This window comes from Gasterosteus aculeatus, chromosome 11, assembly GCF_964276395.1.
Source record: "Gasterosteus aculeatus chromosome 11, fGasAcu3.hap1.1, whole genome shotgun sequence".
In the NCBI taxonomy this organism is placed as follows: domain Eukaryota; kingdom Metazoa; phylum Chordata; class Actinopteri; order Perciformes; family Gasterosteidae; genus Gasterosteus; species Gasterosteus aculeatus.
The window spans coordinates 13,937,441-14,216,993 of record NC_135699.1 but is presented as its reverse complement, the minus strand read 5'-3'; the positions used below and the strand labels follow the sequence as shown (position 1 = coordinate 14,216,993).

General features: G+C 41.0%; 25 protein-coding genes, 3 long non-coding RNA genes, 1 pseudogene and 6 gene segments (V, D, J or C); 18 read left to right on the top strand and 17 right to left on the bottom strand.

Annotated features, from left to right (window-relative positions):
- Window positions 1-3,576, top strand: part of kcnj12b (potassium inwardly rectifying channel subfamily J member 12b) — a 4,958-nt gene extending 1,382 nt beyond the window's left edge. Inside the window, exon 2 of the mRNA XM_040191410.2 lies at window positions 1,360-3,576. Coding sequence (XP_040047344.1) covers window positions 1,504-2,763 — 1,260 coding nt within the window. The 5' untranslated portion in view covers window positions 1,360-1,503 and the 3' untranslated portion in view covers window positions 2,764-3,576. The remainder of the gene's footprint in view (window positions 1-1,359) is intronic.
- Window positions 3,577-6,659: 3,083 nt separating this feature from the next.
- tufm (Tu translation elongation factor, mitochondrial) lies at window positions 6,660-10,152 on the bottom strand. Its single transcript, XM_040191409.2, has 10 exons — window positions 10,023-10,152; window positions 9,275-9,321; window positions 9,053-9,191; window positions 8,751-8,917; window positions 8,379-8,648; window positions 8,115-8,247; window positions 7,842-7,946; window positions 7,540-7,691; window positions 7,275-7,394; window positions 6,660-7,097 (listed from the first exon to the last, which is right to left on the bottom strand). The coding sequence occupies exons 1-10, from the start codon at window positions 10,057-10,059 to the stop codon at window positions 6,930-6,932; spliced, it is 1,338 nt and encodes a 445-aa protein (XP_040047343.2). The 5' UTR covers window positions 10,060-10,152; the 3' UTR covers window positions 6,660-6,929.
- A 316-nt stretch (window positions 10,153-10,468) lies between these two features.
- Window positions 10,469-14,462, top strand: hspbp1 (HSPA (heat shock 70kDa) binding protein, cytoplasmic cochaperone 1). The gene is made up of 8 exons (XM_040189967.2): window positions 10,469-11,016; window positions 11,155-11,285; window positions 11,688-11,895; window positions 12,045-12,269; window positions 12,493-12,648; window positions 13,300-13,396; window positions 13,502-13,613; window positions 13,823-14,462. The coding sequence occupies exons 2-8, from the start codon at window positions 11,166-11,168 to the stop codon at window positions 13,901-13,903; spliced, it is 999 nt and encodes a 332-aa protein (XP_040045901.1). The 5' UTR covers window positions 10,469-11,016; window positions 11,155-11,165; the 3' UTR covers window positions 13,904-14,462.
- tmem86b (transmembrane protein 86B) lies at window positions 14,312-16,460 on the bottom strand. Its single transcript, XM_040189969.2, has 3 exons — window positions 16,326-16,460; window positions 15,930-16,173; window positions 14,312-15,089 (listed from the first exon to the last, which is right to left on the bottom strand). The coding sequence occupies exons 1-3, from the start codon at window positions 16,374-16,376 to the stop codon at window positions 14,626-14,628; spliced, it is 759 nt and encodes a 252-aa protein (XP_040045903.1). The 5' UTR covers window positions 16,377-16,460; the 3' UTR covers window positions 14,312-14,625.
- A 165-nt stretch (window positions 16,461-16,625) lies between these two features.
- On the top strand, window positions 16,626-19,294 carry aspdh (aspartate dehydrogenase domain containing). The gene is made up of 8 exons (XM_040189968.2): window positions 16,626-17,209; window positions 17,354-17,433; window positions 17,538-17,682; window positions 17,806-17,890; window positions 18,225-18,374; window positions 18,511-18,734; window positions 18,813-18,952; window positions 19,113-19,294. Exons 2-8 carry the CDS (start codon window positions 17,379-17,381, stop codon window positions 19,148-19,150), a joined length of 837 nt encoding a protein of 278 aa, XP_040045902.2. The 5' UTR covers window positions 16,626-17,209; window positions 17,354-17,378; the 3' UTR covers window positions 19,151-19,294.
- Window positions 19,295-19,327: 33 nt separating this feature from the next.
- gys1 (glycogen synthase 1 (muscle)) lies at window positions 19,328-27,006 on the bottom strand. Its single transcript, XM_040189965.2, has 16 exons — window positions 26,514-27,006; window positions 24,622-24,740; window positions 24,129-24,310; window positions 23,386-23,577; window positions 23,061-23,246; window positions 22,768-22,912; window positions 22,496-22,613; window positions 22,280-22,400; window positions 22,082-22,188; window positions 21,904-21,963; window positions 21,629-21,821; window positions 21,301-21,427; window positions 21,133-21,228; window positions 20,876-21,039; window positions 20,695-20,775; window positions 19,328-20,610 (listed from the first exon to the last, which is right to left on the bottom strand). The coding sequence occupies exons 2-16, from the start codon at window positions 24,737-24,739 to the stop codon at window positions 20,383-20,385; spliced, it is 2,118 nt and encodes a 705-aa protein (XP_040045899.1). The 5' UTR covers window position 24,740; window positions 26,514-27,006; the 3' UTR covers window positions 19,328-20,382.
- Window positions 27,007-29,460: 2,454 nt separating this feature from the next.
- On the top strand, window positions 29,461-37,573 carry pold1 (polymerase (DNA directed), delta 1, catalytic subunit). Its single transcript, XM_040189963.2, has 27 exons — window positions 29,461-29,604; window positions 29,864-30,066; window positions 30,336-30,449; window positions 30,751-30,891; window positions 31,121-31,246; window positions 31,419-31,587; window positions 32,124-32,238; window positions 32,330-32,459; window positions 32,580-32,746; window positions 32,830-32,934; window positions 33,077-33,217; window positions 33,338-33,448; window positions 33,630-33,821; window positions 33,906-33,994; window positions 34,083-34,199; window positions 34,432-34,545; window positions 34,789-34,936; window positions 35,153-35,248; window positions 35,426-35,563; window positions 35,649-35,824; window positions 35,951-36,103; window positions 36,188-36,290; window positions 36,403-36,535; window positions 36,763-36,876; window positions 36,992-37,044; window positions 37,149-37,246; window positions 37,332-37,573. Exons 2-27 carry the CDS (start codon window positions 29,880-29,882, stop codon window positions 37,417-37,419), a joined length of 3,318 nt encoding a protein of 1,105 aa, XP_040045897.1. The 5' UTR covers window positions 29,461-29,604; window positions 29,864-29,879; the 3' UTR covers window positions 37,420-37,573.
- Window positions 37,574-37,788: 215 nt separating this feature from the next.
- LOC120827241 (GTPase KRas) lies at window positions 37,789-41,099 on the bottom strand. 4 transcript variants are annotated; one of them, XM_078083960.1, is made up of 5 exons: window positions 40,634-41,099; window positions 40,311-40,423; window positions 39,400-39,578; window positions 38,933-39,092; window positions 37,789-38,791 (listed from the first exon to the last, which is right to left on the bottom strand). In XM_078083960.1, the coding sequence occupies exons 2-5, from the start codon at window positions 40,419-40,421 to the stop codon at window positions 38,741-38,743; spliced, it is 501 nt and encodes a 166-aa protein (XP_077940086.1). In that variant the 5' UTR covers window positions 40,422-40,423; window positions 40,634-41,099; the 3' UTR covers window positions 37,789-38,740. The 4 variants fall into 4 exon arrangements, with proteins under 4 accessions (XP_077940086.1, XP_040045905.2, XP_077940087.1 ...); XM_040189971.2 differs by having other exon boundaries at window positions 37,789-38,775; XM_078083961.1 differs by having other exon boundaries at window positions 40,583-40,966.
- A 1,239-nt stretch (window positions 41,100-42,338) lies between these two features.
- On the bottom strand, window positions 42,339-56,324 carry slc17a7a (solute carrier family 17 member 7a). The gene is made up of 13 exons (XM_040189966.2): window positions 56,178-56,324; window positions 48,864-49,116; window positions 48,467-48,585; window positions 48,036-48,150; window positions 47,861-47,948; window positions 47,138-47,224; window positions 46,718-46,860; window positions 46,401-46,550; window positions 45,922-46,054; window positions 45,554-45,664; window positions 45,323-45,450; window positions 45,168-45,237; window positions 42,339-45,088 (listed from the first exon to the last, which is right to left on the bottom strand). The coding sequence occupies exons 1-13, from the start codon at window positions 56,237-56,239 to the stop codon at window positions 44,781-44,783; spliced, it is 1,767 nt and encodes a 588-aa protein (XP_040045900.2). The 5' UTR covers window positions 56,240-56,324; the 3' UTR covers window positions 42,339-44,780.
- A 153-nt stretch (window positions 56,325-56,477) lies between these two features.
- slc6a16a (solute carrier family 6 member 16a) lies at window positions 56,478-66,255 on the bottom strand. Its single transcript, XM_078083958.1, has 12 exons — window positions 65,876-66,255; window positions 62,211-62,436; window positions 61,914-62,071; window positions 61,177-61,303; window positions 60,912-61,087; window positions 60,537-60,647; window positions 60,180-60,421; window positions 59,779-59,971; window positions 58,740-58,941; window positions 58,358-58,517; window positions 58,094-58,256; window positions 56,478-57,751 (listed from the first exon to the last, which is right to left on the bottom strand). The coding sequence occupies exons 1-12, from the start codon at window positions 65,876-65,878 to the stop codon at window positions 57,404-57,406; spliced, it is 2,109 nt and encodes a 702-aa protein (XP_077940084.1). The 5' UTR covers window positions 65,879-66,255; the 3' UTR covers window positions 56,478-57,403.
- eps8l1a (EPS8 signaling adaptor L1a) lies at window positions 64,860-73,282 on the top strand. Of its 3 annotated transcripts, XM_040190456.2 has the most exons (15): window positions 64,860-65,053; window positions 67,029-67,121; window positions 67,920-68,031; window positions 68,194-68,252; window positions 68,660-68,792; window positions 69,608-69,696; window positions 69,808-69,882; window positions 69,959-70,107; window positions 70,198-70,407; window positions 70,632-70,740; window positions 70,827-70,967; window positions 71,085-71,223; window positions 71,498-71,648; window positions 71,917-72,049; window positions 72,365-73,282. In XM_040190456.2, exons 3-15 carry the CDS (start codon window positions 67,920-67,922, stop codon window positions 72,437-72,439), a joined length of 1,575 nt encoding a protein of 524 aa, XP_040046390.2. In that variant the 5' UTR covers window positions 64,860-65,053; window positions 67,029-67,121; the 3' UTR covers window positions 72,440-73,282. The 3 variants fall into 3 exon arrangements, with proteins under 3 accessions (XP_040046390.2, XP_040046391.2, XP_077940085.1); XM_040190457.2 differs by lacking the exon at window positions 64,860-65,053 and having other exon boundaries at window positions 66,801-67,121; window positions 71,088-71,223; window positions 72,365-72,760; XM_078083959.1 differs by lacking the exon at window positions 64,860-65,053 and having other exon boundaries at window positions 66,801-67,121; window positions 71,088-71,256; window positions 72,365-72,760.
- nme4 (NME/NM23 nucleoside diphosphate kinase 4) lies at window positions 73,279-75,728 on the bottom strand. Of its 2 annotated transcripts, none has more exons than XM_040190459.2 (5): window positions 75,405-75,728; window positions 74,310-74,440; window positions 74,138-74,239; window positions 73,865-73,977; window positions 73,279-73,725 (listed from the first exon to the last, which is right to left on the bottom strand). In XM_040190459.2, exons 1-5 carry the CDS (start codon window positions 75,538-75,540, stop codon window positions 73,596-73,598), a joined length of 612 nt encoding a protein of 203 aa, XP_040046393.2. In that variant the 5' UTR covers window positions 75,541-75,728; the 3' UTR covers window positions 73,279-73,595. The 2 variants fall into 2 exon arrangements, with proteins under 2 accessions (XP_040046393.2, XP_040046392.2); XM_040190458.2 differs by having other exon boundaries at window positions 74,310-74,443; window positions 75,405-75,669.
- Window positions 75,729-76,885: 1,157 nt separating this feature from the next.
- xpo6 (exportin 6) lies at window positions 76,886-89,514 on the bottom strand. The gene is made up of 24 exons (XM_040190453.2): window positions 88,657-89,514; window positions 87,769-87,859; window positions 87,373-87,485; window positions 86,795-86,992; window positions 86,211-86,370; window positions 85,871-85,948; window positions 85,173-85,701; window positions 84,508-84,634; window positions 84,304-84,413; window positions 84,091-84,199; window positions 83,829-83,921; window positions 83,175-83,247; window positions 82,910-83,069; window positions 82,334-82,426; window positions 81,750-81,894; window positions 81,186-81,335; window positions 80,833-81,022; window positions 80,567-80,722; window positions 79,634-79,748; window positions 79,361-79,532; window positions 79,020-79,181; window positions 78,832-78,930; window positions 78,358-78,588; window positions 76,886-77,516 (listed from the first exon to the last, which is right to left on the bottom strand). Exons 1-24 carry the CDS (start codon window positions 88,657-88,659, stop codon window positions 77,415-77,417), a joined length of 3,459 nt encoding a protein of 1,152 aa, XP_040046387.1. The 5' UTR covers window positions 88,660-89,514; the 3' UTR covers window positions 76,886-77,414.
- Window positions 89,515-90,127: 613 nt separating this feature from the next.
- Window positions 90,128-92,893, bottom strand: antkmt (adenine nucleotide translocase lysine methyltransferase). Of its 2 annotated transcripts, XM_040191715.2 has the most exons (6): window positions 92,778-92,893; window positions 91,940-92,106; window positions 91,751-91,855; window positions 91,525-91,665; window positions 91,140-91,190; window positions 90,128-90,992 (listed from the first exon to the last, which is right to left on the bottom strand). In XM_040191715.2, the coding sequence occupies exons 2-6, from the start codon at window positions 92,102-92,104 to the stop codon at window positions 90,762-90,764; spliced, it is 693 nt and encodes a 230-aa protein (XP_040047649.1). In that variant the 5' UTR covers window positions 92,105-92,106; window positions 92,778-92,893; the 3' UTR covers window positions 90,128-90,761. The 2 variants fall into 2 exon arrangements, with proteins under 2 accessions (XP_040047649.1, XP_040047650.1); XM_040191716.2 differs by lacking the exon at window positions 92,778-92,893 and having other exon boundaries at window positions 91,940-92,250.
- A 201-nt stretch (window positions 92,894-93,094) lies between these two features.
- On the bottom strand, window positions 93,095-97,001 carry hirip3 (HIRA interacting protein 3). Its single transcript, XM_040191714.2, has 8 exons — window positions 96,837-97,001; window positions 95,977-96,097; window positions 95,717-95,870; window positions 94,964-95,359; window positions 94,704-94,876; window positions 94,355-94,502; window positions 93,798-93,896; window positions 93,095-93,434 (listed from the first exon to the last, which is right to left on the bottom strand). Exons 1-8 carry the CDS (start codon window positions 96,977-96,979, stop codon window positions 93,247-93,249), a joined length of 1,422 nt encoding a protein of 473 aa, XP_040047648.2. The 5' UTR covers window positions 96,980-97,001; the 3' UTR covers window positions 93,095-93,246.
- A 595-nt stretch (window positions 97,002-97,596) lies between these two features.
- On the bottom strand, window positions 97,597-102,506 carry kctd13 (potassium channel tetramerization domain containing 13). 2 transcript variants are annotated; one of them, XM_040190237.2, is made up of 7 exons: window positions 101,660-102,506; window positions 100,690-100,950; window positions 99,971-100,140; window positions 99,770-99,859; window positions 99,575-99,627; window positions 99,216-99,411; window positions 97,597-98,991 (listed from the first exon to the last, which is right to left on the bottom strand). In XM_040190237.2, exons 2-7 carry the CDS (start codon window positions 100,925-100,927, stop codon window positions 98,752-98,754), a joined length of 987 nt encoding a protein of 328 aa, XP_040046171.1. In that variant the 5' UTR covers window positions 100,928-100,950; window positions 101,660-102,506; the 3' UTR covers window positions 97,597-98,751. The 2 variants fall into 2 exon arrangements, with proteins under 2 accessions (XP_040046171.1, XP_040046172.1); XM_040190238.2 differs by lacking the exon at window positions 101,660-102,506 and adding an exon at window positions 101,368-101,502.
- Window positions 102,507-102,620: 114 nt separating this feature from the next.
- sez6l2 (seizure related 6 homolog (mouse)-like 2) lies at window positions 102,621-114,264 on the bottom strand. Of its 2 annotated transcripts, none has more exons than XM_040190231.2 (19): window positions 114,068-114,264; window positions 113,287-113,346; window positions 112,964-113,092; window positions 112,638-112,853; window positions 110,270-110,406; window positions 109,677-109,869; window positions 109,068-109,253; window positions 108,792-108,975; window positions 108,342-108,505; window positions 107,718-107,912; window positions 107,124-107,262; window positions 106,432-106,628; window positions 106,061-106,255; window positions 105,751-105,945; window positions 105,458-105,649; window positions 105,109-105,147; window positions 104,782-104,899; window positions 104,556-104,667; window positions 102,621-104,430 (listed from the first exon to the last, which is right to left on the bottom strand). In XM_040190231.2, the coding sequence occupies exons 2-19, from the start codon at window positions 113,342-113,344 to the stop codon at window positions 104,398-104,400; spliced, it is 2,682 nt and encodes an 893-aa protein (XP_040046165.2). In that variant the 5' UTR covers window positions 113,345-113,346; window positions 114,068-114,264; the 3' UTR covers window positions 102,621-104,397. The 2 variants fall into 2 exon arrangements, with proteins under 2 accessions (XP_040046165.2, XP_040046166.2); XM_040190232.2 differs by having other exon boundaries at window positions 102,621-104,427; window positions 114,068-114,244.
- Window positions 114,254-119,284, top strand: asphd1 (aspartate beta-hydroxylase domain containing 1). Of its 2 annotated transcripts, none has more exons than XM_040190235.2 (6): window positions 114,254-114,380; window positions 116,306-116,785; window positions 117,012-117,218; window positions 117,525-117,732; window positions 118,151-118,264; window positions 118,471-119,284. In XM_040190235.2, the coding sequence occupies exons 2-6, from the start codon at window positions 116,333-116,335 to the stop codon at window positions 118,578-118,580; spliced, it is 1,092 nt and encodes a 363-aa protein (XP_040046169.1). In that variant the 5' UTR covers window positions 114,254-114,380; window positions 116,306-116,332; the 3' UTR covers window positions 118,581-119,284. The 2 variants fall into 2 exon arrangements, with proteins under 2 accessions (XP_040046169.1, XP_040046168.1); XM_040190234.2 differs by having other exon boundaries at window positions 114,312-114,420.
- Window positions 118,305-123,455, bottom strand: cabp5b (calcium binding protein 5b). Of its 2 annotated transcripts, XM_040190239.2 has the most exons (6): window positions 123,219-123,455; window positions 122,278-122,308; window positions 122,006-122,149; window positions 121,279-121,388; window positions 120,955-121,102; window positions 118,305-120,507 (listed from the first exon to the last, which is right to left on the bottom strand). In XM_040190239.2, the coding sequence occupies exons 1-6, from the start codon at window positions 123,267-123,269 to the stop codon at window positions 120,479-120,481; spliced, it is 513 nt and encodes a 170-aa protein (XP_040046173.1). In that variant the 5' UTR covers window positions 123,270-123,455; the 3' UTR covers window positions 118,305-120,478. The 2 variants fall into 2 exon arrangements, with proteins under 2 accessions (XP_040046173.1, XP_077940083.1); XM_078083957.1 differs by lacking the exon at window positions 118,305-120,507 and having other exon boundaries at window positions 120,801-121,102; window positions 123,219-123,451.
- Window positions 123,456-144,419: 20,964 nt separating this feature from the next.
- LOC120827800 (immunoglobulin heavy variable 3-21-like) lies at window positions 144,420-144,868 on the top strand. The segment is given in 2 exon segments: window positions 144,420-144,468; window positions 144,555-144,868. Coding segments are annotated over 2 exon segments (363 nt in total).
- Window positions 144,869-149,613: 4,745 nt separating this feature from the next.
- On the top strand, window positions 149,614-202,121 carry LOC120827323 (immunoglobulin gamma-1 heavy chain-like). The gene is given in 8 exon segments (XM_078083955.1): window positions 149,614-149,753; window positions 149,840-150,046; window positions 150,049-150,149; window positions 160,192-160,252; window positions 161,240-161,530; window positions 161,743-162,063; window positions 162,199-162,525; window positions 201,864-202,121. Coding segments are annotated over 8 exon segments (1,539 nt in total). The 5' UTR covers window positions 149,614-149,704; the 3' UTR covers window positions 202,046-202,121.
- Window positions 170,342-179,991, top strand: LOC120827315 (uncharacterized). The gene is made up of 11 exons (XM_078083947.1): window positions 170,342-170,450; window positions 171,593-171,895; window positions 176,302-176,619; window positions 176,710-177,006; window positions 177,101-177,412; window positions 177,530-177,814; window positions 177,939-178,265; window positions 178,480-178,797; window positions 178,969-179,256; window positions 179,423-179,571; window positions 179,790-179,991. The coding sequence occupies exons 1-11, from the start codon at window positions 170,432-170,434 to the stop codon at window positions 179,796-179,798; spliced, it is 2,625 nt and encodes an 874-aa protein (XP_077940073.1). The 5' UTR covers window positions 170,342-170,431; the 3' UTR covers window positions 179,799-179,991.
- Window positions 191,052-191,979, bottom strand: LOC144384546 (uncharacterized). The gene is made up of 2 exons (XM_078083953.1): window positions 191,888-191,979; window positions 191,052-191,671 (listed from the first exon to the last, which is right to left on the bottom strand). The coding sequence occupies exons 1-2, from the start codon at window positions 191,933-191,935 to the stop codon at window positions 191,135-191,137; spliced, it is 585 nt and encodes a 194-aa protein (XP_077940079.1). The 5' UTR covers window positions 191,936-191,979; the 3' UTR covers window positions 191,052-191,134.
- Window positions 198,756-201,606, top strand: LOC144384545 (immunoglobulin gamma-1 heavy chain-like). The segment is given in 6 exon segments: window positions 198,756-198,808; window positions 198,919-198,968; window positions 199,043-199,128; window positions 200,101-200,388; window positions 200,601-200,921; window positions 201,054-201,606. Coding segments are annotated over 4 exon segments (1,008 nt in total).
- Window positions 202,122-204,175: 2,054 nt separating the features above from the next.
- LOC144384551 (uncharacterized) lies at window positions 204,176-205,892 on the bottom strand. The gene is made up of 2 exons (XR_013451340.1): window positions 205,611-205,892; window positions 204,176-204,595 (listed from the first exon to the last, which is right to left on the bottom strand). It is a non-coding gene; the product is annotated as an uncharacterized LOC144384551 (long non-coding RNA).
- Window positions 205,893-207,995: 2,103 nt separating this feature from the next.
- Window positions 207,996-218,649, top strand: LOC120827317 (uncharacterized). 4 transcript variants are annotated; one of them, XM_078083950.1, is made up of 11 exons: window positions 207,996-208,202; window positions 210,179-210,481; window positions 214,992-215,309; window positions 215,400-215,696; window positions 215,791-216,102; window positions 216,220-216,504; window positions 216,626-216,952; window positions 217,167-217,484; window positions 217,656-217,943; window positions 218,110-218,258; window positions 218,437-218,649. In XM_078083950.1, the coding sequence occupies exons 2-11, from the start codon at window positions 210,211-210,213 to the stop codon at window positions 218,443-218,445; spliced, it is 2,574 nt and encodes an 857-aa protein (XP_077940076.1). In that variant the 5' UTR covers window positions 207,996-208,202; window positions 210,179-210,210; the 3' UTR covers window positions 218,446-218,649. The 4 variants fall into 4 exon arrangements, with proteins under 4 accessions (XP_077940076.1, XP_077940075.1, XP_077940074.1 ...); XM_078083949.1 differs by lacking the exon at window positions 207,996-208,202 and adding an exon at window positions 208,523-208,663; XM_078083948.1 differs by lacking the exon at window positions 207,996-208,202 and adding an exon at window positions 208,877-209,026.
- A 2,208-nt stretch (window positions 218,650-220,857) lies between these two features.
- On the top strand, window positions 220,858-221,470 carry LOC144384547 (immunoglobulin heavy variable 4-38-2-like). The segment is given in 2 exon segments: window positions 220,858-220,981; window positions 221,075-221,470. Coding segments are annotated over 2 exon segments (345 nt in total).
- Window positions 221,471-222,249: 779 nt separating this feature from the next.
- Window positions 222,250-222,692, top strand: LOC120827332 (immunoglobulin heavy variable 3-48 pseudogene; annotated as a pseudogene).
- A 4,250-nt stretch (window positions 222,693-226,942) lies between these two features.
- LOC120827316 (uncharacterized) lies at window positions 226,943-249,941 on the top strand. 7 transcript variants are annotated; one of them, XM_078083942.1, is made up of 12 exons: window positions 226,943-227,030; window positions 227,125-227,430; window positions 240,313-240,378; window positions 241,531-241,833; window positions 246,338-246,655; window positions 246,747-247,043; window positions 247,138-247,449; window positions 247,567-247,851; window positions 247,976-248,302; window positions 248,493-248,810; window positions 248,951-249,238; window positions 249,405-249,631. In XM_078083942.1, the coding sequence occupies exons 1-12, from the start codon at window positions 226,982-226,984 to the stop codon at window positions 249,584-249,586; spliced, it is 3,051 nt and encodes a 1,016-aa protein (XP_077940068.1). In that variant the 5' UTR covers window positions 226,943-226,981; the 3' UTR covers window positions 249,587-249,631. The 7 variants fall into 7 exon arrangements, with proteins under 7 accessions (XP_077940068.1, XP_077940067.1, XP_077940065.1 ...); XM_078083941.1 differs by lacking the exons at window positions 226,943-227,030; window positions 227,125-227,430; window positions 240,313-240,378 and adding exons at window positions 239,349-239,554; window positions 249,737-249,941 and having other exon boundaries at window positions 249,405-249,553; XM_078083938.1 differs by lacking the exons at window positions 226,943-227,030; window positions 227,125-227,430; window positions 240,313-240,378 and adding exons at window positions 239,857-240,015; window positions 249,737-249,941 and having other exon boundaries at window positions 249,405-249,553.
- Window positions 230,399-235,376, top strand: LOC120827320 (immunoglobulin heavy constant gamma 2-like). The segment is given in 7 exon segments: window positions 230,399-230,541; window positions 230,776-230,861; window positions 231,839-232,126; window positions 232,339-232,659; window positions 232,792-233,115; window positions 233,597-233,739; window positions 234,428-235,376. Coding segments are annotated over 6 exon segments (1,152 nt in total).
- Window positions 235,361-237,606, bottom strand: LOC144384550 (uncharacterized). Its single transcript, XR_013451339.1, has 2 exons — window positions 237,329-237,606; window positions 235,361-236,310 (listed from the first exon to the last, which is right to left on the bottom strand). It is a non-coding gene; the product is annotated as an uncharacterized LOC144384550 (long non-coding RNA).
- LOC144384549 (uncharacterized) lies at window positions 249,402-252,315 on the bottom strand. The gene is made up of 2 exons (XR_013451338.1): window positions 250,308-252,315; window positions 249,402-249,930 (listed from the first exon to the last, which is right to left on the bottom strand). It is a non-coding gene; the product is annotated as an uncharacterized LOC144384549 (long non-coding RNA).
- A 1,110-nt stretch (window positions 252,316-253,425) lies between these two features.
- Window positions 253,426-254,155, top strand: LOC120827345 (immunoglobulin heavy variable 4-38-2-like). The segment is given in 2 exon segments: window positions 253,426-253,566; window positions 253,660-254,155. Coding segments are annotated over 2 exon segments (348 nt in total).
- A 1,605-nt stretch (window positions 254,156-255,760) lies between these two features.
- LOC120827327 (uncharacterized) lies at window positions 255,761-278,956 on the top strand. Of its 4 annotated transcripts, XM_078083946.1 has the most exons (13): window positions 255,761-255,846; window positions 255,941-256,244; window positions 268,442-268,518; window positions 270,495-270,797; window positions 275,304-275,621; window positions 275,712-276,008; window positions 276,103-276,414; window positions 276,532-276,816; window positions 276,941-277,267; window positions 277,482-277,799; window positions 277,971-278,258; window positions 278,425-278,573; window positions 278,750-278,956. In XM_078083946.1, the coding sequence occupies exons 1-13, from the start codon at window positions 255,798-255,800 to the stop codon at window positions 278,756-278,758; spliced, it is 3,036 nt and encodes a 1,011-aa protein (XP_077940072.1). In that variant the 5' UTR covers window positions 255,761-255,797; the 3' UTR covers window positions 278,759-278,956. The 4 variants fall into 4 exon arrangements, with proteins under 4 accessions (XP_077940072.1, XP_077940070.1, XP_077940069.1 ...); XM_078083944.1 differs by lacking the exons at window positions 255,761-255,846; window positions 255,941-256,244; window positions 268,442-268,518 and adding an exon at window positions 268,846-268,979; XM_078083943.1 differs by lacking the exons at window positions 255,761-255,846; window positions 255,941-256,244; window positions 268,442-268,518 and adding an exon at window positions 269,211-269,342.
- LOC120827321 (immunoglobulin heavy constant gamma 4-like) lies at window positions 258,983-263,960 on the top strand. The segment is given in 7 exon segments: window positions 258,983-259,097; window positions 259,333-259,418; window positions 260,406-260,696; window positions 260,909-261,229; window positions 261,372-261,695; window positions 262,178-262,320; window positions 263,024-263,960. Coding segments are annotated over 6 exon segments (1,155 nt in total).
- Window positions 278,957-279,553: the final 597 nt, after the last annotated feature.

The following is a 279,553-nucleotide window of genomic DNA, read 5'->3' as shown; positions in this document are numbered from 1 at the left end:
AAACAGAGTACCTGCTGAACATTGCAAGCATTTTAATAGGTAAATGTTTAGTGTTACAGCCTCACAGAGCCACTGCTACGGACTCTGTTGTTCATAAAGGTTACTTATCTGGACTGAAACAGTCAAATATATTTAGAACATAAAATAAATAACAATATATTACAGAAAAGAGCCTGTTAAACTTTTGCTTGGTGTAATGTTTATGTCTTAAACAGGGTGAATCAGAATGAATTTGATCAAATGTATTGTATAATACTGGTTCCTGTACAATAAATACAGGTTTAAAAAAATTAATGGCACACAATTTTCTGGAAATCATATGTTACAAATTTGATTTGTTAGGACTGATCAGGATGACGCTTCCCTTTTTAAAAATATTTTTCCATTTATCTAAAGCGTTTTCATATGAATTCCCAGCATCAAACAATTTGTATGTGAGATACAAATACAAATATCCTCTTTTAGGATATTTAATTTTCTGCCACGTCTTTTTCAGTCCATATTATTTTCCGGTTCAGCGTCACAGGGGAATGGCTGAGCCTCACCACAGCGCTCCAGTGCCTCTAATAGTTGTGCCAGCTGGAGGAAAGAGAATATACGTCAGATAAAATGGCAGGGCATTGGATTAGCCGGCTATTTCTGTACCTTGTTGATCAGAAAAACATGTATTGTATACACCAGGGTATTTCTAATGTAGCGGGGGGGCAAAGAGAGGACGGAAAAACCAAAGGTCTGGAAGGAAACATTACAAATAAAATGTGACCGTATTTGAAAATCTATGTTTGACTGTATCATTTCCATGTTTGGCAAAAACGTCTTTAAAACAGAGAAAATTGATTCATCATCAATGACATTTATCATTAATCTATTAATCTAAATGGTGGTTACCAGATCAACAGTGAAAACAATTAGTAAGACTGAAACAAGCTCTGGCTAGCAGCAGCTATTATTAGAAGCCTGAAACAGTTTGATTTGACAGTGAGGTACCACTCAGAGGAGCCTGGTTCTGTTTAAAGCAATCAGTGATCATACGTAGTCATAAAGATCTGTAACAAAGAAATAGAAAATGTGTAATATTACGTAAGTTTTATTTCACATTGGAGCTGATTACTGGGAAATTGAGTGGCCATGTTCATCGTGTCTGCTGGCTTCGTCCAGCGTATTCAACGAGTGATGTGAGCAACACATTGCTAATGCACTACTGCAAACGTTACTTTATGATTAAGTACATTTACTGCTCAAACGGAGGAAAATGCTTTCGTTTTCCACTTTTTCAGGTGATATCCAAACACTGGCCACAGTCACATTGTGGGCAGATAAAAGATGATGACTAACATGTCACCTGTTCCCCCTTTACAGGGAACTACTTGTCCGTGTCTCACGTCTCATTTCCAGTTGGCACCGACCATCGTTTTGGCCGGGAATTGTCCCCTTCCTCCCGGTGCGCCTGTGTCCGAGCCGCGCTGACAGTGTGAAGCCCCTCTGGCCGTGCCCCACTGAGGCATGAGTGTGGGAAGGGCCCACCACAAAAGCTTTGTGTCCTGTGAAGAAGAAGGCCTAAGGCCGAGTACCATGCCTGCCGTGGGCAGCTTTGGCAATGGAAAGATTAACACCAGACGCAAGTACCACAGCCGGTTCGTCAGCAAGGGCGGCCAATGCAACATCCACTTCTCAAACATGGATGAGAAGTCACAGCGGTACATATCGGACATTTTCACAACGTGCGTGGACGTCCGCTGGCGGTACATGTTCCTGCTGTTTAGCCTGGTGTTTGTGGTCTCCTGGCTGACGTTCGGCCTGGCGTTCTGGGTCATCGGCCTCCTGCACGGCGACATGGAAAAACGCGAAGAGGGGGACAGTTTCGTTCCTTGCGTCACGCAGGTCAACACCTTCGTGGCAGCGTTCCTGTTCTCCGTTGAGACCCAGACCACCATCGGGTACGGGGCCCGTTGCGTGACAGAGGAATGCCCGTCCGCCGTCTTCATGGTCGTCTTCCAGTCCATCATGGGCTGCATCATTGACGCCTTCATGATTGGTGCCATCATGGCCAAGATGGCCAGGCCCAAAAAGCGCGCAGAGACTCTCCTGTTCAGCCACAACGCGGTCATCGCCCTGCGTGATGGGAAGCTGTGCCTCATGTTCAGGGTTGCTAACCTGAGGAAGAGCCACATCGTGGAAGCTCACGTGCGAGCCCAGCTGGTCAAGCCCCGATACACGGAGGAGGGCGAATACATCCCCTTGGATCAGCTCGACATGAACGTAGGTTATGACAAAGGCACGGATCGCCTGTTTCTGGTGGCGCCCCTCACTGTCATACACGAGATTGATGAAGAAAGCCCGCTGTTTGGCATCAGTAAACAGGATCTGACGACATCGGACTTCGAGATAGTCATCATACTCGAAGGTTTGGTGGAGGCCACGGCCATGACCACGCAGGCGCGCAGCTCTTACCTGCCCTCAGAGATCCTTTGGGGTCACCGCTTTGAGCCCGTCATCTTTGAGGAGAAGAGCCAGTACCGGATAGACTACGCCTACTTTCACAAAACATTTGAAGTGCCGTCCACCCCCAGATGTAGTGCTAAAGACATGGAGGAGAGAAAATTCCCGACACCTAGCGCCAACTCTTTCTGCTACGAGAACGAGCTGGCCTTCACCAGCAGGGATGAGGAGGAGGAGGGAGTCGTGCCGAAGGAGGAGAACAGGAAGTACTCATCAGAGCTAGTGAATGAACTGAAGTCCTCTCGTAGAGAATCAAAGATTTGACTCGCTGGTTTTTGTTCGCTTTTAGATGAAAAGCAATGGAGGCGGGTAAAAAGAGCCCTATGACGGTCACGCTGCTGACATGAGGATACCCGTGAAGGTGGAGACACAGTAGTACTGATCTCCAACAGGCAATCAGGGAGGGAACTCATAACATTTCCCATTGGATTACCACTTGCTTCCCTGGGATGATTATTGACGGTTGTCAGATGCAAAACCGTTTCAAGGTGCAGACGATCCTGGTCGTAAAGGGCATGATAATAGCATAGTTCTGTAAGGACATGTTGGGAAATCTTCCGGTGAGACTATCTGCAGGTGCGGTTCGAGGTCCTTAAATGTACCATTTCCAACTAAGTGTAGGCTGACATTGACACTATGCAGATTTGGCTTTTTAGGGTTTTCCTCTGAATGATGTAACTTATATGAACAGTAACAACCTTCCACCTACAGCCTATTGCCTATGTGATATACTCTGTAAAAACGTACAACGTCCAGTTGTGCTCTTTCCGCCAGAAGTAAGTAAGTAAGTCTCTTTCGTTCCTGACTTGTCCTAAATAAGCTTGTTCCAGAAAACAGATTTGACTTCTACTGCCACTTTAACCAGGTGACAGTTTAGTCAGACAGAATAACATTTGTGAGTGCTACTGTTAATAAATTATGATTATTTTAGGTTTTATAATGCTTGTGCCTGTACAGACAATTGGTAATGATAGATACATTTTTTAAACAGTGTTAATCATACATTTTTTGATCAAAGCAAGAAACTGGAACTATTCTCTTTGCTTGATGGACTGAAAATTAAACTACTGAATCAAACCTCTTCTTCTTGTCTTCTACTCAATGCATACAGAGCAATCTTATCACTCTGAATTGCACTTTGTTTTCTCCTCAAAGGGTTTGAAACCAATATCGACGGACAAAAAAACCCTCTTGATTACCACAATAACAAATATTGTCAGTTTTCTGTTTATTTAATGGCAGGAGGACACAAAGGGCGAGGATTGTTTTACCACACGCATCTGCTGAAAGCACTTGTTGTCGTGTCAGAACGAATAAGTGCAACAGGGAGTGAAGCAGGGAGCTATTTTATAAACCCACAGAGAGGAATGGATTGTAATTTATGCCTGTGATTTGGTGGCACAGTATCAGGTGTGGGTCAGAGGTTTTTTATTTCCCTCTTATGCAACCAATCAGGCATGTCTTTGCATACAGACAAAACTTGGCTGCTTGATTGCCTCCCTGTGTAACCTTGAATATTGGAAAAGAGCAAACAAGCCCGCCGAAACAAACAAACAAACACACACACACACACACACACACACACACACACTAACTAAAGCTAAATTGTCCAAAATCAGTGTGGGTTTGTGTAGCAGAATATAAAAATCAGTTGTTGATTTAAAAAAACCTAATCACTAACTGAAATGCCGAATGAAGGTTGTATCCTTTGAGATGCGCTGCGTTGAGGTAGGAGCACTGAGAACCGCCTGGGACGCTTCCCACCCACTCGGCAGTGTTGCAGGATGAAGAAGGAGTGGAGGGGTCAGTCTTGCAACGTGCAGAGTGGGTTGTTGAAAGGCAAATTTGGCCGTAATTGCATCACTTCTATTCTTTGCCGGTTTCCCTCAGCTGTCAGAGGTGGAGGGTGGAAAAAGTAACATGATGCAACAGCTGCGTGTCCTCTCCTTAACTACAGACGTTATAGACCGGAATGATATTGTTCCTTTATTTTTTGTAACCCCACCCAAAAAAAAGAAAGAAAAGTACCCAAAGTAAGTTGAAATACACCATGGCTATTCTTCCAATACAGTCATACTCTATTGTAGTTATTATTGTCACGATCAGCTGAAAAATGTCAATTGGATGTTTTGGGTGCTATTTGCCTTATTCATTATTTTCTTTCAGGAAGATTTCCGCTCCTACACACAGAAATGTAAAGACTTTTTAGTCAGTCTTTGAGTTGGGAAATTGAAACCCGTCCGAGCACCTCTGCAATATTATATCACAGTTTCCCCTTCCATTCACAGCCAAATCAGATAGCTATGACAGCGTTGTGTTAGTCTTCTGAGGGCTGTGGGCAGCTCAAATGTTATAGAAGTGAACTTGTGAACGGAAGATTGATGGAAACAGATGTAACTGTCCCATGCGAAGCTGCACAAAGGAGGCCGTGGGAAAATGCTTGGAAAAATAGGAGACGTATTAATGCACAAAAACCTGCAGAGAAGGTTTTCTCAATGTACAATGTTTGTACACAAAATAATATATGAAACATACATTAATGTGTGTAAACACAGTATCTAGTCTGACTCTGACTAAGGGAGATTTTATGAGTAATAAGTATGAAATCATTACACAGATTAAAATGTATGTTGTAGTGGTGAAAATACTATTGAATATTCTCAAGTATTGCGTGTACTTATGTTCAATAATGAGGTTTTTTGTACTTGAGTACTTTCATTTCTTCAACATACTTCTATAACCACCGATATATAGTCCTTGTCCCTAATTGCGACATAAAAATAGTTTTAACTTAATCCGCTACAACAGCAGAGCGATGATTATATTTATTAGTAATCTAATTTGACATTCATAATAACATCGCTCGGAAGGGCTCTATTATTCTGCAGTACAACTAATGATGTTGCTGACGTTTCTAATGGCCTTTGGTGCGTCTGTGTTGTGAGGTTGTTATGACCAACACAAAGAGCATGCAAACAACATGTGAACAGCATGTAAAACACATGTGAACAGCATGCAAACAACACGTGAACAGCATGTGAACAACACGTGAACAGCATGCAAACAACACGTGAGCAGCATGCAAACAACATGTGCTTCACTGACCGCTGGCTTTAATCACATTTAGTGAATCAAAGGTATTTTAGAGAAACAGTTAAAACAAGAATATCACAGAGCATCAGGTTTACTAGAGTTCGCTGTCTGTTCGTGGAACATATTTAGCGTGAGGAGAAATTCATCGTCCAGCTGAGGACATCACTCAGTGCTACTAACAGCTCCAACCTGCACTGCTGCAGGCAGACAGTATTTGATTACAGCAACAGGCTGATTGGATTACAGGAGGTACCGACTCAAATAGCAGACACAGAACCAGCCAGCAGAGGACACCGAATGTTTAGCGCATACAAACAACATCGTTCGAATGCATTATCACACTAAAATGATGCGCTGAAGGACCCAAAACCTTCCAAAAGTATTGAGACTTATTAAGATGTCAGCCATGCTCGTCTCCATCTAACAAAGATATGTGCTAGTTCTCATTTAGCTTTGGTGAACATAGTAGATTTTATTGTTTAACCGTATTTAGTACTTATAGTACTTATTTCTTAATTGTATCATTGAATTTCATTGCTTGTTATAGTAGATAAATTATAATATAAAAATATGATTGGATATTTCATCATTTGTAGAATGCATAGTACACTCTTTGAGTAAATCCTAAACATTCTTGTAAATTAATTCTCAATCTTCCATTATGTATCAAAGGAGAGCAAGACTGTCAAACCACCTCAAAGGACGCCGTGCTGAGGAAACAAGGACAACAATTTGGCAAATATTTGGGCAAATTTGCTGCCCTCATGTGGCATATTAATCTTGTAACAGGCAGTAATGTGCACATCCTTCAATACTTTAACACGCACATTTGGATTTGCCAGAGTAGGAAAATAATGTAAATAATCAAATTAGTAGTGACTTAATTAAATTTGCCTGCCTTGATCCAGGTTGTGCTGGCTAAATGTCACATTTGACTATAACTGAGCCATTGCCTTATTCAAAAATACCTGTGCGTTTCCCGACTGAAAAAAAGAAATGTTTTTTTCATTTTATCTAAAAATTGATATTGCTAGCAAAAGTTTATCACAAGAATAAAAGAGCCATTATCTTATTAAATACATTTTATTACATAAATGGACAGTCTGGCATTTTAACATAAAGACAGAGCTAAACATGTATTTTGGTTGGGTGAACCTGCACAACAGAGCCACAAATTCCTTTCAGTCCTTCCCTGTTTGAGGTTTGTGCAAGGGTTTATGTTCTTGATTTGAATATTTCAATAATTATTTGACCAGACACAGACAACCACACACCCTTCCTCCCTAACCCCCCCTCTCCCTCTCCCCCCCTCCCCAGTTTTCTAACAGAGTTTCTCTTCAGCCCCAGTTGAACTGGTCATCGGTATTCGCCAGGAGTTCTGTGACCAGGCCGGTGCCGATGGTCTTGTTTCCGTCTCTCAGGGTGAACCTCTGGCCTTTCTCCACCACCATCGGCTGGCGAAGCGTGAGCATCAAGGCCGTGTCCTCGCCAGGCATCACCATTTCCTGCACAGAGAAGAGAGCAACAATTTAGGTTTCTGTTCTTCATTGTTCGAGTGACTCAACGCGACACATCAAGACCACAAGGTTCTGAACAAGCACGACCTCGGTGACCTGCTGTGTGTTGGATCAAATCTTGGGAACTACAGCATCTATTTTATTGACAGGTTGAAACACACAGACCTTGTCCTTGGGCAGAGTGACTCCACAGGCCATGTCCCAGGTTAGAGAGAACATGACGGGCATGAAGTTGGTGACAAAAGGTTTGTGTCTACCGCCCTCCTCCTTACTCAGAACATACACCTGTAATAAAGGAAGCACAAGCACGTCCACACCATCACAGTTTAGTTTACTGGATAACTATATAGGTATGCATAATTTTTTTTTTTTAAACACAGCTGATACTTTAAAACTAGCCAATAACAGCTGCAACGTTGAGCTCCCAGACCTGTGCCTTGATGTTCTGGTGTGGCTTGATGGATCCGGGTTTGCACAACACCATCCCTCTCCTTAAGTCCTCTCTCTTCAGCCCTCGGACCAGAGCACCCAGGTTGTCTCCAGCTTCAGCCCGGTCCAGAGACTTGTGGAACATCTCAATACCTGAGCAAAGGAGGACCAACAGCAAAGTATAATTTTTGTAAATATACACAAACACAATTTTTTTTAAAAAGACCCTCATCGTCTTTTTTTCTTTATCGATGTACAACGTGCCGTGCAGGCAGACAAGTGTTGCTTTTTCTTTTCACTCACCTGTAACCACTGACTTGAAGCTGCGATTGTGGCCCACAAACTCACACTCGTCTCCTTTCTTGATGATTCCCCTCTCCATGGTGCCGGTCACCACAGTACCTCTGCCTGAAGGACACAAATGATAACATCCCAATTAAAAGCATTTCCACCATCTGACTCCTTTTGAGAGGCTTTAATTTACATACCAACAATAATCACCCTGAATTGTTGCCCTAAAAGTTCAGTGTATACATTAAAAATGTGCAGGCTGCATTCCTCGTCGTCTCTTCATACCTGGGATTGAATACACCCCTTCAATGGGCAGAAGAAACGGTTTTTCGAGCTCTCGTTTGGGGAGAGGAATGTAAGAATCCACAACCTCCAGCAGATTCATCACTGCATTTACGCCTAGTTCAGGTTCTCTGTTCTGAGAAGAAGCAAAAGAAAAATGGAATCGGTTTGCACACTGATTGCATCGAAGATTCAGAATTTACCGACAGGCCGTAAACTAAAAGTTCATTCAACCCTAGTTGAGATCAACGCAGCGTTCCCCTTTACCTCCAGGGCACAGAGGGCTGAGCCCACCACAACAGGCGTGTTCTCGCCATCGTAGCCAAACTCTGTAAGCAGCTCGCGGATCTCGATCTCCACCAGCTCCACCATCTCCTTATCCTCAACGGCGTCGGCCTTGTTGATGAAAACCACGACGTGCTCGATGCCAATCTGCCTCGCCAACAGGAGATGCTCTCGCGTCTGAGGCATCTGGCCGTCGGTGGCCGCCACCACAAGGATGCAGCCGTCCATCTGGGCTGTGCCTGTTATCATGTTCTAAGAGAAGGAAATATGCAATTCAGAACAGAAATAAGGATTTTTAATAAAGTTGGATCCTTAGGTTGGATGCAGGTGCTTGGTGGAGGTGAAGCAGATTACCTTGACGTAGTCAGCATGACCTGGACAGTCCGTGTGAGCATAATGTCTGTTGGCTGTGGTGTATTCTACATGAGAGGCGTTGATGGTGATCCCTCTAGCCTTCTCCTCGGGGGCATTGTCAATGTCTTCATACTTTTTAAAGTTGGCACCACCAGCCTCAGCCAGCACTGAAGGACCCAAAAAAAAACCTCAAGGTCACAATTCTGACACCGGAGAAATGCAGCCTGGACTTTTTACCGCAGATCAAACTGGGGCCATTAAGGTCTCCAGATCAAATGAAGCTGGTACGTCGGCGTTGTCACCTTTTGTGATGGCCGCAGTCAGGGTCGTCTTGCCGTGATCGACGTGACCAATTGTTCCGATGTTGACGTGGGGTTTTTCCCTGCTGTACGTCTTCTTGGCCTCTGCAGCAAAGGTCCGCCGACTCAGGGGCAAGGCGCACTACACGGAACAGACAGGCAACGATGCAGCAGCGAAATCTGATGGTCAGCAGTCAGTTCATTGACGTTTGTGGGAACACTCACCAATTTGAAGGAGCTGTGCAGGAGGCTCGGCGAAGACAGCTGAAGGGCTGAGAGGAGGGAATCAAAAAAGTGAGAATAGTGAAAATTAAGTGATTAATTGAGTGTTAGACAGGATCATCCAGCAGTATCTTATAATATCCTTTAATTCCCCCACTGAATGACAGGCATTTCAGTATTATTTTCCATTTCAGTTTCACTGCAACAATGTCCCACTGCCACTCAAATAGACCGACGGTTTTTAACTATTTGTCGTTGCCAATTCAAAGTAACGTTAAGTGTAAATAAGAGTTTCCATTATGTTTGCAAACAAATATTCACATACTATTAAGTTGCATATGCTTAATAAGAAGACCTTCAATGGGCTAAACGAAGCACTGCAGCACTTGCCGTTAAGCTAGCAGACCCTTAATACCAGGAAACTCAACAGGAGCCATTCTCCTCCAAATAAACATCTACTAGTTATTTAAACAGTCAGCTTCTGTACTTAATCACACTATAGAAAGCGAATTAAGTTTTAATCATAATTGGACACTCCTCTTCCTAGACTAGCTTTGAGGTTTGCTAAAACTCATTGGTAACGTGACCTTGCAGTGCGCAAGGAAGAAACAGTTCCAGGTAATTTTTCAAGATTGATAATGTTTACACAAAGGTAAACCGCAGTTTGTATTGTGGGAAGAACGACTCGGGTGTTATGAACACACAAATATGCATTTGGAGTTGGTGACTAAGAGATATTAAAGCATTTTACCGGAGAAACATGCGCGCAGTCCCAGAAGCGCCGCCATCTTGGATGGTTAGGCAAACCAAAGACAAGTGGAACTTCAAGAGAGTACCGGTACAGCTACGAGGCGGTCGTACCACGTTCCTGCACGCGACAGACCAAAAACGCACTTTTTTTATTTCAATAGAGGGAAATGTTATGTAGATAGGATGACCACCACTACTAATGATAACAATACACGCAGCGTAAAAATGTTACAGTTAAACTTAAATAATAGTAAAAAAAATACCAAATTGTTAATTTTAGGATACTTTAAATGAATCAGACCGGAGTAGTTCATGTTAAGTTGTTACGTTCTCCAAACCGCCAACTCGCTTAATGTGTATGTTTTATGCATATTTTTCTTATTTATCACATATTAACATATTTTAGTATTGCCCTATGATAGACTGGTACCCAGTCCAGGGTGGGTACTACTGGGAAGCTGGGATCCGCTTCAGCCCCCCGTGACCTTGAACTGCGTTCAATTGATTAAAGATAGCGGTGAGGCGGATTTTAAAAACGGCTATTTTGTAATTGACTGTCCGTTCGAGGAAGGTAGTTCTCTCTCTTTCACTGAAACTCTCTGAACTCACTTGCGCGTGTGTATGTCAGGGATTTACCGTAAACACGATAGTATGAGGGAAATGCTGTTGTGCCTTTTGAGTGCCTTGATTGTAATACTGTACATTCTTTTCTATATTGTATTTTGTGTCGACTTAAATCAGCATAGAACATCTAAGACTGAAACTACTTACCAGTAAGGAAAGAGTATGGTAAAAACATTTTGCTTGCGAGTTTAGCTCAATGTTTACGGTACATCATGGCGGCCTCCTTACCACTCGTGAGTTCTACTGGATCAACGCTAGCTTGAATGTTCTAGCACATTCGCGTACTTTGTCTAAAGGGGAGTTCACATACTTTTAAAAGACACAGCGAGCTTGCCCATCGATTCCACACCAATTATAGGACTCGTGTTAAGGTAAGTGGTGTTAAGACCCACGTTTTGTGATGAGACACCGTTGTTTTTGTGTGTTCGCTAACGTTAGTTATTAACATTTTAAATAACGCATTTCCCGCTGATTATCATTATTATTATTATGCCTCGTTTTCATCTCAGCGGTGCCCATCATGGCAGAAGACAAACAGACAAGGAGATATCCGCCGAACCTCCAGGGCGTCCTGCGGCTGGCGGTGGATGCTGGATCCGCCGCAGAGGGACATGAGCCCGTCGAGCCGATGTCAGAGGAGGTGAGGGGTGTGCTGGATGTTGGGAGGGATCCGGGGGCTTCAGGGCGCCTTGCTCACCTGAGCTAACGTAAACCACTGGGGACCGTAGGAAGCGTGTATTTAGTAAACAAATACTAGAAACATGTTTGTGATACAAGCACAGCTGAAAAGTATTAGATCCATGAGTCAGTCCGTGGACATCTTTTAGTTTATTGATTGTGATCACTCATTTTTACATTAAACGGCATAAATTCACTGTTTTCCCCTTCCTAGCATTTTAAGATTTTTATATTTTTCAAATCTCCAATGTTGAGAAGAACAACTTTGACTTTTGGACCAATTTTTTGTTGTATGAACGAAGACAACCTTCCATTAACCGTAATCAATGAACATTACTTGACTTGCACACTTTCTTTGTTGCAGAGGAAATTGTGGCTGAAAAACGCTCTAGCAGAAGTCTCCAAAGGGCAGATGGATGAAGTGGAGAAGATAAAGCAGTGCTTGGCCGTCTTAAGCCAGGTGGGGACGAGTGAAACGGCGGGAGAAGGAGAGGATGAGAAGGATGGAGATGATCGAGAAACAGCCTTTGAGATTCTGTCTGAGTTGTGTGAGAACCTGGACAATGCGAGAGGTTTGTAATAATTAGTATTATATATTTTTTCTTCCTAGCACTTGGAGGTTAGAATGGACCTAGAGCCAATAGCTACATGGAGGTGATGAACGTCAATTATATTTGTTGGCTCCATCCTAAGTGTGTACCCATGTTCCTCTACCTCACAGATCTAATGACTCTTGGTGGACTGCAACTGTGTACCTCCCAGTATCTGTGTCACGCTCAAAGCGGCCTGAGGTGGCGTGCTGCCCAGCTCATCGCTTCCTCTGCTCAGAACATGCCGGAGGTGCAGGTCCACCTGTTTACCATCGGGGCGCTGCCAAAGCTACTGCAGCTGACGGACTCAGACCCAGACCCCACCGTCCGAGTAAAAGCCCTCTATGCTGTGTCGTGTGAGTATCTTAAGACAGAGCTGCAAAAGTTAACTACAGCACACATTGCTTAATAGTGTTTACTTGCATTTTTATCAAAAGTGCTAATGGATTTTCTGACGGCACGGAGAGAGCGTTGAGCATTTGGCCTGGATCGTAATGCTTCCTGCATTCGTGTTGCTTTGTGTTCAGAATACTGTTCACCTCAGAACAGAGACGTGACCGTATCTGGTTGTGACTCTAGGTCTGATTCGGGAGCAGGAGGCAGTACTCCAGGCGTTCTTGTCCCACGATGGAGTCTCTGTGCTGATGCGAGCCATGCAATCTGACATCGAGAAGCTCAGGACCAAGTCGGCGTTCCTTCTGGTCAACCTGTTGACGTCACATCCAGAACAGAAAGGTACAAATGAGAGATGCATAAAAACTGGACAGTCCTCTTACATAAAACTCTGGATCTTTTTTTGTTTTGTTGTAAAAACCTTTTATTCACACATCTTGTAATATCACAGTACTTTAATTTCAGTCTGAGATTAATTACTATAAAAAGGTAAATATAAGAAAATAACTTTATATTGAACTTTAGTAAGGAGGGGACCTCTAGCCTTTCATTGTTAACCACTTTATAGGAGATTTTTTAAAACGACAAGGCATTCTTGGTTAAATAAAGGTTTAATAAAAATAACCAAAATCTAAATAGTTAATATAATATACTCCATTATGTTGAGTCACAACACATCTGTTTCTAGTTAGTTAATATTATTTGGCTGTTAAATTAGGGCATTGTGGAACTCTCCTTCACCAATACCAGTTTTCAATTAGCTGTGACTCACTGTGTGGAAATGACCAGAATCATTCTTTCATGTTTAAGCCATCAGGCTCTACTTAAACATTGCTTTCCTTATGTTTTTGCATTTCTTAAATTGTGTTAAGGGGCATCTTTAAAAGCTCAATCATCATTGAGTGAGTGATGTTCTTCTTCTCTTTGCTCTATGTAGCCTGTATAGTTTCACTTTGTGTCTTTAATGTTTTATCTGTTTGCTCGGCCCTGCAGACCCAGCTGTCTCCATGGGTATGGTACAGCAGCTGGTATCTATTTTGCGCACACCACACTCGCCTCTCCATGAACATGTGCTCGGCGCCCTCTGCTGGTAAGAAACACTGTCGACCCTTTTTTATTTCTCAAACAAGTGACATCAATTCATGGTTCACATTGATAATTGCACTCTTTTTCTTTCTTTCTGATATCTGGCTAGTCTGGTGGAGGACTGTCCACAGGGTCTCAAGGACTGCAGGAATCCTGCTCTGGGTCTGAAGGAGTTACTCAGACAGCGGTCAGGAGAGCTACAAGGAAAAGAAGAGAGTCAGGTATGTCCCGTCCTTGAATCTGATGCAGAAACCCGGTTCAAGTATTTTTGGAATTAAAAACTCAAATTTGGTTTTCTTATGTTAAAAAAAAAATGCTATTGCATGATGTCACACTTTTAATTCTAGTTTTTAAATGTTCAATAGTCTAGGTTTACGTTTAGGCCTTCTCCAGAAAACTTCATTTAAAGCCACACTTTTGTTTCCAACAGGAAGAACTGGACTTCTGTGAGCGAATGAGGCTTCTCTGTTTCCACGGGCAACAGTTGGACGACAATGGGATGGATCGCTGACGTCTTATTAACCTCACCTGTGTTGTTTCAGCGTGCAAACATGTAATGGAACATTCGTGATCTGGTCATGGATGTTTTGACTGTTAAGAACGATGCTGTCCATATTCTGCATGCAGGAACTGGATTTCGCTGTGTAGACCTGTAGAGTCTAGAATACCTTTCAAGCCAGATGTCATTTTAGTCCAGTTTTGTTCTTCACAATATCAGACCAAATACTCTCCCAAAATAATCTCCATCATTGGTATGTAATGTTTCCTAATTGAACTATTAATAGCTCCAGTCCAATGTTACATGTGAAAATTATCTTTAATTGTTGTAAATCAGGTTTTTCTGAAGGCTTGAGGTCAAATATTGTGATTTAATTTTTGTTGACTTGTATCTTATATCAGGAAAGAATGATGTTCATCCTTTATTTTACACCATATTTATTATAAACACAACAAATAGGTATATTTGTATACATATTATAGCCAGCCCACATGTTGAATACATTACCACCACATGCACAACCAACCCATAAACATTGATGTCATGCAAAATTGAAATATTTTGGCACAAATCACAGACTATTTGGTTTAATTTAGTTTTGTTTGTAGACTGTTGATTTTCAAAATGTGAGTATTTGTAATATTATTTTGGAAACACCAAGACGCAACCGATTTATAGGATCTATCACTTTTATCGGGTTGATCAAAAAACGTAATATTCTAAAAGAGGCTAGTTTAGGACCGCTTCCATTTTGCAATGTCGTCATTGCTGTTGGCTGCATTAACATCGCCCACGGCGATCAGCAGCTGTGCCAAATAATATGTTACCATGACAACGACGTGACCATGCTCCATCGGTGCGACCACTTTGAAAACTTGCAGAGCCAGTGACAGGTCAGACACCATGAAGACCAGACTTCCTAACAGCGTTGCCATGTTGCGGGTTCTGATGGCTAATGACCCCATCAGAACAATCAAGGCAATGTACACCCCGACAGCTGGAAGCAGTACACCCGAGTCTGGCGCCTTCTGCAGAAACGGATACATGTAGATGTAGAAACCACCTCCAATCATGAACAGGATCAGATACAGAGAACGAATCCAGATGGAAGAGGAGGAGGAGGAGGAATATGCCGAATAGCGACTGGAGAGGAAGGTGAATGAGTACAGCAGGTGAGCCACGCCGAATGCAGCCATTCCTGAAACGCATGGGTGAGATGTTAAGGACAAACATAGCAGGTAGGTCAAGTATTTGCAATATGCAAATCTTTGCTGGCTATTACCCTAAAAAGGCCATGCAAATCTGGTCTCTAATTATAAAGAAACCCCGCAAGATAAATTTAAAATGCCTCAATTTGTGCCTCTCATCTCTAATCTTCATAATAACAATCTGTATTCACATTTGAAATCTGCTGGAAACTGGACAAAAGCAGCATCCCAAATTGCATACGTTTTGTTTTTAGTACATTTACAAAGTACATACTGCTGCATGAGGCGTGCATTCAATTGGCACATACTACTTCGTCATAGCAACGCACCTTGAACGTTGACCCTCTTGCTCATATGTCTGCTGCGCTGAGGATTGTGGGTCAAACGCTATCTGGCATACATACTGCAAAATGTCCCAGGATGTAGTAGCCATCAGGGTATTGTCTATATACTGCATTTAACACACAAAATATTTTCTGGTATATGTATAGTAGTATGGTAACACTTTGCACGCATTGTTTCAAGTGTTCTAGACACTTTGGTTTTTCTGCAGACTCATGATGATCTATCAAGCTTTAGCGGGCTTTGGTTGAATCTAAGTAATCACTCAGTGGAGAGCAGAAGACGCGGAAAGCATTGGCTCAAACGCCATCACCTGATTTAGCTTCATATTGATTTTGTACATTTACTTCTTGTTATGCAATCCAGTCGATCGTGTTGTTTCTCAACTGAAACTCTGGACCCCGGAATTATTGCCCCATGCACCGAGAGGCGTTTCCACTGTCGGTCTGATAGCCAGAGATGAGACAAACTCTTGTGCAAACTCTTACCAGGCAGAAAAAGATCAGGCCACACTAAGCAGCAGTCACCAACAGCAGAGAATATCAATCCTCCCACCACACCGAGGACACTCTGACCGCCATTCCAGCTCAGCACTGCTGCAGCCAATAGGAGGACCGGTGCTGATTTGACACCTGCAGACATGATGGATGCAGATGAGTCAGGTGTCCACAGGTAGAAGAACAGAGCTGCGGACAAAAAGAAGGGCAAGAGAGAAAGGAGGAGAGCACAGGACTGATAGAGGGGAGGTGGGGGGGCAGATAGAAACGGGGAAACCAGTAACAACTTGAATTAGACTTATTATGAATTTCATCTTTTCCACATGGAGAAAGTGTTTGTATGTTAAACAACTGTTGGCCACTTATAAGTAAATTATTTTCACATACCATGTTTCTCCTCTGCCGCCTGTCGAAGGCATCTGTCTCAAGGATGTCCATCTTCTCAGAGTCAGCACTGTCGAGGTGTGAACTTGTCTTGTCTTCTCGACACCTTCTACTTTCGTCGGCCTTTGCAATCCCGTCGCCACATATAATCCTCAGAAGTTCTCGTCTTGTTCCCTTCCGTCTGGAATCTCTGCCACGTCTCTCAGTCTGTTGTCATTTCATGGCAGTGAACTGTGGACTGATCTTTGCTGTCTAATTGCTCTCTGATAATCAATGTTCTCCCCGCTTGGAGTTCTACTGGACAAATGTCTGACCTTTCACCTTTTCAGCTGGAATTTATTGCTGTCATTAACTCACGAGGACCAAAGTTGAACTTGTGGAAAACTCACGATAGAGGTTGATTTCTAACTGGTGAACGGGTTGATCGTTGGTAAAGACAAATCAATAGTGAGGAAATGGCCAGAAAGCGACTTCCTTTGGGAAAATTGTGCTTATCTCTAAACTTTGGGTGATGCAAAATCAAAGATAAAAGGTTCACTGATGTGTGTCAAGGTGAGCAACTTAAACTCCAACACCACTCAATTTTATTTAAATTAAAAAATATTTCAACAAATGTGCTATATGAAAGGTTTTAGGTGGGAAATCTTAAGCAAACAATTGCAAGAGTATAAGAAATTCTGAATGCATCTGGATTTGAAGTTTAAAGATGATGATGAAGTTGATAAAGGAGGAGCTCAGCATTTGACACATTTCACGGCTTGATGAAATAGCAATGATTAACTCTGGCCTCTCTGAGTCAGACTTTGCACTGTGCTTTCCCTCGAGTCCTGAAGTCACGGTCCAGCTCTCGGGAGAAACAAAGCTCTGCTCGGGTTTGGGATTATCAGGTGAGGAGAGCAGGTGTTGTACTGGTAACAATAGGGCATAGAAGCAATGCTTTTGACCGTATCTGCTGTAGATACCACATGTATATATATGTGTGTGTGTTGGTTTACGTTCAAGTCTTTATAAGTTTTATGTTCTTTTCCCAGGACATCTCCTCGGTCAGTAAATCACATGGATACCAGCTCGTTCTCTCAAAGGATTGGAGTTGTAGGCTACGGGCATTTAGGTCTGAACCCTCCCGTACTTCAAACACACTGTCTGACATACCAAGGTCTTTTGTTTAAGTATGTTCATAACGTGTGTGTGTGTGTGTGTGTGTGTTTGCTTCAGGGCAATACCTGGTCGAGAGGATCCTTAAAGATGGAGATGCTCTCGGTCTTACGTTGGCTTTTGTTTGGAACAGAAATCCTGACAAGCTGAAAGGTTTTGTTCCCGATGAACTCATACTTTTGGACCTATCATCGTTTGCAGACAGGTACAAAAAAAAAATCACATGATATAAATATACATTAGTGTTGTATATGATCTCTGTGCTGCCATAGAAAACATGCATGAAGAAGTTTTATAAAACCTTTATGCAAAACTATGTTTTTCACAGGCGATGTGATGTGATTGTAGAGGTGTGCCATCCTCACATAGTGAAGGAATTTGGCCTTCACTTCCTGTCTCGGTCTCATTTCCTGGTAAGCTTCTCCTCTGTTGGTGCAGGAAATATTTAATGTTAGTATTATTATTATTTAATGTTATATAGAGAGATTGTCGATTGTGTGGGATGGGTAAAATGCAGAGAACAATTTCCTGTATGTGTAAAATAATACCTGGCAATAAAAATGGCTTCTTCTTCTTTGCATCCCGTGTTTCGGTTCTTTAAGTTATTGCAATCTTTTGGGTACTTTGTATTTTAGGGATTGCATGTTCATGTAACTAACTATGTAATTACATAAAAGGAGAACACATGAGCGGACACAAAGTTTCAGCAGTTTTTAACGTTAATCACAGAATTATCACATCCCTCAGGTGGGCTCTCCTTCTGCCCTTTCTGATCCTGATCTGAACCAGAAGCTGCATCGGGCGGCTCGGCAGCACAGCAGGACACTCTACGTCCCCAGTGGCGCATTGTGGGGAGGCCAGGACATCCAGAGGCTGAATGACAGTGGAGCCTTGAAGGTACAATAACACCAGGGAGGTGCAGGTGTGAAAAGGCACGCGGTGGCCCATCTTCACGCGGTTTAAGAATGAAAGAATGAGAATGAATGAAAGTGTTAATGTTGGTGTTAAACTGTTTTTCTTGACTTGTTTTCAGGCTCTGTTCATAAGAATGTCCAAGCATCCTTCCTGCTTCCGGCTGACTGGAGACGTCCTCTCTGATTGGACGGAGCAAGAGGGCCGGCGTGTTTTATTCAGAGGCTCGGTGGCGGAGTTGTGCCCGCTCGCTCCGAACAACGTCAACACCATGGCAGCGGCGGCGGTTGCAGCAGGAACACTCGGCTTTGCTGGTGTTCAGGGAGAGATCGTGTCCGACACAGCGTGAGTCCTACTAAGAAGCAGGTCGAGTGCATGCAGCCTTTTCGTTTCTGTTTAAATCACATCCTCTCCACGCCACAGGTTAAGGGACTATCACGTGGTGGAGGTGGAGGTGACTGGGCCAAATGGCTTTTCAGTACACACAGTGAGGAGGAATCCAGCCAAACTCGGAGCTGTAACCGGCAGTGCAACATACAACTCCTTCTGGAATAGTTTACTAGGTGAGTCCTTTACGAGAGTGGAAGGACCCAATCGAAAAATACCCAGTCATGAGGGCAATGATTTAGTGTGTCATACAATGTTCAATTATGAGTATGAAATGCAAATAAGTCAAATGCTAGTAATTCTGCTGTGACCCTTTGTAATTTTTCTTTTTTTTAGTTTGCAAAGGTCACGGGGGCCGAGTTTACTTGTGCTGAAACAGATGAGAACTCTGCAGGATTCACTACTACCACGAATCAATAAGATCCAGTTCAATCAGTGCGGATGGTGTCACTGGATCATTACGTTACTTGAAAACCTTGAATATGTTTGTTACAATAAACTGCATGCAAAGAACAAAAGAGAAAGTGATCATTTGTAAAAACACCAATAGCTATACACATACATTTTATCTTTATTAGTTATTCTGATTGTAACAGATAAAACTCTCACAGAGGGGGCGTATGCGCATGGTCACATCATTTTCCTCTTCTATTGCAACAAGCCTATGATGGAGTCTTGACAAATTCCGACATCTCTTACGTCTTTTCTCCAAAAACATTGTTAGCACCTCATTCCCCTGCACACCTCTATTATAATACTTTTTGAAACAGGCAACCAAGGAAGCAGACGGATAAAGAGGGTGAGGTTTGTGAATTGGTGATTTTGCCACTGAATGGCTGCAATACAATAATGTACAGAACAAAGATGAAATAACACAAACTATTCTCAGAATGAGAAAACAAAAATGTTTTACGGGGTTTCTGATGCCATTTGTTTTACATTTCCATTCTGAGAAGATGTGTAGTGATCAAGGCATTTGAAAGAAAGAAGAGAAAAGATGCTACAAGGTGGACAGTTCTTTTCAAAGCTCTGCATTGTCGCCATCACAGTTTTAGGCCAAACGCAAGTAAAGAACTGGTACTCAGCGCAAAGGACAGTCGTCACATGAGTCTTAAACAGGGAAATTAGCTTTGAATTAGTCCAGATTAACCTCTGACATAAAGGAGGGTTGTAATCCATCCCTGCTCTGACCCACGTCAAGTATTAGAAAAACAACTCCCAGCTACTCTAAATAATCCTCCATTATTGTTTTAAACCTACAGTGTGTTGTCAGGTGTTAACACTACAAAAGTCAGCCATTGATGAATGTCGAGCTGTCATTTAGCCCTTTCTAGCTGCTGCATTTACTCCTCAAAGTAAATCACATCACTGGCTGCACTGCTGGTGGAACTGAAACAATACCAGAAAAATAGCAAACGAACAGCTATTTTCATAAAACTCTGAGGTACAAACAGGTTTGGAAGACACTGACAGTGAGGCAAATTTCACAACGGGCAGATATTAAATGTGACGCATTCACACAGCTATATAGTACAAAGATGACTTAAAACGATTGCGACAGTTTCACTAGTGAGGTTCAGCATGTATATATAAATCTATTCAGCTCTCAGTTTTTCGCAAAACCACCGTTTCCATTGGCCCCCAGAACAACCGAAGACTTATTTTTGAATGGCAGAGCGGTGGGCTGGCGGATGTTTAGCCGGTCCTTTTCTGCCTCCAGGTCCTCGTCGTAGCGCTCTTCGTCCTCACCCTCGCTGTGATGGGGGGAAGAATGGCGGGACAGCGCTGGAGAGGGAGGCACGGAGGCTGGTCGAGGGTAACGGAAACCCGAGGTCTGAGGGCGAGAAACAAAAGACTAGTACAACAAATAGTAGGAAGATGTTGCGTTTCTCTCATCCAAACACACATGTTAACTTACTGAGGTGGGCTCATGAAGTTCATACATGTAATCGTCAGGGAAGGCCTTGGCCAGAGCCATGTGACGGGCAGCTATGTAATACTGGTTCAGAAAACAAAGGGGGATAAAAAACAGCATTAAATCAACCTTGAATTTGAGCAATGAACAAAAGAAAATATGACAGCGAGATTTTGAATCTGACCCTGCCGAGATATCTCCAGTCCAAAAGATCGCTCAGACGCTCAGTCCGGTTCCTCTGGATGATCCGCTGACGGCGGCTCTGCTTGCAAAACTGAAACAGGAAGGACGTGAGCTGGTTACACGACTCGTCGACCCCCCGAAACCGACGGTCAAGGATGTAGATACCTGCAAAAAAGAAACAGCGGTTATCACCTTGCATCTTTAAAAAAAAAAAAAAAGAAGAAACTTTGAGTCAAACAGAAAGTAGGAGAAACCCACCATATGCGGAGGGGTCGGCTATGTGCTCTTCCATGAAACAGCCAAAGCCTGACAGGTTAGTTGAGATCGAGGGAATCCCCATAACTGTGCACTCCGCTGAGGGTCAGATTAATAGTTAATACTCCACAATAAACCCAAACACATAAATACCCCTCGTCAGAGTCCTACCAGGTGTGTAGCCCCACGGCTCGTAGTAAGAGGGGAAGACGCCCAGGTGGCAGCCTCTTACAAACTCCTCGTAATCCATTGGAAGGAGAGGAGAGGTAGACGAAAGGAACTCAGGATGGAAGATAATCTAAAAAAGGAGGAAGAAGCCATTTGGTGTCCGGAGTAACAGCAAACAGAAGCAACAAACGGTGATTCTCGGCCACAACACGAGAAAACAAAACCCCCACGGATTAAAACCAAGTTTACCGTATGAACGCAAACTCATCTGTTCGCTGGCATCACGTACATTTTTTGCGGCCGTTTACGGACTGCAGACAGCCGCCCTCACCTTGACGCGGTCGGCGGAGCTGTTGAAGAGGCCGATGCGGCGGACGCAGTTCAGGATGGGGTCGCCGCTGTCCTCCAGCATGTTGTGGGTGCAGATCGGAGGCTGGCACTGCCTCTGAGTCGCGAAGATGGCGCGTTTCATTATGGTCAAATCGTCCTTGTCCAGAATCTTGGACACGTCTGGCAGCTGCCCACTGATGAAGACAACATGTTTTAGGGATTGTAAAAAGATAATTTATGAGCATTAATAAACCTTTTTAACGTTTATTATCTTACACTAGAAGTGATTCATATAGTTTCTTTCCGAAACGTTCCTTCACAGTCTGAGCAGTGTCCCTGTCGGGGAAAACAAACACCAAAAAGACAACGCACGGGTTATTAGATCATCTCTAAATACTTTTCCATGTGGGTGAGTGGAGCATTTTTGCTGCTTCAACAAGAAAAGAATCTTCACCAGAGTTGTTTCCTGACTGCTTGGCCCTTCAAGGTCTCCACATTGAAGTTGTTTGTCCGAGCTGGCATGATGAAGAACGCAATCACGGTCACGTCACTGTGATTGACCTGAAACAGTCGGACCGTACAGGAATGTGGGTTTGCGTCTTTCGCCAGCCAAGACGCACCATTGTCCTCGTCCGCACAACCGCACGCTTACCCTCAGAAGATAGTTGAGTCTGGCTAAAGCTTCCAAGAAGATGTCGGCTCCTTTGTTGGAGAACTCATACCTTCCGGCAATGAAGAGGAACAAGCACTTGTCCAGGTTGAAGTCGAGGTGCCTGGTGGTCGAACAAAAAAAAAACAACTAAATGTAACAGTGGCTGAATGAGAGAAGCGCTTACAATGAAATGCAATTCAGCGATGCGTGTCGGACCCGTAGAAGTGTCCCCTGACGAACTCCTGAATCCGATTCTTGCTCTGAGCGTGGAGGTTTTGGAACTCGTGCACAGCGGAGAACTTCTTCACGTTGAGCCCGTTAGGAGTGACGATGTCTGTTTGCAATGAGAGCGGTGAAGGGCATTAAATGGTGAATGACAAGCTCAATGCATTGAAACATTCAGTAAGAAATACATAGACATCCTTGCACAGCCAAGGCCTGCAGTGTCTGGCCAGTGACAGATGACCATTAAAATCACCTCCACACACCTGGTGCCCTCTTGAGCAGGTGCTCCGCCTCAATGGCTGTGATCTGTGACACTGTGGTGAAGACATGAGCACAGTGAGCAGCCGCCCGCTCCAGACAGTAGCGGTGGTAAATCTGTCTGTCGCCTGCTTCCTTATCCAGGTTGAACTGAAGGGACACAAACGGGAGAGAAACGTTGGGTTTGACGAAGTGTACATTTCTTTTTGATCAGTCTGGTCTGTTAAATCTCCACCGTCTATCGTTTCGTTTTTGCGTCATCACAATGCTGCGTGATGCACACAGTAGGGACACGCACCTCTGAAAGTTTGTTATAGAAGTCCACACTTCCGGCACACAGGTATCGCCCCAGCAGCGTGGCATGGGTGGTGAAGATGGTTGCGACGGGCAGCTGTCTGTGTCTACACAACACTAAGCCCAGGCCGGCCAACCACTCGTGGAAATGGGCCACGATGTGCGGGGGCTCCTCACTCTGGGCTGCGTACTGACATATGGGAGAAAACAGAGGTGATATGGATTACACTGATACACAGAGAGATCAACGGCTCTATCCGTCTCCTTTCTGCACGCTCTTCAAATTCTCCTTTTGTGCTTTATTGAAGTTCTTCTGCCTTGTTGCTGACCTCTCCCAGGAGCCAGGCAGTGAGGAAGCCAAACAGCACGGCGTCGTTGGCCTCGCGGTCAAACCACGGCACGCCGATGTCACAGAGGTCCCACAGTTCCCTCTTCCAGCTGTCAAGAGACCAGGCGGTAAAGGCAACGTCGATCAGAACAACGTAGGGACTTCCCTCGATGAGCCAGCGTCCAAAGTAGACCTGCAGGGAAGAAAAAAAAAAAGGAGAAAAGTGAGAGTTGTCAAATAAACTTGACTTCTTTATGCCACGCATTACCCCAAAATCACTTTTTTTTTTGCATTAATCTGTAACGTGCATTTGCGCTTCCCGACTAAAGGTTGTGTGGTTCAATGCAAACCAGATAAAGTTCACTGAAAAGGCTGCGCTTTAAAAAGTGGCCCCTCCGTTAGCCTTGACCCAGAACTCCACTGTACTCAGAGTGACACAGCACAAAGCTTCAAAACGGCCGCGCACACACTGACCATCTATTTCTGGAGTGTGTGGGTTTTTTTGAGACAGAGAGACACTTGTACAACCTCTAACCTTTGAGAGGAAATGTCACTGGGTTTAGAGACGCGGCCTATATGCATGAAAGAGGGGCCGAGCTTTAAACCGGGTCTGTAAGAGTAATTCACATTTACCACAAATTGCAGAATCTCAGCCTATAAACCCTCCCGACTATTCCTCGGGGTGAAATGTGCGAATTTAACTCCCGAGGCGTCTACGTATTGACCGCGTGCATGTGGCAGTACCTTACACCCACTGGAGTTCATCTTGTCAATGGTTCTCTTCAGCACGGGGTTGGTGGGCTCGATCAGCTCCACCTGAGTGCGCACGTTGCTCTCCACGTAAGGGCCCACCAGGAAATAGTTCTCCCCCCATTCCTCCGCGGTCAGACGGGCTTTGGTCTGGATGACGGTGTAGATGCCTCCAACTTCACACACGCAAGCACACAAAGTAGAGACGAAGATATACAATTTAAAAAAATGAATAAATGTGATTCATTATGGGGACAACAAGAATTTACCTGAAGGTGATACATCGAAACTACAAATTTTGTTTTCATAACATTACATTTATTAAGTTGAGGCTTTTTATTGAAGCGACTTGAAAAGCGCAACATGTGTTTCAACATTTACCTACAGAAATAGTTTCTTTTCAAAAACTAAAAATAATGCAGACAAATGTACTCAAGTCAGGACCGAATTCCTGCACACACACACACGCACACACGCACACACTTGCCTTTGTTAGCGACCTCCCACGCAATTTCAAAAAGAACTGCGTCCTCCAACTCAAACTCCTCGTCCCAATCCTCCATCCCCGAGAGGGACGTGACGGAGAGGCTGCGAGCCAGCGGCATGCTGGGTAAACATAGAACACACTCCGCTGAGAGAGGGTCACCTTTCCACTGTGTGTACACCGTGCATGACACTCGTGACTTATATAGTACTACTTGTTTACCACAGGGTATTGTGACTTGTGAGCAATTGACAAATGGAACCAGGCTTTTTACATCAAAACCCATTTTAGATTATTTTTTTTACGTTGACTTTGTGATACAAAAACATAAATTGCGTCTGCCAGATTCTCTGAGAACAGTATCAGGAAAACCGTAAATGGCACATTGTCCAACAGTGTGACCGTTTGAAAGTCTGTCATCAACCAACCGTACATCCTATTTCGCAAAACTATTACAAGACGTGGTGTGAACACAGCCTCCCTCGATTATATTACCATGATAAAAATCCTCTCTGTAAACCGGTTTGAATTTGTCGTCAATTATTTTTTAAAGGTTTGATTACTAAAGTTCTCCCTTTGCAATATACTGGGTTTCAAACATTTAAAATGTTCTGGTGACTTTAGAAATCCAACCTTTGGCTGTTATTATGGGAAAGTCAGTACAAACAAACACCTCTTAAGAGGTACATTGATTGCTAGATAAGCGATTGGTCAAAGCGATTGGTCAAACTGTCTGACACACACAGACACGTTAAAAGTTTGCTCTGTGAAACTGAATTAATGCACCAGATATGAGTTACAGTGACCATTACGGCTGTCAATGCATTCGACTTGCAGCCTAAACTGCAGAAAAGATTCACACGCCTTTAATTATCCAGCTTCCCATTCGTCCTGGCATGAGGAGTGCATTCCTGCTGACTGAAAGTGTAAGATCCACTGGAAATACAACTCTGCATTAGGTTTCTGCTCGCAAAAATGTTGCAACGTCCTGAACAACTGCGGGAGTGTCATGGGAGAGGAGGCAACAAGGCACATAACGTGGGCACGAATCAGGTAGAAACTTGATCCAGCCGATATGCTGCTGTGAAATGTTGAAATTGTGTCAGACGTGTGTAAAAACCACGGAAACCAACCAGTGCAAGAACACTGTATTAAAACACAGACCGCCTTCACCTGCACGACAATCCATTCCACAACCGATGAGCCTCGGTAGTGGGGTTCTTGCTTAGATTGGATTTCTGGATTTCAACTTCTGAAGGATTCAGAGTGGTGAAAACATCTCAAATAAACTTCTAGACATGGCCAAGAAAAGTAAAAAATACTTTTTTCAGAGGAGAGAAAGTTTTTTTCTGCAAAGACATTTAAGGAAAGGATCACGTTGGGGGTCCAAACCATCCTTCGGATGGGGGGGGGGGGGGGGGGGGGCGGCGCTCCCCTCACCTGTTGGACATCAATTTACGGATGCGATATAATAAACTTCTGACGCACGCGCGGACAGTCAGCAACAACCATCACACCGATAGAAATGTCATACACTTCCACTTGAACGGCTCACTAGGGCCTCGGGTCTGCGGGGAAGACAAGACCCAAATGAGGCAACGGGACACGCGCTGCACGTCGGCTTCGGGCAGCGGCTGCAGGCGACAACGGGACAACAGGACACCCCCACCCAAAAAACAACACAACAACAGCTCGCAGACCTCCCGGCACGTACGCACGCTGTCGTCACGTTTCCCGGTGAGCGGAGCAGCGAACGTGACATCGAGCACCTACAGCAGCTGCGCTCGCGCACAGAGGACAGCGCGTCCCGGTGCGCGCGCCCGTCCGTCGAGGAAGTATTTTAAAATAGCGCCATTTTGGGAGAAAAAAAGCAAAAGACAAAGATTTCTACTCACCTTTCGGTTATGTCTCTACTTCACGAAGATGGGCAACGCATTGGCGGCTGCCTCGGTCAATCCGGCGAGATGTACGCAGCCGGGAGGGAGGAGAAGGAGGCGGATTTAAGGCTGACAGCCTTCACATTGGTCCGGTGCCTCGGCTGTCAGATCGCGGGGACGGAGACGCCCACGGCCGGGCCTCGCATGCAGGAAGGAGATGGGATTGGTGAGGTGTCCACTGCATTATTGATGAGCTTCGTTGCTACTGGCCCCGGCCTCCGCTTGGTGACGGGGAATTGGGCGTTTCAGCCCGGCCGAAGGACGCAATAGGCTGCGCGGAGGTTGTATGGCAGTTGGTTAAATATTATTTCATCCATACAAAAGAGGGGAGTCGAGGGAAACCAGGCATGCGTTTTCTCCAAAGAGGAGGTTGGGGGGGGGGGAGTTATTTATAATGTCTTCGTGACCAGTGACATTAAGACACCCAACCCTCTGCATATCTCTGTGTTCTGTCATGCATTGACCCTTTCCACCGGGTGCCATTTGTTAACCCCCCCCCCCACAACCTTCCATCCCCAAATAGCCTTAACACATGGTATATATTGGTAAGTCTGTGGTTAAGATAAGATAAAACAAGTCCCACAGCAGGGGAATTTGCACAATGACAGCAGCGTGGTGGATAGTGCAAACAGTCATTGGTAGAAACATGAAAACATTAATAAATCCTTAAAAAACAGCAAAAACAAACTGGTTGTTAATATTGCACAATGGATTGAACCGAATATTCACATCGCACAGTAGGCTGCATTGGATTTATATTGCATGTGAATGAATAAATGAATGAGGAATTGTCCCTTTTTGTGTGGTCTTTTGGGAGCAGTGTTGGTCTAACAGTGGCAGGAAGGAAGGACCTGCGCTATCTCTCCTTCAAACTGCTTAGCAATCGAGATGCTTGTCTAGAGTGTGACGAGGAAAAGGAGCAAGAAAGGTTTGTTGGGGGCCCCGTGCTGCAGGACACAAAGTCCGCACGTACTGTGGACGGCTGGTCAGGTCATAATTGTCCCTCGGTGTTGAAGACACTGGAAATAGAGAAAAAAAAACATGATTCCCGAAGTGCTTCCAGCTTTAGCAACTGAGAGAGGCATATATGTAGAAGGTAGATGACGGAGTCATCCACCCCGATGCCATGTTAGTAATCAAACTGAAGTTGGTCCATTGATGGGCTCTCCAGGGGTCGGAGATTGACATGAACTTTTCCAAGGTCTTCATCAGGTTTAACGTCGGTTCCACTGGCCTTCGTTTGGTTAGGGCCATGGGGTGCGCTGTCTTTGGCACCGGCACCAAACAGGACATTTTCACACAGCTGTGGTTTGAAGATGTTCTTCAATATTCCACGAAGCTGGAGAGGCACTGAGCAGATACCATCTGGCCCTGCAGCCTTTCTCGCCTTGATATTCTCCAGTTCTTTCTTTGCCTTGGTTATTGTGAAAGGACAAAACGGGGGTAGAGGTTGTGTGTTTAAGGTTGGTGTTGGGGGCTGTGCTTTGAACAAGAGCAGTGTTTGTTGAGGGTGGAAGGGTGCTGAATGTTGTGGAAAGGGGGATGGGGGTTGGGGGTTGGGCAATACACAGTTGCCGGCAATAAGGGTTGCAGAAGCAGGGAGGACTGGATAGGGGGAAGGGAGGATGACCGATCCTCAAATCTGTTGAAGAATGTGTTCAGAACATTCATCCACGTATTGTGTCCAACAGGTTGGGAATTGGGTTTCTTGTGGCTAGGCATGGTTTTGAGGCCCCTCCAGACCTCACTGATGTTATTCTGCTTCAACTGATCCTCCATTTTCATCCTATCTGTTTTTCCCTTCCCTGATCCGTTTCCTCAGTTCACTCTGCACAGTCGTTAGCTTCTTCACATTACTTGTTGGAAGGAGAAGTGATGAGGTGCTTCCTTGGTGTTGCCGTTGAGAAGGATCAGGCATGATTAAAATCACAGGAGAGGAGGAGGAGAGCATTTAGATGTTGTATCTACAGCCTGCATGTTGCTGAGTGGCTACGGCCGCCTCAGTGTTAGCAGAGGGGAGAATATACGCATTTGTGAACTGTGACCTTTGACTGTGTGTGCTTATCTGTGTACAGAGGCCCTGAAAGAAAACCCTGGGACAATCTTTTATTGAAATACACTGACACACATGGATCCAGTGTATTTGTTTTTGACTATCAATTTATTTGTGGGATTTAACATTTTTAATTGAGTTTCAAGTGAATGATCATAACCCAGAATTATAGAATATGGGCTATATTAATGTGATAAGTGTGTCAGTGACTGAAGTGTTGTGTTTTTAAACCCCTGCATGCACCTAATTAGCTCTGAAACCTCTCCTGCAAAGGATATTTGGTCTCAATTGAATGTCTTAAATAAATAAAACAACACTATGGTTAACTTTGTCCCGTGTATTTAATGGTACCCATTTGTTTTTTTTGTTTAGCTTTATTAGTTCATTGCAAAACTGAGGTCATTGTTTGCTGAATGCGTATACATAGAACTATATAATAAAGATGATTACTTCCAAAATCTATATAGAGGGCAAAAGAAACAAGCACATTAGTAGTACATGGGATAGTAATTATCACATTATCAACAGTAAACATCTTATTGGCAACAATAAAACAACTTAAAATAATCATAAGGAAGTAATGCAGGCAGTCCTAAAACATAATTTGCTTGTTAAGAAAGTGAATATATATTTCCAAGCTGCAAATTCAACAAAAAAAAGGAATGTTTTGGTTGTGAAATTGTTATGAGGGGATCTAGTTAATAAAAAAAATGAAATCACATTCTCTGATTTCCTCTCTGCTGCGTACGCTGTGACGTCATTTCCGGGTTTTCCCTCTCATTCGCTGGGGTAAAGATTGGCCGCGCGCCACTTCCGTGTTATTATCGCCGAGTCTCCGCCCTGTTCGTGTCGTCACTATCCGTTCCTTTGCCGCGGGACCTATCAACAAAGCGGAAGCTCTTCCGCGCTTTTCCCGGGTGAAGACTCACACATTGAAGCAGATTGGCGCGCTCCGTTGTCAAACGGGGGTCTTTTGTCAAGAAGTTACTTCCACAGGTATTTACAGCTTCGTAAGAAAAATGTCACTGAAAGACGCAGCGTAACGTTAACTGGCAGCGCTCAAGTTGTGTGCAGTTAGGAAACAAACGCTTAACGGCTAATGGGCTAACTTTAGATATGGAGGGCAGTCTCGTATTTGTTGGTGCTCGTTACTAACCGCGTGGCATCCCGCTTGTTATGCAGCGTTTGCTCAACTGAGATGAGAATGGTTTCTCCTTCTCTGTGGTGATATTCCCCAACATGTTTCTGCCCCCAGATTGTTTCTTCAAGGCATGGAGTTTAAGCGACGCAATGGTGGCCCGCTTAAGGTTGGTGCCACCCAGGCCAAACGGGGTAAAACGAATGACGACTGGGAAGACAGTCCATCGCGTTTTGAAGAGGAATTGTCCATGTTTGATGAAGCAGAAATGGAGACCGAGGAGATTGAGGGGCAAGCAGGCCATGACGTTATTCCCGTAGGTCAGTATTGCACACAAAAATTAAAATTATTAAGCTATGTTTGTGAACCTTTTTATCAAAAATGTTGACTGGTGTCATTTATATTCGTCACATACGGATGCATGTGCTTTTATTAAACATGCACAGCGTATTTATCATCGTATTTTTATGCAGAACCTAGCTACCGGTAGAATAATAATCTGTTATTTTACTGTGTTATTTCCTCGGTAATTTATGCTATAAAATAATGCACATTGTCTTATGACCGTCTTAATACCTTTCTTCCTCAGGTGACCTCTTCTCAGCTGACCTTAACCCCCGTTGGAGGCGGCCTCCCGCCCCTCCACTGAACCCATCATCGGATAAATTGGTGTTTCAGCAGATTGATCTTGACTATTATTTAGGTAATTATTAATGATCGCTTAGAATGATCTTTGTTATTTTCATACAGACGATTGTGTATTTTATATATATATATATGCACTTTATTTTTAACTTTTTATTTTTAATTTAAATTCCTCTTGCCCCATTTTGTTCTCTCACCATGTTGTCTTATCTGTCTTGATGTCCATTGTCTTACTGTCTGATGTTATGCATCAACCACCAAGTCAAATTCCTTGTATGTCTGATATATTTTGGTAATAAATGTTCCTGATTCCTGAGAAGAAACCGTATGCAAGTTGTTTCCACTTCTGTGTTATGCAGGTGCCACGGTGGCTGGCATGCCTGGCCAGGTACAGGGAAATGTTCCAATCATTCGCATGTTTGGGGTGACGGACAGCGGCAACAGTGTGTGTTGCCACGTTCACGGCTTTGCCCCTTATTTCTATGTCCAGGCACCAAGTGGTGAGTACTCTCATTACTCATATTATCATATTATGTTAATACATGATGTGAAGACATGAACACATTTCATGACAAAGTTCATCACAACAATAGATGTCTGTCAGTTGCTGTTAAAAAATGTAGAACACATTCCTGTCATTTGGGCATGTTGACTTTCCGAGTGATTTTCAGCTGTTTGTGATTAAATGATTAATGTTGAATCATCCCTCTCTTCTTTCTTTTGCAAAAGGTTTCACATCTGATTCCCTGGGTGACTTTAAAAGAGAGTTGAACTCTGTTGTCTTAAAGGACATGCGATCCAATAAGGACAACATCTCGGTCACAGTGTTGGCTGTGGACATCACCCGCAAAGAGAGTGAGTACAAGTGCTATTCTTATTCTAATGTGTCAATTAATTTTCTCCTGGATGTTCTTTGTTCAAAGGATTATGAACAAACCTCTGATTCTTTTTTCAAAAACATTTATTAATACTTACAATGTGATTTCCAATACTTGAAATCTAAGTTGTTATTTTCTTTATTCTGAAGACATGTACGGTTACCATGGGAAACGCATGCTGGACTTTTTACGGATAACAATGGCGATGCCTCGTCTCATCGCTCCAGCAAAAAGATTACTGGAGCAGGGCTTTAAATTTGGAGCATTCCCAATGCAGGGATACCAATCGTATGAGGCCAACATCGATTTTGAGATAAGGTGTGTGTGTGTGTGTGTGTGTGTGTGTGTGTGTGTGTGTGTGTGTGTGTGTGTGTGTGTGTGTGTGTGTGTGTGTGTGTGTGTGTGTGTGTGTGTGTGTGTGTGTGTGTGTGTGTGTGTGTGTGTGTGTGTGTGTGTGTGTGTGTGTGTGTGTGTGTCCTCCCTGTGCAGAATGCTGTTTTTTATCAAACCTGTGGTACATGTAAAACAACCCGAGAAAACATGTAAATATATATGTCAATTTAGGGATAAGCTTCATTACCTTTTGTCGAAAAAAATTACATTAAGATTTAATTTATATATTCTAAAGTTGAAAGATGTCTGCACTGGCTGATGTTTTTGCCCTTGTTCTGATAAAGCAGTATAAAGCATATTAGCATACCCAGTGGCTTATAATATTTACATTTCACATGTTGAATAAAAGCATTCCATTTAAATTCAACACATTATAGACCTACGTTCTACATATTGGGAATGTTTTGCACTAAACAGTAAAGCAGTATTCTTCAGCTGAATGAGCCTCTCTGTGTTGTCAGGTTCATGGTGGACAGTGATGTGGTGGGATGCTGCTGGATTGAACTTCCCAAAAGCAAGTACAGAGTGCGTGAAGAGAAGAGCATGGGGGCCACAGATTCGTTGTACCCAGGCAAGGTAGGTCTGGTTCACTACCCCTCTGTGAGGGTTCCAAATAAAAAATAGGTAGGCTTGTGCTCATGAACCGTCTCCCACTATTTCCTTTTAGGTGTCCTTGTGTCAGTATGAGGTGGATGTGGGATGGACAGATTTGATAAGTCATCCTGCAGAGGATGAGTGGCAGAGGATTGCCCCACTCAGGGTGCTCAGCTTTGACATCGAGTGTGCAGGAAGAAAAGGTGGGTTTCCTTCTTTCTCTTTGCCATCCTCATTAAACACCACACGTTGTACCTTTTTGTGTACGAGGTCGATCATACTGGATGAACAGCGAATGCAGAATTGAACTCTTTTCTTTCCAGGAATCTTCCCAGAAGCTGACAAAGACCCTGTGATTCAGATCGCGTCGATGGTGCAGCGGCAGGGTGAAAAGGAGCCCTTCATTCGCACCGTGTTCACGCTCCAGTCCTGTGCCAGCATCGTGGGCTCCCAGATCCTGTGCTTCACGCAGGAGACGCAGCTCCTGCAGGTACACTGGCTTCAATTAGGCACGGAAAAGTGTTCCCACACGTTTTCCCCCCGTTTTTGATAAGTTTTTGTTTCTGTGAGCAGAGCTGGGCGGAGTTTTTGAGGACTGTCGACCCAGACATCATCACTGGATACAACATCCAAAACTTTGACTTTCCCTACTTGCTCAACAGGGCAGCTGCCTTAAAGGTTAGTTGGAGCGCTACTTCTCTGACCCTTTCCATTCAATGTCAAGTTCTGCAACAACAGATTGAGAGTAATCAACATACACACAGCCTCCAGAAGAGTATATTTGTAGTTGCAATACTAATTATTGTTTTTTTGTGTCCAGGTGAAACTCTTTCCCTACCTCGGCCGCGTGCGAGTCATGAAGTCAGTCATGCGGGACCTAAACTTCCAGAGCAAGCAGATGGGCCGCAGAGAGAACAAGATCATTAATATGGAGGGCCGGGTTCAGTTTGATCTACTGCAGGTCAGCTTCATTTGCAGCAGCAGCATTCATAACTTTACTAACGTATACATTTACTACACCGTATGTGCTGCGTTGCTTGGGTAAGAACTTGCATGATGTTCTTATTGGTTTGTTTCTCAGATTCTTCTCAGGGACTATAAACTGCGCTCATACACACTGAACGCCGTGAGTTTCCACTTCCTGCAAGAACAGAAAGAAGATGTGCAGCACTCGATCATCACCGATCTGCAGGTAAAGCATAAACTAGTGGCCTTGTTGTAGCCGAATGAGAGCTGAAACAAATTGCATCATTACTAAATATTTAAGTGTATGGCTGATATTTCTCTAAAATAAAATTGAACACGTGAGCTTAAAAAAACAACTAATCTCCAGTTGTTGCTGCTCTTCCTCCCGTTTGCTTCCTCCACCACAGAATGGAAACGAACAGACTCGTCGACGGTTGGCCGTCTACTGCCTCAAAGACGCCTACCTGCCGCTGCGCCTGCTGCAGAAGCTGATGTGTGTGATTAACTACATGGAGATGGCCAGAGTGACCGGCGTGCCTCTCACCTACCTGCTGTCGAGAGGACAGCAGATCAAAGTTGTCTCTCAGCTTTTACGACAGGTAACAAAGGCAAACCCATGGGACGGATACATAAATACAGATTTAAGAATGTTGACTGTGAGTATCTGTCTGTACGTGTTAAAGGCCATGAAACAAGACCTGGTCATGCCTGTTGTGAGGCCAGAAGGAGGGGAAGACTACACTGGGGCAACTGTCATTGAGCCAGAGAAAGGGTAAGTGCATCTGTTTAAGTGTATGACTCTTCCGTGTTGATGCAATATTATTTTATACCTTTCCATCACCATCTTCTACTCTGTTTAGTTATTACAGCGTACCTATTGCCACCCTGGATTTCTCCTCCTTGTATCCTTCCATCATGATGGCTCACAATCTGTGCTACACCACCCTGCTGCAGAAAGGCTCACCAGAGAGACAGAAGTGAGCAGACTTTTTATGAATTAGTTTTTTTCTTTTCAAATATAAGGGTTTTTATGCCACTTTATTTCAAACCAGCTCTATTTTTCATTCTTACCTAAACGTAGTAAACACAATTTTGTGACTTAGTTTATTAATTTGATAATGACGTGTCCTTTCTCGATGATCTATTAAACATGCAAAACACTTGTTTTGCATGCAATGAGCCACATCTAAAGCAGTTGTTTGTATTCAGCCTCTCACCAGAGGACTTCATCAAGACTCCAACTGGCGATATGTTTGTGAAGAGCTCTGTAAGAAAAGGACTTCTACCGGAGATCCTGGAGAACCTGCTGTCTGCCAGGAAGAGGTTGGAATTATTCAAACGCATAACACAATCGGGCTGACCTGAACAAGAGGGAAACTGTTCCAACTAGTTGCTAGATAAAATAAACGAATCTCCTCTCAGGAATGCATATTTATTTTAACTAACTTTTATCCCCTTATTCCTGGTGTTTAATGTTTTTTCTCTTGCTGTGATAATGTTCAGGGAAAAATACAGTGCCAGTCAGAAGTGGCTTCCTTCTTAGCTGATCCCAATGTCGGTCCGCAGGGCCAAAACGGAGCTGAAGAAGGAGACGGACCCTTTCAAGAGGCAGGTGCTGGACGGCCGACAGCTGGCCCTCAAAATCAGCGCCAACTCTGTGTACGGCTTCACAGGCGCTCAGGTTGGCAAGCTGCCCTGCTTAGAGATCTCTCAGGTGAGCACTTGAATCACGGTCTTGTACTAATGTGAAGTCCAACTATTTTATGCTGGACTTATAGGTTTAGTTAAGTGGGCACCATATTGCCATGCAGCCACCGAACATCGGTTATCTATTGTAGGCAAAGCAGACAAAGGAGGAAGGAACAAAGAACTTTTTTAATGTCAATGGTCTTTTAAAACTCGTTTTTAAGTTGTCTTTTTACTTTTCTAGAGCGTCACCGGTTTTGGAAGACAGATGATTGAGCAAACCAAACAACTGGTAGAGTCCAAGTACACTATTTCCAATGGTTACCAAGGCGATGCCAAGGTGAGAAATACTTTTAGCTGTGCCCGTTCTGACCCAAATGCTTTTGAGTTATCAGCTTTTTTTATATCAGGAAATGCTCTTAATAATACGCTGTAGTTTTGAGCAGACTTGCAGGTATGGGATCTACTACAGACCTGATTAGTGTGCTTGTTTAAATTGTATTTATATGTTTTAAAGGTCATTTATGGGGACACAGATTCCGTCATGGTTAAGCTTGGAGTTGCCACCGTGAGGGAGGCAATGGATGTGGGCAAGGAGGCAGCAGAGTGGATATCGTCCCATTTCACGCCGCCCATCAAACTGGAGTTTGAGAAGGTGCCGTTTCTGTTGACATGATCCATCAAAGCGCATAATTTAAGCCCGTCAGAAGTTGTTGTGAATACATATGTCCCTTCCACAGGTGTATTACCCTTACCTGCTGATCAACAAGAAGCGGTACGCAGGCCTCTATTTCTCTGGCAGTGCCGACACTCATGAGAAGATGGACTGTAAAGGCATCGAGACTGTCCGCAGAGACAATTGCCCTCTGGTGGCAAACCTCATCAACACCTGTCTGCAGAGAATCCTCATAGACAGGTACATATGCATACGCATGTGCATGTCTCTTGGAGCTATTGCTACAAGTCTTGTGTGAGAACAGCCTGCCCGATGAGCAGTTTATCTGGTCTGAAGATAATCCGAGCTGGTGGTGTGTTTTGTCAGGGATCCCCAGGGCGCTGTGGCTCACGCCAAAGAAGTGATCTCTGACCTGCTGTGCAACCGCATTGACATCAGTCAGCTTGTCATCACCAAGGAGCTCACGCGCACTGCGCAGGAGTACGCTGGCAAACAGGCGCACGTGGAGCTGGCTGAGAGGTCCGTTCATTGCAAACAACACTCCGCGGGGTAAACGTTGCGCGGTGTGGGTGAACCGACTCACCAATATGGATGTTTTTACAGGATGAAGAAAAGAGATGCTGGCAGCGCCCCAAACCTGGGAGACAGAGTTCCTTACGTCATCATCAAGGCTGCAAAGGGAGTGGCGGCGTACATGAAGTCAGAGGTCTGAAGTAGCCTCTTTTATTGTCCAAATAACTAGATTTAATTTGTGCAGCTCCTTTTCGCCTAATGTTTGGCCCGCACGCTAATCGGGTTTGTTCTGCGTGTCATTTAAGGACCCAATCTTTGTGCTGGAGAACACAATTCCCATCGACACACAATACTACCTGGAGCAGCAGCTGTCCAAGCCTCTGCTGAGAATATTTGAGCCCATCCTGGGAGAGACCAAGGCAGAAAACGTCCTCCTCAGTAAGTATCAACATGCATGTTATAGTCTTCTTAAAAAGCAGTCAGTTTTCCAATTTTATGGGATTAGCTGTGGATTAATCATGTGCAGAAATCTAAAAGATGGTTTATAACCATGCCAGCATTATAACAACCCAAGCAGCAGTTTCTCATGAAGAAACTCTTGTAAAAAATAAATAAATAAAATGAAATCACAAATGTTAACATGTGATGTCGCTGGCAATCCTCAGAGGGCGACCACACACGCTGCAAGACCGTGTTGACCTCGAAGGTTGGGGGCCTGATGGCATTTGCTCAAAAGAGGAGCACCTGTATCGGCTGCAAAGCTGTACTCAAGACGGAAGGTGTGTGAGATCAGAATTAAAAAATATCCTAACTACATTATCTCTCAGATCCCTTTGAGGCTTTGAGTCTGCGCGCTGATGCTTTGTGTGACATCTGACGTGTGTGTTATTGCAGCGGCGGTGTGCGATTTCTGTAAGAGGAAGGAGTCTGAACTGTATCAAAAAGAGGTATGCAGGAATAATGAATCTTTTACTATTATTTTTATTCACTAAAATGCCTGGTTATTTATGAATATCACGTGAAGGATTTTTTAACAAGTTTCTAATTGCAGATCTTTCACCTGAACACACTGGAGGAGCGTTTCTCTCGCTTGTGGACTCAGTGTCAGCGCTGTCAGGGTTCCTTGCACGAGGACGTGCTCTGCACCAGGTACGAATATCTATTGAAGCGCAGTGTTGACTTGAGAATTATGCCTGAATACACGGTAACACCGTCCCTCCTGACTCCTCTACAGTCGGGATTGTCCCATCTTTTACATGAGGAAGAAGGTTCAGAAAGATCTGGATGACCAGAGCACCCTGGTGAATCGTTTTGGATGGTGAGCGACAGACGCGTCAGCTCAGATGAGCCAGCTCAGATGAGCCTTTGTCCCGCTGTATTTTCTTTCTCTCGCGGATTGTAAAAAATGCATATATTTTTGTTTTCTAATATGAATGGTATGTCACTTTTGTAAAATAAAAATCCAAAAGCAATCTATCCCTCATGTGTGATGGTTTCTATTATCGCAGTAACACCAGATGCTAAATATATACACATTTAACTTGTATTGAAACTCTTCATTCCATAATCTTAATTTGACATGAAGGTGTTGCATTGGTTTGGTTGTTGGTGTTTTATATTAAGTCTGATGTCCTGCATCTTTCTAAAAATACACTTTGTGAAGATTCCCCCTCCTGAATAAAACAAACTCATACAAGCTGAAGACCTTTATTTGTTCATTACAGCCGAGTGCATTGAAGATTTTACATAGCTGTCAGTGAGAGACTAAACGTTTAATAATGAAAGGGGCTTCGGGACGCTATTTGTTTAACACCATTGAAAAGCAGGAACCTTTCATGGTTCTACTACAAAAATATAAATGTCATCCACAACATGGAAGGTAATTAATTATGAAAGAGGACAAACACTGCTATAAAAAACTGGTTCCTTATCAAGTATCTCAAGATGATCAGATAACGAGTCAAAGTCGGAGATTTTGTGAGGAGTTTCCGCATCAGTGGAGTTTAAATGTACCACATAGGAAGACTTCCAGCTTCCACGATGCATCACAGCTCTCAGGATGAGTAAACTGTTTAAAAAAAGAAAAAAAAGAAAAAAGGGTACCAATCTAATATCACCTCTTTAAATAGTCACAGACTTTAGACTGAAAGTGTCACCTGACATGACGGTGCAAAGTGCAGTGACGCACCACCACGGTGGACCCCGGACCTACGAAGAGTCAACAGCAATAGTTTGTGACACCAACTTGACGTGATACCAATTAGTAAGAGTACGATCATTACAGGAAAATGAAATCTTTCTACCACTGACTCCAATTAAGTTTGCACAAACGCGAACCGTAGCAACAACAAAAAAACTCATGTAAAAACTTCATTTTGCAGCCGTTTGGTCAACAAAAAGAAGCCGATAATTCACAGCGTTGAATAGACATTGCGTATCCTGTGACGTACTGCATGTGGGAACCAGCAGCCACCTCCGCTGCCGTGATGGCCATCGGAGCGGGTGCAGCGTGAGCGCGAGCGCGAGACAAGTGCTTTTAGGGATGAGCTGGTCTGCGTGTTGGGCTATAGTATTATGCAGCGCCTCTGAGTGTTCTTCTTGCTCTTCTTGTTGCTGCGGTTGGTCTCCTTATATCGTCTAATCTCACGTACTAGCGAATAGAAAGCTTCCTCTACGCCCTGCAAGAGAAAACCACTGTCACACAACAGGAAATTAGATTTGATGTCTATGACGTGATTAAAAGTTCTATTCCAGACATCGACTTTGAGTTATTTACTCCAACAAGACTCACGAATTTATCTTTGCAAAGGGAGTACAAGAGTCTTTCCCATGTACCTGTCTGGTTTTGGCAGAGGTCTCGACAAACGGCACTCCGTAGCTTCTAGCGAGCTCCTGCGCCTGCCGCGACTCCACCGTGCGAGTGCTCAGGTCGCTCTTATTCCCCACCAGCACCATGGGAACACTGTCACTGTCCTTCACCCGGTTGATCTGCTCTCTGAGCAGGGGACAACGTGCAGGAGGCAAAAAAGGTTGTAGTATAGTATTGGCATTAATATGTCAAAGGAGGAGTCATAGTACAGTACCTGAATAACGTCACAAAAACTCAGCGTAGTGTTAACAGGTATTGACAGAATGTAAAGTGTGTGAAAGTGTCCTAAAATAAACGATCACAAAAAGCTGGTGTTTAGAATGTCAAACTAAATTTCACAAAAACACAACGGACTGACAGACTGATCCAGGGTAAAAGTATCTGTCCTTTTACAACGGTTTGAACTTTCTAAATAACTCGAGGTGTCTTGTACCTGTAGAGGTGGACGTCCTCGAAGGACTTGGTGTTGTTGATGGCGAACACACAGAGGAAGCCCTCCCCTGTTCTCATGTACTGGTCCCTCATGGCGCTGTACTCCTCCTGACCGGCAGTGTCCAGGATGTCCAACAGACATGTCTCCCCGTCAATCACCACCTGCTTTCTGTACGAGTCCTGGAACACAAACGATGACTCGGTCACACAGGCGCAACAAAACGAGTCTGACGCGAAAATCGGACAATGGATTGCGTCAGGATGATTGCAAAGTCGTTGTTTTTTTTGGGGAGTTGCACATGCAGCAACAGGTTGTGTGTGAACATTGAGGAATGCAGAAGCAACTTGTGGGTATTGTTTAGATTACTCAGCAAAGTTGCAGGAAAGCTTTTGCTTTAAAAGGGCGTTACCATATTAAATTCAACTTAATATGATAAAGTCCTTTATCCAAAATCCTTTATTAGTGCCGCAGCAGGGGGAAAATTACAGCAGCTGAAGGGTAAAAGTGCAAACAGAGACATAGTAAAAAAAACAACTAAACAAGATATAAAAAATATATATAAACAGTAATAAGATAAAAGATCTATAATTACTGAAATATACAAGCTAAATATTGATTCATCTTGAAGTAAATTATATATGTACCCTCGTTAGGTTTTCACACAGGACCTTCACTTAAATAAAGTAGATTATTGATACACATATTTATTAATTGTGTAGTGCAAATGCTCAGCACTCGTTGACACCAGAGAAAGTGGCACTGATGAAACATCTGTCACAGAAGACCACGATGATTATCAATAGAAATATTTTTTTAAAAGGGTTTAAGGAAGGATCTGAGAATTGTGTTTGTAAAACCCTAAAAGCTCGACGCGTTTTCGCTGGATTTGTCTGCCGGCTCGTCCCTCTTACCTCGATGGTTGGATCATATTCGTCCACGAAGTGGTTCTGGATGAGCTGGATGGTGAGAGCGCTCTTCCCTACACCTCCAGCCCCGACCACCACGAGTTTGTACTCGGTCATGCCTTTAAAAAAAAGAAAAAAAGAGAATTAAACAAATGAGGATCAAAACTCCACCCGGGAGAGAAGGGCGAGGTGAACAAATCACACCGGCGGACGTCTCCCTCTTTCCTCCCCAGGCGGACGCGCCGGAGAGACGGACCCGGGTTTTGAGGAGAACTGACCCGTCTCTCTGCGGTGTCCTCCTCGTTGTCGTGTCGAGTCAACGTGCTTACCTCGGTGTGTGGGTGTTGTGGCTGTTTGTGAAAGGATAGCCGGGTTTACGGAGGATAACTGAGATTAGCTTGCTACATAGCGTTAGCCTGGAGACGATTTCCTTATTCAAAAAAAAACCCAAACCCACTTGTCGACAAGCTTCAGGGTGTGTCCGCAACTTGTTTTCCTGATTTGTATAACGTGTCGAAAACGAGTAACCGCAGATTTTTTTAAGTTATTAGTACAAATCTTACTTCATGAAATAAATAAATTAAAAGCCTGAAACCGAGCGAGTTCCTATTTAGTCTCCATTGTGGCTCAATGAAGGCAGCGTTTTCAGGTTAATCCCCGTCGTCAAACAACCAATGAAGCGACGATATGCTGACCGACGTCGTAACAACCCAATCACAGGGGAGTTGTAGCGTTTGACCCCGCCTATACCAAGCAAATCTGTCCAATAGTAAAGAGACGTAGCCATAGTTGGGCGTGTCCTGTCAGGAAAACTTTTTTTTCCCACACAGAAGACGTTCCTCTTAATCCTGCAGATATCTAAACTAATACATTCGGTGTATTTTATTGCTACGTTGCAATGTGACATTGCTCCGCTAACATAGTTCAGTGTACTAGTAGATATTTATATATTATAAGTGCATTTTTGTTCTGTATTGCAAATGCTTCTATTATTGTGAGTGTTTTATCCACCGTAATTTACCACCGGGTTTTAAGAAAAGGTTGCAGGAAGTAATAGTGCAAGATTCTGTCTAACTTGATACCTGCGTGTCACTTGGAGTTTCCTGAGTTGTAGTTAGACTGAATCTTCACTTCCCTCCAGTGGTCACAGAGTGCACTACAAAACAGTACGGTCAACTAACTTTTACATTTAACCCATGCAATACAACATATAAACATACAATTAGTGGTAAATATATATATTTTTGTTGCTAATTTACCAACAGTTTTTTTTGGCAACATTTATTTTGGCTGCCATCTAGTGGTTAAAATTAGGAAATGTACAACTAAAATTCAATTCGTGGCTACTGCACAGCCTTAATGTAACAAGAGTACGGTCAGTATTCATATTTTACTCTTGGGAAACCAGTTTAAAATCTGCATGTGTACGTCCAGAATCATGAAGATGCGTGTGTGTTTACCGCCGTCTAGTGGTTACGGTGGTGAACTGCAGCACTGTATTTAATTCGTCAATACCAGTTTAATACGTTTAATACCAGTTAAAGTGCGTCAATACTTCCGGTAAAGCTTTTCAAAATAAAGATCTATTGACACGCATAGAAATGAAATCAGTAGTATTCATTATATGTATATTTATTCTAAAACTATAAAGACGAGATGATTATTGAAGTCACCAAGCTCTTCACTACCTGGGAAACTATTTAAATGCTCAGTTTAACGAGGGAGAGAGAGAGAGAGAGGGTGGAGGGGGAGGTGTTCATGCCCCACCCTCTGGTCCCTGATCCTTCCACTTCCGTTGTCACTGACGTCCGTGTTTCTCCCTCACTCTCCCACTGAGTGCATCTGCTCTCCTATCTAATCTTTGCCGAAAATCACAGAGATAATCCTGCATCCATCTGCCCTGGGAGAGATCCGAGAACTGACACTGCGCTGGTGAAGTAACAAAAATAATCTAAAGAACGACACTAATTTAGTGCGTCATTGTACTGTAAAGGGAATAAATCATGTTGATTGGGTTGACATAGTGACCTCCTCTCAAATTGCTTACATTTTATTATACACAAGGATATCTCACATATACATCTTTTATACATAGAATTTTTTCCCAATTTTTGTATGTTTAAATATGATTTTGTCCTTTGTTATTTTTACAGCATACTCACCACACATTTCATCAAAGAAGGACAAAATTGGAACAGCCATGAACTTAGACTAAGAGAAACGTGATTAAAAATACACAGATACAACACTTAAAAATGAAATTGTTCAAAGAAATAATCATTTATGAATTTTAGATATTTCCCTCAAAACAAAATTAGCTTTAATCCCTTTTTTAAATTTAAATCTTGATTTGAATCTATTACTTTAACATTCCAACATTCCAGTTTATCACAAGTGAGCCCATACCACCACCTCTATATAAGTTGAATGGAATTAGATCCTCGATCTGAAAAGAGAGTTGTATGTTTGCATGATCAGAGTACACGCATGGGGCAGAGGTTGTGTTTGTGCGTGCATAGGTATGTGCATGCACATGTAGTTTCTTGTATGCTGCCTCTATGTGCGGATGCAAAGAGTTGTACTGTGCAGCTTGTTTGTACAACAAGACTGTTCCTTTTTTTCTATGAGCATGTTAGTGTCCTCTCAGGAGAATCCCCTCTGGACCGTCCACTACATTACCCGGCTGTCAGTGCGTAAAGATGGAGAGGGTGCTGCTTTCAAAGGGCACGAGAGGAGCGTATTTGACTTGCCATGATTGGTACCCAACTTAAACACACACATTGTTAATGTGTGATAACACTTTCTAATCTTACTCGGTTTCCGTGGGTGCTTCACAGCTGTGTAAATACCAAATAGTGTTCCACCACTCTCGTGCACACCGAGCACGGTGCACTTGACTGCATGAAATGCACGTCGTTGGTTTACTGAGTGTGTGCTTTTGTGTGAAAGGAGGGGAGGGATGGCAGGGCAGCTACTGCACTGCTGTGCTCATTAAAACACGCTCGCCGCACAATGTTTCAGCACCTGCACCCAACGCAACAACACACTCTCACCGTCACACACACACACACACACACACATACACACACACAGACCAACAGAAAAGCGCTGTCCTACTCAAACATGACTGAAACGTAGGTACTAAAGACATGGAAGGAGCACCGACAAAGAGGAGAAGACAGGAAGCGTCCCGATGAATAGGAGGAGGAAGATGGAGGGAGAGGCAGCCAAGGAGACGCAGAAAAAGATAGAACTCGGGCCGTGATGCCTGGGAATGTTTTAACTGTTGTTCCTCGCTGGTTCAGTAACCATCACACTCAACTTGTCAATCCGGGCCACCTCTCTTAATGGGAGCGTACTCACCAAATGGAAAGTCACCAATATATCCGATGATTACTCACGGGACCCTTAAGCCTGGCTTCAAGTGACCTAGTTCGGTCAGACCCAGGTGAGATTCAGCAAGACACCACATGCAAGCTCAAACACACACACACACACACACACACACACACACACACACACACACACACACACACACACACACACACACCTCTGTATGTTCAAATGCACATACTGTTGGAACAAGGTTTTACAACTCCACCAATACAAACACGGGATCATACAACACCTAAGCACCATTTTCTTCTTTGATAAAAGTTTTAAAGTAGTTAAAGTAGTTGCCACATGAATGCATACTTGAATTGTGCATTGCTTTGGAAACGTAGTGTTGCTGAGGCAAAGGGAATTCACTATATGCATCACCAGCATCCGGACAACATTGTTCACATTAACCTTTCGTGGATGTGTGTTGATTTTAGTTTTTTAGTACACACTCAATGTGATTTATCGTAAAGCTGAGAGCCTCGAGAGTAATATAAACCAAAAAGTGTAATAAGTGGAATCACATTTTGTATTTAACTAAACTGAGGCCCGAAAGGTGCTTTCCCAGCAAAAAAAGAAAATGTGTGAGTTACACATACAACTGTTAATATAACACAATGCCAGCGGCTTGAGACAGTTGTTGTACAAGCCGCATCCAACCAACCACACACACACACACACACACACACACACACACACACACACACACACACACACACATTGAATCTCCTCTGTAATGTTGTGGAAACTTCTGAACAATCAGAAAACGAGTTCAGTAGCAGGAAGGATCATCTGGGACCTTTGAGTTCTCTTTTTTGTTAATTAATACTGTATATGTTTGTGCACGTTAACCACTTTAACCCCTGCATGCACGTGCCTACACACACACAGACACACACACACACACACACACACACGTACACACAAACATAAGAATGAATCAGATGTAGACTTTCCTTATGATATGTGCAATTGTAAATATTGTACAAAAGCACACCGCAGGTCCATTCAGAATTGCAGTGCCTCTCTTCCAAACAATCTTCCTCTTTTTCTCCATCTTGCTTTTTTTCTTTTATCTTGTTTCACGTCAAACTTCTATGTCAGCTCCCTCTCCTCTTCTCCTCCGTACATGTAAGAGTTGTATCCAGGTGGCTGCACATACTCCTCTGACTTATCCCAGTCCGACACCCATCCCGGCCCGCCTCCGCCTCCTCCGCCTCCTCCTCCGGTCCCTCCTCCGTTGGAACCAACGACCGGTTTGCTCATGGCACCGTACTGCCCGCCTCCGCGATACATTTCCTCTGTTTCATTTGCCAGTTCATCTTCATCGATGATACCGCACTTCTCCTCACTGGTGTCTTCTATGTCCGCCCATGGCTGCTTCTCCCCTGACGCAAAGATTCCTATCGAGAAATAAATGTGATCAGCATTTCGACGGAGATCTTCTGCAGACAAAACACTGTAGTCAAAGTCAAGTCCTACCATAGAAAATCACTCCTCCATAATGTACGAGAGACGCTATGAGGAAGACGTACTTCCACTCATCACGCGTCTGAAAGGATGTAAAAAGGATCGGGGCATGTGAGCTGGTCATCTTCACATCACGTTGTGAAGTGGACGTTGTGAAGGGTTGTTACCTTGTGTTTGGTCATGGCTCCCACGATGAGAGGACACACCATTCCAGACAACGTTCCCACCCCGTTTGAGATGCCCATCAGTATGCTGGCGTACCGAGGGGCGATATCCAAGTGGTTGACGTTAAACCCTGAGTGGAAGATGAAAAGCAGGCCACAAGATGATTCCCCCCAACTGTTTGTTATAATGTTTGTGGAGCAGAGTCGGGACGTTTCTTCTACAGAGTCTCTTACCTGAGATAGCAAATCCACTGAAGCCCACAGCGAGGACCAAAAAGGAGATGGCAACGCCTTTTGAGTGAGAGAATCCCACCACCAGCAGGAAGGTAGCCTCCATCCCAAAGCCTGAGACACGTAAGCGCATCAACATCTATGCACCCGTTACATAGTAGTGTATTGTATGTCAGCGATAGTACACGTGTTTATGCACACAAGAAAACGCTTTAGAAGTCTGAAAATGTTATGGGGCTTTTGCAGGCACGTTTCTGGAAAAGTATTACTGCCCAAGCACCAAAGTAAAAAAAAAAAGTACACAATCATATATGTTGTTTCAGTACAACAAAGTTCGACCTTGAGTCTCTCACTTTGTGTCGAGCACTCACCTCCACAGTTCATGAGCTTCCTGACGTTGGTGGTGGACATCAGGTTGTGGGTTCTCAGGTAGTCGGCCAACTGGCCTCCAATCGGCACGATGATTGTCATCACCAGATGGGGGAGAGCTGACACCATTCCCACCTGAAAGAGGACAAGGGGGCGAGAAGAGAGTGTGTATTTGTGTTATGACGCTGAGCAGATCCAATCTGACAGCCTCTCTTGTCTCTGCCACTATTTCCTATTACCTCCAGAGCCTTGTTATGTCTTGCTTTTGAATTAAACATGAGAATATCAATATATAAATACGATTACACAAGCTCACATGACCTGTGATAGACGCTTTGCATCTGGGACTCTGCCGATAATTCCAAGACACCTCTCATCAAATAAAACCCACCCATAAGAAGAACGATTGTCTTTTTTTCATTTGATCAATTTGAATCCCACTGGAGCTTCTGTAATGTTTTTATAGATCATGTGGTGTCACCTTGCTGATCTCAAAGCCAAAGACTTCTTCAAAGTAGGCCGGCTGGCTGATGAGCAGCAGGTAGAAGGTCCAGCTCCTGCAGAAGTTGGCCACAATGATGGCGTAGACTGGCATGGAGGTGAAGAAGTGTTTCCATGGGGTTTTAAATTTCTGCCATCCAAAGGAAGAAGATATTATTGGGATCCACTGAATTCACCGTGATGGATCAAGAACTGGAGTCGGCTGCGTGTGTACATATGAATGTCCAGCGTGTTTGTAGGTGTGGGTTTGTATGCGGGTCCAAAGGTTTCTCAGTGTTACATCATATGGAGACGTACGTGCAGAGGATTAAGAAACGAAGCAGACTCTCCGATTGCATCTTCAATGTACTTCCTCTCCTCCGGTGTGATGGTGGGATGAGCGGCGGGACTCTCATACGACACCAGAATCCAGAACATATACCAGAATATCCCAACAACGCCTGAACGAGGAAGGCAGAGGAAGCAGAAGACACAGACGTGGGTGCAGTGAGAATTAAAGAAAAAATGAGAAGCATTGCTGCTCAGACTTCCTTCTAAGTTAAAGCTAATGCTGTAAAGAGACATTTGTAGTTTTTAACACCTAATGCAGGCACATATGAACCGTTGCAAACCGAAACACAGACATTAATAAATTGCGTATCAAATGAAAAATGCTGGTGTGTTCATTAATGATGCTTGGCTGTCAGTACGGACGTAAAACAACACAGGGATACTAACCGTAGACGTAGAATACTGAAGGCCACCCAGTGTATTGCACCAGTATCCCAGCCAAAGGCATGGCCACCACCGCCCCTGCATAGGATCCTAAGAAGGCATGCAATATAAAAAAGCAACAAATTATTACTTTTCCTCTCAAACATGTACTAATTTTAGTACTTAAAATTAATACTATACATTGTTATTCAGTGGTTGTAAAATTCACATGTCCAATACTTTTAAAGGTCACTTGTCATACTATCTTACATGTAAAATACTAATTTTCCAGGTTCATACTTTTATGTCGGATTTCTACTAAAACATTTCTGCACGCTTCAATGTTCCAAAAAATCTGAATAAAGCAGCATTCAACAAGCTTCGTTTGAGCGTGTTTCACAGGAATTGTGTTGCTCGGCTTGGGTCTGTGTTTACTTCCTGTCAGCAGAAATAAACTGAGACATGTTTAGAACTTTAAATCTGTTAAATGTGTGTAAATAATAATCTATATTTTGTATAGTTGTGACATCGCCACCGTGAGAAAATACTATTCAGTTGTTGAAATGCAAAGTTTCTGTACACGTGTATTTCTTCATGGACGGAACTTTGTGATTACTCTCATGAAAGTATTCATACGTATTTACGATACGGACACTTTAACATTTTAACTTTGACCTCTGGACTTCACAAGCTCATGTGAAAAACATTAGATTTGGAGAAATGTGTCAGCAAGGCGAGAAACTTTACCACAAAAGGCCGTTGTGGCTAATCGACTTCTCTCGAGCGGAGGAGCCCACTTGGCCCAGATCCCGTGGCAGGCTGGGTATGATACACCCTGAAGGACATAATACAGTTAGGGAGACCCTCAATACAACCAGGAAGACTCGTACCGAGCACAAGCACACGCAGGCCCACACGGTACCTCAACAAGGCCCTGGCATATCCGAACCAGTATGACGCAGCTGTAATGGCAGCGAGCAGCAGATGGAATCAGCATGTTGAGGGTGGATGTGGCCACTATGGCAAAGCCAAACACTCTTAAACACACAGGAGAACAAAGAAGCTGCTTCAGGTCTGAGATTAAACAGCAACAGATGAAAACAAATGCTCCACTAGAAGGTTGTGATCCTACATGATGCACGTTATTTTATTTATGCAACTACACCTTCTTTTAATTTGCTTATAAAGACTACGTTCAAAATGTTACATTTATTTATTTTCAGATTTCTGTGTGTTTTTTTTAATTACTGCTCAATAGTGATTCATTTTGTTTTTTAATGCACAAAAGTCAACCTATTTACTGTAAACAAGGGCACTACATGCCAGATGATGTTGTAATGTGAAGACAATAACCTGTTGGCGGCAAATTTTTGACATATAAAGCCACCCGGGATCTGTGTGACGATGTAGCCCCAGAAAAAGGAGCCGTGGATCATTCCCACTGTCTCGGGGTCCCAGGTGAACTGTGCAGCCTGCAGAGAAAGAAATATGCCACTTACACACAAATATGCCAAACACATGAGTACATCTGTTGTTAATTAATTAATAATAATTAATTAAAAAGGAGGAAGACTGTATTGATGACGATAAGGAATACATGCACTGTATATTGTTGCTCTCATGTTCACTAGATGCATTTAGCGTGAGAGTGAAGTGTTTTCTGTATCATTCATCTCTTTCTTTCATCAAAAAGAAATTGTGGCATCAATCCAAAATCGAGCACCATATCCAAATCCGTTTTGCAGCTCACCACGAGGACTTCCTTGTTGCCTTTGTAGACCGTTTGGTCATTCACCATGCTGACAATGGCCACACCCAGGTTGCACCGAATGCCAAAAGAGATGCAAAATCCCAGGCCGGACAGGATTGCGATGATGTAGCGCCTCGGCAGGCCAAAGCAGGTGCAGTCCACCACTGGAAGCTCCTTCTCCTCCACCAGCTCGGGACGGCCCTCGGCTGATAGTTCAATGGTTTCTCCATTTTGTTGTCGCTTCTCAATTAGCCTGAGTGGAGACAAAGACAGAGCGTGCCGGAAGAAGAATTACAAACAAACCTTTGCACTTTGGAAAATGATCAGGATTCAAGGGCTTCAATGGATATCTTTGGCTTGGGGGAATCGTTTATAAAATCATTGGGCAAGATATTTCCATTAGATGCAGCATTGCTGCCATGAAAAAAACATTTATTTTTCATGGACGCACTCGAGAATCACATCTCCTCACAGTATAAAAACCTTCCTGACAAGAAAAAAATAGGATCAAAAGAAGAGTAAAGGGATTTGTGTATGCAAAAGTTTGAAATGCATGCGTCAGATTATCGAGGAAGCTTGTTTTTTATCTTTCATGTTAATTTTCCAGAAACCATATGACTATATTTCTCAAAATGAGTTATTTGTTATATATTCTCAAATTTACTGAAGATGCTATCTTTCTGTTATTTTGAGGGTGAGTTTTTCTACACCATATTTTGCAGAATTGGCCTATTTTTCACACACACACCTCGACGCAGACATCACGCACCACACAGCGGCCACGTCTGACTCAGCTCGTCTCCACGTGTGGAAGCAGCTGCCGCCGGCCGAGGAGCGGAGCACAAACCCCCAGCGTCCGCTCCTTCAGGGCCACTGGGACCGGCTGCCATACTGGTGCTGATCAAGATGCCTCAACAAGGAGCTCTCTGGAGGGCTTATGCTATATAGGGTTGTTCAGGAGGTGAACAAAGGTAATAAAAAGGCCTGAAAGACGTCTTTCTAGGTTGCTAATCAGAGTGATCAATATCTGCTATTTATAGAAAGACATCTGAAATTATTTCGTTTTTTTTGTCTCAAAGGAACTTCTACATTTACCATGAAATTGTTTTCGTCAACCATCAGTTTGCATCAGAATAAACTAATATTTGTTGTTTTTTTTAGACTGACCATCTTTGTCAAATGGTGTGTGACACGTTTTCCTCAGGAGTCAAACAGAGAAGACAGGGGAGCGGCCATCTGTGTGTGACAACCTGCATGCTCTCAACCCTCCCTTTTAAACACACACACACACACACACACACACACCTTGTTTTCTCATTACCTTTAGGGACATTACATTGACTTACATACATTTTCTTGACTTATAAACATTACCACTTCCAGCGTAATCCAAAATACTACACTCACCTTGGACAGTTTTCAGCCGGTAATGTAATGATTTATGTTTGTGCACAATGTCCCCAAAAGACAAAAGCAAATCCCCTCAATGTGACTTTGAAATGTGATTGATGTCCTCAAAAGAGAGGTAACACACACAGACCATCTCACACTCACACACACACACACACACACACACACACACACACACACACACACACACACACACACACACACACACACACACACACACACACACGCACACACACATGTGACCTCAAGTAAATGCAGTAGTCTATCTTAAATTAAAACAGACCCATTGCCACACTTTCACAAGTATTTGTTGTGTTTGAACAAGCGTGTGTCTCTGTGTGTGCGTGTGTGTTTTGGAATTTATGTGATGTCACAGCACAACGTATTCTTCTGTCAACCTTTCCCTTTCCGATGGGCTGAACCAGATAATCAGTGAGCTGGAGAAATTTGCACGGAAACGGGCGTTATAACTACGAGGATTTGCTCCATGTGACAAGGACGCTTCGTTGAAAACCTTCCAATTGATCTTAAATGAATTCCCCAAACAAGCGTTTACTGAAGGAGGTTCTGGGTTTCAAGCAAAATTGTCTCTCAGCCTCTCAGCACAACGAAACGCGCCAATAACTTATTCACACACACCAGCTCAAGACTAGTCAGACTCTGGCACTACAGCTAAATTATTGATGTGTTTTTGGGTGGGATAAATAATTCACCCTATAGCTTTTACACCATGATCTGTCACTATCTATCTATCTATCTGTTGGCCTCTCTGCACATACGCCACTGCACATATTTCTCAGTTATGCTTGTGGATTTCTCTCCCTCCCCCTCTGCATAATCTCTTTAAACAACGATGCAATCCGCCAATAAAAAGAGGGAAAAATACAAGATTTGGCAGTATAATGATGTATTAATTAATACTGAATGTTGAGATATGTGGGTTGTAAAGTAAAACACAAAAGAAAACGAAAAAAGTAAAGTTTGGAATTTGTAAGAGATTAGAGAGAGAAAAGCATCCCCTCTCTCTCTCTCTCTCTCTCTCTCTCTCTCTCTCTCTCTCTCTCTCTCTCTCTCTCTCTCTCTCTCTCTCTCTCTCTCTCTTAATCCGTCACTACATTCAGATTAGGATTACGAAAATGATTTACTTCCGGAAATGAATATGGAAGGACAGAATATCGCCAGCCGTAGATCGGCGTGCTTCTCCGGGAATTTTAAACACACGGCAGAGTTCATTTTGTAAATTGGATTTTTTTCCCTTACACGTCGTTGGTTTATTTATATTTTCAAATGTCCATTGTTTTTGTTGCATCTCTTTTTTGGTAAAAACGCAGACCTAAGTAAAATTTTATATATATATATATATATATATATATATATAGCTCCAGAATGACCAGGAATGTGAACAATGTATCATTGTTTTAGCTAAAGTATATGGAGACACATTTTATTTATTTACCGGAAGGTGCACATCCCTCCACAGTGTTCTAAACACCAGAAACAGAGAGACAATCTACTTACAAATTATATAAATCTAAGCAAAAAACGTGATCAAAAAGATAATGGGACAAAAATGAAGATGTTTTGTGCACTTGTATTGCTGCACACAATGCTGTCCTCTCATTACTAAACAAATGTGCCGACTCGCCCTCTAAATGGAGCTGCGTGTCCCGCTGTGGAGCAAGTGAAGGCTGCAGGAGGATCCTCATTAGACCTCACGACAGATTGCGGCCTGACACCTACACATACGCTACCAGCTAACGAGGCTAGCCCGCAGCAAAAGCGCCCGCCGATTACAGATGCTTCCCACTGAAGGGCAATCTCGCTCTAGTGTGTGTGTGTGTGTGTGCAAAGGCCTCAAAATAGCTGTCTGTATGTTGCAGTATGTTTATTGGTGCTTTACAGAAAAATCTTGTAATTTTAAAACATGTCAGCGTTTGCCATGTCTGTGAGCAAGTACCGGTATGAAACACAGCGAGCAGGGACCTTTGCCTTGGCGTGAGGCAGCGTGAGGCAGCGTGAGGCATTCTGAGCTATTCTGCATGCTGGCACTCAGCTGATGAAGCGCTTCTTGTTAGCACGACCTGATTGGTCTCAGCTGGAAACAATTAACGAGCGAGAGAGCATGAACGTGAGTGGGACCGCAGGCCCTCTGAAATATCATAATTACAAAAGTAACAGGCTCAGTGGAGACGGAGTCACACCTCAAACTGTGTGTTCTTTTCCCCTGAGCACAAGATGCACATTTTGACACACCACGTAGAAAAAAATTAAATAAATTCTGACACAAAATTTACAAATTCCACCGGAATGAGTCAACTAGTTTACTATTTGAAATTTTTTATTTTTTTTTATTTAAAAAAATGTAATCGTGGATTTCATTTTGTCCCTATTCCTATTATCGTTTTAGCAATTTGTCTGCTGGTTACTTCCATAAAATGGATCCTTTTGTATTTGCTGTTAAATTGTGAGAAAATTACTTTAATTTAGCATAATTTGTAATAATGTCTCAGCTTCGACTAAATAACACTGTGAGTCTCACATGCTGGTTGGTGACCTGGGACTTTTGTTTCCCTCTATATTAAATTCACCAATTCACAGAGCGTTCTGCGTAATCCTCCGATAAGAGGATGATAGAAAGGGAGAGAGAGAGAGAGACAGCGGGAGCTTGACATGCAGAAAAATATTATATAACGCCCGGTCATTCTTTTTCCCAACCATGTGCTGAATTGATCCTCCATCACGCTGCACGTAAATCATGCTTTTCTTTCCCGATGTCAGCGCCCCAAACCCAAGTGCTCTTGTCTAAAAAAGGAGCAATTTTGTTATTTCTAAAGTGGTGTCCCCCCCTTCCCCTTCCCCTTCTTCACTTCCTGCACGAGCCTCTCCTCCTCCCTGAAGTGAACAGATTGGGTCTCGGTGGGACTGTGTCACCCAGGGAGACCCCCTCCTCCCCATCCTGCCACACTACTGTGTTTTCACACACACTCCCTCCAACGCACACACCCACACCATTATAGAAACACAGGTACACACACGCGTGTGACCTTCATAGACGTATTATCTAATTTGTCACATAGTGTAACTCAATCCCTGTGCGAGTGCGTCTGGACACACACACACACAGCTTCTCACCACCTTTACGTAGCGATGATCTGAGCGACGTCAAATGACTAATAAAAACATCTACTCTCATACGGGTCCTTTGGCTGCCAGCAGAGTAAATTCAATGAAGCATTAATGGCGTTGTGGACAGTAACCGGAGTCCGGCAGGCAGAGAAAGTCAAAAGATGAAGAAAGAGAACACAAGCAGAAGGATTTAAAACTTTAACTTTGGTGTCCCCAAAAGAGATTTCTTTCTGCCTCAACCACGATGACGACCGGTTCAATGGCTTTACCACTGACTGCCATCGTCATAATCACAATCACTAAACTGATAATTCAAAATCTGATGAAGAGTTGTCAAATTGTATGTATGTAATGTACTTTACATCTTGACTTTTCCTTCATATTGGATTGGAGTGGATTGTGCAAAAGTGACGAATTAAATGCAATATTACATTTAACAAATCTAGAACTATAATGGAAACCATTATTTTATTATGTAACAATTACTTTTCTTGAGTTGTTAAATGAATGAAAATGGTGCCCAAACTTTTGCAGTTTTTGCAGTTTCCAAAACCTGAATGGTTACAGATGTAGTATCATGACATCATTATTTTAATATCTAATTTATTCCACTTTTTACACCACAGTGTAAGAAACTGAAAATGTAGCTCCAGAGCCATCATAAACCTGTATATGTCATTCCAATCAAATGGAAAAGGAATATTATTAGAAATCTGAGAAGACAGTTGTAGTGAGATTATATTTGACATAATGCTGTGGAATCTAGCTTCTTGGTACAAAAAGTACATAACATTACAACAACAATACATGACATTTAAGGCCCGACTTTAATTGGTTGTTTAAAGGGGAAACAGCAGAAGTGTAAGTGTAGCGTGTAGCGTGCACTTGACCTTACAGTGATGAAGTTTGTGCCTAGTGGAGTTTAATATAGAAACACGAGATGCATTCTGATGGAGAAAATGTTTAAATAATAGATGAACTCCTGGCTGCTTTCATCAGGAGGGATTTTGTCTGTGTGGTGGTGAGATTGCACGCACACACACACACACACACACACATACACAGTTATTCACACAGTGCAGAGATCTCCTGTGATCAGGATGCAATGTATTCACACATGCAGTGATTTATAAACCGGGCATCTTGCACATGAATTTGAACAACGTATTCACTTTTTTTGGACACATGAGCATTAACTGGCTAATCCGAGGCTACGCCCACTAAAACCAATCTGGATCCAATCTTATGCATCGCATCTCAGCTGTGTCTGTGCGAACACACAACCGGTCAATCAGAAGAAGCGTGAGATTTGCATGTCCGTTAATCTGGGAGACCCCAGTAGGCTGAAAGTTATCCGTGCGGTGTCTCAATGGCTCAATGGCTCAATGGCTCAATGGCTCGATGGATGGATGGATGGGTGGATGGAGGAGGGAGCGGCGGGAGGAAGTGACATAGGCTTGGATGGAGTGGGTGGGAGGGGAGAGTTTAGGGATTTGCGTGGCTCGACAGCTGGACTGAAAAACAGGCTATTTCAGGACGGGATTTATACGTTTGGTTGCTACCTCAAATCCGAACAGAGTGAAAGCTTAAGCAATGGTTTTTGCATGAGGATCCATCAGTGGCTTTAATCTCTTTGATTTTTACTAAAATATTGTCAGAACTCTTTTTCCAAAGCTCTGTGTTGCTGCTTTTTGAATAATATTCAATTTATATGAAAATTTGTCATAGCACATTTCTAAACAAAAGTTTGTTCTTTGAAAAATACTCATAAATTATAGTCAAGGTCAGTTTCTTCATTAACCATCTCGAAGACATACTGTGTGAAGGCCACGAGATACCAAAGCTGAACAGATTTAATTTACTTTGGTTACTTTAGTCCTTAAATAAAAGTGGAAGTGAGACGTTAAAAAGAGGTTTAGCAAATAAATACTAAAAACCGATTTTAAAAAGTTGCCAATCAAGTTCCTTGATTAATCAATTAACTATAATGTTTCAGCTTTGCATTACAGTAATATTCTGTAATACAATAATATTGTATGTTGGTATGTTGCTTTATCAGTCAACTTTACACAGCATTGACTGTGATACAAAAACATTTTTGAGTTTCATAAAATGTGTTTTATGGATAGAAGAATGGATACATGGATAGATGGATATTAAATATGTTATAATCATTTTCTTATAACCACCTCATTCGGAGACATTATGTAACCACACTCACACACTCGTCTCATACATAATGGAGTTTGGCTAAATTTGACTATAGCAAACAGAAACAAACCATCGAACACGAGAAAAGAAAGACTTCCAGACACAACAGCAACATTCACGATTTCAGAGGAAACGTGCGGATCGAATCGTGCGGACACGAGAAAGCACCTTGTCCGGAGCGCAGAAACACGTCCACTGCACACCTTCACCCTGAGGACTGCACACACATGACTCCTCTCCGCTCCACAGAAAAATGAACCAGACAATTTATTTCTCCCACTCACAGCATATTTCACCCACTTGTGTCAATGAAAGCACCGTGCTCTTTTTTTTTTTTTTTACAGCTGGGCTGCACCGACGTGATGGAACCAATCACTCGCCTTTGTTTCCATTGGAATCAATGTCTAAAAAACTAACTTTTTTCTCCACTACATGTATACTGTTTGGAGGAGATCGGGTGGGAATTAGCAGGGCGAACTGTCCTGCTGAGTCCTGCAGAAACAAAATCACCAAACTGGTGACAAAGTCCTTTTGGAGTGAGGAGGAATATTTGAGATTTCTTTGTACCTGTTAATTCTCCCCAGAGTTTTTCCCGCGGCCGCCTTAAACCTGTCTGGTCGGATCTCCATCCCTGCAGATTCTTCTTGACCCGGCTGGTTTGCTGATGTCCCGCGCTTCCTCCTGTCCTGCCCGACCGTGCAAATTCCTCCCTCTTCTCGGTCCCTCCCTCCCCCCTCTCACCCCCCCCTCCTCCTACACGCACAAGCCTCCAATTGACTTCCAGACGGGCCGCAGAAAGGTGCACTGAGATTTGATGATTACAAATGAAAGCCCATACAATACAAGTGGCAACGGATCACACCTAGATTATAATTAAGCTCATTTTTAATGCACAATTTTCTGAAGAGTCGAACACACGTTGATTTGATGCATTTGATGTGAGCTTTGTGTGTGTGGCAAAATTAAATGTATGACACCTGCATAACAACGTGGTGTACTGTATTTGCAGCCAAAATGTTCATTTATGATAGTTAACCCAACGTATTCTGCAAAAGGGCCTTCAGGTTCATGACAAATTAGCACAACAAAAAAACACAAAATGTTTTCTTAGACTTTCTTAACCTAAATAAACATAAACAATACTATATTCGACTTGGTCGAGGTTGAAATAATTTTAGGATTCAACGGTGAAGTATAAATCATTAAAAAAAGGAGAAATCACTATTTAGTCAGGTTGCTGCCATCTAGAGGTTTACTGAGTCCTCATCTAGTACAGTACAATCATGCTACGCTGAACACATTGTGCCATTTAGAAACATTTCTGTGGTCTCGTGAGGTAAAATTATACAAATATAATGTAAAATAAAGTTGTTTTACTGACATATTAACATCTGTAATTTCAAATCCACACTATGTTACAACAAAAATGAACGCACATTTTCACACACAAACACACGCGCACACATTCACATTATACAATGCATACTTAGCACAACTAGAAATAGTTATAAAGCCTATTTTTGTCCATCGCTGTGTTCCTCAAAGAGCCGGTCAACGTGGGCAACCAGGCCGGCAGAAACTAAAGACAATGGAGTCACTTTCCTACTCTAAAACCTTCCATGAATCCTTTGCTTCATCAAATATAGCAGCATGTTAGTTTCTGATGTATCTGCAACGCAAAAATGATTACGCTTATGACCAAGCTCCCTTCACTTTGCAATCTCTGTCACGGGGTCTTACCCAGCATGCACTCTGTTCAACGTATAAAACATCTCATCCTCGCTAAGCAATGTTCAAACTTCTGTATCTTGTTCATCATCATCATCATCCTCCACCTCCAGCTGGGGCAAGAGTCTGTAATTTTCGTTGCCCGTCGCCAGGAAGGCTGTCCTGGGAAGAGCCTCGTCTTCCTCAGCGGGGACCCGGCGAGGCGACTCCAGCTGCTCGGTGGAGCTGCACTTGGTGTAAAACTCTCGGTGCATCTCGTGGCCACCTCCGTCCGCGGAGCGAGTGTTACCGGCTTTGGGGTTTTTCAACGTGAAATAGATGTAGCCGATGGGAACGGGCAGGCTGGCACAGACGATCAGCGTGATGATCATGCCAAGAGCCCAGCCTGGGTACTCCAGAGTGGCCTCAGAGGCCTAAAGACAAGAGGAGGAACCGCATGTCAGAGGGACCAAATGAGGGCAGGCGCGACACTTGCACAGAATTATTCAATTATTCCTTCAGATAAAAGTGTCTTTTAGCAGTTATAAGAGTATCTATATATGAATGTGAAAAAGTTCATGCATAGAAGTAAATCAAATTAATCACAACATTAAAAACATTGTAAAAATAATACATATTAAGTTGCTTCAATATTTATTTTTGAGTGCAGTTGGGGGGAGAAATATACAAATCTAGTACGTCATGTATGTTGTAAACCATAACAAAGGCTTTTGTACGTCACATTGTTTTGCACAGGACAAAAAGCTGTATCTTACTGTGGTTTGGTTCCAGGCGGTGTACGTGGGCCTTTTAAAGAACATACGCAACAAACTTGCAGTAAGAAGACCAACCATCGACAGCAGACAAACATATTTCCAGAGATATTTGTACACCACTGGAGGGCGCCAATTGAGCATGACTTCAATGTCATCCAGGAAGCTGCAGTGACAGAAAACATCTACAGGAGATAAGGAATAAAACGCAAAGAAACTGCACAGAAACAATTGAACGGCTAATGTTCGCGATTCTGGGTTTCTTACCGATCAGTTCCATAAACCCACGCCACACTAAAGGTTTCAAAGATTACAACGATGACCAGCGGTAGAGTTGCAGAGTAGTCGTCGAACATAGTCACAAAATAGTTGCCCGAGCGCTGAGTGAACAGCAGTCCGATCAAGAAGCCCAACGCACAGCTGGACACTAGGAAGCAAAAGAGAAGGCAAACAGTGTCATCTGAGCCGTGTGACGAGACAACTGTACACAGACACCAAAATATCCGAACATAGGCCGAATATTTATATTTGAAACGTCAAAATATATCATTTAAAAAAGTACACCTGGACAAAGGTCCTTTGAAACAACAATGATAGGTGCCTATAGTACAGAGCGCTGTGAGAAGTCGTGTCGATCCGTTTGCATCACCAGTGAGAAGAGTCCGGTGACGGCCCAGAAGGCTGAAATTGTCCATGAGAGGTGTGAGGATTCCCTGCATGGTCCCAAACATGGTGCTGAGGCCCAGGTTCAGCAGCATTAGGAAAAACAGCGTGGACCAGAAGGGGCTGGCAGGGAACAGGGCCATCACCTCTGTGAATGCAATGAACGCCAGCCCCGTCCCCTCTACGCCCTGCACGCATAGAAAGGGAAAAGATGGAAAAGGCAGTGCAGAAGAGTCTGAACGAGAATTTTAGAAATTATGATCGAAGAGTTCCATGCACGTCCAAAAGAAAACCAGACAAGCGTGTTGATTTCAAATCAGTCTCACTTAGCGAGAACATTGCCCCATCGTAAGCATCATTATTTGGAGCCCTATTTGAAGATAAACTCTGACAGCACCCCACCAGAAGCACTCCTATGGCAGTCTGCAGTAAGAAGTGAGTATTCTTTAAGATAAGATACATGTTAATACCTCAACAGCTGTTTATTTAGTTTCTTCTTTTCACTCTTCTATCACAGCTTGCTCCCATTTCACCGCGAGACCAACTAGATACGGTTTCCCACGTGTTTTCTTCCACGTAGCAGCTGGATATTCTGCACAACCTCACATATTTCTCAGCGGTCATGGGAACGATTATTGTTTTAATATATGAATCCCGGATTGTTTTTTGAGTGAAGAAACCTTTGGAAATATTCTCTCTCTCTCTTGTGTTCTGTAAAAGGGAGTCGTATTAAAATGTTTCATGGTGCTTTATGGATAAACAGCTGCTCTAAACTCAGATTTTCACTGTGCACCATGTGTGTAAAAGGGTCAAGAAGCTTTAATTAGTACTGGTACGAGTAAAAAGTCCTTCAGTTTATTTTAAAATAGATTTTACTAACCCTACAATTGTTGTCTTTGCTAATTTTAACTTTATGGTTTTCTGAGATATTTTTCATCCCTCTTAGAACAGATTTTGTGAAGCCCGGCACATGTTGATAGCCCACTTAAAAAGAAGGATGATTTAAAATGATATCTCCGGTGTACCTTGTTCATCTCCTCTTCCAGGCTGCAGTCCGTGATGTTAGGAGCCAGAGCTGAGCCGTGGTGACTGTACCACTCTCTGTATTCAGCTAAAGACACGGCGCTCGGATCGCTCGCGTTGATCCCGGGCCGACCGAGGCCGGCCAAGAGCGGAGACGATTCAAAGGAGGACATCAGGCTTAGAAGACCAAGATTTCTGGAGGACGTTAGAGTAGAAGGATAACATAGAAGTAAGGCACCACTTGGGCAAAACAAGTTACTTTAGACACTGTGTAAACTAAACATTTGGGCTTGACTGTTAAAAATATTGCGGTAAATGGTAATGATTGCAAACTGAGGGAAGTAAATATTCGTGGACACACGCACACACACACACACACACACACAGACAGAGGCAGCCGTACTTTGTCACGCAGCGCAATGCAATGTTCTTGGCGCGGAAACCCAGCACGACAAAAACAACCAGCGAGGCCAGAACGGACGTTGCGAAGTTGATGCCTGAGACCATCAGCGCGTCCCTGTGGCAGTTGTTGTGGACGGGATTGTAGGAGGAATAAGCTATAACGGAGCCGTAGCCGAGTCCCAGGGCAAAAAACACTTGTGTAGCAGCCTGGCGCCACACCTGCATACTACCCCAGATTTCCAACTGAAAATGATCACGAAACAAAACCCTTTTTAGGTATAAATTAGCCCAAACTCAAAATATTAGAGACAAATCAACACGTGATTATGAATAAACACATGGTGAAGTTTGCGCTTACCTTAGGATAAAACATGAAGGTGATTCCTTCAATCGCACCGTCCAACATCAACCCTCTGATGAGGAAAATAAAGAGAACCACGTAGGGGAAGACCGAGGAAAAGTACATCACCTAAGATTGGGACGAAGAAAGGGGGGAGGGTTTCAGTGCTGGAGCATTTAAAATGGAATGGTTTGACCATTAGATGAAAAGACTAATCCCATTAGTTAGCATAGCGTAGCATTTAGGCTGGAAACGGGTGGCTTCGTCTGGAGAAAACTAAATCTGCCTCCCAGCAATAAAGGTTATTAATTATGTTTTAGAAATGTAGTTTTTCTAACGATGACGTTGATATCCCTCCATGCTCGCTGACAAAGAGAAGAAAGGTTATCTCACCTTAGCAGAAGACTTGATGCCCTTGATCATAGCCAGAGACACGATCGCCCAGGCCGCCAACAAACACCCCGTCATGATTGGGTTCAACTCTCCCGATTCGTCGATGGAGTTTGTGATGTTAAGAGCTTTCCGAAACCAGAAATATGACGTTGGGGAAGAACCTGCGCACTCCTTCACTGTTGATTGAGAACAGACATCCTAGACCTCACTGGCAACTACAGTACATGACACCTTATTTTGACCAATGCCTCAAATATGTCAGTACCTGTGTCATTGGTGGTCACATCAGTTGGGCAGTGCTCCCACGGCAGAGGATACTGAAAGGAATTGCCCATGTAGAACAGGCTCCATGCGATAATAACATTGTAGTAAAGAGCCACGTAAAAACAGACCTAGAGGAGAACAAAGCATTCATGAATTATTTACTTACTAAATTTTCAATATTTACACACAGTTATTTATGATTTTAAGAGAAAAAATGGGGGAAAAAACAACATAGCATACAAGTATGCTTGTGTGTTGTTGTGTGTGCACAGACAGTTCCTGAGGACTCTGTGTTTGCCTTGTTTCGTCTGAAGGGAATAGTGTTATGCAAACAAACATCCAGCGATTCAGCTCACTGCTTCTCTCAAATCATCAGCGTCCTTTTCTTAAGTACACATACACAGTGCTAATAATAAAAAGAAAGTTGTTTTTTCATGAGACCAGTGGACGAAGACGTTCGTGCTTATAAATCTTTTAAATGTGGGGCTCAGATCTAAAATACTTTAAAACCCGAAAGTCAGCCAGCTATTGAACCATGGCAGCTTCGCCAGGGTTCGATAAGTTATAAGTAATCATCGTCCATCACGTAATCATGATGGATGATGGATGTTATTGGCTCTCCATTCTGCCTTTAATTCGCCACCACTAATAAATAAACCAAACTTTTCATTCGTCCATTTAAATTACAAACCCAAAACCAGAACAAAATCATGTAGAGTAAAGAAAGCCGAGCCTCACGATGCAGCTGGAGTAACCGATCCCGGCCAGCTTTGGGGAGATGTGCTTCCACACACCGATGCTCCCTTGGCGAATGCTTTGGCCAGCCGCCAACTCCATGAAAAACAGTGGAACTCCCACAATTGTTAAAAGAAAAACATACAGCAGCATGAAGGCCCCTGGAAGGAAGCAAGGGACATTTTAAAACATGAAGGTGATGTCGTGTTTGTCTAATGCATCAAAAACACCCATGTGAGCATCCTGAAGAGAGCTGCGGTCAAAAGTACACAGCGGAAAAGTCCAGAAAAAGACACTCACCACCTCCATTTTGGTGGCAAAGGTACGGGAACCTCCACACGTTCCCGAGGCCCACGCTGAACCCCACCTGTGCCAACACGTACTGGATCTTAGAGTCCCATGCAGGTCGGTCGGCATCGCATGTCTCAACTGCGTCTGGATCTTGGCCCGCTGTAAGCTGCGTTTCAGACCGACCCGCACCCAACCAGGCTGGAGTCTCGTTGCTGTCCAGTGGAGGTTTCTCCGTCTGGCGTAAACAAAGGAGAAGAACAATGAACTTCACTGAGAATTTATTGATGTAAAAGTGATTCGCGTATCGACAGAGACAGTCAAAATAAAGGCCTCAAGAAAAGTATGTGTCCACAAAATTACATTTAGCAACACCTTTACTCTATTTTTCATGAGTCATATATAGAAATAATATAAGGATATGAAAGGTGTACAGTGTTTGTTAAAACTAAAGACCATTGAGAGCCCACAGAAACTACACCGGGCTTTTCAACCTCGACCGTCCATATGGAAACCCGATTGTAACATGTAGCTGCTGCAAGAACTGTTCTAAACAAACAAGGATGATATGTTCCATGTGGGAAATATACTGAGACACTACGCGCTCGGTCTGTATGGTCTGCATTTTATAAAACAAAACCCACGTCTCAACATTGTCAAGAAAACTCTTGAGTCATTACACACAGTGTGGTCTGTGTCCTAAAAACTGGTGAATGAGCCCGTTGGCTCAAATGTAATCAGATCATCAGGCTGCACTTGAACTACACACACACACACACACACACACACCAACTGACTTTGCTCACGTGGGTGAGCCGGACCCCAAACGGCCAAACGTGTGCCCAGCTGGCTTTAGAACACAGCGTTGCTGCTACAATCAGCTGGTGAGAATGGAAAATTACAGGTGGCGTTTGACCTAGTAGAGCACTTGACCGGTCAGGACACACGCACGGGCAGATACGTCAGGTGATTTACGAAATACGTGCACACACACACACACACACACACACGCGCGCGCACACACACATAGAAAAGTGTGGGAGAGTGACACAAATATATGTGCGCACACATAAATAGATGGGAAGGGAAGAGCAGCAGCCACGAGGCATGTCTGTGGGTGAAGGAGGGTCTCCGGTGTTGTGGAGTTGGGATTGGGTGGGTACAATGAGGGGGAGGTGTTGGGCTCACATTGGCTCACACTGTGGGTGGTGCTGAAGTGCACGGGTGCACCATGTGGTGTGTGTAGGGTTGGTAACAAGAGAAGCTCATGAGGAATTTTTCGTCAACCTTTTGAGGACAAAATTTATCAAAGACACAAGCGTGCGTTTTGTGGTGGTAGTGGTGACGAGTCCGTCAAACATCCTCCAACGGTACTTCTCAGGCGTGAACAATCAGTCAATTGATACGTGGGGGAAGTGGAAAAAGGATCTGCCACGATTATGATGATGAAGTAACCGAGTACAAATCAACGTTGAGCACATAAACCATTTGTGCTCAACCAGTTGAAGCCCCCAAGATTAAGCTAACCTTGAATAGGTATTGACCAAGGTTACCTGAATCACAATCTGTGTCACACTGTGAACTGATATGTGTGAATAACCGTAGTGGTGTACCTTCTTTTCACACACACACACACACACACACACACACACACACACACACACACACACACACACACACACACACACACACACACACACACACACACACACACACACACACACACACACACACACACAGAGAGAGTGGTTGTTCATTCTTTCCCATTGGTCAGCCAGGGTCTATCTCTGGTACAAGATGGAAACCACACATCTGTCCTCACTGAACTGCAATAGAAAATACACAAAGACCCGCCTAGCTTATTCCTAAAACACCGCTGTGTCTAAAAAAAAACCCCAAAACATACTCAAAGAAAGTTATTTAAGACTGTTAGACTGGATAAACTCCAAAAGTGGGGTATTTTGTTATTGATTGCTGTGATCTTGTCATTTTACACACATGTTACACCATATGTATGTGTGTGTGTATTATTCAAACAAAGAAAATTACTATATTATATTTATTAAATCATTATAACTAAAAATAATTTTAACTGTTTTCGGTAAGGGTTAGTTAGAAAAACACTTTCAGTACATGTTCCCTTCCTCCAGAAAAAAACTTTATTGCCAGAATAGTGCCTCCCCCCAACCCCCCCAATCCCTGTATTTACACAGTAAATACTAAATGAAAGTGGTATGCGGCTGCGGTTGTGTACAAATTCATTAAATAAACTCTAAATAAATATTGTCAGTCAAGTTAAGATTTTTCTAAAAACACTATACATAGGTTAGGTAGACATAATGCGTTATAAAAGCCTTAATGTTATCTAAATTCCATAAGAGTCATACTGAACTTGTCTCATGATACAGAAATGATGGTTCTACATGTAGAAAAAAGCATAAAGTTGCAATATGTCAGTCACTTGTATTTGAAACACTTTGTTTTTATGTGTTCACACATAATGTGGCTGGATGCTTTAAACAGCATGTGTGCAGACACCCTGCCTTGTGCAAACAGACAGAATAAAGACCCTTTCACACTTGTGATTTTACATGTCAGCATCATGTTTGAGGACGCAGAGTCTTTTTTTCTGTAAAAGAATCTTTGGTAACACTTACGCAAGGCCTTTGAGGGAGACAACTCAGGAACTAGCAAATGAAACCATCACACTCATCGCGCCATCTGGTTTTTAGTGATAAATAGTTGTGATAAATCGACATTTACAATGTAGCATACTATGAAATGAATCACAGCGGTCGTAGAAATGCACCAAGGAGCTGCAGAATGGGAGCTTTATCGTCCGCCAAAATCCACAGGTATGTTTGTTTAACTTTCTCTACCGACCCCAACATGGTTTAGGTCTTGAATCTACCCTAGTTTGCATTGTTCTAAAGGAAACCAACACCCTGCACAGGTAAACAATAGCAATTACACATACAATAGGCTTTTCTTAACACACACACACCCTGGGATTACTTTACTGGTATAGCATTGTGGCTGTCAATCATAGAACCACTCACCAATTTCCCTCTCATTAGTGTCTCATTGCCAAAGGATACCATAATAAAACGAATATACAAGTCATTAAATACAATTCTGGGTTACATACTGGCTTCGGTGAGGTTTGTCAGTTCGTGGATGGTTGCACTTCTGTCACACTTAAGTCAAAATGGAACCATGATCATGAATTTAAAATGCTAATGTGAAGCGGTTTGCATCCACATAAGACCTTTAAGAGAGATTGTTACCAATGTTGTAGTCAGAGCCAAGAGTGAAGGGACACATCAACATGGACATGTGGTTGAAATAATAATAATAATAATAGGAATGTGTAGCTATGACAGTATTTCGAAACATAACATAGCACCACTGGTATGTTTTTGAACAAATGTAGAGAAGTTCAGCAGCGCAGCAGAGATTATTTAAGCCGCAGCCATAAAGCCGATTCATGACGCGCGTAAGCAACAAAGGAGTCTATACATCACACAACATGTGAGAGCAAGAATTTGGGGGAAAAAGGGGGAAACCAGTCAAGCAAAAGACAGAAGCAAACAATGAAAGCACCGGGATGTTTAAATATTAGAGGCCCTTCGGTCCCGTTGGTTAGGCGCAAAGGCGTCGGTGTGTTGTGGACGTACCATGCTGACCGCGCGCTCCAAGAGAGAAGCCACGAGTTTCTGAAGTCCTGGAGTTGGTTTCTCTGCTCGTCACTTTATCTCCCCCACACCCCCCTCCTCCTTTTATTTACACCGCCGGTACTATGTTTGATTTTGCAAATAATCGGGCTGACAAATAGTTTGCTGGGGAAGGAACGTCGCGCGCAGACGGGTTGCTTCGCGGACACGTTTCTTGCGCTGGAGCAAACTTTCTCGCCGGCAACCCGAGGAGACGTGAAGGAGAAGTTAGCGCAGAAGAAGCCAGTGGGAGGGACGAGGGGGCCGAACGGCCCTTCCCCAAAACGTTGCGTGGGTGGGGGGGGGGGGGGGAACAACACGCTCTGCTCGACGTTCCTTTGTGTGGCCAGTAGGTGTGACAAAAACACCGCTGACAGTTTGGCGCAATTACACGTGGTCACTGTCGTTGCACTGCTTTGGAGTGTATTTAAATCTGGACATGCGGATTATAACTGTATAACTTTGCCTGCATCTGTGCCAAAAGTAAAGTCATGGCTGCGCAAGAGAACGTAGAATAAAAATGCATACAAATAATGCGCGCCAAATTCATTCCCAATTAAGTCCCAAATAATTTAGATCATGGCACAGACAGGTGTACAGAATGAGCCAATATCACTTCACGCGTCTTGTTCGCACAAATGGAAAACAAGTGGCATTTAACTTCAAGTTCATAGAGCCTGTGATTTGGGTAGGAGATTTTTCTGAGGAATTTTAGGGTTAACACTAATCATTTTCATAAAGTTATAGGCGCATTGTTGGAGGGACAAAACGATAATGTCGATGTCCTCTAACCAACAGTGGAGGTCACTGTTCACCAACTAGTTTCCACAAAGCCACGATCCTACTTCCTTTTCTTGTAACCAGGGGTACCTGGTATTGCATTATTGTGGTGAGGGTTATTTTTAGACATGTTTCGACCTGACATATTTGGACCGTTTCAAAAATAAATTCCATGACAAAGATTTAAAAAGGAAACTTTAGGTCAAGCTCACAAAGATGCAGAAAGAAGGATGGGAAGCGTGTGTGTGTTTTTTATGTTAGAGAACTAGAGGAGGGTGAAAACAACGTAGAAAGGAAAGCTGAACTCGTTTTTCCCGTTTCTGCATATCTCGACGAGGTGGGACCTCAATGTGTATCTTCACCCAGTACTGATACAACTCAGCGTGAGGATTGGTCTCTGTGCCATGATTGAAACAAACAACTCTAAAAGGTACAGTAATGTATCTAAATTATAAATGTGGATTCTATGTGTTATGTGAGTGTTGGTTTGTGTTTGTGTCTATCTGTGTGTTAGTGAGACCAGTTCACTTAGTTTGTGTCAGTATTATAGTGCTCAGAGGAGACTTTTCAAGCAGCTTCACTTCATCTTGACCCATTAGAACATTTCATAATTTGTCTTTAATCATTTGTGTGAGAGGCCTTTTCTGTGTTATGTCCATTTTATGTAAAAATGTTAATGATTGAAATATTCTATGTCATATTAACTGGTTAAATAGTAGTAGTAGTAAATAGTGTTGGAAGACAATGGACGACAAAGGAAATGCAAGGAGACGAGCACAAGACGTGTCAAAGATACAATGTGTTTCCAAAGCAAACACTTTTATATTCAACAGCCCCGTTTATTTAGCAACATTGTGTCGTTGCGTTGTCTGCATACCACGTCAATGATGTCAGTGGTTTTTCCTGTCAGGTATATGTGTCACTCACATGCACGTCGCAGAACGGGTGTAAATACTTTCTGCATTCTTACAATCAGCCTGAGGAATGCGGCAATAATCTACACTCATTCATCCTTTTTGAATATATTCAAATTAGTTCAGTTAGAAAAATATAAACATTTAACAACCGAGGTACGAGTCACAAGAAGTAACGCCAATAATGTATAGTGGGATAATAATAAAAGAGGTGTTAAAACATCACTCAAAAGGTAGAATACCAGTAAAAATTTAGATAAAGGAGCATTATTCCTATTGTATGTGCATGATTTTACTCTGCATTCACACAACAGATGTCTGCATCGCCGCCTCCGGTGGCCCCTAGAAAGCATTTCCGAGTCGGGTTAATTCCAGGGGAGCAGCTTTCTCCTGGTGGCCCGAAAAGCAACACAAACATCTACAAAGGTACAGTAAATTCATCTGCTTAGTGTGTGTATATATATGTGTGTGTGTGTGCCACAAAGATGCATTATAGTACAGTATCCTACTTCATATTGACAAAAAATAGCAAACCTTTGTTTGATTTTGTACAAATTTTGTCAATGGTTTTGTTCTTCCTCTGCTCAGAGAAATGTGCCACTGGGGATTCCAACTATACGTCCCTACTGAATGCAGAGAGTGAATTGGTACGTACGCGTGTAGATCATTTTTCTTGCATGTATGCTGACTAAAGGGTTTAAGCTTCCAAATAATCAATAATAGTTTAAATCCAAATGGGAGCAGGAGGCAATCTGTGCAATAAATCTTAGACAGAATGAGGTCCCTTATCATTACAAACCACATACTGTATTTATTCAAAAGGATATATTTTAGTATTCATTCTTCAGCAGTATCTTTAGCACACTGGTAACAAAGTTTTGACGTTGGGTGAAGCAAAAAAAGACGACTTTAAAACGAGACATCAGGAAATATTACAGCTTACTGCTTCCTTGTTTGTTGCTTTATCCACTAATAAAATACCAGTAATATGAACTCTTGACTTTCCAAATAATTTGTGGAGCTCGGTCTTGTAAGACATGCTGTGTCTTTCTAGGAGTCTATGAACCACTGCTTTGACGATGTGGAGCGCTTCATGGCTCGCCTGCAGCAGGCCGCTGAGGCCCAGAGTGTTCTCAACCAAAGGAGCAAAAAGAGAGGCAAGAAGAGCAAGAAGAAGGACCAAGACGGTGAGAGTTTCACTGAAATATCACGGTAGTCATAATATAACATGGGTGGTCTAAATTAAATGAATACTTTCACTTACCTTCGACGTTGAATGTTATATTTAGGTTTAAAGTTTGAAGATGTGTAGATGAGTTGGTGGCAGAGACGGGCAGTTAAATAGTTGGTGGCGCTTGGCAACAGATCTTTGGCTTCTGGTGGAGGAAGGAAACTTGAGACAAAGGACAAATATTAGCACACTACTTCACGCTCTGGAAGATGATCAACTGGCAAGGGGCCAAAAGATTCTTGGGAGTATTGTGAAATTACCGCCTGCAGGCCGGCACGTACAAGGAAGATGACAAAGAAATGATTGGAGCTGAGGCCAAGTCAATCCGGAAAGAGACTATATATGTGTAATAAATTGACAACGTGTGTGTTGGTTCGTTGCAACATGATCAGGTAAAGCTGGGATTTGTATGACCCCAGTTAAGGCTAAAGCCAATGGTTGTATAAATGTATTAATAATAAAATAGAAGATTGTTATTAGTCACCACCAGAGTACTTTCTGGAACATGCTAGAACTGCACTCAACAACCTATTCTATACTTTTGTCTGTTTTTGTTATTCTTTCTGGATTATTCATTCATCTCGCTCAAGGTGTTGACAAACTCTTTCAATTTGCAGTTTGTAAAATGTTCAAGATAATTGAATAACTCAATAAATATATTAATGACGCCTCCTAATATTAAGTTTGAATTTACGTACAGCCACAAAATGCTTGTGGTGGAGTTATGAGTTTCCTGTTAAGATGTAGTTGTGATTCTGCTCCTCTGTGCAGAAGGTTTGTTGGCCCTGAAAGCTTCCCCTCCGTCAGAGAATGACTTTGTGGACCTCTTTCAGAAAATCAAGTATTCCCTCAGCCTGCTGGTGAGTTAAAAGCGGTCTTAATAGAGCGCTGATTAACTCTGGAAATGCACAATTTAGATAAAACCGGTGACAATGAAAAGGTAAAATAAGCCAATTTGCTGGTTTATTCAGGACCGTCTCAAGTCAGCCATCGCAGAGCCTGATGCACCAGAGCTGCTTCATCACATCTTTGTGCCTCTCGGACTGGTGAGTCCTTCCATCCTGTAGTAGATTCTCTCTCTCTCTCTCTGTGATACTGAGTGTAGAAACGTCTCCTTCACAGATGGTAAAAACGACGGGGGGGCCGGCGCTAGCGGCGTCAGTGGCCAGTCCTGCTATGACCATCGGCGCTGTGTCACTGCTCCAAAATCATCTGATCGAAGAGGAAAAGGAGCTGTGGACGTCATTGGGGCCCTACTGGACTTCATCTGGGTGCGTGTTTGTGTGTACGCGTGTTTGTGTGCGTGGATCTTGGTTTCAGAGTGTTGCTCCAACAAAATTCTCTCTCCCCCCCCTTTTCAGTTTACACCTCAAGGTGTCCGTGCCTCCATACTCACCTGTCTTCATGGACGGGTGGAAGCCTCAGGCCTGTGACCCGACTGGCCAGCCTTTCGAAGACCCCGTCGAGTCACAGCACAAACAAGATGCTTTCGAGGAAAGCAGGGAGGCCAGACTGAAACAGGATCAAGTTCGACAGACAGCGCAGCCTCCTGGTGAAGAAAGGGGGGAAGTGTAAGTCTGTAGGCCTCGTGAATTCATTACAGAGAGAGATATAATTATGTGTTAAAGTGACAATGACGACAGAATCAAATCACAAATGTCTGCAATTAACTATTTACTGCGCCATAAAATTGTCTGGAGGTGATAATGAGGACTATTACCGAGACCTGACTCCCTTTTGTTAATTGCTTCTTGGTTTTTTTTCACATTACTTTTGACCAACGCTTCTATTTCAGAGGAGAAAGGGAGCTCCCCCCAGAGGGGGACAGACTTTACTGCTGCACTTACGACTTTGTGGCTAGAAACAGCAGTGAACTATCTGTGCTACAAGGAGAAACCCTAGAGGTACGCATCCACAACTACAATTTGGGGCCTTAAAAGCAGATGTATTCCTCCAAGTTATAACCTCACTCGACCGATTCTCCCTTCAGCTCATTAGTTCGTCAAAGAAATGGTGGAAGTGTCGAAATCGCTTTGACCAGATAGGATTTGTCCCCTCGAACATCCTGGAGCCTCAGTCCGCTCCGAATGGCCGGGGGAGAACCAGCCCAGTGGTGCGCAGGGAGTCAAAGGTACGACAACGTACACAACACACACACACACAGTGATTTTGCACACACTGCAGCTTCTCGCCTCATGCAATCCCAACCGTTTTTGTTGTTTTTTTCATTCCCGCTGTTGCTCAACAGAAGATGCCCATTTCCCCTCCGACAAAGTACTTGTCATATGCTGGATCGAGCCCAGTTAGGACCAGTCCTGAAGCCACGCGCCCACTGCGGCCACAGAGCATGGTTTCACCATCAACGCGGGAAGAAGACAACGGTCGAGGTAACACGTACACGCATGTTGAAGTCAGCAACGGTGAATCATACAATCATAGCATGGACTTGTTGCAACATTGAACTCACAAACGTATTGAATCCCTGCAGCGTTTTAAGTTGTTTTATCGTGTAACAGTCTCTCATCCGTCACTTAAGCGATGTAAAGTCTTGATAATTGGCCAGAAACGGACCACTTTTAATATGATGTGCTTCAGAATCCTTAAAAACATTAAGCGCTGATCTTGAATTGGAGAAATGTTTGATATTTGCCGCCCTGGTAGTGAATGACGAGCTTCTTCGGCGGATAGTTGTGAGAAGAGACTCCTTACGTCCGCCGGTGCTCCCCACCTCAGCCGACATCACCCCCCTGAACTACCACTCGCCCTCCGCCGATGTGGAGGCCTGGCTGCGCACCAAGGGCTTCACTCAACAGTGAGTTATACCTGTCAGAGGAAACTCCAGCTCGGACATAAACCTGAATTCAGGACAAGGCCAGTTGGTAGAACGTCTTAGTTATGCCACATCTTATTCTGAAAATCCGCCAGGAATATCAAGAGATTATCAAAGGGCCAAAGAACCAAAGGACCAGGACTGGACAGGGCAGCCTGCCAGAGCCTGACGCAGTGTAATGAGCTCAATGTGAACGTTGGACATAAGTATGGCTCTTATATTTACATGTTTCTTCTTCCTGCTCTTGCAGGACGGTCCAGAGACTGTCCGTCCTAAATGGAGCACAGCTCTTCGCCCTGCAAAAGGAGGAGCTCCGCGCGGTGGCTCCAGAGGAAGGAGCAAGAGTCTACAGCCAGATTATGGTGCAGAAGGCGCTTCTCGAGGTTTGTCCTGTTTTTTGTGTGTGTGTGTGTTTGTGGGGTCATTCGTCGGTTGTTTGTTCAGCCTTGACTTATGCACAGACTTGGGTCGTTTTAATACCCTGTTACCTACATTGACTAAAGAGTATTCACTTTTCAACTTACAAAACTAAAACATACAATTTAGTTGCTAAAGAGCTCATAGCCAGTTCCAGAGGAGAGATTTTAAAATGATTAATCACTAGATAGCCTTATTGTTGTTGGTCTGGTACTGCAGGAATCTCTTAAAATATCAATACTGCTTTGTTAAAACATATTTTTCTATTGCATTCTACTCAGGACGTGCACAAAGCTACTGAACTGAAGACGGCGATGGAGAAGCAAAAACTGAAGATTGGCCTGATATCAGAATAAAAAAGTGTGAAGTAATACAGATCAATGGAGAGAACAGTCGCGTAGCATGTAGAGCTGTTCGCTCACTGATGTTCCAGATTGATTTTAATATTTGATCCTACGTGCAGTTATACGTAGGTGCTCCTTTTTCTTATTCTTACCATTTGGTAAGATCCTTTTCCTTATAACATCTAACATTTTGTTCACAATTTAGGCACAATTCAATACAGCGTTTTACTAAGCTAAACCTAATACAGTGACACCAATGAGTCCATTCCTACGTTTACATTTGACTGAAACTGCTTTTTGAGCTACAACAAAAATACATTTGGTCAAGAAAGATGCTTAAATGTCTTTAATTGCCCGCAAATCTCAGTTAAGACAATATTCCTTGTTGCACACGGATGCTGTTGTGGGCCAGAAACACATTGAACTGATACAAATTCAGTTCCCCTCTTTGTGTGATGCTTCTGATTCTTTGTGACTGAAGCTGATGAGTTATGACAAAATGTACACCGCTGTCATTTTATTGGCTTGAATTCTTTTTTTTTCCATCAATAGCAGGCGGACGCAAATCACCATGTTTTTTTTAGTACATTTATTAACCGACAGCAACATTTTCAAAGCAACATTGACCAGAAGTTGAATGTTCTAGTGCCAACATTGATTATTTGAATCATTAACAATTTCCAGTTTAGAGCTTCTCACTCATGTTATTGGACTTATTTCTTTTAGACAGGAGGTAGAACTATTACTTAACAATATTGTGTGTGTATAATTTATTTATATATATATATATATATATATATATAATCAGCTGTAAATTGTAAAACTGTATGACAAAACTGTAAAACAATTCATCCATCCGGCATTCATATTTATTTAAGTTCATCCACTGTAGCTCCACACAACACCTCGATGTTTTGCACGTAGTGATAAAATACATCTCATCCTGACACCAAAGGACAAACGTTGCAGGTCCCCATTTGCATGCAGCTATTAATATATTTTGATTTATAAAACAACAAAAAAAACGTGTCACATTTGTTCCAATATAATATAATCTTTGTGACTTTAAGTGCACTTACTGAGGTAAATTATTTGATAGGCAGACCCCTGAGCAGCAGGAGCAGAGGTACCGTTACGGATTCTCATTGTCGTGTCTGAGCCATAGACTTCAGGCCTTAGCATCTTCACAGGTGATGGTCTGGTCACAGCACTCCCACTTCAGGAGTTCTTTACTCTGGAACCACAGCTGGATCTCCCTCTGAGCCCCTTCAGGTGAATCGCTGGCATGAACCACATTCCTTTAAATGACCAACACAAATCCTTATTTTACTTCCGACGTGGAAAAGTCACGTGCAAAATCTAGAAAGTGGTGGTGTCATGCGATTGTTGCTTAACCCTGAAATTGACACAAAATGAGGTCAAATGGCAACACGTTACCTGCTGACATGAAAGCTGAAATCTCCTCTGACGGTGCCTGCCTGGGCCTCCGCTGGGTTGGTGTGTCCCACCATTGTACGAGACGTCTGGACCACCTTGTGACCTTCCCACACCTACATATAAATAGAAGAACTCTCACAAAATCAGCATATTCAGGACTTGCAGATATTAGCGGGTTCACGCCTGAAATACAATGTATTTTTAAATCTATGATAGCATTCATTTTCGAAAAAACAACTTATTCCGGAATTGTAGAGATAAGAGCAACCTCACCATGACAACAACGGGCCCTGAGCTCATGTAATCCAGCAGACTGGGGTAGAAGGGCTTAGTCCTCAGTTCACAGTAGTGCTGAGACAGAAGATCCTCAGACACCTTCCATGCAGAGACAGAAATTAAGCTAAGAACACACAACAACCTAAACCAAACACGTTCACGCGTTTACCTGCAACATTTTCAGGCCGACCAGCTTGAAGCCCCGCTGTTCAAAGCGCTGCATTATCTGTCCCACAAGGCGACGTTGGACTCCATCCGGCTTTATAGCAATGAGAGTCCGCTCCCTCTCGTCTGGGAAAGCTGCTGGGACAGAAACCGTGGAAGACAAAGTAGTAAAACCTTCATGTAAAGCAACTACATGCGAAAATCAACATGTAGTAGTAAAAGCACTCATGCAAAACAAACAAACAAACAAAACAAATGCATAACAAATATATAGACGTTGATACTATGGAAAAGCACTTATCTTTTTAGCTAATTGAATTAAATGTAATATTTATACATCCGCTGTTGAGTTTATAGTACGAAAATCTGCAAAGCAACTAAGCAAAGCAGTCAAACAAACACAGTGGACTAAAGGGGACAAATGTTTACTCAAACGGCTTGCAGGGGGACATCCAAAACACACACAAACATATCGGAACGCATGCACATCGGTTTACAAACACAGATGAACTGCGCACACCGGATATTGTTTGGATAAATTGTTGCGCACCGCACAGCGGCTAATGAATGACAGCACGCAATCAATACGCACGTGACCCGCCACGGGACCCACTTGAAATCCGCCTGTTACGAGTAAAGTAGGAAGAGTCTTTGAGTAGCTGCATGGACGTTTTCACCCCCCACGAGAAAAGGGGTTCTGGTGACGTATCTGGTGTGCATCCAAAACCCCGCAGAACACGCGCCACGCAGACCCCCGTTTAACAGCCTTCGAGGCGGTTCACGACCCCTCGAGTTGGGCATTTGTTTGCAAACGTTTGGCCCCGTTCGACGCAGATAGAACCCGAGGAAGCCTGCAGCCTTTTTGAACGTAAACTATTTAAAACGGCGAAGAAAAGGCGCAAGTGTGTCATTGCACGTGTTAAACTGACTGAGTTCATAGGTTAACCGGGTCGGAGTTACCTAGTGAGTAAAACGGGATCCGATCCTGAGGAAAAGAAACAATGTTGCACAATGTGGCGTTTTCACATAACTAGCAGAAATGCACATACAAGTCAAATTCGACGTTCTCGCGGAGCAGTTGAGCAAACATCCACCTTACCCGATTTGTTCCGGTGTCCTGATCCTGCAGCTCCGCCGGGCAGCGCAGCTGACAGCAAACCTTTGGCGTTTCCTCGATTTGCTGGATAAAAGTGTCGCAGGAGACTCTTGGAGACGGACCGCTGCAGGAGGAGCATGTTGCGACGCGTCCAGCGAGCCTCTCGAGACAGAAGTCAGACCGCGTCAATCAGAACTCACGAGTCACCCCACCGCCTGCCAGCCGCCCCGGTGGTCGATCAAGCATGTTTGCGATGACAGATGTTTGCCTGCGGGTTTTTTTATGTTTAATTTGGCAAAAACAAATACACTTATTGATCAAATATTCTAGCACTGAATTGAGCTTTTGTGTAGAACTGAATTTATCATTTAAGAAATGTACAGTGATGACTCACGTTTTTTCAACTACAGCTTTGAGAACATCATTCAAGTTCTTTGGTTCATATCCAAACTATTAAGACCATTGTCATTTAGAGAAATTGCAAGAAACAAAAGGTATTAAAAAATTAAAGTAAAACTAATGGCTCCCACATTTTCCCAAATGTAAATAAAATGTGTATTCGTTCAAACACTTTAACCTCCACACACTGTTTGCAGTGCAGGGTTACAGGCTCAGACTTGTCAGCTACCGAAGACAAGTCGATGGGACAGCACAACATTGGAAGTTCATTTCTGATACATTCAAGCGGCAAAAATTGAACATCTTCGTGATCACTGAAGATACATTTGGATGACGTCTAGTCTGTCACAGGAACAAAGTACCCAGTGCTAGCGTTCTATCGACACACTAATGACCAATCGGTGTATCTGCATGCGATCACCTGCTCATCAGCCACCTGGAGCAACTGGGGGTTCAGGTCGAACCACTGATCTTCGGTTTAACAAACGATTTGTCTCATTTACCAATGACAACATACTTTATCTGCATGGGAGATCGAACTGTAATTCGAATCAACTAGATGTTGAGATTTTGTTCTTTTCATCAAAAGGTTTTGCAGTGACATAAACCTTCAAGTTTCTTGAATATTATAGCTTATTTAAATGTTTAGTTGACATCATACCGGAACCAGTATTTGCATTCAGCATCGAGAGAGAAGACAAAAACAGATGACGATCTAAATCGGTGGCTAGACTTCAAAATGAATACAGTCCCAATCCTCAAAGATGAACATACAGACAAAAATTAAGACTTTGAATGTCGAGTTTGTTGAGGTGTTTCACCTACTGTGAAGACTTAATCGTTCTTCCTCTGTTGATGCGTCCCGTCTTTTAATCACGTGATGAGCATTTCTCAAAATGAATCTGATTTGTATTACCCTTTAGTCCCTTAGGGACTGGAATCTATTTGATTATGGGTGCATGCGGTACAGCGTAAACATACAGTTAAGTCTCAAATCTCTTCATACAACCATTATTCTGTCAAGCAATACGGTCACAACACTGCAAAGGTCGGGCACATGGATTCAATTAATCAATACCTGAATCTTTTACTAAAAAAGCACTTTATTAATCAAGCAAGTTTCTCTTTATCAGAATGGAATGATATGAAAGATCTTAAGTTGAGAATCCGTCTCCTTTGGAGATGAAAAGGCAAAATGAATAAAAGCAGACATTTTAAAAAAACTCAAAATGAGTTGAAAGTGCTCAGTCCCAGCCCAGCTTTGCTGCCGACGCGTGGGAAAGAAGGCCTGGCTCAGATTGCTCCAGGTCTGGGCGAAAGCCAACTGCAGACCGGGTTTCATTTCTTGCCAAAATATCATTGGCAACACATTAGGGGGACGCTGCTAAAAATTTTTTTTTTAAAAATGATGCGCCGACCTACTACAGTAGACATCAAAGAAATACATCAGCAGCATCCTCAACCTCCAAATTCTCAACGATACAATGCGTGTGGTTCCTTCCGATCACTTCGAACAGGTGGTGGATTGGAGGAGGAGCGTACGGCAAAGTGGTCAGCACAGGCAGTCCTTGAAGATCATAGTTGATGTATGGAGTGGTTCAAGCACTCGTTGTGCTATAGCTTGATGGTGCCAGTCGGCAGGCTACTATTACACAGTCTGTAGTAGCGGAGGTCATTCACCAGTCTGTGCACACTTTGAGTGAACGAAGGCAGGTCCTTGAGAAAGAAGAGAAAAGTTGAACAGCGACGTCAATTTACAGAAGTTGCAAAGAAGAAATCAAAATTCAACACAAAAATTGAATGGAAATGTACAGGTGCTCGCGGTGAATTGTCACCCAATTGGTCCTCTTGTTTTTTTTTTTTTATACCCAAAGTGACATGACAGAGTGATAATACATTTTTAGGTGACCAAAAGTTTTTATGAACAGAAAACACACCGTGAAAGGGTTAAAGTTAAGAAGAGAACGTGGCAAAACTCCCTGACCGCCAATCACTGCAGTAGCGACCTGACAAGTAACTGTGCTCTAAATGTCACCATCATTTACTAAAATCATATCCGGTTGGACTGCCGGACTTGAAACTAGTGATCAAAACTATGAACTCATGTCTATAGTGTTCAATGAGGTAATAAATCAAATAGAGTAGCAGTTTCTCCCTCTGCTGGATACTAAATAGAATGCAGGTTTCATGCATTCACAATACAATTGAATTAACACCTGCTTAGATTAGAAATGTAGTTTATATTAAATATTCAATGCTATTGAGCCCCATTAACTAAAATTCCAGCACGAATAGCATATAAGTAAGTTGGGCTGCCTTGTTGTGCTCAGGGAGCAACTTTGGGTTTATCGGCTCAAGGAGACTTTGACATGTGACAGGCAGAAGGAGCCGGGGCCTCAAACTGCCATCCTTATGGTGGAGAGGGACCAAAAATAAATTAGGATGGTATCCTTTAAGGTAAATAATAACAAGACCCACAGGTCACTGCATACATAAGCATTGAAGGTGAGATTTCTCAATAATTCAGTGAAGTGGGAAAAAGAAAAATAATTATTACCCGTTCAAGCTTGAAATTGCGCGCTAGAACAGCTCGTTGGCCGGAGTCCACACCCTGACAGCCGTTGAGGAACTCTGGCATGAAGGCCGAGTAGAAGGCATCAAAGTCGACTGAGGCCATGTTGTAAATAGCGAGGGTGATTTCCTCCTGAAGAAGATCGTGACTTTTGTGAAGAAGGACCTGCAGCAGCACGTTGATGAAGTGGAAGAGCATCGAGGTCCGGAAAAGCTTCTAAAGTAAAATAAAGTAAAATAAACACAATGAAGTCTATACCTACTAAATTAACACGATGTTGCTCTCAAAACAGTTGAATCCTTTCATCGAGGACATGTTCAGCAAGTAGGGGGGAAGTATGAAGGTGATCGGATAGTGATTGAAATGTAACCCTTTGTATCCGATGCAAATTTGGATTTTGAAAGAGTGAAACTCCGCTGCATGATGTTATTTACCTCTGAAAACAATGACTCAACTTACTCTGTGATACAACTTGTGCTTGCTGTTGAGTGATTCCAAATAACAGAGATTCTGCTTGAAGATGTGGATGTCCGGTTGCAGAAAAGACTGTCCAAAAGCCTGTCAAAGACATTTCAGCAGTGATTACAGCTTCGATTGTTTTTGTTCTATTAACTGGCTAGAATTAGCACACACACGCATTCACACACCTGCATGGCGGCTGTGAACTGCGCCTCATTTTCCATGGTGTCCTCAGCAGCTCCTCTTTGGACACTTGTTAAGACTGACGTTTTAAAGAAGTACCTCCAGTTTTGGTGAAGTATTTGGTATAGCAGCTCAAACAACTCTGCCTTGACGTCTGGGGAAGACCGCTACCAACGACAAAAGAAAAAATGTTATCAAGGATATTTGGTAAATGCTGAAAAACAAATACATCAACAAATACATATAGTGTGTTTTGACCAGTTAAGAATTACTACTATTTTCAGGGGCTGGCAGGCTAATCAAGCCAACAAAATCAAACTGCAGTATGAATATTTATGAAACTGACCTCTGCCACAACTGGGTAAACCTGCTCCATGCACAGGGACAGGATGTTGGGTAGGAAGGGCTTGAAAGCTTGACCGGGCTCTTGCACCACCACCTGTAGGATCTTCAGGAACTTCTGTACCACTCTACACCCCGCACTGCCTTCTTGCAAAATACTGGCGGTCAGCTGTTCCCTGGAGGTTAGAGGAATATTAGTTAATAGTGATACCAGTGTTTTCAGTGTTCGCCCCATGCCATTTAAACCTGAACTCGTCTACACAGCGGGAAATACTACCTGGTGAACATGCTGAGGAAAGTGTGGATGATCTGTCCTGTGAAGGCAACACCCATCTGGACTCGCAAAGCTTGAAATAGCGTCAAGAAGAAGGCCAACATCTCATCCGTCACATCTGGGAAAAAGAAGTCACAATTAAAAAGCAGCAAGTTTGTTGAGGTTTTCAGTATTTAAAAAAAAAAGAAAGTATTCATACACAGACGGAGCATGACTCGATGTACTGAACAAGGGAAAGCCTCAGGGAAAATAAAATATTTTTTCACTAACCAACATAATATCCTTTTTAAAGTAGACTTTGACATTCATGTGCATTGCTTCTGGCTCTGCTGTTTAGTAAGGAAGTACAATTACAAACATTAAGAGAATCAAGCCAATATTTGACCATCACCCTTTCATTATGATTAGACTCCTATAGTCCTAAGCTACAAGTGGTAACGTTATTACAAATATCATTGTAGTATAATACCCTTAATATGACATAAAACATAATCTGACACTTTTTAGTGCTCTAACCTTTTAAAAGTGTCTGAAGAAAAAAAAAAAAAAGAAAGAAAAGAAAAAAGGCTGAGGAGTGTAAATCACTGCTCATTAAGCTCACAAACCTTCAAACTGGGCATGGGTTATGCTATTTGGCAAATAAGCTGCATTAAAAAATACACGTTGCTACAGTAGTCACTCAAATGATGTTGACATATTTGGAACCTAAATATGGTGTGCATCTGTTCTATTTTTACATGTTTCCACAAAGTATGTACAACCAGGGGACGGAGTGATATCTTTCCCAGGCAGAAAGCACCCAGGGACAGTCCTAAGTCCCCTGTGGCCGAACAAGTAGCAACAGAAAAGTGAGCAATGGTGTTTGATCATCTTCATAATGCAATCAAATATTTAGCACAAACATAGATAGCCACACTGGGGATGAGAGGTACCGACCTGGCTGCTGAATAAACACCGGGAAAAGGCTGAGGGACACTTGCACAGACTCCTGAAGACTCTGGTAACAGATCTGACGCGATTTGGTGGATTCCCCAGAGATGCTGTCCACAATATCTCGGAGGACAGGCAGGGCCTGATGTATCACTGCTTTCACTGGAGTAGAAAAAACACTTTTTAGAGCAGTTTGAAAGAATTATGGCAAGTAAAATCATTTTTTTTTAAATCCAGCAAGAATGGGGGAAAAAAGCAAGAGGAATACTGACTGTTATCCAGATCGGGTTGTTGTGGAGTAATGTTCACCGTCCCTCTTATTCCCATATATTCTCGAGTGAGCGCCGCCAACAGGCTGGCGTGGTTGTTAGAACGCGTTTGCCACTGCTGCTCGTTCTCTGGTAAATTCGGCCACGGGAGCAGCAACATGTTGGACAAAGCCCTGCAGACTAACATGTGAGCCTGCGTACACAAAAACACACAAAGGAGTTATTACTTCAATCCTGAATATATTCAGGACATTTTAAGAATTTCTCAAATTGGAGGAAATAAAAGTCAAAAAGGTCCAAAACTGAATAAATCAATGAAATGATCGCAACATTTCATATGCATAACAAAAGCTTACCTCTTGGGGAAGTCTGCGCGTCTGAGTTTCTGCAGTAATGAGGTTGAAGATGTTCTGAACAGCTGGCAAAGTGACCAAAAACACAGGCCGCACTGTGGAGGTTATGGAAACCATCAGATGGCACGCTGACAGCAGCAACTTTTCAGGTACCTGGAAATAAAAGCAAACCATTTGGTTTCCACATGTTGTTCAGCTTTTCACCGTCTCAGCCAAATGCTCAACATCTTCCTCCTACGGTTTTCAAAAACATTCGCTTGCATTATTAAACATCAGACTGTAGGTGGAAATGAGCACTAAAGATATTCCAATTGTTTAACAAATAAATATTCAGCAAGATGAACGAGATGTGAATGAATAAAATCGTAAAGTGAATATTATGCAAACAACACGGTTTTAAGAGTTAATATTTCACATATCATACTTCCTCATTGATGAGAAACAACACATTTTTGACATACATGAACAGCACTTTTTATTTAACTAATAATCTATTTAAATGTTTTTAATCGGTCCAAATACGATTCCGCATTAATGATATTGAAGCATAAGTATGAGGCAAGATACCTTTGCTGTGATGAGTGGGCTACTGGCATCTACTGCAGATGTGATGAGGTTCATGAACTGGCTCTGGTTTTGGGTGTGAACCTCGCTGTAGAACTGTGCAAGCCAATGGGAGTAGGCTTGCAAAGCAGCGAGAGCTTGTGCATGTCTGCAATAAATAAACACACACTTAGAGTATGGTGACACAATTACCACAATAAAACATACCTCTACTTTATTAAGCTTAACCTAATTACTTGTTATGATTTCAGTATTTGTTTTATAGATATATAAAGACCGCCCAAAAAAAAAGATTTGTATTCTGTAGCTTAATTTTGTAATTTTTTGTAAAATGCTCTGGAACTTGTGCTGCTGTTCAGTGGCTTTTGTGCAATTTTCTGCATTTGTGCAATGCAGGAAAAAAAGGCTGTTAAGTGTCAACATTTATGCAAACACTCCCTTCACTCATTATTTCGTCAGTTACAGTGCAAAGAGCACTAGATAATAGCTGAGCGTTATTTTTTTGTTTCTAATTGAAACTTAAAACATCTGATCTAATATAGAAATAGTGTTGGGCATGCATTTTGCTGTGAACATGCAATACTCACACGTCCATGAGGTCTGGTTTGAGCACAGAAGGCACAGCGGTCTCCATGTCATAAAGGCTGGTCTGAGAGCCATAACAAGTCACTTCGACCAACCTTGAAAAGGAAACACAAGGTGTTAAATTCCTCTTTGGTTGAGCAACAGTCAACAGAAAATCAACCACCACCACTAACGTGTACATGAACAGCATTTCTAAAAACAGTGAATATATTTTGAACAAACGTTGAACACCACGCCAAACCAGAAACCACGCAACCATACAATAAGTAGAGATGTATTAATATTGAATGATTAACAGAGATTTAGTTAACTGTTGACTATTTTGATGACTGATTAATTTGTTGTAGTCATAAAAAGTCTTTGACTAAAGGTTGACATTGGATGTTATCTTGTGCTATGGGATACATTTACTTTTCTTACGTTATGTGAGCCAAAACATCAATAAATGAATTGAGAAAATAATGAACAGATTTTGTGAGAATAAAAAAAAAATCGTAGAATGTGTTTTATATATTGAAATATGGACATATTCAAAAGATGAACTTATTAATAATTTAGTAGCGTATTAGAGCACAGACCTCTCCACCACTGCCAGGGCATCATTAAAACGTGCAGCAAAAACCTCCCCGATGAAATGCTCAGCCAAGCGGCCCACAGCTTGAAGGACAGAGCTGAGGTCCCTGAGAGAACAGTGGAGTCGACGGCAATCATTCTCTGCCGAGATGTTGAGCCTCCGACCTGAAAGAAGGACAAAGCGATAGATCATCAAACATTTGACTATATTTAATTAGTGTCGCCCACTGTGAATGCTTAAGAAAAAATGTCTTAAAAACAGACACTTACTTGTGCTGGTGGTGGTGACGATAAACTGCCGCAAACCCAAGTATACGTCCAGATTGTCTTGGAGGACTGGAAACTTGGGAGAGAAGAGAGAAAAAAAGGATGAGACCGCTACTGATGAATCTACATGAATACATTTCCTGACATGTAACAATCAAATCAGCAGCTATGGGAAAAGATTTGGTTTCTTTTGCATCTTCTTTGTTGTTGTTGTGTATCCTATCTTGTACAATTTGAAAGATTTTTCAAAATGATTACAACCATCTTTTTTCACTACATTTTTTTACAGTTTTTTTAACTAAAGGGTGAAACGGTGCCACACACAGCAACGTTGGAAGGGTAGAATGTATTAACGGATTATAACTAATACACAGAAGCAGTTTATAGATTATTCCATCCTAATGGCCAAAAGACAAACGATGAATGCAGACACGACAATGACAGGGCCGCTCACCTACTAACATGCAGAGAGCAGATGTATATTCTTCTATTATATTAAGAACCCAGCAAATCATTTTCCACATCAGAGGTAAATCCACTGACGCAGCTTATGTGTACAACCTAGAATTCTAAAATGATAATGCTGGAATGAAGTCTACTCTAAAATGCCTTTATACTTAACCGAATGTCAAGGTGAAACCCAAACTGAATTCTTACCAAAGTAGAGAATGCATGGGAAGGGAGCAGCTCCATCACCTTGGAAACCACCTCCAGACTCTGACGCAGGTACCTCTGCCACTCGGTCTGTTGCTATAGTAACCAATCGAAAAGAACGCACAGACTTTGAAGCGTCCGTCTTAAAGATGTAAACATGCTAATACAATATTTTTGTAATAGACTTCTTGTCAAAATTGACAAGACATAAATAAACAGTAAAAATGTGCAACTGAAAAGTCAAATATATGTAGATTAATCTTACGTCATCATCCAGAGTCTCATCATCCAGCTCTTCTAACTGGGCCTGATTGTATCGGAACTGAATGCGATTCAGAACTTCCCTTAACAGAAGGACTAAGGCATCTTTGTACCTGTCCAACCACACACAAAATATGATAAACAAGCACTTTGAACAACAAAAGAAAAAACAAATGAATAACATGCAGCATTTTATACACTTGATTGAGCGCCTTACCGATTTAGAACACTTTCTCTGTCAGCGAGTCTGCTTTTGATTTTTGTTGTTAGAAAATCCAAAAAGATACTCCATATATCCAAACAGGCAAAGTAGCCGTCACGGGTAGGCTGTTCAAACAATGACAGGTAGGGATTTTCATCTGTCAAGTCCTTTTCAAATTGCTGTACTGCATTAGCAACTGCTCGAGACGAGTATCGTTACCTGGTTGAAGGTGTACTTGAAAAGCAGGCCAAGAAACTCTACCACCGGAAACTGAGGATTGGACTCAATTCGCCTCAAGTGAACACTGACAAACAGGCGCAGAAAATCTGTGAACTTCTCCAAGTAACTGCAAGATGAAAAGAGAAAACGTTAACCAAACAAACAAAACATTCAAATAAAAAAAACATACATTAGTAAATGCGGATTCATGATAATATATTTCATGTTTCCACCTTGACAACAAAGATCAATCTTGTTTGATAATGATTGAGATGTCACTGCTGAAGTGAGCTTACGAAGTTAAGCCTGTCTAGGATTGCCTGTGTACATATGTACGTGCACGAGACATCCGTACATCCATACACAGTTTCTATACTGTATGAATAACATCAAAGAGGACTGTGGCGGCATGTGATCATTCTCTCTATCTAGTTCTCACAAGTTAAACAGAACTAAATTGCTAGAGCAACTGAAAGTGAAAACAAAAGGCATTGTTTAGAGATGGACAGAAAAGACTAAGACATACCACAGTGCAACTTATTATTGCAAATACTCAAGAGTACATCAAAGGTTAATATCACCAATTGCAGACCTTGTGGTGTCACTGTTGATGGAATACACTCTAGTCTGCAAACATTTCAGTTTATGCCAAAGGCTTCCCATACCTCTCATCGAGTTCTTGCAGGCGGCTCTTGACTGTATGAGCATTATTCTCTCTCGTCAGCCTCTGCAGGAGGAAGAAGGTCTGCTGGAACATGCGCAGCAGGTACTCTTCAAAATCCACTGGAACACAGTTCTTTGACACGAGCTCATTGACACACGTCATGGCGTATACACCGAGCCGGGCGCGATCCACCTTGTTTCCCTCACTCTGCTGTCCGTTTCGCCCTCCTCCATTCGATGCTGGTGGCATTGTCCCCGGATTAAGCTGACCATTAGAGCAGGAGTTTGAGGAGATGAAGGATCCCGGCTTGGCCTTTGTCCGAAGATCACAACCAAAGCGTGCAAAATGAAAAATGGATGCCAGTAGGGTGGGTGTGATGCTTGTGGACAAAGGGATCCAGCTGAACAGGTGAGCCAAACACTCCAAAACAAGACAACAGAGCTGCTGACTCTCATTGTCCAGTGCTGCCATGGGCTGGCAGAGCAGCTTTGAGTACTGACTGCCCTGAAACAAACTGCCCAGCAATTCCACTGATGGGATTGAAGAGAAAAAAAGGCCTGGTTAAGATTTAACAAACCGCTCGTAAAATGTTTGCAGTAGTTAATAAAACAAATATACAAACCAGCACAAACAATTCAATCATTGTTGCCACATTACAAGCAAGTGCAGTTCTATCTTACAAAGGAATAATTCACTCACCACTTTCCCCTGAGGTGGGCGAGGGAGGAGGGGTGGAGGCGATGACACTGTGCTTGTCCCAATAGGTCTCCAGAATACCTAAAAAACAAGACGTGACACGAACCCAATTACCAACACACACTGAAGGTTTTCAACCAAAACTATTTGTTTGGACTGGCAGTCCAGTTTGATAATTGTATTCAGCTTATCCTCAACAAGCACTGTTAACTCACTCAGAACTTCAGTTACATACACCCATGTGCATGTGTTATTATTATATTATTAACCGACCAGAAATAAAAAAAGAACAAAATGCACATGGGGAAATCCCTTTTGAATAAAGTTTTAAAGTTGTTCTCACCCGTCAAGAGTCCAAGCACGGTCGGTACCTGCTCCAACAGAAGTTTCCGCAACTCATCTTTCCTGGCGACACTAAGGTCTTCTCGAGGACATGCAAGTTCCTCTGAAGTGGTTTTCAACATAACCAAGCCCAGCGAAGCCAGAGATGGAGACTGGATCAACTGTGGTGGCAAGAGATTAACAGACATTAGCTCTATCAATAACGATTATAGAATCGGGGTAGAACATTCACAAAACATTACGAACATATTTACACTACACAGGACCAGTCAGCTGGGATTTTACTCTCAGGCCAACCCATTCCTCCAAAAAGGAAGAGGAACTTCTAATGTGGACGGTTATCTTTTTTGATTTTCTAACGTGTTCACTTCCATCCAGTTTAAATACATTTCAAAGACGTGCAGACAGATAAAGGAACACTTGTTCTCAAAGAACAACTGTTTAGTCCTACAGAAGCTATGATTCAGTGGCCTTGTTGTTTTAATGTAACTCTTTTTAAAAGTATTTAAGAACCAATCCAAAGGCTTCTACTTGTAAATGTACACTGAACATTTCAAAAGATGGAGCTTCTTTGGTCGGGCTTACCTGGAGAGTGTTTGTAAAGAAATCGTGGTAAAACATTGGCCAATCTTGGCGACCAATGTCCACAATTACTTTGCAGAGTTTGTTCCGGATGAAAAACGGCACCAATTTGTGCTGAGCGAGTAGGAGTTTGGGCAGACAGCTGCGAATCTCCATCTTGTCTTGTGAAGCAACCCCGATCCACATCTTGTTCACCAGGTTCTGAAAGTAAAACATCAGCAGTCAAAGCAGTCTCTGAAAGAGACAGTCTATACAGACAGTATTTTGTTACAGTTGTCGATAATCCGTTGAATGATGAATCATTTAATAAAAAAAGAATAGTAGCCACTGATTTATTTTTATTTATTAATCACTTTGCACTACAAAACTAATGCTTCAAATGAAACATATTCATTTGTGCATTACAGAAGTTGGAAATGTATCACTAGGGGCCATAGAATGTCACAGGATGAAATGAGGAAACAAGTGCCTGTGAAACAATAACCATCTTTGTATACTTTCTTATTTTCAAAGTATAAAAACCGCTCGGGGGCTCCAGGCAACACAACCGAAAATACGTATCTTCAACCACAAGGACTTACTTCAAACACTGTGAGGCTGTACATCATCACATACTCATTCCGAGTATTGGAGAGAAAGAACAAGCAGTGGCGCCATGCTCCGGTCTGCTGTGCAAAGTTATTGAGCAGCTCTTCTGCAGAAAAAAAAGGAAGTAGGTATGAGAGACGAACATGAAGTAGTTCACTTACAGACCGTCTAAACGGAATGCGCCACAACACAGGAAGTGCAAAAAAAGCACCGCAAAAATAACTTGCATAGTGTATAAAAAGCACATAACTTCGGGTCACAACACTGTACGCTACGCCTTTGTTACAGTTTACTGCAGTATACCGAACACAGTATATGCGTCAATTCCAAATATAATTTGGGGGGAAAAAACGTAACCATTTGACGAGGTTTTACAAAGCCACACTCACCAATTTCTCTCTTTCGTTCATTGGTTGTGCAGCTATGAAAGAACTCCGTCATAAGGCTCTCCAGTGCGCGCAGTGAGGACTCCTCTGAAGCCTGTTGGATGACAAAAAAAGGTTGCGCATAAAAGACACATTTAGACCAACGTGCAAGATCCAAACCACTAAATGCTAATATTCAGTCACAGTCGTATGGTGTCCGTACCTACACACAGCTATGGCTGGTCAATAAAGACTTATTGTTGCTTATGCACGGTCATTGTCTCAGGAATACATAATTCATGCAGCGTGACAATTTTACAGTCCACCACTGCAATCTGATTATTCTCAAATAGACAAGTTCAGCATTAAGGATTAAATGTGAATTCCAGCCTTGGTCAAGACAGGTCAAATCTACTTGTAATTTAAACAGTTGCATGATACCAATAGCAGGCTTTGTTAGGTGGGAGAGGCAGGGCCCTGCCTAGCACAAACAAGATAGCAAATTGAGATTTGAAGGAGCAGCTCCTGTGGCAGGCAGGTCCGAATTCCTCATATAAGCTACAACTTGCAAAGGCTCAACACTACTCGCAGTAAATGTTCTGTTTTGCAAGATGGGCGTCTGGTGGCGTGAAATGGCTTAAACGAGCTGTCACATCCCGTGAAACAACGTTGGCCGGCCTCTCATAAACCGTTACACGACACGGAGGACAGTAATAACTACAATCATGCACTATTAACTACGCCGTAAACAATTAAGAGCACTATAAACACAACGTCGGATATTGCTTTTTTCAAATATATGAATCAAAAATCGCGTGCACCCACGTTAGCTACTAGCGAGCAAGGTAGGAAGACAAAGTGAACAACTAGCACAGGTAAACGTTAAATAATAATCTTAAATTGTATACTCACCATGTTTGGCTGGCTCAGATGCTTTCTTCAGTCTACTTGTTCTCGGATTGATTACAGTAATAGGAAAACATGAGCCCTGCGGCTCGTCAGTTCTGTAGCTAACGTTAGCTAAGGTGTTGCTGGCTAACGTAACCGCAGATGGTGCTCATGATGGTATGTTCTCTTTGCGAAGGTCGATCCTCAACACACGACTAGACTGTAACGGTTCTTGTTGACTTAATTTACGACGACATCGGGTCGATATTACCGTGCAAAAATAAAACGTGTTTTCACCAAAGTTACCAAGTTGACGTTAGGCTTAAGACTGAAACATCCAACGTTCACGTTATCTAATGTTACTGTTGGGTCAGTTATCTGCGTTGTCGTTTGACTCCATTTCCCGTTCAGTTAAATGTGAAATCTGTTTTTTTTGTGGAACCATCTAACGCCAGTTAAACCTGGAGAAACGTGCAACGTTAATTAGCTTTCTGTGTCAAGCGGTTCGAGCTAAGTTATCCAGCTGCTAACGTTGCAGCGGATGGCTAACTCGCTAGCGTCCCTGGAAGGATGAAGACATACTTTTGGTGTTAGCTAGCTGTCAAACGGACGTTCTCCTGTGGCGGTTGGTCACGACAACTTGCGTTTACCGGTTGTAATTTCAAAGCGAGTGGCAATGCACACTTGGGTCATATATATGACGAATAATAAAACATATGCAACGTTAAGCGCGCTTGTTCCTGTTATTTCCTTTCTCAATGCTTGGGGCGGAGTACAGCTAGCTCGCTGGTTACAGGGTTGGCTTCGCAACTTCCTCTTTTGCTGTCAGAGTAAAACAAACCAATCAGCTCGTGTGAAATCAGTCACAAGAATAAAAGCACGATATCCGTTGTACATTTTTTGAAATTGCCGCATTTTTGGGAGAAATACTGAAAGTTTTTAACGGAAATCGTGAATCTAAATTCAAAATATAAGCGGCAACACAAAAAACACTTTGTTTTAACTGAAACAGTTGCTTAGTTAAAAACAAATGTACTTTGTATATTTAGGTTTATAAATTATTATCCATAAAAATGTAAAATGCTCATATATTATTGTTTTTTTGTGGAAAACGGTCCGTCAAAACATATTCATTACGGGACCCTCTAAGCATTATTACACAATTTGATGAACTCTGCACCTCCAGGAACATTTCGATTTGTCTCCCCTTTTGGCCATTTCATATTCACAACATAGAGTAATTATTACTATTTATTAAAGACAATATATTAAAAACACAATTTATGAAATCAATGAAACGTTTAGTCACTTCAGCCAATATCGAATTTAAGCCAAAATGAACCAATGCTACATTACCTAAATTAAAGTGACAAATTAAGAGTACAGGACATGATGCATGAGTAGGGCAATGTATAATACATCATTGTTTTTTATTGTTGATTAAACCTTGACAACAAGGGAAAAACAAAAAAAATCAAGAAAAAGGGAAACGGTTATGGTTATTGTATGTACTCTTTATTCACAATTTCACTTAATCTGTTTGTGAGATTGATGAAAACAATAGTCACCGTTCACATCCGGAGCCTCGAGAGATACAGTCCAGACTTGTTGAGATGAAAACATCTCCACAGCACTAAGTCCCTTTGACCATCACACAAGAGAATTAAAATTTTGTCTTCACCTTACCTGTAGAAAATTAGCTGCATCATAGAATCCAAAATTTCCACATTAGTTGTTTAACTATATATAGACATGTATAAGAAATATTAAAGTGATAATAATAATATAATAATTATGACTCAAATCAATAAACACTTAAAATAATAATTTAAAATAATGTTCAGTTTTGTGACATAAACTGAACAAAGTATACAATATCATAGATGATAGGATATATTTAAATTCTCTCCACCAGGCAGGTAATACCTAACAGATTTACAGTGCTCTCAAGGAAAACATTTGTTCAAACGTGGTTCAAACTTTGATAAAATTAAAAATTCCAACTGACAAGTTGAGTTAGGTTAAATATTCTTAGTTTTTAAGAAAATAGTATTTACATCCCCTTAGCAGGATTGATGATTAAATGTTGCCATAATAAAGTGCAAAAGACTGAAAACATCCATGGTTCTTCAAGTGGATCCTTTCTCCTTGGTAAGTTCATTGTTGAGGTTGCTATCCGTGAGCGTGTCATTTTTCTTTAAGGTGTGCTGCCTTTGTGCCTGCATGCTATACGCCCAGGCTCTGTTCACACCATGCCCCTCAATCCTGCAGGGTGTCCAGTCAGGGAAGGGAAAACGACCAGCTACCACTAAAGCATCATCAGAAAGCTCATTCTGCAACTTCTTCTGCAGCAAGGAAAGCTAGGAACACACAGGAACAATACAAAAATCATCTCATTTAACTTTTTATAGGCTTAATTTAGTAAATATTCCTGCATTTTTGCTGAGCTGTGTGCTAAATTGAGATGGTCTTTATATTAGTTTATATCGATTGATCATATTACTCACCACACTAGGAGCCAAAAATACTGTGATATTCTTGCATTCCGTCAAGTCGACCTGTTATGAGATAGAAGGTAAGTTTCTGGAAAGTCACTCCATTTACAATTCATCTTCATCAAACATAACTACAACTATCACACATTTTTTTTCTGGTACTATTCTAATGGAAGAATAAAGTCAACCTAAGTAACTAAGGTATATAGTAATCTAACGGAGGTAACCATGCGTGTTAGGCCGATCCCCATACATATTTGCTAATTTGCTAATGTTATTGCGAAGACAAATTACAGCACTGTAATACAACCTTGACATTTAATGGTGGTGTAGCAACTGTTTGCACATTCGAACAGGAGTGTCACTTATGCCATGCTACAAGTGATGAATGTCAAACCTTCCAGAGATCTTCCCGTCGGTACGACACTGCATCGTGATGGCCTGCTCTCCAGGCATGGAAGTTGGCCAAGCGAACCAGCCAAGGGTTGAGCTCATAGCCAACAGCAGGAGTGAAACCCTGGCGATGTGCTTCCAGAACCTTGGGAGTTGAAAATGACCACGGTGAAAAAGAAATGCCAACCGCCACAAGAAAAGGGAGCCAAAAATAACTTTCATATACTTACAATGCGGCCATCACCAGATCCCAAATCCACAAGGCCTCCCTTTCGACCTTTGAACAATGACATTACATGATCTACTTGTGCTTTGCTGGCAGGAATGTACGGGACCTGGAAGGATTAAAAAGATCGTAATATATAAAAAACAACCGAGCTACACAGTTATTCAAAGTGTAATGGGAATGAAGATCATACCTGTAGCCTCAAAGGGACTTTTCGGAAGCCCGGCTGGAGGATTCCCACCCATACGGCATACACGGTGAGCCCAGTGCCGACAGCTATCTGAGCAACACCCCATCCTCCAAGGGGCTTTGTCTTGAACTCAGCTAAGGCCTCATTGGGCGCATCATCATCATCCATTCCTGCATGACATTTGTAGTTTGGGGTTCAAGTTAATCTAACTCTAGACAGGGTAATATGTCTTATCTTTTTTGTTGTATGACATTGTATATTCTATGGCAGAGGGGCGTGGCCTTGAAAAAATAAATATATAATCTCATTAGATGCATAGTACTACCGTGTCAGGCTCAGTGATTGCAGGCTATACCTTCAATTATAAAACAATTACCTCCAATTATTACAAAGCAATGCCACTTGTTGCGTTTTGCCCTCTACCCCCAGTTTGCCTTGTTGGGTGATCACATTTCGCCCCATACCGGTGTAGTGACATTTGATAAAAAACAATGTCTAATCTAGGAGATAAACCAAAACAATGAACTGATGAAATCATTTAAAAAGCTGTATTAACCATGAGCCATTGTGTTGCAGCCTACACATAGAAGCTAACATAACGTTACTTTGCTAGGATTGTTTTTTTCGGGTATCTGTTACAATGATTATTTAGGTCCCCTTCGGGTCGCGTGCCGCAGGTTGAGGGTCACACGCACGCTGTTTTTTATTTTGAATCCAGACGTCATCCGACTGATTACAGTAATAACACGTTTATTAACAAGACCACAATGACGCCGTACTTGTAGATAAACGCAACAAGCTGCAGGCAATATAGTAATTAACAAAGATATTTCTCATTGACCTGAAGCAGTGCGCGAGGACCACGGACGCAATAAGGGAACGGAACAGACTGTCCGGTCCGTCTGTGAAATGCTCCGTATATCCAAGAGCGGTGTTACATTCGTTCCGCACACATTCCCGAAAGCAACAGTATACAAATGGTGCCGCTCTCCTCAGCATTTCTCAAACGATTAGAGCTTTACAATTGTATCAGTACAAATGTATAACTTCTGGACCTAGTAATTACTTCCTATGTGTTTGTTGCCTGATTTATATACAGTTTAGTAAAATTGACACTTAATGCGTTGATTCCCTGGTTAGAATAAAATAGTTGTTCCATAATATCACAACCTTTATTTAAATATAAAATTAACACACATTTTTACAGACTGTTAAAGACATACAATGGAATGATATCAAAACAATTTATACAGCAAAGTTGAACAAAGCGAAGGTCAATATAGAAAAGGGATCAAGCCAAATCAGTTCTGTCAGTTGCTGTCTGCATCATCACTGATGATGCCCTGCAGGTTGGCCCAGTCTGTTGCTCTCCTCCGCGCTCTGTGTGTATTGTTTTCCTCATCACTATCAGAGGCAGAGTTCAGAGAGCGCACATATGTGGAAGACGGAGGGCTACGTTGTTCCTGCCATGCCAATGATCCTCTGCGTGTCGGTCGACCTGGGAGATTTCCAAATGATCTTAATAAATATTTTAATTGAATCTATATCATTTTTCATCTACATGTCAACAGTTCTGTATCTCACCAAAATATAATGACACAAATCAGTAATTGAAAATATAAATTTATCACTGTGGCAACTATGTTGATATTTACAGACAATGCATCATTGACAATGCTACCATCATTTCCCCACCAATATCCTGGAATGGCCAAACTCAATGTATTCAGCAGGCTCATCAATCAAACCAGAGACCCCCACTGACTGATACCCCATCCTGCACGCAAGACCATTTTTCCAGAAAACTGGAAAAATCACATTGGATGGGGATCAAAACTTAAGAAACAAAATAACTTGTTACCTTTTGTGGCAATGATGTTGTTGACGTCGAGCTCAGCGAGTTCCTGAGATTCTTCTCTTTTCAGTCTGACTTTTTTGCATTTCATAATAGATGGCTGACCTGTGAGAGAAGACACACGCTATCACTAACCAATGGTTCCCTGTCCGAAACAAATTGTGTCAATTCTAAAAGAAAGTTTCTAATATTACCCACGGATGACACGCTGCAGCTTTAAAAACGAGCAAAACACTTTTCTTTTGGACACATCCATTACTATTTTTAACAACCAATAAAAAACATTTGACTGTATGATAGAAATTAAGACAAATGTAGAAAGTGAGACAACGAGGACAAACCAGAGGTAATCTGGGTGCTTGCTATAGCAGACACTGCAAAAGTCAAGATAATTTTGTGTACGTTGCGTGTGAAATTCCACAACAGAACAGAAGGATTTAGTTTTCTGGAGGCCACGAGGATCCCCTTTACTCTTCATAACTTGCATGATACAAATAATGGAAAAAATGTAATAACGCGTGAACTGTGGTGTCTGTTGAAAGGTGAACGTATCCCACACTGACCATCGACACCAAGACCTTCAAGCTCCTTCTTCAAAACAGCCACCTGGGAGCGAACAGAGCGGCATCCGTCGAGGAGCTTCTTGTAATTTAGCCTCACACCACATAGAGAAATGTACCGCTTGAGCCTCACAACAGTTTTGTTGTCATCCTGCAGGATGAATGAGAGGAAAGACAATTTGTTAACATTAACCTGACAATAACATACACAATTGTTATGGCGATCGCTTCTTTTTCTCAAAGGGTGAGCTAATTTAGAGGCACATTTACTTAACATAAAGAGTCAGGATAAAGCGTTGGACAGGGCTCATTAAATGTTTACAAAGCTTGATAACGTCACTCAGACGCTCACCTTTTGACTCTTCTCTTTTTTCTGCTCTTTCTTTGAGGTTCTCTTCTTTTCATCATCTTGTGTTTTCTCTTGTGTTTTTCCTTTTTCACTTTGCGGTTCATCTTCCAACGAGAGAAGTGACGAGGAATCTGAGTCAGAGTTGTTTTTCTTGTGTTCCACTGAGGTTTTTTCTTCTGCAAAACACAACAATAAGTCAACAAGTGAGTGAGGAACGGGAAAATAATGAAAATTGAGTACAGGATGTGCAAGTAAAAAGTCACCTTTCCCACTGTGGTCTGAGGAGTCGTCGTCGTGGATATTGTCCTGCTTTTCTGACTCGCTATCCAGGTCAGTTTTATTCGCTTTATCGCTCTGTGGAGTTTTCTTTACAGGACTTGAATTGCTGCTTCTTTTCTCTCCATTCTGTGTTGCATTTGTTCTCTTCTTTACCATTTCCTTTGGATCTTCCTCAACGTCACTCTCGTCACTCTTGCTGTCTTTCGATCTATTCATTTCCTCATCTGTGGAGTCTTCACTGCTTAGCTGTTGTTCAATGTTTGCATTCGTCTTTTGCCGTTTTTTTTGGACCACTTGCTCTTCATCCTCAGATACAGAATTAATTTGCTCCTCTTCCTCACTCTCACTTCCTGTTTTGGAGTTGTCCTTTTCCACTGAGTCTGTCATCAACCGCACAAGAAAAGAATATCAGAAATGTTTATTTTCCATGAATGTTGGACATACGAGGATATTGTTATGGTGGGTGATGCGTATTAACTTAACATTTATAAAATAAAATAAAATTCAAATAAAAACTGACTTACTGGTGTGCTCTTAATCAGGGCAACCAATTATAGAAGAAAATGCAGATTAATCGATGATAAGTACAATAATGTCTTGCAGCCCGTGTCCTACTGTTGATGATGGTTCAGGACATTTTTCATTGAGCAACTTCAAGGAAAAACTTGCTGTGAAAGACCAAAGCTACATGCATCTAAACACATTAAATAAATACATAAAATAAAATAAAAATCTACCTGATGAGGAGTTTAACTGACGACGGGATTTCTTTGCTGTGGACTCGTCATCTTCTTCTTCCCCACTTAGCATTTCGTCACTTTCTTTTTCTCTCTTCCTTTTGTTTGGGGGCTTTATGCTGGTCTCCAACTCACTTTCATTTTCGTCATTGTCCTGGCAGAGAAAAAAAAAATGACTGTAATTATATAACTAAAAATTACCCCTTGAAATAAATCTTGAACACTTGAAGAAACAAACTTTGCAGGACAAATTCGGATACCTGCATCTTCATCAGTTCCTCTTCAACCACACATTTCATGATACTTCTGGCTTCTGGAGATAATTTTTCACATCGCACATGTGCCAGATATCGTTTTTTTAAAATCCCAAAGGTCAGCTTGCTGCAATAAGTGATAATAAAGATCAGATAAAAATAGGATTATTTACAGCAACATGCATAAATTAGAGTGCATTTTTGAACACAGACCATACTGAAAACACACATCTGAAAATAATATAGATTTTATTGATTTCTAATACAGTGAAGACCGTAAAAGACAAACCATAACATTTTAGACTGCGTAAGGTCACTTTCAAGTAAACCAGATTGCTCCATTAGAAACTTTTTTAAAAATGTACAACCATCTTGTTAGAGCAATGCAAGTAAAGTCCTATCTGTGCAAAACAAATATTTAGCAGAAAATAATTTATTGTGACTGTAATTCCCTGTTTTGAACATAATAACAAGAGCTAACAAGTTTTGGCAGTATCAGTTGTTGCAGTGAGCCTGCTTTCCTCTAAGAATCTTTTCCAAACAGGGTTGATTCAGACTTGATACGGCCTCCAATTCACGCTCAATGTTGAGCTTGGATCTGTATTTTGTTTTAGAGAGAGGCAACAGCAGCCTGTGTACTTTTCACTTTTGCAATATGGGAACTTCTAGATATAGTTCTTAAAATAAAATTCACAATCTCCCCAAGCCCCCACACTTTAATACCACCCTGACCCACCAGAGAGTCGCGCCCCACAGTTTGAGAAACCCTGACTTTCCCTGTCATCGACACACACACCTGTGTAACGTCACTTATTCTCGGCACAACCAACACTTCGCCGAACACCTCCTGGAGGTTTAAACAGTACCTGAGGTCCGGCTCATCGCGCAGCTCCGCGCACACAAACTTGCGTATCGTCTTCGCCTCTTTCTTTGACGCCATGCTCGCGGGTGGCTTCTTAAAGCAGTTTTTGGCGGCATCTGAACGACAGGACGTTGCCGGATGTGACATTCGAAACACAATGCGCAGCGCCCTACCAAAATAAAAGAGCACCGCACGTATGTAAGAAAAAGGAATGACATTATTATTTTATTTTTTTACAACTGACTCCTTTAATACAAAAATTCAACGAAACGATGGAAACGGGGAAGATCCTGGATATTTTGGTTTGGTAAATAATATATATATATATATATATATATATATATATATAATTATATATGGTTTTCTCAAAGATGCCCTGTATCTAGTCTTGTATTCAATGATCAACATATTTAAAAACTAAAATGTCATAGCAACAAAGCATATTTACACAACTATTAAAATTTCTGAAAATATCTATAAATTCAATGTGTTGATGAGCAGTGAATAGTCAATCCTTGAATCCATGAGTTTCTGCATATACAGTGTAGTAATGTTGAATAACATCCAAATAATTATTGCCACTTAATTAAGCATCTGTTAAGAGACAAACTTTAAAGATTTTAGAACTTCACAAGGAGCTATAAAATCTCATAGTTTAAATACAGGTATTAAACATCCTGTTGCCACCATCCATTAGTTATGTCAATAAATATGCATTGGAGTCATTCTTTTGCACTTTAGTAAATCAATCAAATGAGCTACAGTTTGATTTCACCAACAATTTATTCAGAACATTCCCATGACCACAACAGGACGGAAGTCATATTAGTGCATATTTTAAGGAATTCTAAAAGGTGATATTATTAAGGATCTGAGACATATTGCTCTCATTCAATGTGCCCCCCCACCCCAATATTCAGAATTAAGTTTACTCAAAACACGGGTGACTACCAAAAACAAATGTGTACACTCTCCCAGGGGCAATACAAAAAAAAAATGAATTGCCTTTATCATCACCATATGGCCAAATACCTGCAGTAGATTTCAGTGGTTCAGTATAAAACGTAAAGCAAAAGTGAAATGATCATGGCTCAGAATAAAACACAATATCAAAGAAATGATCATGGTTCCTCATGAAACTGAAATGTAAGTACACTATCTAGTCGTTTACAGGAGTAAATTCAAAATCTGGTGTGAGCTATAGAGTGCATCATATCGTTCCAACATTTTAACTCACTTAAGCACTAGTTAACACAAAGATTGCATACAATACAAAAGTTAAATAGGAAACAATAAATTAGGTTCATAAATTAATGAATAAAAACATCTTGAAAGAAACAGCAGTAATAATTTAAATAAAGAAAATGGAGCTGCTCAACAATCTCATTCATAGACAACCTTCCTTAGATGGCTACACAGTTTTATTCCAGTGTTAACATATCTAGTCTAAACCGGCCTCTGTTAATTACGACCAGGCAGAAAATCAGTTCAACTTAAGAATAGACAGACTGATATTGTTTCCTATAGGTCAAACAGAGGAGGAGGCCAGTGCATATCATGAACACCCACCAGCAGGTGGGATTGGGGGATGGCCTTTTGGGCCCATTCGGTAACATACAGGAAGTTCCTTAACAAATGAAAAGCAACATCTATGCCAGTTTAATTTCCCAGGTAAATTTACACATTTCCTATATAAATAATGTACACAATTTGTTTCCTTGCCAACAGGAGCTTTTGTCATGTCCAAACAGCTCCTACTTCAGTTACAGATCATCAACCCCTACATTTCTGTGCAGTGACATGTCAAGATATTTTAATGACTACGGAGAGAGTTCTGATCAAGCACATCTTTCATTCCAGCAATCAAGACAAAATGAACACACATAAATTCACTCTCCCAAGACTTATGTTTCACATTATTAGTCCTTGTACACGGTTTGTTGACCGGGTCCTCTTTCATCGTGCATAATATGCCTCCTTACATGGATCCGTCTTACTCGCCTGTCGCCCCCAGAAGCACCTTCTTCCTCGGCTCCCAGGGAAGAACCTGAGCCCCTCGAATCTAAAAGGTGCAGGCCTCCTGGACCAGATCCCCTTCCATTCTCGTAAATGAGGATATTGAGGGTCTCTTCAAAGATTCGGGCCTCTGGAAACTCAACCTAAAAACAAAAATCAGTAACATTTAGCCCGAAAAACAAACTCAGTAGAAATAATAAATTAATACATTTTAAATAAAACAATGCAAACAACAAGGTAAAAAAAAGTCCTTCCACATTAGGAAAACAACACTTTCTGGCACAGAGTTAGAGGAATACTGCTCTCGAGCGGTCGGTTAGGGTTAGTGGTCCAAGGACTTTGTATATATACGCTATGTCGTGCTTACTTTGGTCTGCTTCTTCTCTGTGGCGTAGACGATGGAAGTGCAGCATACTTCAGCAATCTTGCGCCCTTCACCATAAAAAGACCAACAGCAGATCTCATCCCCGAGCACATCTTTGACGAACACGACGCGGCCATTAAATCGTAGCACCAGTTTGTCAAACAGTTCAATGTTCTTCAGCAGGTTATCATCAGAGTTGCTGTTCACAGGGGAGAGACAGCAAGGAAGTAAATATAAAGTGAGACGATTCATTTTCCATCAAATTCCAAGCGTTGAAGATAAAAAGAGACGGTCAAATAAAACACTGATAGTTCTGAGAGCATTGGGCAGTAAGACGAACAATCAGCCGTAGATATTTTTACCTGGTGTAGGAGTATTTGTTGTTTCCTCGATTGTTCTGCAACTTTACCACCGGCTGTAGAAACAAATCCATGTATCTATTATTTTTATTAGATAATGGAACATAGATACAATTTAAGGGATTCTTGATACAAAAAGAAAAAAAAGACAGATATGAACACTTCAGGGTTTTATTTGACTGATAAAATGCTCTTTACCTTTCTACAAGTGGCGATCATCTTCTGTTCTTCTTTGGCTGAGGTGATCATAGGGATGCGACACACAGTTTCAAAGACATCCTTTTGTTTCTAAAGGTAAACAAAAAGGAAATATATTAAAATACATCTGCAACGCTTGTTTGTACCCATCAATTAATCAAATTTAAGGATTCTTGTTTAGTCTTCCAAATAGCTGTTCACCTGCATGGCGCCGAGGCAGTGCTGGACCAGTCCCTGGACCTGATAGTACTGGGCCTCCTTGAGAACCTCCTCCAGTTCTCTGTGGTCCTCTGGGAGTGGCACTGATCCGTCTCGCAGGAAGTTCAAAACAAGTTCAAAATGTCGGCCGCACCTGTCCAAAACTACCCAACCTGTGGCCACAGGATAAATCACGTTCAGTTATTGGCAATTACTTTTTGTTGCAGACAAATAGCTCCAGTCTGCACTCATTTACTATGGAAACAGCTACAATAGAAACAGATTTGAAATGCAACCAGTAATATGGGACACATAAGACTAAGTTGATAATGACAGTCTTAGCAGACAAACTGCAGCATGGGCAAGTAAAACATGTTTTTGACAAATCTGGTTTGATTCTACAAAACTGTGCCCCAAGTAGGAACCTTGTTGACCAAGGTAACAAATGTTGCAGTGACCCTCCATCATGTTTTACCTCTGAATAATATGCACTATGATTAAAGTGTTAGGTTTAAAAGGTAACTCAGATTTTCTTTATATATTAATATAAAACTAAAACTTGGCACCTGAAATATGTAAGTTGATGGTAGGCATAAGGAATTATATAGCATACTTTGAACATTCCTGATATCAATGATGCAGCCTTCAAGACATTCAACAACAACAACAAGGTGGATCCAGTAACAATGTTCATGCTCAGACAGACGGACTCATTCGCTCACCTTCTGAATCAATGGAAACCTCCGTTCCTCCATTGCATATGCTCCTCAGCAGACTGTCCTCCTTGCTTAACGTTTGAACGGTTGTATAGTGCAGTGAGCCGCCCACGTTTAATTTGACATATTTGCTCCCGAGAAGACCGTGATTCCTAAACTCATCCGTGTTGTGGAAGGCAGGCTGGGAAACAGCAGACTGGGCCGAGTCAGCAGCATGACCGCCTACCGAAGCCTCAGCAGACATGGAGCTCAAGAGTCACTTCCTGGCTGCGGAACAGAAGAACACAACGGCTTAGAAGTAAAGGTTTGGACGAGAACAAGTCAGGAAGGATTATGGATTTAATGAAATAGTTCGTTGTCCTTATTTCAGTGTTGACAACGAGTGGGTAAAACCATTTAATTAACTGCACCGTATAATGGATTACGGATGTAGATATTTGTCTTGTGGAAAAACAAAGTTTGACATATTTATGGCTAAAGAATGGCAAAACAGACTATAAAATAGAGTAAGTCATTATAATGACAATATGTGAGCAAGAAATCCAGAGATCACCACACTTCCTTTGCTAGTACGACGGTCTGTTCACCTTCATGGAAATTCAGCTATTTTCGTGTCCGCACAGACAATAAAATATGAAGTGATTCTGAATGGATAATAGATGATGCGATTACAATTAAACTAACTTGTAATGATTTAGTCCTCGTCGGTGCCGAGCTGTTGACACCTCATCGTACTGGGATGAATGACACTCTGTTTCGGAACAGCCACTATTGTTTAACGTGTAACCCACAAACATGAGCAGTTTACACCCACAGCTGGAAATCATCGGGTTATCAACGTAAGCAACAACAAGGCCGGCTATTAGAAACACGACTGATATCTATTGCATTGTTGATAGATGCTATCAGATCAGGCTAAGGCATTCACATAGGATGGAGTTTACATTTTACTTGTGACAAAAAAAAATGTACTCACCACACTGAACATCCAGGAGTTCAACCTAGCTAACGTTGGGCCAAGAGAGCTACACGTGCACTCGTTAAATCTTCTAGCAATCGATCCTCAGCTAGCCAACTAACATTGATACGGCTAACGTTTGACAACTCATTTTAATCCCAGCCAGCCCAGCTAACGTTAGCTAAATCCAAGAGGCTAACAATGGCTAATCGTTTTAGCTACGCCTTAAGCTACGACTGCTCATTTGTTTTGAATCGTTTCTTGGGGGAACAGCGTGAAACTTGCCCTCAAATAACGCCAAGCGCCTTTGTAAGAACAGCCAGTTCCATTGCAGGAGATAAAGAGAGTTAACTGGTGGTAATAGAAGGAGCTAAGTAGGTTACTCGGAAACGAAACCGCACGTCTTCTTCCGCCGCTTTCTTCTTCTGCTTCAGCTTCGTTTCGAGCGCGCAGCAGCGCCGCCCGTAGCGATGGAAACGGTAACGTTGCACTGGCGACCACCGAGTTACATGAATACTATCTACAGTATTGATTACTTAAAGGACAATTGTTCATTTGTATCAGCTGCTCATTGCGGAGACAACACCGAACTGTATTGACTGATGCCTTTCCTGCCCTCCAGTGGTGATGGTCAGGAACTGCAACTGCACTGTATCAAAGCAACGATCCAGCTACAGCTTTCAGATATCATATGAGAACCAGTAAATCATCCCGATAATGTCCACATCAGTATCCAAATAAGTAACATGTGATCAATTCTCACGTTTTTTTGTTCAGTCTTTCTGCTAAAGTTCATTTAGCACCAAGCGGAATGAGACTAACCTGCAAGTCACCTGCTTGCAGTCGCAGGTGATTACTGCCCTCTAGTGGTCATAGTGAGACACGTCAAGTTAAATTCCTTGCGTCAATATATTGATACCTCTTCTGATAAATGCATAAATAATGTGGACTGAAACAAACAGAAACCAAATTACAGAAATGATCGTGAAATAATGTTTGTTATCCTTTATTGGTCACTGTAGATACAACAACTCCACATTCTTTAGGGGGAATAATACAGGTATATGTACTTTGATCCTTCATAAATCTTTAGTATCAACAATTGTTTTCAAAATAAATGTTTGTTAATGTCACTTATGGTGAATTTAAGAAACAAGGTTACCAAACCAAAGCAGGGGGGATATAATTATACACACATTGTCATTACTTAAAAATGTATTTTCTTTTCCAATTTTTTTATTTAGTATTTTTATTACCTTTTTGTTTTTTGTTTGACATGACAAAAACAGCCATAAACCAAAACTCCAAATGATCTCTAAAAGTATTTTTTAAATGTGCATTAGACAAGTTGTCTACGTGTCAATACGGTGGAGGTTTTGTGTGCGCCCATATGTAGTTATAGTATGGTTATTTATAAATAAATACTGCTAATTTCTACAAGTTTTACACCACTCAACAGAAATTTTATTTCCAATTCAGCAAATGATTAACTGTCTTCAAAAGAGTGTATTCATATACATTATGCAAAGAAATGCTACTGATGATAAGAGAATAATTAATTTTACAAAGCAACAGTCTCTAGGATCCTTCATTTGGCTCAGAGAATGAGACTACATTCACTGTTGAAACAATCAGTTTTAAATAAATACATAATGCATCACAGCAAGCAGCCAAGTTTGTAATTTTTCATCAACATAGTGCATACAACATCAAATCTGATAACAGTGACAACTGTCAATAACTATAATGATAATGGCAAGATTGAGCAGAAGCAATATAATTTACAATCAGTGCATGCTCTAAGCATTATGACATTCATGTCCTCCCCTTTTGCTTATACTCTATGTCATGTGACACTGGGTGACAATGCACTCCTGATACAGCGAAGAATAAAATAAACTGCCTTTGTAAACAGTTTTGCAACAACAGATGAAACACGAAGGGACATTAAATTATTTAACATTATATTTTGGCACTGAATTTTCATTACATAAATAATGAAAATATATAACCTCCCACCACCATGTATAATTGTATACTGCATATGAGGCTTTTATATATAATTTTGTATATATACCAACCTCAGGCATTATTAAGTCAAGTATTTACATTCAATTTGTGTGTGTGTGTGTGTGTGTGTGTGTGTGTGTGTGTGTGTGTGTGTGTGTTTCACAAAGAGAGAGAAACCAAGTGAGGAAGAGAATAAACAATGGTGTTGATTTGACACTCCTTCTCATTTTGGAAATTTTGAATAATTCTTCCCCTTCTACTGTAACACATTGTGAAATGTACCACGAGCCACTACGAATAATTAAAAAAACATTCAGTGAGAACTGAATGCTCATAACTGTAACTTTTGATAGTTACAAATAAAGTATTGCCAAGTTCTCTAACATTTCGGCTCCATAATAATTTAATTCAAAAAATAAATAAATACATTTTCCTTCACCTTTTTTCACCTTAGTCCTCCCAGAATGTTGGTTGTTCTTTGTTATCAATTCCCTACCCTTCATAAGGCACCAGTCCTAGCGATACAGTTTGACCGTGAAGAAGGACCCACGTTTGGCAGACCAGTGAATAAGTGACTCAAATCAAAATAAAACACTACAATTTGATAAACCAGAGGTACAGTGATCGTTATATCAACCAAAATGAATGATAAAAGGGGAGCGAGGCCTTATGTTTCTAAGGAATTTGTCTTCGTAAAGAATTCAATCTTTCTCTGGTTTTCAAATCTTACCAATACATTGTCTCCTTTAAATGGATACTTCATACTCCCGTGTATCCTGCTGGAAGAGTAAGACATAAATCCCTGATAATCAGTTCAGACTCCTCATGTTGGATAAAAACACCTACACAAATTAGTCCAAAGTCTCATTATAAATCACAGTATAGATTTGATCGTTTTACTTACCCCTGCCTCATAAAGAGGGTTGTTGAAGTCAGACTCGACTGTAATGGGACTGTAGGAGTGTGTGTGGGACAGAGACTTCCAGAAGAGGGGCTTCCATTCTAGTCTGCATATGCTGTGAGCGAGAAAAGGAATTATACATTATTCTGAAAGGAGGTGAAGAAAAGTCAAATCATTCTATCAAATCAATAGAAGCCTACTTAATAACAAGCTCCCTAAATGTACTCACTTTGTATAGTACATGTAAATCCCTCCAATCAAGAGGATCACCAGGATGATTGGCAGAATTATTGCTAAAGCAATGTTCTCACTCAGGATCTGATGGGACGGCTCAAATGGCACTGACACTGTGAAACAGCCAAACAATCGTCACAACACCAGGGTACGAAATAATCCCTTTTTCTTCTGTTTTATTAACTGTCAAAGAGGTAAGAAAATGGCTGACTAATCTGGAGAAACGCTCACACATTTGCATTAGATGTTTACTATTGAAAAACGCTAGACTTTAATCCCTACATTTGAGAGCTCACAAATTGGAGAAGAGTAAAGAAATCACCTTGTAATTTGTGATCATCCAAAAGATCATCATATGCCACTGTGTGATATGAAGAAAAGAGAAAGAGAGGTGAAACGGATGATTATAAATTCTACCCACAGTGCAGACTGGGAATATTTAAAGCCTCCATCTAAATAATATTAAAATATTACAAAATTATAGAGAACATAACATGAATATATAACATATGATTGCCCTACAATATTTTTTACAAGATGTGACACTGATAACAATGGCAACAAAAAATAAACTTTAGGATCTAGACCTACTTTCTGTTACTGAAAGCACAATACCGTCATAATAAAAATAAACGTTCAAATAAAGGTTGGGGGAGACAATGAACCTTCACCTTTGCAGAAGGGCGGAGGGCTGTTCCACTGAGAGGGATGGCCGGGCACGCAGCTGATAATGACCTCGCCGATAAGTTCGTAGCCCTCGTAACAGAAGAAACGGAGAGTTTCTCCGGCCTGATAGCTGTGCTTGTACAACGTTTGGTAACCGTTGTCGGGGACACCGGGGTTTGGGCACGGGTCGTATTTCACTGCACAGAGCGCACAAAAACACACACACACACGTCTGGCATTAGCAGATCACTCCTGAACGCGTGGCCGCCAGTAAGCGTCGTAGACGAAAGGCACTCACAGACACACTTTGGGCCGCGGTCGCTCCATTTGGGGGTGCCGGTGTCCCGCCCGTGGCAGGAGATTTGGCTGGGACCCTCCAGTTGGTAACCCTGGTTACAAGAGAAACGCACGACCGTTCCGACTGCAAAACCCGTCTCGGGGCGCACAGAGCGCGCTCCGTTGACCACCTCTCCTGGGTCGGGACACTGCTGGACTGCGGGGGGTCGGGGGACAAAGTGGGACAGCGTTTCACACAATGGCTCCATTGGAGAAACTGTACAGTTAACAAGCGCGTCATGGTGGAGTCAATATCTCAAGGCTTGTCTCACCTTTGACACACGTGGGTGGGCTGCTGCTCCAGGAGAGGTCCCACTGGCAGGTGATGATGTCGGAGCCACTGATGTCATATCCTGGTTGGCACTGATAGGTCAGCACACTGCCCCTCACGGGGGACGAGTGGGACGAGCTGATCCAGCCGAAGTCGATTTGAGGGAGAGTCGGGCAGGTGTCGTTTGGCTCGACCTCTGCAGCGCACAGACAGGGAGAAGCAAAATTAATGTTCATTATCAGCTCTTTAGCAATGACAGCCCTCACACGTCCTGGGACACGCCCTAAAGAGCACACGTCCTGGGATACGCCCTAAAGAGCCCGCTATTCTTCACATTAAGCCTAAAGGCTGTGACTTGAGCGGTGAACTTACCTCGGTAATGAATGAGGAATCCCTGACTCAGGATGAAGCTGGAATCATCCGGATCGCTCTGAAACTGAATGGTGACTTCGGACCCGCCGGACACAACCTGGAAACGCTCTCTGGATCCCATGTATTGTGCGATCACATGGGACATGAGGTCGCGCCCGTCGAAAACCGTCAGCACGTCAGTGTGGCGGATGTTTAAACTTAAGAAGGAAAGATAAGAGTAACAGAGGGAAATTTCACTTCAGGCAGGTTCCGTTTTTTTCTTTAGACGAGCGGTCCACCCACTTGATGCACTCGGTGCAGGAGACGCAGAGGATTATATAAAATCAACAGTGTGGATCTTATAACTTACATTGTGGGCATATTTATAGAATGATATTTCTGGGTCATCGAAATACAACTTTAATAAAGTCTATTAAAGACAATGATATTGCAAATGTGTCCGAGTGACTAAATGAATGTGAAAACGAATCATGTACTTATCTCACCAACCTATTTTCAGCTTTCCATTAAGATGCTATTAATTCAGGTCATTATTACTGTGTGTAAGTGTGGAATCTCTCCGGCTCAGTGAAAATTTGATACCAGCGATTAAAAAAAAATCTGATAGGTGAAGGGATTGTGTTACTATTTTATCAGGACCACTGTGTCTTTGCTAAGAACTGAACTTAGTCAGTTAACTTGGCAACACTCACATCTGGACGTCCAGCTCGATGCGTTTCTCTTCGTTGCCATGGATCTGCCACACACAGTCCAGCCCCTTGGAGTAGCTCTGGGGCCAATCAGGAGACAGGATGGTCCCCGATGGCTCAGTCAACTCTCCTCCACACAGAGCTTGCAGAAGCAGGAGACATGAGAGAAAGTGAGGCGAGGACGTGAATTTGGAGACACAGCATGATGAGCATAAAGTAACAGACACTTCATCACCGTGTGTATACAAATAAATACCAACCAGCATATGGCTTATAGAACTGCTCTCCGTGAGTTGAAAAAACAGCACCTGTGTTTTCAGCCAGTGACTCATTGCGAGGTCTCGGTTCTATATCGGCCACAGTCTCTCAGTCTCACTATTAACAGCTTCCAGCGAGTTTGACAGGTGACACAGTCATCTCAAAACAAAACTGTCAGAATATTAACGAAAAACGTTCGGCCGTCTCACTTCATGTCGAAACTTACCAAACTGAATGTTTTAGAAATCTGGATATCTAAATCTGACCAAAGACATAAAAAAGCGCCCGATTTCCGTAATTTATTCAAAAGCCGACCCAAACTCGACCCCCGAAACGTACCTCTGCACACGGGCTCGCTGTCATTCCAGTGAGGGTTGCTGGGGTCGACACACTCAATCGTCCCGGAGCCTTGCTCCATGACAAAGCCGGGAGAGCAGGTGAAGGCAACCGTGGTTCCCAGCTGATACGTGATGTCGCTGCTGCTGAAATTCCCATGAGGGATGAAGGGCTCCCAGCAGTGTTCATCATCAAAAGCTGAAAGAAGATAAATTAGGACACAGTGTGTCCATGCCAAGCAGAGAAAAAGTGTCCCACTATTCCTTAGATCTTTTAGAGTTGCCTTCTCCTATTGGGTTTATTGCTTGACAAAAAGGCTTGAGCTTCTTCAAAGACTAAAATAAATGCCACTGAAGCGTGGGCAGAGGGTAAACAAACGCTGCAAGTGGCTCATTAGGTCATTAGGGACATCTCTAACACAACAATTCAACGAGAAGAAAGCCTTGGTTTTATAGACTGCCCATTGAACCCCATTTCAATACTGAAATAATATTTTAGGGAGAATACTGACACACTATTCAATATTATACAAAAACTAGCTCTGAAGGATGTACATCGACACACCGTCGTTGTGTTTTTGTAAGTAGTAAATATTAAGGCTGATCCACGCAAAGCCTCTCCGCTCACCCTCGTATCGCAGCGCCAGAAGCAGAGGGATGGAGGAAGAATCGGCCGTGAGCTCCAAGTACAGCGTTGAGCTTTCGCTCAGCAGCCCGCGTTCAGGGACGTCGTCCAGGTCCGAGTCAAAGAGCGGCTGGGACAGGGAACTGTTTCCACTGCGCACAATCAACCTGAGAGGAACAAACCACAGAGATCGCTGACGTAAGCTCCTGAACAGAGGGACATGTCCTGATCAGCGTCTGAATAAGTGTATTGCAGAGTAAAGGCAATCAACAACAGCCAGCATCTCCCACTGGAGTGTAGTATTGTAGTATTTTCTGATGCTTTAATGAACGTTTTCATTGAATTAGAAGATAGAAGTTTGTCAGATAAACAAAGAAAACTTTTCTAAACAGTTCTAAACTCAAGTCAGAGAAGCTGATGAAATACACAAAGTAGTGGCAAGCACACACTTACTTGTCATCATCCTCATCCAGTGCAATCCTCTCAAAGTGTAGGTGGAGTCTGTGTCCCTCCTTGGCTTCTATTAACCAGTGGCAGCTCAGGTTATTTCCATTGCTGTGGTTGCCGACAGAAGGAGGCGGAGGAGACAGTATCCGGCCAACTGTTGCATTACGGACCCATCCTCCGCAAGACACAGCTGAGGCAAAGAACGATATCCCACACATCGGTTTACACAATCCACAACCTCAAAATTCACTCCGTGACCAAAGACCCGTTTAATTTACCGACCGACGCATTGTGGCTCCGCAGTGCTCCAGTGGGGTTGCGTTGTGTTGACACAAGTAGCCACCTCGTGGCCGCGGACCTGGAAGCCCGGGTCGCAGTGGAAGTGTGCCTGACCTCCGGGATGGATGTCTGTCACCGTCACCCCGCCGCCCACGGGGGACAGGGGAAACGGGCAAGACAGCAGAAAGGCTGTTGATGTGAACAAAACAGAGCGACAATTAGATTAACGCAAAGTTGAGGTCCCCCCCCCCGAAAAAAAGGGTTCTGTGCAACCGGATCATACATTTCTAGTACGTCTGACTCGACCTTCACCTCTCGCGTCACCGTCATGATCGTGAGATTGTCAAAGGTCCTGACTGTCCTTTAGCTTGAGTTTAATCCCCACAACCTTCCTCTGTTGCTTACTTAGATCCTTTTAAATGTTGCACATTCAACATTGTCGCCTACGATACGGAACTCAGTGCTCCTTGACCAAACGCGAACACTAATATCGCAGTTAAAGACTTTCGAAGGTCACTTTCACAGCACATCTGCAATGCTGCTATGCTTAAAAATATGCAAGAATGCAGGTTTTAATTCTGAGCTTTATGCATAGAGGAAACGTTCATTTACCTTGGTAGTGGAGGCTGAACACGCCGTGGTTGCTCGGTTGGAGACTGCGATAGTGAATGCACACCTGATTGGTCGTACTGCGAATCACCTGACCCTCTCTCATCAGGGTCTCATTGGCTAAGAGCTCCGGTGCCGAGCCTCCGTGCCCCATGATTGTCAGAGACTCTTTCTTAGAAAGGTTTACCTTCCTCACCTACCGGGAAAAAAAGAAGAAATACTGTTCTGGCATTTTATTTTTACATTTCGTTTTTGGAATTAACTTGCCAGACAATTTCAGCAACAAAGGATGTAATGACATATACCTATGTGTCTTCTGAAGTGTGTGTGTCTTGGCCAGAACTAACTGACATTCCACTTGTGCCTCATGAGCTTAAACTTTATACATTGCAGCTGACTGACCTTGTTGTTGCTGCATTATTACAATAAGAAACTTACTGCACACCACTGTGAGAGCTGTTTCATTTTCTTTCTATATAGACAGGTAGAGATGATGTCCCTCTTCACATTGCACCAGCAAAAAGTAAAAATGTAATTGAAAAAAGTGATATATTTTAAGAGCTGAGTGTGGATTCATAGGATAGAATGCACATTACCTGAATTTCCACACCATAACCTGCGTACACAGTAATGCTGTAGGTGCATTCCAGAGGGGAGAAGGATGAGGATACGGTTGCAGGATCTGGTGACTCGACAACATCCTCCATTGCTGACAAAGTTGCATTGCATTGTACTGTGGAAAGAGGGAAATTACAGGTGTCAATATGTACAAGTAATGCTTTATAAATTCACTCCATCCTGGAAAGCTTTAAAAAAAACGTCCGTTTTTTACAGCAACAGTAAAAAAAATTGAGTTAAAGCAGTTTAAGAATTTTGATCGAGTACTTTTCTGAGCAATCGGAGATCACACATACACTGTCATAGGAAGTTTGTCTTACCAAATAATATTCAACTGGTTGTGTAATGTGGGCCAATCCCTTAGACTGGATATTGAGGAGAATAACTATTTCATTTGAGGAAAATGTCAAGTATGATTAAATAAACAATATTCGTCCATAATATCCACACATTGTTGTGTATATGTATAGTCACAATAAAAAATAAACCGTGAACTACAGCATGACTGCATGTTTCATCTGAGACGAAGTAGCGTGTTTCTGCCTCGTATTGTTGCAACACGACCTGAGGCCAACAACAATACCAACCTGACATATCACCACAAAGTGGCCACATGCAGTTGTTAGTAACAGTACACCAACGGGTGGGAAAAAGGAAAAGTAATTCCTACAGTGAGCTCTGCCTTCTGTGGGGCTTTGCTGTATTGGATTGCCGTGCATTCAATACCTGAATGAAACTGCTTCTATGCTTTGGTTGAATCTAATTTTTGATCATCCCTTTAATACAAATGGCAGGAGAGGATTTGGCTGACAATGAACAGAAAAAATGATATTAAGTAGTTTAGCTGATTGTGTTAACTGAACATGTACACAAGAACACAATTAAAGGAAAAATATTAAGCTTAATATTAAGCTAATTATGTGCCAGCAATCGGTTAGTTACGTGTAAAGACAGGAAACAGTTGGAAACAGCATATATTATCCTTATATGCCATCCATCCATCCATTGTCAAACCGCTTATCCTGCACACAGGGTCGCGGGGGGGCTGGAGTCCATCCCAGCCAACTTCGGGCTTATATGATAAACATATATTTTAACTTGCTACTTTGAGCCTGTTTCATAGGGGGCTGAATTGATAATTCGTAACAAAACACAATGAAACGCACACAAGCGCACACACACAAACACAACTTGCTGATAATGAATCCGGCCTGACATTTCTAAAAACCACATCTGGTGTAAATAAGCTGATCTACAGTCTAAGTGCTAAATGAAACTTCCTCTGCTCTCATTCGCAGCAGGTGCAGGTGTCTTTCTTTATTCCATGAGCAGAATGAGCAGCAGCTGTAATTCACCTGCAGTGAGCTCCGCACGGTGATGTTGTTTCACTCGCTCCAATTCCGACATGGGTGCCATTCTGCTCCTCACCACTCCCGATTAGTATTCTGGTCATGGTGGACTGACTTATCAAATGAATGCTTCTCCTCTCATGCATTGACATGGCAGCAATAATGCTGACACGAGTTTTCATGGGTTCCCTTGGTTGCTCTGTTCAGTCAATAAGTTGTGTTCTTACTGGCTGATTAGGTTTAATTTGTAGGTTGTTATAATATCTAAAACACAAAGAGTTTCTATTGCCTTTTTTTTGGGTTCTACAACTTTTCATTCGACACTCTGAATTAAGAAAACACCGATAGCAAATGTGAAGCGTGACAACTTGAATGCCGAATGTATCACATGTTGGTAAACCAAGGTGATTTCATGCTTTGGGTTAGTGAGTGAGATAGAGGAGAAGAGATGCTTTCATTGACTACTTTCAACAGGAAAGAAGGAGAGCACCTCATTTTCAGCACAATTCAGTTTATACTCTCAGTTTCTGAAATTGCCAGAAATGTTTCCATGCCGACAACAAGCGGTGCAAAGAAGGATCTAAAATCAATTATAGATAGTGAATATGTTACATAATGCCATTTCACATTATTTGAAGGTAGCTCCATTGACTACATATCTGTATTATAAATGAGAGTCAAGTCAGTAAAGTTGGGTTAGGTAGCAGTGTTGCAATTTTCTAATAATGAAAAGTACACGTTCAGCTCGTTCTTTACCAGTAACTCACATTGTACAGTCACCACCTGTTCATGTATTATCATCAATATATAATGATTTTCATGTTACCTTGTCAGTCAAGAGCTGAGTCTTAACGGGAGCAAAAAGGATAAATCTGAGCAGCTCGAAAGCAACTGGTGAAATTCTGAATTATTTGCTCAAGCATCTTACAATCCAACAGACTTCCATAAACGTCACAGATTCAGAGGAAGCCCTTGGGGGGGTGGGGTGGGGGCATACCTGGCATGTGCATTGTGGTTATGGTGGTCGTGGTAATCAGGGTGGTGGTTGTCTCCTCCTCTACGGGCAGCGAGGACATGGCATTTCTGGATCCTTTCCGGCTGGCAGCAGAAGAGGAGCTCAAAGCTGTTGTGAGGAGCCCCGGTGACATGACGGTTGCTGTCGAGTCGGTCTGCCCGAGCCCAGGAACAGCCTGGGTCGGGTTGGTGGTGGTACCTGCAGAGTCCGAAAGTCCATTTCAGTGTTTCCTTTTCAATGGTTAGTGACCTGAACTGTTCTTCAGGTGCATTAGGCCCAAAAAGCGGTGGTGGCCTGTATAAATGTACCTGTGCTTGCCGGAGCGTCTCCTAAGTATTCTTTGCTCTGCAGGGCAGCGTGGATCAGATCACCCAGTGGGTAAGAGTCTGGGGTTGATGTCGGCGGTGTATCAGGCTCAGGAGTCACAAAGCTCATACCTGAAACAGGAAAACTGCTTTTGTTATTTCTGGTAACTAGGAATGAAAACATGTATATTTAGTAGACAATGGCAAGCAAACACAGAAGATATATATTTTAAAACGTAGAGGTAAATAAACAAAGTCTGCATTGGTCAATGTTTGTGGTTGAACAACAAAGGGACATACTTATACAAAAAATAAACATACGGTACCTGAAACTAGGTGGAGCATGGTGACAGAAAGCACTACAGCAAGGCGTTTGAACCCCATGGCTTTGGAGAAGGTAAAGAAGGCAGATAGATTAGCAAGCTGTTATGTAATGCAATTACAACAATTATTATCATTCAGTCGCTATTACTTCATTATAATGAATGCAGGAAATAATCAATGCTGACTTAAGTGCTATTTAGGACAACATTATCTGTCATATCATTTGAAACACTCGCATTTCAGTTAGACTGCAGAGCTGATGTTTACACCACGCAGGCCGCAATTACTAATATAATGTTATCACTGCGATGTGATTCCGTAGAGGCTCAGCACATTCAATCTGGTAAATGTGTATTAAATTCATACAACGAAAGAGCGAAAATGTAAAAGAAGCCATTTTCACAGAATCGCACACGGTGTGAGGTTAAATATTCATGCTTTCCGCTCTGCATTTTCTCGCACAAATGTGCAATAACAGACCCGAAAATGCGCTATTCCAAAATTCACCCGAGAAGAAAACCCTCAGCGCAGGTAGCCTCCAAACCGTATTCCATTTATCAACCTGTTAGCGACAATGTGTCAAAAAACACCTCCGCTGTTATTCGAGGCGTTTCCTCGGTAAAAAAAAAAACCCTGGCGTGTGACAAAACGATGGGGCCATACGAGGCAGAATCGCTCGCACATCCCCGGCCCTCTTTGTGCGAAGGACGATTTTTTTTTTTTGTGGCATCAGTCATCAATACTGTGAGACCAACAACCATCTGAGCGCCCCTGAAAGGTTACCTTTATCTTTCACACTGCCTCCTGTCCTCCTCTCCTCGGACTGAATCCTGTTGCTTTAGGCCCCGGGAACACGTCGGGGTTAGCGCTGGTGAGATGCCCCTATAGCTGGCTGCCGTGTGGTTGACGCATTCGGCTGTGATGTGAGGGCATTTGCGTTGGAGCTGTGGCTGTGCCCTAGCGGTGGCAGGTGGTAAGTGCAGCGGCGGCGGCGCGCGGGCGCGCGAGCTCCACATTTAGTCTGTGAGCGCTGGAGGAGCTGTCCCCCAGCACGGTGCTGAAGTGTGCCCGACACGGCGCGGCTCGGTGCATCAAGGTAATCGGAGCGACGCGAGTCGGTCGCTGCACGCAAGCGGGTAAATACTGTATGTTTGCTCGGTTAAGGGCGTGCATGTGCCGTGTGCATGGCGAATCCCACAGTGCAGTGGACGTTCGCTCTAAGATGGAATGCGGACATTAAATATGAGCCAGCTGAGCTGTGGGGGCCGGCGCAGTGCAAAAAAAAAGAAAAAAAAGAATGCTGGAGCGATTGAAATAACAAGCGATGCAAGTCCACAAATGATGGATTCAGCTTGCGTAACTGTGCAGCAGATTGTAGCGACACAACGCATGTAATTGTTGCAACCCCAAATGTCATCGCCAGAATAAACATACTAGGAAAGAGCCCCCCCTCTCTTAATACGCACAAGTGCCGTTCACACACATGTTCTTTGAGGGTAACAGTTGTCGCACGAGGTCCGAATATTAATACGGTCTTATTAATTGGTTATTTGCGGGCAGGCGTGAAGCAGGGGTTTTAAAGGGTAGTTCAATCGTCACTATTTAAACGATGATGAAATGCAAATACCGGGATAACCATATGACTGTTGCCTTATTTTGACGGTTAATACCTTATTCTTCAGTTTCTATTTGAAATCATCTTTATAGTATGCTCGGACAGCCAAGTCATTTTGCAGCCCCATAAAGAGCCTAAAAAGTTATGAGGCTCCTCCAAACCCACGGCCTGTTGACCGGTTTGGAGTGAGTCCCAGAAGCTCCTGTTTCTTCTGCCCGCAGTGTAATGAGGTGCGTTTTCATCGGTAGGGCGCCTTATTGCGTGGGAGGGCCGCCAACTGACCCCGGGGCCACGCACCTGCCTGAAGCCTTTGCTCGGCGTTGGTGGAATCCCCACTCAGAGATTAAGAGAAGTTCTGAAAATTAGAATATACCATTGTCACGCCAACGCTTGCTTTTCTCTCAACTCTCTGTTTCATATATGAAACTCGTTTTCATCTCTCTGAATTATAATGTTTTATAATTATAATGTTTTTAATTGATAATAATGTTTATAATATATTATTTTTCTAATCGGAACAAAGCTATTGATCCCACTCAGGTCAACCACAAGAAAAAGAAAAAACAGCAAAAACGTGTATTTTTTACGAAGAAAAAAAAGATTCTGAACAAAAGCAGGTTACCTTTTCCGGTTAACCATATTCTCTCCTCTATTAGGTTTTGCATTTATTACATAAACCATTGTCGATTCCTCCTTTCACACGTGGAGCCCTCTTCAAATCACACATCTGGTCAGAGTGTGATCAGAGTTTTCCCAATATGTATGTTATAATGATGAGAATCAAAACTGTCAAGTTGCTAAGCTTTAGACTAACGACAGAACAAACGTACATACATGTTCTCCTTTATGCAATGCTAGAATGCAATAAAAATAGTTATTCCTCGGTATCTCACTATGATACGCTTTATATTATATTAGACGTAATTTACATTCTTAGGGAGCAACTTCACAGGACTGACGGGTGATTTCATTTCCTGCTTGTAAATCTTTAGCTGCCTCCGCAGCTACTTTGCTCGCTCGCTCCATACATAATCCCACAAAGTCAGTGACTCAACTCAACCAAGGGTCAGTGGCTCTGTGATTATCCTAACGGATTCACGGATATCCAAGATCATGCTTGGATAGGCCTCGGCTCCCTGTGACCCTGAAGGGGATTGAATCCAGGAAAGTCCATTCCCTTTGGGCTGTGATGCTTTGCCAACAGAGCCTTACGTCTCACAGTGATCTGTTCAATTTAGAAAATCCCTGTTTTGGATTGTAGAAGTGAACTCTTCTAAAAACAATGAGTCTAAACCAGTAACAATCTATTTTTTAAGGTTTTAATTAAGGTTTGAACACATTTCATAGCACTTTGAGATATTACACCCATGCATTACCATAATCTCTCCATCTGTTTTCTATTTCAGTTTATTTTTGTCTCACCAGTTCAAAGGATGCACTGGTCAATGAACACACTGCTGTTGCCTCCATACATTGAGCTGGGCGTCCATTCTCTCAGTGGACTCTTGTGGACATTCCTGCTCCTCTTTCTGTGGCACTGTTATCGAATGGGCTCCGACCTGCCCATGCCAGGCCACGCACACGGGGGAAAGCTCAAGTCAGGCTCCAGGCGGTCCATGATGACCCGGGGCGGTAGCTGTGCTGGAACTAAATCCAGCGCACGGTCAAAGCTTTTGAGAAGTGATCAAATTACTCCCTTTATTTCCATGGAAACAGAGGAGGATGAGGAACAGGGACAGGGCTACCTCGCCCCGGTGCTGAGTCATGCCTTGTTCCCTGGCCAGGCATCTGCAGAAGCCAAGAAACGGTATGAAGCACTGCAAGAGTACGCCAAGCGCTACAGTTGGGTGGGCATGGGCCGCATTCATAAAGGCCTCCGTGAGCAGGTACCCGCTTATTCCATGCAGGCCATATACATGCATACACCATTACCAGTAAATGTGATGTTCATCTGATGTATTTAATCATTTAATACAGTTCCACTGTGGTCAAAGGTTTATTTTCCTTATACAAAGTAGTTTAACACCTCATCTGGACACTACTTTGGTCCAAGGGTAAATAATTAGGGAATGAATTATTGAGGATGAATAATTCCAGCTTTTCCCCATTTAGGTCAGACTGAACGATCTCTCTGCCATACAGAAGCCTCATCTCTTCTTCTTGCCTGACGTCCCGAGTGTTCCTTTCTTTCCCCGAGATGCTCATCGACATGACATTGAGGTTTTGGAGGCAAACTACTCTGTTATCTTTGCTGAATTCAAGGCTGTGTACCAGAGAGGCATCGACTCAAAACAAGGCTGGACCAGTCTGGGACCAAAGGTGCACAGAGTCTTTCAAGCCTACCACGAGTAAAGGGACAGTGCAAAAAACGCTTCTCTATAAAAACCTTCACTATATGAAAAGTAGCGTGAAGTTGATAAAATACAACAGTATACTCATTTGTTTTTTTTCAAGTTTCTAAATCACTTCCATATACATAGACTGTTTAACATCAAGAGATCTCCAGTTTGTGCTGGCCAGTAGTGTCCCCTGTTTCTCCATTAAAGACTCTAATTCAATATTTTTCATTGTGATGTGGGTGTCTCATCTAAGACACGAGTAGTTGTAAATCATTGTGTGTTTCAGGGCCATGCAGTGTTCCCTTTGTACAGTGCAGGTGTCTCTGTGGCAGCAAACTGTCGCTCCTGTCCGCGCACCTACCGGACGCTTCTCTGTCTACGCACGTTCATAAGCAGCAACTCATTGGGATCTGCTGGATTTTGGCTGTTGGGGCCAGGAGCCACGTTGGGGAGCTCATACGGACCCACTAATACGCGCCTACGTTGTCACCTTGGTGAGTAAAAGGATCGGCAACACAGGCATACAATGCAGTTTGTCACACATAGAAAACCTGACAAAACAAACTAAAAACTGTACTGTTTTTTTTTAATATGCATTAGGAGGAACAACAGCAAGGGAACAATTCTCTGAGCAGATGTGATGGCTAGTATCAGGGAAAACATTGTGGTTAATCCGCATTTATCTATTACATCGGCTTAGTGGAGAATATCAAAGAAAGGAAGAAAAATACTAAACTAAACTATTACATAATGTGGGTCAGTGTTGAGGTTAATTTCTTAGATCATTTTGCACTGTGATCCGTCTGTCTATAACCCGCACTGTTTTAAATACAGGCAGGAACTCGGCTTTATTGGCTTAGTGAAACCAAAGTATCTAAATGACAACAGCATTTAGAAAAATCACTTTTGCAGGTCTGCAGACCCCCCCCCTGTGTGAGCTGGTGGTGGGAGGGGAGCCTCAGTGCTGGTCAGAAGGACACTGCCTCCTGGTTGATGATTCGTTCCTCCACACCGTCTCCCACAAGGGTTAGTGAATAACATACTGTTTTGAAACATTTAAAAAATATATTTTACTGTAATTTATTTTTTGTATCTTAGTTATGAACAAGCAAACAAATGTACAATGCGTGATCATTGTGAATACAACAAGTAGCAACTTCTTATTTTATTTCACGAGTTGTTTCAAGCAGTTCAACATTTACCTAAAGTTGTATACATGTCTACTTTTAAAGGGCCTTCAGAAGCTGGACCGCGTGTCATTTTGAGTGTGGACCTCTGGCATCCAAACGTGGCTGCAGCAGAGAGACAAGCTTTGGACTTCATGTTCAGCCCTGACCTCTGAATTTGTTCATGCCAATAATACACAACATGCCGGCATGCCTTACCTTAGCCCTGCTTGTTGTGGGTCATCTATCTCTATTTCCAGTTGATGAATCACTGTGTGAATCGGCCTTAAGAATTACACAGAATTTGTGTAAAAAATTACACACGCTATTGTGTGGATTGGTATAATACCACTAGAGTGCATAATGCCACTAGAGCGCATTATGCCACGAGAGCGGATTATTATGGACAATATTAGACTTATATCCGTTACGATAATAAATGCTAGACAGTTTGGCTGCAGACTACAAGCTGACATCACTTATAAGCACAAACATATCTAAACTACAAAAGTCTGGTGTTAAAAAAAATCATATCTTGATATAATACACTGTAATTGTGAATATTATTTGCATGTGAAGCCAGTTTGTCCTGAATGCTGGAGTTTGTTTTAAGCAGCTGATGCATGTGCACGAGCGCCTGGGATCAGCCAGGATGATTTATTTTGAAATAAAGTAAGATAAGCTCAACCAAAATACTGTGAAAACATGAAAATCATATACATTACTTTTGAATGCCAAATATATACAAACCTTTGCATACTGTGATGATTCTTTATCTTCTTATTACCTCTATATATGCTTGTATTTTTGTGTGTGTGAATATTTTTGTTAATTCTGTTTTGCTTGGAATCCAAAAAACAAATAAAGAACAGATGAATCAGTATTGGCTCAGTGTAGGGAATAAAAGGGTAATATAGTAATACGTGTGTGTGTGTGTGTGTGTGTGTGTGTGTGTGTGTGTGATACACTACATATGTGTCAGGGCTGGTTGCTTTGTAGGGGCCTCAAATAATGCAATACAAATTTATCTTTAGCTAATAATTTCTATTCAAGAATATTGTTCTTTTATTAGAGAAAAATATTCAGACTATTTGGCTTGTTAAAAGATATAATAAAATAAAATGTAACATCATTCATACGGAAATGGCAAGAAAATTGTCCGTTCAATTGTTTGGGGGATAATAAAACATGTAGGGAATGTGTCTTTACAGAATCAAATATCATTCTAAGAACACATTCTGGTTCATTAAGCTCTTTTTATCTGTTCGAAGGAGAGTTACGTTTTTCAGTCACTAGATGAGAATTAGAGTAGTGATTTTGTCTCATCTGCCATCTGTTCATCTATGTTAAGGATTACAGCGACTGGACTAATCCACCACATAGTAACAGATTATTCCTCTAATTCTTCATATGTAGTTGTATGTACTTTGATTCAATGTACGATTTGTTCAACACTTTATTCTAGTGACATGGGTCAAGAAAAATCCAGTAGAGTAAAGACTATTGGCTTCCAAAATGTAGTTGAGAGGAGGTACAAAGTACCAACAAATAGAAGTATGGAGGTCTGCTTTCACACTTTAGTGAGACAGAAGCACGCGAGGTGAAGAAGTGGCAGCAGAGGACACTTATCCACGCTGAGATCATGTTCTCCAGGGGTCACTGGGTGAAGCTCCTGCCCCACTAGAGGCGTAGCCAAACGGTAATTTCAGGAGGTCAGTGCTAATTCATATCGTCCTTTGGATCCAATTAAATCCCAAGAGCAGCATGATGGAGCAGCTGTTGTCATTTTAAACACCCAATAAACAAGCACGTCCGAGAGACGTCGGCCTTCAGGCAATTGAATTCATTCAATTTGTTTACCGATAATATGTGCATCAATTTGAACAGAAAAGGTCAAAGCGTCTTTACTTTTAAGTTTCAATTAATGAGGTCAACGTGATCGCGTGTGAGGCGGATGCCACATAAACAACAGGAAAAAAACAGTCAAATAGTTCATAAGAAGCAGGCTAAAGTCAGTGTAATTAAACACAAAGGAATCCACTCCATGCACAGTCAAACATTCCTCGTGTTGTCCTTATTTCTGCGACATCATCTTCACAAACTCTGTAAAGAGAATGGGCAAGCTATTGTATAGTTACACTCTTTAGTAGGTTTACAGCAAACTGAGAACAACAAATTCAGCTCCCTACATGTACTACTTTCAGCTCTGGCACTGAAAAAAAAATACAAATCTTTGAGAGAATCTCATGAATCTATGAAGGACAATCAAAAATGTATTATTTTAAGTGTAGATTCTTTTCATGGCATGTATGCAATTTGTCAGAGCAGTAAAATAACAGATCTCAAGTGTCTTTTGCTGAACCCATTTAACAGCACTTTCTTTTTTTCTATGACTAAATATTATTGATTCAATTTCTATTACTTCAATTCCTTTGTTAGACAGAGCAGCTCAGCGAACTCAACATTTAGAAAGCAGAGGATAATGCCAGGCTTTATAATCATTCTAAATCTGTTTGTGTGTGCATGAGGTTGTGTGTGCTTGTATCTCACCCTCAAAGTCAACTTTTCCATCTCCGTTGTTATCTGCTTCTCTGACAACTGCATCAATTTCGGTTTTACTAGTTTGTTCTCCAAGTAGCTTTATTATGGCCTGTCTTAGTTCATCAGACGTGATGGCACCGTCACCATCTAAATCAAACTGAAAAAAACAAACCAAAAAAGTTACAATACTTCAATTCAGACTTCTATTGCAAGCATGACTTAGTGTTTTGCCAGATTTAACTTTTTTCTAAAGTACGACGTCTGGCAGAGTCCTTTATTATCCACCACGGGGTGCCAAAGACCAAGAAGAGAGAATACGCATACAGCACTCACCTCTCGAAATGCGTCTTTAAGTTCCTTCACGCCAATCATCCCTGCAGTTTCAGCCAAGAGCTTGGGGCTCATTAGGTCCACAAAATCCTCAAAGTCCACCCGTCCCCCCACTGTGATGAGACAAATGAGGTAAATTAACTTATGAATAACTATAAGCAGGAATTGGTGGGAGAAGCAAGTTTGAGTGCTATGACACCATTCGGAATCCCACAAAACAGTGCATGCTTTTGGATCATTCACATAGTTCGTTTCACTCTGCTGCACCCGGGAAAACAATTCTGACCATATACGCAAGAACATTATTGGCCCTTCCTTTAGCCATTAATCTTCTTAGTTTTAGATGACTTCCTTCAAAGCTCGGTGGAGTGGAATACTTCATGAATGTGCATCAAACTGTCAATGTTAAAAAACTGTCAATGTTAAAAAATAACGAAGATAATATCTGGGCTAAATAATCATTTAAGATTTAAGACTAAATAAGATTTCTGTGCACTGCCTTAAAATCTATGTGACCCAATAATTCATGTGACTATTCCTACCAGAAAGTGGTTGGCTAATTTTGAAAAAGAAAATGTAAATAAGTGTCTCAGGAGACCGATGTTAAGAATATTATGAAATACACATTTCCTGAAACAAACCAAATCGGCCCTTGAGATCAGTTCATCTGCCAAACATGACGAGCAGTAATAAAGCGTGCGTGGAGTATAAATTTGAGGACATTACTCACAATTCATGTTGATATTCTGACTGAGTTGTATGAGCTCCATTTCAGTCGGCATGTAGCCCATTGTCCTCATCAGGTTCCCCAAGTCCTTACAGGTTATGAAACCGTCCTTATCCTTATCAAACTCGACAAAAGCTTCACGTAACTCTGAGGAGCACAGTCACACGAACAATGAGATGCTGTGTGACAAGACATTTGAAAAAGTGAACAGTATTATGCAGCACTTAAACGCGTAAATCAGAAAGCATAAAAACTATCCAGAGAACAGATGTTACCTCCAATCTCCTCTTTCGTCAGCTCTCTTGTCTGGAAGACAATAATCAAATGTGTGAATCCGGAATGATTTTAGTATGTTTTATTTCCGACAAAATATACAACTAGTTTTATATCCACAATTATCTACATTGCGTCAGGGAGATACCTCCTAAAAGCAGCATGCATCAATATAAAGACATGTATTGCGTGTGAATTATAAACACTCTGTGTAATAAGCAAAAGAAAAACACCTGACATTTGCAGAATGACAATGCGTGCTGCGCCTAATTGTACCTTTGTTTAATTTGTCACACGGTTTCCCAGTTTTTCTGGTTTTCTGATCATAACATCATCCACATTATGTTATGTAATTTATTATTTACATTAAGTAAGGTGATCTGTTGAGCTTTACTGTCGTTGTCCATAGCTGGGATTTATGTTTCTGTGATAGTACAGACATACATTAAAAGAAGCGAGGAAACAATGTGCGGCCATACTTTGCAAATGAAGCGGATTCTTATCTCTGTACCCTCTGTCAATAGGTTGACATTAATCTCCAGACACGTTACTGTTTTTCTGCCTGTAACATGTAACATTCTTGTTGCTGGTGAAAATAAATGCAACCAAGTGCATCCAGTGTAAATATGTTTTCCTTTTCATTTTAAAGGTTGTGTTTTGATTGTCATTGTTTTTGCCTAATCTTAAAAAGTGTCCATAAGGATATTATTGAATAAGGCCCCTTTTACCATTATTCAGAAATAACGAAATAACTGGGTATTATTTGCTTTCTAATTGATCAAAAGATGATATTAAGATGTGTTTTCCTTGTAAAACACAAACAAAGATAATCATGATGTATAAATATATTTAATGAAATTTGAGAATCAGAAAGACATTCAGCTAAACGCTAAAATAACAAACAAGATAAAACTGTCGAACCATAAAATCATTTTTGACTTACGCGTCTTCTTGTTCCACCCCTGAGAAAGATGCAGGCTTGTTTATTACTCATGATGGCCGTCGTCGAGATTGTGGCTACTTGTGTTATTGAATTTCTTTTTTAAAAGATTATGTGTTGCTATATGATGCAGTTTCTTTTTTTCCTCTGCGAGCCTGTGCCTGTGCGTAAAGCGTAACCAGCAGTGGACTGCGTACGCCAGAGAGCAGAGATGGAGTCCCATATGGATTATCTCTGCAGCTTTGGTCCAGAACAGCAAGATAAGCTTAATGCTGTATATATGCACAATTTCATATGGAAAATCCAATATTGTTTCTATTTTTAATAAAGCTGTTTTTCTAACCATCAAGATAAAATGCATCCAAAAGTCATAAAGAAGAATATTTGTAATTTAATACTGGTCATTGCCCGGTTGGTCAATTGGTCAATACTGGTCATAATAAAATATCTATTTCACGTAAATGTGTATTTATTTTGAAAAAGGAAACCAATAGTTAAGGGTGGCCAGAGATTGGTAGAACATACATTTAATTTGAGAGGAAATGTTATTGTTGTGTAGATTTGTTTGACTCTTCATTCTGTCAAGTGGGGCAAGTTGAGTAAATGACTGTGTGGATAAAGCTGTGTATCCATTACCAACAAACAAAATGAAACAGATTACAACAGATGGGAATGTGAAGAGGGAAATACATCTATAATTAATAGGATTGAGAACCACATGCCTATGAAAGCAATGGCTATCATTGTATGTTGTCTACTAATCCCAGCAAAAAAACTGATTACTGACAGATGACCATTAAAATGCACTTGCAATACTTTTTACAGAACTCTTTTGTAAAACCCTTTTCAATGAAAGTGGCATCCCCTTCAGAGAAACATCACCCGTATGCTTGAAATATTCAAAGAGTGGAGCCTTTTCTAAGAAACAACGTCACAAATAATTCAGTAACGTGATGACATTTTAGAAATGTTGTGGAGTTGGCTTGTGTTTACTTGTAACCCTTCTAACCCTTTGATTAATGTATTTTAGTAAAGTGTTCCGGCAGTTTTTGTCCTCCATCTGTCTCCTTCCTCTTACAAATTATTTTTCAGACAAGATGTTGCGGTTTGTGACTTCCTCTTTTCTACGGTTTCTACCAACACGGGCTCTTCTATAGCAATGTAGGCTAATGGTTAATAGTACTCACATCTGTTATTTCGTTAGGCAGGTGTGATGTTATATTCCCGTTATACTATATTTAAACTTTAGTACAATAAGAAATTGTAATGGTTAAAACATTTTTAAAGGAGTAAAACTAAACACTGTAATAAGTTGTCTACTTTTTTGTTTAGTTTTAATTATTTGCAATATAAAAGAGCACTTTCATTTACATTATTTAAAACATGCCAGCAGATGTGTTTCCTCTTACCACGGCCATCGGTTATTTTTGCATGTCTCAGGTTTCACTTCCTAAATAACTCATTTTTCTTAAAGCTCCATGTTTCTCTGTATGTCTGTGGCTTCAAATGGTAGATATTCAAATACCGAAACCGTAAAAGTCTTAAATGCAGCTGCAGCAAATTCAAATATTCATGTAATGAATTTAGATGATCTCGCTCTCACTTCATTTGTGTAAACTCCAGAACAATAACCATCCAAATCTTTCACTAGCACTTTTGAAATTGCATTATTGGAACTGGTGTATTGCAGGACTTTGAGTGAGTTATGAAATGAATTTAATAAAAAAAAAAATATAGAGTTATATTTTGATTTTGTAAAAAATGAATGTGTATGATGTAATGGAGACAACACTATCTGAAAGAAATGAGATTTTCCCTTGTGAAGCATTTATTAAAAACATTCCATGACACTGAAAGCATCAGAAGCTCATGTCAGTTTCAACATGCACCTTGTTCTCAAAAGCTCTGCTGCTGCTGTTGGCAGCTGGATGTGAGTTTGTGTCAGTTGTTCTTGACAGAACAACTTCATGATTTGCGAGAAAATCTTTTTTAAAAGGGGTCCAATGGGAACAGTTGACACAGCGAGTGCGAGCAGCTTACGTCACCGGCTACATTGATGAATGGTTACTGAACTTCAACAAATACTTTGACTTTCTACAAACTGAGACACAATAACGACTTTACGTTATGTGGAATATAAAGAAAGTGTTTTTGGGAGTTAATCTTGTGTGTGTGTTTCCTGTTCCTTGTGTCACTAACCCCTCCTGTCTTTTCCGTTCCTGTCCTCGTGTTCCTCCTGATTCCTTAATCACTACACCTACGTTCACCTGTCCACTACCTTCCCTCGTCTCTCAGGTTTCTCTCTGCTCTTAAGTCACTCCGCCGCCCCAGAACCGTTACAATAGTGCTATTTATGTGCCCTGTTTAACGCAAATTAATCAATAAAAAATGAAATAATCTGTACTCATGTACTTTAGAGACAATCATGAATGGTGAAAGGCGCCGGCACAAAAAAAGTTGATATCATACTTGAATTGTATTTAATAATTTGAAAACATGCAACAACTTATCTTTGTTTGCAGTTATAAAATAATTGAGAGTTTCTTAATTGAAAAAAAAAAAATTATGAAGGTCCAACTGGCTCCAGTTAGACCAACGTTGAAGTTATATATATGTGATCCCATGCAAACTCAGGGAGCTTCCTTGTTGGTCAGCTATAAAAACATCCCATCAGTCTGTTGAGTTCACAGCTCGACAGTTTCAACATCACCATGTTCTCAATAGCTCTGCTGCTGCTGTTGGCAGCTGGATGTAAGTTCCTCTTGATTCATCAAAGTCATTCGTTCTTCTTGTATAACTTGATAATAAAGAAAAATCTTTTTTTAACAGGCTTTAAATGTGAGCAGTTGACGCAGCCGGCCTCTGTGACTGTGCAGCCCGGTCAACGTCTGACCATCACCTGTCAGGTTTCTTATAGTCTGAGCAGCTACGCCACTCAATGGATCAGACAGCCTGCAGGGAGAGGACTGGAATGGATTGGAAGCAAATATACTCTAGCGTCATACTACAAAGATTCACTGAAGAGCAAGTTTAGTATCGACTTAGATGCTTCCAGTAAATCAGTGACTCTAAACGGACAGAATGTGCAGCCTGGAGACACGGCTGTGTATTACTGTGCTAGAGACCCACAGTAACACAAACCATCAGTACAGCTGAACAAAAACCTCTCAGTGCCTGAACACTTGTAACACAAAGCCACCAGAGGAGGAGTCCTCAGACCACCAATGATTTCACCACCAGCTCACTGTTACATCAGTTTAAATACCTACACGTTACAATTACTAAAATGCAAATCTATATATTTCCTAATAAAAAGTTGATAACACATTTAATAATTGGCATACATTGAATTTTACATGCAATAAAAATGATTTCTTAGAGTTTTCTTGTTGAGTTAGACGCTAAGAACCAAAACTTATTTAAAGCATATTTTCGAAACCAATGCATAAAATTCTATTCCTATCATAACAAAATCCCAACTTTGAAAAGTATGTCACTGTCTTTAAATTATATGTCTGAAAAAAATGAACATTATATGAACACATCTTTAATATAACTTTTTTATATAAAGCCACTTTGATATAACTCATACTTGACAACTAAATTAGGTCACCTTATGAAACAAAATAAGAACATTTTATTGCTTTATTATAAGGGATGGCAGCTTTATTAGTTAAAACATTTTAGTTCACTATAGATGTGAATATAAACAGCTGGAAGACTGAGCTGCTGTTTAGTCTTTTTCCTATGAGACATTGTGATGAAAGATGATACAAGATGATACAATAAGACAAACATTTACTTTACTGCTTCAAAAAGCTCTGTATAATAGAGTCTTCATATTTTCTGGATTATCTTGTGTTACATTAGACAGAATCCCCTGAGTGTGAAACATATTCAAATGTTATAAAGTGACTAAGAGTAAAACAAGGACAGAGGACACTGTTCAATCAGAGAGGAGGAGTCAATGCAAAACTCAGATGTCTTTCTCCTCTACTTATGTGGCTGCAGAGAGGAGGACAGAGGACAGTGGACACACAGTTAACCATGAGGGACTTTAGGACAGGAATGCTGCTTTTAACTGTTTTCTGCGCAGGTGAAGAATTTCTCTCATCTTGATTTCAGACGTTTCCACTTGCTGTTAACGTAACACATGACATGCATATCTTCTTCTCTTGACAGGTGTTGATGGTCAGACTCTGACACAATCTGAAGCAGTGATTAAAAGGCCCGAAGAAACTCACAGGTTGACTTGTACAACATCTGGATTCACATTCAGCAGCTACCATATGAACTGGATCAGACAGGCTCCTGGAAAAGGACTGGAGTGGATCGCTTTCATCAGCACATCTAGTTCTCATATCTATTACTCCCCATCAGTCAAGGGTAGATTCACCATCTCCAGAGATGACTCCAGCAGTAAACTGTATCTACAGATGAACAGTCTGAAGACTGAGGACAGCGCAGTGTATTACTGTGCTAGAGACCCACAGTGAGAGACAACGATGAGAGAGCTGTTCAAAAACTACTTCCTCTATTCACCTCGACCACTGGGAACATTCAGACGTCTCAGTGTCACTTGTCCTGAACCACAGATAAAATGAAGATAGTGCTTATTATTTTATTAAAAGGAGGCACATTCTATTTATAACATACTACATATATGTAAAATATAACATTCATTCCCCATTATATTATTAACTAATCTAAGCTATGACAAACTAATAAATATAAAATATGTTGTAAATATGTTGTTAATTGTCACGACTGGACAACGGCCCTGATGACAGGTCTCACGACTCCTGAGACGAGGTTCAAAATCAAGGTTTATTTGCAAAAGGCAACAAATGACAATCACTGTCGTCAGAGGAAGAAACCCTGTACTAAAGCTAAGAACCAAAATTATCTAGAAAACAAACGCTAGGCTGAAAAAGGAACCAACAGAAAGCGAGCCTGAACAAGGTACAAAGAACGTAGCAAAACTTGTCAAAGGACGTTGGTACACGCGGGTTCTCTGTAACATGGGACAAGACGAACTGGCCCAGGACAAAGGGAGACACAGACAATATACACACACAGGGTGAGGACACAGAGGGACACTATCAGGGGCAGGACAGACAATGGGACCGGCACACAGGGGGAAGGAGCATGTTGCCTGAAACGTGAGGAACATTAATGTCGGGATCTCCGATCCCCCGAGTTGGCTGATGAGAAGAATCGCAACACGTTGATCAATTAAAGTCAAAAAGTTAACATTTATTTAGAAAATAAAAAAGATGACATGAGCAATTCTACGCAGATATCTGGCTCTAACTATTGCTTGCAAGCAGGAGGTCCAACACACCAGCACGTATTCCAGCGTTCTGTGTAATGGCGTTCCCGAGCAGTAAAAACTGAGTTTTTATACACTTGAAGACCGTTCTTAGCGCCAGCCACGAGAAGCCACAAATCAAGTTGAGATAAGAACTCAAACTGAGGGTAACACACAATGCTCCTCTGATCGAAGGTCTGTGAGAGCAAGATGACCCCCTTCCCAAAACCCTAAATCTTTCTATCTCTCCATCTCAGGGTCAACCACTGAGACCTGGCTTTTAGCACCGGACAAATGTTTACAACATGTTTCACCACTACTGGCATCTCACAATTCCCCCTTTTGATCTCTTCAGAGATCACCCCAATCTCTGGAGGACGTCTGCTGGATCACCATGCTCTGGGTGTCTGTCGGTCAACTGTCCGTTGAGAGTGCGTTTGGGGACCCTCCGGTGCCCGTTGCCGCCTCTTGCTCCTGATCTTTCAGGACGTCCTGGAGAGTGTAAGCTGGTTCAGGCTGGCACTGGGACCAGGGAACTGTCTCCCGTTGGTCAGTTCGAACGGGGTAAAACCTGTTTTGCAGCTTGGTCTGCTGCCTGGTTTCCCTTGGCCACCATACTGTTGGTGTTCTTGTGTCCTTTGCACTTAATAATAGCCACGGTGCTCGGTAGAGCCAAGGCTGCCGCCAGATAATCGGTTTTCCTCCAGCCGTCAGAAAACCTGCTCTTAACCACCGTCCCAGCTCCACATGAGCTGCTCCTACTGCATACGCCGAGTCAGTATAGATGTTTACTGCCTTCCCTTCTGCCAGCTGTAACGCTCTTATCAATGCAAGTACCTCCGGTCTTTGACCTGACTGACTTCCCTGGATCCTTTCTGCTTCCAGAACCTCTGTCTCTGCCCCATGGCTTCTGACTACCGCGTATCACGACTGTAACCCCTTCTGTGGATGTCGACAGCAGCTGCCATCAGTGAACAATTGTCAATCAGAGTGTGTCAGTGGTGTGCCTTTTAAGTCTGTTCGCACTTTTGCTTCCAGTTCCATCTTATATTCACACTGTGTGGTTCTCCCTTTTCCATGTGATCAGGCATGTTGATGCCTTCATGTATGAAGGTAAGATTTGGAGCTTCTAACAGCTTACTCAGCCTTCTTTGTCTTAGTGACGTCATCGTAAAAGTTTGTGAATTTACGTAAGCTACTATGCTATGTGTTGTTAGCACATGTAGTGGATGGCCCATGACAATGTGTGCTGTTTTCATTACAAGCTTTGCGACCCCTGCTGCGTGTTGTGTGGTCTTTGAGAGCAAGATGACCCCCTTCCCAAAACACAGCTGCAAACCCTAAATTTTTCTATCTCTCCATCTCAGGGTCAACCACTGAGACCTGGCTTTTAGCACCAGACAAATGTTTACAACATGTTTCACCACTACTGGAATCTCACATTAATCACAAGACAAGAGACACGAGGCGACCTGACTGGCACCGCTTCTTGGACATGACATGCCAGCAGATGTGTGTCCTCTTACCACGGCCATCGGTTATCTTTGCATGTCTCAGGTTTCACTTCCTAAATAGCTCATTTCTTCTTGAGGCTCCATGTTTCTCTGTATGTCTGTGGCTTCAAATATTTAAATACCAAATTCTTGAAAGTCTAAAAAGCAGATGAATTTAGATTATCTCGCTCTCACTCACTTCATGTCTGTGGCTTCTAATTGGGGATATTTAAATACAGAAACCCTAAAAAGCAGCTGCAGCAAATTCAAATATTCATGTAGATGAATTTAGATGATCTCGCTCCCACTTCATTCGTGTAAATTACAGAACGATAACCATTCAAATCTTTCACTAGCACTTTTGAAATTGCATCATTGGAACTGGTGTATTGCAGGACTTTGAGTGAGTTATGAAATTAATTTCATCAAAAAAAACAAATAGAGTTCTATTTTGATTTTGTAAGAAATTAATGTGTATGATGTAATGGAGGCAACACTATCTGAACGAAATTGTATTTTCCCTTGTGAAGCAGTTATTAAAAACATCCCATGACACTGAAAGCATCAGAAGCTCATGTCTATTCAGTTTCAAAAATCTTTTTTAAAAGGGGTCAAACGGGAACAGTTGACACAGCGAGTGCGAGCAGCTTACGTCACCGGCTACATTGATAAATGGTGTTACGGCCCTTTTGTAGATTCCAGGACGGTCAAACAACAATCAATGACAGGCGACAGAGTCAGGGTAAAAGGTGTCTTTCTAGTTTTTATTCTTACACAAAACGATGGCTCCCAACAGGAGGGAGGGAGATGGTGGAAGATGGGACACAGGTTGTGCCAAACAAATGAAATGAATATAACAAAACGAGGCCTAGCTCACCACTGGCTCTTCATCCAAAACAAGTCAAACAAAATACCTTACCTGCTTCTCTAAAAAAGGACTAAAGGAAAACGTTACACAGGACGCAACAACCACTACACCTGGTGTGTCTATACAAAGGTATACCTACGTGCGAAAATGTACAGGGTACCCCAACTTACTAAGGTCCTCAACCTCCACCTTACAAAACTCCAGTTTTGCTAGCAGCCAGCTAAAGCTCACATACAGGAAGACTGGCCACCAGCCCGCAGCGCAGAACACACCCCCTTTCACTTCTCAGGAGTCTTCCTTTATGGACTGCCACCGGAACTGCTGATTGCTTTCCACCTGTGTTTGTAATTGGCCAATCAGCATAATCACTGGGGGAGAGAAACCAATGAGCAGGAGGGAGAACGACAAGAACACATGCAGACCGTCCCCGTCTGGCATGTAACAAATGGTTACCGAACTTCAACAAATACTTTGACTTTCTACAAACTGAGACACAATAACGACTTTACATTATGTGGAATATAAAGAAAGTTTTTTTGGGAGTTAATCTTGTGTGTGTGTTTCCTGTTCCTTGTGTCACTAACCCCTCCTGTCTTTTCCGTTCCTGTCCTCGTGTTCCTCCTGATTCCTTATTCACTATACCTACGTTCACCTGTCCACTACCGTCCCTCGTCTCTCAGGTTTCTCTCTGCTCTTAAGTCACTCCGCCGCCCCAGAACCGTTACAATAGTGCTATTTATGTGCCCTGTTTAACGCAAATTAATGAATAAAAAAAAAAAAAAAAATGTACTCATGTACTTTAGAGTCAATCATGAATGGTGAAAGGCGCCGGCACAAAAACCGTTGACATTATACTTTAATTTTATTTAATAATTTGAAAACATGCCAAACAAGCAACAACTTACCTTTGTTTGCAATTATAAAATAATTGAGTTTCTTAGTTGACATGTGTTTAAGTTCTGTAAATGCATCCAGGTGTGTTTTACTTGTGCTCAGAGATGAGTTCAAAGCACGTTTTCACCGTGCAGATATAATGAACAGATTGGAGAGACTGTCCAACTGGCTCCAGTTAGACCAACGTTGAAGTTTCATATGTGTGATCCCATGCAAACTCAGGGAGCTTCCTTGTTGGTCAGCTATAAAAACATCCCATCAGTCTGTTGAGTTCACAGCTCGACAGTTTCAACATCACCATGTTCTCAATAGCTCTGCTGCTGCTGTTGGCAGCTGGATGTAAGTTCCTCTTGATTCATCAAAGTCATTCGTTCTTCTTGTATAACTTGATATTAAAGAAAAATCATTTTTTAACAGGCTTCAAATGTGAGCAGTTGACGCAGCCGGCCTCTGTGACTGTGCAGCCCGGTCAACGTCTGACCATCACCTGTCAGGTTTCTTATAGTCTGAGCAGCTACTGGACAGCATGGATCAGACAGCCTGCAGGGAAAGGACTGGAATGGATTGGAAGCAAATATACTGGAGATTCACGCTACAAAGATTCACTGAAGAGCAAGTTTAGTATCGACTTAGATGCTTCCAGTAAAACAGTGACTCTAAACGGACAGAATGTGCAGCCTGGAGACACGGCTGTGTATTACTGTGCTAGAGACCCACAGTAACACAAACCATCAGTACAGCTGAACAAAAACCTCCCAGTGCCTGAACACTTGTAACACAAAGCCACCAGAGGAGGAGTCCTCAGACCACCAATGATTTCACCACCAGCTCACTGTTACATCAGTTTAAATACCTACACGTTACAATTACTAATATGCTATTCTATATATTTAAGAACATTCATAAAACGTTTATTAATTGCCCTACATTGACTTTTACAAGCAAGGAAAATAATTTTTCTTCAGATTTTGAGTTCTACGCTAAAATTGTATTATTAGGATCCTCACTACGACTTGTCATAGAGGAACCTATTGTATTCATTATTTATCTCTGAAACACCCAGATGATAAATAACCTGAATTTTATTATTTATCCTACAAAATAAAATACAATCATTTGGAGTGAATTATTTGTTTTGCTATTTCTTTTTGTAAATGTCTGACCCGTGCCATATAAACGTGTCCTTTGTCAAAATGATGCTCTGAAGAATAAGTTAATCTCCAGCAGAGACACTTCTGCCTCCAACAGTGACTTTAAAAGGACAGAATGATCAAACTGAGGACACAGCTGTGTGTTGCTGTGTGCGTTATCCCTCAGAGATACAAACCACCAACAGACCTGCACAAGTACCAGCAACCGTGTGACTCACCCACACACTGTCAAACACATTTAAATACGTTATAAAGCAGTCTGTGTGTGACTAGTTACTCCCTGAAGGAGACATTGTCTGGTTATTTAATGTATTTAAGAGACCATCTTGCATTGTGATCATTGCAGCTGTGCCGCTAAATTGGGCTTTTCTACCCGCGTACTATTTCTTTAAGGATTCAAAGGTAGAATCCAAGACATCAAAGAATTATGTCCACTCAAACTATATTCTTTCAAAAATCTGCTCGATATACTGTCACAAAAATGCGTATTTGCTTTTCCTGTAGAACAAATATTTTACATTATGAATATTTGTCTTGAATTTAGATCTTTTACGTCACTCTGCTTTGGCTGTTGTGTATTTATTTGAGTTCACCTGCTTTCCATTTTGTCTTTTGAAACCTGTTGAGGGAGGTGCATGCAAATTGTTCCTTCCTTAAAATAATGCCGTATGCAGCTCTCATGTCATTGATGACGGAGCAACTGGGCTTCTAATATATCTTGAAAACATTCAGAGCAGAAAGCAGTGGATGAAGTGTTAGTAACATAATGGAAAATATGATTTCATGGAGTCTGTTCTTCATAGTTACTATTAATGGTAAGAACAATTTCTGCTTTAACACAGTGAAGACACTCGCTTATCTCACCTGTGAGGTGTGCTGATTACAATGTCTTTTCTTACAGGAGTTTGGAGTGAAATCAAACACGAACAGTCTCCCTCCGAGGTGAAGAAACCTGGAGAGAAAGTGAAGATGTCGTGTATCACGTCAGGTTATACAATGACAAGCTTCTATATTCACTGGATACGACAGAGGCCAGGAAATGCTCTGGAGTGGATTGGGAGGATGAACACAGGCAGCAACTCTGCTACCTTCAGCAGCTCCTTCCAAAGCCGTTTCATCATGACTGAAGATGTGCCCAAGAGCACTCAGTACCTCGAGGTCACGAGCCTGACAGCAGAAGACTCAGCTGTTTACTTCTGTGCTCGAGACACAGTGACTGAAGACAGCGGAGCAGCTGAACAAAAACATCCACACACAACAAACAGCAACTTAGGGACATTTGGATTTTCTCACAAACAGCAAAAGTACTTTAATATTTATCCCCTTTATTGTATTTAAAAGCCATGGCTAAATATGTATTATCTTCATGATGTCAAATCACTCACAGTTATATAAAGTGTTTTTTAACTGTAAAAGCATGAATAAATTCTGTATTACTGATGCCATAAACTATAAATGATGTGATCATCAGTTTCCAAGTGGCTCTCTGGTTGGGATAAGTATTTTTACGTTTGTAATACTGTGGAGCTACTCTTATCAATACTATGTTGTAATAATTGCTTTTAATTACATTACAAATTACATTCAAAACAGGACAGGAACATATAATGAGCATTCCATCCATCCATAAATCCCTTCAGTAAACACTCGTCTTTTTTTGCCACCAATTTTCCTACACATTTTAATGTTTTAACATAAATCATGTTGTCTGTATCTCTGGTGCTGCTGCTGTTTGCAACTGGATGTCTGGAGTCTCTCTGGTATTCTACAAGTGAACAATTCTGCTTCAAGTATATTTAGTTAAAAAACAGTGACCCTAAAAGGACAGAACGTGCAGTCTGAAAACTATAAGAGCATATTCAATACTCGACACATCAACGAAGTCTAAATCTTGCTTTATATTTGCATATTCTGAAGTTAAACATAAGCACACTCAGTAAATCAAAGTCTCAATGAAACTTCATATTTTGTTTACGCAAATATTTAATAATATGTTCATCAATACATATCTGTTACTTTGACATGATTGCGTTGGTAGAATTTCTTTTGTAGGAATAAGAGAGTTCCCTTTAAGTTATTGCATAAAATAATAAATACATCTTCTTTCTCGTGTCACGTGTGTGTGACACTATTCCAGGCTTTAGTCTGCTGTGACAGAACACTTCATCCCTCTTTTATAGCCTCCTTCTATATGCAAAGTAAACTTCCTCACCGTCTCCTTTAAAGACTTGATATCACGCTGTCAGTCGCAGCAGAAGAGGAGAAGCTCCCATCAGATCAACCTCCACACCAACATGTTCTCTGTAGCTCTACTGCTGCTGCTGGCCGCTGGATATTGTGAGTGTCACTGAGGCAGAGACATGGACATCACAGCACACTGACTGCTCACTGTTATTACATTGATACAATATTTCATGTTTGCCTCCACAGGTGTGAAGTGTGAGCAGTTGACGCAGCCGGCCTCTGTGACTGTGCAGCCCGGTCAACGTCTGACCATCACCTGTCAGGTTTCTTATGCTCTTGGCTACTACACAGCATGGATCAGACAGCCTGCAGGGAAAGGACTGGAATGGATTGGAATGAAACATACTGGAGCGTCATACTACAAAGATTCATTGAAGAGCAAGTTTAGTATCGACTTAGATGCTTCCAGTAAAACAGTGACAGAATGTGCAGCCTGGAGACACGGCTGTGTATTACTGTGCAAGATACCCACAGTAACACAAACCATCAGTACAGCTGAACAAAAACCTCTCGGTGCCTGAACACTTGTAACACAAAGCCACCAGAGGAGGAGTCCTCAGACCACCAATGATTTCACCACCAGCTCACTGTTACATCAGATTAAATACCTACACGTTACAATTACTAATATGCTATTCTATATATTAAAAAACGTTCATAACACGTTTATTAATTGCCTTAGATTGAATTTTACAAGCAATGAAAATAATTTTTCTTCAAAATTTGAGTTTTGCGAGCAAAAGGGGTATGGAGTCGCGGTGCGAGAAAAGGACAAACACCAAATACAGTATAACGCTTTTATCTAACAAAATAAATACACATAAACAATAACTTTCTGGGAAAAGGGGAGGGCTGGCCAGACCAAAACAAAGAAATAAACAAAAAGGTCCCCACCCCTAACCTGTACTAACCCCCAATTGAAAACACAATCTCTACCTGGCACACGATCAAGGGGCCCTAACCAAACTTACAGGTGGTGGTCCGCTCAGGTCTAAACTGGTGTTTCTAGACAGAGAAGTAAACCTACGGGTGATGTATACCCCGGGGTAGCTCTAAATCTACTCCCCACTCCCTGTGAACTAAAGAGGAAACAAATAATTAGTCAAATGACCCAAACAAACAATTTCTCCCTCCTCCTGCTACACGTTCCAAAAGGAACACAAGTTATTTAAATCTAATCACATCTGAATATCTCCTCACACAGGGTACAAACCAAAGGCAACATATGGGAATATGCAGCGAGCATGCAGCGCGCAAACTGGTCCAGAACTGGGCTTTTTAAAGAGCCCAGCAACCACTGACGAGGGGGGTGGAGCTCCGGGTCCCAATCCCATCTGGAAAAAACACACACACACACACACACACACACACACACACACACACACACACACACACACACACACACACACACACACACACACACACACACAAGCAACTACAAGTAATCCCCGAATTGGAATCATCATACGAACCCAGATTTCTGAGGACGTAACACTTAGCATATTTTCGAAACCAATGCATAAAATTCTATTCCTATCATAACAAAATCCCAAATTGAACTTGAAAAGTATGTCACTGTGTTTAGATGATATGTCTGGAAAAAAGGAACATTATTTGAACACATCTCAGCCACTTTAATATAACTCATATTTGACATCTAAGTAAGGTCACCGTATAACACAAAATAAGAACATTGCTTATTGCTGGATAATAAGTGATGGCAGTTTTATTGGATTAAACATTTCAGTTCACTATAAATGTGAATAGAAACAGCTGGAAGAGTGAGGGAGCTGCTGTTTAGTCTTTTTCTTATGAGACATTGTGGTAAAAGATGATTCAATACAGGATGATACGATGAGACAAACATTTTCTCCCTGGGCTCTGAGAGAGAAACAATATCTGTCAGGGTCTTTGGACTGCAGTACCCTGAAGGACCATGAGGGGTCCTCAGTGTTCCAGTTATTCCTGTCACATGTTTGTTGTCTTAAATGTTTTCATTGTGTTCACCTGTGCTTTATTTCCTAGCCTTTAAAGCCACCCGAGTGTCCTTTTGTTTGCTGAGTCTTGGAAGTTGACACCTTGACACCTTTACCTCTGTTAATCCTTTTTTTGTTCATGATATTTTTTTGTTGCCTCTCTTTTGGACACCCTTAGTTACCTTGTTAATTTCCCAGACTTTGTTTTTGTTGTCTGGAAGTATTTTTGAGTTGCTGTCAAACCTTCTGCAATCCTCTGCTTTATTCAAGTAAAGAAACCTGTTTTTATTCCCTACCAACAACTCGTCTCTCTCTGTCTCTGCATCTGAGTCATCATCACTCGTAGTGCAGTGGTAGGCAACCCGCCTGCTACACGGAGACACAGGTTCGGATCCTGGCGATCCTGATAATATCTTATTATTACATTTTTACTCTCTTAGTTGTAAACCAACTCAGTGAGTGGACTTCACTGTAGAGTGATTTTTTTTTCTCCAATTAAAGTGATAGCTTTGTATAAAAGTCTTCATATTTTCTACACTATCTCATGTTACATTAGACAGAATCCTCTGAGTGTGAAACATATTCAAATGTTATAAAGTGACTAACAGTAAAACAAGGACAGAGGACACTGTTTAATCAGAGAGGAGGAGTCAATGCAAAACTCAGATGTCTTTCTCCTCTACTTATGTGGCTGCACAGAGGAGGACAGAGGACAGTGGTCACACAGTTAACCATGAGGGACTTTAGGACAGGACTGCTGCTTTTAACTGTCTTCTGCGCAGGTGAAGAATTTCTCCGATCTTGATTTCACACGTTTCCACTTGCTGTTAACGTAACACATGACATGCATATCTTCTTCTCTTGACAGGTGTTGATGGTCAGACTCTGACACAATCTGAAGCAGTGATTAAAAGGCCTGAAGAGTCTCACAGGTTGACTTGTACAACATCTGGATTCACATTCAGTAGCTACGCGATGAACTGGATCAGACAGGCTCCTGGAAAAGGACTGGAGTGGATCGCTTTCATTCACACATCTAGTTCTCATATCTATTACTCCCCATCAGTCAAGGGTAGATTCACCATCTCCAGAGATGACTCCAGCAGTAAACTGTATCTACAGATGAACAGTCTGAAGACTGAGGACAGCGCAGTGTATTACTGTGCTAGAGACCCACAGTGAGAGACAACGATGAGAGAGCTGTTCAAAAACTACTTCCTCTATTCACCTCGACCACTGGGAACATTCAGACGTCTCAGTGTCACTTGTCCTGAACCACAGATATAATGAAGATAGTGCTTATTATTTTATTAAAAGGAGGCACATTCTATTTATAACATATTACATATATGTATAATATAACATTCATTCTCCATTATATTATTAACTAATCTAAGCTATGACAAACTAATAAATAAAAAATAAGTTGTTAATTGTCACGACTGGACAACGTCCCTGAACCCAAATGCACGACTCTTGAGACGAAGGTTTATTCACAAAAGGCAACAAATGAAAGTCACTGTCGGCAGAGGAAGAAACCCTGTACTAAAGCTAAGAACCAAAAGGATCTAGAAAATAAACGCTAGGCTGAAAAAGGAACCAACAGAAAGCGAGCCTGAACAAGGTACAAAGAACGTAGCAAAACTTGTCAAAGGACGTTGGTACACGCGGGTTCTCTGTAACATGGGACAAGACAAACTGGCCCAGGACAAAGGGAGACGCAGACAATATACACACACAGGGTGAGGACACAGAGGGACACTATCAGGGGCAGGACAGACAATGGGACCGGCACACAGGGGGAAGGAGCACGTTGCCTGAAACGAGAGGAAGGTTAATCACAAGACAACAGAGACACGAGACGACCTGACTGGCACCGCTTCTTGGACATGACATGCCAGCAGATGTGTGTCCTCTTACCACGGCCATCGGTTATCTTTGCATGTCTCAGGTTTCACTTCCTAAATAGCTCATTTCTTCTTGAGGCTCCATGTTTCTCTGTATGTCTGTGGCTTCGAATATTTAAATACCAAATTCTTGAAAGTCTAAAAAGCAGCTGAAGCAAATTTAAATATTCATGTAGATGAATTTAGATTATCTCGCTCTCACTTCATTTGTGTAAACTCCAGAACGATAACCATCCAAATCTTTAACTAGCACTTTTGAAATTATTGGAACTGGTGTATTGAAGGACTTTGAGTGAGTTATGAATTTCATTTCATTATAAAAAACAAATATAGATTTATATTTTATTTTTTTAAGTAATAAATGTTTATGATGTAATCAAGGCTTTGACAACACTATCTGAAAGAAATAAGATTTCCCCTTGTGAAGCAGTTATTAAAAACATCCCATGACACTGAAAGCATCAGAAGCTCATGTCTATTCAGTTTCAACATGCACCTTGTTCTCAAAAGCTCTGCTGCTGCTGTTGGCAGCTGGATGTGAGTTTGTATCAGTTGTTCTTGACAGAATAACTTCATGATTTGCAAAAAAACTTTTTTAAAAGGGGTCCAATGCAGGGCTGTAGTGGAGGGTAAACGCACGTAAACGCCGTTTACGCACCTCTAGAATTTGGAAATAGCGTTTACGCACCTATAAATAGCGTTTACTCACCTCTAAGTGGCGTTTACGCACCTCAAAGTTCCCTGGGCCTTGTATTCTTCCGTTGGAATACTGCAAAATAAACTTGGTGTAATTTTAAAACAGATAAGACTACGTTTCCTATTGTTGAACATATAAACGCCGTAGTCTGAATAATTTTTATCTGCGCTGTATTACGGTCTGTGAGCATCCAATCAGTGCCTTGCGGCTGCAGCAGCGACACCAATTAGGATACAGGAGGCACACACACGCTGTGGATCAGCCCAGTGGTCCCCAACCTTTTTTACCTCATGGACAGGTTTCATGTCAGATAATATTTCGCGGACCGTTTGACAAGGTCCGACGGGGGGGGTGTAGTAGTCGTTGCGGGCGGAACGACCGACGGGGGGGCGTAGTAGTCGTTGCGCTCTGTGTTCGCTGGTCGTGCACGGTAAAAGAAAAACGCCTGGTGACGCGTTGATTAGAAGACAAGTCAGTTCTCAATGTGAAAAAAAACATGCTGTATAGGCTATTTGTGATGACATAGGTAGTACATGAGTGTTCCTTTAACTTATGTTGTCAGTGTAATTGACAGGCTGCTTAACCGGTTAACTCTTAAATTCTACATATTTTCTCAGGCAGTGAGAGGACAGGCAATGATGCAGAGAGCACAGGGAGAGGAGAAACACCAGGTCCAATAGAGAGAGGAGAAGCACAGAGGAGCCATGAACGTGTTCTGGGGTTCGTGGCTCCTCTGTGCAAGGCAGGACCTGACGTGGAGGACAAGGAGGCCCTCTGGGCACTACTGTAAAAAGGAGACTCCATATGTAGATAGTTCTTAATCTGCAATTGTGTTGTTGTGTTGTGTAGACATACTTTTCTTTACTGTTTTCTTAAATTGAATAAACTACAAACGACTAACACATGTATTCATTGTCATTGATTGTATATGACTTTTACTGATAACATAATGCAATATAGCCAGGACAGCCTTACAGAGTCGCAACGCTTTGTTGTTGCGTTGCTTCGCATCGCGTCGAGGTCTGTATGATCACAAAATTCAGAGTTTACCTGTAATTTTACCACTACAGCACTGGTCCAATGAGAACAGTTGACACAGCGAGTGCTAACAGCTTACGTCACCGGCTACATTGATAAATGGTTACTGAAGTTTAACAAATACTTTGACTTTCTACAAACGTGGATAGAATAACAACTTTACGTTATGTGGAATATAAAGAAAGTGTTTTTGGGAGTTAATCTTATGTGTGTGTTTTCTGTTCCTTGTGTCACTAACCCCTCCTGTCTTTTCCGTTCCTGTCCTCGTGTTTCTCCTGATTCCTTATTCACTACACCTATGTTCACCTGTTCACTACCTTCCCTCGTCTCTCAGGTTTCTCTCTGCTCCTGAGTCACTCCGCCGCCCCAGAACCGTTACAATCATGCTATTTATCTGCCCTGGCTAACGCAAATTAATTAATAAAAATTAAAAAAATCTGTACTCACTACTTTGGAGTCAATCATGAATGGTGAAAGGCGCCGGCACAAAAACAGTTGATATCATACTTGAATTTTGTTTAATAATTTAAAAACATGCCAAACAAGCAACAACTTATCTTTGTTTGCAATTATAAAATAATTGAGAGTTTCTTAATTGAAAGCAAATTTGACCTGTGTTTAAGTTCTGTAAATGCAACTTAATGTGTTTTTTTTGTCCTCAGAGGTGTGTTGAAAAGCATGTTTTCAGTGTGCAGATATAATGAACAGATTGGAGAGACTGTCCAACTGGCTCCAGTTAGACCAACGTTGAAGTTTCATATGTGTGATCCCATGCAAACTCAGGGAGCTTCCTTGTTGGTCAGCTATAAAAACGTCACACCAGTCTGTTGAGTTCACAGCTCGTCAGTTTCAACATCACCATGTTCTCAATAGCTCTGCTGCTGCTGTTGGCAGCTGGATGTAAGTTCCTCTTGATTCATCAAAGTCATTCGTTCTTCTTGTATAACTTGATATTAAAGAAAAATCTTTTTTTAACAGGCTTCAAATGTGAGCAGTTGACGCAGCCGGCCTCTGTGACTGTGCAGCCCGGTCAACGTCTGACCATCACCTGTCAGGTTTCTTATGCTCTTAACAGCTACCGCACAGCATGGATCAGACAGCCTGCAGGGAAAGGACTGGAATGGATTGGAATGAAATATACTGGAGATTCATACTACAAAGATTCACTGAAGAGCAAGTTTAGTATCGACTTAGATGCTTCCAGTAAAACAGTGACTCTAAACGGACAGAATGTGCAGCCTGGAGACACGGCTGTGTATTACTGTGCTAGAGACCCACAGTAACACAAACCATCAGTACAGCTGAACAAAAACCTCTCAGTGCCTGAACACTTGTAACACAAAGCCACCAGAGGAGGAGTCCTCAGACCACCAATAATTTCACCACCAGCTCACTGATACATCAGTTTAAATACCTACACGTTACAATTACTAATATGCTATTCTATATAGTAAAAAACGTTCATAACACGTTTATTAATTGCCTTAGATTGAATTTTACAAGCAATGAAAATAATTTTTCTTCAGATTTTGAGTTCTACACTAAGATCTGAGTTTTATTATTAGGATCCTTGCTTCGACTTGTCGTAGAGGAACCTATTGTATTCATTATTTATCTCTGAAACACACAGATGATAAATAACCTGAACTTTAGTATGTATCTTACAAAATAAAATACAATCATTTGGAGTCAATTATTTGTTTTGCTATTTCTTTTTGTAAATGTCTGACCTGTGCCATATAAACGTGGCCTTTGTCAAAATGATGCTCTGAAGAATAAGTTAATCTCCAGCAGAGACACTTCTGCCTCCAACAGTGACTTTAAAAGGACAGAATGATCCGAGTGAGGACACAGCTGTGTGTTGCTGTGTGCGTTATCCCTCAGAGATACAAACCACCAACAGACCTGCACAAGTACCAGGAACCGTGTGACTCACCCACACACTGTCAAACACATTTAAATAAATACATTATAAAAATTTGGTTTTGCTTTTCCTGTAACACAAATATATTTACATTATGAATAATGAGGGAGCTGCTGTTTAGTCTTTTTCTTATGAGAAATTGTGATGAAAGATGATTCAATACAGGATGATGCAATAAGACAAATATTTACTCCCTGGGCTCTGAGAGAGAAACAATATCCGTCAGGGTTTTCGGACTGCAGTACCCTGAAGGACCATGAGGGGTCCTCAGTGTTCCAGTTATTCCTGTCACATGTGTCCTGTCTTGATTGTTTTCATTACAGGTCTTTTTTTTTCATGGTGTTCACCTGTGCATTATTTGCTAGCCTTTAAAAGCCACCTGAGTGTCCTTGTGTTTGCTGAGTCTTGGAAGTTAACACCTTGAGCTTAGTCACGTGAGTTGCTAAAAGAACCTCTGCCTAGATTATTTACCTCTGTTAATCCTTTTTTGGTTCTTGAGATCTTTTTGTTGCCTCTCTTTTGGACACCCTTAGTTACCTTGTTAATTTCCCAGACTTTGTTTTTAGTTGTCTGGAAGTATTTTTGAGTTGCTGTCAAAGCTTCTGCAATCTTCTGCTTTATTCAAGTAAAGAAACCTTTTTTTATTCCCTACCAACAACTCTTCTCTCTCTGTCTCTGCATCTGAGTCATCATCACTCGTAGTGCAGTGGTAGGCAACCCGCCTGCTACACGGAGACACAGGTTCGGATCCTGACAATCCTGATAATATCTTATTATTACATTTTTACTCTCTTAGTTGTAAACCAACTCAGTGAGTGGACTTCACTGTAGAGTGATTTTTTTTCTCCAATTAAAGTGAAAGCTTTGCTTAAGATAGCTTTTGTTACGTTCCAGCTCCCAAAAGGGAGGGGAACATGACAACCCACTGCTCCGGCCCACCGGTGCCAGCAAAAGGGGTATGGAGTCGCAGTGCGAGAAAAGGACAAACACCAAATATAGTATAACTTTTATCAAACCAAATAAATACACATAAATAAACAATAACTTTCTGGGAAATGGGGAGGGCTGGCAGGACCAAAACAAAGAAATAAACAAAAGGTCCCCACCCCTAACCTATACTAACCCCCCCCAATCGAAAGACACTCTACCTGGCACACGGTCAAGGCGCCCTAACCAAACTTACAGGTGGTGGTCCGCCCAGGTCTAAACTGGTGTTTCTAGACAGAAGTAAACCTACGGGTGATGTATACCCCGGGGTAGCTCTAAATCTACTCCCCACTCCCTGTGAACAAAAGAGAAAACAAATAATTAGTCAAACGACACAAACAATTGCTCTCTTCTGCTGCCACACGTTTCCAAAAGGAACACAAGTTATCTAACACTGAATACAAATGAATGTCTCCTCACACAGGGTACCAACCAAAAGCAACATGTGTGAATATGTAGCAAGCATCCCCCGAACTGGTCCAAAACTGGGCTTTTTAAAGAGCCCAGCCAGCTGCAGATTATCTTGTGTAACATTAGACAGAATCCTCTGAGTGTGAAACATATTCAAATGTTATAAAGTGACTAAGAGTAAAACAAGGACAGAGGACACTGTTCAATCAGAGAGGAGGAGTCAATGCAAAACTCAGATGTCTTTCTCCTCTACTTATGTGGCTGCACAGAGGAGGACAGAGGACAGTGGACACACAGTTAACCATGAGGGACTTTAGGACAGGACTGCTGCTTTTAACTGTCTTCTGCGCAGGTGAAGAATTTCTCTGATCTTGATTTCACACGTTTCCACTTGCTGTTAACGTAACACATGACATGCATATCTTCTTCTCTTGACAGGTGTTGATGGTCAGACTCTGACACAATCTGAAGCAGTGATTAAAAGGCCTGAAGAATCTCACAGGTTGACTTGTACAACATCTGGATTCACATTCAGCAGCTACGCGATGAACTGGATCAGACAGGCTCCTGGAAAAGGACTGGAGTGGATCGCTTACATCCATCCATCTAGTACTCCTATCTTTTACTCCCCATCAGTCAAGGGTAGATTCACCATCTCCAGAGATGACTCCAGCAGTAAACTGTATCTACAGATGAACAGTCTGAAGACTGAGGACAGCGCAGTGTATTACTGTGCTAGAGACCCACAGTGAGAGACAACGATGAGAGAGCTGTTCAAAAACTACTTCCTCTATTCACCTCGACCACTGGGAACATTCAGACGTCTCAGTGTCACTTGTTCTGAACCACAGATATAATGAAGATAGTGCTTATTATTTTATTAAAAGGATGCACATTCTAAATATATAAATATATATAGTATAAAATTCATTCTCCATTATATTATTAACTAATCTAAGCTATGACAAACTAATAAATAAAAAATATGTTGTTAATTGTCACGACTGGACAACGGCCCTGAACCCAAATGCATGACTCCTGAGACGAGGTTCAAAATCAAGGTTTATTCACAAAAGGCAACAATGAAAGTCACTGTCGGCAGAGGAAGAAACCCTGTACTAAAGCTAAGAACCAAAAGGATCTAGAAAATAAACGCTAGGCTGAAAAAGGAACCAACAGAAAGCGAGCCTGAACAAGGTACAAAGAACGTAGCAAAACTTGTCAAAGGACGTTGGTACACGCGGGTTCTCTGTAACATGGGACAAGACCAACTGGCCCAGGACAAAGGGAGACACAGACAATATACACACACAGGGTGAGGACACAGAGGGACACTATCAGGAACAGGACAGACAATGGGACCGGCACACAGGGGGAAGGAGCACGTTGCCTGAAACGAGAGGAAGGTTAATCACAAGACAACAGAGACACGAGACGACCTGACTGGCACCGCTTCTTGGACATGACATGCCAGCAGATGTGTGTCCTCTTACCACGGCCATCGGTTATCTTTGCATGTCTCAGGTTTCACTTCCTAAATAGCTCATTTCTCCTTGAGGCTCCATGTTTCTCTGTATGTCTGTGGCTTCAAATTGGTGAGATTTAAATACCGAAACCATAGACTAAACTCCACAACGATAAGCATTCAAATCTTTCTCTAGCACTTTTGAAACTGCAATATTGGAACTGGTGTAAAAAAAATGGGTCAATTGGGAAAAGTTGACACAGCGAGTGCGAGCAGCTTACGTCACCGGCTACGTTGATAAATGGTTACTGAACTTTAAGAAATACTTTGACTTTCTACAAACTGAGAGACAATAACGACTTTACATTATGTGGAATAAAAAAGAAAGTGTTTTTGGGAATTAATCTTATGTGTGTATTTCCTGTTCATTTTGTCACTAACCCCTCCTGTCTTTTCCGTTCCTGTCCTCGTGTTCCTCCTGATTCCTTATTCACTATACCTACGTTCACCTGTCCACTACCTTCCCTCGTCTCTCAGGTTTCTCTCTGTTCTCGAGTCACTCCGCCGCCCCAGAACCGTTACAATCATGCTATTTATGTGCCTTTGCAAACGCAAATTAATTAATAAAAAATGAAATAATCTCTACTCGTGTACTTTAGAGTCAATCATAAATGGTGAAAGGCGCCGGCACAAAAAAAGTTGATATCATACTTGAATTTTGGTTGATAATTTGAAAACAAGCAACAACTTATCTTTGTTTGCAATTATAGAATAATTGAGAGTTTCTTAGTTGACTTCTGTGTAAGTTCTATAAATGCAGCTAAATGGTTTTTATTTGTTCTCAGAGGTGAGTTCAAAGCACGTTTTCACTGTGCAGATATAATGAACAGATGGAGAGACTGTCCAACTGGCTCCAGTTGGACCAACGTTGAAGTTTCATATGTGTGATCCCATGCAAACTCAGGGAGCCTACTTGTTGGTCAGCTATAAAAACATCCCATCAGTCTGTTGAGTTCACCGCTGGTCAGTTTCAACATCACCATGTTCTCAATAGCTCTGCTGCTGCTGTTGGCAGCTGGATGTAAGTTCCTCTTGATTCATCAAAGTCATTCGTTCTTCTTGTATAACTTGATATTAAAGAAAAATCTTTTTTTAACAGGCTTCAAATGTGAGCAGTTGACGCAGCCGGCCTCTGTGACTGTGCAGCCCGGTCAACGTCTGACCATCACCTGTCAGGTTTCTTATAGTATGAGCAGCTACTACACAGCATGGATCAGACAGCCTGCAGGGAAAGGACTGGAATGGATTGGACAAAGATTTACTGGAGCGTCATACTACAAAGATTCACTGAAGAGCAAGTTTAGTATCGACTTAGATGCTTCCAGTAAAACAGTGACTCTAAACGGACAGAATGTGCAGCCTGGAGACACGGCTGTGTATTACTGTGCTAGATACCCACAGTAACACAAACCATCAGTACAGCTGAACAAAAACCTCTCAGTGCCTGAACACTTGTAACACAAAGCCACCAGAGGAGGAGTCCTCAGACCACCAATGATTTCACCACCAGCTCACTGTGACATCAGTTTAAATACCTACACGTTACAATCACTAATATGCTGTTCTATCCACATTTAATGAATAAAAAGTTTTACAAAAAAAAAACGTTTTTCAATTGCAATACATAGAATCTTACAAGCAATGAAAATAATTTATTGGAGTTTTCCTATCAAATGAATAATTTAAAATGAACACTACATGAACAAATCTCAGCCACGTTAATATAACTTATTCATTATTTGACAATTAAATTAGGTCTCGTTATAACACACAAAAAAATAGTTTTTTTGTTCACTGTTAGATAGCGAAAAAAATAATTATTTTGGCCCTAAACTGGGGTCGAGGATGAGCGGGTCAAGATCCAATCACACAACGTGAGGTTTCCCAACATTAATGTAAACATAACGAACAAAGCGTGAGGGTTGTAAGGTGATTGGTGTGTCTCTCACTCTCATCCTTATCAGAACTGTGTCTGCCTGGTTGGCACCTTCAGCTTTTGCCCTCTGACCTTTCACTGCTCAACCAGGATGAGACAGTGACTCCCTAAATGAGCAGTGGGAAAAACGTTTTTGATTATCAGAGGAAAACAATATCCTCGTTATTAGATTTTTACTCTCATAGTTGTAAACCACCTCAGTGAGAGGACTTCACTATAGCGTGATTTTTTATCCAATTAAAGTGAAAGCTTTGCTTAAGATAGCTTTGTATAATAGAGTCTTAATATTTTCCAGATTATCTTGTGTTGCATTAGACAGAATCCTCTGAGTGTGAAACATATTCAAATGATATAAACAAGGACAGAGGACACTGTTCAATCAGAGAGGAGGAGTCAATGCAAAACTCAGATGTCTTTCTCCTCTACTTATGTGGCTGCAGAGAGGAGGACAGAGGACAGTGGACACACAGTTAACCATGACGGACTTTAGGACAGGACTGCTGCTTTTAACTGTCTTCTGCGCAGGTGAAGAATTTCTCTGATCTTGATTTAACACGTTTCCACTTGCTGTTAAAGTAACACATGACATGCATATCTTCTTCTCTTGACAGGTGTTGATGGTCAGACTCTGACACAATCTGAAGCAGTGATTAAAAGGCCTGAAGAATCTCACAGGTTGACTTGTACAGCATCTGGATTCACATTCAGCAGCTACGCGATGAACTGGATCAGACAGGCTCCTGGAAAAGGACTGGAGTGGATCGCTTTCATTCACACATCTAGTTCTCATATCTATTACTCCCCATCAGTCAAGGGTAGATTCACCATCTCCAGAGATGACTCCAGCAGTAAACTGTATCTACAGATGAACAGTCTGAAGACTGAGGACAGCGCAGTGTATTACTGTGCTAGAGACACACAGTAACACAAACCATCAGTACAGCTGAACAAAAACCTCTCAGTGCCTGAACACTTGTAACACAAAGCCACCAGAGGAGGAGTCCTCAGACCACCAATGATTTCACCACCAGCTCACTGTACACTTTACAATTACTAATACTCTATTCTATATATTTAAGAAAATTCATAACACGTTTATTAACTGCCCTACATTGAATTTTACAAGCAAGGAAAATAATTTTTTCTACAGATTTTGAGTTCTACGCTAAGATCTGAGTTTTATTATTATTTATTATTAGGATCCTCACTACGACTTGTCATAGAGGAACCTATTGCATTTATCATTTATCTCTGAAACACCCAAATGATAAATAACCTGAACTTTATTATGTATCCCAAAAAATAAAATACAATCATTTGGAGTCAATTATTTGTTTTGCTATTTCTTTTTGTAAATGTCTGACCTGTGCCATATAAACGTGGCCTTTGTCAAAATGATGCTCTGAAGAATAAGTTAATCTCCAGCAGAGACACTTCTGCCTCCAACAGTGACTTTAAAAGGACAGAATGATCAAAGTGAGGACACAGCTGTGTGTTGCTGTGTGCGTTATCCCTCAGAGATACAAACCACCAACAGACCTGCACAAGTACCAGCAACCGTGTGACTCACCCACACACTGTCAAACACATTTAAATACATTATGAAGATGTCTGTGTGTGACTAGTTACTCCCTGAAGGAGACATTGTCTGGTTATTTAAAATATTTAAGAGATCATCTTGCATTGTGATCATTGCAGCTGTGCCGCTAAATTGGGCTTTTCTACCCGTGTACTAGTTTTTAGGGATTCAAAACTAGAATCCAAGACATTAAAGATACTCATTGTCCACTCACACAATATTATATTAAAAATGTTTTTCGTCTCGATATACTGTTAGAAAAATATGTTTTTACTTTTCCTGTAACACACATATTTTTACATTATGAATAGTTGTCAGGAATTTTGATCTTTTACTTCACTCTGCTTTGGCTGTTGTATATTTATTTGAGTTCACCTGCTTTCCATTTTGTCTTTTGAAACCTTTTGAGGGAGGTGCATGCAAATTGTTCCTTCCTTAAAATAATGCCGTATGCAGCTCTCATGTCATTGATGACGGAGCAACTGGGCTTCTAATATATCTTGAAAACATTCAGAGCAGAAAGCAGTGGATGAAGTGTTAATAACATAATGGAAAATATGATTTCCTGGAGTCTGTTCTTCATAGTTACTATTAATGGTAAGAACAATTTCTGCTTTAACACAGTGAAGACACTCGCTTATCTCACCTGTGAGGTGTGCTGATTACAATGTCTTTTCTTACAGGAGTTTGGAGTGAGATCAAACTGGAACAGTCTCCCTCCGAGGTGAAGAAACCTGGAGAGAAAGTGAAGATGTCGTGTATCACGTCAGGTTATACAATGACAAGCTTCTATATTAGCTGGATACGACAGAGGCCAGGAAATGCTTTGGAGTGGATTGGGAGGATGGACACAGGCAGCAACTCTGCTACCTTCAGCAGCTCCTTCCAAAGCCGTTCATCATGACTGAAGATGTGTCCAAGAGCACTCAGTACCTCGAGGTCACGAGCCTGACAGCAGAAGACTCAGCTGTTTACTTCTGTGCTCGACACACAGTGACTGAAGACAGCGGAGCAGCTGAACAAAAACATCCACACACAACAAACAGCAACTTGGGGACATTTGGGTTTTCTCACAAACTGCAAAAGTCCATCCATCCATCCATCTTCAACCGCTTATCCGGGGTCGGGTCGCGGGGGCAACAGCTCCAGCAGGGGACCCCAAACTTCCCTTTCCCGGGCCACATCTACCAGCTCTGACTGGGGGATCCCAAGGCGTTCCCAGGCCAGTGCAGAGATATAATCTCTCCACCTAGTCCTGGGTCTTCCCCGGGGCCTCTTCCCAGCTGGCCGTGCCTGAAACACCTCCCTAGGGAGGCGCCCAGGGGGCATCCTCACCAGATGCCCAAACCACCTCAACTGGCTCCTTTCGACGCAAAGGAGCAGCGGCTCTACTCCGAGCTCTTCGCGAATGGCTGAGCTTCTCACCCTATCCCTAAGGGAGACGCCAGCCACTCTCCTGAGGAAACCCATTTCGGCCGCTTGTACCCGTGACCTAGTTCTTTCGGTCATGACCCATCCTTCATGACCATAGGTGAGGGTAGGAACGAAGATTGACCGGTAGATCGAGAGCTTTGCCTTCCGGCTCAGCTCTCTTTTCGTCACAACGGTGCGGTAAAGCGAGTGCAATACCGCCCCCGCTGCTCCGATTCTCCGGCCAAACTCACACTCCATCTTCCCCTCACTCGTGAACAAGACCCCGAGGTACTTGAACTCCTTCACTTGGGGTAAGGACACATACCCTACCTGGAGTAGGCAATCCATCGGTTTCCTGCTGAGAACCATGGCCTCAGATTTAGAGGTGCTAATCCTCATCCCGACCGCTTCACACTCGACTGCGAAACGCTCCAGTGAGAGTTGGAGGTCACAGACGGAAGATGCCATCAGGACCACATCATCTGCAAAAAGCAGCGATGAGATCCGCAGCCCCCCGAACTGTAGACCCTCCTCCCCCCGACTACGCCTCGATATCCTGTCCATGAAGACCACAAACAAGATTGGTGACAAGGCGCAGCCCTGGCGAAGGCCAACCCCCACCGGAAACGCCTTCGACTTACTGCCGAGCACCCGAACACAGCTCTCGCTTTGGGCGTACAAGGATTGGATGGCCCCAAGCAAGGACCCCCTCACCCCGTACTCCCGCAGCACCTCCCACAGTATCTCTCGGGGGACCCGGTCATACGCCTTCTCCAAGTCCACAAAACACATGTAGACTGGTTGAGCATACTCCCAAGCCCCCTCTATGATCCTGGAAAGAGTGAAGAGCTGGTCCGTTGTTCCACGACCAGGACGAAAACCGCATTGTTCCTCTTCAATCCTTGGTTCGACTATCGGCCGAACCCTCCTTTCCAGCACCTTAGAGTAGACTTTACCCGGGAGGCTGAGTAGTGTGATACCCCTGTAATTGGCACACACTCTCTGGTCCCCCTTTTTAAAGAGGGGTACCACCACCCCGATCTGCCACTCTTTTGGCACTGTCCCAGACTTCCACGAGCGGGGGGTGCCCGATGTGTGGAGGTGTTGACAGGTAGGCTTATTTATTCGGCCTACCTGCACGGCGGAACAATGATTTCCGGAGAATGAACGGACGTCCAGGCGTTTATCTCTTTAGCCATCCGACTCGTGGCATTCTTTAATGTAAGCAGAACACGCTCAACTGCCCGCTCACGGGAGTGACGGGTACACACAGAAAAGGGGAGGGAACACTGCCCTTATATGGGAATGGTGCTCTTGATATCACGACCCAGGAAACAGTTACAGGTACATGCATTCCTACACTCTTAACACTCCCACTTATGAATGACATGTATACTGTGCAAAACTTACATGACCAAATAAACAAAAAACAGAACAAAAACATGGCATAGTCAAATATCAACATTTTATACACCAAACATGATTTCCCCGAATTTCTTTAACTTAAGTTTGGAGGCAGGCTTTGTCATAACGTCTGCGACCATGTTGTCGGTGGGACAGTAAACAAGGGACATCTTGTCTTCCCTTATGGTAGACCTGATGAAGTGATATTTTATGTCCACATGCTTAAACCGTTGTCTGCACACCGGGTTCCTAACAAGCGCAATTGTCCCCTGGTTATCCTCGTAGACAACCGTTTTCTCATACACATAGGAATCCATCCCTCCCAGTAGTTGCTCCAAGTGAATACACTCCTGTATTGTCAGAGCTAGAGCCATGTACTCGGCTTCGCATGTGGAGAGTGCTACTGTGGGTTGCTTCTTGGTTTTCCAAGATACTAATGAACTACCTTTACTCATACTCACACAATACCCGGTGGTACTGCGTCTGTCACTAACATCCGCAGCCCAGTCTGCGTCGCTATATGCTTGTATGCCTAGGCTTCCTTGGCTTTTTGTGAAACAGAGCTGTTTGTCTGCAGTACCTCTGAGGTACCGCAAAACATGTTTCACCGTGACCCAATGCTCATCTGTAGGGTCAGCAAAATGTTGTGATAACTTGTTCACTACGAAACATATGTCTGGGCGTGTACAGGTTGTCAGGTAAATGAGGCTACCGACAGCCTCCCTGTACTTCTTCACATCAGAGATTTTAGGCGCACCTTCAGAGTATTCTAGCTTTGGTTCACATGGGGTTTCTCTAACCCTACACTCCTGCATGTCGAAACGATTCAGTAGTTTTTCAACAAACCTCCTTTGTGACACTTTTACCCAGCCGTCAGACTGGCTGAAGTCCATGCCCAGAAAATACTTCAACCTACCTAGGTCCTTCATCTTAAATCTGTTAGAAAGCATGTTTTTCACCCTCTCCAAACTCTGGGTGTTGCTGGCTGCGATGATCAGATCATCCACCCAAATGACCACTATTACCTTCCCTGTCTCTGTAGACTCTTTTGTGTAAACACAGTGGTCTGTCGGGTTCTGAATAAAGTTGTCATCTACTAGGCAGGTGTGGAGCATCTCATTCCAATTTCGCCCCGACTGCTTCAGGCCGTAGATTGACTTCTCAAGTTTACACACCAGCTCATCTCCCTCCTTTTTGTAACCTTCAGGTTGTTCCATGTAGATGTCTCGATCAATAGGGGCATGTAGGTAAGCGGTTTTCACATCCATTTGATGCAGAATCAAATCGTCTTGGGCTGCCTTCTGCATCACTACACGAATACTTGTCAGATTTGCTGTCGGTGAGAATGTCTCGCCATAATCTATCCCTGCTCTCTGGCTGTATCCTTTCGCTACAAACCTAGCTTTGTACTGGTCGTTTCCGTCAATGTCTCCCTTAATCGAATATACCCATTTTCCTCCCACTGTCTTCCTGCCCTCTGGTAGCTTAGTCAGGGTAAAGGTTTGGTTGTCTTCTAGGGACCCCATCTCCTCGTCCATTGCTTTCTTCCACTTTCCTGACTCAGCACACCACAAACTGCTCGGTAGCAATAATCTACACTAGTTAGCGTACTGTCGTCATCAGCATCTTCCAGAGAATAATCTCTTAGATACCCCGGGGCTTTACGCTCTCTGGTAGGGTATCTCCCACTGTCGTGTGGCGTCTCCCTAGGATGCTTCTCGCAGTCGTCCTCTGATGCGGATTGTGGACGGTCAGTCAATACATCGGTGTTCGGTACGCTAGGCTGTGAAGTCTCTACTCCCTTATCACAACCCCCTTTGGGATCCAGTCCTAGCTCCTGAGTCTGAGTCTCATTTTCACAGGTTGTCTTGGTGACAAACTTTACCAGCCTGTGCTTCTGTACTTTTCCTTTGCCCGGGTAGTAAACTAGGTAGGCGGGACTGCCCTTGTCGTGCCCTACAAAGAATCCTCTGTCACACCTAGAATCTAGTTTGCCTCTGTCTTGCTGGTAGGCATAACACTCGGACCCGAATTTATGCATATCGGCTAAATTGCACTTTTTACCTGTCAGTGCTGTGTATGGGGTAGTGCCTGTGTGCTTGTTGAAACACCGGTTCCTGGTATAGGCTGCTTCCTGGATGGCATAGTGCCAAAGGCTCTTAGGTAAGCCACTGTCAATGAGCTTACATCTGGCCATCTCGAAAAGAGTTCGCCCTTCCCTTTCAGCTGTCCCGTTCTGGTGCGGAGAGTAAGGACAGGAAGTCTCGTGCCTGATTTTGTTCTTTCTCAGTAGTGTCTGAAACTCTCGGTTAGTAAATTCAGTCCCGTTATCTGATCTGATGCACTTCACAGTGCCGTAAGGCGCCACATCTGCCAGGTACTTCTCTGTAGCCTGAACTGCATCGCTTTTTGCTTTCAGAAAATAGACCAGCACTGCCCCCGTACACACGTCTGTGAAAGACTGCATGTATTTAAAACCATCTATGGACTCATTGTTAATTGGGCCGGTTAGGTCTGTGTTCACCAGCTCAAGCGGCGTCTTTGCTCTGTTAGTCGGGTCTCTGTTTCTCGTCTGCGTGAACTTCCCCTCTATGCATACTGCACATTCTTTATCAGGCCTGCGCTTTGGCATAGTGCCAAAGGCTCTTAGGTAAGCCACTGTCAATGAGCTTACATCTGGCCATCTCGAAAAGAGTTCGCCCTTCCCTTTCAGCTGTCCCGTTCTGGTGCGGAGAGTAAGGACAGGAAGTCTCGTGCCTGATTTTGTTCTTTCTCAGTAGTGTCTGAAACTCTCGGTTAGTAAATTCAGTCCCGTTATCTGATCTGATGCACTTCACAGTGCCGTAAGGCGCCACATCTGCCAGGTACTTCTCTGTAGCCTGAACTGCATCGCTTTTTGCTTTCAGAAAATAGACCAGCACTGCCCCCGTACACACGTCTGTGAAAGACTGCATGTATTTAAAACCATCTATGGACTCATTGTTAATTGGGCCGGTTAGGTCTGTGTTCACCAGCTCAAGCGGCGTCTTTGCTCTGTTAGTCGGGTCTCTGTTTCTCGTCTGCGTGAACTTCCCCTCTATGCATACTGCACATTCTTTATCAGGCCTGCGCTTTGGACCTTTAATGTGCATGCCCTCTGTCACGTCCTGCAATTTCAAGATATCGTCGTAATTACAGTGACCCATTACCTCATGCCATGTCTGAATATCATAGCTGACGTGACACACATCATCTAGATCACACTCGGTTTGCAGGTAGTACATTCTCTTACATACATAGATTTCAAACCTTGTGCCATCCGTTGACTCTAGAACGTCTTTTCCTTCATCGAAAAACACTTTGGCACCGTGGGCGGTAGCAGACTTCACTGAGAAGAGTTCTTGAGGGTACGAGGGAATGTAGAGAGCGTTCTTTAATGTCACTGTACACCGGTGCCCCCCACTGCTTATGAGACATACCTGTGCGTCTCCCCTGCCTTTCACCACACCGACAGTACGCTTCCCATCTGCAAGCTCCATACTGTGTCTCTCCGGCCTGAAGGTGCTGTCAAAGCTTTTGAACTTGCTTCTATCGTTGATGATGTGGGACGACGCGCCCGTGTCCACGATCATTCCCCTTCTCTGGGTCTGCAGCATTTTCCTTGAGAGACTGGCATCTTCTGTTTGTGCCCTGAAGGTGCGGTCTTCTCCTCCCGCGGCTCCCCGGTCGCCGTCTGGTTCACACCCGGGCCTACGGCCACCGCCGCCATCTTGTACACATGCGCACCGGGCGCCCCGCTCACGCTCCTTCTTTGTGCACGCTTTGTCGGTGTGCCCCCTGCTTCTGCAAAAACTGCACCAAACTTTCTCTGTGCAGTCATCCCTTCTGTGGCCCTTTTCTCCGCACCGCCAACACACCATCTCCACTAGTCCAGTCTTTTTCCTCGGCGCCGCTTGCGCCCTCAGCACCCTTTCTCCTGCCTCTTCTAGGACTGGGTCTGCGTCTTCTGAAGCCTCAAAATGTCTTAGCTTTGCCTTGAACTCTCCCAGTGTCATGTCAGCTGAACCATGCGTCACCATCAGTGTGAACGGCTTGTACTTCTCCGGTAATCCCCTCATGATCATCGCCATCATCAGTCCCTCGCTCGGTGCTTCGCCTGCGCTCCTGAGTGCTGTAATGATCTGCTCAGCTCTGATGATGTATTTGGTTACGGTCTCGTTGTCAGCTTTCTTCAGCGCTGTCATTGTTATGTACAGGGAAACAATTCGGGGCCTACCTTTTCCGATGATGTGTTCTTTTAACACTCTGAGACTCTCTCGGCCCTTGTCCTTTGTGTCTCTGAATATCAGCCCCAAGCTCGTGTTGTCAAGCAGCGGCGCCAATGCACAGTAGGCGTCCGCATTCAGCTTATCGTCTTTAGCCCTGTCTTCCTCCGACAGTGGTTCAGCGGGCTCTGTCAGGATTGTCTGCTTCAGCCCCACCCCGTGCATGCAGCACAGCATCCTCTCTTCCCAGAGCTCATACTCTTCTGCCCTCCCGTCAAAAGTGGGCCACTGGCTCTTGCTTCGGTTTGCCATGGCTGTTTGTAGTTCGGTTTAGCTCCCGTTTATTTAGCCTAGCTTTAGCTTCCCGGTTCTCCCGATGCTAAACTAGCTCTTTTGGATACTTCTGTATGCTAGCGCGGTCATGCTAGCCATCGACGCGCAAGTCCGTCAAACTTTGGAATCATTCCCGGTTCCTGGGCCCATAACCTGTTGACAGGTAGGCTTATTTATTCGGCCTACCTGCGCGGCGGAACGATGATTTCCGGAGAATGAACGGACGTCCAGGCGTTTATCTCTTTAGCCATCCGACTCGTGGCATTCTTTAATGTAAGCAGAACACGCTCAACTGCCCGCTCACGGGAGTGACGGGTACACACAGAAAAGGGGAGGGAACACTGCCCTTATATGGGAATGGTGCTCTTGATATCACGACCCAGGAAACAGTTACAGGTACATGCATTCATACACTCTTAACAGGAGGAATAGCGTGGGTATTTTCTTAGATCAGATTTTAGCATGTGGCGCGATATTGCATGAACTGTTTTTAACGCACTTTGTTTTGACGTTGCGTGAGTGAGTTGCTGTGTGTGTGTGTGTGTTGCATGTTTATAGGTTGCACGGGTGATTAGATGAACTGGGGGATTCGCTGTCTCCACACTGACGCTCGCCCCACCCTCGCCGTGTTTAGGGACCCGGGCAAGTACACCGATTGTTCGTGATAAACTGTCAGCCAAATTAGAATAGGTTTACGGTGTTTGTTTTTTACTGCTGTAATAATAAATTATTGTTTTGTTCTCTAATATGATCTAATATGATCTCTGTTCCTTGAGTAAACCGAACCTGTATTGTCCAGTCCGGCTCAAGGACTTCCCCCTCTTATAAGAAAGAAAAGACCTTGGTGTTATCCCAGTAGTTAGAAATAAATCAGCTCTCCCCCCCCCCTACTTGGTGTTACACTAATACATTTTGTAATGGTAAAATATAATGATGCCATAATGTTTTATTAGATTAATGTCTGAAGCTAATCATGAGTTTAATTGTGAGGAAGTTCCACAGCACCAGCTGTGTGGGAACTGTCTCCTCTTTGATCCCATCTGTCTATGTGTACCAAAGCTGCATGGAGGGAGGAGAAGGTGTGGATTCCTCCGGCCCTCGTCCTGAATCTAATAAGATGTGTGATAGAATTGTCTTGCGAGTTTTCCCTCAGGTCTGGGACCTTGTTGCTTGTCTCTGTTTCTTTAGCATTACAAAGTATTAATATATCTTGTTTGCTTCGAACATAAAGAAGAAGCTTGCCACTGAAAAACAATAAACCAATATCTCTGAGACGCTCATCAACAGAGCAGCCAAGCGTAGTCACTACCAGGTCAGTCAAACAACAACCTGGCGACGAGTGGCTGAGGAACCGGGGTAGAAACATCAGCCGTATCGCTCCTCCTTAAATTTGCTCAGGACACAGAAGTACCACAAGAGAGATATGCATAAAAATACTCCTATTTAGTATCAAAACATTGAAGATAATTTATATTTTAAAAGCAGTCTTCCAATAAGTTAAAGGTCCACCAGGAAAGTCCAGTCACCAGCTGTCAGACAGCTGGGATCCATTTGCAGTCAATCCGGCCGTGCTCTGTTCAGTGTGGACTGTAGAGAACGTGGTGGGACGTCGTGGCCGATGCCCCCTCACGACGGAGGTCAGACAGTCAGTCGGTCGGTCGGTCGGTCCGTTCGCCACCGTCTCGTTGTCCCGGCCGTGTTCCCATAAGTCAGCAGCTTCCTCTTTTTTATACTCCTCCTCTTTGCCCCTCGATCCCGTAGATGGGTTGGTTACTAATTGTCCAGGTAATTAGTCCCGGTGAAAGCGATAGAGGGATTTGTTAGTCCAATAGGACGTCTGTGTGGGGAACAGTAGTCCATGTAACTCACACGGTGCACACTATAGTAAAAGATCACGCAATACACAGTGAACATACAAGATCACAGCAATCACATAAATGACACAGCAGTCAATAAATGTCACAGCACACTAGTCACCGCAAACCAGAAACACACATTACATTCACACACACATTCCCAACAGGCTGACAGATACACTGCAAGGTGATTTGTAGATTGAAGGCAGCTCGGTTGCCAGAGCAGGTGAAGTGACCTGTAATCAGGGAGTCTGAATGAGCTTCAGTTTGGAGCCACGCCCCTCCACATGATACCGCCAGGAGGCGGGACCTCGCCGTGACAATTATCTAGTTATCACATGACTTGTAAACTCATTAGATAAATAGTCCAATACAGTTTCATGTCAATCACATGTGTTCTTATAACAAACATTAAAGCTTTTAGTGATTGTAAATGACAAAATGTCACATGTTAAAAATAAGACGTTTTTGTTTGGTTTTGCTGTATGTGAATAATAAATGTTGCTATTTCATATTATATAATTTTGTTGACTATATTTGCTTCTCTTTTGATGAGATACTGTAGATCACATCAATCAATTCAATCAATTTGGATAAAGACATCACTCAGCCATGTGGAAAGGATAGTGTGCTCGTGTTAAACAGAAAGGCTTCTGAATATGTCGTCGTTTCAAACCAACGTTTCTTCAGTTTCTGGTGATTCTAAACATATCATCTTCCTCTCTGCACCTCCGGGACCACACAGGAAACTTTTTAGAAACTGTCAGAACTACAAACAAAAAGCATTCCAGCCTTCCAGTGTGTACTTTTCTTTAAAATGTAAACTTAAATAAAAAAGGAAAACTGCAATCTGCAATAATTATTACCCTTACAATATAGATTGCTATTTTACAAGAAATAAACATATCTAAATGTCTTACTTTATACTTTCAATGTTTTGGATGTTTTCAAGAAAAATAAGTTAGAAGGAATCAAGTAGGAAAAGAAGAGCTGTAGTGTGACGGTTTGAAAAAGGAAAGAACAATAATTCAATAATGATGAAGTATTTCTTGACCCACCATATAACAGTAGCTTGACAAAAGGACAGAATTAAACAGCAATTCAAATTAGTTACAAACTATAAAACAACTGCTCTGTTAAAATGAATTCCTTTCAGTTTTTCTGATTCAAATGTATGTGTTTGCCATGTCATATGAAAGACATCTAGATTGACAAACAAATATGGATGAAAAACAATGACATAAAAAAAGTAACATGTTAATTAGCAATCTTACATCTAACAGTTTTATTGATTAGAATAAAGTTGAGTTTTTTTTTTAGTCTTACCCACTGCTGACGATACGTTTCCAGTGCAGGAAGCTGTGGGTCACTGAGGTTTTTGTAACAGGGTTCATCACAGTGTGGGGTGGGGTATGGGGCACTGTGATATTCATCCATACAAAAACCTAAGAGCAAAAACTGTAAACTCTCCCATTCTCATTGTGATAAATCAACAGGACAGAAGGTTTTTCAACTGGAATGTAGAGTAAGTACTGTGTTTATCACTTTTAGATGGATATTAGTTATTACAAGTTAGTTAATAAGTAGATTAAAGTCACAGACGTAAATGTCATCTTTCTGTAAATTAACTTTCAGAACTGGTTAAGAATCAGAAAAAAAAGAAAAACTCTCAAGACACAATCATGTTATTATTTTGAACAGTTTTTCTGTGTATTTCAATCCCTTAATTAGGTTTTTAAGGTATTTATCTACTACGGCAGGTTTTTGTTGAGGCAGTGACAGGAGATGTATCACTGTGATTACTTCGACTACTGGGGACAGGGGACTACAGTCACAGTATCGTCAGGTAAGTCACATTTAAACATTGTATTTTTACTAAAACGTTTATATATTTGTAATTCATGTGATTATTAGCGGTAGAGAAGTTTAAATCATGTCTTATTTCGGTTTACATAATTAGGCAGATATTGCCTGGTAATAACTGTTGTTTGGCATTAACTCTTAATGCAGGTTTGTAATGTAATCAAAATAATTTAAATTTCGGCTGATAAACATTTGCATTTTTGAATTAAAATTTTTAGAAAGTATTTCAATGTGATTCATTTTCCCATTTTTTCCCATTGATTAGACTGTATAATTAAAATATATATAAGGGAGCCAGGTTTTCTTGATAGCTAGCTGTACATAAATATACATACAAATATGTATAGATGCCTATAAAGAATAACTGGCATTCTTCTTTTAAAAATAAAACGTAAATGCCTAAATCCAACAATAATCAGCATTTGGACTATTTAGAGATACACTTTTAATTTTGTTTTTATTTACACTTATAATGATAACCAAAAGCCTTTTCAATATTATACCGTATATAGGACGTGATAAGAATAGCTTACAATGTATGAAAAATATTGAGAATATGCCAAAATATTCTATTTCATTGAGCTCGGAGGTTATATTACATATTATTATATTACATATTTTTTATGTGTATGATTTTTTACTAAATATTACCTTTCCTCATGTCAGCTCCTAGACTGAATATAAATAAAATAATTTCTACCCAAAAAGTATCACACCAAAGCGAGACATGGCAAAAATATTTTGTAAGATCGATGAATTATTAAAACAGATCATTAATTCACATAAGTTCCAAGGAATATACTGTACTCAGATGCAGTATGTTTATACAGTAAAAATAATCAAAAGCTCTTTCTTCTTACAGAAGTATCATTCACTAAAGTCCTATAGCTTCATCATACAATGATATGTAATATTTTAATGATCCTCTTTCAGAAAAGTAACTGATGTGTGTATAATTTCACTTTCACAGAAAGAACTGCATCACCAACTCTGTTCCCTTTGGTGAAGTGTGAACCTGACGGTGATGAAGTCACTGTTGGTTGTCTTGCACACAACTTCTTCCCAGAGAGTCTTACTTTCCAGTGGACCAATGCTTGTGGGGACGACCTGACTTCGCTTCACCATCTTTTACCTCCGAAAGAAAAGAAATATTCAGGAGTCAGTTTTCTCAAAGTACCAAAGTCTGACTGGAATTTAAGGCACTCTTTTGAATGTTCTGTGACGCACGCAGGAGGATCAAGAAGTGTGACTTTGGGAAAAAGTATGTGATGTTTTATTTACAATCATAGCTCCCTGTCTGTATGTCTAAGAGTAAATATGCGTTATAGTTCATCTTTTAGACAGAAAATGTTTTTCATTAATTACTGTTTCATATGTTTAAACCAATCTGACCAATTTTACATTCACGTTTTAAATGAATTATTACAGACTGATCTGTAGACTGATGGATATTTCTGCTCTTTCCTCCATTAGAGGCCTCTTGTTCTATGATAAGAAATATCACAATGACACTGAAACCAACAAGTCCCAAAGACATTTTCATCAACAACCAGGCAAAGTTTGAGTGCAGGATTAATGGACCGGACCAGAACACCATAAATGAAATGAAATTCACTTGGCAAATAAATGGAGCTGATGTGACGAAGAACAGCAGTGAAACAACAGACGCCACAGGCAGCAAAATCAGCACGTTGACTCGCGACCGCTCTGAATGGCAGACAATCGACAACGTGCATTGTTCTGCTAAGGGCCCAAAAACACACGTTTCTAAAGATCTGCATATCAACAAAGGAGGTATGTTACTAAGTGATGGAGAATGATCTGTGAGTCTGAGGAGAAAGACCGTTTACACACACAAAATATTATCTAAGTTTAGTAAACGCAAAACTTGAATCTGAAGCTGTTCACTAAGGAGAGTTTCTCTTTCAGATAATGAACCAAAAGTAACCGTCCACGTCCTCCCAGAGGAAGACGTCAAGGAAGGAGCTGAGGTCACTCTGTTGTGTCTGGTCTCTAGCCGGGAACCGCAGGATTTCTACATCGCCTGGTTAGAAGAAAGTGGACAGAATGTCAGCGTCTATTACGATGGCATCGACTTCCCCTCTATGAAGACTGATGAGCGCTACTCAGTTACGAGTCTTTACACCACCTCCTTGAAAAAGTGGAACAATTTCGTCAAGTTCACCTGCAAGGTGTGGTCACCTGGTGGCGAAACGCAGAGAGATGTGTCTAAGGAGGTGTTTAGATCAACTCTATGTAAGGAATCATAACTAATTCAGTCCTAAATGTGTCATTTTGTGCTAGTGTGCTGTCATGTCTGTGTCCTCTCTGTCATGGAACCCGTCTTTGTGATTGTAAACGTAACAGCCAGTTTGTCAATTCACTTTGGTTTGTCATCGTATTGTGTTTTAATCTGTCTTTGTCACATCGTCCAAGAGCTTGATAAATGTGCTGACTGTTTCAAATAAATGTTGCATGGAAACAACGTTGTTATATGTTCATGCATGACTTCAATATTCTGAAACAAAGCTTTTATCTGATACCTGGTAGACTTCTCTCTTCCACTGTTCAGATAGATCAACACAACATATGTGGAGAGTGAATAATGCTTGATTTAAGTTTATGAGCACTATTCAAGTGAGAAATGGGCAACTATGTGTTACCTTTGTTCACACACACACACACACACACACACACACACAGACACACACATCTAACCCACCCACACCCTCCTCTTCTTAAATTCTATTCCAGCTTTTAAACTGCGTGTCGCTATGAGCTGCACAGATGATGCCATTGATGAGGACGAGTACAGCAGCCTGTGGTCCACCACCTCCTCCTTCATATTCCTCTTCATATCCTCTCTCATTTACAGCATGGTATTCAGCCTGGTCAAGGTAAACATGCAGACTTTCTATCTATTTCAGCTGCACTGACAACTTAAGAAAGTAGAAGAGATGATACAGGATTCATAGATTCACTGAATATGGTCATTGTTTTACTGCTAAAGTTATTAGAATGATCCCAAAAAGGGAGACTAAGTGATGAAAATGATGGCATCAATAAGTCTTGAAATGAAATTTAACTAGAGAGACAAAAAAGAAATATAAAGTACTTATGTAATTGCTTATCAGCAAATATCTTATCTGCTAATGGACAGAAAATTATTCTGATTTGTGATTTTCTGATTATTGACCCATCTGGTAACAACAAACCTGTGACTTTGTGATTTAGAATTGCATCACTTTCAGTGAACAGAACTTATGTTTCCATGTGCAATCAGCACATGTGCCTGATCCACATTTAGCAGCAGAGTGAAGAACCTCTCCAGGCACAGACAACGTGCTGCTTTGTGTGTTTTAAATGCTGCAACACGCTACACAGATGGCATGTTTAAGTATGGTCATTCTAATGGTTACAGAACAGACTTGCCCTGCAGAAAGGTTCATGGCCAAAGCCATTCTGTTGTGGGGAAAATAATTCTCCAGCTGTGTAGATATCTAAACTAAAGTAACAATCAAACTGCATCACTGTTTGATCATTTGTATCTGAACAATCAATATAATATATACTTCTTTTGTTTGTTTTTCCAGATGAAGAGGCCATGAGATGAGATTGATGCATAACATGGACTTCACTTCTTCATTTGTCTTCTAAGTATTTTTTCTGGTTTTAAAAACATTTAATTGTGTGCTAGATTTAATGATCGTTATATACATATTTTTATTTAACTATGTCACTCAAAATAGATTTTTCTGTGACCTGCACCAAATAAAAGATACAATTGTAATTGTTAGTCATTTAGATGAATAGATTCTCTGCATTGGCTTCTATTCTTGCATTATGAATAGAAATGTTGTACAGTCACTTTCTTGAAGACTTAAATATAATGTGTTGGTAAAGTTTTACAAATGTTCATTGCCACATAAATTTCAAATTGCACTGTAGTTGAGATGTTTGTAACTTTGTCTGATGTCATTATGTTGAACAATTTTCTTTAAACACATTTAACAGATATAATATTTACAGTATTATGGACAGACACATACAAGCATACAAGAAAACTTCGACAGTTATTTTGTGGGTTTCATTTCTAAACATATCATCTTTAGAGAGTCTCCCCCCCCCCACACTCATTGTCCACCTCAGGGACCCCACACCTGTTGTAGTGAAACTACAGAGCTACAAATAAACTTCAAAACAAGAGACCTGTGCCCGTATTTGCATATCAGCATACGACAAGGCAATATGTGGCTTACATGCAAACTGCAGACACAAAGTTCTGTGACATGACATGCAGGGTTAGAAATAGTAGAAACATTACAAGTATGTTTCTGTAATAAGTTGTTTGTTTGCCTGCTGCAGTTCATGTTTGGTACAGAGATGGAACAGTTTCATTCTGTTCTTTTTGCTATCTGGACCATCAGGACAGCACAAGGAGGTGGAAGCTTGAGATCTGGTGTGATGACTGTTTTCCTGTAACTTTTTTTAAATTTTGTTTTAAAAAGGATATTGTAAGAACATGAAGAGTCCATCTTCAAATTGTATGGATGTTAAAATATTACTTGCACCTGAATGAAGATACAGCAGAGAAATTGATGAAGAAACACTGATGCATGTAAGAGTGCCAACAAAATGTGTTGCTTTTAGGCACATTAATTGTATCATTTATTCAAATTATTCTTTCATGAAATATGTAAATATATATATGAATAAAATGACAGCTATTTTGAAGGATTCATATATTTTGGTGTATTATCCTTTATTTAATTGTAAACATTCATTAATAACAACATGAAGTATGCACACCTACTTTAAATGTAGTGTACATGTGGAATAAGTCTTACACAGCTTGAACTACATGGGAACGATAGATGACCAACTTCTTATGAACTGTGTGTTCATTCTTCATAGTTATTTGTCAATTCATGACTCAGCATGTGCACATCTGTCCCTACTCTCAGTGCTTGAGTGAAAGCTACCAATTATCATAAAACCTTTCAGAACCCCAGCTGGTCGATGTGCTGGAGGGACATTATTTAACGCCAGCTCATCAGCAGAAGTCAGAAAAGAGTGAACACTGCCATCTTGTGAAGGACATGGAAAGGACCAGATTCAATCACATGACCCTTCCACTGTATCTATGCTCTTCTATTATGTTACAATAATTAAAAGTACAAAGGTGTATTTAAAATACATAATCTCTCTCTTTCTCTGATCTCTAAACCTATTCAGTTTGAAACGTTTCATTTTCCTGACAAACAACTTGCAGCCTCTTGGAGGTTTGGTAGGTTTTGGTCAGTGTTTGTATCACTGTGTTGATGCTAGCTGGAGTTATGGCACAGTGTGACACTCCATAACAAAAACCAGAGACTCGTCTGTCCTCTTAGCTGCAGCTCTCCTTTTACCAAACGGACACAGCATGTAGAATGTCACAGTTATATAATCTAATCCAAGTCAATTAAACTGCAATATGGTGTTAATAAAAAAGCGTTGACTCCTTGAGAATACTGATTAGACTCTGCAGCCATTTATGAAGCAATATTTGTGGTTCTACTGTGGTCATTATAATCCAACAATAAGTGATTTTAAATTATATTTTAAAAATGGATCGTTTTTTGCAATGTGATGTTTCATTGTGTACTGGAGTAGCCACCACGTTTCAGAACGTTTTAAAAACCTGAAAAAGAGATGCAAAGGTCTGTAAAATGTATGTTGAAAACGTGTTTATGCATGTAAACACTCGTATGTAGTTGTGGCTTCATTGAAGCCACAACTACATACGAGACCAAGTAACTGAAATACTCAATATGCAGAACTTTGAAGACTTAATAAATAACCGCGCCGTGTTTTCATACAACCAATACAGTACTCCCTTGTAGCACCCAACCTTTGGAATGCCCGGTACAAATACATTGGCTATGAAATATGTGTCATCCAGTGAGAGCCTTTTTTTATGCCATGTTTTATTTCTCAACCAAATTAAAAGGTTTTACCGCATAATTTATATAACTATATATATCTTTTTTTTTACTTCTGTAAAACTACCATTTCAAAATATATATTATTATACAATTGAAAAAAACTTACATTCAAATGGAAAAAATGAATTCTCCTTGCAATGGATTCTCCTTTTTGGTGTAGTTGTTTATGCACGGTGCTGATAAACAAGTAATAAATTAAACTGCTTTCTACTGCCTGTTGGCCAGTCTTGTTCAGATAAATTAAACTTGTTTTAGGAAAAGTGAGGAGAAAGTTACACATAATCAAAAACAAAACAAAAGCAACAACTTTTACATGTTAGAGGGTATAATTTAAAATACAATGGTACATAACGCTCACCATGTTCCATGATTTCCTCCGCTGAGTACACAGTACAAGAATAAGCAAAGCTACATATCAGTGGGTGGTTTTTGTACGAGCATGTTGTACTGTGTATGGGGGGACACAGTGATGTGGCTCCATACAAAAACCTGCCATGAACGAAACTGAGGCGTAGCGACTCCAAAAGAAGAGAAGCTCACATAACAAAATCACTACTTTGAAGAAAGGTTGAGTTCAAAGATCTGGTGGAAGGAAGCAAACATTTGAAATTCTATTTTTTTCAATTTCAGCTTAAAAATCACAGCACCTCAAAAAAGTTTCTTTTTGTGTATCATCAAGGATAAAATATTTCACATACTAAAAAACAAATGAAGGAATACTGACTACTTACAGTTAATTTGATGCAAATAATTATCCACTTTGGTGATATGCCTGAAAAAGATCCTTTAAATAAAGCATCACCTTGTCAGAACACACAGCAGTTATTTCTCATTCAAATTCAGGGGACATCATTTTACAGCACATTATGTAACACAATGTAAAGCAATAACATTAACTACGAGTGTGTTTCATTGAAATAACTGTTAAGTGGACAAGTGGAACATCAATTTAATGGGGATTGTGTGTTTTTCGGTTTTTCCCTTCGTTTTTATGATTGTCTGACAAACAATCATAAAAACACAGATCTGTGACTACTAGATTCTGGTCACACTTTAGAATTTACAATCCATTATTTTAAAAGTACATCTGTACAAGCACACATACTGTTGTCCAACAGTTGGACTATGATAAGAGAAGCTATCCAAAGAAAAATGAAAATGTCTGCACGTTTTTGAGTTGTGATCATCAACATGCATACTGGTTAATATTGATGTAACACAGGAAACAGGTGCTTCCACAGCCTGTTAACAAACTGTAACGTTAGACCACAGCACTAATATTAGTAACATGACAATAAGTTACACAAAATAATGCCGGTGAAAAGGATTTGTATCAAAAAGAAAAGAATATATTTTTATATAAACATGTTACCAATATTCAGTAAAACAATCAGGTCATTGGCATTGATGCTCATGTCTGATGATGTAACATTATAAGCAACACTAACAGCTAAAACTCTTAAGGTTCCCTTCAGGTACGTATTGATGCGTTCAGGCTCCGTTAATAGTTAGTGAACATGAATATTGGAAGATGAGCAAAAGAACACACACTTGTTTGACAGAGATGTTACCATAGCAACATAAAGATTAGAGATGAACTATGACTTGTCTACATTAGCTTTCATAATACAGTTACTGTGTATTGGCTTTAATCCATTAGCGTCAGGTTCGTCAGCTGGGAATCAGGATTTAAGAATTACGAACCAAATCCAGGCCAAAGGTTTTTAGCATTTTAAAAAAAAAATGTGAACCTGGTTTTGGTGTTGAAAACTAAAAAATACAACATTACAGGTCATTTAGCTGACGCTTCTATCCAAAGCAACTTACATTACACGTTTAACGCATGGCTTCTTTTTTTTTTTTTACATTTTGGCCGGGGAGCAATTAGTGGTTAGGTGTCCTGCTCAGGGACACTTCGACTTGAGACATGGGGCAGCCGGGACTCAAACCGCCAACCTTGCAGTTCCCAGCGCTCTACCCCCTGCGCCACGACGACCCAACATGTGTTCCAAATAAAAATAAGTAGTTGTTTTATAAAATTTCAGCAAGGTCCATGTTACGTTCCCCAGTTTTCTGTGTTTGGTGGCTTTGTTTTGTGTCTTGACAGGTGATTGATTCCAGGAGCAGCAGTCCCCAGACTGGAGATCTGGCCCCACCCACTCGTCAGTGGCTGCACCTGGATTCCTTCCCTCGCAACACATAAAGTGGTGCCATTTTGGTTATGAAGCTCGCTCGTTGGGTGTGGGTTGTAGAGCAGAGAGTGACTTGGAGTCTCTGTTAAATCTTGTTCTGTGTGCTTGTGAAAGCGCTCTTCTCATTTGTGTTTAATCCTGTTTTTTTTTGTCTTTTGTTCCCAGGGAAAAGGGGAAGCACCTCGGGAGTGCGTAGGCAAGCTGCCCATGGGTCTACACCACCCGTAGTCATCCTCCTGTCTAGAAACACTAGGCAAGACCTGGGCGGACCACCCCCTGTATTTGGTTAGTGAGCCTTGCTAGTGCTCAAGCTAGGTTAGGGGGGGGTGTTTCAGGTCAGATAGGCAAGAGGGACTATTTTGTTTTGTTCATTGTTTTGGTTCCGCCCAGCCCCTTTTTCCCAAGCAACCCATATATATATATATATATATATATATATATTAATAAACATTCCCTTTTTACGGGTTATATGTGTTCTGGTCGTCCGTGTACCTACACGCACCACACCTCTTTCCCCATTACCACATTGAGATAACGAGCGGCGGGTCGTTGCATTCCCTCCTCCACGAGGCGTGCGTAACAGTCCAGTTAGAGAGAATTTCCTCCTGCAAAGGTCTATGACATCACAATAGCGTTTAATTTGCGCCATAATTTAGTCCCATTTGTATTGAAGTATCCAGCAGTTGAATTAAGATTTATTTGTAATTCATTAACAACCAACTATCAGGAGGTGTGTAAGACTTCAATTAGTTTGTATCAAATTTTCCTCTTTCACGCAGCCATACATAAGATAATGACAGCACAATATGGTACTTTATGAAATAAATTTAAAATAAATGATATTAACTTTTATATTTTGTTAAAGTGTTTAAATCATAGTTAATAGGATAATAGTGTTTTAACTGAATCAATTCGATGCAGCAGGAACTGGAGCAGACGGGTCTGATACAGAGGAAGTGTTGCCTAACTGTTGTCAACTCATACTCATATTTTATATAACCCAGACCACAGGAAATGCGTCTCAAGGGACGTGGTAATAAGTAGTCCAGAGGGAATTGCTTTGCCATTAAAACATGGTCTCTGGTTTAAATGACTATTTGTATTAGAAGCACGTTGGAATATATCACTGTGATTACTACTTTGACTACTGGGGGAAAGGAACACATGTCACAGTGACTTCTGGTGAGTAATTAACACATTTAATATGATTTAAGTCTATTCTGTATTTTCACGGGTTTATTATGAAATTCATGTTGATTTCAAATTTGTTGTAAAGGTAAATAAGAGTAAATCCAAGTAGAAGAGCAAAGAGATGAGGCTAAATGTAGATATATCCACTGGTTTAGTGGATAAGTACAATCATTTATTAGATGAAAAAAGCTGTTGAATATGTTTGCATCAAAAAGGTCACTAATTACAGGGTAAAAGTAACAATAATGATCATCTCAGGTAAGCAGGTAAAACAGACTTTGTCTTCATATGGACAATAGAACTGGCCTGGGAAATATTTAATATTTAGACCTCAGTGGCATCAAAGGTGTCTTTAAGTGCTTGTTTTTGCACTTTGGATGTAATGTCTTATTACACTGTGATGGTGCTTTTGATTACTGGGGGAAAGGCACCATGGTAACAGTCACATCAGGTAAGCTGCTCTTATTTATCTTTCTCTAATGTCAAGATTTAGAATTATAAACTACATTGGAATTGTTGTAGCAATGAAGTTGTGATTGTATTTCTTTCATTTCTGGGATAAGGTATGATACATGTTTAAAATTGGTAGAATATGTTTAAACTCTGGTGTTTAAAATCATATTTAGTTACATCTTCTGAACCCTTCTGTATGAAAGTCACGGTAAATATGTCGGAGGGTAAATTGTTAGATAACCGACCTCAGAAAGGGTAGATATCTGGGAACAGGTTTTTTATGCAGTGGTGGATCATTTGTCGAACTGTGACAACGCTTTTGACTACTGGGGAAAAGGCACCATGGTCACCGTCACCTCAGGTACGACATCTTAATGTTTCTGATTAGAGAAGGACATTACAGACATTACTTTATTATGTACTATAATGTAATGTAGCCATAAGTCATAGCCAGAGATTAGACAGCAATCAACATTTTGTGGCATGACAATTCCTTTTGTGAAGGGCTTAAGATTGTTTGGTTCAGTTGGATTGCAAATCATTTAAATCTTTATATTAAAGTTCAATTTGAGCGTTTTCCAAAAACAAGACTGACATTAAGTGCTGAGTTTTTGTGAAACGTTTGAATTGAATCTCTTCACTGTGACAACTGGGCTTTCGACTATTGGGGAAAAGGCACTTTGGTAACAGTGTCATCAGGTGAGTTTTGTTCTGTTTAAAAACATCATCGGTGTGTTTCAGTGTCTTATTTAAAGTAACTTCTCAACATCTCAATTGTTACTTTAAAGGTTTTAATGCTCTACGTTTCTTTAAAAGTCTGACATTGATGTTTTCAGCACAGGATAAATCGTTGGATTTTTGATGCAAACATATTTGGCTTTGTTTATTTCTCTAAATTGTATTCTTAGTTTGAAGTGAATTTTTAAAACATAGTGCGATTGATTGAATGTGAAGGCAGACTTGTGCTTTTGCTTTTAGACGTGACATTGTCATAGTAACCGCTCAGCACTTTGCTAATATAATTACTTATATTACTGAGGAAAAGGTACCTCAGCAATGGTTTTATTAGGTAGAAGTACTTTCATTTTATACATAACTGCTGAAGTTTACATAAAGTATTATGTTTTTGTAATGTAACAATATGACTGCCATCAGTATAATATAATGTATGGTAACTGTAGGAACGGTGACTTAACACTTCCATCTCTTTAATTTAAAAGAATATACTAAGGATTTTTGTCAAAGTTGTGCATTTAATGTAATTTAACTAGTTATATATAGAATGAGAAAACTAAATATCTAAAATAATCATTGAGGGAGGTTAAACTTGCTGCAAGCAAACAAATAAATGACATTCGGAAACATAGAGGTTTGCGTATTGAGAGCAACGTCTTAAATGTTAAAAATGCTGTGCCTTCTTCCACTACTGACTCAATCCTCTCATTTGTCTTCTAAATAATATTTGGAAAAAAAAAATATTTGATCTTTTTTTTCCTTTTCTAGCCGCTTCAACCAGACCGACGTTGTTTCCTCTGATGCAATGTGGTTCTGGGACTGGAGACACAGTCACTCTCGGCTGCTTTGCCAGCGGCTTCTCACCCTCCTCGCTGACCTTTGCATGGAACAAAGTGAATGGACCCGCCTTGACCGACTTCATCCAGTACCCTCCAGTTCGAGAGGGAGACTTTTATACCGGAGTCAGTAACATCCGAGTGAGCAGACAGGACTGGGAGGCAAAGGACGCCACTTTCCGATGCGCGGCGACCCATGCAGCAGGACCGGTAGAGGTCACCATCCAAAGGCCAAGTAAGACTCATGCTACGTTATGAATAAATGCCTTTTGAGTCCATCATTTAACATCTAGCAGGTTTATAGTGTGTTCTATAACTGCAAATTGGTAATTGACTAATTATAGTATCAAAAAATAGAGTTGCTTGTGATAATATTAATGGGAAAAAACGGTAAATAACTTAATATAGTTCAATAAGTCTAAAAAGTGAAAAATAATCGGTTAAAAAAAATCCATGACTTGTAAGGAACATCAGAGAAGAGCATGAAACTAAAATGTTTCTAAAGCGAGATAGCGTCACATGTCCTGGAATATTTTTACTTTCACAACAGGCCAAACAGACAAAGCAAACAGTCAGGTGGAACAAGAAGGCTGACGCTCTAATTTCATTCTCTGCTTCTATACTTTACGTCCTCTGCAGCGTCTCAGATTATTGCACCGTGTTCTGCTTCTTTTCATCAACCTGCATAATCCTACTTCTTCTTCATGTCAGTCTGCCCCCACTTTCATTGTTTGTTGATTATTAACATTCAATCTGTGTTTGCTTGCTGCTGCAGTCAATGTATATACAGAAGCAAGCATTAAAGCTCCACTGTTTTATTATGTCATTTATTTTAACATGAGAATCACATTCACAATATCACACATCATTTTTCACAGTTGCTTCTGCATATATATATAAATGATTCCCTGCTTCTGCATACATATATATTTGTGTATATGTTTCTATTTTTCAGATGTGGTTATTAAATTACCGACTCTTGAAGTGTTGGCCTCCTCTGATGAGGACATCAAGGTTTCATTCTCCTGCCTTGCCAAGGATTTTTCACCCAACGATTATGACATCAAATGGCTGAAAAACAACCAGGAAGTCACAAACCAAATATTCGAGATGAAAACAATCACTCCTGAGGGGAGAAAGGATGCAAATGGAACTACACTGTACAGTGCCACAAGTTTCCTCATGCTGCCGTCCAGCGAGTGGACTGATGGCACTGAGTTGACGTGTCAGTTTAAGGGTAAAGGTCCAACATTCGAGAATTCATCGCTGACTTACAAAGTCACAGACACTACTGGTGAGTAAATTCCACCTTTTCCATCAAGAGATTCAATGTAAATGTCGTTGCATTTGGTTTTTCTGCAGCTGTTTTGATTAAAAAGTTCTTTCTTGGCAGGTGTGGGATGTCCTGAATCAGATGTGGAGGTCACAATCGAAGGCCCCACAATGGAGCAAATGTTCTTAAGCAGAAAAGGAACTGTGAAATGTAATGTTAAGGTCAACAAACCGTCAGTCCATAAGATTTGGTGGGAGAATCAGGATAAACAGGCAATAGCTGGAGCCTCAAAATCCCCCCCTAGAGGAAGTAAAGAAATAAGCCTTCCACTTGACATTGATTATGACGAATGGAGCCGGGGGACAAAGTTCTACTGCGTTGTTGAAAAAAACGATTGGGTTGAACCACGGAAGACGCCCTACGAAAGGATTCCTGGTAAGTAAAGAAAGCAGCGACTGTGTTTTTATTCCTCTTGTCAGACCATCAAACATGCTGTGAGTGTCACTGCGTCGCTGACATTTACTGCAGCACTGTCGCTTATTTCATCCGTGGCAGAAGCTCTAAATGTCCTCTCACACTTGCAGGAGGAGAAACTCAGCGACCTTCTGTGTTCATGCTTCCGCCACTAGAACACACTAGAAAAGAAATGGTGACCCTCACTTGCTACGTGAAAGACTTCTTCCCTCGGGAGGTTTTTGTGTCTTGGCTTGTTGATGACGAGGAAGCAGATTCAAAGTACAAGTTCCACACCACAAACCCTGTAGAAAACCAAGGGTCCTTCTCTGCTTACGGCCAGTTATCTTTCAGCCTTGAGCAGTGGCAAAAGAACGACGTGGCGTACAGCTGTGTAGTTCACCACGAGTCCGTGGCTAACACCACTAAAGCTATCGTCAGGTCCATTGGGTACAGAAGCTTTCAAAGCATCAACCTGGTCAACCTCAACATGAACGTCCCTGAAAAGTGCAAGGGCCAGTAGATGTTCTCACGCCTCGCTGTGTCTTCTGCTGTTTGTTGCTTGTGATGTGACATCGTGTTTGCCTTTTAATTCACTTTCAAAAAAACAAATAAAAACAGCTCTTTGCAACTCTGTTGATGTTTGTCGCATGCTGTTCACCTCTTTATTCAACACATATTCCAGCTACATGTTTGTTGTCAGCGTCACAGTGTGATCCTGTGTGTAGCCTTCAGGATGTTTGACACAAATGAATCAAACTTACCAAACCATTTTACATTATGTAGAATCACACTAGAGCAACTCACTAACTACTGCATGTGTTCATTGACTGTGCAATGTTTGTGTGACTTGTCTTTGTCTACGCATTTACTCCACTGGGTCTTGCACTCCCTTCACAAGAAAGATGATTGTCGAAGGTCTAATTCCAGCTCTGTGCGTCAAATCATTAATCTACTGATTCAAAAGCCAAGTCACGCCTGCCACAACATGAATGAGGACTTTCACAAGCAAGTCAGGATCATGTTAGGAGGGCTTGAATCAACACAATCAACACAAGGAAATGCAAATGAAATAGTCCGTATGGTTAAAGAAGAACAATTTAATAAGTAACAAGACGTGTGCCAGTACTATTCTTTTAATTGATGGTTGACTTGATTTGATTGACTGAACTATCCTCAGAGTTCCTGATTAGATCTACTCTGACCTGATGCGTATTAAAGTAGCGACTCTAACACAGGAACATGAATAGAATATGGTTATTGAGCTGTTGAAGCCTGCGTTTTGCCCAAAGTGCCCACTAAATAATGACTGTACACTACATCCAGACTTCTGCCAGGGGAACAGTGCGATGGAGGCAGAAGAAGATAACATGGGGAGCACAGGCCTCACCTTCATCCTCCTCTTTCTCATCACTCTGCTGTTCACCATAGCAACCACTGCTTTCAAGGTAATGGAGACTCTGCATGTTACCGATGTGCACAGATTTGGATTTAACCAGAAAACTACTTTATCTAACGTGGCTATCTCTACAAATGTCATGAATCTGATGCTGAAGGAGTGTAACACAATTTCGGATTGAACCTGTGGCTCAAGTGTTGCAATGTTTATATATTCTCTATTATACACACAAAAAATGGGGTTCAAAATGCTGAAAACTTGAAGCCGAGGAAACAAAAACAAGAGACTGAAATCCAATGGATTGTAACTTTAACACTATGACCAATAACTAGGATGACTATCTTTTTAGCGTTTTTTAAATAAAATCTACGAGGTGTCTGCAACAAAACCTCAGCTATGAATGAATGAAACATGCATGTTCATAGGGTTCACTCAAAAAACAGCTGTGCTTTTACAATGTAATGCTTTCCTCTTTAATAATCACCGTTAACAACTCTTTGGTTGAGTTGACATTGTAGTTAAATATTAACATGTCCCTGCTGTTATAATGAACTGAATACAATTTTACACATTTACACGTTTACTTTTTACAATGTGACTTATTTCTATATTCTTTCTGTCTTTTCAGGTTAAATGAAAACAGATGAAACTGTTTTGACTTTTCTTTTTGAAATGTCTTCTTATAAACTCACAGTATCATGTAAGTAATCACAGTTGTCCATTTTGATTTTAATTGCAAGAGCTTTATGTCTTTTAAAAAAATAAATTTTTAAAAGAAATTAACATTTGATGTTGTTCTCTTCCAACTTCTCTTCCAATACTATGACGTTGTTCATACTGCAAGTTTTTTTTACTGTAATCAATCATTTATTATACTCACAACAGTACTTATTTTAGGTTCTCAATCATTTTATCTTTAAAGAAATACTTCATCATGTTCTCATGTTCATCACCTCCCCAGCACCAGGAATCATCCGCTCATGTTCAACTTGATATGAAAATGTGCAGTTCTCGGGTCTAATATTAACAGAGTGGAGAAGTGAAACCTTGCAACGTCATGAGAAGCCATGTGAACTCTTTGTGAAAACATGTAAAGTGATCTGAGACATTCAAATGTGCGCTCTGCTTCTCTAACTGACGCCTCACACCTGGTGCCAGTGATGCACTGTTGCTCTTTGCACCGTTTCACTTCTGTATTTTGGCCCTTTTTTGGGAGCCGGGTGTTACTCAATGCTTCCGCTTGCTGCTGCCTCTGATCCCTCTGCCCTGCCATGCTGCATCTGTGCAACAGCCCCGTGTCCACCTGACTATGAGACACCAGACACTGTACAAGTACCACTCTGCCATCTAGCCTAAATACAAAGATACCAGATTTAGAGTTAAGACAACACAGGTTACCTGACCAAGATCTTAAGGTACGTACGACTGAAAGGATGAAGTCCGCTCATGTTTTTAAAACATGTGCATCTGACTGCTTGAGGAAAGTAACGATGTAAATCTCTCCCCCATATCTCAGGACAGCGGGTTGTCTCTCCAAATATCACGTTACACCCAGTTTGGCAGGGTGAATTCGGGAAGTCACCAATCAGACTCGTCTGCAACATTCAAGGCTTCTTTCCAGACAAACTGAGTGTGGAGTGGAAGCAGGAAAACCAACCTCTAAACGTCGTGCAAATCCAAAGCAAGCTTCAGAGTGTGGAGGGAAAGGAGAAAACCTTCACTCTGAGCAGTGAGATTGAGCCAAATATGACAGAGTGGGCACAGGCCTCAAGTTTTACCTGCACGTCTATTCACAACACTCAGACATTTATGAAGACCACAAGTATTTGTCAATGTAAGTATGTCAGTCTACTGTCTCACAGCACAATATACAAATGTAAATATTACAAGATGAAAACTGTTATAAACGTTTTTTTCCCTGAAGATGAAGCAACGGCTCCTCCTTCCATCGACGTGGAGATTCCCAGCTTCAAGAAAGTCATGACGGAAGAATCTCTCGTAAAAGCTACATGTTTTGTGCGCACTGTTCTTAATGCCAAGGTGACGTGGCTGCTGAATGAGAGAGACACAGCGGGTGGCACAGTGAGACAGGACACCAAGTCAACTCATTTAGTCAGTGAACTGACGGTTTCTTCAAGTCGATGGAAACAACTCAAGTCCATAACATGTCAAGCTGACCACAAGTGCTTCTCATCTGCTAAGAAGACTGTACAAATCGCAGGTGAGACAACCACACGCCATGAGAACCAGACGTCATGTGACAGCATGGTGCATAAACGAAGAAGCCTGCTGGCTTTTCTGTCTGTATCATCCAGAGCCTGCAGGTACAGATCCATCGATTGAGATCAGGAGATCTCTGAAAGATCTGCTAAAAGGAGACGGTGCCGTGCTGGAGTGTGATGTCACAAGACTCTCGTCACGTGACCTCTACATCACCTTTCAAGCCAACGGTGTCGACATCTCCGACAAACAGTTTGTTGAACTTCCTGCAGCCTCAGGCCTCCTTTCAATCAGTAGAAGTTTCACAGTCCATTCAAATGAATTGAAGAGAGACGCAAGTTTCACCTGCAAAGTGAATCAAGGATTCTCCAACAGCTTTGTGTCCAACTCCACAGGCAGTTTCTTTGGTGAGAGGAGAAGCTCTTCATTCCCTTAGTGGTAGTTCATTCCATGTTTCACACTTAGTTGATCAGAAATAGACCCATTCATTGATTAATCGAAGCACTGATTGATCTCATATTTAGTGGAGCCATCGATGGAACTTCTTCTGGCCCCCGGTGAAGACTCAGGACCACAGAGACTCCTGTGCTTCGCTTGGGGCTTTAACCCTCAAATAAAGTGGTCTTCAGAGTCCGAGCACAGATCTCCATCAACTAATGACGTCAGCATGGGTGAAGATGGACGTGTGGCGGTAACCAGTCATCTCCACGTCCCTCAAACCGAGTGGAGAACAGGGAAGGTCTTCACGTGTGAAGTATCTGACAAGTCTCTGAACACTAATGTGAGAAAGAACATCAGCCTCTGCTCAGGTAAAAGGAAAACTAATAGACAGAGAAGAAATTAATTCATCTTCCATTAAGCATGACACCTTCTTCCTCACATACTTCATATGTGTCGCCTTTTCTGCCATTTCAACGTCTCTTTATTTTTCAGTAACTCCTGCGTCATCTCAGATAGTTGCCGTATATGTTCAGGCACCAACACCAGCAGAGCTTCTGAACAAGGGACAGGTGACTATCACCTGTCTCCTGGTCGGGCCGTCTCTTAATGATTTCTCCGTGACCTGGAAAGTAGGTGAGAACAATCATTCCCACGATGGCCGTGAGGATTTTCCAGTGAGTCACAGCAACGGTACAGAAACTGTGCAGAGCTTCCTCAATGTGTCAGCGGCGGATTGGAATGAATTTAACCAAGTGTCTTGTGAGGCAAAGCACCGATGCTCCAAACTGGGCCACGAGGATCATATAACCAAAAGCAGAGGTTTGTTATCCACAAAACACCTTCATTTGTTTCTTTGCATCTGTTCATTGATATTTTTCAATCTGTGGAGATGTTTAAATAGTTTAAGTAGACGAGATGCATCAGAATCATCACATTGATGTTTGTGGAAGCTGTCAGTGATTAAACGATCACATTAGAAATGGTTAAAATATGAAGCTTGATCTACTTTTGTCTTCTTGTTGTGCTTCTAAAGAGCTGTATCCACCAACAGTGAAGATAACACAACCAACTGTGGATGACCTTTCTACGTCCGACTCCCTTGCAATTATTTGCCACGTCTCTGGATTCTTCCCGTCTGATATCCGAGTGTACTGGGAGGAGGAGGACCAGAGAGTCCCTCCAACTCACTTCACCAACAGTCCAACATGGAAATACACCGGGAGCAGCACGTATTCGATGATCAGCAGACTAAACATCTCAACAACTAACAACAAGGAGTCTACGTATTCTTGTGTCGTCAGACACGAGTCATCGGAAACGCCTTTTAAAAGCACTATAAAGGATGTCTTTGGTGAGCTGTCGATTAGAATGAAGTCAATGACAGTTTACTGGTGTACTTCATTTCATCGTAGACAGAGATCGGTGTAGAATACGGGCCCATACTGATTTATTTGATCGATTGCGTCGGCTAAAATAAAGATAATCAAAATTGACAAAAACTTTTCCTCCCTGTTTCCTCCAGCCACAGTGACCCACAGCAAACCCTCAGCGACCTTGCTCCAGGGCTCCGGTGAGCTGGTGTGCCTGGTCTTTGGCTTCAGCCCTGCAACCATTAACATCACTTGGTTTCTTGATGACACCAAGGGACCGTTGGACTACAGCACTAGTGAACCCCACAGAGGCCCAGATGGAAAGTTCAACATTCAAAGCCACCTAAATCTGTCCCGAGTCATCTGGTTACCTGGCGCCAACATCACCTGCAGGGTGACACATGCAAACATCAGCCTGTCCCTGGATGTATCTAAACCAGGTGCTAGTTTGACAACAAGTCTTTCTTGAACTTTACAGATTGCACATATATGTTAACCACCCGTTTCACACATGGTTAAATGAGTTAATATCTCTTAGCAGCTCCCCTTCCACTGGAACAAAGTCCAGTAGACTAACACATGTTACACGTTTCCATTCATTCACAGACTCCTTGAAGGACTGTGATTTCTTCGACGACATCATGCATGCTGAAGTGAACCAGGACACAGATGTGGAAAGCTGGTATTTTGCGTTCACTTTCCTCATTTTATTCCTCGTCTCCTTTATCTACGGTGTCTCTGCAACCATGATTAAGGTGAGAAACAACAGTACTGGAATGTTATTTTTGTGAGTGATCTTTCAGTAACACATTTCTTATAATTATTATTTTAAATATTGTTATGTTTTTATCTTTTCACATTTTCACTCACATGTGTACATGCAAATCAAATATTTAAATGTATTTTTTTTAATATGAATAAGAATAAGAATTTCATCATATGCTGACACATTCCCTTTGCTTTCTCCTTTTAGACTAAATGATGGTGATCCCTGGACAGATCCCATTGTATAATAATGTTTTGGTTTTTCATGTTTTAAAGTTTAAGTGATTCACATATATTACTATTATATGTTACGTAACAGGTTTTTTGATTAGGGTTGCAAATGTTTGTTATGAGTGAAGTGCATCTGTTTAAGAGAAAAATTGCTGACAAGAATAAATAAATCAAATATATTCTTTTCTGTTCTGGTTAAATTTGTTCTGATTTGTTTGAGATTCAAATACCTATGAAATTAACAGATATACTGTATATGTACAGATTACATCATTTTATGCATTATTACAATATGTGCTGAAAGAATAATTCAATTATATAAATAGTATTTCCATAAAAAGATGTTTAACACAAACAAGCTGCATATGCATACAGTATATACAGTTAAGTCATAAGATCAGCAGCGTTGTATTTCTCCGATTGACCACTAGAGGGAGACAAAGCTCCACATACAGAAGTGGGGATTTGTGTCCTTGATGTGTCTTAATTTGAATTTACTGAGAGGTCTAAACTCCACTGACCAGATGTTATGAGACAGAGGTGCAGTCTGTTCAAAGCACTGACAGAGACTGTTTGTATACCTTCTCTTTCCCATTAATACAAACACACAGGGTCACTGTAAATGTGTGCACATGTCTACTTTGTGGGTTAACATTAAACGTGTTTTAAAAGGTAAGTTTGGAGTAACTTTTTGAACACATACTGTTCCCGGGTGATGGGGATGAGAAGTTGGCCTCACAGGAAAGATCTTATAGGAAGGAGTGTGGAGGTAGAGAGAGGAATGTGTTATAGAGAGCAGTACAGGTGATGTTGAGAGAGCATAGAAGATGTTGATCACCTGCACATTTCATACATGTGCATCTGGAACAAGTTAGATAACTATTGAAAGTGCTCAATTAGAGGAACATGCAGTGAGCATTCCATCCATCCACATATCCCTTCAGTAAACTGGCTTTTTTTTCAAGGTTGTGAAGGGGCGGAGCAAATACGAGGTGTAATTGGCGTAGAGAGGGCGCATATCCTGGATCAGACACTGATCTTCAACATAAATCATGTTGTCTGTATCTCTGGTGCTGTTTTTTTTTGCAACTGGATGTCTGGAGTCTCTCTGGTATTCTCTGAGAGAACAATTCTGCTTCAAGTATATTTAGTTCAAAAACAGTGACTCTAGAAGGACAGAACGTGCAGTCTGAAGACACTGCTGTCCATCACTGTGCAAGAGACCCACAATAACACAAACTACAAACTATAGGAGCATATTAAATACTTGACACATCAACGTAGTCTAAATATTGCTTTATTATTGCATTTTCTGAAGTTCAACATCAGCACACTCAGCAAATCATAGTCTCTGATGAGTGTAAATACAGATCTGTTACTTTGACATGACTGCGTTGGTAGAATTTCTTTTGTAGGAATAAGAGAGTTCCCTTTAAGTTATTGAATAAAATAATAAATACATCTTCTTTCTCGTGTCACGTGTGTGTGACACTATTCCAGGCTTTGGTCTGCTGTGACAGAACAGTTCATCCCTCTTTTATAGCCTCCTTCTATATGCAAAGTAAACTTCCTCACAGTCTCCTTTAAAGACTTGATATCACGCTGTCAGTCGCAGCAGAAGAGGAGAAGCTCCCATCAGATCAACCTCCACACCAACATGTTCTCTGCAGCTCTACTGCTGCTGCTGGCCGCTGGATACTGTGAGTGTCACTGAGGCAGAGACATGGACATCACAGCACACTGACTGCTCACTGTTATTACATTGATACAATATTTCATGTTTGCCTCCACAGGTGTGAAGTGTGAGCAGTTGACGCAGCCGGCCTCTGTGACTGTGCAGCCCGGTCAACGTCTGACCATCACCTGTCAGGTTTCTTATAGTCTGAGCAGCTACTGGACAGCATGGATCAGACAGCCTGCAGGGAAAGGACTGGAATGGATTGGACAAAGATTTACTGGAGCGTCATACTACAAAGATTCACTGAAGAGCAAGTTTAGTATCGACTTAGATGCTTCCCGTAAAACAGTGACTCTAAACGGACAGAATGTGCAGCCTGGAGACACGGCTGTGTATTACTGTGCAAGATACACACAGTAACACAAACCATCAGTACAGCTGAACAAAAACCTCTCAGTGCCTGAACACTTGTAACACAAAGCCACCAGAGGAGGAGTCCTCAGACCACCAATGATTTCACCACCAGCTCACTGTGACATCAGTTTAAATACCTACACGTTACAATGACTAATATGCTATTGAATATATATTTCCTGAATAAAAAGTTGATGACACATTTATTAATTGGCATACATTGAATTTTACAAGCAATAAAAATGATTTCTTAGAGTTTTCTTCAGATTTTGAGTTGGACGCTAAGAACCAAAACTTATTTTCGAAACTAATGCATAAAGTTCTGTTCCTATCATAACAAAATCCCAACTTTGAAAAGTATGTCACTGTCTTTAAATTATATGTCTGAAAATGAACATTATATGAACACATCTCAGCCACTTTAATATAACTCATATTTGACAACTAAATTAGGTCACCTTAAGACACAAAATAAGAACATTTGTATTGATTTATTATAAGGGATGGCAGCTTTATTAGTTAAAACATTTTAGTTCACTATAGATGCGAATATAAACAGCTGGAAGACTGAGCTGCTGTTTAGTCTTTTTCCTATGAGACATTGTGATGAAAGATGATACAAGATGATACAATAAGACAAACATTTACTTTACTGCTTCAAAAAGCTCTGTATAATAGTCTTCATATTTCCTAGATGATCTTGTGTTACATTAGACAGAATCCTCTGAGTGTGAAACATATTCAAATGTTATAAAGTGACTAAGAGTAAAACAAGGACAGAGGACACTGTTCAATCAGAGAGGAGGAGTCAATGCAAAACTCAGATGTCTTTCTCCTCTACTTATGTGGCTGCAGAGAGGAGGACAGAGGACAGTGGACACACAGTTAACCATGAGGGACTTTAGGACAGGACTGCTGCTTTTAACTGTCTTCTGCGCAGGTGAAGAATTTCTCTGATCTTGATTTCACACGTTTCCACTTGCTGTTAACGTAACACATGACATGCATATCTTCTTCTCTTGACAGGTGTTGATGGTCAGACTCTGACACAATCTGAAGCAGTGATTAAAAGGCCTGAAGAATCAGACAGGTTGACTTGTACAACATCTGGATTCACATTCAGCAGCTACTACATGAACTGGATCAGACAGGCTCCTGGAAAAGGACTGGAGTGGATCGCTTTCATTCACACATCTAGTTCTTCTATGTATTACTCCCCATCAGTCAAGGGTAGATTCACCATCTCCAGAGATGACTCCAGCAGTAAACTGTATCTACAGATGAACAGTCTGAAGACTGAGGACAGCGCAGTGTATTACTGTGCTAGAGAGACACAGTGAGAGACAACGATGAGAGAGCTGTTCAAAAACTACTTCCTCTATTCACCTCGACCACTGGGAACATTCAGACGTCTCAGTGTCACTTGTCCTGAACCACAGATATAATGAAGATAGTGCTTATTATTTTATTAAAATGATGCACATTCTAAATATAACAATACATATATATACATACATATATAATATAACATGCATTCTCCATTATATTATTAACTAATCTAAGCTATGACAAACTAATAAATAAAAAATATGTTGTTAATTGTCACAACTGGACAACGGCCCTGAACCCAAATGCACGACTCCTGAGACGAAGTTCAAAATCAAGGTTTATTCACAAAAGGCAACAATGAAAGTCACTGTCGGCAGAGGAAGAAACCCTGTACTAAAGCTAAGAACCAAAAGGATCTAGAAAATAAACGCTAGGCTGAAAAAGGAACCAACAGAAAGCGAGCCTGAACAAGGTACAAAGAACGTAGCAAAACTTGTCAAAGGACGTTGGTACACGCGGGTTCTCTGTAACATGGGACAAGACCAACTGGCCCAGGACAAAGGGAGACACAGACAATATACACACACAGGGTGAGGACACAGAGGGACACTGTCAGGGGCAGGACAGACAATGGGACCGGCACACAGGGGGAAGGAGCACGTTGCCTGAAACGAGAGGAAGGTTAATCACAAGACAACAGAGACACGAGACGACCTGACTGGCACCGCTTCTTGGACATGACATGCCAGCAGATGTGTGTCGTCTTACCACGGCCATCGGTTATTTTTGCATGTCTCAGGTTTCACTTCCTAAATAGCTCATTTCTTCTTGAGGCTCCATGTTTCTCTGTATGTCTGTGGCTTCAAATATTTAAAAATACCAAATTCTTGAAAGTCTAAAAAGCAGCTGAAGCAAATTCAAATATTCATGTAGATGAATTTAGATTATCTCGCTCTCACTTCATTTGTGTAAATTACAGAACGATAACCATCCAAATCTTTAACTAGCACTTTTGAAATTGCATTATTGGAACTGGTGTATTGAGTGAGTTATGAAATTCATTTTATTATAAAAAACAAATATAGATTTATATTGTATTTTTTTAAGTAATAAATGTTTATGATGTAATCAAGGCCTTGACAACACTATCTGAAAGAAATAAGATTTCCCCTTGTGAAGCAGTTATTAAAAACATCCCATGAGACTGAAAGCATCAGAAGCTCATGTCAGTTTCAACATGCACCTTGTTCTCAAAAGCTCTGCTGCTGCTGTTGGCAGCTGGATGTAAGTTCCTCTTGATTCATTAAAGTCATGCGTTCTTCTTGTATAACTTGATATTAAAGAAAAATCATTTTTTAACAGCCTTTAAATGTGAGCAGTTGACGCAGCCGGCCTCTGTGACTGTGCAGCCCGGGCAACGTCTGACCATCACCTGTCAGGTTTCTTATAGTCTGAGCAGCTACTGGACAGCATGGATCAGACAACCTGCAGGGAAAGGACTGGAATGGATTGGATGGAAAAGTACTGGAGGATCACACTACAAAGATTCACTGAAGAGCAAGTTTAGTATCGACTTAGATGCTTCCAGTAAAACAGTGACTCTAAACGGACAGAATGTGCAGCCTGGAGACACGGCTGTGTATTACTGTGCAAGATACCCACAGTAACACAAACCATCAGTACAGCTGAACAAAAACCTCAGTGCCTGAACACTTGTAACACAAAGCCACCAGAGGAGGAGTCCTCAGACCACCAATGATTTCACCACCAGCTCACTGGGACATCAGTTTAAATATCTACACGTTGCAATTATTAATCAATTGTGTATTCATATTACAAGTCTGAATAAAATGAACACTACATGAATACTTCTCAGCCACTTTAATGTAACTCATTCATTATTTGGCATTTACATTAGGTCACGTTATAACACAAACAAGAACAATTTTATTGCTGGATCATGAGGTGTTGCAGCTTCATAGGATTAACATTTTCGTTCACTTTCCCAAATAGATGTAAATATAAAGAAATGAAGACTAAGGGAGCTGCTGTTTAGTCTTTTGCTGATTAAACATTGTGATGAAATACAAGTTGATTGAATACATGATGATACAATAAGACAAACATTCACTCCTGGAGGGAAACAATATCCTCATTATTGCATTTTTTCTCTCTTACTTGTAAACCACCTCACTGAGAGGATTTCACCATCTAGTGAAAGAGGGTTTTTTTTCAATTAAAGTGATAGCTTTGCTTAAGATATCTTTGTATAATAGTCTTCATATTTTCTAGATTATCTTGTGTTACATTAGACAGAATCCTCTGAGTGTGAAACATATTCAAATGTTATAAAGTGACTAAGAGTAAAACAAGGACAGAGGACACTGTTCAATCAGAGAGGAGGAGTCAATGCAAAACTCAGATGTCTTTCTCCTCTACTTATGTGGCTGCAGAGAGGAGGACAGAGGACAGTGGACACACAGTTAACCATGAGGGACTTTAGGACAGGACTGCTGCTTTTAACTGTCTTCTGCGCAGGTGAAGAATTTCTCTCATCTTGATTTCACACATTTCCACTTGCTGTTAACGTAACACATGACATGCATATCTTCTTCTCTTGACAGGTGTTGATGGTCAGACTCTGACACAATCTGAAGCAGTGATTAAAAGGCCTGAAGAATCTCACAGGTTGACTTGTACAACATCTGGATTCACATTCAGTAGCTCTGTGATGAACTGGATCAGACAGGCTCCTGGAAAAGGACTGGAGTGGATCGCTTTGATCCACACATCTAGTACTCCTATCTTTTACTCCCCATCAGTCAAGGGTAGATTCACCATCTCCAGAGATGACTCCAGCAGTAAACTGTATCTACAGATGAACAGTCTGAAGACTGAGGACAGCGCAGTGTATTACTGTGCTAGAGAGACACAGTGAGAGACAACGATGAGAGAGCTGTTCAAAAACTACTTCCTCTATTCACCTCGACCACTGGGAACATTCAGACGTCTCAGTGTCACTTGTCCTGAACCACAGATATAATGAAGATAGTGTCACGGTGTGGTTCACTTCATGTTATATTTTGTAGTTTTCTGCCACTTGTGTCCCCGGGTAACTTCACTTCCTGCCTTGTCCCGTTGTCCCCTGTGATTGTCTAATAGTTTCCACCTGTGTCCAATCACCTGCACCTCCCTTGTGTATTTAAGCCGTGTGTCTCCTGTGTCACTTGTCGCGTCATTGTCTTTTGCCACGCATGTCCTGTTCTTGTCTTTCGCCCCCGTAGGTTCATGCTTGTGTGTTTTTGCCCCTTGGCTTTTTGGATTTTGGACCTTTTGATTATTAAAGTCTTTTGTTTTGGAAAAGTCTGCGTTTGAGTCCTGCCTTCCACCCCCCAACCCTGACAGAATGACGCGACCAAGGGACTCAGCAGACCCGCTGCCAGACTACGGCCCGGACTACTTGGACGTAAAAAGTCCCTTCTGGCAGCGGAAAACGAATTTTGTTTTTGGTCCCAGGAGCTATCAGCTCGCCTGCCTTGAGCTCCGGGACCTCCTTAACCCAAGGAGGAGCAAGCGGAAGAAGCGCTCTCCCGTTCCCGCTGGGCCGCCGCAGCGCTCTCCCGTTCCCGCTGGGCCGCCGCAGCGCTCTCCCGTTCCCGCTGGGCCGCCGCAGCGCTCTCCCGTTCCCCGACTCTCGGCTCCGACCCCGACTCGGCCAGTCCCCGCTCCGAGACTCTCGGCCCCGACCCCGACTCGACCAGTCCACGCTCTGAGAATCATGGCCCCGACGCCCCCAGTCCCCGCTCCGAGAATCATGGCCCCGACGCCCCCAGTCCCCGCTCCGAGAATCATGGCCCCGACGCCCCCAGTCCCCGCTCCGAGAATCATGGCCCCGACGCCCCCAGTCCCCGCTCCGAGAATCATGGCCCCGACGCCCCCAGTCCCCGCTCCGAGACTCAGATTCCCTCCCTCCCGCCCTCCCGTTGGTAATTTGAGGGCCGTCTGGGATCCGGCCCTTAAGGGGGGGGCTATGGGGTGGATTATGGGGGGGGCTGAGCCGCCGACTGCGGAGGTGTTCCGTGTCCCCGAGCCGACGACTGCGGAGGTGTTCCGTGTCCCCGAGCCGACGACGACTGCGGAGGTGTTCCGTGTCCCCGAGCCGACGACGACTGCGGAGGTGTTCCGTGTCCCCGAGCTGGAGCCGCCGCCGACTGCTGCGGACGTGTTCCGTGTCCCCGAGCTGGAGCCGCCGCCGACTGCTGCGGACGTGTTCCGTGTCCCCGAGCTGGAGCCGCCGCCGACTGCTGCGGACGTGTTCCGTGTCCCCGAGCTGGAGCCGCCGCCGACTGCTGCGGACGTGTTCCGTGTCCCCGAGCTGGAGCCGCCGCCGACTGCTGCGGACGTGTTCCGTGTCCCCGAGCTGGAGCCGCCGCCGACTGCTGCGGACGTGTTCCGTGTCCCCGAGCTGGAGCCGCCGCCGACTGCTGCGGACGTGTTCCGTGTCCCCGAACTCGAGCCGCCGCCGACCCCCCCGGAGGGTTCCCGTGTCCCCGAGCCTGCCATGCCAGAGACGTTCCGGAGCCGGCCAAATGACCGTCCGCCGGGCCGACCACCGGAGGCTCCCCGGCAGTGTGCCTATCCGCCAGGCCGACCCCCAGAGGCTCCCCGGTCGCCTGGCCGCCCGCCGGGCCGCCCGCCAGAGTTTCCTGGGTGGCCCGACCATTGTCTCTGGTTTCCCTCCCCCCCACCCCTTGTTTCGCTCTAGTGTGAGCCGCCTGGAAGTCGGCCCTTAAGGGGGGGGTACTGTCACGGTGTGGTTCACTTCATGTTATATTTTGTAGTTTTCTGCCACTTGTGTCCCCGGGTAACTTCACTTCCTGCCTTGTCCCGTTGTCCCCTGTGATTGTCTAATAGTTTCCACCTGTGTCCAATCACCTGCACCTCCCTTGTGTATTTAAGCCGTGTGTCTCCTGTGTCACTTGTCGCGTCATTGTCTTTTGCCACGCATGTCCTGTTCTTGTCTTTCGCCCCCGTAGGTTCATGCTTGTGTGTTTTTGCCCCTTGGCTTTTTGGATTTTGGACCTTTTGATTATTAAAGTCTTTTGTTTTGGAAAAGTCTGCGTTTGAGTCCTGCCTTCCACCCCCCAACCCTGACAGATAGTGCTTATTATTTTATTAAAATGATGCACATTCTAAATATAACAATACACACATATATATATATATAATATATAACATTCATTTTCCATTATATTAACTAATCTAAGCTATGACAAACTAATAAATAAAAAAATATGTTGTTAATTGTCACGACTGGACAACGGCCCTGAACCCAAATGCATGACTCCTGAGACGAAGTTCAAAATCAAAGTTTATTCACAAAAGGCAACAAATGAAAGTCACTGTCGGCCGAGGAAGAAACCCTGTACTAAAGCTAAGAACCAAAAGGATCTAGAAAATAAACGCTAGGCTGAAAAAGGAACCAACAGAAAGCGAGCCTGAACAAGGTACAAAGAACGTAGCAAAACTTGTCAAAGGACGTTGGTACACGCGGGTTCTCTGTAACATGGGACAAGACCAACTGGCCCAGGACAAAGGGAGACACAGACAATATACACACACAGGGTGAGGACACAGAGGGACACTGTCAGGGGCAGGACAGACAATGGGACCGGCACACAGGGGGAAGGAGCACGTTGCCTGAAACGAGAGGAAGGTTAATCACAAGACAACAGAGACACGAGACGACCTGACTGGCACCGCTTCTTGGACATGACATGCCAGAAGATGTGTGTCCTCTTACCACGGCCATCGGTTATCTTTGCATGTCTCAGGTTTCACTTCCTAAATAGCTCATTTCTTCTTGAGGCTCCATGTTTCTCTGTATGTCTGTGGCTTCAAATTGGTGAGATTTAAATACCAAAACCGTAGAAGTCTAAAAAGCAGCTGCAGTAAGTTCAAATATTCATGTAGAGGAATATAGATTATCTCGCTCTCACTTCATTTGTGTAAATTACAGAACGATAACCATCCAAATCTTTCACTAGCACTTTTGAAATTGTATTATTGGAACTGGTGTATTGCAGGACTTTGAGTGAGTTATGAAATGAATTTTATTGAAAAAATCAAATATAGATTTAAATTTAGATTTTATTAGTAATACATGTTTTATATGGATTTAAGGCTTTGACAACACTATCTGAAAGAAATAGTATTTTCCCTTGTGTTTCCTGTTCCTTGTGTCACTAACCCCTCCTGTCTTTTCCGTTCCTGTCCTCGTGTTCCTCCTGATTCCTTATTCACTACACCTACGTTCACCTGTCCACTACCTTCCCTCGTCTCTCAGGTTTCTCTCTGTTCTCGAGTCACTCCGCCGCCCCAGAACCGTTACAATCATGCTATTTATTTGCCCTGTTTAACGCAAATTAATGAATAAAAAATGAAATAATCTGTACTCATGTACTTTAGAGTCAATCATGAATGGTGAAAGGCGCCGGCACAAAAACAGTTGATATCATACTTGAATTTAATTTAATAATTTGAAAACATGCAACAACTTATCTTTCTTTGCAGTTATAAAATAATTGGGAGTTTCTTAATTGAAAAAAATTAAATTATGAAAGTCCAACTGGCTCCAGTTAGACCAACGTTGAAGTTTCATATGTGTGATCCCATGCAAACTCAGGGAGCTTCCTTGTTGGTCAGCTATAAAAATATCCCATCAGTCTGTTGAGTTCACAGCTCGACAGTTTCAACATCACCATGTTCTCAATAGCTCTGCTGCTGCTGTTGGCAGCTGGATGTAAGTTCCTCTTGATTCATCAAAGTCATTCGTTCTTCTTGTATAACTTGATATTAAAGAAAAATCTTTTTTTAACAGGTTTTAAATGTGAGCAGTTGACGCAGCCGGCCTCTGTGACTGTGCAGCCCGGTCAACGTCTGACCATCACCTGTCAGGTTTCTTATAGTCTGAGCAGCTACTGGACAGCATGGATCAGACAGCCTGCAGGGAAAGGACTGGAATGGATTGGAAGCAAATATACTGGAGATTCACTCTACAAAGATTCACTGAAGAGCAAGTTTAGTATCGACTTAGATGCTTCCAGTAAAACAGTGACTCTAAACGGACAGAATGTGCAGCCTGGAGACACGGCTGTGTATTACTGTGCTAGAGACCCACAGTAACACGAACCATCAGTACAGCTGAACAAAAACCTCTCAGTGCCTGAACACTTGTAACACAAAGCCACCAGAGGAGGAGTCCTCAGACCACCAATGATTTCACCACCAGCTCACTGTGACATCAGTTTAAATACCTACATGTTACAATTACTAATATGCTATTCTATATATTTAAGAAAATTCATAATTTTACAAGCAAGGTGTCACGGTGTGGTTTCACTTCCTGTTGTATTTTGTAGTTTTCTGCCACTCGTGTCCCCGGGTAACTTCACTTCCTGCCTTGTCCCGTCATCCCCTGTGATCGTCTAATAGTTTCCACCTGTGTCCAATCACCTGCACCTCCCTTGTGTATTTAAGCCATGTGTCTCCTTTGTCACTTGTCGCGTCATTGTCTTTTGCCACGCATGTCCTTGTCCTGTCTTTCGTCTTGGATCGCCGTAGTTTCTCGTCTGTGTGCTTTTGCCCCCGGTTCCTGTGTTTTTTGACCGTTTGACTATTAAAGTCTTTTGTTTTGGAAAAGTCTGGGTTTGAGTCCTGCCTTCCTCCCGCACCCCCTGACAGAATGACGCGACCAAAGAAGGGCTCAGCAGACCCAATGCCAGATTACGGACCAGATTACCTGGACGTAAGAAGTCCCTTCTGGCAGCGGAAAACGAACTTCATCTTCGATCCCAGGGGCTATCAGCTCGCCTGCCACGAGCTCCGGGATCTGCTAAATCCTAAGAGGAGCCCTGGCCAGAGGAATAACAGACGTCCCGCTGGGCCGCCGCAGCGTCCTCCCGTTCCCGCTGGGCCGCCGCAGCGTCCTCCCGTTCCCGCTGGGCCGCCGCAGCGTCCTCCCGTTCCCGCTGGGCCGCCGCAGCAATCTCCCGTTCCCGCTGGGCCGCCGCAGCGATCTCCCGCTCCGAGACTCTCAGCCATGCCCCCGACCCCCGACCAGTTCCGGCGCCACGTTCCATGCCCCCGACCCGACCAGTTCCGGCGCCACGTTCCATGCCCCCGACCCGACCAGTTCCGGCGCCACGTTCCATGCCCCCGACCCGACCAGTACCGGCCCCACGCTCCATGCCCCCGACCCGACCAGTACCGGCCCCACGCTCCATGCCCCCGACCCGACCAGTACCGGCCCCACGCTCCATGCCCCCGACCCGACCAGTACCGGCCCCACGCTCCATGCCCCCGACCCGACCAGTACCGGCCCCACGCTCCATGCCCCCGACCCGACCAGTACCGGCCCCACGCTCCATGCCCCCGACCTGACCAGTACCGGCCCCACGCTCCATGCCCCTGACCCGACCAGTACCGGCCCCACGCTCCATGCCCCCGATCCGACCAGTACCGGCCCCACGCTCCATGCCCCCGACCAGACCAGTACCGGCCCCACGCTCCATGCCCCCGACCAGACCAGTACCGGCCCCACGCTCCATGCCCCCGACGCCCCCAGTCCCCGCTCCGAGACTCATGACCCCGACGCCCCCAGTCCCCGCTCCGAGACTCAGGCTCCCTCCCTCCCATCCCATGGTCCTCTCCCACCCTCCCGTTGGTGATTTGAGGGCCGTCTGGGATCCGGCCCTTGAGGGGGGGGCTACGGGGTGGGTTATGGGGGGGGCTGAGCCGCCGCCGACTGCGGAGGTGTTCCGTGTCCCCGAGCTGGAGCCGACTACGGAGGTGTTCCGTGTCCCCGAGCTGGAGCCGACTACGGAGGTGTTCCGTGTCCCCGAGCTGGAGCCGACTACGGAGGTGTTCCGTGTCCCCGAGCCGGAGCCGACTACGGAGGTGTTCCGTGTCCCCGAGCCGGAGCCGACTACGGAGGTGTTCCGTGTCCCCGAGCCGGAGCCGACTACGGAGGTGTTCCGTGTCCCGGAGCCGACGGCTACGGAGGTGTTCCGTGTCCCCGAGCCGACGGCTACGGAGGTGTTCCGTGTCCCCGAGCCGACTGCTACGGAGGTGTTCCGTGTCCCCGAGCCGACTGCTACGGAGGTGTTCCGTGTCCCCGAGCCGACTGCTACGGAGGTGTTCCGTGTCCCCGAGCCGACTGCTACGGAGGTGTTCCGTGTCCCCGAGCCGACTGCTACGGAGGTGTTCCGTGTCCCCGAGCCGACTGCTACGGAGGTGTTCCGTGTCCCCGAGCCGACTGCTACGGAGGTGTTCCGTGTCCCCGAGCCGACTGCTACGGAGGTGTTCCGTGTCCCCGAGCCGACTGCTACGGAGGTGTTCCGTGTCCCCGAGCCGACTACCCCGGAGGGTTCCCGTGTCTCAGAGTCTGCCATTCTAAAAGACGTTCCGTGCCCTGCAGTCGCCGCTCTGGAGCCGGATTGGTGACCGCCCGCCGGGCCGACCCCCTGAGGCTCCCCGCTCGTCTGGCCGCCCGCCGGGCCGACCCCCTGAGGCTCCCCGCTCGTCTGGCCGCCCGCCGGGCCGCCCCCCAAAGTTTCCCGGGTGGTCCGACCAACGTCTCGGGTTTCCCTCCCCACCACCCCTTGTTTCGCTTTAGTGTGAGCCGCCTGGAAGTCGGTCCTTGAGGGGGGGGTACTGTCACGGTGTGGTTTCACTTCCTGTTGTATTTTGTAGTTTTCTGCCACTCGTGTCCCCGGGTAACTTCACTTCCTGCCTTGTCCCGTCATCCCCTGTGATCGTCTAATAGTTTCCACCTGTGTCCAATCACCTGCACCTCCCTTGTGTATTTAAGCCATGTGTCTCCTTTGTCACTTGTCGCGTCATTGTCTTTTGCCACGCATGTCCTTGTCCTGTCTTTCGTCTTGGATCGCCGTAGTTTCTCGTCTGTGTGCTTTTGCCCCCGGTTCCTGTGTTTTTTGACCTTTTGACTATTAAAGTCTTTTGTTTTGGAAAAGTCTGCGTTTGAGTCCTGCCTTCCAACCCGCAACCCTGACACAAGGAAAATAATTTTTTCTTCCGATTTTGAGTTCTACACTAAGATCTGAGTATTATTATTATTATTATTAGGGTCCTTGCTTCGACTTGTCGTAGAGGAACCTATTGTATTTATTTCTGAAACACCCAAATGAAAAGTAACCTGAACTTTATTATGTATCCTACAAAATAAAATACAATCATTTGGAGTCAATTGTTTTGTTTTGCTATTTCTTTTTGTAAATGTCTGACCTGTGCCATATAAACGTGGCCTTTGTCAAAATGATGCTCTGAAGAATAAGTTAATCTCCAGCAGAGACACTTCTGCCTCCAACAGTGACTTTAAAAGGACAGAATGATCAAAGTGAGGACACAGCTGTGTGTTGCTGTGTGCGTTATCCCTCAGAGATACAAACCACCAACAGACCTGCACAAGTACCAGCAACCGTGTGACTCACCCACACACTGTCAAACACATTTAAATAAATACATTATAAAAATATGTTTTTGCTTTTCCTGTAACACAAATATTTTTACATTATGAATAGTTGTCCGGAATTAAGATCTTTTACGTCTCTCTGCTTTGGCTGTTGTGTATTTATTTGAGTTCACCTGCTTTCCATTTTGTCTTTTGAAACCTGTTGAGGGAGGTGCATGCAAATTGTTCCTTCCTTAAAATAATGCCGTATGCAGCTCTCATGTCATTGATGACGGAGCAACTGGGCTTCTAATATATCTTGAAAACATTCAGAGCAGAAAGCAGTGGATGAAGTGTTAGTAACATAATGGAAAATATGATTTCCTGGAGTCTGTTCTTCATAGTTACTATTAATGGTGAGAACAATTTCTGCTTTAACACAGTGAAGACACTCACTTATCTCACCTGTGAGGTGTGCTGATTACAATGTCTTTTCTTACAGGAGTTTGGAGTGAAATCAAGATGTCGTGTATCACGTCAGGTTATACAATGACAAGCTTCTATATTAGCTGGATACGACAGAGGCCAGGAAATGCTCTGGAGTGGATTGGGAGGATGGACGCAGGCAGCAACTCTGCTACCTTCAGCAGCTCCTTCCAAAGCCGTTTCATCATGACTGAAGATGTGCCCAAGAGCACTCAGTACCTCGAGGTCACGAGCCTGACAGCAGAAGACTCAGCTGTTTACTTCTGTGCTCGACACACAGTGACTGAAGACAGCGGAGCAGCTGAACAAAAACATCCACAGACAACAAACAGCAACTTGGGGACATTTGGGTTTTCTCACAAACTGCAAAAGTACTTTAATATATTTAACATCTTCATGTTGTCAGTAATAGCTTTTAAAAACAAATGAACAGGATAAGAGTTTTTTCATAACTTAAATAAAATAAATACACAATATTGTTGGTTTGTTCAATGTGGTTTCTATTTTTTAAAAGCCCTTTTAATCTAATCTAAAATGTCAAGAAAACCTAAATGTCTGAGTTAAGTACATAAATTATAATAATCAAATGAAGAAGATGGACTTCAGGTCTTTCTTCTTCTACTTCACTGTGGATTGCTTTGGCTCAGCAAAATAATTTTGCAAAAGTACTTATATATAATTAATATCTTAAATTCAAAATCTTTAATATCGTCACGATATCACTCCCAGTCATATAAAGTGTTCCTTAACTTGTAAACACATGAATTAATTCTAAATTACTAAAAGGCATGAACTATAAATGATATGAACATGAGATTCGGAGTGGCTCTCTGGTTGGGATAAGTATCTAGGTATCTTTCCTTTGAAATACCGTGGAGGTGCTCTTAGAAAATTATAATAGCTTTAAAAACACATGAAGAATAAACAAATAGATACAAAAAATAGAATAAGTCATTTTCTAAATGAAATAAATACACTACATTTTACACACTAATGTAGCGACTGTAATGTTTAAAACAGCAAAGCCCCTGTAATATGTTATATGTTTCATTAATTAATAAATAATATTATTAATCTAAAATTACAATAAAACCTATTTGTCTGAGTGAAGTTTATGAGTAATAAAAATCAAATGAAGAACACAGACATCCGATTGTTTCTTCTACTTTACTCCTGACTGCTTTGGCTCAGCTAGTAGGGAAGTTTACAAAATAATTGTGTTGAAATACAACAAATGTTTCAAATGTAAAACATGTTCATCCTTGTTGAAAAGAATCAATAAAGTGACTTTTTATTCATTGCAGTGAGTAACAGTAACAACATTATCAAGCAAAGCGCTCATCAACTGGATTAATAAATTACTATAACTATTAATGTAACAGTAAAAGGAACCATTAACTTTTAATAACTCATGTCTGTTTAATACTGAGAGTCGTACCCATCACTACCGCTATTTAATGTAGAGACACAAAATGTTCTCATGTCAAGTGTGTCCGTTCTGCTGCTCTGCAACATGACTCCATGGAAGAAGAAGCTCTCCCTTTGTAGGTAGCTAGTTCTCTGCTCCCTCAGAGGAGGAGTCAATGCAAAACTCAGATGTCTTCTACCTACAAGAGGAGGAAAGAGAGCAGTGGACACACACAGTTGAACATGAGGCGCTGCAGGACAGGACTGCTGCTTTTAACTCTCTGCTGGGCAGGTGAAGATTTTCACTCATTCTGTCACTTCATATAGTTGCAAATCACTTGAAGTTTGCGTGATCAGTTCTGTACTGATGAATGATTTCTCTGACGTCCAAAACGCATCTCCGTTAACACTGAACCCTCATGTCACCTTTGTTCTCGATTACAAACAAAAACCCTGCTGAATATTTGTCTCCTGTTCACTTCAATTGTATGCTAATACATTTTGTAATGGTAAAATATAATGATGCCATAATGTTTTATTAGATTAATGTCTGAAGCTAATCATGAGTTTATTTGTGAGGAAGTTCCACAGCACCAGCTGTGTGGGAACTGTCTCCTCTTTGATCCCATCTGTCTATGTGTACCAAAGCTGCATGGAGGGTGGAGAAGGTGTGGATTCCTCCGGCCCTCGTCCTGAATCTAATAAGATGTGTGATAGAATTGTCTTGCGAGTTTTCCCTCAGGTCTGGGACCTTGTTGCTTGTCTCTGTTTCTTTAGCATTACAAAGTATTAATATATCTTGTTTGCTTCGAACATAAAGAAGAAGCTTGCCACTGAAAAACAATAAACCAATATCTCTGAGACGCTCATCAACAGAGCAGCCAAGCGTAGTCACTACCAGGTCAGTCAAACAACAACCTGGCGACGAGTGGCTGAGGAACTGGGAAGAAACATCAGCCGTATCGCTCCTCCTTAAATTTGCTCAGGACACAGAAGTACCACAAGAGAGATATGCATAAAAATACTTTTTAGTATCAAAACATTGACGATTCTTTATATTTTAAAAGCAGTCTTCCAATAAGTTAAACGTCCACCAGGAAAGTCCAGTCACGAGCTGTCAGACAGCTGGGACCCATTTGCAGTCAATCCGGCCGTGCTCTGTTCAGTGTGGACTGTAGAGAACGTGGTGTGACGTCGTGGCCGATGCCCCCTCACGACGGAGGTCGGTCGGTCGGTCGGTCGGTCCGTTCGCCACCGTCTCGTTGTCCCGGCCGTGTTCCCATAAGTCAGCAGCTTCCTCTTTTTTATACTCCTCCTCTTTGCCCCTCGATCCCGTAGATGGGTTGGTTACTAATTGTCCAGGTAATTAGTCCCGGTGAAAGCGATAGAGGGATTTGTTAGTCCAATAGGACGTCTGTGTGGGGAACAGTAGTCCATGTAACTCACACGGTGCACACTATAGTAAAAGATCACGCAATACACAGTGAACATACAGGATCACAGCAATCACATAAATGACACAGCAGTCAATAAATGTCACAGCACACTAGTCACCGCAAACCAGAAACACACATTACATTCACACACACATTCCCAACAGGCGGACAGATACACTGCAAGGTGATTTGTAGATTGAAGGCAGCTCGGTTGCCAGAGCAGGTGAAGTGACCTGTAATCAGGGAGTCTGAATGAGCTTCAGTTTGGAGCCACGCCCCTCCACATGATACCGCCAGGAGGCGGGACCTCGCCGTGACAATTATCTAGTTATCACATGACTTGTAAACTCATTAGATAAATAGTCCAATACAGTTTCATGTCAATCACATGTGTTATTATAACAAACATTAAAGCTTTTAGTGATTGTAAATGACAAAATGTCACATATTAAAAATAAGACGTTTTTGTTTGGTTTTGCTGTATAAGAATAATAAATGTTACTATTTCATATTATATCATTTTGTTGACTATATTTGCTTCTCTTTGATGTGATACTGTAGATCACATCAATCAATTCAATCAATTTGGATAAAGACATCACTCAGCCATGTGGAAAGGATAGTGTGCTTGTGTTAAACAGAAAGGCTTCTGAATATGTCGTCGTTACAAACCAACGTTTCTTCAGTTTCTGGTGATTCTAAACATATCATCTTCCTCTCTGCACCTCCGGGACCACACAGGAAACTTTTTAGAAAAAGTCAGAACTACAAACAAAAAGCATTCCAGCCTTCCAGTGTGTACTTTTCTTTAAAATGTAAACTTAAATAAGAAAGGAAAACAGCAATCTGCTATAATTATCACCCTTACAATATAGATTGATATTTTACAAGAGATAAACATATCTAAACGTCCTACTTTATACTTTCTATGTTTTGTCTGCAACAAATTGATCAGTTGAAATGATTGATGTGTAAAATAATTTAAAGATAAATCACTATCTATGTGCAGGCATGTACACAAACATCAACGTTATAGTAGAAATATTCATTATTTCACTTGATTCTTACTTGAAACTATTTTTAAAATGTTCTTTAAAGAGAAAATACGGTCGTCATTTAAATAAAAAATTACATTTCTCAATACAAGAGCAAGTTGATTTTTGCCAGTTTTGCAGCAACTATGTAAAAACAAAAAAGTTGTGAGAGGTAAATAAGTTAGAACGAATCAAGTTGGAAAAGAAGAGCTGAAGTGCGATGGTTTGAAAAAGGAAAGAACAATAATACAATAATGCTAAACGTATTTCTTGACCCACCACATAACAGTATCTTGACAAAAGGACAGATTTAAACATAGAAATTCAAATTTGTTACAAACTATAAACAACTGCTCTGTTAAAATAATTCCTTTCAGATTTTCTGAATCAAATGTATGTGTTTGCCATGTCATACGAAAAACATTTCAACTAACAAAAAAATATGGATTAATAACAATGACGTAAAAATAAGTAACATGTGAATTAGGAATCTTACATCCAACATTTGTATTGATTAGAATATGAGTTTCTTTTTTAGTCTTACCCACTGCTGACGATATGTTTCCAGTGCAGGAAGCTGTTGGTCACTGAGGTTTTTGTAACAGGCTTCATCACAGTGTGGGTTGGGATGGGGCACTGTGATATTCATCCATACAAAAACCTAAGAGCAAAAACTGTAAACTCTCCCATTCTCATTGTGATAAATCAATAGGACAGACTGTTTTTCAACTAGAATGTAGAGTAAGTACTGTGTTTATCACTTTTAGATGGATATTAGTTATTACAAGTTAGTTAATAAGTAGATTAAAGTCACAGGCGTAAATGTCATCTTCCTGTAAATTAACTTTCAGAACTGGTCAAGAATCAGAAAAAAAAGAAAAACTCTCAAGACACAATCATGGTATTATTTTAAACAGTTTTTCTGTGTATTTCAATCCCTTAATTAGTTTTTAAGGTATTTATCTACTACGGCAGGTTTTTGTTGAGGCAGTGACAGGAGATGCATCACTGTGATTACTTCGACTACTGGGGACAGGGGACTGAAGTCACAGTAATGTCAGGTAAGTCACATTTAAACATTGTATTTTTACTAAAACGTTTATATATTTGTTATTCATTTGTTATTCATTATTAGCGGTAGAGAAGTTTAAATCATGTCTTATTTCGGTTTACATAAATGTAAAAACCAGAAAAGAAAGCAGGCAGATGTTTCTAATACAGTTGTTCTTAGAAAGCCGTTAAAATTTTTTATTGTTTGGCAATAACTCGGCTGATAAACATTTGCATTATTGAATTAATATTTTTAGAAAGTATTTCAGTGTGATTAATTTTCCCATTGATTAGACTGTATAATTAAAATACATAAGGTTTTCTTTATAGCTAGCTGTACATAAATATACATACAAATATGTATAGATGCCTATAAAGAACAACTGGTATTCTTCTTTTAAAAATAAAACGTAAACGCTCAAATCCATCAACAATAATTGTTTTTATTTACACTTATAACGATAACCAAAAGCCTTTTCAATATTATACCGTAAGCAGTGCATATTAAATAAATGAATAGGACGTGATAAGAATAGCTCACAATGTATGGAAAATATTAAGAATATGCCAAAATATTCCATTTCAATGAGCTCGGAGGTTATATTACATATTATTATATTATATATTTTTTATGTGTATGATGTTTTACTAAATATTACCTTTCCTCATGTCAGCTCCTATACTGAATATAAATGTTTGGGTATTAAATGACTTCTACCCAAAAAGTATCACACCAAAGCGAGACATGGCAAAAATGTTTTGTATGATTGATGAATTATTAAAACAGATCATTAATTCACACAAGTTCCAATGAATATACTCAGATGCAGTATGTTTATACAGTAAAAATAATCAAAAGCTCTTTCTTCTTACAGAAGTATCATTCACTAAAGTCCTATAGCTTCATCACACAATTATATGTAACATTTTAATGATCCTCTTACAGAAAAGTAACTGATGTGTGTATAATTTCACTTTCACAGAAACAACATCACCAACTCTGTTCCCTTTGGTGAAGTGTGAACCTGACGGTGATAAAATTACCGTCGGTTGTCTTGCACACCACAACTACCCAAAGAGTCTTACTTTCCAGTGGACCAATGCATGTGGAGCCGATCTGACTTCTGATCAATATCCTTCAATTCTGAACAACAACAAATATACAGGAGTCAGTTTGCTCAAAGTACCAAAGTCTGACTGGAATTTAAGGCACTCTTTTGAATGTTCTGTGACGCACGCAGGAGGATCAAGAAGTGTGACTTTGGGAAAAAGTATGTGATGTTTTATTTACAATCATAGCTCCCTGTCTGTATGTCTAAGAGTAAATATGTGTTATAGTTCATCTTTTAGACAGAAAATGTTTTTCATTAATTACTGTTTCATATGTTTAAACCAATCTGACCAATTTTACATTCAAGTTTTAAATGAATTATTACAGACTGATCTGTAGACTGATGGATATTTCTGCTCTTTCCTCCATTAGAGGCCTCTTGTTCTATGATAAGAAATATCACAATGACACTGAAACCAACAAGTCCCAAAGACATTTTCATCAACAACCAGGCAAAGTTTGAGTGCAGGATTAATGGACCGGACCAGACCACCATAAATGAAATGAAATTCACTTGGCAAATAAATGGAGCTGATGTGACGAAGAACAGCAGTGAAACAACAGACTCCACAAGCAGCAAAATCAGCACGTTGACTCGCGACCGCTCTGAATGGCAAACAATCGACAACGTGCGCTGTTCTGCTAAGGGCCCAAAAACACACGTTCATAAAGATCTGCATATCAACAAAGGAGGTATGTTACTAAATGATTAGTAATCTGTGAGTCTGAGGAGAAAGACCGTTTACACACACAAAATATTATCTAAGTTTAGTAAACGCAAAACTTGAATCTGACCCTGTTCACTAAGGAGAGTTTCTCTTTCAGATAATGAACCAAAAGTAACCGTCCACGTCCTCCCAGAGGAAGACGTCAAGGAAGGAGCTGAGGTCACTCTGTTGTGTCTGGTCTCTAGCCGGGAACCGCAGGATTTCTACATCGCCTGGTTAGAAGAAAATGGATCGAATGTCAGCGTCTATAACGATGGCATCGACTTCCCCTCTATGAAGACTGATGAGCGCTACTCAGTTACGAGTCTTTACACCACCTCCTTGAAAAAGTGGAACGATGCCGTCAAGTTCACCTGCAAGGTGTGGCCTGGTGGCAAAACGCAGAGAGATGTGTCTAAGAAGGTGTTTAGATCAACTGAATGTAAGGAATCGTAACTAATTCAGTCCTAAATGTGTCATTTTGTGCTAGTGTGCTGTCATGTCTGTGTCCTCTCTGTCATGGAACCTGTCTTTGTGATTGTAAAAGTAACAGCCAGTTCGTCAATTCACTTTGGTTTGTCATCGTATTGTGTTTTAATCTGTCTTTGTCACATCGTCCAAGAGCTTGATGAATGTGCTGACTGTTTCAAATAAATGTTGCATGGAAACAACGTTGTTATATGTTCATGCATGACTTCAATATTCTGAAACAAAGCTTTTAGCTGATACCTGGTAGACTTCTCTCTTCCACTGTTCAGATAGATCAATACAACATATGTGGAGAGTGAATAATGCTTGATTTAAGTTTATGAGCACTATTCAAGTGAGAAATGGGCATCTATGTGTTACCTTTGTTCACACACACACACACACACAGACACACACATCTAACCCACCCACACCCTCCTCTTCTTAAATTCTATTCCAGCTTTTAAACTGCGTGTCGCTATGAGCTGCACAGATGATGCCATTGATGAAGACGAGTACAGCAGCCTGTGGTCCACCACCTCCTCCTTCATATTCCTCTTCATATCCTCTCTCATTTACAGCATGGTATTCAGCCTGGTCAAGGTAAACATGCAGACTTTCTCTCTATTTCAGCTGCACTGACAACTTAAGAAAGTAGAAGAGATGATACAGGATTCATAGATTCACTGAATATAGTCATTGTTTTACTACTAAAGTTATTAGAATGATCCCAAAAAGGGAGACTAAGTGATGAAAATGATGGCATCAATAAGTCTTGAAATGACATTTAACTAGAGAGACAAAAAAGAAATATAAAGTACTTATGTAATTGCTTATCAGCAAATATCTTATCTGCTAATGGACAGAAAATTATTCTGATTTGTGATTTTCTGATTATTGATCCATCTCTTAACAACAAACCTGTGACTTTGTTTGTGGTGTAGAATTGCATCACTTTCAGTTAACAGAACTTATGTTTCCATGTGCAATCAGCACATGTGCCTGATCCACATTTAGCAGCAGCAGAGTGAAGAACCTCTCCAGGCACAGACAACGTGCTGCTTTGTGTGTTTTAAATGATGCAACACGCTACACAGATGGCATGTTTAAGTATGGTCATTCTCATGGTTACAGAACAGACTTGCCCTGCAGAAAGGTTCATGGCCAAAGCCATTCTGTTGTGGGGAAAATAATTCTCCAGCTGTGTAAATATCTAAACTAAAGTAACAATCAAACTTCATCACTGCTTGATCATTTGTATCTGAACAATAAATATAATATATACTCATTTTGTTTGTGTTTCCAGATGAAGAGGCCATAAGATGAGATTGATGCATAACATGGACTTCACTTCTTCATTTGTCTTCTAAGTATTTTTTCTGGTTTTAAAAACATTTAATTGTGTGCTAGATTTAATGATCGTTATATACATATTTTTGTTGAACTATGTCACTCAAAATAGATTTTTCTGTGACCTGTACCAAATAAAAGATACAATTGTAATTGTTAGTCATTTAGATGAATAGATTCCCTGCATTGGCTTCTGTTCTTTCATTATGAATAGAAATGTTGTACATTCACTTTCTTGAAGACTTAAATATTATCTGTTGGTAAAGTTTTACAAATGTTCATTGCCACATAAATATCAAATTGCACTCTAGTTGAGATGTTTGTAACTTTGTCTGATGTCATTATGTTGAACAATTTGCTTTAATCTAATTCAACAGATATAATATTTACAGTAGTATGGACAACCACATCCAAGCATACAAGAAAACTTCGACAGTTATTTTGTGGGTTTCATTTCTAAATATATCATCTTTAGAGAGTCCCCCCCCCACACTCATGGTCCACCTCAGGGACCCCACACCTGTTGTAGTGAAACTACAGAGCTACAAATAAGCTTCCTCAAAACAAGAGACCCATCTTCCCCTGCATGTATTTGCATATCAGCATACAACAAGGCAATATGCGGCTTACATGCAAACTGCAGACACAAAGATCTGTGACATTACATGCAGGGTTAGAAATAGATATTGTAAGAACATGAAGAGTCCATCTTCAAATTGTATGGCAGTTAAAATATTACTTGGGAAGTTGCACCTGAATGAAGATACAGCAGAGCAATTCATGAAGAAACACTGATGCATGTAAAAGTGTAGGCACATTAATTGTATCATTTATTCAAATTATTCTTTCATGAAATATGTAAATATATATATGAATAAAATGACAGCTATTTTGAAGGATTCATATATTTTAGTGTATTATCCTTTATTTAATTGTAAACATTCATTAATAACAACATGAAGTATGCACACCTACTTTATATGTAGTGTACATGTGGAATAAGTCTTACACAGCTTGAACTACATGGGAACGATAGATGACCAACTTCTTCTGAACTGTGTGTTCATTCTTCACAGTTATTTGTCAGTTCATGACTCAGCATGTGCACATCTGTCCCTACTCTCAGTGCTTGAGTGAAAGCTACCAATTGTCATAAAACCTTTCAGAACCCCAGCTTGTCGATGTGCTGGAGGGACATTATTTAACGCCAGCTCATCAGCAGAAGTCAGAAAAGAGTGAACACTGCCATCTTGTGAAGGACATGGAAAGGACCAGATTCAATCACATGACCCTTCCACTGTATCTATGCTCTTCTATTATGTTACAATAATTAAAAGTACAATGGTGTATTTAAAATACATAATCTCTCTCTTTCTCTGATCTCTAAACCTATTCAGTTTGAAAAGTTTCATTTTCCTGACAAACAACTTGCAGCCTCTTGGAGGTTTGGTAGGTTTTGGTCAGTGTTTGTATCACTGTGTTGATGCTAGCTGGAGTTATGGCACAGTGTGACACTCCATAACAAAAACCAGAGACTCGTCTGTCCTCTTAGCTGCAGCTCTCCTTTTACCAAACGGACACAGCATGTAGAATGTCACAGTTATATAATCTAATCCAAGTCAATTAAACTGCAATATGGTGTTAATAAAAAAGCGTTGACTCCTTGAGAATACTGATTAGACTCTGCAGCCATTCATGAAGCAATATTTGTGGTTCTACTGTGGTCATTATAATCCAACAATAAGTGATTTTAAATTATATTTTAAAAATGGATAGTTTTTTGCAATGTGATGTTTCATTGTGTACTGGAGTAGCCACCACGTTTCAGAACGTTTTAAAAACCTGAAAAAGAGATGCAAAGGTCTGTAAAATGTATGTTGAAAACGTATTTATGCATGTAAACACTCGTATGTAGTTGTGGCTTCATTGAAACACAGTGAGACCAAGTAACTGAAATAGTCAATATGCAGAACTTTGAAGACTTAATAAATAACCGCGCAGTGTACTCGCTTGTAGCACCCAACCTTTGGAATGCCTGGTACAAGAACATTGGCTATGAAATATGTGTCATCCTGTGGGAGCCTTTTTTTATGCCATTGTTACATGCCAGACGGGGACTGTCTGCATGTGTTCTTGTCGTTCTCCCTCCTGCTCATTGGTTTCTCTCCCCCAGTGATTATGCTGATTGGCCAACTCCAAACACAGGTGGAAAGCAATCAGCAGTTCCGGTGGCAGTCCATAAAGGAAGACTCCTGAGAAGTGAAAGGGGGTGTGTTCTGCGCTGCGGGTGGTGGCCAGTCTTCCTGTACGTGAGCTTTAGCTGTCTGCTGGCAAAACTACAAGTTTTGTAAGGTGGAGGTTGAGGACCTTAGTAAGTTGGGGTACCCTGTACATTTTCGCACGTAGGTATACCTTTGTATAGGCACACCAGGTGTAGTGGTTGTTGCCTCCTGTGTAACGTTTTCCTTTAGTCCTTTTTTAGAGAAGCAGGTAAGGTATTTTGTTTGACTTGTTTTGGATGAAGAGCCAGTGGTGAGCTAGGCCTCGTTTTGTTATATTCATTTCATTTGTTTGGCACAACCTGTAGGTCCCATCTTCCACCACTCCCTCCCTCCTGTTGGGAGCCATCGTTTTGTGTAAGAATAAAAACTAGAAAGACCCCTTTTACCCTGACTCTGTCGCCTGTCTTTGATTGTTTTACTGTCCTGGAATCTACAAAAGGGCCGTAACAGCCATGTTTTATTTGTCATCCAAATTACAAGGTTTTACCGCATCATTTATATAACTATATATTTTTTTTTTACTTCTGTAAAACTACCATTTCAAAATATATATTATACAATTGAAAAAAACTTACATTGAAATGGAAAAAATGAATTCTCCTTGGAATGGATTCTCCTTTTTGGGGTAGTTGTTTATGCACGGTGCTTTAAACAAGTAATGTATTATACTGCTTTCTACTGCCTGTTGGCCAGTCTTGTTCAGATAAAAAAACGTGTTTTAGGAAAAGTGGGCAGAAAGTTACAAATAATCAAAAACAACTTTTAAAAGTTAGAGGGTATAATTTAAAATACAATGGTACATAATGCTCACCATGTTCCATGATTTCCTCCGCTGAGTACACAGTACAAGAATAAGCAAAGCTACATATCAGTGGGTGGTTTTTGTACGAGCATGTTGTACTGTGTATGGGGGGACACAGTGATGTGGCTCCATACAAAAACCTGCCATGAACGGAACTGAGGCGTAGTGACTCCAAAAGAAGAGAAGCTCACATAACAAAATCACTACTCTGAAGAAAGGTTGAGTTCAAAGATCTGGTGGAAGGAAGCAAACATTTGAAATTCTATTTTTTTCAATTTCAGCTTAAAAATCACAGCACCTCAAAAAAGTTTATTTTTGTGTATCGTCAAGGATAAAATATTTCACATACTGAAAAACAAATGAAGGAATACTGACTACTTACAGGTAATTTGATGCAAATAATTATCCACTTTGGTGATATGCCTGAATAAGATCGTTTAAATAAAGCATCACCTTGTCAGAACATACAGCAGTTATTTCTCATTCAAATTCAGGGGACATCATTTTACAGCACATTATTATTATTCTTTTTCTTTGTATCAGTGAAGATAAATCCACATACTGTGGGGAGTCATTGGTCCATAGTTGGACTGCACAATGTAAAGCAATAACATTAACTACGAGTGTGTTTCATTGAAATAACTGATAAGTGGACAAGTGGAACATCAATTTAATGTGGATTGTGTGTTTTTCGGTTTTTCCCTTCATTCTGACAAACAATCATAAAAACACAGATCTGTGACTACTTTGATGTCAGTTTATATTAAGTATGTTTCAAATGTGAGATTCTGGTCCCACTTCAGAATTTACAATCCATTATTTTAAAAGAACATCTGTACAAGCACACATATTGTTGTCCAACAGTTGGACTATAATAAGAGAAGCTATCCAAAGAAAAATGAAAATGTCTGCACGTTTTTGAGTTGTGATCATCAACATGCATACTGGTTAATATTTATGTAACACAGGAAACAGGTGCTTCCACAGCCTGTTAACAAACTGTAACTTTAGACCACAGCACTAATAATAGTAACATGACAATAAGTTACACAAAATAATGCCGGTGAAAAGGATTTGTATCAAAAAGAAAAGAATATATTTTCATATAAACATGTTACCAATATTCAGTAACAATCAGGTCATTGCATTGATGCTCATTTCTGATGATGTAACATTATAAGCAACACTAACAGCTAAAACTCTTAAGGTTCCCTTCAGGTACGTATTGATGCGTTCAGGCTCCGTTAATAGTTAGTGAAAATGATTATTGTAAGATGAGCAAAAGAACACACACTTGTTTGACAGAGATGTTACCATAGCAACATGAAGATTAGAGATGAACTATGACTTGTCTACATTAGCTTTGATAATACAGTTACTGTGTATTGGCTTTAATCCATTAGCATCAGGTTCGTCAGCTGGGAATCAGGATTTAAGAATTACGAACCAAATCCAGGCCAAAGGTTTTTAGCATTTGAAAAAAAAAACGTGAACCTGGTTTTGGTGTTGAAAACTAAAAAGTACAACATTACAGGTCATTTAGCTGACGCTTCTATCCAAAGCAACTTACATTACACGTTGAACCCATGGCTTTTTTAATTTTTTTTACATTTTGTCTTGCTCAGGGACACTTTGAATTGAGACATGGGGCAGCCGGGACTCAAACCGCCAACCTTGCAGTTCCCAGCGCTCTACCCCCTGCGCCACAACGACCCAACATGTGTTCCAAACAAAAATAAGTAGTTATTTTATTAAATTTCAGCGAGGTCCAGTTAGAGAGAATTTCCTCCTGCAAAGGTCTGTGACATCACAATAGCGTTTAATTTGCGTTATAATTTAGTCCCATTTGTAGAGAAGTATCCAGCAGTTGAATTAACATTTATTTGTAATTCATTAACAACCAACTATCAGGAGGTGTGAAAGACTTCAATTAGTTTGTATCAAATGTTCCTCTTTCTCGCAGCCATACATAAGATAATGACAGCACAATATGGTACTTTATGAAATAAAGTTAAAATAAATGATGTTAACTTTTATCTTTTGTAAAGTGTTTAAATCCTAGTTAACAGGGTAAAAGTGTTTTAACTGAATCAATTCGAAGCAGCAGGAACTGGAGCTGACGGGTCTGATACAGAGGAAGTGTTGCCTAACTGTTGTCAACTCATACTCATATTTTATATAACCCAGACCACAGGAAATGCGTCTCAAGGGACGTGGTAATAAGTAGTCCAGTGGGAATTGCTTTGCCATTAAAACATGGTCCCTGGTTTAAATGACTATTTGTATTAGAAGCACGTTGGAATATATCACTGTGATGACTACTTTGACTACTGGGGGAAAGGAACACAAGTCACAGTGACTTCTGGTGAGTAATTAACACATTTATTATGATTGAAGACTATTCTGTATTTTCACGGGTTTATTATGAAATTCATGTTGATTTCAAATTTGTTGTAAAGGTAAATAAGAGTAAATCCAAGTAGAAGAGCAAAAAGATGAGGGTAAATGGTAGATATATCCACTGGTTTAGTGGATAAGTACAATCATTTATTAGATGAAAAAAGCTGTTGAATATGTTTGCATTAAAAAGGTCACTAATTACAGGGTAAAAGTAACAATAATGATCATCTCAGCTAAGCAGGTAAAAGAGACTTTGTCTTCATATGGACAATAGAACTGGCCTGGGTAATATTTAATATTTAGACCTCAGTGGCATCAAAGGTGTCTTTAAGTGCTTGTTTTTGCACTTTGGATGTAATGTCTTATTACACTGTGATGGTGCTTTTGATTACTGGGGGAAAGGCACCATGGTAACAGTCACATCAGGTAAGCTGCTCTTATTTATCTTTCTCTAATGTCAAGATTTAGAATTATAAACTACATTGGAATCGTTGTAGCAATGAAGTTGTGATTGTATTTCTTTCATTTCTGGGATAAGGTATGATACATGTTTAAAATTGATAGAAAATGTTTAAACTTTGGTGTTTAAAATCATATTTAGTTACATCTTCTGAACCCTTCTGTATGAAAGTCACGGTAAATATGTCGGAGGGTAAATTATTAGATAACCGACCTCAGAAAGTGTAGATATCTGGGAACAGGTTTTTTATGCAGTGGTGGATCATTTGTCGAACTGTGACTACGCTTTTGACTACTGGGGAAAAGGCACCATGGTCACCGTCACCTCAGGTACGACATCTTAATGTTTCTGATTAGAGAAAGACATAACAGACATTACTTTATTATGTACTATAATTTAATGTAGCCATAAGTCACAGCCAGAGATTAGACAGCAATCAACATATTGTGGCATGACAATTCCTTTTGTAAAGGGCTTAAGATTGTTTAGTTCAGTTGGATTGCAAATCATTTAAATCTTTATATTAAAGTTCAGTTTGAGCGTTTTCCAAAAACAAGACTGACATTAAGTGCTGAGTTTTTGTGAAACGTTTGAATTGAATCTCTTCACTGTGACAACTGGGCTTTCGACTATTGGGGAAAAGGCACTTTGGTAACAGTGTCATCAGGTGAGTTTTGTTCCGTTAAAAAACATCATCGGTGTGTTTCAGTGTCTTATTTAAAGTAACTTCTCAACATCTCAATTGTTACTTTAAAGGTTTTAATGCTCTACGTGTCTTTAAAAGTCTGACATTGATGTTTTCAGCACAGGATAAAACGTTGGATTTTTGATGCAAACATATTTGGCTTTGTTTATTTCTCTAAATTGTATTTTTAGTTTAAAGTGAATTTTTAAAACATAGTGGGATTGATTGAATGTGAAGGCAGACTTGTGCGTTTGCTTTGAGACGTGACATTGTCATAGTAACCGCTCAGCACTTTGCTAATATAATTACTTTTATTACTGAGGAAAAGGTACCTCAGCAATAGTTGTAATAGGTAGAAGTACTTTAATTTTATACATAACTGCTGAAGTTTATACAAAGTATTATGTTTTTGTAATGTAACAATATGACTGCCATCAGTATAATATAATGTATGGTAACTGTAGGAACGGTGACTTAACACTTCCATCTCTTTAATTTAAAAGAATACACTAAGGATTATTGTCGTTGTGCATTACAAGTTGTGCATTTAATGTAATTTAACTAGTTATATATAGAATGAGAAAACTAAATATCTAAAATAATCATTGAGGGAGGTTAAACTTGCTGCAACCAAACAAATAAATGACATTCGGAAACATAGAGGTTTGTGTATTGAGAGCAACGTCTTAAATGTTAAAAATGCTGTGCCTTCTTCCACTACTGTCTCAATCCTCTCATTTGTCTTCTAAATAATATTTGGTAAAAAAAATATTTGATCTTTTTTTTCCTTTTCTAGCCGCTTCAACCAGACCGACGTTGTTTCCTCTGATGCAATGTGGTTCTGGGACTGGAGACACAGTCACTCTCGGCTGCTTTGCCAGCGGCTTCTCACCCTCCTCGCTGACCTTTGCATGGAACAAAGTGAATGGACCCGCCTTGACCGACTTCATCCAGTACCCTCCAGTTCGAGAGGGAGACTTTTATACCGGAGTCAGTAACATCCGAGTGAGCAGACAGGACTGGGAGGCAAAGGACGCCACTTTCAGATGCGCGGCGACCCATGCAGCAGGACCGGTAGAGGTCACCATCCAAAGGCCAAGTAAGACTCATGCTACGTTATGAATAAATGCCTTTTGAGTCCATCATTTAACATCTAGCAGGTTTATAGTGTGTTCTATAACCGCAAATTGGTAATTGACTAATTATAGTATCAAAAAATAGAGTTGCTTGTGATAATATTAATGGGAAAAAACGGTAAATAACTTAATATAGTTCAATAAGTCTACTGAGTTTTAGTCTCTAAATTGACTATTTTTGGGGTTTGGTGCATTTTTCTGAGAATTGTATTTGGTAAAAAACGTTATTTTTACCAGTCAATCAAACAAAAAAGTGAAAAATAATCGGTTAAAAAAAATCCATGACTTGAAAGGAACATCAGAGAAGAGCATGAAACTAAAATGTTTCTAAAGCGAGATAGCGTCACATGTCCTTGAATATTTTTACTTTCACAACAGGCCAAACAGACAAAGCAAACAGTCAGGTGGAACAAGAAGGCTGACGCTCTAATTTCATTCTCTGCTTCTATACTTTACGTCCTCTGCAGCGTCTCAGATTATTGCACCGTGTTCTGCTTCTTTTCATCAACCTGCATAATCCTACTTCTTCTTCATGTCAGTCTGCCCCCACTTTCATTGTTTGTTGATTATTAACATTCAATCTGTGTTTGCTTGCTGCTGCAGTCAATGTATATGCAGAAGCAAGCATTAAAGCTCCACTGTTTTTTTATGTCATTTATTTTAACATGAGAATCACATTCACAATATCACACATCATTTTTCACAGTTGCTTCTGCATATATATATAAATGATTCCCTGCTTCTGCATACATATATATTTGTGTATATGTTTCTATTTTTCAGATGTGGTTATTAAATTGCCGACTCTTGAAGTGTTGGCCTCCTCTGATGAGGACACCAAGGTTTCATTCTCCTGCCTTGCCAAGGATTTTTCACCCAACGATTATGACATCAAATGGCTGAAAAACAACCAGGAAGTCACAAACCAAATATTCGAGATGAAAACAATCACTCCTGAGGGGAGAAAGGATGCAAATGGAACTACACTGTACAGTGCCACAAGTTTCCTCATGCTGCCGTCCAGCGAGTGGACTGATGGCACTGAGTTGACGTGTCAGTTTAAGGGTAAAGGTCCAACATTCAAGAATTCATCGCTGACTTACAAAGTCACAGACACTACTGGTGAGTAAATTCCACCTTTTCCATCAAGAGATTCAATGTAAATGTCGTTGCATTTGGCTTTTCTGCAGCTGTTTTGATTAAAAAGTTCTTTCTTGGCAGGTGTGGGATGTCCTGAATCAGATGTGGAGGTCACAATCGAAGGCCCCACAATGGAGCAAATGTTCTTAAGCAGAAAAGGAACTGTGAAATGTAATGTTAAGGTCAACAAACCGTCAGTCCATAAGATTTGGTGGGAGAATCAGGATAAACAGGCAATAGCTGGAGCCTCAAAATCCCCCCCTAGAGGAAGTAAAGAAATAAGCCTTCCACTTGACATTGATTATGACGAATGGAGCCGGGGGACAAAGTTCTACTGCGTTGTTGAAAAAAACGATTGGGTTGAACCACGGAAGACGCCCTACGAAAGGATTCCTGGTAAGTAAAGAAAGCAGCGACTGTGTTTTTATTCCTCTTGTCAGACCATCAAACATGCTGTGAGTGTCACTGCGTCGCTGACATTTACTGCAGTACTGTCGCTTATTTCATCCGTGGCAGAAGCTCTAAATGTCCTCTCACACTTGCAGGAGGAGAAACTCAGCGACCTTCTGTGTTCATGCTTCCGCCACTAGAACACACTAGAAAAGAAATGGTGACCCTCACTTGCTACGTGAAAGACTTCTTCCCTCGGGAGGTTTTTGTGTCTTGGCTTGTTGATGACGAGGAAGCAGATTCAAAGTACAAGTTCCACACCACAAACCCTGTAGAAAACCAAGGGTCCTTCTCTGCTTACGGCCAGTTATCTTTCAGCCTTGAGCAGTGGCAAAAGAACGACGTGGCGTACAGCTGTGTAGTTCACCACGAGTCCGTGGCTAACACCACTAAAGCTATCGTCAGGTCCATTGGGTACAGAAGCTTTCAAAACACCAACCTGGTCAACCTCAACATGAACGTCCCTGAAACGTGCAATGCCCAGTAGATGTTCTCACGCCTCGCTGTGTCTTCTGCTGTTTGTTGCTTGTGATGTGACATCGTGTTTGCCTTTTAATTCACTTTCAAAAAAACAAATAAAAACAGCTCTTTGCAACTCTGTTGATGTTTGTCGCATGCTGTTCACGTCTTTATTCAACACATATTCCAGCTACATGTTTGTTGTCAGCGTCACAGTGTGATCCTGTGTGTAGCCTTCAGGATGTTTGACACAAATGAATCAAACTTACCAAACCATTTTACATTATGTAGAATCACACTAGAGCAACTCACTAACTACTGCATGTGTTCATTGACTGTGCAATGTTTGTGTGACTTGTCTTTGTGTACGCATTTACTCCACTGGGTCTTGCACTCCCTTCACAAGAAAGATGATTGTCGAAGGTCTAATTCCAGCTCTGTGCGTCAAATCATTAATCTACTGATTCACAAGCCAAGTCACGCCTGCCACAACATGAATGGGGACTTTCACAAGCAAGTCAGGATCATGTTAGGAGGGCTTGAATCAACACAATCAACACAAGGAAATGCAAATGAAATAGTCCGTATGGTTAAAGAAGAACAATTTAATAAGTAACAAGACGTGTGCCAGTACTATTCTTTTAATTGATTGTTGACTTGATTAGATTGACTGAACTGCCCTCAGAGTTCCTGATTAGATCTACTCTGACCTGATGCGTATTAAAGTAGCGACTCTAACACAGGAACATGAATAGAATATGGTCATTGAGCTGTTGTTGAAGCCTGTGTTTTGCCCAAAGTGCTCACTAAATAATGACTGTACACTACATCCAGACTTCTGCCAGGGGAACAGTGCGATGGAGGCAGAAGAAGATAACATGGGGAGCACAGGCCTCACCTTCATCCTCCTCTTTCTCATCACTCTGCTGTTCACCATAGCAACCACTGCTTTCAAGGTAATGGAGACTCTGCATGTTACCGATGTGCACAGATTTGGATTTAACCAGAAAACTACTTTATCTAACGTGGCTATCTCTACAAATGTCATGAATCTGATGTTGAAGGAGTGTAACACAATTTCGGATTGAACCTGTGGCTCAAAGTGTTGCAATGTTTATATATTCTCTATTATACACACAAAAAATGGGGTTCAAAATGCTGAAAACTTGAAGCCGAGGAAACAAAAACAAGAGACTGAAATCCAATGGATTGTCACTTTAACACTATGACCAATAACTAAGATGACTATCTTTTTAGATATTGCGTTTTTTAAATAAAATCTACAAGGTGTCTGCAACAAAACCTCAGCTATGAATGAATGAAACATGCATGTTCATAGGGTTCACTCAAAAAACAGCTGTGCTTTTGCAATGTAAGGCTTTCCTCTTTAATAATCACCGTTAACAACTCTTTGGTTGAGTTGACATTGTAGTTAAATATTAACATGTCCCTGCTGTTATAATGAACTGAATACAATTTTACACATTTACACGTTTACTTTTTACAATGTGACTTATTTCTATATTCTTTCTGTCTTTTCAGGTTAAATGAAAACAGATGAAACTGTTTGACTTTTCTTTTTGAAATGTCTTCTTATGAACTCACAGTATCATGTAAGTAATCACAGTTGTCCATTTTGATTTTAATTGCAAGAGCTTTATGTCTTTTAAGAAAATAAATTTTTAAAAGAAATTAACATTCGATGTTGTTTATACTTCTCTTCCATTACTTTGACGTTGTTCATACTGCATGTTGTTTTAACTATAATCAATCATTTATTATACTCACAACAGTACTTATTTTAGGTTCTCAATCATTTTATCTTTAAAGAAATACTTCATCATGTTCTCATGTTCATCACCTCCCCAGCACCAGGAATCATCCGCTCATGTTCAACTTGATATGAAAATGTGCAGTTCTCGGGTCTAATATTAACAGAGTGGAGAAGTGAAACCTTGCAACGTCATGAGAAGCCATGTGAACTCTTTGTGAAAACATGTAAAGTGATCTGAGACATTTAAATGTGCGCTCTGCTTCTCTAACTGACGCCTCACACCTGGTGCCAGTGATGCACTGTTGCTCTTTGCACCGTTTCACTTCTGTATTTTGGCCCTTTTTTGGGAGCCGGGTGTTACTCAATGCTTCCGCTTGCTGCTGCCTCTGATCCCTCTGCCCTGCCATGCTGCATCTGTGCAACAGCCCCGTGTCCACCTGACTATGAGACACCAGACACTGTACAAGTACCACTCTGCCATCTAGCCTAAATACAAAGATACCAGATTTAGAGTTAAGACAACATAGGTTACCTGACCAAGATCTTAAGGTACGTACGACTGAAAGGATGAAGTCCGCTCATGTTTTTAAAACATGTGCATCTGACTGCTTGAGGAAAGTAACGATGTAAATCTGTCCCCCATATCTCAGGACAGCGGGTTGTCTCTCCAAATATCACGTTACACCCAGTTTGGCAGGGTGAATTCGGGAAGTCACCAATCAGACTCGTCTGCAACATTCAAGGCTTCTTTCCAGACAAACTGAGTGTGGAGTGGAAGCAGGAAAACCAACCTCTAAACGTCGTGCAAATCCAAAGCAAGCTTCAGAGTGTGGAGGGAAAGGAGAAAACCTTCAGTCTGAGCAGTGAGATTGAGCCAAATATGACAGAGTGGGCACAGGCCTCAAGTTTTACCTGCACGTCTATTCACAACACTCAGACGTTTATGAAGACCACAAGTATTTGTCAATGTAAGTATGTCAGTCTACTGTCTCACAGCACAATATACAAATGTAAATATTACAAGATGAAAACTGTTATAAACGTTTTTTTCCCTGAAGATGAAGCAACGGCCCCTCCTTCCATCGACGTGGAGATTCCCAGCTTCAAGAAAGTCATGACCGAAGAATCTCCCGTAAAAGCAACATGTTTTGTGCGCACTGTTCTTAATGCCAAGGTGACGTGGCTGCTGAATGAGAGAGACACAGCGGGTGGCACAGTGAGACAGGACACCAAGTCAACTCATTTAGTCAGTGAACTGACGGTTTCTTCAAGTCGATGGAAACAACTCAAGTCCATAACATGTCAAGCTGACCACAAGTGCTTCTCATCTGCTAAGAAGACTGTACAAATCGCAGGTGAGACAACAACACGCCATGAGAACCAGACGTCATGTGACAGCATGGTGCATAAACAAAGAAGCCTGCTGGCTTTTCTGTCTGTATCATCCAGAGCCTGCAGGTACAGATCCATCGATTGAGATCAGGAGATCTCTGAAAGATCTGCTGAAAGGAGACGGTGCCGTGCTGGAGTGTGATGTCACAAGACTCCCGTCACGTGACCTCTACATCACCTTTCAAGCCAACGGTGTCGACATCTCCGACAAACAGTTTGTTGAACTTCCTGCAGCCTCAGGACTCCTTTCAATCAGTAGAAGTTTCACAGTCCATTCAAATGAATTGAAGAGAGACGCAAGTTTCACCTGCAAAGTGAATCAAGGATTCTCCAACAGCTTTGTGTCCAACTCCACAGGCAGTTTCTTTGGTGAGAGGAGAAGCTCTTCATTCCCTTAGTGGTAGTTCATTCCATGTTTCACACTTAGTTGATCAGAAATAGACCCATTCATTGATTAATCAAAGCACTGATTGATCTCATATTTAGTGGAGCCATCGATGGAACTTCTTCTGGCCCCCGGTGAAGACTCAGGACCACAGAGACTCCTGTGCTTCGCTTGGGGCTTTAACCCTCAAATTAAGTGGTCTTCAGAGTCCGAGCACAGATCTCCATCAACTAATGACGTCAGCATGGGTGAAGATGGACGTGTGGCGGTAACCAGTCATCTCCACGTCCCTCAAACCGAGTGGAGAACAGGGAAGGTCTTCACGTGTGAAGTATCTGACAAGTCTCTGAACGCTAATGTGAGAAAGAACATCAGCCTCTGCTCAGGTAAAAGGAAAACTAATAGACAGAGAAATGAATTCATCTTCCATTAAGCATGACACCTTTTTCTTCACATACTTTATATGTGTCGCCTTTTCTGCCATTTCAACGTCTCTTTATTTTCCAGTAACGCCTGCGTCATCTCAGATAGTTGGCGTATATGTTCAGAGACCAACACCAGGAGAGCTTCTGAACAAGGGACAGGTGACTATCACCTGTCTCCTGGTCGGTCCGTCTCTTAATGATTTCTCCGTGACCTGGAAAGTAGGTGAGAACAATCATTCCCACGATGGCCGTGAGGATTTTCCAGTGAGTCACAGCAACGGTACAGAAACTGTGCAGAGCTTCCTCAATGTGTCAGCGGCGGATTGGAATGAATTTAACCAAGTGTCTTGTGAGGCAAAGCACCGATGCTCCAAACTGGGCCACGAGGATCATATAACCAAAAGCAGAGGTTTGTTATCCACAAAGCACCTTCATTTGTTTCTTTGCATCTGTTCATTGATATTTTTCAATCTGTGGAGATGTTTTAATAGTTTAAGAAGGCGAGATGCATCAGAATCATCACATTGATGTTTGTGGAAGCTGTCAGTGATTAAACGATCAGATTAGAAATGGTTAAAATATGAAGCTTGATCTACTTTTGTCTTCTTGTTGTGCTTCTAAAGAGCTGTATCCACCAACAGTGAAGATAACACAACCAACTGTGGATGACCTTTCTACCTCCGACTCCCTTGCAATTATTTGCCACGTCTCTGGATTCTTCCCGTCTGATATCCGAGTGTACTGGGAGGAGGAGGACCAGAGAGTCCCTCCAACTCACTTCACCAACAGTCCAACATGGAAATACACCGGGAGCAGCACGTATTCGATGATCAGCAGACTAAACATCTCAACAACTAACAACAAGGAGTCTACGTATTCTTGTGTCGTCAGACACGAGTCATCGGAAACGCCTTTTAAAAGCACTATAAAGGATGTCTTTGGTGAGCTGTCGATTAGAATGAAGTCAATGACAGTTTACTGGTGTACTTCATTTCATCGTAGACAGAGATCAGTGTAGAATACGGGCCCATACTGATTTATTTGATCGATTGCGTCGGCTAAAATAAAGATAATCAAAATTGACAAGAACCTTTCCTCCCTGTTTCCTCCAGCCACAGTGACCCACAGCAAACCCTCAGCGACCTTGCTCCAGGGCTCCGGTGAGCTGGTGTGCCTGGTCTTTGGCTTCAGCCCTGCAACCATTAACATCACTTGGTTTCTTGATGACACCAAGGGACCGTTGGACTACAACACTAGTGAACCCCACAGAGGCCCAGATGGAAAGTTCAACATTCAAAGCCACCTAAATCTGTCCCGAGTCATCTGGTTACCTGGCGCCAACATCACTTGCAGGGTGACACATGCAAACATCAGCCTGTCCCTGGATGTATCTAAACCAGGTGCTAGTTTGACAACAAGTCTTTCTTGAACTTTACAGATTGCACATATATGTTAACCACCCGTTTCACACATGGTTAAATGAGTTAATATCTCTTAGCAGCTCCCCTTCCACTGGAACAAAGTCCAGTAGACTAACACATGTTACACGTTTCCATTCATTCACAGACTCCTTGAAGGACTGTGATTTCTTCGACGACATTATGCATGCTGAAGTGAACCAGGACACAGATGTGGAAAGCTGGTATTTTGCGTTCACTTTCCTCGTTTTATTCCTCGTCTCCTTTATCTACGGTGTCTCTGCAACCATGATTAAGGTGAGAAACAACAGTACTGGAATGTTATTTTAGTGAGTGATCTTTCAGTACCACATTTCTAATAAACATAATTTTAAATATTGTTATATTTTCATATTTTCACTCACAAAAATACATATATTTGGAATATGAATAAGAAATTACATCATATGCTGACACATTCCCTTTCTCCTTTTAGACTAAATGATGGTGATCCCTGGACAGATCCCATTATATAATAATGTTTTGGTTTTTCATGTTTTAAAGTTTAAGTGATTCACATATATTACTATTATATGTTATGTAACAGGTTTCTTGATTAGGGTTATAAATGTTCGTTGTGTGCATGTGTGCAGTGCATCTGTTTAAGAGAATAAATGAATAAAATACATACTTTTTGGTTTTGATTAAATTTGTTCTGATCACATAATTTGATGCATTATTACAATATGTGCTAAAAGAGTAATTCAATTATATAAACATAACACAAACAGCCTGCATATATATACAGGATTTGAAACCTTAATCAGGAATCAGGAACATTTATTCCTGATTCCTGAAATATGTTAGACATAAAAGGAATTTGACATTGCGGTGTAACATTGCGGTTGGTGCAAAACATCGGACAGTAAGACAATATGATATTGGACAACAAGACAAATAGAATAGCATGTTCAATTTACAATTCAACTATACACTTTGAAATGAAATAGAAAGCTCAGAGCTGGGGATACAAAAAGGATACTCAATTAAAAATAAAAAGGTAAAAATAAAGTGCACTGGCGAACACAACTGTGTTTGAGTGTATGTGAAAGTGACAAGCGTATGTCTTTTATTCTGAGTTTGAGATTCTCCTACCTATAAAATGAGCATATATACAGTATATCTACAGTTTACATCATTGGATGCTTCATTGCCAAACGTTATGAAAGAATAATTACATTACATTACATGTCATTTAGCTGACGCTTTTATCCAAAGCGACTTACAATAAGTGCATTCAACCATAGGGTACAAACTCAGAAGATTCAATTATCTAAACTCAGAAAATTCAATTATATAAACATTATTTCCATAAAAAGATGGTAACACAAACAAGCTGCATATACATACTGCGCTGGAGACGCTCGCTGCCATGTAGGACTGATAGACTGTATAAATCATTCATCCCCAGAGCCATACAACTATACAATAACACAACCCACCAACTGTGTGTTTTAACTTTATTTTTTCTTTCTTTCTGATAAACCCTTTTTAATATTTTAACTGCATGTGTATATTAGGTTTGTATATTGTCAGGAGCTACCTGGGTCTTGAATTTCCCCTCGTGGATCAATAAAGTACTTCTATTCTATTATTCTATTCATACAGTTTAAACAGTATAAATATACAGTATGTCATAAGATCAGCATCGTTGTATTACTCAGATTGACCACTAGAGGGAGACAGACCTCCACATACAGAAGTGGGGATTTGTGTCCTTGATGTGAAGTTGTGTCTTAATTTGAACATACTGAGAGGTCTAAACTGCACTGACCAGATGTTATGAGACAGAGGTGCAGTCAGTTCAAAGCACTAACAGAGACTGTTTGTATACCTTCTCTTTCCCATTAATACAAACACACAGGGTCACTGTGAATGTGTGCACATGTCTACTTTGTGGGTTAATATTAAACATGTGTTAGAAGGTAAGTTTAGAGTAACTTTTTGAACACATACTGTTCCCGGGTGATGGGGATTAGAAGTTGGCCTCACAGGAAAGATCTTATAGGAAGGAGTGTGGAGGTAGAGAGAGGAATGTGTTATTGAGAGCAGTACAGGTGATGTTGAGAGACCATAGAAGATGTTGATCACCTGCACATTTCATACATGTGCATCTATAAAAAGTCAGATAACTATTGAAAGTGCTCAATTAGAGGAACATGCAGTGAGCATTCCATCCATCCACATATCCTTTCAGTAAACTGGCTTTTTCTTTAAGGTTGTGAAGGGGCGGAGCAAATACCAGGTGTAATTGGCGTAGAGGCGGCGCATATCCTGGATTAGCCACCGATATTCAACATAAATCATGTTGTCTGTATCTCTGGTGCTGCTTTTGTTTGCAACTGGATGTCTGGAGTCTCTCTGGTATTCTCTGAGAGAACAATTCTGCTTCAAGTATATTTAGTTCAAAAACTCTAAAAGGACAGAAGGTGCAGCCTGAAGACACTGCTGTCCATCACTGTGCAAGAGACCCACAATAACACCAACTATAGGAGCATATTAAATACTTGACACATCAAACAAGCCTAAATATTGCTTTATTTTTGCATATTCTGAAGTTCAACATGAGCACACTCAGCAAATCATAGTCTCAATAAAACGTTATATTTAGTTAAGCCAAATATTTAATAATATGTTGAGTTTAAATACAGATCTGTTACTTTGACATGACTGCGTTGGTAGAATTTCTTTTGTAGGAATAAGAGAGTTCCCTTTAAGTTATTGCATAAAATAATAAATACATCTTCTTTCTCGTGTCACGTGTGTGTGACACTATTCCAGGCTTTGGTCTGCTGTGACAGAACACTTCATCCCTCTTTCATAGCCTCCTTCTATATGCAAAGTAAACTTCCTCACAGTCTCCTTTAAAGACTTGATATCACGCTGTCAGTCGCAGCAGAAGAGGAGAAGCTCCCATCAGATCAACCTCCACACCAACATGTTCTCCGTAGCTCTACTGCTGCTGCTGGCCGCTGGATACTGTGAGTGTCACTGAGGCAGAGACATGGACATCACAGCACACTGACTGCTCACTGTTATTACATTGATACAATTTTTCATGTTTGCCTCCACAGGTGTGAAGTGTGAGCAGTTGACGCAGCCGGCCTCTGTGACTGTGCAGCCCGGTCAACGTCTGACCATCACCTGTCAGGTTTCTTATGCTCTTGGCTACTACACAGCATGGATCAGACAGCCTGCAGGGAAAGGACTGGAATGGATTGGACAAAGATATACTGGAGCGTCATACTACAAAGACTCACTGAAGAGCAAGTTCAGTATCGACTTAGATGCTTCCAGTAAAACAGTGACTCTAAACGGACAGAATGTGCAGCCTGGAGACACGGCTGTGTATTACTGTGCAAGATACACACAGTAACACAAACCATCAGTACAGCTGAACAAAAACCTCTCAGTGCCTGAACACTTGTAACACAAAGCCACCAGAGGAGGAGTCCTCAGACCACCAATGATTTCACCACCAGCTCACTGTTACCAGTTTAAATACCTACATGTTACAATTACTAATATGCTATTCTATATATTTCCTGATGAAAAACCAAATGACATGTTTATTAATCAATTGTGTATTCATATTACAAGTCTGAAAAAAATGAACACTACATGAATACTTCTCAGCCACTTTAATGTAACTCATTAATTATTTGGCATTTAAATTAGGTCACGTTATAACACAAACAAGAACAATTTTATTGCTGGATCATAAGGTGTTGCAGCTTCATAGGATTAACATTTTCGTTCACTTTCCCAAATAGATGTAAATATAAAGAAATGAAGACTAAGGGAGCTGCTGTTTAGTCTTTTGCTGATTAAACATTGTGATGAAATACAAGTTGATTGAATACATGATGATACAATAAGACAAACATTCACTCCTGGAGGGAAACAATATCCTCATTATTGCATTTTTTCTCTCTTACTTGTAAACCACCTCACTGAGAGGATTTCACCATCTAGTGAAAGAGGGTTTTTTTTCAATTAAAGTGATAGCTTTGCTTAAGATATCTTTGTATAATAGTCTTCATATTTTCTAGATTCTCTTGTGTTACATTAGACAGAATCCTCTGAGTGTGAAACATATTCAAATGTTATAAAGTGACTAAGAGTAAAACAAGGACAGAGGACACTGTTCAATCAGAGAGGAGGAGTCAATGCAAAACTCAGATGTCTTTCTCCTCTACTTATGTGGCTGCAGAGAGGAGGACAGAGGACAGTGGACACACAGTTAACCATGACGGACTTTAGGACAGGACTGCTGCTTTTAACTGTCTTCTGCGCAGGTGAAGAATTTCTCTGATCTTGATTTCACACGTTTCCACTTGCTGTTAACGTAACACATGACATGCATATCTTCTTCTCTTGACAGGTGTTGATGGTCAGACTCTGACACAATCTGAAGCAGTGATTAAAAGGCCTGAAGAATCTCACAGGTTGACTTGTACAACATCTGGATTCACATTCAGCAGCTACGCGATGAACTGGATCAGACAGGCTCCTGGAAAAGGACTGGAGTGGATCGCTTACATTTACTCATCTACCATCCATTACTCCCCATCAGTCAAGGGTAGATTCACCATCTCCAGAGATGACTCCAGCAGTAAACTGTATCTACAGATGAACAGTCTGAAGACTGAGGACAGCGCAGTGTATTACTGTGCTAGAGAGACACAGTGAGAGACAATGATGAGAGAGCTGTTCAAAAACTACTTCCTCTATTCACCTCGACCACTGGGAACATTCAGACGTCTCAGTGTCACTTGTCCTGAACCACAGATATAATGAAGACAGTGCTTATTATTTTATTAAAATGATGCACATTCTAAATATAACAATACATATATATATATATATATATATATAACATGCATTCTCCTTTATATTATCAACTAATCTAAGCTATGACAAGCTAATAAATAAAAAATATGTTGTTAATTGTCACAACTGGAAAACGGCCCTGAACCCAAATGCACGACTCCTGAGACGAGGTTCAAAATCAAAGTTTATTTACAAAAGGCAACAAATGACAATTACTGTCGTCAGAGGAAGAAACCCTGTACTAAAGCTAAGAACCAAAATTATCTAGAAAACAAACGCTAGGCTGAAAAAGGAACCAACAGAAAGCGAGCCTGAACAAGGTACAAAGAACGTAGCAAAACTTGTCAAAGGACGTTGGTACACGCGGGTTCTCTGTAACATGGGACAAGACCAACTGGCCCAGGACAAAGGGAGACGCAGACAATATACACACACAGGGTGAGGACACAGAGGGACACTATCAGGGGCAGGACAGACAATGGGACCGGCACACAGGGGGAAGGAGCACGTTGCCTGAAACGAGAGGAAGGTTAATCACAAGACAACAGAGACACGAGACGACCTGACTGGCACCGCTTCTTGGACATGACATGCCAGCAGATGTGTGTCCTCTTACCACGGCCATCGGTTATCTTTGCATGTCTCAGGTTTCACTTCCTAAATAGCTCATTTCTTCTTGAGGCTCCATGTTTTCTGTATGTCTGTGGCTTCAAATATTTAAATACAAAACCTTAAAAGTCTAAAAAGCAGCTGCAGCAAATTCAAATATTCATGTAGATGAATTTAGATGATCTCGCTCTCACTTCATTTGTGTAAATTACAGAACGATAACCATCCAAATCTTTCACTAGCACTTTTGAAATTGTATTATTGGAACTGGTGTATTGCAGGACTTTGAGTGAGTTATGAAATGAATTTTATTGAAAAAATCAAATATAGATTTAAATTTAGATTTTATTAGTAATACATGTTTTATATGGATTTAAGGCTTTGACAACACTATCTGAAAGAAATAGTATTTTCCCTTGTGTTTCCTGTTCCTTGTGTCACTAACCCCTCCTGTCTTTTCCGTTCCTGTCCTCGTGTTCCTCCTGATTCCTTATTCACTACACCTATGTTCACCTGTTCACTACCTTCCCTCGTCTCTCAAGTTTCTCTCTGCTCTCGAGTCACTCCACCAACTGTTACAATCATTTATGTTCATTTATGTGTCCTTGCTAATGCAAATTAATGAATAAAAAGTGAAATAATCTGTACTCATGTACTTTAGAGTCAATCATGAATGGTGAAAGGCGCCGGCACAAAAATAGTTCATATCATATTTGAATTTTGTTTAAGAATTTAAAAACATGCCCAACAAGCAACAACTCATCTTTGTTTGCATTTATAAAATAATTGATTAAAAAAAAATAATTAGTTGAAACATTTTTTTTTTAGTTTTGGAAATGCAGCTAAGTGTGTTTTATTTGTGCTCAGAGGTGAGTTCAAAGCACGTTTTCACTGTGCAGATATAATGAACAGATGGAGAGACTGTCCAACTGGCTCCAGTTGGACCAACGTTGAAGTTTCATATGTGTGATCCCATGCAAACTCAGGGAGCTTCCTTGTTGGTCAGCTATAAAAACGTCCCATCAGTCTATTGAGTTCACAGCTCGTCAGTTTCAACATCACCATGTTCTCAAAAGCTCTGCTGCTGCTGTTGGCAGCTGGATGTAAGTTCCTCTTGATTCATCAAAGTCATTCGTTCTTCTTGTATAACTTGATATTAAAGAAAAATCTTTTTTTAACAGGCTTTAAATGTGAGCAGTTGACGCAGCCGGCCTCTGTGACTGTGCAGCCCGGTCAACGTCTGACCATCACCTGTCAGGTTTCTTATAGTCTGAGCAGCTACGCCACTCAATGGATCAGACAGCCTGCAGGGAAAGGACTGGAATGGATTGGAAGTGGCTGTGATGGATGCACGCTATACTACAAAGACTCACTGAAGAGCAAGTTTAGTATCGACTTAGATGCTTCCAGTAAAACAGTGACTCTAAACGGACAGAATGTGCAGCCTGGAGACACGGCTGTGTATTACTGTGCTAGAAACCCACAGTAAGACAAACCATCAGTACAGCTGAACAAAAACCATAACAAACAAAAAATATATTAAATAAAGTTCCATGACACGTTTATTAAATGCCCTGCATTGAATTTTTTATTTATTTTTTATTATTAGGATCCTCACTACGACTTGTCATAGAGGAACCTATTGTATTTATTATTTATCTCTAAAACACTCAGGTGAGAAATAATCTTAACTTTAGTATGTTTCCCACAAAATCTCTCTTGGAGTCAATTATTTGTTTTTCTTTTTCTTTTTGTAAATGTCTGACCTGTGCTATATAAACGTAAGAGGTGTCAAAAGTATTCACATTCCTTACTCAAGTAGAAGTACAGATACTAGGGTTTAAAAAAGACTCCTGTAGAAGTTGAAGTATCGACTCAAGCTTTTTACTGAAGTAAAAGTATAAAAGTACTGGTTTCGAAACTACTTAAAGTATAAAAGTAATGTAAGAAATTCCATTAAGGACAAACTCTTAATGCGTAACCTCGCTCACGCAACACGTCAGTCCTTTACAATGTGATCAGAAGGTGTCACGGTGTGGTTCACTTCATGTTATATTTTGTAGTTTTCTGCCACTCGTGTCCCCGGGTAACTTCACTTCCTGCCTTGTCCCGTCATCCCCTGTGATCGTCTTAATAGTTTCCACCTGTGTCCAATCACCTGCACCTCCCTTGTGTATTTAAGCCGTGTGTCTCTTGTGTCACTTGTCGTGTCATTGTCTCTTGTTGTGGATGTGCTTAGTTTCCTGCCAGTTGTTCTTCCCTTGGTTCCTGTGTTTTTCGGCCGTTTGACTATTAAAGTCTTTTGTTTTCCTGACAAGTCTGCGTTTGAATCCTGCCTCCCACCCGCATCCCTGACAGAAGGTGCCTGCAGATCACGTGACCTGCCGTTGGGATGGTGGAAACAACAACAACAACAGATGTATCTGACTTAAACAGATAAAACCACAACCCATTTTCCAGTGACACGAGGCACACACAGGTTGTTCGCATTGATGAGGTAGACTGCAGTGTCTCCCCCAGGTTTTCTACGTCATGGGGGGGGGACCCTTTTTTTTAACGGTGGGAAACGCTGAACTGGCAGCGGTCGGTTATCAAAACATCGGCCAACTAACCAGTTTTTTCAGGCTTCATGAGCAAATAATCCCTTTGTGTTAATTTGCAAAGCCGCATTAAGACACACATCACTTTATTTAATACGCTGCTTGCAAGTCACTGTGTTGTGCCAGTGTCTCACATGAACACATATTGTTTGTTGGTAGTATTGTTTCTATTGTTTCAAAGCCCTTTTATGACCTAAAATGTCAAGAAAACTTAAATGTCTGAGTCAAGTACATAAATTATAATAATCAAATGAAGAACACAGACATCAGATTGTTTCCTCTTCTAATTCACTCCTGACTGCTTTGGCTCATCCAGCAGGGAAGTTTATGAAATAATTTTGTTGAAATACAACAAATGTGTTTCAAATGTAAAACATGTTCATCCTTGTTGAAAATACGTATTAATAAAGTGTTGATTTTTTATTCATTGCAGTAAGTAAAAGTAACAACAATAACAGTATCAAGCAAAGCGCTCATCAACTGGAATAATCTTTACTTCACCTGGTTCACCTTGATGTCTCCACTGCAAGTGTGTGTGTGTGTCTGTGTGTGTGTGTGTGTGTGTGTGTGTGTGTGTGTTTGTTTGTGTGTGTGTGTGTGTGTGTGTGTGTGTGTATGTACACAAAGAACAGCAGAGATTCTTGCTGTAGCCAAATATTAAAAAGTACCAGTAAAAGGAACCATTAACTTTTTATAACTCGTGCCTGTTTAATACTGAGAGTCGTACCCATCACAACCTCTATTTAATGTAGAGACACAAAATGTTCTCATGTCAAGTGTGTCCGTTCTGCTGCTCTGCAACATGACTCCATGGAAGAAGAAGCTCTCCCTTTGTCGGTAGCTAGTTCTCTGCTCCCTGAGAGGAGGAGTCAATGCAAAACTCAGATGTCTTCTACCTACAAGAGGACGAAAGAGAGCAGTGGACACACACAGTTAAACATGAGGCGCTGCAGGACAGGACTGCTGCTTTTAACTCTCTGCTGGGCAGGTGACGATTTTCACTCATTCTGTCACTTCATATAGTTGGAAATCACTTGAAGTTTGCGTGATGAGTTCTGTACTGATTAATGATTTCTCTGCAGGCGTTTCCAGTCAGACTCTGAGTGAGTCTGAACCAGCGGTGAAGCTCCCAGGAGAATCCCATAAACTGACCTGTACCTATGCAGGAATATCAGATGATGATGCTGATATCAGCTGGATCAGACAAGCTGAAGGAAAAGGACTGGAGTGGATTGCCCACATTTCTTCTCCGAGTGGAAGCAGTAAATATTATTCCACGTCTGTCCTGAATCGTTTCACCATTTCCAGAGACAACGCCGTGGACCAGGTGTCTCTGCAGATGAACAGTCTGACCACTGAAGACTCTGCTGTTTATTATTGTGCCCGGAGGCCACAGTGATACAGGAAGCCACAGAACTGTGCAAAAACTCCCCCCACTGTATCAGTCACTGATACAAAGTATTGTGAATCGCCATTAAGTATTTTTAAAATCCCCCTATAGTGTTAATTGTTGGAACAAGGGGGAGAAAATGGAAGGTTGGACTAGATTAACTAGAAGTTAAATCAAAGTTAATTATCATCAAAGGCAGCAACTGTACTATCTCACTGAAAATAAATAGCTGTTTTAAAGATATTTGCAAGTAAAGAAGGTCGGCGCCATTTAATTTGACGTCCAAACGCATCTCCGTTAACACTGAACCCTCATGTCACCTTTGTTCTCGATTAGAAACAAAAACCCTGCTGAATATTTGTCTCCTGTTCACTTCAATTCTATGCTAATACATTTTGTAATGGTAAAATATAATGATGCCATAATGTTTTATTAGATTCATGTCTGAAGCTAATCATGAGTTTAATTGTGAGGAAGTTCCACAGCACCAGCTGTGTGGGAACTGTCTCCTCTTTGATCCCATCTGTCTATGTGTACCAAAGCTGCATGGAGGGAGGAGAAGGTGTGGATTCCTCCGGCCCTCGTCCTGAATCTAATAAGATGTGTGATAGAATTGTCTTGTGAGTTTTCCCTCAGGTCTGGGACCTCGATGCCTGTCTCTGTTTCTTTAGCATTACAAAGTATTAATATATCTTGTTTGCTTCGAACATAAAGAAGAAGCTTGCCACTGAAAAACAATAAACCAATATCTCTGAGACGCTCATCAACAGAGCAGCCAAGCGTAGTCACTACCAGGTCAGTCAGACAACAACCTGGCGACGAGTGGCTGAGGAACCGGGGTAGAAACATCAGCCGTATCGCTCCTCCTTAAATTTGCTCAGGACACAGAAGTACCACAAGAGAGATATGCATAAAAATACTTTTATTTAGTATCAAAACATTGAAGATAATTTATATTTTAAAAGCAGTCTTCCAATAAGTTAAACGTCCACCAGGAAAGTCCAGTCACGAACTGTCAGACAGCTGGGATCCATTTGCAGTCAATCCGGCCGTGCTCTGTTCAGTGTGGACTGTAGAGAACGTGGTGGGACGTCGTGGCCGATGCCCCCTCACGACGGAGGTCGGTCGGTCGGTCGGTCGGTCCGTTCGCCACCGTCTCGTTGTCCCGGCCGTGTTCCCATAAGTCAGCAGCTTCCTCTTTTTTATACTCCTCCTCTTTGCCCCTCGATCCCGTAGATGGGTTGGTTACTAATTGTCCAGGTAATTAGTCCCGGTGAAAGCGATAGAGGGATTTGTTAGTCCAATAGGACGTCTGTGTGGGGAACAGTAGTCCATGTAACTCACACGGTGCACACTATAGTAAAAGATCACGCAATACACAGTGAACATACAAGATCACAGCAATCACATAAATGACACAGCAGTCAATAAATGTCACAGCACACTAGTCACCGCAAACCAGAAACACACATTACATTCACACACACATTCCCAACAGGCGGACAGATACACTGCAAGGTGATTTGTAGATTGAAGGCAGCTCGGTTGCCAGAGCAGGTGAAGTGACCTGTAATCAGGGAGTCTGAATGAGCTTCAGTTTGGAGCCACGCCCCTCCACATGATACCGCCAGGAGGCGGGACCTCGCCGTGACAATTATCTAGTTATCACATGACTTGTAAACTCATTAGATAAATAGTCCAATACAGTTTCATGTCAATCACATGTGTTATTATAACAAACATTAAAGCTTTTAGTGATTGTAAATGACAAAATGTCACATATTAAAAATAAGACGTTTTTGTTTGGTTTTGCTGTATAAGAATAATAAATGTTACTATTTCATATTATATCATTTTGTTGACTATATTTGCTTCTCTTTGATGTGATACTGTAGATCACATCAATCAATTCAATCAATTTGGATAAAGACATCACTCAGCCATGTGGAAAGGATAGTGTGCTTGTGTTAAACAGAAAGGCTTCTGAATATGTCGTCGTTACAAACCAACGTTTCTTCAGTTTCTGGTGATTCTAAACATATCATCTTCCTCTCTGCACCTCCGGGACCACACAGGAAACTTTTTAGAAAAAGTCAGAACTACAAACAAAAAGCATTCCAGCCTTCCAGTGTGTACTTTTCTTTAAAATGTAAACTTAAATAAGAAAGGAAAACAGCAATCTGCTATAATTATCACCCTTACAATATAGATTGATATTTTACAAGAGATAAACATATCTAAACGTCCTACTTTATACTTTCTATGTTTTGTCTGCAACAAATTGATCAGTTGAAATGATTGATGTGTAAAATAATTTAAAGATAAATCACTATCTATGTGCAGGCATGTACACAAACATCAACGTTATAGTAGAAATATTCATTATTTCACTTGATTCTTACTTGAAACTATTTTTAAAATGTTCTTTAAAGAGAAAATACGGTCGTCATTTAAATAAAAAATTACATTTCTCAATACAAGAGCAAGTTGATTTTTGCCAGTTTTGCAGCAACTATGTAAAAACAAAAAAGTTGTGAGAGGTAAATAAGTTAGAACGAATCAAGTTGGAAAAGAAGAGCTGAAGTGCGACGGTTTGAAAAAGGAAAGAACAATAATACAATAATGCTAAACGTATTTCTTGACCCACCACATAACAGTATCTTGACAAAAGGACAGATTTAAACATAGAAATTCAAATTTGTTACAAACTATAAACAACTGCTCTGTTAAAATAATTCCTTTCAGATTTTCTGAATCAAATGTATGTGTTTGCCATGTCATACGAAAAACATTTCAACTAACAAAAAAATATGGATTAATAATAATGACGTAAAAATAAGTCACATGTGAATTAGGAATCTTACATCCAACATTTGTATTGATTAGAATATGAGTTTCTTTTTTAGTCTTACCCACTGCTGACGATATGTTTCCAGTGCAGGAAGCTGTTGGTCACTGAGGTTTTTGTAACAGGGTTTGTCACAGTGTGGGTTGGGATGGGGCACTGTGATATTCATCCATACAAAAACCTAAGAGCAAAAACTGTAAACTCTCCCATTCTCATTGTGATAAATCAACAGGACAGACTGTTTTTCAACTAGAATGTAGAGTAAGTACTGTGTTTATCTCTTTTAGATGGATATTAGTTATTACAAGTTAGTTAATAAGTAGATTAAAGTCACAGGCGTAAATGTCATCTTCCTGTAAATTAACTTTCAGAACTGGTCAAGAATCAGAAAAAAAAGAAAAACTCTCAAGACACAATCATGTTATTATTTTAAACAGTTTTTCTGTGTATTTCAATCCCTTAATTAGGTTTTAAGGTATTTATCTACTACGGCAGGTTTTTGTTGAGGCAGTGACAGGAGATGCATCACTGTGATTACTTCGACTACTGGGGACAGGGGACTGAAGTCACAGTAATGTCAGGTAAGTCACATTTAAACATTGTATTTTTACTAAAAAGTTTATATATTTGTTATTCATTTGTTATTCATTATTAGCGGTAGAGAAGTTTAAATCATGTCTTATTTCGGTTTACATAAATGTAAAAACCAGAAAAGAAAGCAGGCAGATGTTTCTAATACAGTTGTTCTTAGAAAGCCGTTATAATTTTTTATTGTTTGGCAATAACTCGGCTGATGAACATTTGCATTATTGAATTAATATTTTTAGAAAGTATTTCAGTGTGATTAATTTTCCCATTGATTAGACTGTATAATTAAAATACATAAGGTTTTCTTTATAGCTAGCTGTACATAAATATACATACAAATATGTATAGATGCCTATAAAGAACAACTGGTATTCTTCTTTTAAAAATAAAACGTAAACGCTCAAATCCATCAACAATAATTGTTTTTATTTACACTTATAACGATAACCAAAAGCCTTTTCAATATTATACCGTAAGCAGTGCATATTAAATAAATGAATAGGACGTGATAAGAATAGCTCACAATGTATGGAAAATATTAAGAATATGCCAAAATATTCCATTTCAATGAGCTCGGAGGTTATATTACATATTATTATATTATATATTTTTTATGTGTATGATGTTTTACTAAATATTACCTTTCCTCATGTCAGCTCCTAGACTGAATATAAATGTTTGGGTATTAAATGACTTCTACCCAAAAAGTATCACACCAAAGCGAGACATGGCAAAAATGTTTTGTATGATTGATGAATTATTAAAACAGATCATTAATTCACACAAGTTCCAAGGAATATACTGTACTCAGATGCAGTATGTTTATACAGTAAAAATAATCAAAAGCTCTTTCTTCTTACAGAAGTATCATTCACTAAAGTCCTATAGCTTCATCACACAATTATATGTAACATTTTAATGATCCTCTTACAGAAAAGTAACTGATGTGTGTATAATTTCACTTTCACAGAAACAACATCACCAACTCTGTTCCCTTTGGTGAAGTGTGAACCTGACGGTGATGAAGTCACCGTCGGTTGTCTTGCACACCACAACTACCCAAAGAGTCTTACTTTCCAGTGGACCAATGCATGTGGAGCCGATCTGACTTCTGATCAATATCCTTCAATTCTGAACAACAACAAATATACAGGAGTCAGTTTGCTCAAAGTACCAAAGTCTGACTGGAATTTAAGGCACTCTTTTGAATGTTCTGTGACGCACGCAGGAGGATCAAGAAGTGTGACTTTGGGAAAAAGTATGTGATGTTTTATTTACAATCATAGCTCCCTGTCTGTATGTCTAAGAGTAAATATGTGTTATAGTTCATCTTTTAGACAGAAAATGTTTTTCATTAATTACTGTTTCATATGTTTAAACCAATCTGACCAATTTTACATTCAAGTTTTAAATGAATTATTACAGACTGATCTGTAGACTGATGGATATTTCTGCTCTTTCCTCCATTAGAGGCCTCTTGTTCTATGATAAGAAATATCACAATGACACTGAAACCAACAAGTCCCAAAGACATTTTCATCAACAACCAGGCAAAGTTTGAGTGCAGGATTAATGGACCGGACCAGAACACCATAAATGAAATGAAATTCACTTGGCAAATAAATGGAGCTGATGTGACGAAGAACAGCAGTGAAACAACAGACTCCACAGGGAGCAAAATCAGCACGTTGACTCGCGACCGCTCTGAATGGCAAACAATCGACAACGTGCGCTGTTCTGCTAAGGGCCCAAAAACACACGTTCATAAAGATCTGCATATCAACAAAGGAGGTATGTTACTAAATGATTAGTAATCTGTGAGTCTGAGGAGAAAGACCGTTTACACACACAAAATATTATCTAAGTTTAGTAAACGCAAAACTTGAATCTGACCCTGTTCACTAAGGAGAGTTTCTCTTTCAGATAATGAACCAAAAGTAACCGTCCACGTCCTCCCAGAGGAAGACGTCAAGGAAGGAGCTGAGGTCACTCTGTTGTGTCTGGTCTCTAGCCGGGAACCGCAGGATTTCTACATCGCCTGGTTAGAAGAAAGTGGACAGAATGTCAGCGTCTATAACGATGGCATCGAATTCCCCTCTATGAAGACTGATGAGCGCTACTCAGTTACGAGTCTTTACACCACCTCCTTGAAAAAGTGGAACAATGCCGTCAAGTTCACCTGCAAGGTGTGGCCTGGTGGCAAAACGCAGAGAGATGTGTCTAAGGAGGTGTTTAGATCAACTGAATGTAAGGAATCGTAACTAATTCAGTCCTAAATGTGTCATTTTGTGCTAGTGTGCTGTCATGTCTGTGTCCTCTCTGTCATCGAACCTGTCTTTGTGATTGTAAAAGTAACAGCCAGTTCGTCAATTCACTTTGGTTTGTCATCGTATTGTGTTTTAATCTGTCTTTGTCACATCGTCCAAGAGCTTGATGAATGTGCTGACTGTTTCAAATAAATGTTGCATGAAACAACGTTGTTATATGTTCATGCATGACTTCAATATTCTGAAACAAAGCTTTTAGCTGATACCTGGTAGACTTCTCTCTTCCACTGTTCAGATAGATCAATACAACATATGTGGAGAGTGAATAATGCTTGATTTAAGTTTATGAGCACTATTCAAGTGAGAAATGGGCATTTATGTGTTACCTTTGTTCACACACACACACACAGACACACACATCTAACCCACCCACACCCTCCTCTTCTTAAATTCTATTCCAGCTTTTAAACTGCGTGTCGCTATGAGCTGCACAGATGATGCCATTGATGAAGACGAGTACAGCAGCCTGTGGTCCACCACCTCCTCCTTCATATTCCTCTTCATATCCTCTCTCATTTACAGCATGGTATTCAGCCTGGTCAAGGTAAACATGCAGACTTTCTCTCTATTTCAGCTGCACTGACAACTTAAGAAAGTAGAAGAGATGATACAGGATTCATAGATTCACTGAATATGGTCATTGTTTTACTACTAAAGTTATTAGAATGATCCCAAAAAGGGAGACTAAGTGATGAAAATGATGGCATCAATAAGTCTTGAAATGACATTTAACTAGAGAGACAAAAAAGAAATATAAAGTACTTATGTAATTGCTTATCAGCAAATATCTTATCTGCTAATGGACAGAAAATTATTCTGATTTGTGATTTTCTGATTTCTGACAAACCTGTGACTTTGTTTGTGGTGTAGAATTGCATCACTTTCAGTTAACAGAACTTATGTTTCCATGTGCAATCAGCACATGTGCCTGATCCACATTTAGCAGCAGCAGAGTGAAGAACCTCTCCAGGCACAGACAACGTGCTGCTTTGTGTGTTTTAAATGCTGCAACACGCTACACAGATGGCATGTTTAAGTATGGTCATTCTCATGGTTACAGAACAGACTTGCCCTGCAGAAAGGTTCATGGCCAAAGCCATTCTGTTGTGGGGAAAATAATTCTCCAGCTGTGTAAATATCTAAACTAAAGTAACAATCAAACTTCATCACTGCTTGATCATTTGTATCTGAACAATAAATATAATATATACTTATTTTGTTTGTGTTTCCAGATGAAGAGGCCATAAGATGAGATTGATGCATAACATGGACTTCACTTCTTCATTTGTCTTCTAAGTATTTTTTCTGGTTTTAAAAACATTTAATTGTGTCCTAGATTTAATGATCGTTATATACATATTTTTGTTGAACTATGTCACTCAAAATAGATTTTTCTGTGACCTGTACCAAATAAAAGATACAATTGTAATTGTTAGTCATTTAGATGAATAGATTCCCTGCATTGGCTTCTGTTCTTTCATTATGAATAGAAATGTTGTACATTCACTTTCTTGAAGACTTAAATATTATCTGTTGGTAAAGTTTTACAAATGTTCATTGCCACATAAATATCAAATTGCACTGTAGTTGAGATGTTTGTAACTTTGTCTGATGTCATTATGTTGAACAATTTGCTTTAATCTAATTCAACAGATATAATATTTACAGTAGTATGGACAACCACATACAAGCATACAAGAAAACTTCGACAGTTATTTTGTGGGTTTCATTTCTAAATATATCATCTTTAGAGAGTCCCCCCCCCACACTCATGGTCCACCTCAGGGACCCCACACCTGTTGTAGTGAAACTACAGAGCTACAAATAAGCTTACTCAAAAAAAGAGACCCATCTTCCCCTGCATGTATTTGCATATCAGCATACAACAAGGCAATATGCGGCTTACATGCAAACTGCAGACACAAAGATCTGTGACATTACATGCAGGGTTAGAAATAGATATTGTAAGAACATGAAGAGTCCATCTTCAAATTGTATGGCAGTTAAAATATTACTTGGGAAGTTGCACCTGAATGAAGATACAGCAGAGCAATTCATGAAGAAACACTGATGCATGTAAAAGTGTAGGCACATTAATTGTATCATTTATTCAAATTATTCTTTCATGAAATATGTAAATATATATATGAATAAAATGACAGCTATTTTGAAGGATTCATATATTTTAGTGTATTATCCTTTATTTAATTGTAAACATTCATTAATAACAACATGAAGTATGCACACCTACTTTATATGTAGTGTACATGTGGAATAAGTCTTACACAGCTTGAACTACATGGGAACGATAGATGACCAACTTCTTCTGAACTGTGTGTTCATTCTTCACAGTTATTTGTCAGTTCATGACTCAGCATGTGCACATCTGTCCCTACTCTCAGTGCTTGAGTGAAAGCTACCAATTGTCATAAAACCTTTCAGAACCCCAGCTTGTCGATTTGCTGGAGGGACATTTAACGCCAGCTCATCAGCAGAAGTCAGAAAAGAGTAAACACTGCCATCTTGTGAAGGACATGGAAAGGACCAGATTAAATCACATGACCCTTCCACTGTATCTATGCTCTTCTATTATGTTACAATAATTAAAAGTACAATGGTGTATTTAAAATACATAATCTCTCTCTTTCTCTGATCTCTAAACCTATTCAGTTTGAAAAGTTTCATTTTCCTGACAAACAACTTGCAGCCTCTTGGAGGTTTGGTAGGTTTTGGTCAGTGTTTGTATCACTGTGTTGATGCTAGCTGGAGTTATGGCACAGTGTGACACTCCATAACAAAAACCAGAGACTCGTCTGTCCTCTTAGCTGCAGCTCTCCTTTTACCAAACGGACACAGCATGTAGAATGTCACAGTTATATAATCTAATCCAAGTCAATTAAACTGCAATATGGTGTTAATAAAAAAGCGTTGACTCCTTGAGAATACTGATTAGACTCTGCAGCCATTCATGAAGCAATATTTGTGGTTCTACTGTGGTCATTATAATCCAACAATAAGTGATTTTAAATTATATTTTAAAAATGGATAGTTTTTTGCAATGTGATGTTTCATTGTGTACTGGAGTAGCCACCACGTTTCAGAACGTTTTAAAAACCTGAAAAAGAGATGCAAAGGTCTGTAAAATGTATGTTGAAAACGTATTTATGCATGTAAACACTCGTATGTAGTTGTGGCTTCATTGAAACACAGTGAGACCAAGTAACTGAAATAGTCAATATGCAGAACTTTGAAGACTTAATAAATAACCGCGCAGTGTACTCGCTTGTAGCACCCAACCTTTGGAATGCCTGGTACAAGAACATTGGCTATGAAATATGTGTCATCCTGTGGGAGCCTTTTTTTATGCCATTGTTACATGCCAGACGGGGACTGTCTGCATGTGTTCTTGTCGTTCTCCCTCCTGCTCATTGGTTTCTCTCCCCCAGTGATTATGCTGATTGGCCAACTCCAAACACAGGTGGAAAGCAATCAGCAGTTCCGGTGGCAGTCCATAAAGGAAGACTCCTGAGAAGTGAAAGGGGGTGTGTTCTGCGCTGCGGGTGGTGGCCAGTCTTCATGTACGTGAGCTTTAGCTGTCTGCTGGCAAAACTACAAGTTTTGTAAGGTGGAGGTTGAGGACCTTAGTAAGTTGGGGTACCCTGTACATTTTCGCACGTAGGTATACCTTTGTATAGATACACCAGGTGTAGTGGTTGTTGCCTCCTGTGTAACGTTTTCCTTTAGTCCTTTTTTAGAGAAGCAGGTAAGGTATTTTGTTTGACTTGTTTTGGATGAAGAGCCAGTGGTGAGCTAGGCCTCATTTTGTTATATTCATTTCATTTGTTTGGCACAACCTGTAGGTCCCATCTTCCACCACTCCCTCCCTCCTGTTGGGAGCCATCTTTTTGTGTAAGAATAAAAACTAGAAAGACCCCTTTTACCCTGACTCTGTCGCCTGTCTTTGATTGTTGTTTTACTGTCCTGGAATCTACAAAAGGGCCGTAACAGCCATGTTTTATTTGTCATCCAAATTACAAGGTTTTACCGCATCATTTATATAACTATATATTTTTTTTTTACTTCTGTAAAACTACCATTTCAAAATATATATTATACAATTGAAAAAAACTTACATTGAAATGGAAAAAATGAATTCTCCTTGGAATGGATTCTCCTTTTTGGGGTAGTTGTTTATGCACGGTGCTTTAAACAAGTAATGTATTATACTGCTTTCTACTGCCTGTTGGCCAGTCTTGTTCAGATAAAAAAACGTGTTTTAGGAAAAGTGGGCAGAAAGTTACAAATAATCAAAAACAACTTTTAAAAGTTAGAGGGTATAATTTAAAATACAATGGTACATAATGCTCACCATGTTCCATGATTTCCTCCGCTGAGTACACAGTACAAGAATAAGCAAAGCTACATATCAGTGGGTGGTTTTTGTACGAGCATGTTGTACTGTGTATGGGGGGACACAGTGATGTGGCTCCGTACAAAAACCTGCCATGAACGGAACTGAGTCGTAGTGACTCCAAAAGAAGAGAAGCTCACATAACAAAATCACTACTCTGAAGAAAGGTTGAGTTCAAAGATCTGGTGGAAGGAAGCAAACATTTGAAATTCTATTTTTTTCAATTTCAGCTTAAAAATCACAGCACCTCAAAAAAGTTTATTTTTGTGTATCATCAAGGATAAAATATTTCACATATTGAAAAACAAATGAAGGAATACTGACTACTTACAGGTAATTTGATGCAAATAATTATCCACTTTGGTGATATGCCTGAATAAGATCGTTTAAATAAAGCATCACCTTGTCAGAACATACAGCAGTTATTTCTCATTCAAATTCAGGGGACATCATTTTACAGCACATTATTATTATTATTAAAAATGAAAATGTCTGCACGTTTTTGAGTTGTGATCATCAACATGCACATGGTTAATATTTATGTAACACAGGAAACAGGTGCTTCCACAGCCTGTTAACAAACTGTAACTTTAGACCACAGCACTAATAATAGTAACATGACAATAAGTTACACAAAATAATGCCGGTGAAAAGGATTTGTATCAAAAAGAAAAGAATATATTTTCATATAAACATGTTACCAATATTCAGTAACAATCAGGTCATTGCATTGATGCTCATTTCTGATAATGTAACATTATAAGCAACACTAACAGCTAAAACTCTTAAGGTTCCCTTCAGGTACGTATTGATGCGTTCAGGCTCCGTTAATAGTTAGTGAAAATGATTATTGTAAGATGAGCAAAAGAACACACACTTGTTTGACAGAGATGTTACCATAGCAACATGAAGATTAGAGATGAACTATGACTTGTCTACATTAGCTTTGATAATACAGTTACTGTGTATTGGCTTTAATCCATTAGCGTCAGGTTCGTCAGCTGGGAATCAGGATTTAAGAATTACGAACCAAATCCAGGCCAAAGGTTTTTAGCATTTGAAAAAAAAAACGTGAACCTGGTTTTGGTGTTGAAAACTAAAAAATACAACATTACAGGTCATTTAGCTGACGCTTCTATCCAAAGCAACTTACATTACACGTTGAACCCATGGCTTTTTTAATTTTTTTTACATTTTGTCTTGCTCAGGGACACTTTGAATTGAGACATGGGGCAGCCGGGACTCAAACCGCCAACCTTGCAGTTCCCAGCGCTCTACCCCCTGCGCCACAACGACCCAACATGTGTTCCAAACAAAAATAAGTAGTTATTTTATTAAATTTCAGCGAGGTCCAGTTAGAGAGAATTTCCTCCTGCAAAGGTCTATGACATCACACTAGCATTTAATTTGCGTTATAATTTAGTCCCATTTGTATTGAAGTATCCAGCAGTTGAATTAACATTTATTTGTAATTCATTAACAACCAACTATCAGGAGGTGTGAAAGACTTCAATTAGTTTGTATCAAATGTTCCTCTTTCTCGCAGCCATACATAAGATAATGACAGCACAATATGGTACTTTATGAAATAAAGTTAAAATAAATGATGTTAACTTTTATCTTTTGTAAAGTGTTTAAATCCTAGTTAACAGGGTAAAAGTGTTTTAACTGAATCAATTCGAAGCAGCAGGAACTGGAGCTGACGGGTCTGATACAGAGGAAGTGTTGCCTAACTGTTGTCAACTCATACTCATATTTTATATAACTCAGACCACAGGAAATGCGTCTCAAGGGACGTGGTAATAAGTAGTCCAGAGGGAATTGCTTTGCCATTAAAACATGGTCCCTGGTTTAAATGACTATTTGTATTAGAAGCACGTTGGAATATATCACTGTGATCACTACTTTGACTACTGGGGGAAAGGAACACAAGTCACAGTGACTTCTGGTGAGTAATTAACACATTTATTATGATTGAAGACTATTCTGTATTTTCACGGGTTTATTATGAAATTCATGTTGATTTCAAATTTGTTGTAAAGGTAAATAAGAGTAAATCCAAGTAGAAGAGCAAAAAGATGAGGGTAAATGGTAGATATATCCACTGGTTTAGTGGATAAGTACAATCATTTATTAGATGAAAAAAGCTGTTGAATATGTTTGCATTAAAAAGGTCACTAATTACAGGGTAAAAGTAACAATAATGATCATCTCAGGTAAGCAGGTAAAAGAGACTTTGTCTTCATATGGACAATAGAACTGGCCTGGGTAATATTTAATATTTAGACCTCAGTGGCATCAAAGGTGTCTTTAAGTGCTTGTTTTTGCACTTTGGATGTAATGTCTTATTACACTGTGATGGTGCTTTTGATTACTGGGGGAAAGGCACCATGGTAACAGTCACATCAGGTAAGCTGCTCTTATTTATCTTTCTCTAATGTCAAGATTTAGAATTATAAACTACATTGGAATTGTTGTAGCAATGAAGTTGTGATTGTATTTCTTTCATTTCTGGGATAAGGTATGATACATGTTTAAAATTGATAGAAAATGTTTAAACTTTGGTGTTTAAAATCATATTTAGTTACATCTTCTGAACCCTTCTGTATGAAAGTCACGGTAAATATGTCGGAGGGTAAATTATTAGATAACCGACCTCAGAAAGTGTAGATATCTGGGAACAGGTTTTTTATGCAGTGGTGGATCATTTGTCGAACTGTGACTACGCTTTTGACTACTGGGGAAAAGGCACCATGGTCACCGTCACCTCAGGTACGACATCTTAATGTTTCTGATTAGAGAAAGACATTACAGACATTACTTTATTATGTACTATAATTTAATGTAGCCATAAGTCACAGCCAGAGATTAGACAGCAATCAACATATTGTGGCATGACAATTCCTTTTGTGAAGGGCTTAAGATTGTTTAGTTCAGTTGGATTGCAAATCATTTAAATCTTCATATTAAAGTTCAATTTGAGCGTTTTCCAAAAACAAGACTGACATTAAGTGCTGAGTTTTTGTGAAACGTTTGAATTGAATCTCTTCACTGTGACAACTGGGCTTTCGACTATTGGGGAAAAGGCACTTTGGTAACAGTGTCATCAGGTGAGTTTTGTTCCGTTAAAAAACATCATCGGTGTGTTTCAGTGTCTTATTTAAAGTAACTTCTCAACATCTCAATTGTTACTTTAAAGGTTTTAATGCTCTACGTGTCTTTAAAAGTCTGACATTGATGTTTTCAGCACAGGATAAAACGTTGGATTTTTGATGCAAACATATTTGGCTTTGTTTATTTCTCTAAATTGTAGTTTTAGTTTAAAGTGAATTTTTAAAACATAGTGGGATTGATTGAATGTGAAGGCAGACTTGTGCGTTTGCTTTTAGACGTGACATTGTCATAGTAACCGCTCAGCACTTTGCTAATATAATTACTTTTATTACTGAGGAAAAGGTACCTCAGCAATAGTTGTAATAGGTAGAAGTACTTTAATTTTATACATAACTGCTGAAGTTTATACAAAGTATTATGTTTTTGTAATGTAACAATATGACTGCCATCAGTATAATATAATGTATGGTAACTGTAGGAACGGTGACTTAACACTTCCATCTCTTTAATTTAAAAGAATACACTAAGGATTATTGTCGTTGTGCATTACAAGTTGTGCATTTAATGTAATTTAACTAGTTATATATAGAATGAGAAAACTAAATATCTAAAATAATCATTGAGGGAGGTTAAACTTGCTGCAACCAAACAAATAAATGACATTCGGAAACATAGAGGTTTGTGTATTGAGAGCAACGTCTTAAATGTTAAAAATGCTGTGCCTTCTTCCACTACTGTCTCAATCCTCTCATTTGTCTTCTAAATAATATTTGGTAAAAAAAATATTTGATCTTTTTTTTCCTTTTCTAGCCGCTTCAACCAGACCGACGTTGTTTCCTCTGATGCAATGTGGTTCTGGGACTGGAGACACAGTCACTCTCGGCTGCTTTGCCAGCGGCTTCTCACCCTCCTCGCTGACCTTTGCATGGAACAAAGTGAATGGACCCGCCTTGACCGACTTCATCCAGTACCCTCCAGTTCGAAAGGGAGACTTTTATACCGGAGTCAGTAACATCCGAGTGAGCAGACAGGACTGGGAGGCAAAGGACGCCACTTTCCGATGCGCGGCAACCCATGCAGCAGGACCGGTAGAGGTCACCATCCAAAGGCCAAGTAAGACTCATGCTACGTTATGAATAAATGCCTTTTGAGTCCATCATTTAACATCTAGCAGGTTTATAGTGTGTTCTATAACCGCAAATTGGTAATTGACTAATTATAGTATCAAAAAATAGAGTTGCTTGTGATAATATTAATGGGAAAAAACGGTAAATAACTTAATATAGTTCAATAAGTCTACTGAGTTTTAGTCTCTAAATTGACTATTTTTGGGGTTTGGTGCATTTTTCTGAGAATTGTATTTGGTAAAAAACGTTATTTTTACCAGTCAATCAAACAAAAAAGTGAAAAATAATCGGTTAAAAAAAATCCATGACTTGAAAGGAACATCAGAGAAGAGCATGAAACTAAAATGTTTCTAAAGCGAGATAGCGTCACATGTCCTTGAATATTTTTACTTTCACAACAGGCCAAACAGACAAAGCAAACAGTCAGGTGGAACAAGAAGGCTGACGCTCTAATTTCATTCTCTGCTTCTATACTTTACGTCCTCTGCAGCGTCTCAGATTATTGCACCGTGTTCTGCTTCTTTTCATCAACCTGCATAATCCTACTTCTTCTTCATGTCAGTCTGCCCCCACTTTCATTGTTTGTTGATTATTAACATTCAATCTGTGTTTGCTTGCTGCTGCAGTCAATGTATATGCAGAAGCAAGCATTAAAGCTCCACTGTTTTTTTATGTCATTTATTTTAACATGAGAATCACATTCACAATATCACACATCATTTTTCACAGTTGCTTCTGCATATATATAAATGATTCCCTGCTTCTGCATACATATATATTTGTGTATATGTTTCTATTTTTCAGATGTGGTTATTAAATTGCCGACTCTTGAAGTGTTGGCCTCCTCTGATGAGGACACCAAGGTTTCATTCTCCTGCCTTGCCAAGGATTTTTCACCCAACGATTATGACATCAAATGGCTGAAAAACAACCAGGAAGTCACAAACCAAATATTCGAGATGAAAACAATCACTCCTGAGGGGAGAAAGGATGCAAATGGAACTGCACTGTACAGTGCCACAAGTTTCCTCATGCTGCCGTCCAGCGAGTGGACTGATGGCACTGAGTTGACGTGTCAGTTTAAGGGTAAAGGTCCAACATTCGAGAATTCATCGCTGACTTACAAAGTCACAGACACTACTTGTGAGTAAATTCCACCTTTTCCATCAAGAGATTCAATGTAAATGTCGTTGCATTTGTTTTTTCTGCAGCTGTTTTGATTAAAAAGTTCTTTCTTGGCAGGTGTGGGATGTCCTGAATCAGATGTGGAGGTCACAATCGAAGGCCCCACAATGGAGCAAATGTTCTTAAGCAGAAAAGGAACTGTGAAATGTAATGTCAAGGTCAACAAACCGTCAGTCCATAAGATTTGGTGGGAGAATCAGGATAAACAGGCAATAGCTGGAGCCTCAAAATCCCCCCCTAGAGGAAGTAAAGAAATAAGCCTTCCACTTGACATTGATTATGACGAATGGAGCCGGGGGACAAAGTTCTACTGCGTTGTTGAAAAAAACGATTGGTTTGAACCACGGAAGACGCCCTACGAAAGGATTCCTGGTAAGTAAAGAAAGCAGCGACTGTGTTTTGATTCCTCTTGTCAGACCATCAAACATGCTGTGAGTGTCACTGCGTCACTGACATTTACTGCAGTACTGTCGCTTATTTCATCCGTGGCAGAAGCTCTAAATGTCCTCTCACACTTGCAGGAGGAGAAACTCAGCGACCTTCTGTGTTCATGCTTCCGCCACTAGAACACACTAGAAAAGAAATGGTGACCCTCACTTGCTACGTGAAAGACTTCTTCCCTCGGGAGGTTTTTGTGTCTTGGCTTGTTGATGACGAGGAAGCAGATTCAAAGTACAAGTTCCACACCACAAACCCTGTAGAAAACCAAGGGTCCTTCTCTGCTTACGGCCAGTTATCTTTCAGCCTTGAGCAGTGGCAAAAGAACGACGTGGCGTACAGCTGTGTAGTTCACCACGAGTCCGTGGCTAACACCACTAAAGCTATCGTCAGGTCCATTGGGTACAGAAGCTTTCAAAACACCAACCTGGTCAACCTCAACATGAACGTCCCTGAAACGTGCAAGGCCCAGTAGATGTTCTCACGCCTCGCTGTGTCTTCTGCTGTTTGTTGCTTGTGATGTGACATCGTGTTTGCCTTTTAATTCACTTTCAAAAAAACAAATAAAAACAGCTCTTTGCAACTCTGTTGATGTTTGTCGCATGCTGTTCACCTCTTTATTCAACACATATTCCAGCTACATGTTTGTTGTCAGCGTCACAGTGTGATCCTGTGTGTAGCCTTCAGGATGTTTGACACAAATGAATCAAACTTACCAAACCATTTTACATTATGTAGAATCACACTAGAGCAACTCACTAACTACTGCATGTGTTCATTGACTGTGCAATGTTTGTGTGACTTGTCTTTGTGTACGCATTTACTCCACTGGGTCTTGCACTCCCTTCACAAGAAAGATGATTGTCGAAGGTCTAATTCCAGCTCTGTGCGTCAAATCATTAATCTACTGATTCACAAGCCAAGTCACGCCTGCCACAACATGAATGAGGACTTTCACAAGCAAGTCAGGATCATGTTAGGACGGCTTGAATCAACACAATCAACACAAGGAAATGCAAATGAAATAGTCCGTATGGTTAAAGAAGAACAATTTAATAAGTAGCAAGACGTGTGCCAGTACTATTCTTTTAATTGATGGTTGACTTGATTTGATTGACTGAACTGTCCTCAGAGTTCCTGATTAGATCTACTCTGACCTGATGCGTATTAAAGTAGCGACTCTAACACAGGAACATGAATAGAATATGGTCATTGAGCTGTTGAAGCCTGCGTTTTGCCCAAAGTGCCCACTAAATAATGACTGTACACTACATCCAGACTTCTGCCAGGGGAACAGTGCGATGGAGGCAGAAGAAGATAACATGGGGAGCACAGGCCTCACCTTCATCCTCCTCTTTCTCATCACTCTGCTGTTCACCATAGCAACCACTGCTTTCAAGGTAATGGAGACTCTGCATGTTACCGATGTGCACAGATTTGGATTTAACCAGAAAACTACTTTATCTAACGTGGCAATCTCTACAAATGTCATGAATCTGATGCTGAAGGAGTGTAACACAATTTCCGATTGAACCTGTGGCTCAAAGTGTTGCAATGTTTATATATTCTCTATTATACACACAAAAAATGGGGTTCAAAATGCTGAAAACTTGAAGCCGAGGAAACAAAAACAAGGGACTGAAATCCAATGGATTGCCACTTTAACACTATGACCAATAACTAAGATGACTATCTTTTTAGATATTGCGTTTTTTAAATAAAATCTACAAGGTGTCTGCAACAAAACCTCAGCTATGAATGAATGAAACATGCATGTTCATAGGGTTCACTCAAAAAACAGCTGTGCTTTTGCAATGTAATGCTTTCCTCTTTAATAATCACCGTTAACAACGCTTTGGTTGAGTTGACAATGTAGTTAAATATTAAATTGTCCCTGCTGTTATAATGAACTGAATACAATTTTACACATTTACACGTTTACTTTTTACAATGTGACTTATTTCTATATTCTTTCTGTCTTTTCAGGTTAAATGAAAACAGATGAAACTGTTTTGACTTTTCTTTTTGAAATGTCTTCTTATAAACTCACAGTATCATGTAAGTAATCACAGTTTGATTTTGATTTTAATTGCAAGAGCTTTATGTCTTTTAAGAAAATAAATTTTTAAAAGAAATTAACATTCGATGTTGTTTATACTTCTCTTCCATTACTTTGACATTGTTCATACTGCATGTTGTTTTAACTATAATCAATCATTTATTATACTCACAACAGTACTTATTTTAGGTTCTCAAGCATTATATCTTTAAAGAAATACTTCATCATGTTCTCATGTTCATCACCTCCCCAGCACCAGGAATCATCCGCTCATGTTCAACTTGATATGAAAATGTGCAGTTCTCGGGTCTAATATTAACAGAGTGGAGAAGTGAAACCTTGCAACGTCATGAGAAGCCATGTGAACTCTTTGTGAAAACATGTAAAGTGATCTGAGACATTCAAATGTGCGCTCTGCTTCTCTAACTGACGCCTCACACCTGGTGCCAGTGATGCACTGTTGCTCTTTGCACCGTTTCACTTCTGTATTTTGGCCCTTTTTTGGGAGCCGGGTGTTACTCAATGCTTCCGCTTGCTGCTGCCTCTGATCCCTCTGCCCTGCCATGCTGCATCTGTGCAACAGCCCCGTGTCCACCTGACCATGAGACACCAGACACTGTACAAGTACCACTCTGCCATCTAGCCTAAATACAAAGATACCAGATTTAGAGTTAAGACAACACAGGTTACCTGACCAAGATCTTAAGGTATGTACGACTGAAAGGATGAAGTCCGCTCATGTTTTTAAAACATGTGCATCTGACTGCTTGAGGAAAGTAACGATGTAAATCTCTCCCCCATATCTCAGGACAGCGGGTTGTCTCTCCAAATATCACGTTACACCCAGTTTGGCAGGGTGAATTCGGGAAGTCACCAATCAGACTCGTCTGCAACATTCAAGGCTTCTTTCCAGACAAACTGAGTGTGGAGTGGAAGCAGGAAAACCAACCTCTAAACGTCGTGCAAATCCAAAGCAAGCTTCAGAGTGTGGAGGGAAAGGAGAAAACCTTCACTCTGAGCAGTGAGATTGAGCCAAATATGACAGAGTGGGCACAGGCCTCAAGTTTTACCTGCACGTCTATTCACAACACTCAGACATTTATGAAGACCACAAGTATTTGTCAATGTAAGTATGTCAGTCTACTGTCTCACAGCACAATATACAAATGTAAATATTACAAGATGAAAAGTGTTATAAACGTTTTTTTTCCCTGAAGATGAAGCAACGGCCCCTCCTTCCATCGACGTGGAGATTCCCAGCTTCAAGAAAGTCATGACGGAAGAATCTCCCGTAAAAGCAACATGTTTTGTGCGCACTGTTCTTAATGCCAAGGTGACGTGGCTGCTGAATGAGACAGACACAGCGGGTGGCACAGTGAGACAGGACACCAAGTCAACTCATTTAGTCAGTGAACTGACGGTTTCTTCAAGTCGATGGAAACAACTCAAGTCCATAACATGTCAAGCTGACCACAAGTGCTTCTCATCTGCTAAGAAGACTGTACAAATCGCAGGTGAGACAACCACATGCCATGAGAAGCAGACGTCATGTGACAGCATGGTGCATAAACGAAGAAGCCTGCTGGCTTTTCTGTCTGTATCATCCAGAGCCTGCAGGTACAGATCCATCGATTGAGATCAGGAGATCTCTGAAAGATCTGCTGAAAGGAGACGGTGCCGTGCTGGAGTGTGATGTCACAAGACTCTCGTCACGTAACCTCTACATCACCTTTCAAGCCAACGGTGTCGACATCTCCGACAAACAGTTTGTTGAACTTCCTGCAGCCTCAGGACTCCTTTCAATCAGTAGAAGTTTCACAGTCCATTTAAATGAATTGAAGAGAGACGCAAGTTTCACCTGCAAAGTGAATCAAGGATTCTCCAACAGCTTTGTGTCCAACTCCACAGGCAGTTTCTTTGGTGAGAGGAGAAGCTCTTCATTCCCTTAGTGGTAGTTCATTCCATGTTTCACACTTAGTTGATCAGAAATAGACCCATTCATTGATTAATCGAAGCACTGATTGATCTCATATTTAGTGGAGCCATCGATGGAACTTCTTCTGGCCCCCGGTGAAGACTCAGGACCACAGAGACTCCTGTGCTTCGCTTGGGGCTTTAACCCTCAAATTAAGTGGTCTTCAGAGTCCGAGCACAGATCTCCATCAACTAATGACGTCAGCATGGGTGAAGATGGACGTGTGGCGGTAACCAGTCATCTCCACGTCCCTCAATCCGAGTGGAGAACAGGGAATGTCTTCACGTGTGAAGTATCTGACAAGTCTCTGAACGCTAATGTGAGAAAGAACATCAGCCTCTGCTCAGGTAAAAGGAAAACTAATAGACAGAGAAGAAATGAATTCATCTTCCATTAAGCATGACACCTTTTTCTTCACATACTTCATATGTGTCGCCTTTTCTGCCATTTCAACGTCTCTTTATTTTTCAGTAACTCCTGCGTCATCTCAGATAGTTGGCGTATATGTTCAGGCACCAACACCAGGAGAGCTTCTGAACAAGGGACAGGTGACTATCACCTGTCTCCTGGTCGGTCCGTCTCTCAATGATTTCTCCGTGACCTGGAAAGTAGGTGAGAACAATCATTCCCACGATGGCCGTGAGGATTTTCCAGTGAGTCACAGCAACGGTACAGAAACTGTGCAGAGCTTCCTCAATGTGTCAGCGGCGGATTGGAATGAATTTAAACAAGTGTCTTGTGAGGCAAAGCACCGATGCTCCAAACTGGGCCACGAGGATCATATAACCAAAAGCAGAGGTTTGTTTCTTTGCATCTGTTCATTGATATTTTTCAATCTGTGGAGATGTTTAAATAGTTTAAGTAGACAAGATGCATCAGAATCATCACATTGATGTTTGTGGAAGCTGTCAGTGATTAAACGATCAGATTAGAAATGGTTAAAATATGAAGCTTGATCTACTTTTGTCTTCTTGTTGTGCTTCTAAAGAGCTGTATCCACCAACAGTGAAGGTAACACAACCAACTGTGGATGACCTTTCTACCTCCGACTCCCTTGCAATTATTTGCCACGTCTCTGGATTCTTCCCGTCTGATATCCGAGTGTACTGGGAGGAGGAGGACCAGAGAGTCCCTCCAACTCACTTCACCAACAGTCCAACATGGAAATACACCGGGAGCAGCACGTATTCGATGATCAGCAGACTAAACATCTCAACAACTAACAACAAGGAGTCTACGTATTCTTGTGTCGTCAGACACGAGTCATCGGAAACGCCTTTTAAAAGCACTATAAAGGATGTCTTTGGTGAGCTGTCGATTAGAATGAAGTCAATGACAGTTGACTGGTGTACTTCATTTCATCGTAGACAGTTTTAGTGTCGATTGCGTCAGCTAAAAGAAAGATAATCAAAATTGACAAAAACTTTTCCTCCCTGTTTCCTCCAGCCACAGTGACCCACAGCAAACCCTCAGCGACCTTGCTCCAGGGCTCCGGTGAGCTGGTGTGCCTGGTCTTTGGCTTCAGCCCTGCAACCATTAACATCACTTGGTTTCTTGATGACACCAAGGGACCGTTGGACTACAGCACTAGTGAACCCCACAGAGGCCCAGATGGAAAGTTCAACATTCAAAGCCACCTAAATCTGTCCCGAGTCATCTGGTTACCTGGCGCCAACATCACCTGCAGGGTGACACATGCAAACATCAGCCTGTCCCTGGATGTATCTAAACCAGGTGCTAGTTTGACAACAAGTCTTTCTTGAACTTTACAGATTGCACATATTTGTTAACCACCCGTTTCACACATGGTTGAATGGGTTAATATCTCTTAGCAGCTCCCCTGCCACTGGAACAAAGTCCAGTAGACTAACACATGTTACACGTTTCCATTCATTCACAGACTCCTTGAAGGACTGTGATTTCTTCGACGACATCATGCATGCTGAAGTGAACCAGGACACAGATGTGGAAAGCTGGTATTTTGCGTTCACTTTCCTCGTTTTATTCCTCGTCTCCTTTATCTACGGTGTCTCTGCAACCATGATTAAGGTGAGAAACAACAGTACTGGAATGTTATTTTAGTGAGTGATCTTTCAGTAACACATTTCTAAAAAACATTATTTTAAATATTGTTATATTTTCATATTTTCACTCTCATATATACATATATTTTAAATATGAATAAGAAATGACATCATATGCTGACACATTCCCTTTGCTTTCTCCTTTTAGACTAAATGATGGTGATCCCTGGACAGATCCCATTATACAATAATGTTTTGGTTTTTCATGTTTTAAAGTTTAAGTGATTCACATCTATTACTATTATATGTTATGTAACAGGTTTCTTGATTAGGGTTATAAATGTTCGTTGTGTGCATGTGTGCAGTGCATCTGTTTAAGAGAATACATGAATAAAATACATACTTTTTTGTCACGGTGTGGTTCACTTCATGTTATATTTTGTAGTTTTCTGCCACTCGTGTCCCCGGGTAACTTCACTTCCTGCCTTGTCCCGTCATCCCCTGTGATCGTCTTAATAGTTTCCACCTGTGTCCAATCACCTGCACCTCCCTTGTGTATTTAAGCCGTGTGTCTCTTGTGTCACTTGTCGCGTCATTGTCTTTTGCCACGCATGTCCCTGTCTTTTGTCTTGGATCTGTAGTTTCATGCCTGTGTGTTTTTGCCCCTTGGCCCTTGGCCTTTTGGATTTTGGATCCTTTTGACTATTAAAATCTTTTGTTTCGGAGAAGTCTGCATCTGAGTCCTGCATTCCTCCCGCACCCCTGACAGACCCTGTCACTTTTTTGGTTCTGATTAAATTTGTTCTGATCACATAATTTGATGCATCATTATGCATTATTATGCTAAAATAGTAATTCAATTATATAAACATAACACAAACAGCCTGCATATATACAGGATTTGAAACCTTAATCAGGAATCAGGAACATTTATTCCTGATTCCTGAAATATGTTAGACATAAAAGGAATTTGACATTGCGGTGTAACATTGCGGTTGGTGCAAAACATCGGACAGTAAGACAATGAGATAATGGACAACAAAACAAATGGAATAGCATGTTCAATTTACAATTCAACTATACACTTTGAAATGAAATAGAAAGCTCAGAGCTGGGGATAAAAAAAGGATACTCAATTAAAAATAAAAAGGTAAAAATAAAGTGCACTGGCGAACACAACTGTGTTTGAGTGTATGTGAAAGTGACAAGTGTATGTCTTTTATTCTGAGTTTGAGATTCTCTTACCTATAAAATGAGCATATATACAGTATATCTACAGATTACATCATTGGATGCTTCATTGCCATACGTTATAAAAGAATAATTACATTACATTACATTTCATTTAGCTGACGCTTTTATCCAAAGCGACTTACAATAAGTGCATTCAACCATAGGGTACAAACTCAGAAGATTCAATTATCTAAACTCAGAAAATGTAATTATATAAACATTATTTCCATAAAAAGATGGTAACACAAACAAGCTGCATATACATACTGCGCTCGCTGCCATGTAGGACTGATAGACTGTATAAATCATTCCTCCACAGAGCCATACAACTATACAATAACACAACCCACCAACTGTGTGTTTTAACTTTATTTTTTCTTTCTTTCTGATAAACCCTTTTTAATAGTTTAACTGCATGTGTATATTATGTTTGTATATTGTCAGGAGCTACCTGGGTCTTGAATTTCCCCTCGTGGTTCAATAAAGTACTTCTATTCTATTATACTATTCATACATTTTATACAGTATAAATATACAGTATGTCATAAGATCAGCATCATTGTATTACTCAGATTGACCACTAGAGGGAGACAGACCTCCACATACAGAAGCGGGGATTTGTGTCCTTGATGTGAAGTCGTGTCTTAATTTGAACATACTGAGAGGTCTAAACTGCACTGACCAGATGTTATGAGACAGAGGTGCAGTCTGTTCAAAGCACTAACAGAGACTGTTTGTATACCTTCTCTTTCCCATTAATACAAACACACAGGGTCACTGTGAATGTGTGCACATGTCTACTTTGTGGGTTAACATTAAACATGTGTTAGAAGGTAAGTTTGGAGTAACTTTTTGAACACATACTGTTCCCGGGTGATGGGGATAAGAAGTTGGCCTCACAGGAAAGATCTTATAGGAAGGAGTGTGGAGGTAGAGAGAGGAATGTGTTATTGAGAGCAGTACAGGTGAGGTTGAGAGAGCATATAGAAGATGTTGATCACCTGCACATTTCATACATGTGCATCTGGAAAAAGTCAGATAACTATTGAAAGTGCTCAATTAGAGGAACATGCAGTGAGCATTCCATCCATCCACATATCCCTTCAGTAAACTGGCTTTTTCTTTAAGGTTGTGAAGGGGCGGAGCAAATACCAGGTGTAATTGGCGTAGAGGCGGCGCATATCCTGGATCAGACACTGATCTTCAACATAAATCATGTTGTCTGTATCTCTGGTGCTGCTTTTGTTTGCAACTGGATGTCTGGAGTCTCTCTGGTATTCTCTGAGAGAACAATTCTGCTTCAAGTATATTTAGTTAAAAAACAGTGACTCTAAAAGGACAGAACGTGCAGTCTGAAGACACTAGTGTCCATCACTGTGCAAGAAACCCACAATAACACAAACTACAAACTATAGGAGCATATTAAATACTTGGCACATCAAAGAAGCCTAAACATTGATTTATTTTTGCATTTTCTGAAGTTCAACATCAGCACACTCAGTAAATAGTCTCTGATGAGTGTAAATACAGATCTGTTACTTTGACATGACTGCGTTGGTAGAATTTCTTGTAGGAATAAGAGAGTTCCCTTTAAGTCACTGTTCAAAATAATAAATACATCGTCTTTCTCGTGTCACGTGTGTTTGACACTATTTCAGGCTTTGGTCTGCTGTGACAGAACAGTTCATCCCTCTTTTATAGCCTCCTTCTATATGTAACCGGGGCGGCCGTTCGCCTGGTCACAAGGGTGACAACGTCACTTTGGGACTCTCACCCAAAGAATATCAGTTGTAATGAAAAAGAAAGGGAGCAGAGAGGTGAAGTTCCAGTTTTGTAACAATGTTTTTTTTATTTACAAGTAGGTTTAATATTTAAAAGAAAAGAAATAATCAATCCAGAAACATTGGTCGGTTTTATGGCAAAATATAATCTATGCTTTGAAAAAGGATTACTATACTGGGGTACCCTACCAGTACAAGGTGACTACTTGAGGCCCACCGGGGCGGGGGAGTGAAAAGGGGACAAGGGGGCCACCACCAGGTCAAAGGGAAAGAAAACACAGCAAATCAAAAAGAATTAAAACACAGCAAACCAACAAAATAAACTGAAAGAGCCTTCCACCTCGTGAGCCACCCCCTGTAGGCCTACTATATGCCCACCTGCACTGGCATTAAAGGGACCCCCAGTATAGGGCGCAGTAATGGTTGTTTATGTAGGACAAAACAAAGACACTAACCCAGAAAGAAAACAAATTAGCAATTCATAATCAAAGATACTATATAAACCGGGTAACCATAATCTATTTTAAATCAAAGGCAAAAACAGCAGTGACCAGGCTCAGCGTTGCACCACCTGATCATTTCCTGTATAAAAGAAAGAAAAGGTAAATAACGCCAATAAACATTTCACCGCTAAAAAGCATATTAAAACATGAAACAGAAAACCCCTGACATACCTCTAGATTCCGCTCAAACCCATCCGCACGTGGCGAGTGCTGTGCCTATGCCGTGGGAGACCTACAGCAAGCCCCCCTCTAGCTCTAGTGGGGCAAAAGCTCCCATTTAAAGAGCACCTGGTTACACCTGTTAGGCATCACCAATTAAGGTGGTGTGGCCAAACAGGCAGGGGGGGGGAGGGGAGAGCTCTACCCATCACATATATGCAAAGTAAACTTCCTCACAGTCTCCTTTAAAGACTTGATATCACGCTGTCAGTCGCAGCAGAAGAGGAGAAGCTCCCATCAGATCAACCTCCACACCAACATGTTCTCTGTAGCTCTACTGCTGCTGCTGGCCGCTGGATACTGTGAGTGTCACTGAGGCAGAGACATGGACATCACAGCACACTGACTGCTCACTGTTATTACATTGATACAATATTTCATGTTTGCCTCCACAGGTGTGAAGTGTGAGCAGTTGACGCAGCCGGCCTCTGTGACTGTGCAGCCCGGTCAACGTCTGACCATCACCTGTCAGGTTTCTTATAGTATGAGCAGCTACTGGACAGCATGGATCAGACAGCCTGCAGGGAAAGGACTGGAATGGATTGGACAAAGATATACTGGAGCGTCATACTACAAAGATTCACTGAAGAGCAAGTTTAGTATCGACTTAGATGCTTCCAGTAAAACAGTGACTCTAAACGGACAGAATGTGCAGCCTGGAGACACGGCTGTGTATTACTGTGCTAGAGACCCACAGTAACACAAACCATCAGTACAGCTGAACAAAAACCTCTCAGTGCCTGAACACTTGTAACACAAAGCCACCAGAGGAGGAGTCCTCAGACCACCAATGATTTCACCACCAGCTCACTGTTACATCACTTTAAATACCTACACGTTACAATTACTAATATACGATTCTATATATTAATTAAAGTTCCATAACACGTTTATTAAAGGCCCTGCATTGAATTTTTTTATTTATTTTTTATTATTAGGATCCTCACTACGACTTGTCATAGAGGAACCTATTGTATTTATTATTTATCTCTAAAACACTCAGGTGAGAAATAATCTTAACTTTAGTATGTTTCCCACAAAATCTCTCTTGGAGTCAATTATTTGTTTTGCTTTTTCTTTTTGTAAATGTCTGACCTGTGCTATATAAACGTAAGAGGTGTCAAAAGTATTCACATTCATTACTGAAGTAGAAGTACAGATACTAGGGTTTAAAAAAGACTCCTGTAGAAGTTGAAGTATCGACTCAAGCTTTATACAGAAGTAAAAGTATAAAAGTACTGGTTTCGAAACTACTTAAAGTAAAAAAGTAATGTAAGAAATTCCATTAAGGACAAACTCTTAATGCGTAACCTCGCTCACGCAACACGTCCTTTACAATGTGATCAGAAGGTGCCTGCAGATCACGTGACCTGCCGTTGGGATGGTGGAAACAACAACAACAGATGTATCTGACTTAAACAGATAAAACCACAACCCATTTTCCAGTGACACGAGTCACACACACGTTGTTCGCATTGATGAGGTAGACTGCAGTGTCTCCCCCAGGTTTTCTACGTCATGGGGGGGGGACCCCTTTTTTTAACGGTGGGAAACGCTGAACTGGCAGCGGTCGGTTATCAAAACATCGGCCAAATAACCAGTTTTTTCAGGCTTCATGAGCAAATAATCCCTTTGTGTTAATTTGCAAAGCCGCATTAAGACACACATCACTTTATTTAATACGCTGCTTGCAAGTCACTGTGTTGTGCCAGTGTCTCACATGAACACATATTGTTTGTTGGTGGTATTGTTTCTATTGTTTCAAAGCCCTTTTATGATCTAAAATGTCAAGAAAACTTAAATGTCTGAGTCAAGTACATAAAGTATAATAATCAAATGAAGAACACAGACATCAGATTGTTTCCTCTTCTAATTCACTCCTGACTGCTTTGGCTCAGCCAGCAGGGTTCAGCAAGTTTATAAAATAATTTTGTTGAAATACAACAAATGTGTTTCAAATGTAAAACATGTTCATCCTTGTTGAAAATACTTATTAATAAAGTGTTGACTTTTTATTCATTGCAGTAAGTAAAAGTAAAAACAATAACAGTATCAAGCAAAGCGCTCATCAACTGGATTAATCTTTACTTCACCTGGTTCACCTTGATGTCTCCACTGCAAGTGTGTGTGTCTGTCTGTGTGTGTGTGTGTGTGTGTGTGTGTGTGTGTGTGTATGTGTGTGTGTATGTGTGTGTGTGTGTGTGTGTGTGTGTACACAAAGAACAGCAGAGATTCTTGCTATAGCCAAATATTAAAAAGTACCAGTAAAAGGAACCATTAACTTTTTATAACTCGTGCCTGTTTAATACTGAGAGTCGTACCGATCACGACCTCCATTTAATGTAGAGACACAAAATGTTCTCATGTCAAGTGTGTCCGTTCTGCTGCTCTGCAACATGACTCCATGGAAGAAGAAGCTCTCTCTTTGTCGGTAGCTAGTTCTCTGCTCCCTGAGAGGAGGAGTCAATGCAAAACTCAGATGTCTTCTACCTACAAGAGGAGGAAAGAGAGCAGTGGACACACACAGTTAAACATGAGGCGCTGCAGGACAGGACTGCTGCTTTTAACTATCTGCTGGGCAGGTGAAGATTTTCACTCATTCTGTCACTTCATATAGTTGGAAATCACTTGATGTTTACGTGATGAGTTCTGTACTGATGAATGATTTCTCTGCAGGCGTTTCCAGTCAGACTCTGAGTGAGTCTGAACCAGCGGTGAAGCTCCCAGGAGAATCCCATAAACTGACCTGTACCTATGCAGGAATATCAGATGATGATGCTGATATCAGCTGGATCAGACAAGCTGAAGGAAAAGGACTGGAGTGGATTGCTGATATTTCTGCTCCGAGTGGAAGCAATAAATATTATTCCACGTCTGTCCTGAATCGTTTCACCATTTCCAGAGACAACGCCATGGACCAGGTGTCTCTGCAGATGAACAGTCTGACCACTGAAGACTCTGCTGTTTATTATTGTGCTCGGAGGCCACAGTGATACAGGAAGCCACAGAACTGTGCAAAAACTCCCCCCACTGCATCAGTCACTGATACAAAGTATTGTGAATCGCCATTAAGTATTTTTAAAATCCCCCTATAGTGTTAATTGTTGGAACCAGGGGGAGAAAATGGAAGGTTGGACTAGATTAACTAGAAGTTAAATCAAAGTTAATTATCATCAAAGGCAGCAACTGTACTATCTCACTGAAAATAAATAGCTGTTTTAAAGATATTTGCAAGTAAAGAAGGTCGGCGCCATTTAATTTGACGTCCAAACGCATCTCCGTTAACACTGAACCCTCATGTCACCTTTGTTCTCGATTACAAACAAAAACCCTGCTGAATATTTGTCTCCTGTTCACTTCAATTCTATGCTAATACATTTTGTAATGGTAAAATATAATGATGCCATAATGTTTTATTAGATTAATGTCTGAAGCTAATCATGAGTTTAATTGTGAGGAAGTTCCACAGCACCAGCTGTGTGGGAACTGTCTCCTCTTTGATCCCATCAGTCTATGTGTACCAAAGCTGCATGGAGGGAGGAGAAGGTGTGGATTCCTCCGGCCCTCGTCCTGAATCTAATAAGATGTGTGATAGAATTGTCTTGTGAGTTTTCCCTCAGGTCTGGGACCTCGTTGCCTGTCTCTGTTTCTTTAGCATTACAAAGTATTAATATATCTTGTTTGCTTCGAACATAAAGAAGAAGCTTTCCACTGAAAAACAATAAACCAATATCTCTGAGACGCTCATCAACAGAGCAGCCAAGCGTAGTCACTACCAGGTCAGTCAAACAACAACCTGGCGACGAGTGGCTGAGGAACCGGGGTAGAAACATCAGCCGTATCGCTCCTCCTTAAATTTGCTCAGGACACAGAAGTACCACAAGAGAGATATGCATAAAAATACGTTTATTTAGTATCAAAACATTGAAGATGATTTATATTTTAAAAGCAGTCTTCCAATAAGTTAAAGGTCCACCAGGAAAGTCCAGTCACGAGCTGTCAGACAGCTGGGATCCATTTGCAGTCAATCCGGCCGTGCTCTGTTCAGTGTGGACTGTAGAGAACATGGTGTGACGTCGTGGCCAATGCCCCCTCACGACGGAGGTTGGTCGGTCGGTCGGTCCGTTCGCCACCGTCTCGTTGTCCCGGCCGTGTTCCCATAAGTCAGCAGCTTCCTCTTTTTTATACTCCTCCTCTTTGCCCCTCGATCCCGTAGATGGGTTGGTTACTAATTGTCCAGGTAATTAGTCCCGGTGAAAGCGATAGAGGGATTTGTTAGTCCAATAGGACGTCTGTGTGGGGAACAGTAGTCCATGTAACTCACACGGTGCACGCTATAGTAAAAGATCACGCAATACACAGTGAACATACAAGATCACAGCAATCACATAAATGACACAGCAGTCAATAAATGTCACAGCACACTAGTCACCGCAAACCAGAAACACACATTACATTCACACACACATTCCCAACAGGCGGACAGATACACTGCAAGGTGATTTGTAGATTGAAGACAGCTCGGTTGCCAGAGCAGGTGAAGTGACCTGTAATCAGAGAGTCTGAATGAGCTTCAGTTTGGAGCCACGCCCCTCCACATGATACCGCCAGGAGGCGGGACCTCGCCGTGACAATTATCTAGTTATCACATGACTTGTAAACTCATTAGATGAATAGTCCAATACAGTTTCATGTCAATCACATGTGTTATTATAACAAACAATAAAGCTTTTAGTGATTGTAAATGACAAAATGTCACATGTTAAAAATAAGACGTTTTTGTTTGGTTTTGCTGTATGAGAATAATAAATGTTGCTATTTCATATTATATCATTTTGTTGACTATATTTGCTTCTCTTTGATGTGATACTGTAGATCACATCAATCAATTCAATCAATTTGGATAAAGACATCACTCAGCCATGTGGAAAGGATAGTGTGCTTGTGTTAAACAGAAAGGCTTCTGAATATGTCGTCGTTTCAAACCAACGTTTCTTCAGTTTCTGGTGATTCTAAACATATCATCTTCCTCTCTGCACCTCCGGGACCACACAGGAAACTTTTTAGAAACTGTCAGAACTACAAACAAAAAGCATTCCAGCCTTCCAGTGTGTACTTTTCTTTAAAATGTAAACTTAAATAAAAAAGGAAAACTGCAATCTGCAATAATTATTACCCTTACAATATAGATTGATATTTTACAAGAAATAAACATATATAAATGTCTTACTTTATACTTTCAATGTTTTGGATGTTTTCAAGAAAAATAAGTTAGAAGGAATCAAGTAGGAAAAGAAGAGCTGTAGTGTGACGGTTTGAAAAAGGAAAGAACAATAATTCAATAATGATGAAGTATTTCTTGACCCACCATATAACAGTAGCTTGACAAAAGGAAAGAATTAAACAGCAATTCAAATTAGTTACAAACTATAAAACAACTGCTCTGTTAAAATAAATTCCTTTCAGTTTTTCTGATTCAAATGTATGTGTTTGCCATGTCATATGAAAGACATCTAGATTGACAAACAAATATGGATGAAAAACAATGACATAAAAAAAGTAACATGTTAATTAGGAATCTTACATCTAACAGTTTTATTGATTAGAATAAAGTTGAGGTTTTTTTTTAGTCTTACCCACTGCTGACGATACGTTTCCAGTGCAGGAAGCTGTTGGTCACTGAGGTTTTTGTAACAGGGTTTGTCACAGTGTGGGTTGGGATGGGGCACTGTGATATTCATCCATACAAAAACCTAAGAGCAAAAACTGTAAACTCTCCCATTCTCATTGTGATAAATCAACAGGACAGAAGGTTTTTCAACTGGAATGTAGAGTAAGTACTGTGTTTATCACTTTTAGATGGATATTAGTTATTACAAGTTAGTTAATAAGTAGATTAAAGTCACAGACGTAAATGTCATCTTTCTGTAAATTAACTTTCAGAACTGGTTAAGAATCAGAAAAAAAAGAAAAACTCTCAAGACACAATCATGTTATTATTTTGAACAGTTTTTCTGTGTATTTCAATCCCTTAATTAGGTTTTTAAGGTATTTATCTACTACGGCAGGTTTTTGTTGAGGCAGTGACAGGAGATGCATCACTGTGATTACTTCGACTACTGGGGACAGGGGACTACAGTCACAGTATCGTCAGGTAAGTCACATTTAAACATTGTATTTTTACTAAAACGTTTATATATTTGTAATTCATGTGATTATTAGCGGTAGAGAAGTTTAAATCATGTCTTATTTCGGTTTACATAATTAGGCAGATATTGCCTGGTAATAACTGTTGTTTGGCATTAACTCTTAATGCAGGTTTGTAATGTAATCAAAATAATTTAAATTTCGGCTGATAAACATTTGCATTTTTGAATTAACATTTTTAGAAAGTATTTCAATGTGATTCATTTTCCCATTTTTTCCCATTGATTAGACTGTATAATTAAAATATATATAAGGGAGCCAGGTTTTCTTTATAGCTAGCTGTACATAAATATACATACAAATATGTATAGATGCCTATAAAGAATAACTGGCATTCTTCTTTTAAAAATAAAACGTAAATGCTTAAATCCAACAATAATCAGCATTTGGACTATTTAGAGATACACTTTTAATTTTGTTTTTATTTACACTTATAATGATAACCAAAAGCCTTTTCAATATTATACCGTATATAGGACGTGATAAGAATAGCTTACAATGTATGAAAAATATTGAGAATATGCCAAAATATTCTATTTCATTGAGCTCGGAGGTTATATTACATATTATTATATTACATATGTTTTATGTGTATGATTTTTTACTAAATATTACCTTTCCTCATGTCAGCTCCTAGACTGAATATAAATAAAATAATTTCTACCCAAAAAGTATCACACCAAAGCGAGACATGGCAAAAATATTTTGTATGATTGATGAATTATTAAAACAGATCATTAATTCACATAAGTTCCAAGGAATATACTGTACTCAGATGCAGTATCTTTATACAGTAAAAATAATCAAAAGCTCTTTCTTCTTACAGAAGTATCATTCACTAAAGTCCTATAGCTTCATCATACAATGATATGTAATATTTTAATGATCCTCTTTCAGAAAAGTAACTGATGTGTGTATAATTTCACTTTCACAGAAACAACTGCATCACCGACTCTGTTCCCTTTGGTGAAGTGTGAACCTGACGGTGATGAAGTCACTGTTGGTTGTCTTGCACACAACTTCTTCCCAGAGAGTCTTACTTTCCAGTGGACCAATGCATGTGGGGACGACCTGACTTCGCTTCACCATCTTTTACCTCCGAAAGAAAAGAAATATTCAGGAGTCAGTTTTCTCAAAGTACCAAAGTCTGACTGGAATTTAAGGCACTCTTTTGAATGTTCTGTGACGCACCCAGGAGGATCAAGAAGTGTGACTTTGGGAAAAAGTATGTGATGTTTTATTTACAATCATAGCTCCCTGTCTGTATGTCTAAGAGTACTTATGCGTTATAGTTCATCTTTTAGACAGAAAATGTTTTTCATTAATTACTGTTTCATATGTTTAAACCAATCTGACCAATTTTACATTCAAGTTTTAAATGAATTATTACAGACTGATCTGTAGACTGATGGATATTTCTGCTCTTTCCTCCATTAGAGGCCTCTTGTTCTATGATAAGAAATATCACAATGACACTGAAACCAACAAGTCCCAAAGACATTTTCATCAACAACCAGGCAAAGTTTGAGTGCAGGATTAATGGACCGGACCAGACCACCATAAATGAAATGAAATTCACTTGGCAAATAAATGGAGCTGATGTGACGAAGAATAGCAGTAAAACAACAGACTCCACAGGCAGCAAAATCAGCACGTTGACTCGCGACCGCTCTGAATGGCAGACAATCGACAACGTGCGCTGTTCTGCTAAGGGCCCAAAAACACACGTTTATAAAGATCTGCATATCAACAAAGGAGGTATGTTACTAAGTGATGGAGAATGATTAGTAATCTGTGAGTCTGAGGAGAAAGACCATTTACACACACAAAATATTATCCAAGTTTAGCAAACGCAAAACTTGAATCTGACCCTGTTCACTAAGGAGAGTTTCTCTTTCAGATAATGAACCAAAAGTAACCGTCCACGTCCTCCCAGAGGAAGACGTCAAGGAAGGAGCTGAGGTCACTCTGTTGTGTCTGGTCTCTAGCCGGGAACCGCAGGATTTCTACATCGCCTGGTTAGAAGAAAGTGGACAGAATGTCAGCGTCTATAACGATGGCATCGACTTCCCCTCTATGAAGACTGATGAGCGCTACTCAGTTACGAGTCTTTACACCACCTCCTTGAAAAAGTGGAACGATGCCGTCAAGTTCACCTGCAAGGTGTGGCCTGGTGGCAAAACGCAGAGAGATGTGTCTAAGGAGGTGTTTAGATCAACTGAATGTAAGGAATCGTAACTAATTCAGTCCTAAATGTGTCATTTTGTGCTAGTGTGCTGTCATGTCTGTGTCCTCTCTGTCATCGAACCTGTCTTTGTGATTGTAAAAGTAACAGCCAGTTCGTCAATTCACTTTGGTTTGTCATCGTATTGTGTTTTAATCTGTCTTTGTCACATCGTCCAAGAGCTTGATGAATGTGCTGACTGTTTCAAATAAATGTTGCATGGAAACAACGTTGTTATATGTTCATGCATGACTTCAATATTCTGAAACAAAGCTTTTAGCTGATACCTGGTAGACTTCTCTCTTCCACTGTTCAGATAGATCAATACAACATATGTGGAGAGTGAATAATGCTTGATTTAAGTTTATGAGCACTATTCAAGTGAGAAATGGGCATCTATGTGTTACCTTTGTTCACACACACACACACAGACACACACATCTAACCCACCCACACCCTCCTCTTCTTAAATTCTATTCCAGCTTTTAAACTGCGTGTCGCTATGAGCTGCACAGATGATGCCATTGATGAAGACGAGTACAGCAGCCTGTGGTCCACCACCTCCTCCTTCATATTCCTCTTCATATCCTCTCTCATTTACAGCATGGTATTCAGCCTGGTCAAGGTAAACATGCAGACTTTCTCTCTATTTCAGCTGCACTGACAACTTAAGAAAGTAGAAGAGATGATACAGGATTCATAGATTCACTGAATATAGTCATTGTTTTACTACTAAAGTTATTAGAATGATCCCAAAAAGGGAGACTAAGTGATGAAAATGATGGCATCAATAAGTCTTGAAATGACATTTAACTAGAGAGACAAAAAAGAAATATAAAGTACTTATGTAATTGCTTATCAGCAAATATCTTATCTGCTAATGGACAGAAAATTATTCTGATTTGTGATTTTCTGATTATTGATCCATCTCTTAACAACAAACCTGTGACTTTGTTTGTGGTGTAGAATTGCATCACTTTCAGTTAACAGAACTTATGTTTCCATGTGCAATCAGCACATGTGCCTGATCCACATTTAGCAGCAGCAGAGTGAAGAACCTCTCCAGGCACAGACAACGTGCTGCTTTGTGTGTTTTAAATGATGCAACACGCTACACAGATGGCATGTTTAAGTATGGTCATTCTCATGGTTACAGAACAGACTTGCCCTGCAGAAAGGTTCATGGCCAAAGCCATTCTGTTGTGGGGAAAATAATTCTCCAGCTGTGTAAATATCTAAACTAAAGTAACAATCAAACTTCATCACTGCTTGATCATTTGTATCTGAACAATAAATATAATATATACTCATTTTGTTTGTGTTTCCAGATGAAGAGGCCATGAGATGAGATTGATGCATAACATGGACTTCACTTCTTCATTTGTCTTCTAAGTATTTTTTCTGGTTTTAAAAACATTTAATTGTGTGCTAGATTTAATGATCGTTATATACATATTTTTGTTGAACTATGTCACTCAAAATAGATTTTTCTGTGACCTGTACCAAATAAAAGATACAATTGTAATTGTTAGTCATTTAGATGAATAGATTCCCTGCATTGGCTTCTGTTCTTTCATTATGAATAGAAATGTTGTACATTCACTTTCTTGAAGACTTAAATATTATCTGTTGGTAAAGTTTTACAAATGTTCATTGCCACATAAATATCAAATTGCACTCTAGTTGAGATGTTTGTAACTTTGTCTGATGTCATTATGTTGAACAATTTGCTTTAATCTAATTCAACAGATATAATATTTACAGTAGTATGGACAACCACATCCAAGCATACAAGAAAACTTCGACAGTTATTTTGTGGGTTTCATTTCTAAATATATCATCTTTAGAGAGTCCCCCCCCCACACTCATGGTCCACCTCAGGGACCCCACACCTGTTGTAGTGAAACTACAGAGCTACAAATAAGCTTCCTCAAAACAAGAGACCCATCTTCCCCTGCATGTATTTGCATATCAGCATACAACAAGGCAATATGCGGCTTACATGCAAACTGCAGACACAAAGATCTGTGACATTACATGCAGGGTTAGAAATAGATATTGTAAGAACATGAAGAGTCCATCTTCAAATTGTATGGCAGTTAAAATATTACTTGGGAAGTTGCACCTGAATGAAGATACAGCAGAGCAATTCATGAAGAAACACTGATGCATGTAAAAGTGTAGGCACATTAATTGTATCATTTATTCAAATTATTCTTTCATGAAATATGTAAATATATATATGAATAAAATGACAGCTATTTTGAAGGATTCATATATTTTAGTGTATTATCCTTTATTTAATTGTAAACATTCATTAATAACAACATGAAGTATGCACACCTACTTTATATGTAGTGTACATGTGGAATAAGTCTTACACAGCTTGAACTACATGGGAACGATAGATGACCAACTTCTTCTGAACTGTGTGTTCATTCTTCACAGTTATTTGTCAGTTCATGACTCAGCATGTGCACATCTGTCCCTACTCTCAGTGCTTGAGTGAAAGCTACCAATTGTCATAAAACCTTTCAGAACCCCAGCTTGTCGATGTGCTGGAGGGACATTATTTAACACCAGCTCATCAGCAGAAGTCAGAAAAGAGTGAACACTGCCATCTTGTGAAGGACATGGAAAGGACCAGATTCAATCACATGACCCTTCCACTGTATCTATGCTCTTCTATTATGTTACAATAATTAAAAGTACAATGGTGTATTTAAAATACATAATCTCTCTCTTTCTCTGATCTCTAAACCTATTCAGTTTGAAAAGTTTCATTTTCCTGACAAACAACTTGCAGCCTCTTGGAGGTTTGGTAGGTTTTGGTCAGTGTTTGTATCACTGTGTTGATGCTAGCTGGAGTTATGGCACAGTGTGACACTCCATAACAAAAACCAGAGACTCGTCTGTCCTCTTAGCTGCAGCTCTCCTTTTACCAAACGGACACAGCATGTAGAATGTCACAGTTATATAATCTAATCCAAGTCAATTAAACTGCAATATGGTGTTAATAAAAAAGCGTTGACTCCTTGAGAATACTGATTAGACTCTGCAGCCATTTATGAAGCAATATTTGTGGTTCTACTGTGGTCATTATAATCCAACAATAAGTAATTTTAAATTATATTTTAAAAATGGATAGTTTTTTGCAATGTGATGTTTCATTGTGTACTGGAGTAGCCACCACGTTTCAGAACGTTTTAAAAACCTGAAAAAGAGATGCAAAGGTCTGTAAAATGTATGTTGAAAACGTATTTATGCATGTAAACACTCGTATGTAGTTGTGGCTTCATTGAAACACAGTGAGACCAAGTAACTGAAATAGTCAATATGCAGAACTTTGAAGACTTAATAAATAACCGCGCAGTGTACTCGCTTGTAGCACCCAACCTTTGGAATGCCTGGTACAAGAACATTGGCTATGAAATATGTGTCATCCTGTGGGAGCCTTTTTTTATGCCATTGTTACATGCCAGACGGGGACTGTCTGCATGTGTTCTTGTCGTTCTCCCTCCTGCTCATTGGTTTCTCTCCCCCAGTGATTATGCTGATTGGCCAACTCCAAACACAGGTGGAAAGCAATCAGCAGTTCCGGTGGCAGTCCATAAAGGAAGACTCCTGAGAAGTGAAAGGGGGTGTGTTCTGCGCTGCGGGTGGTGGCCAGTCTTCCTGTACGTGAGCTTTAGCTGTCTGCTGGCAAAACTACAAGTTTTGTAAGGTGGAGGTTGAGGACCTTAGTAAGTTGGGGTACCCTGTACATTTTCGCACGTAGGTATACCTTTGTATAGATACACCAGGTGTAGTGGTTGTTGCCTCCTGTGTAACGTTTTCCTTTAGTCCTTTTTTAGAGAAGCAGGTAAGGTATTTTGTTTGACTTGTTTTGGATGAAGAGCCAGTGGTGAGCTAGGCCTCGTTTTGTTATATTCATTTCATTTGTTTGGCACAACCTGTAGGTCCCATCTTCCACCACTCCCTCCCTCCTGTTGGGAGCCATCTTTTTGTGTAAGAATAAAAACTAGAAAGACCCCTTTTACCCTGACTCTGTCGCCTGTCTTTGATTGTTGTTTTACTGTCCTGGAATCTACAAAAGGGCCGTAACAGCCATGTTTTATTTGTCATCCAAATTACAAGGTTTTACCGCATCATTTATATAACTATATTTTTTTTTTTACTTCTGTAAAACTACCATTTCAAAATATATATTATACAATTGAAAAAAACTTACATTGAAATGGAAAAAATGAATTCTCCTTGGAATGGATTCTCCTTTTTGGGGTAGTTGTTTATGCACGGTGCTTTAAACAAGTAATGTATTATACTGCTTTCTACTGCCTGTTGGCCAGTCTTGTTCAGATAAAAAAACGTGTTTTAGGAAAAGTGGGCAGAAAGTTACAAATAATCAAAAACAACTTTTAAAAGTTAGAGGGTATAATTTAAAATACAATGGTACATAATGCTCACCATGTTCCATGATTTCCTCCGCTGAGTACACAGTACAAGAATGAGCAAAGCTACATATCAGTGGGTGGTTTTTGTACGAGCATGTTGTACTGTGTATGGGGGGGCACAGTGATGTGGCTCCGTACAAAAACCTGCCATGAACGGAACTGAGGCGTAGTGACTCCAAAAGAAGAGAAGCTCACATAACAAAATCACTACTCTGAAGAAAGGTTGAGTTCAAAGATCTGGTGGAAGGAAGCAAACATTTGAAATTCTATTTTTTTCAATTTCAGCTTAAAAATCACAGCACCTCAAAAAAGTTTATTTTTGTGTATCATCAAGGATAAAATATTTCACATACTGAAAAACAAATGAAGGAATACTGACTACTTACAGGTAATTTGATGCAAATAATTATCCACTTTGGTGATATGCCTGAATAAGATCGTTTAAATAAAGCATCACCTTGTCAGAACATACAGCAGTTATTTCTCATTCAAATTCAGGGGACATCATTTTACAGCACATTATTATTATTCTTTTTCTTTGTATCAGTGAAGATAAATCCACATACTGTGGGGAGTCATTGGTCCATAGTTGGACTGCACAATGTAAAGCAATAACATTAACTACGAGTGTGTTTCATTGAAATAACTGATAAGTGGACAAGTGGAACATCAATTTAATGTGGATTGTGTGTTTTTCGGTTTTTCCCTTCATTCTGACAAACAATCATAAAAACACAGATCTGTGACTACTTTGATGTCAGTTTATATTAAGTATGTTTCAAATGTGAGATTCTGGTCCCACTTCAGAATTTACAATCCATTATTTTAAAAGAACATCTGTACAAGCACACATATTGTTGTCCAACAGTTGGACTATAATAAGAGAAGCTATCCAAAGAAAAATGAAAATGTCTGCACGTTTTTGAGTTGTGATCATCAACATGCATACTGGTTAATATTTATGTAACACAGGAAACAGGTGCTTCCACAGCCTGTTAACAAACTGTAACTTTAGACCACAGCACTAATAATAGTAACATGACAATAAGTTACACAAAATAATGCCGGTGAAAAGGATTTGTATCAAAAAGAAAAGAATATATTTTCATATAAACATGTTACCAATATTCAGTAACAATCAGGTCATTGCATTGATGCTCATTTCTGATAATGTAACATTATAAGCAACACTAACAGCTAAAACTCTTAAGGTTCCCTTCAGGTACGTATTGATGCGTTCAGGCTCCGTTAATAGTTAGTGAAAATGATTATTGTAAGATGAGCAAAAGAACACACACTTGTTTGACAGAGATGTTACCATAGCAACATGAAGATTAGAGATGAACTATGACTTGTCTACATTAGCTTTGATAATACAGTTACTGTGTATTGGCTTTAATCCATTAGCATCAGGTTCGTCAGCTGGGAATCAGGATTTAAGAATTACGAACCAAATCCAGGCCAAAGGTTTTTAGCATTTGAAAAAAAAAACGTGAACCTGGTTTTGGTGTTGAAAACTAAAAAGTACAATATTACAGGTCATTTAGCTGACGCTTCTATCCAAAGCAACTTACATTACACGTTGAACCCATGGCTTTTTAAATTTTTTTTACATTTTGTCTTGCTCAGGGACACTTTGAATTGAGACATGGGGCAGCCGGGACTCAAACCGCCAACCTTGCAGTTCCCAGCGCTCTACCCCCTGCGCCACAACGACCCAACATGTGTTCCAAACAAAAATAAGTAGTTATTTTATTAAATTTCAGCGAGGTCCAGTTAGAGAGAATTTCCTCCTGCAAAGGTCTATGACATCACACTAGCATTTAATTTGCGCTATAATTTAGTCCCATTTGTATAGAAGTATCCAGCAGTTGAATTAACATTTATTTGTAATTCATTAACAACCAACTATCAGGAGGTGTGAAAGACTTCAATTAGTTTGTATCAAATGTTCCTCTTTCTCGCAGCCATACATAAGATAATGACAGCACAATATGGTACTTTATGAAATAAAGTTAAAATAAATGATGTTAACTTTTATCTTTTGTAAAGTGTTTAAATCCTAGTTAACAGGGTAAAAGTGTTTTAACTGAATCAATTCGAAGCAGCAGGAACTGGAGCTGACGGGTCTGATACAGAGGAAGTGTTGCCTAACTGTTGTCAACTCATACTCATATTTTATATAACCCAGACCACAGGAAATGCGTCTCAAGGGACGTGGTAATAAGTAGTCCAGTGGGAATTGCTTTGCCATTAAAACATGGTCCCTGGTTTAAATGACTATTTGTATTAGAAGCACGTTGGAATATATCACTGTGATGACTACTTTGACTACTGGGGGAAAGGAACACAAGTCACAGTGACTTCTGGTGAGTAATTAACACATTTATTATGATTGAAGACTATTCTGTATTTTCACGGGTTTATTATGAAATTCATGTTGATTTCAAATTTGTTGTAAAGGTAAATAAGAGTAAATCCAAGTAGAAGAGCAAAAAGATGAGGGTAAATGGTAGATATATCCACTGGTTTAGTGGATAAGTACAATCATTTATTAGATGAAAAAAGCTGTTGAATATGTTTGCATTAAAAAGGTCACTAATTACAGGGTAAAAGTAACAATAATGATCATCTCAGGTAAGCAGGTAAAAGAGACTTTGTCTTCATATGGACAATAGAACTGGCCTGGGTAATATTTAATATTTAGACCTCAGTGGCATCAAAGGTGTCTTTAAGTGCTTGTTTTTGCACTTTGGATGTAATGTCTTATCACACTGTGATGGTGCTTTTGATTACTGGGGGAAAGGCACCATGGTAACAGTCACATCAGGTAAGCTGCTCTTATTTATCTTTCTCTAATGTCAAGATTTAGAATTATAAACTACATTGGAATTGTTGTAGCAATGAAGTTGTGATTGTATTTCTTTCATTTCTGGGATAAGGTATGATACATGTTTAAAATTGGTAGAATGTGTTTAAACTCTGGTGTTTAAAATCATATTTAGTTACATCTTCTGAACCCTTCTGTAAGAAAGTCACGGTAAATATGTCGGAGGGTGAATTATTAGATAACCGACCTCAGAAAGTGTAGATATCTGGGAACAGGTTTTTTATGCAGTGGTGGATCATTTGTCGAACTGTGACTACGCTTTTGACTACTGGGGAAAAGGCACCATGGTCACCGTCACCTCAGGTACGACATCTTAATGTTTCTGATTAGAGAAAGACATTACAGACATTACTTTATTATGTACTATAATTTAATGTAGCCATAAGTCACAGCCAGAGATTAGACAGCAATCAACATATTGTGGCATGACAATTCCTTTTGTAAAGGGCTTAAGATTGTTTAGTTCAGTTGGATTGCAAATCATTTAAATCTTTATATTAAAGTTCAGTTTGAGCGTTTTCCAAAAACAAGACTGACATTAAGTGCTGAGTTTTTGTGAAACGTTTGAATTGAATCTCTTCACTGTGACAACTGGGCTTTCGACTATTGGGGAAAAGGCACTTTGGTAACAGTGTCATCAGGTGAGTTTTGTTCCGTTAAAAAACATCATCGGTGTGTTTCAGTGTCTTATTTAAAGTAACTTCTCAACATCTCAATTGTTACTTTAAAGGTTTTAATGCTCTACGTGTCTTTAAAAGTCTGACATTGATGTTTTCAGCACAGGATAAAACGTTGGATTTTTGATGCAAACATATTTGGCTTTGTTTATTTCTCTAAATTGTATTTTTAGTTTAAAGTGAATTTTTAAAACATAGTGGGATTGATTGAATGTGAAGGCAGACTTGTGCGTTTGCTTTGAGACGTGACATTGTCATAGTAACCGCTCAGCACTTTGCTAATATAATTACTTTTATTACTGAGGAAAAGGTACCTCAGCAATAGTTGTAATAGGTAGAAGTACTTTAATTTTATACATAACTGCTGAAGTTTATACAAAGTATTATGTTTTTGTAATGTAACAATATGACTGCCATCAGTATAATATAATGTATGGTAACTGTAGGAACGGTGACTTAACACTTCCATCTCTTTAATTTAAAAGAATACACTAAGGATTATTGTCGTTGTGCATTACAAGTTGTGCATTTAATGTAATTTAACTAGTTATATATAGAATGAGAAAACTAAATATCTAAAATAATCATTGAGGGAGGTTAAACTTGCTGCAACCAAACAAATAAATGACATTCGGAAACATAGAGGTTTGTGTATTGAGAGCAACGTCTTAAATGTTAAAAATGCTGTGCCTTCTTCCACTACTGTCTCAATCCTCTCATTTGTCTTCTAAATAATATTTGGTAAAAAAAATATTTGATCTTTTTTTTCCTTTTCTAGCCGCTTCAACCAGACCGACGTTGTTTCCTCTGATGCAATGTGGTTCTGGGACTGGAGACACAGTCACTCTCGGCTGCTTTGCCAGCGGCTTCTCACCCTCCTCGCTGACCTTTGCATGGAACAAAGTGAATGGACCCGCCTTGACCGACTTCATCCAGTACCCTCCAGTTCGAGAGGGAGACTTTTATACCGGAGTCAGTAACATCCGAGTGAGCAGACAGGACTGGGAGGCAAAGGACGCCACTTTCAGATGCGCGGCGACCCATGCAGCAGGACCGGTAGAGGTCACCATCCAAAGGCCAAGTAAGACTCATGCTACGTTATGAATAAATGCCTTTTGAGTCCATCATTTAACATCTAGCAGGTTTATAGTGTGTTCTATAACCGCAAATTGGTAATTGACTAATTATAGTATCAAAAAATAGAGTTGCTTGTGATAATATTAATGGGAAAAAACGGTAAATAACTTAATATAGTTCAATAAGTCTACTGAGTTTTAGTCTCTAAATTGACTATTTTTGGGGTTTGGTGCATTTTTCTGAGAATTGTATTTGGTAAAAAACGTTATTTTTACCAGTCAATCAAACAAAAAAGTGAAAAATAATCGGTTAAAAAAAATCCATGACTTGAAAGGAACATCAGAGAAGAGCATGAAACTAAAATGTTTCTAAAGCGAGATAGCGTCACATGTCCTTGAATATTTTTACTTTCACAACAGGCCAAACAGACAAAGCAAACAGTCAGGTGGAACAAGAAGGCTGACGCTCTAATTTCATTCTCTGCTTCTATACTTTACGTCCTCTGCAGCGTCTCAGATTATTGCACCGTGTTCTGCTTCTTTTCATCAACCTGCATAATCCTACTTCTTCTTCATGTCAGTCTGCCCCCACTTTCATTGTTTGTTGATTATTAACATTCAATCTGTGTTTGCTTGCTGCTGCAGTCAATGTATATGCAGAAGCAAGCATTAAAGCTCCACTGTTTTTTTATGTCATTTATTTTAACATGAGAATCACATTCACAATATCACACATCATTTTTCACAGTTGCTTCTGCATATATATAAATGATTCCCTGCTTCTGCATACATATATATTTGTGTATATGTTTCTATTTTTCAGATGTGGTTATTAAATTGCCGACTCTTGAAGTGTTGGCCTCCTCTGATGAGGACACCAAGGTTTCATTCTCCTGCCTTGCCAAGGATTTTTCACCCAACGATTATGACATCAAATGGCTGAAAAACAACCAGGAAGTCACAAACCAAATATTCGAGATGAAAACAATCACTCCTGAGGGGAGAAAGGATGCAAATGGAACTACACTGTACAGTGCCACAAGTTTCCTCATGCTGCCGTCCAGCGAGTGGACTGATGGCACTGAGTTGACGTGTCAGTTTAAGGGTAAAGGTCCAACATTCGAGAATTCATCGCTGACTTACAAAGTCACAGACACTACTGGTGAGTAAATTCCACCTTTTCCATCAAGAGATTCAATGTAAATGTCGTTGCATTTGGCTTTTCTGCAGCTGTTTTGATTAAAAAGTTCTTTCTTGGCAGGTGTGGGATGTCCTGAATCAGATGTGGAGGTCACAATCGAAGGCCCCACAATGGAGCAAATGTTCTTAAGCAGAAAAGGAACTGTGAAATGTAATGTTAAGGTCAACAAACCGTCAGTCCATAAGATTTGGTGGGAGAATCAGGATAAACAGGCAATAGCTGGAGCCTCAAAATCCCCCCCTAGAGGAAGTAAAGAAATAAGCCTTCCACTTGACATTGATTATGACGAATGGAGCCGGGGGACAAAGTTCTACTGCGTTGTTGAAAAAAACGATTGGGTTGAACCACGGAAGACGCCCTACGAAAGGATTCCTGGTAAGTAAAGAAAGCAGCGACTGTGTTTTTATTCCTCTTGTCAGACCATCAAACATGCTGTGAGTGTCACTGCGTCGCTGACATTTACTGCAGTACTGTCGCTTATTTCATCCGTGGCAGAAGCTCTAAATGTCCTCTCACACTTGCAGGAGGAGAAACTCAGCGACCTTCTGTGTTCATGCTTCCGCCACTAGAACACACTAGAAAAGAAATGGTGACCCTCACTTGCTACGTGAAAGACTTCTTCCCTCGGGAGGTTTTTGTGTCTTGGCTTGTTGATGACGAGGAAGCAGATTCAAAGTACAAGTTCCACACCACAAACCCTGTAGAAAACCAAGGGTCCTTCTCTGCTTACGGCCAGTTATCTTTCAGCCTTGAGCAGTGGCAAAAGAACGACGTGGCGTACAGCTGTGTAGTTCACCACGAGTCCGTGGCTAACACCACTAAAGCTATCGTCAGGTCCATTGGGTACAGAAGCTTTCAAAGCATCAACCTGGTCAACCTCAACATGAACGTCCCTGAAACGTGCAAGGCCCAGTAGATGTTCTCACGCCTCGCTGTGTCTTCTGCTGTTTGTTGCTTGTGATGTGACATCGTGTTTGCCTTTTAATTCACTTTCAAAAAAACAAATAAAAACAGCTCTTTGCAACTCTGTTGATGTTTGTCGCATGCTGTTCACGTCTTTATTCAACACATATTCCAGCTACATGTTTGTTGTCAGCGTCACAGTGTGATCCTGTGTGTAGCCTTCAGGATGTTTGACACAAATGAATCAAACTTACCAAACCATTTTACATTATGTAGAATCACACTAGAGCAACTCACTAACTACTGCATGTGTTCATTGACTGTGCAATGTTTGTGTGACTTGTCTTTGTGTACGCATTTACTCCACTGGGTCTTGCACTCCCTTCACAAGAAAGATGATTGTCGAAGGTCTAATTCCAGCTCTGTGCGTCAAATCATTAATCTACTGATTCACAAGCCAAGTCACGCCTGCCACAACATGAATTAGGACTTTCACAAGCAAGTCAGGATCATGTTAGGACGGCTTGAATCAACACAATCAACACAAGGAAATGCAAATGAAATAGTCCGTATGGTTAAAGAAGAACAATTTAATAAGTAACAAGACGTGTGCCAGTACTATTCTTTTAATTGATGGTTGACTTGATTTGATTGACTGAACTGTCCTCAGAGTTCCTGATTAGATCTACTCTGACCTGATGCGTATTAAAGTAGCGACTCTAACACAGGAACATGAATAGAATATGGTCATTGAGCTGTTGAAGCCTGCGTTTTGCCCAAAGTGCCCACTAAATAATGACTGTACACTACATCCAGACTTCTGCCAGGGGAACAGTGCGATGGAGGCAGAAGAAGATAACATGGGGAGCACAGGCCTCACCTTCATCCTCCTCTTTCTCATCACTCTGCTGTTCACCATAGCAACCACTGCTTTCAAGGTAATGGAGACTCTGCATGTTACCGATGTGCACAGATTTGGATTTAACCAGAAAACTACTTTATCTAACGTGGCAATCTCTACAAATGTCATGAATCTGATGCTGAAGGAGTGTAACACAATTTCGGATTGAACCTGTGGCTCAAAGTGTTGCAATGTTTATATATTCTCTATTATACACAGAAAAAATGGGGTTCAAAATGCTGAAAACTTGAAGCCGAGGAAACAAAAACAAGGGACTGAAATCCAATGGATTGCCACTTTAACACTATGACCAATAAATAAGATGACTATCTTTTTAGATATTGCGTTTTTTAAATAAAATCTACAAGGTATCTGCAACAAAACCTCAGCTATGAATGAATGAAACATGCATGTTCATAGGGTTCACTCAAAAAACAGCTGTGCTTTTGCAATGTAATGCTTTCCTCTTTAATAATCACCGTTAACAACTCTTTGGTTGAGTTGACATTGTAGTTAAATATTAACATGTCCCTGCTGTTATAATGAACTGAATACAATTTTACACATTTACACGTTTACTTTTTACAATGTGACTTATTTCTATATTCTTTCTGTCTTTTCAGGTTAAATGAAAACAGATGAAACTGTTTTGACTGTTCTTTTTGAAATGTCTTCTTATAAACTCACAGTATCATGTAAGTAATCACAGTTGTCCATTTTGATTTTAATTGCAAGAGCTTTATGTCTTTTAAAAAAATAAATTTTTAAAAGAAATTAACATTCGATGTTGTTTATACTTCTCTTCCATTACTTTGACGTTGTTCATACTGCATGTTGTTTTAACTATAATCAATCATTTATTATACTCACAACAGTACTTATTTTAGGTTCTCAATCATTTTATCTTTAAAGAAATACTTCATCATGTTCTCATGTTCATCACCTCCCCAGCACCAGGAATCATCCGCTCATGTTCAACTTGATATGAAAATGTGCAGTTCTCGGGTCTAATATTAACAGAGTGGAGAAGTGAAACCTTGCAACGTCATGAGAAGCCATGTGAACTCTTTGTGAAAACATGTAAAGTGATCTGAGACATTTAAATGTGCGCTCTGCTTCTCTAACTGACGCCTCACACCTGGTGCCAGTGATGCACTGTTGCTCTTTGCACCGTTTCACTTCTGTATTTTGGCCCTTTTTTGGGAGCCGGGTGTTACTCAATGCTTCCGCTTGCTGCTGCCTCTGATCCCTCTGCCCTGCCATGCTGCATCTGTGCAACAGCCCCGTGTCCACCTGACTATGAGACACCAGACACTGTACAAGTACCACTCTGCCATCTAGCCTAAATACAAAGATACCAGATTTAGAGTTAAGACAACACAGGTTACCTGACCAAGATCTTAAGGTACGTACGACTGAAAGGATGAAGTCCGCTCATGTTTTTAAAACATGTGCATCTGACTGCTTGAGGAAAGTAACGATGTAAATCTCTCCCCCATATCTCAGGACAGCGGGTTGTCTCTCCAAATATCACGTTACACCCAGTTTGGCAGGGTGAATTCGGGAAGTCACCAATCAGACTCGTCTGCAACATTCAAGGCTTCTTTCCAGACAAACTGAGTGTGGAGTGGAAGCAGGAAAACCAACCTCTAAACGTCGTGCAAATCCAAAGCAAGCTTCAGAGTGTGGAGGGAAAGGAGAAAACCTTCACTCTGAGCAGTGAGATTGAGCCAAATATGACAGAGTGGGCACAGGCCTCAAGTTTTACCTGCACGTCTATTCACAACACTCAGACATTTATGAAGACCACAAGTATTTGTCAATGTAAGTATGTCAGTCTACTGTCTCACAGCACAATATACAAATGTAAATATTACAAGATGAAAACTGTTATAAACGTTTTTTTCCCTGAAGATGAAGCAACGGCTCCTCCTTCCATCGACGTGGAGATTCCCAGCTTCAAGAAAGTCATGACGGAAGAATCTCCCGTAAAAGCTACATGTTTTGTGCGCACTGTTCTTAATGCCAAGGTGACGTGGCTGCTGAATGAGAGAGACACAGCGGGTGGCACAGTGAGACAGGACACCAAGTCAACTCATTTAGTCAGTGAACTGACGGTTTCTTCAAGTCGATGGAAACAACTCAAGTCCATAACATGTCAAGCTGACCACAAGTGCTTCTCATCTGCTAAGAAGACTGTACAAATCGCAGGTGAGACAACCACACGCCATGAGAACCAGACGTCATGTGACAGCATGGTGCATAAACGAAGAAGCCTGCTGGCTTTTCTGTCTGTATCATCCAGAGCCTGCAGGTACAGATCCATCGATTGAGATCAGGAGATCTCTGAAAGATCTGCTGAAAGGAGACGGTGCCGTGCTGGAGTGTGATGTCACAAGACTCTCGTCACGTGACCTCTACATCACCTTTCAAGCCAACGGTGTCGACATCTCCGACAAACAGTTTGTTGAACTTCCTGCAGCCTCAGGCCTCCTTTCAATCAGTAGAAGTTTCACAGTCCATTCAAATGAATTGAAGAGAGACGCAAGTTTCACCTGCAAAGTGAATCAAGGATTCTCCAACAGCTTTGTGTCCAACTCCACAGGCAGTTTCTTTGGTGAGAGGAGAAGCTCTTCATTCCCTTAGTGGTAGTTCATTCCATGTTTCACACTTAGTTGATCAGAAATAGACCCATTCATTGATTAATCGAAGCACTGATTGATCTCATATTTAGTGGAGCCATCGATGGAACTTCTTCTGGCCCCCGGTGAAGACTCAGGACCACAGAGACTCCTGTGCTTCGCTTGGGGCTTTAACCCTCAAATAAAGTGGTCTTCAGAGTTCGAGCACAGATCTCCATTAACTAATGACGTCAGCATGGGTGAAGATGGACGTGTGGCGGTAACCAGTCATCTCCACGTCCCTCAAACCGAGTGGAGAACAGGGAAGGTCTTCACGTGTGAAGTATCTGACAAGTCTCTGAACACTAATGTGAGAAAGAACATCAGCCTCTGCTCAGGTAAAAGGAAAACTAATAGACAGAGAAGAAATGAATTCATCTTCCATTAAGCATGACACCTTCTTCCTCACATACTTCATATGTGTCGCCTTTTCTGCCATTTCAACGTCTCTTTATTTTTCAGTAACTCCTGCGTCATCTCAGATAGTTGCCGTATATGTTCAGGCACCAACACCAGCAGAGCTTCTGAACAAGGGACAGGTGACTATCACCTGTCTCCTGGTCGGGCCGTCTCTTAATGATTTCTCCGTGACCTGGAAAGTAGGTGAGAACAATCATTCCCACGATGGCCGTGAGGATTTTCCAGTGAGTCACAGCAACGGTACAGAAACTGTGCAGAGCTTCCTCAATGTGTCAGCGGCGGATTGGAATGAATTTAACCAAGTGTCTTGTGAGGCAAAGCACCGATGCTCCAAACTGGGCCACGAGGATCATATAACCAAAAGCAGAGGTTTGTTATCCACAAAACACCTTCATTTGTTTCTTTGCATCTGTTCATTGATATTTTTCAATCTGTGGAGATGTTTAAATAGTTTAAGTAGACGAGATGCATCAGAATCATCACATTGATGTTTGTGGAAGCTGTCAGTGATTAAACGATCACATTAGAAATGGTTAAAATATGAAGCTTGATCTACTTTTGTCTTCTTGTTGTGCTTCTAAAGAGCTGTATCCACCAACAGTGAAGATAACACAACCAACTGTGGATGACCTTTCTACGTCCGACTCCCTTGCAATTATTTGCCACGTCTCTGGATTCTTCCCGTCTGATATCCGAGTGTACTGGGAGGAGGAGGACCAGAGAGTCCCTCCAACTCACTTCACCAACAGTCCAACATGGAAATACACCGGGAGCAGCACGTATTCGATGATCAGCAGACTAAACATCTCAACAACTAACAACAAGGAGTCTACGTATTCTTGTGTCGTCAGACACGAGTCATCGGAAACGCCTTTTAAAAGCACTATAAAGGATGTCTTTGGTGAGCTGTCGATTAGAATGAAGTCAATGACAGTTTACTGGTGTACTTCATTTCATCGTAGACAGAGATCGGTGTAGAATACGGGTCCATACTGATTTATTTGATCGATTGCGTCGGCTAAAATAAAGATAATCAAAATTGACAAAAACTTTTCCTCCCTGTTTCCTCCAGCCACAGTGACCCACAGCAAACCCTCAGCGACCTTGCTCCAGGGCTCCGGTGAGCTGGTGTGCCTGGTCTTTGGCTTCAGCCCTGCAACCATTAACATCACTTGGTTTCTTGATGACACCAAGGGACCGTTGGACTACAGCACTAGTGAACCCCACAGAGGCCCAGATGGAAAGTTCAACATTCAAAGCCACCTAAATCTGTCCCGAGTCATCTGGTTACCTGGCGCCAACATCACCTGCAGGGTGACACATGCAAACATCAGCCTGTCCCTGGATGTATCTAAACCAGGTGCTAGTTTGATAACAAGTCTCTCTTGAACTTTACAGATTGCACATATATGTTAACCACCCGTTTCATACATGGTTGAATGAGTTAATATCTCTTAGCAGCTCCCCTGCCACTGGAACAAAGTCCAGTAGACTAACACATGTTACACGTTTCCATTCATTCACAGACTCCTTGAAGGACTGTGATTTCTTCGACGACATCATGCATGCTGAAGTGAACCAGGACACAGATGTGGAAAGCTGGTATTTTGCGTTCACTTTCCTCGTTTTATTCCTCGTCTCCTTTATCTACGGTGTCTCTGCAACCATGATAAAGGTGAGAAACAACAGTACTGGAATGTTATTTTAGTGAGTGATCTTTCAGTAACACATTTTTATCACTATTATTTTAAATATTGTTTTATTTTCATATTTTCACTCACGTATATACATATATTTTAAATATGAAATTACATCATATGCTGACACCTTCCCTTTGCTTTCTCCTTTTAGACTAAATGATGGTGATCCCTGGACAGATCCAATTATATAATAATGTTTTGGTTTTTCATGTTTTAAAGTTTAAGTGATTCACATCTATTACTATTATATGTTATGTAACAGGTTTCTTGATTAGGGTTAGAAATGATTGTTATGTGTGCAGTGCATCTGTTTAAGAGAATACATGAATAAAATACATACTTTTTGGTTCTGATTAAATTTGTTCTGATCACATAATTTGATGCATTATTACAATATGTGCTAAAAGAGTAATTCAATTATATAAACATAACACAAACAGCCTGCATATATACGGGATTAGAAACCTTAATCAGTAATCAGGAACATTTATTGCCAAAATATGTTAGACATACAAGGAATTTGACATTGCGATTGGTGCAAAACATCGGACAGTAAGACAATATGATAATGGACAACAAGACAAATAGAATGGCATGTTCAATTTACAATTTAACTATACACTTTGAAATGAAATAGAAAGCTCAGAGCTGGGGATAAAAAAAGGATACTCAATTAAAAATAAAAAGTTAAAAATAAAGTGCACTGGCGAACACAACTGTGTTTGAGTGTATGTGAAAGTGACAAGTGTATGTCTTTTATTCTGAGTTTGAGATTCTCCTACCTATAAAATGAGCATATATACAGTATATCTACAGTTTACATCATTGGATGCTTCATTGCCATACATTATGAAAGAATAATTACATTACATTACATGTCATTTAGCTGACGCTTTTATCCAAAAAGACTTATAATAAGTGCATTCAACCATAGGGTACAAACTCAGAAGATTCA

Bases quoted from the DNA above. Each gene is read 5' to 3' on its own strand.
- tufm (XM_040191409.2), bottom strand. From the start codon at position 10,059: ATGGCGGCGCTTCTGGGACTGCGCGCATGTTTCTCCG. The intron at 8,248-8,378 runs GTAAAGGGGAAC...GCTTCTTCTCAG, and splicing joins CAGCCCTCTGTGCCCTGGAG to AACAGAGAACCTGAACTAGG. The intron at 7,395-7,539 runs GTCTGGGAGCTC...CCTTTATTACAG, and splicing joins ACCAGAACATCAAGGCACAG to GTGTATGTTCTGAGTAAGGA.
- hspbp1 (XM_040189967.2), top strand. From the start codon at position 11,166: ATGGCAGAAGACAAACAGACAAGGAGATATCCGCCGAACCTCCAGGGC. The intron at 11,286-11,687 runs GTGAGGGGTGTG...TCTTTGTTGCAG, and splicing joins TCGAGCCGATGTCAGAGGAG to AGGAAATTGTGGCTGAAAAA. The intron at 11,896-12,044 runs GTTTGTAATAAT...TCTACCTCACAG, and splicing joins GAACCTGGACAATGCGAGAG to ATCTAATGACTCTTGGTGGA.
- tmem86b (XM_040189969.2), bottom strand. From the start codon at position 16,376: ATGGACATCCTTGAGACAGATGCCTTCGACAGGCGGCAGAGGAGAAAC. The intron at 16,174-16,325 runs GTATGTGAAAAT...CCCCTCTATCAG, and splicing joins GGCGGCAGAGGAGAAACATG to TCCTGTGCTCTCCTCCTTTC. The intron at 15,090-15,929 runs GTAAGAGTTTGC...CATGCGTTTCAG, and splicing joins GCCTGATCTTTTTCTGCCTG to GAATGGCTGCATTCGGCGTG.
- aspdh (XM_040189968.2), top strand. From the start codon at position 17,379: ATGGATACCAGCTCGTTCTCTCAAAGGATTGGAGTTGTAGGCTACGGG. The intron at 17,434-17,537 runs GTCTGAACCCTC...TGTTTGCTTCAG, and splicing joins TGTAGGCTACGGGCATTTAG to GGCAATACCTGGTCGAGAGG. The intron at 18,953-19,112 runs GTGAGTCCTTTA...TCTTTTTTTTAG, and splicing joins CTTCTGGAATAGTTTACTAG to TTTGCAAAGGTCACGGGGGC.
- gys1 (XM_040189965.2), bottom strand. From the start codon at position 24,739: ATGCCGCTGGCTCGCAGCCTCTCCGTCACGTCCCTCTCGGGGATGGAG. The intron at 22,913-23,060 runs GTGCGTGTCCCT...GTGTCCCTTCAG, and splicing joins TCTATAACAAACTTTCAGAG to TTCAACCTGGATAAGGAAGC. The intron at 22,401-22,495 runs GTCCGACACGCA...TTCGACCACCAG, and splicing joins GTCAGGGGACACTTCTACGG to GCACCTCGACTTCAACCTGG.
- pold1 (XM_040189963.2), top strand. From the start codon at position 29,880: ATGGAGTTTAAGCGACGCAATGGTGGCCCGCTTAAGGTTGGTGCCACC. The intron at 30,892-31,120 runs GTGAGTACTCTC...CTTTTGCAAAAG, and splicing joins CTATGTCCAGGCACCAAGTG to GTTTCACATCTGATTCCCTG. The intron at 37,045-37,148 runs GTATGCAGGAAT...TTCTAATTGCAG, and splicing joins CTGAACTGTATCAAAAAGAG to ATCTTTCACCTGAACACACT.
- LOC120827241 (XM_040189971.2), bottom strand. From the start codon at position 40,421: ATGACCGAGTACAAACTCGTGGTGGTCGGGGCTGGAGGTGTAGGGAAG. The intron at 39,093-39,399 runs GTACAAGACACC...TCCCCTGCTCAG, and splicing joins GAGGACGTCCACCTCTACAG to AGAGCAGATCAACCGGGTGA. The intron at 38,776-38,932 runs GTACATGGGAAA...TTTCTCTTGCAG, and splicing joins CCTCTGCCAAAACCAGACAG to GGCGTAGAGGAAGCTTTCTA.
- slc17a7a (XM_040189966.2), bottom strand. From the start codon at position 56,239: ATGGAGATCCGACCAGACAGGTTTAAGGCGGCCGCGGGAAAAACTCTG. The intron at 48,586-48,863 runs GTGAGCTGCAAA...CTTTCTCTGCAG, and splicing joins GCAACAAGGAAGTCCTCGTG to GCTGCACAGTTCACCTGGGA. The intron at 47,225-47,860 runs GTAAAGTTTCTC...ATGCCTTCTTAG, and splicing joins AGCCACAACGGCCTTTTGTG to GATCCTATGCAGGGGCGGTG.
- slc6a16a (XM_078083958.1), bottom strand. The intron at 60,648-60,911 runs GTGAGATAACCT...TCCCAATCTTAG, and splicing joins GCATCAAGTCTTCTGCTAAG to GTGATGTACTTTTCCTCGGT. The intron at 58,257-58,357 runs GTAAGAAACCCA...CTGTCACTGCAG, and splicing joins TGGGTTTATGGAACTGATCG to CTTCCTGGATGACATTGAAG.
- eps8l1a (XM_078083959.1), top strand. From the start codon at position 67,920: ATGTCTGCATCGCCGCCTCCGGTGGCCCCTAGAAAGCATTTCCGAGTC. The intron at 69,883-69,958 runs GTGAGTCCTTCC...TCTCCTTCACAG, and splicing joins TCTTTGTGCCTCTCGGACTG to ATGGTAAAAACGACGGGGGG. The intron at 72,050-72,364 runs GTTTGTCCTGTT...CATTCTACTCAG, and splicing joins TGCAGAAGGCGCTTCTCGAG to GACGTGCACAAAGCTACTGA.
- nme4 (XM_040190458.2), bottom strand. From the start codon at position 75,540: ATGCTCCTCCTGCAGCGGTCCGTCTCCAAGAGTCTCCTGCGACACTTT. The intron at 74,444-75,404 runs GTAAGGTGGATG...TTTCTGTCCCAG, and splicing joins AGGACACCGGAACAAATCGG to CAGCTTTCCCAGACGAGAGG. The intron at 73,726-73,864 runs GTAACGTGTTGC...GGTCATTTAAAG, and splicing joins TTCAGCTTTCATGTCAGCAG to GAATGTGGTTCATGCCAGCG.
- xpo6 (XM_040190453.2), bottom strand. The intron at 82,427-82,909 runs GTCTGTGCTCTA...TTCCTTTTCAAG, and splicing joins GCCCTGGCAGTGGTGGAGAG to GTTGGTCGAAGTGACTTGTT. The intron at 79,533-79,633 runs GTAGTATTTCCC...TCTAACCTCCAG, and splicing joins TTCCTCAGCATGTTCACCAG to GGAACAGCTGACCGCCAGTA.
- antkmt (XM_040191715.2), bottom strand. From the start codon at position 92,104: ATGGATGATGATGATGCGCCCAATGAGGCCTTAGCTGAGTTCAAGACA. The intron at 91,666-91,750 runs GTAAGTATATGA...TCAACTCCCAAG, and splicing joins GATCTGGTGATGGCCGCATT to GTTCTGGAAGCACATCGCCA. The intron at 90,993-91,139 runs GTGAGTAATATG...GTGTGTTCCTAG, and splicing joins TATTTTTGGCTCCTAGTGTG to CTTTCCTTGCTGCAGAAGAA.
- hirip3 (XM_040191714.2), bottom strand. From the start codon at position 96,979: ATGTCACATCCGGCAACGTCCTGTCGTTCAGATGCCGCCAAAAACTGC. The intron at 95,871-95,976 runs GTATCCGAATTT...TTTCTCTGCCAG, and splicing joins AGGAACTGATGAAGATGCAG to GACAATGACGAAAATGAAAG. The intron at 93,897-94,354 runs GTCAGTGTGGGA...CTTCTCTCACAG, and splicing joins TGAAGGTCTTGGTGTCGATG to GTCAGCCATCTATTATGAAA.
- kctd13 (XM_040190237.2), bottom strand. From the start codon at position 100,927: ATGTCTGCTGAGGCTTCGGTAGGCGGTCATGCTGCTGACTCGGCCCAG. The intron at 100,141-100,689 runs GTGAGCGAATGA...CTGTGGCCACAG, and splicing joins GGTTTCCATTGATTCAGAAG to GTTGGGTAGTTTTGGACAGG. The intron at 99,412-99,574 runs GTAAAAATATCT...CCCTGTGAACAG, and splicing joins AACAAATACTCCTACACCAG to CAACTCTGATGATAACCTGC.
- sez6l2 (XM_040190231.2), bottom strand. From the start codon at position 113,344: ATGGGGTTCAAACGCCTTGCTGTAGTGCTTTCTGTCACCATGCTCCAC. The intron at 109,254-109,676 runs GTAAATGAACGT...TCACATCAACAG, and splicing joins GTTCAGCCTCCACTACCAAG to CCTTTCTGCTGTCTTGCCCG. The intron at 104,900-105,108 runs GTGATTTCTTTA...GCTGTTTCACAG, and splicing joins GGATGATCACAAATTACAAG to TGTCAGTGCCATTTGAGCCG.
- asphd1 (XM_040190235.2), top strand. From the start codon at position 116,333: ATGCACTGGTCAATGAACACACTGCTGTTGCCTCCATACATTGAGCTG. The intron at 117,219-117,524 runs GTGCACAGAGTC...TGTGTGTTTCAG, and splicing joins GGACCAGTCTGGGACCAAAG to GGCCATGCAGTGTTCCCTTT. The intron at 118,265-118,470 runs GTTAGTGAATAA...CTACTTTTAAAG, and splicing joins CCACACCGTCTCCCACAAGG to GGCCTTCAGAAGCTGGACCG.
- cabp5b (XM_078083957.1), bottom strand. From the start codon at position 123,269: ATGAGTAATAAACAAGCCTGCATCTTTCTCAGGGGTGGAACAAGAAGA. The intron at 121,389-122,005 runs GTGAGTAATGTC...GTCTCATCACAG, and splicing joins TCAGAATATCAACATGAATT to TGGGGGGACGGGTGGACTTT. The intron at 121,103-121,278 runs GTGAGTGCTGTA...TGTTTTTTTCAG, and splicing joins TTAAAGACGCATTTCGAGAG to TTTGATTTAGATGGTGACGG.
- LOC120827315 (XM_078083947.1), top strand. The intron at 177,413-177,529 runs GTGAGAGGAGAA...TCTCATATTTAG, and splicing joins CTCCACAGGCAGTTTCTTTG to TGGAGCCATCGATGGAACTT. The intron at 178,798-178,968 runs GTGAGCTGTCGA...TGTTTCCTCCAG, and splicing joins CACTATAAAGGATGTCTTTG to CCACAGTGACCCACAGCAAA.
- LOC144384546 (XM_078083953.1), bottom strand. From the start codon at position 191,935: ATGGGATGGGAGGGAGGGAGCCTGAGTCTCGGAGCGGGGACTGGGGGC. The intron at 191,672-191,887 runs GTCGGGGTCATG...GGTACTGGTCAG, and splicing joins TCGGAGCGGGGACTGGGGGC to GTCGGGGGCATGGAGCGTGG.
- LOC120827317 (XM_078083949.1), top strand. The intron at 210,482-214,991 runs GTAAGACTCATG...CCCATATCTCAG, and splicing joins GGTCACCATCCAAAGGCCAA to GACAGCGGGTTGTCTCTCCA. The intron at 216,953-217,166 runs GTTTGTTATCCA...GTGCTTCTAAAG, and splicing joins TCATATAACCAAAAGCAGAG to AGCTGTATCCACCAACAGTG.
- LOC120827316 (XM_078083942.1), top strand. From the start codon at position 226,982: ATGAGGCGCTGCAGGACAGGACTGCTGCTTTTAACTCTCTGCTGGGCA. The intron at 241,834-246,337 runs GTAAGACTCATG...CCCATATCTCAG, and splicing joins GGTCACCATCCAAAGGCCAA to GACAGCGGGTTGTCTCTCCA. The intron at 247,852-247,975 runs GTAAAAGGAAAA...TTTATTTTTCAG, and splicing joins GAACATCAGCCTCTGCTCAG to TAACTCCTGCGTCATCTCAG.
- LOC120827327 (XM_078083946.1), top strand. From the start codon at position 255,798: ATGAGGCGCTGCAGGACAGGACTGCTGCTTTTAACTATCTGCTGGGCA. The intron at 255,847-255,940 runs GTGAAGATTTTC...ATTTCTCTGCAG, and splicing joins TTTAACTATCTGCTGGGCAG to GCGTTTCCAGTCAGACTCTG. The intron at 278,259-278,424 runs GTGCTAGTTTGA...ATTCATTCACAG, and splicing joins CCTGGATGTATCTAAACCAG to ACTCCTTGAAGGACTGTGAT.